Source organism: Eumetopias jubatus, unplaced genomic scaffold (assembly GCF_037043125.1).
Source record: "Eumetopias jubatus isolate StellerSeaLion01/CBP00866 unplaced genomic scaffold, mEumJub1_p1.0 scaffold_14, whole genome shotgun sequence".
Lineage (NCBI taxonomy): Eukaryota > Metazoa > Chordata > Mammalia > Carnivora > Otariidae > Eumetopias > Eumetopias jubatus.
Window position 1 is genome coordinate 86,539,018 of NW_028274820.1, and position 258,732 is coordinate 86,797,749.

Genomic DNA, 258,732 nt, shown 5'->3' on the forward strand with positions numbered 1-258,732 from the left:
CAAGACCCAAAAGCCTATTGGAGTAGGAAGCTCAGCTTCTGTTCTTCAATGTTTGGGCTCACTTCTCTGTATGGTCATCTCCCTTTTCTCCCCAGAGAGTATGGGAATATCAGGTTTTATTTGTCTCAGTACTCATTTTGATTATCAAATTTGGGCTGCATGTAAAGCATGCAGAGATTATAGAAATGTGGCTTCTTGGGTCCAGTCATCAGAGATGCTGATTATGTGTCTAGGGTGAGGGTTTAGGATTTTAAATACATGTTCTCCCACTCCTACTCCTTGATTCTGATGCACGGAGTCCAAGGGCCACACCTTGAGAGGCTCTGCAGTAGAAGAACCTCTCATTTGGCCTCAATGGAATCCTTAGAAGGCTTAAAGCTATAAATCAAAAGGCTTTTAACATGATGAATTTCCCTTAAAGATTCCTTTTGGATATATAGCAAAACTGCATCATAATCAAAGCAAGGTGCTTACTGCTTATATGAAAAATAGGTAAGTGTCATAAAAAAGATAATTCATAGAAGAAAAGCATTTAATAAACATGAAGAAACGTCCAATTAATAATGAGAGAAATATAAAACCGTGCAGCTAGATCTCATTTTTCAACTAACAAATGGACAAAAATTTTTGTTTTTCTCTTTTTTAAATGACAGTGCTCAGTATTGGCTAATGCATGAAACAAGCATGCTTATACATTGTTAGTGTGACTATAAAGAAGTGTAACCATTTTGAAAAGTAATTTGAGAGTGGGTATCGAGAAGCTCTCAAATCTTAATATTCTAAAAATTTCTTCTAAGGAAATAATCAGAGAGATACACAAAGATTATACCCACAAATATTTACTAGAATCTTTTTAAAATGATGAAAAGTTGAAACAACTTAATTGATCATCAGTTAAAAAATGATTAAAATAAGTGAGGGCATATCCATAAAAAAGTAATATTATGGAACCATTAAAAAGTAAGTTTCAAGAAATAATTAAGGCAATGGAGAACTGTTCCTGATACAGTAAAAGAGAAGAGCTGGAAACACTTTTTTACTTAATATAATCCTGATTTGTGTGGAGAAACATACAGGTATCCACAGAAGAAAACTGAAAAAAAAATTTTAAATGTAAGCCATCTCTGGATGATGGAATGTGGATTTTTAAAAATTCTTTATACTTTTGTGTATTTTGCAGATTTCCTTCAGTGACTATGAATTAATTTTATACTTTAATAAAAACCTTCTTCTAAGACACACAAAAAAGCCTGATTCTGATTTCAGCTTGAAAATGGTCTGTGGCCTTTGTCTGGGCCATTTTAGACCTGAGCTGAATTCTGTGTAATTCTGCCCTGTAAAGTGCTCTAGCTCTCCCGTTCTTGGCAGTAAAAGACCCTCCAGGCACTTGAGTGAGATCCTTGCAATCAGAGTCGTGATTGCTAAGAGGTTCAAGCTTTGTTTGTAAGAGAAGAAGTTCTGATTCTTTTCTTTAAAAGTTCCTACTTCCACTGATTAATCTTATTTTTCATGAAGTTAGAAGTGCTCTTGTGAACTTCCATTTGTTTGATGTCTTCTTTTTTAACCCTGTAGGTGTTCCAAAAAGCTTTTAGTCTTGGCAGAGTTGGTGGGAGCTCCAGATAGGCCAAGTGTGGCTGGCTTACTGAGGAGTTCATGTTTTAGGTGCTGCTGTGCTTGGTCCGTGCCTCCCCCCTGGGCTCCCTTCCTGGGAAATGATGTGGGCATGTAGGTGTTGCAGTCTGATTTTCTCCTGGGCCTAAAACCCTCTGGACCCATCTTCAGCCTGAATCTGGCCTCATGCCATCCAACTGCCTCTCCCTTCCCCTCCCCCTCAGCTCTCAGCCTTCTTTGCTGATAGAGCCCAACACCTTCCCCTCAGATCTGTCTCATGACATTGCTTCTCAGATATAGGCCTTAGCTCCCTTCCTTGGCTTCATTTACTTTTGTTCCCTAAATAAAGGACTTCTAGGAGTTTAAGGAAACAATTCTGCCCAATCCAGTCCAGTCCTGGGGTTCTTTCCCTTTCCCCAAGAAATGGAACTGCACTTGCTGCAGCGAACCCACAGATCCACAGGCCCCACCCTGTGAGAAAGTCCCTGAAGTCCTGGTAACGGTTTAGTGTTGCTCTGCCTGGTGGTAGAATGTGCCCAACGGAGTAGCACACCAGCCTCTGAGTGGAGGGCTGACCCTTGCCTGTGTCTAGCTTCGGCGAGAGTTGAAGTGCTTGCCCTGGGCCCAGAGGTGTCAGCCATCCCTATGGCCCCTCCCAGGAAAGTAATACCCACCTCCCAGGATTTCTTTGGGATCACCACTGGTGACAGTGCTTTCTGGTGAAACAAAAAATTGGCATCCTGGTTTTGCTTACACGATGGGGTTGGCATTCCCACATGTGGAGTTCTGCAGTCACTTCCAAGAGCCACCTAGGATGCCAAGCTGTTGTAGGAAGGATGTATAATGTCCCCTCCCAGGCAGATCTAAGATTCCCTTTACCCACTGTGATCCTATCCCAGGGCATTCAGTTGTCACATGCCATGTTCTGCTTCTGTCTTAGGATTTATATGGAACAATACTCTGCCACAGCTCTAGTTCCAAGAGGACTCTGAGGAGCCATCCTGGATCTCAGAATGGTCTGCGCCAGGATGGAGGAGTCAGTGGTGAAGTACTTGTGTTACTCTGGGCACAGCGGAAAGCTAGAGACCTCATGCCCCATGAAAAGGTCAGTAAATGTGGATCAAGTGTGTCAGATATTCACATTTTTCAGAATAATATAGAAACCTAGGTTTTCATGTGAAATCCATAGGCCACCAATGTACAACCCTGTGCAAGACTCTACAAATATAATTCCTACCCTTCATGGTTTTTAAATAATCAAGATCATACCCATGGTAAAAGACAAACAAACATTAGTGGGAGTTCTGCTTTTATTTAGGATGTAGAAACCTGCAAGAGACATCATTCCCTTCCTATCCATAAGAATGAATAATCTAGGGCGCCTGGGTGGCTCAGATGGTTAAGCGGCTGCCTTCGGCTCAGGTCATGATCCCAGGGTCCTGGGATCGAGCCCCGCATCGGGCTTCTTGCTCAGCGGGGAGACTTCTTCTCCCTCTCCCTCGGCCTCTCCCCCTGCTTGTTCTCTGTCTGTCTGTCTCGCAAATGAATGAATAAAATCTTAAAAAAAAAAAAGAATGAATAATCTAGGGGCGCCTGGGTGGCTCAGTCGTTAAGCATCTGCCTTCGGCTCAGGTCAAGATCCCGGGGTCCTGGGATCGAGCTCCGCATTGGGCTCCCTGCTCAGTGGGAAGCCTGCTTCTCCCTCTCCCACCCCCACCCCCCCCCCCGCTTGTGTTCCCTCTCACACTGTGTCTGTCAAATAAATAAATAAAATCTTAAAAAAAAAAAGAGTGAATAATCTACAAAATCCGTACATTTTCTTGAATGTATGGGCTGAGATCACAAGGCAGCCACATAACCAAATGCCAAAAAGTGGCAAACCCTACTGAGGAGAAAAGGGACACACAAACCGTTTCTCATTTGGCAGAGCACCGGAAAAAAGGTGAGTGCCATAGATGTGATATGAAGATATCAAGCTAAAATTTTCACTAATTCCTCAAGGCTGAATTTGGGCTAGTCGATCAGTTTAGAACAACTGGGAGCCTGTGATGGTTAATTTTATGTGTCAACTTGGCTAGGCACAGTACCCAGATATTTGGTCAAGCACCCTTCTAGATGTTTCTGTGGGTACTTTTTAGATGAGATTCACATTTAAAAAAAAATTTTATTTATTTATTTATAGTACGTGTGTGCTCATGAGCTGGAGGGAGGGGGCAGAAAGGGAGGGAGAGAGAGAATCTCAAGCCGACTCTGCACTGAGCACAGAGCTCAACATGGGGCTTGATCCCACAACCCTGAGATCAAGACCTGAGCCAAGATCAAGAGTCAGCTGCTTACCCAACTGAGCCAACCCAGGAGCCCAAGAGATGAGATTACCATTTAAATCAGTAGACTGTGAATAAAGCAGATTACCCTTTATCATATGGTGGGCCTTATCAATTAGTTGAAGACTTGAAGAGAAAAAGACTGAAATTCTCTGAGGAAGAGGGAATTCTGCCAGCAGATTTGCCTTTAGACTTGCAGCTGCAATCTTCCCTGGGTCTCCAGCCTGCTGACCTGCGCTGCAGATTTTGGACTTTCCAGTTTCCATTATTGCATGAACCAATTCCTTAAAATAAACTTCTCTTTTCCTCTCTCTCAGATAGATAGATACATTTATATCTGTAGCTCTCTATATATTTATGTTGGTTCAGAGTGACAGACACAAGGGAAGTTTATGTTCACTTGCAAGGTCTTCTCCATGGGTGTCCCTGGGGGCTCAAAAGAAAGAAGTGAGAGGAAGACAGGAGACCAGAGAGAGCCCCCTCCTTGGTGGTGTAGGTTTATAGGAGGTGACTGCCTGCTGCATGAGACAAGCACAAATCACCCATATCTTGTGACCTTTCTCTTACTAAAGCCAAAAAGTCTTAAGCCACTAGGGGAGGGAAAACAGACCCTCTTGTCCCCGGGGTCACCAGGGGAGGGGTAGGAGCAAACCTGTCTGCATCTGGGGGAGGGCAGGAAACCATCCTTCTCCCTCTCAGGAACCTGGAAGGTATCTGTTACTTCAGGGGGAAGGATAGAAACAAAAGCTGTTTGCTCTGGTTTGGGTGGGCAGAGTGGGGAGGGAGAGGGTGATCATGAGAACCTCTTGGATCCAAGAACCTGCACCAATACGAAGCAGAGGTAGACTACCGCTGGGAGAGAAACAGGTACCTCTCTCCTGCTCAAGGCCCACCAAAGACACAAGACAGAGTTTGGTTACCATGGAGGAGGTCAAGGGAGGAGGGGAGTAACATTGAAAAGGTCCTACTCCCCAGGCCCAGAGGCACAGGACTCTCCTGAGACTGAGGCTGGACCAGGAGAATCAAGGACCACAACCTGCCTTCCAACACAGCCTAGCAACAAGCAGCAAGCAGTCTGTTGCTGAGGAGGCAAGACTGTGGAGAGAAGCCCCACTGAGTGGTTCAAATATGCAGGTACTGCTGAAAGCCAGTGGTAAAGCAGAGTATTGAGAAAAACCCTCCAGCAACCCATTCCCCACACTAAGCACAAGGTGCACCAAGGGTAAGGAGAGCAACAACTAAACTCAAACCATATCAACTACTGACTAGATTAACTCACCCCCTTATCCCCCACCCCCACCCCATAATAGCCTAACGGAAGAGGCAAGCCCACTTTCAGGCATAAACACCATTTACTTCGGTCTCTACTGGCTTCACATATAATGTTCCACATTCAATAACAAATTATGACAATATAAAAAGAAAAGAAAAATAGAGGGGGGTGGAGAACTTATCACTGAGAGAAAACAGTCAACAGAACCAGATCTCAACAACAAGGATCTATCAGACAGGAACTTCTAAATAACTATGACTAATATATGAAAGGACTAGTAGAAAGAGTGGCAAACATGTATCAACATATGGGGAATTGGGGCAGAAAAATGGAAACTATAAAAAGGAAATGTGAGAGATAAAAAAATATATTAAAGATGAAGAATTCTTGTAGTGTGTTCACCAGCAGAGTAGGTACTGCTGACAAAAGTATGAACTTAAAGATAGTACATTAGAAATCATCCAAAATAAAACACAGAGAGAAAGGTGGGGAAGAAGGGTACAGAAGATAGAATTTTAAAACTGTGGGACAATATCAAGATGATAGACAATAGGGCAAAATAAATATTTTAAAATAAGATGGCCAATAATTTTTTTAAATTAATGAAGGACAACACTACAACTCGAAGAAGCTCAGAGAATCTCAAGCAACATAAATACACCAAACCAAATCAAAATCAATATAAAATCCACTTATGGACACATCATAGTCAATCTGGTGAAAATCAAAGATTTTTCTTCTTTCAAGAGAAAATCTCAAAGACAGCCAGAGAAAAACATTACATACAGAAGAAGAAAGGTAAGTTTACACCAAACTTCTTGTCTTGTAACTATACAAAGTAGAAGACAATAGAGAGACATCAGGTGCAGAAAGGGAGAAAGAAATCTTTTTCTGGAATTCTATACTCAGTGTAAATATCTTTTAAAATGAAGATAATATAGACTTTTTTGCACAAACAAAAATTGAAGGAATTCATTGCCAATAAACTTGTATTACACAAAATGTTAAAGGAAGTTCTCTGGCAGAAAGAGTACAGTATTAGTGAAGATTTGGACATACACAAATGAACAGCAATGGAAATGATAAAATGAGGATAAATATAAAAGATATTTTCCTTTTTGGGGCGCCTGGGTGGCTCAGTCATTAAGCATTTGCCTTCGGCTCAGGTCATGATCCCAGGATCCTGGGATCGAGCCCCGCATCGGGCTCCCTGCTCACCGGGAAGCCTGCTTCTCCCTCTCCCACTCCCCCTGCTTATGTTCCTTCTCTCGCTGTGTCTCTCTCTGTCAAATAAAAAAATAAAAAAATCTTTAAAGAAGATATTTTCCTTTTTGTTTTCTTTGAAAGAAAGTTTATTAGGTACACATAGTAACGATGTATTATGAGATTTGTAACATGTAGAATTAAAATGTATGACAATAATAGTACAAAGGTTGGGAAAGGAAATTGAGGTGTACTGTTGTAAGTTTCTTAAACTATTCATGAAATTGTTCATTCTTTCAAGGTACACTGTATGAAGTTTAAGGTATATATCTTAAACTCTAGAGCAACCACTTAAGAAAAAAGAATCATCGTTAAACAATAGTGGAGATAAAATAGATAATAAAAGTACTCAGTTATTTCAAAGAAGGCAGAAAAAAAAAAGAATAAAGACGAAATGGGACAAATAGGAAATGCATAGCAAGATGTTAGGTTTAAATCCAACCATACCAATAGTTAAATATAAATAGAAATGGTCTAAACCAAGGGGGGGGGGGTCAATAAACTATGACCCTCAGCTCAAATCTAGCCTGCTGCCTGTTTTTGTAAAATAAGTTTTATGGAATCACAGTCTCGTTCGCTAATTTAGGTATTGTTCTGACTTCTTTCTTACTACAATGGCAAAGTCAAGCAGCTGCAACAGAGACTGGATGACTTACAAAGCCTAAAATCTTTACTAAGTGGCCCTTCACAGAAAATGTTTGCCAACCCCTAGTATGAACACCCCGGTTAAGAGGCAGAGATTATCAGATTAGATAAAGAAAACCAACTATTTGTTATCTACAAGAAAAATACTTTAAATATAAAAGTAACCATTGGTTAAAAGTAAATGGATAGAAAAAAACTATACCATGCAAACACTAATCAAAACAAAGCTGGACTAGGGAAAGGAAAGTTTGTTCAACAAATGGTGCTGTGAAAACTCGATATCTGTATAAGAAAGAGTGAAGTTGAACCTTACACCATATACAAAAATGAACGCAAAATGAATCAAAGACCTAAATGGAAGAGCCAAAACTATAAAACTCTTAGAAGAAAACATGGGGGGATATCTTCATGACATTGGAGTTGGCAGTGATTTCTTAAATATGCCACCAGAAGTTCAGGCAACAAAATAAAAAATAGTAAGTTGGACTTCAAAATTTAAAATGTGCTTTGAAGATCATTGTCAAGAGAGTGAAAAGATAACCTACAGAATGGGAGGAAATATTTGCAAATCATGTATCTGATAAGGAAGCAATATCCAGAATATATAAAGAACTCCTACAACTCAACAACAAAACAAACAATTAAAAAGGGGGCAAAGACTTGAATAGACATTTCTCCAAAGAAGATCTACAAGTGGCCAATAAACATCTGAAAAGATGCTCAACGTCATTAGTCATTAGAGAAATGCAAATCAAAACTACAATGAGTTACCACTTCATACCCTAGAATGGCTATTAATTAAAAAAATAATAATAGGAAAGAAAGAAAGGAAAGAAAACATCTTGGTGAGGACATGGAGAAATTGGAAGTCTTGTGCTGGTGGGAGTGTAAACTGGTGCAGTTGCTGTGGGAAAACAAGTGTGGTGGTTCCTCAAAAATGTAAACATGGAGTTACGTATGACTCATCAATTCCATTCCTAGATATATATCCAAAGGATTGGAAACAGGGACTCAGAGATATTTGTGTACCCAGTGTTCATTCCAGCATTATTCACACTAGCCAAAAGGTGGAAACAACCCAAGTGTCCGTCAGCTTAATGAATAGATAAACAAAAGATGGTATATACATCCTTAACAATATTTAAAATGGTATGCTTCCTGCTATGTATATTTTATCACAGTAAACACAAAACAAAGCAAAAGCTGGACTGGCTACATTGATTTTAGACGAAGTAGACTTTAAAGCCCTTCAGTGAGTCTCCATAGTTTTATGGTCAAAGTCCATTTTCTTTAGATGACATGCAAGACCTTTGAAATTCTGTCCTCTGCCTACCATTTCATCCCAATCTCTTACCATAGTAAGTGCTTTAGCCATTCTGAAGTACAGAATAGTTTCAGATATGCCATGTTGTCTCTTGCCTCTGAGTCTTTGTGCCTGCTCTTCTTTCTGTTTGGAAAGTCCTTTTGTCACTCTTCACTCTTCCTTTGGGATAAAGATGGAAACCATCCCTTTCTGAGAGCCTTCTCTTAACCCCCCTACCCCCATCCCAGGCTTTGGGAGGCGCTCTTTCAAAATGCCTCCATGGCACCCCGTATCTATCACATTGTGCCATGATGGGTGATTTCCTTGCCTGCTTCCTTTACTACCTTGTCAGCTCCTTGAAGGCAGGGATACTATATCCTATTTTTTTTAAATTCTTAGCGCCTACTATGGTGCCTTGCATATGGTAGACACACAGTAAGTATTTGTCAAATGAATCAAATACTCTGACGGTGCTCGTGGAGATACCTGGGAGACCAAAACATGGGAAGTCTCCTCCTTTATCACACTAGTCATTTTTACCTTTTTTTCTGCTGTCTAGTGTATCAACATATAGGGAATAATTGTGAAGTATCCCCCAAACTGATAATAAATATTATTCTGTGATTGTTAAACGAGTGAAATCCACACACAATGGATGTGAATAAATGTCTGCAAATGTCATCCTAAGAAACAGGATGTAGCAGCGCCTGGAAATTTAATCAAGGCATGACGGAATGTGGAGGAAAGCTGTAACATAATCAATGGCCTTAACAGCTGAAGAAAGAATATGTGAGCAGAAGGGGGGTGGTCTGTAGGGAGTGCTGAAACGCAGAGCCAAGGAACAAACATTTGTCATTATGTCTCCAGCCCTGTCAAGAGAAAGAGTTGTTTTTTGACTGTTAGACACAAATATGCAATCCACCCTCTATCCCTATGGATGCCACAGAGCTCATCCAATTCCCCCTGCTTTGTTCTGATTTCATGCTCACAAACAACCTCTGGATTATAATTTGGCTTTCCATGTAGAGTTTCCAATAGGAGAGAATGCGCTGACCAGTCAACATGAACATCTGGTCCATTTGGCAAGGACTGTCCTCTTTGTATATGAACGCACTGGTGTTCTGGTTTATACATCAGTCAGCTCATATACCCCAGGGGCTACAGAGGTGCTCGTTCTCCCAGCTCTCGCCGAGGCTGCCAGTGAGGTCCTGTTCCCCTTCGTTTGCACCTTCGCTCAGCACAGGCTGAGGACAAAGTATCTCAAATCAGCCGCAGCTCCTCCAGATTTGAGCCCGTCTTGCTTCAGACTTAATGTCTTCCTCATAGGAAAAAAAGGGCTTTGGACCCACAATCTATGCTGATGTGCAGGATCTTTCCTCGGGATTATCTCTCTTCTTCAGAAATCTGGCCTCTGCTGATGATACAGTTCTTATCTCCCCATACCACAATCCTAGCCCGTGTGTTTGTTTACCTTAGTAATCATTTCCAAAGGCCGAGGATTAGGAGGAATACTTTCAGAGAATATGGTTAGAGTTGAGCTGAGTCTGGCAAAGGCTTGCCCTGGCAAGGGCTCAGGTACAGTGAGAATGGAAGAAGAAAAAGGAGACCAGCCTCTACCTGGTTTAGTTAGTCTTGTTAAAATGCATGCCTGGACAATTTCTGGAAACCCTAAGGCCTCCAGTAATGATTTTGGTAGTCCTGTGGGTGTTCTGTGAGGTGCTTTGTCTCAATGGGCTGGTTTGAGTTTTAGGAAGAGTAAGGGTCTAAGTGAATGGAATTGCTGTAGGAAGTGCCATGAGGATCAATGCTGGCCTGGAGAGAGGCCTTGAATACATTTGCAGGCTGAACGGAAGATCCACAGAAAGTAGAAGGAAGGAAGATGGGATTGGTGAACCCTACTTTAAGAAAAAAAGAAACCCTGAAAACTTATAATTAGATGGAAGGAATTAAGCATTTATCCTTCCTTTCTAGTAGGAACTGTATTTCAGGGTACCAGTTAACCCTAGCCGATGAGGAAAAGCCCCACCAGAAGGATGCCAGCAGAGAAAGGAATTATAGGTAGAAGGAATTATACAATAAAGAAAGCAATAATGTGGAAACTGTAATGAAAATACGAATTCAGGCACGGAGCTTCAGTTGGTGTTAAAAAAAAGTCTTTGGTGAATGGTATTTGGGGAGCTGAGATGTGTAGTGCAGAAGCAGTCTATCACGGAAAGCTTTCCAAGTGGCAAGGTGAAAAAAAACACATGCAATGAAGGAGTCAGGCTGTCATCACTCTCATATCCTGGGCTCAATCTTAGTGTTACTAATAGACACTCAACTAGATATTATGTGTCCTCTGATGTGACTCAATATGGAGCATACATTGTAACCTATGATCCGTTCTAGACAAATATAATTAACTTGAATATATAGTTTAGATATAACTTTTATTTTATATGAAAAATAGGAGATGGAAGAACAAGCTGAACGATATTACAAGGAAGCAGTCAGACAAGTCCAGAGGGTAGGATATTCTGCAGGACAACTGATGTGGCCTCTTCAACAACCAGTGTCATGGAAAAGGGACTGTGCCACATTCAAAGAGACTTAAGGGACATCACAACAAGATGTGATGTATGGTCTTGGGCTTGATACTGATTTGGGCGAACTGGCTATAAAGAAGATTTTTTAAACAAATGGGGACATTTTAATATGGATTGAGTATTAGATGAAATGAAACTTTCAGAAATGGCAAGGTGACTGAAAAGAAGGTTTCAAAGAGTATAGTTAGTGATCTGTCCTTTTGGCTAAAATATTACATACTACATATAAGCATAGAGAAAGATCCACAAAGATGTTAATGTGGGTATTGAGATAAACTTTTTCTGAGATATTTTTTAATGAGGTATAATTCACATACCATAAAATTCATCCTTTTAGAGTATACAATTCAGAGGATTCTGCTATATTTACAGGGTTGTGCCACTATCATCACTGTATAATTCCACAACAGCTTTATCACCCCCAAAAGAAGCCCCATACTTATTAGTAATCAGCTCCTTAGCCCCCTTTCCCCACCTCTGGCAAGCAGCAATCTACTTTCTGTCTCTATGGATTTGCCTGTTATGAATAGTGCATATACATGGAATCATACAGTATGTGGGCTTTTTGTGTCTGGCTTCATTCACTTATCATAATGTTTTCAAAGTTCATTCACATGTTAGCATGTATTAGTACTTCATTCCTTTTTATGGCTGAATAATATTATATTATATGGATATACCCCATTTTATTTATCTGTTCATCAGTGGATAGACATTTGGGTTGTGTTAACATTTGGCTACTATGAATAATGCTGCTATGAATATTTGTATACAAGTTTTTGTGTAAACATATGTTTTCAATTCTTTTGAATATATACCTAGGAGTAGAATTGTTGGCTCACATTTGGAGGAAATGCCAAACTTTCTCAAAGTGCTGCACCATTTTACATTCCCACTAACACTGTATGAGAGTTCCAATTTCTCCACATCCTGACCAACACGAGTTATTGTCCATCTTTTCTATTTGAGCCACCATACTGTGTGTGAAGCAGTATCTCATTGTGGTTTTGCTGTTCATTTCCCTGATAGCTAATGATGTTGAGCATCTTTTCATGTGCTTATTTGCAATTTGTATATCTTTGTAGAAGTGTCTATTTAAGTTTGTTGCCAATTAAAAATTAGGTTGTCTCTTTATTGTTGAGCTGATTCTGGATACTAGACTCATCATAAGTGTGATTTGCAAGTATTTTCTCACATTCTGCGGGTTGTTTTTTCACTTTCTTAAGGGGTGTGCTTTGAAGCACAGAAGTTTGATAAAGTCCAACTTACCTATTTTTTTTCTTTTGTTGCTTATGCCTTTGGTGTCATCTCTTAAAAACCATGTCTAATATAAATTCATGAAGATTTACCCCTATGTTTTCTCCTAAGAGTCTTCTAGTTTTAGCTGTTACACTTAGGTCTTTGATTCATGTTGATAATTTTTGTATACAGTATGAGGTAGGTGTCCAACTTCACTCTTACACATGGGTATCCAGTTTCCCCAGAAACATTTGTTGAAAGGACGATTTTTCCGCAGTGAATCATCTTGGCACCCTTGTCAAAAATCAATTGACCATAAATAAGTGAGTTTTTTTCTGAACTCTCAATTCCATTTTATTCATCTGTCTGTCTATCTTTATGGCAGAACCACACAGAGTCTTGAATATTGTAGCTTTTGGGGTAAGTTTTGAAATTGAGAAGTGTGAGTCTTCCAATTTCGTTCTTCTTTTTCAAGATTGTTTGGATCTTCTGGGCCCCTTGCATTTCCATTTGAATTTTAGGATCACCTTGGCAATTTGTGCAAAAAAGGCATTTGGGATTTTGATAGGGATTGCACTGAACCTGCAGATCAATTTGGGAAGTATTGCCTTCTTAACCCTAATAAATCTTCTAACCCATGAACACAGGATGTCTTTTCTTTTATTTGGGTCTTTAATTTGTTTCAACAATATTTTTGTGGTTTTCACTGTACAAGTCTTTCACTATTTTGTTAGATTCCTTCCTGAATATTTTTTGATACTATTAAAAATGGAATTGTTTCCTTAGTTTTATTTTTTGCTAGTGTATAAAAATACACTTGATTTTTAAATCTTGTATCCTGTAATCTTTTTTTTTAAAGATTTTATTTATTTATTTATTTTTATTTATTTGGCAGAGAGAGAGCAAGAGAGTGGCAGAGGGAGAGGGAGAAACAGGCCCCCTGTCGAGCAGAGAGCCCGATGCAGGGCTTGATCCCAGGACCCTGGGATCATGACCTGAGCTGAAGGCAGTCGCTTAACGAACTGAGCCACCCAGGCACCCCAAATCTTGCTGAAGTCATTTATTAGTGCTAATTTTGTATGTGCGCGCGCGCGCGCGTGTGTGTGTATGTGTGTATTCTTTAAGATTTGCTATTATGAGATCATGTCATCCACAAATAGAGATAGTTTAAATTAGAGATGTCTTTTCTTTTTCTTGCTTAATTGCCCTGGCTAGAACGTTCAGTACAATGTTGAATAGAAGCGTCAAGAGCAGACACCTTTGTCTTGTTCCTGATGTTAGGGAGAAATGCTTTCAGTCTTTCACTGTTAAGTATGATGTCACTTGTGGGTTTCTTCTAGATGGCCTTTATCAGGTTGAGGAAGTTCCCTTCTATTTTATAATTTGTTGAGTGTTTTTTTAAAAGATTTTATTTATTTATTTGATAGAGAGAAATAGCATAAGCAGAGGGAGCTGCAGGCAGAGGGAGAAGCAGGCTCCCTGCTGAGCAGGGAGCCCCATGTGGGGCTCCATCCCAGGACCTTGGGATCATGACCTGAGCCGAAGGCAGATGCTTAACTGACTAAGCCACCCTGGCACCCCTCGTTGGGTGTTTTTTATCATGAAATGTCAAATATTTGTTCTGTGTCTATTGAGATGATCATGTGGTATTGTGCTTTATTCTATTAATATGGTGTGTTACATTGATTTTCATACATTGAACCAACCTTACATTCTGTCGTAGGGTATATTCCTTCTTATATGTTGCTAGATTCAGTTGTCTGGTATTTTATTGAAGATTTTTGCATATAAATTCATAAGGGATATTGGTTTTTAATTTTTTCTTGTAATATCTTTATCTTGTTTTGATATCAGAGTAGTGATGGCTTCCTAGAATGAATTGGGAAATGGGCCTTCCTCTTCTATGTTTTGCAACAGTTTATGAAAGATTAGTGTTAATTTTTCTTTAAACATTTATAGAATTCACTGGTGAACGCCATCTGGTTCTGGGCTTTTCTTTGTGGGATGTTTTTGGCTACTATTTTCAGTTTCTTTACTTGTTACAGGTCTTTTCAAAATTTCTGATTCTTCTTGAGTCAGTATTGAGAGTTTGTGTCTTCCTAGAAATTTGTGTGTATCATCTAGGTTATCTAATTTATTCGCATATAATTGTTCATAGAATTTCCTTGTAATCATTTTTATTTCAGCAAGGTCACTAGTATTGTCCCCTTTTTCATTTTTGATTTTAGTAATTTGAATCTTCTATCTCTATTTTCTTGGTCAGTCTAGTCAACATTTTATCATTGTTGTTGATTTTTTTTAAAAGAACCAACTTTTTGGTTTCATTAATTTTCTCTGTTGTTTTCTATTCTCTATTTCATTTATTTCAGCTGTAATCTTTATTATTTCTGTCTTTCTGTTTGCTTTATGTTTAGATTGCTCTTCTTTGCTACTTTCTTTACATGGGAGGTTAGGTCATTGACATGAAAACTTCTTTTCAAATGTAGCTATTTACAGCTATATATTTCCATATGTACACTGCTTTCGCTGCATCCCATAAAGTTTGGTATGTTGTGTTTTATTTCCATTCATTTCAAAGTATTTTCTAGTTTCCCTTGTGACATTTTCTTTTACCTTTTATGAGTGTGTTGTTTAATTTCCAAGTATTTGTTACTTCCTCAGATTTCCTTCTGTTAGTGATTTCTAATTTCAGTCCATTTTGGTCAGAGAATATTCTTGGTATTGTTTCAGTCCTTTTAAATTTATTAGGACTTGTTTTATGATCTAACATATGGTCTGTCCTGGAGGATGTTCCAGGTGCATTTGAGAAAGCTGTGTATTCTCATGTTGTTGGGTAGAGTGTTGTGTAGATGTCTGTTAGATCTAGTTGGTTCGTAGTGTTTCTGTCTTCTATTTCCTTGCTAATCTGTCTAGTTGTTTTACCTATTATCAAAAGTGGGTTTTTGAAGTTGCCAACTTTTGTTGAATTGCTGATGGTATCCCACAGGTCTCCGAGATTCTTTTTATTTTTCCTTGTTCTTTTTTTCTTTCTGTTCTTCAGACTGGATAAGCTAATTGAACTATTTCCAAGTTTGCAAATTCTTTGTTCTGCCTGCTCAACTCTGTTTTAGAGCCCCTTGAGTGTTTTCGTTTCCATTATAGTATTTTTCAACTACAGAACTTTTATTTGATTCCTTTTTTAAAAATATAATGTCTACCTCTTTATCGATATTTTCTATTTGATGAGACATTGTTCTCAAACTTTCCTTTAGTTTTTTAGACATGGCTTCTTCTCATTCTTCAAAAATATTTATTAAAGCTGGTTTAAATCTTTGTCCTTTCAGCCCAGTATCTGGGCTTCCTCAGGGAGTTTCTACTGATTGCTTTTCCTCTCTGTGTATTCATCTGTATTCTTATTTATTTTCATGTCTCGTAAGTTTTTACTAAAAACTGGACATTTTAGTTTTTATCTTTTTTTTTAAAAACTGGGCATTTAAAATAATATCATTTTATCTGGTAGTCTGGAATGCAGTTTGGCAATCTGGAATATAATCTGTAGATCTCCCCTACCCAGAGTTTCTTATTGCTATTTGTTATTGTTTGTTTGTTTAGTGACTTTTCTGAACAAGTTCTGTAGTCTGTATTCTTTGTTCTATATGACCATTGAAGTCTCTGACCTATTAGCTTAGTGGTCAGCTAATAATAAAACAGAGATTTCCTTGGAGCTAATAAGTCTCCCAGTCTTTACAGAGCAGCTCAGTGTGTATGTTGGGGCATGCCTTCAACATTCAGCCAGGCAGTTGAAAATTCTTCCTTTGCCTTCAGTTCCTGCTTGCACAGAGCTTCAGATCAGTAAAAGTGAGCTCCTAAGGTCATTGCTGATCATGTGCACAGCCCTGGCCATGAGCACAAGCTCACATAAGTATGTGGCCTTCTAGAGTCCCAGGAATATACAGATCTTTTTATAGCCCCTATGGACATTTTGTTCCCATCGTTTCCTTTTTAAGCTTTTTACTTTTTAAAGATTTTCTTATTTATTTTAGAGAGAGAGCATGGGGGTAGGGTGGAGGGAGAGAGAGAATCTCGAGCAGACTCCCTGCTGAGTATAGAGTCCAATGTGGGGCTCCATCTCACTACTCTGAGATCATGACCTGAGCCCAAATCAAGAGTTGGATGCCCAACCAAGTGAGTCACCCAGGTGCCCCTGTTTTTGGCTTTTTAGTTAGTCTATTATTTGCCCCAACCATTATCCTATAATTCAGACAGCTGTCAAGTCAAACAATTACTTCTTATTGTTTTAAACAAATGTCCCGGGGAGAAGGGTTTCTGTACTGGATGAACCCTGAGTTAGTTAAATAAAGCCAGCTTGTAAGTGGGGTCTCCCAGGGAGCCACCAAGATAGGTCAAATAATGGCAATTCTTTATAAATGAGGCTTTAAAGAAGCTCCAACTTCATTCCGCCTCTCTGGTGGCTGCCAGACTGCTGGTTTTCACTGTAATTGTGGACTATTGGTTTTCAAGGCTATTATGAAGCTGGAGAGGTGCATGGGAATAGAACAAGTTAAATGATCACAAACTCATGGTTCTGAGTTTCAGCTGTTTTTCTTGAATAAATGCTCTTTGGATTGCTGTAAGCCTTTGTTTAATTTCCAGAGTTCTGAGAAATTGATTCTAGTGATTTTTGCTACTTTTTTCATTGCTTTTGTGAAGGAGAGCATTTTGAGGTTCTTAGTCCACCATTTTTGCTAACATCATTCGGCAGCAGTAATCTCTTGATGATGGGCATGTAATGTTTTGTTTTGTAGTTTTGGTTTGTCTACATTTTCTATTTTTCCACAATACACATGTGATATGTTTGTAATAATAAGTGGTCATTTATGTAAAGAAAAAAATAAAATCTAAAACTAAAGTCCATGAAATTTTACTTGCCATTTCAGTAAACTTGGCTATTCAGACCAGGGAGCATAAGTTAAAACCTTTATATTCTTTTAATTTTCCCATTAGTTTTTTTCAGTTACCATTGTCAATTCACCTCTAGTGACTAGAGATAAAGCCTTTAAAATTAAAAGTGTGTCTGCTTTTTTTGTGGGGGCAGCAAAGAAAATGATGTGGTTGGTGACTGTAACTTTCCTGGTTAGTTTTGAGAGCGAGAACTCCTTGGGGTGGGGGGATCATTGTTAGAGTGACCATATGTCCTGTTGTTACAGTATAATTATTAATAGCACCCACTTTACATTCTTTTTTTTTAAAGATTTTATTTATTTATTTGAGAGAGAGAGAATGAGAGAGAGAGAGCACGAGAGGGAAGAGGGTCAGAGGGAGAAGCAGACTCCCTGCTGAGCAGGGAGCCCGATGCGGGACTCGATCCCTGGACTCCAGGATCATGACCTGAGCTGAAGGCGGTCGCTTAACCAACTGAGCCACCCAGGCGCCCCCACTTTCCATTCTTAAAAGTGTCCTAGCTTAGATCATAAATTTTATGGCCAGCACAGGTTGTGACAGCAACAGGAGGTGAGGAAGCCAGCAGATGACTCAGGGACTGTTGCAAGAGCAGAAAACATGGGGAGCCAGGCTGGACCAAGAATGGATCTGGAGATAAACAGTTGAAAGGCTTGAGCATGGCTCCCCAACAAAGGCATGGAGGTTACCACTTCAGCTTCTTAAGTATCTCTTGAACTTCCATCTTGGGTGAGTTTGTGGTTCAAGCTGATTCCTCCTAAATTACTACAAAACAATCACTAGATCCTTCTCCCACCTGCTTTGGCTCACAGGAGAGTTCAGGCCCACCTCCAGGCTCTTGCAGACATTTCCCATTTATTGCTGGTAAGAGCAGCTATGTGGTAGTCCCTCTCTGAGCTCCCTGAGCAAGAGTATGGCTTGAGATTTATGGTGGTGAGTTACCTGGTGGAGGAAATCCTGCTATAATGGTCTTTGTGCTGTCAGTGGCTTGGTCGAAGCTTCTTTGGAAGTGCAGGGAAAGAGGCTCACAGTGGCTGCAAGGACCAAGGTAAGTGATCAGGTTTGGAAGCACAGAAGCTGAGTCCTGTCACAGATTAGTGAGACCAGGTTCCCAGGATTCAGGGTGGCTATTAAATGCAAAATCTTGCTGCAGTGGTTTCCTTTGGATGCCTCCAGTTTGTGGCCAGGCTGTGTCGTTTACTAGCTTTTTAAGGTTTTGGAGGAGAGGAGCACCAGACAGAATTCTCCTAGTCTGGGTATCTGCATGGTGCTCACTGGCAAAATGAAATACAACAAATCCCAGAATCCCTATATATAGCAATATAAACCCTTTCTACAAAAGAAATGTTTCAATAAAGTTGTAGGGAAGAAAGGGGGATGTCATCTTCTGAATGCCTGTTCTGACCGTCTCCTGCAGTCAATACAGGCATGGGCCTGGGACATTGATAATGCAAAGCTTGTTCAAGAAAGAATTGGTGATTAGGTGTGAGGCAAATTGTCAGGTGGGGTCAAACCACTCACATAGTATTAACTCATGTTGGACAAGAATCAGCTGGAGAGAGGTTTGAAAGGTATTCTTAGAGTACCTACAACATTGCCTCATTTATGGTTTTTTCCTCTTTTATTCAGTTAATATATTGAATTACGTTGATTGATTTTCAAGTGTTAAGCCAATCTTTCATTCTTGGGATAAACTCCCCTTGGTTATGATATATTATCATTTTTATGTACTGCTACATTCAATTTATTAATATTTTGTCTGTTTATGTGTCTATGCTCATGAGGGATATTGGCCTGGAGTTTTATTTTCTTGTACCTTCTTTGGTTTCAGTATTGGGGTATTGCTGGTCTCATAAAAATGAGTTGAAAGGTGTTCCCTCATTTTCTTAAAGCATTTGTGTAAAATTGGTAGGATTTCTTCCTTAAATATTTAATGAAAACCAGTGAATTCATCTGGGCCTGGAGTTTTCCTTGTGGGAAGACTTTTTACACTCAAATTATTGAGTTATAATTTACATGCAATAAAATGCACTAACTTTAAGTATAAAGCAGGTGAATTTTGACAAATGTATATATCCATGTAACCACAGATGCAGTCAATTCTGTCATCATTAAAAGTTCCTCTGTGCCTAGGTCCAGGCAATATACCTTCCCTTCATCCTAGGCTACCACTGACCTGCTCTATAGATTAGATTTGCATTTTCTAGAATTTCATTTAAATGGAATCATATGGCATGGTTGTTCTTATTGTTCATCTTTTTTTTTTTTTTTTTGAGATTTATCCATGTTGCTGCAGGTATTGGTAGTTTTTTTTATTGCTGACTATGGTTATACCACAATTTGCGTATCCATTTACCTGTTAATTGACATTGGGTTGTTATTAGGTTTTGGAGGAGAGCTATTATGAATGAAGCTGCTATGAATATTTATGTACAAGCTTTTGTGTGAACATATGTTTTAATTACTCTTTGGCAATTTGGGGTAGTATTGTTGAATTGTATGGTTAGCGTATGTTTAAAAGGAATTGCCAAGGTGTTTATTAAAGTATTTGTACCATTTTATATTCCTACCAATAATACGAGTTTTAATTCCTCCACATCTTTTCCAACACTTAGAATTGCCACTTTTTAAAATTGTAATCATTCTAGTGCATATTAGTGGTAAATTATTATAGTTTTAATTTGCATCTCCCTGGTGACTAATCATATTGTGGATCTTTTCATATGCAGATTGACTATAGATCTTATTTTGTGAAGATCTCTTCAAATGCTTTGCCCATTTTTAAATTAGATTGTTTTCTTATTTAATGAGTTGTAAGATATACATATTTTTATATTATGTATTATTATTTATTACTTTATTATTATACTATAATTATATTACTGTTATATATCATATATATATTCTGGATACAAGTCCTTTGTCTGAAAAATGTGTTGTGAGTACTTGCTTTTTTAAAGTGTCAATTATTATTACAAATTGTGTTTTTCAAGGATTTTTTTCCATCCAGCTTGTTAAATTTATTAGCCTAAAATTATTTAAAACATTTATTTTATTGTCCCTCTGACTCTCTGATGTCTATAGGATCTGTGGTGATAACACTTTCATTCTTGATATTGATGATTTATGTTCTTTATCCTGGACCAGTCTAGCTGAAGATTTGTCCTTTCTGCTGGTCCTTTCAGAGAAGCATTTTTTTTTGCTTTGTTGATTTTTCCATTACCTCTTTTCTCTTTTGTAAATTTCTGCTCTTTGTTATTTCTTTCCTTTTATGGATTATGGGCTTACTTTGCTTTTCGTGTTCCAGTTTTTTAAGGTAGAAGTTTAGGTCATTGAGTCTAATTTTCCTCTTTTCAATAAGATTTAAGTTTCCCCATAAGCACTGAATTAGCTGCATCCCAGAAATTTTAATATACCCTATTTTCATTGTCCTTCAGTTAAAAATATTTACTCATATCCCTTATAATTTCATCTTTAATCCACAGATTATTTATTTTTGTTAATTTTCTCCTATTTGGGGTTCTGAAGAAGATATGAAAGAAAGAAACTCCCCTGTTGACATCTGATTTGGTGCTAGACACCTGTAAGCCTAATTGCCTGCCTGTGTTTGTTGCCTTCTGCAGCATCCCAATACAGCCAGCTCACCCCCAGGCCCCACAAGCACATGTGCCCTTTTGTTGCCTCTCTGAAATTTCATGCTGGGTGGAACCTCTTTCAAATCTTACACTGGTAGAACTTTCCCTTTATAAAATGTTGCACATGCACTATTCACTCTCTCTATTCTGGACTTTCTCCCAGAGAAAGCAATCCTCCCCACCAGTTACCTTGAGACTTCCATTCTCTGTGATTAAATAATATTTCTTTGATCATACCAATGGATTACTGTCATGTTGACATCTAAACATAAAGTTGGGAGTCATGATGGAGTTGCTATGGGGATTTTATGAGTTCTAATTGAATGGCTTTGTGGTTAGAGAATACACTCTATATGATTTCTGTCCTTTTACATTTGTTGAAACTTGTTCTATACTAGTTTATATATGTTTGTTTGTTTTTGTTTTATAGTAGTGACTATACCACATGAACTTGAAAAGAGTGGCCATTCTAAAATCACTGGGAATAGAGCTCTACCAATGTCAATTAGGTCAATTTGGTTAATAGTGTTGTTCAAGTCTTCTAAATCTTAGCTAATTTTCTAATTTGTCCTGTCAGTTACTAAGAAAGGAAAACTGAAATCTCCAACTACCATGGTGAATTTGTATAATTTTTCCTTTACTTCCCTTAGTTTTTACCTTCTATAATTTGGAACTCTGTTATTGGACACAAAAGCATTTAGTTTTCCTATGTCTAGATGAACTGATTATTTTACCATTAGGAAATGACCTTGTGGCAGGAAGAATTTTAAGATGACCCACAATATTTCCTTTGTCTCTGGTATACGTGACCTGAACAATCTCCAAGATTGTTAATGTGATGAATTTTAGTCCTAGCATTAGTTTATGTTCTATTGTCCTATTGACCTTTAAAATGGGGAGATTATCTGCATAGGCTTGACCTAATCACATGAAAGCAGAATTTTCTCCAGTTAGTCCTAGAAGAGGAGTCAGGAATTTGAAACATGAGGGATATTCAATCCCCTCTTTGCTGGCTTTAAGGTGGAGAGTACCACATGTCAAGGAATGAGGTAACTTCTAGGAACCAAGAGTGACCCCTGGCTCATCGCCAGCAAACAAATGGGGAGCTCACTTATACAATCATAAGGAATTGAATTCTTCTACCAAAAGTCATCTTGAAAGCAGATTTTTTTCCCAGATCTTCCAGATGAAAACTTAACCTGGCTGATATCTAATTTCAGCCTTGTGATACCCTGACCTGAGAACCCAGTCATGCTGTACCAGACTTCTAATATACGGAATGTGAACAAATACATGGGTGTTATTTTAAGCTCCCGGGCTTGTGGTGATTAGTCATGCAGCAATAGAAAACTGATACAGACCTGTATCTCTGGTCATATTGCTTATTCCAAAGTCTCCTTTTGGGGCACCTGGGTTGCTCAGTTGGTTAAGCATCTGACTCTTGATTTCAGCTCAGGTCATGATCTCAGGGTCGTGGGATCAAGCCCCATGTTAAGCTCTGTGCTCAGCACAGACTCTGCTCCCTCTTCCTCTGCCCCTCCCCCCTGCTCGTGCTCGCTTGAGTGTGCTCTCTCTCTCAAATAGTCTGCTTTCTCTGATATTTATATAATTGCTCCAGATTTTGTAGGATTATATTTGCGTGTTGTATCTCTTTCCATCTTTTTATTTTAGTCGGTATCAAGTGTGTTTCTTGTAGTCCTCATACTGTTGGGTTTTGTCTTATTATTCACTCTGACAATCTCTGCCTTATAATTGAGTATTTTCATTCATTTACATTTAATTTAATTACATGCATGGTCTGGCTTATGTCTACCATCTTGCTATTACGTTTCTATTGGTTTCATCTGAGTTTTCTCTTTTTCTCCTTTTCTACCTTCTTTTGCTTTAATTTTTCCTGTTCTTTTTTTTTAATGTTTCATTTTGTTTCTTCTATTGCATTACTAGTTATGGCTCTTTGTTTTGTCTATGGTTCTATGTCTTATAATATCCATCTTTAACTTATGACATTATACCTCTAATGAATATTATATTTAATATTGCAACTATAAACTTCTATATACCCCTCCTGTCATTTGTGCTTTTGTCATACATTTTACTCCTACAAATATAAATCCTACAATACATTGTTAATATTTTAAATAGTCAAGTATACTTTTTAAAAGAAATTACAAAAAATGAGAATTTATTTATTTTAACTCATATACTTGCCATTTCTGATGCCTCTCTGTGTACAAAGATAATACAGAGAATTCTCATAAGCCCCAACCACTTCCTCAATTATTAGCATCTTACTCTACCATGGTACATTTGTCAAAATTAGGAAACCAACATTGGTACATTTCTATTAACTAAACTCCAGAACTTTTCCATTAATATCCTCTTTCCTTACAGCAATGTACCACAGTGCACTTAGTAAACATGTATCCTTAGTCTCCTCTGGTCTGTGATAGGTTTCTCAGTCTTTCCTTGTTTTTAATGACCTTGGCAGTTTTGAAGAGTATTGGTCAGGTATTTTATACAGTGTTCTTCAATTTGGGTTTTCCTCTCTTTTTTTTTTTAAAGTTTATTTATTTAAGCAATCTCTACATCTAACATGGGGCTCAAACTCAACCCCAAGATCAAGAGCCACATGTTCTACTGAGCCAGACAGGCACCCCAAATTTGTTTATTTTTATTTTTTATTTTTTTAAAAAGAATTTATTTATTTATTTGACAGAGAGAGACACAGTGAGAGAGGGAACACAAGCAGGGGGAGTGGGAGAGGGAGAAGCAGGCTTCCTGCTGAGCAGGGAGCCAATGCGGGGCTCCATCCCAGGACCCTGGGATCATGAGCTGAGCCGAAGGCAGACGCTTAACGACTGAGCCACCCAGGTGCCCTCCAAATTTGTTTTTTTCTGAGGTTTTTCTCATAGTTAGATTGGAGTTATGGGTTTTTTTAGAAGGAAGATACAAAGATGAGGTGCCCTTCTCATCACATCCTATCAGGAGGTACATTGATACCCTGGTGGTATTAGCCTTGATCACTTGGTTAGGGTGATATTTGCTAGGTTTCTTCATGGTATAGTTAATATTTCTCCTTTTCCACAGTTTATTCTTTTTTTTTTTTTTTTTTTTTGAGAGAGAGAGAATGAGAGATAGAAAGCACGAGAGGGAAGAAGGTCAGAGGGAGAAGCAGACTCCCCGCTGAGCAGGAAGCCCAATGCGGAACTCGATCCCTGGACCCCAGGATCATGACCTGAGCCGAAGGCGGTCGCTTCACCAACTGAGCCACCCAGGCACACTCCACAGTTTATTCTTTAGAAATGATTCACTAAGTCAAGAGAGGCAGAAATTAAATGCCACCTGTTGGAATGAGGGAAAAAAAATACATGTATGTGTGTGTGTATATGTATTGTTACGTAGAGATTTGTCTCTTCCCATTTACTGATTTATGTATTTTTCAATCATTGATATCAGTATGGACTCTGTATATATTTTTTGTTTTTTTGGTTATAATCCAATTACTTTGTATTTTTGGTTATAATCCAATACTGTTTTTGTATTTTTATATTTTTTTTACTTTGTATTTTTTTGGTTATATATATTTACTTTGTATTTTTGGTTATAATCCAATACTGTTATTTATTTTGTTGCTCAAATTGTTCGAGATTGTGGCAGTTGGGAACTTTCAAGTTGGTTCCTGTGTCCCTTTGATATGTTCCTATCCTTTTGCTTTTTGAGCATTTCCTTTCTGGTATTTCAAGATGCTCCTTTCTTGCATTTTTTCCACCTCAGTCTAGTATCAGTCATTTCTCCAAGATGCCTGTTTTGATTTATTTCAATTTGAAAATGGCATATGAAACCAAAGCCTGGCCACTGGGTTTGTTCATTACTCCTGGGATGTCATTGGTTTTAGGCCTTCTCAGCAGACAGAACTAGGTAATTTATGTATAAATGCTAGCTCATAAATACAAGGATATCTATGCCTGCTTCTGAATCTATGTATGCATATGTGTATCTGCAGCACAGCCATGAATTAATACTGATGCCTCTGACTCCAAACCAGTACTACAGTTTTCATTCTAGCCTTCTTTGTTTTCTGTCACTTCCCTCTCCAACACTGAGAAACCTGGTTCCCACCTCCATTTACTTAATTGTTCACCTCCCATATACTTATAAGACAATTTCAGAATTATGAAGCTGTACTCCAATAAGGAACAAACTTACCAACTAGAATACAGTTTAAACGTATAGTTTCTTTTGTCCTTAGACTTAAAACTTCCAGTCAAAATGCAGTTTCCAAAGTTACTTAGGTCAGCTCCTTTTCTACCCACACCCTCAAGTGTAGTTATAGCAACATTTGTAATGCAGTTGGATTTCTTTGTCACACTCTACATTCCATCCTGAGATTCCCCCAACATTCTAGTTAATCTACATCTATAATAACTGTCATGATTACTGTAGTGTTACGGTAATAGTAAGTCTTGAAATCAGGTAACTTTTTTTCCCCCCAATATTGTTTGGCTATTCTAATTCCTTAGTCTTTTCACTTGGAAATTCACTCAGTGAATTTTAGAATAAGCTTATAAAAATCTACAAAAATTTGGCCGGGATTTTGACTGGGACTGCATTGAATCTATAGACCATATTTAGTAGAATTAACATCTTAACAATATTGAGTCTTCCAATCTATGAGCATCTAATATCTCTCTATTTATATCTTCTTTTATTTCTTTTATCAATATTTTTTAGTTTTCCACTTACAGATCTTGCACATATTTTGCTAGATTTATACCTCAGTCCATTTTGGGGGTATTGCAAATGGTAGTCACATGCATTGTGAATGGTATAATGGTATGGTTTTATTTTAATTTCAGGTTCCAATTGTTTATTGCCTGTATATAGGAATACAATTGACTTCTGTATGTTAACCTTTTGCCTTGTAAGGTTGCTAAACTCATTTTTTGGTTCTAGGAGTGTTTTTGTAGATTCTATGGAATTTTCTACAGACACAACCATGTTGCCTGTGACTAAATAATCTGTATTCCTTTTACGAAATTTTTTTGGTCTTATTGCACTAGCTAAGAATTCAAGTACAATGTTGAATAGAAGTGGTAAAAAGGACTTCCTTGCCTTGTCCCAGATCTCAGAAGGAAAGCATTCAATCTCTTGTCATTAAGTATGATGTTAGATGTAGGGTTTTTTGTAGATATCATTTATTAGGTTAAAGAAGTTTCCTTCTATTTCTGATTTTCCTGAGAATTTTATCATGAATCAGTTCTGAATTTCGTCAAAAGATTTTTCTGCATCTACAATCATTTGTCATATGATTTTTCTCAGTCTATTAATATCGTGAACTATATTGATTTTTGAATATTGATGCAGTCTTGCAATCCTAATGTGAACCCTACCTAGCCATTATGTAATATATATTGATTATATATTTGTATATTGATGAATTCAAATTTGCTAAATTTTTTGTTAAGGATTCATGTCTGATTCATGAGAGGTATGAGTCTATAGTTTTTGGGTTTTTTTCTTGTAATGTCTTTATCTGATTTTTGTATTGAGGGTAAGGCAGGTCTTATAAAATAAGTTGGGAAGTTCCTTTTGTATTTTGAAGAGAATGTAAAGAGTTAATATTATTTCTTCCTTAACTACTTAGTAGAATTCACAGTAAAATCATCTTCTCATGGAATTTTTTTGGGGGGCGGGCGTTTAACTACAAATTTATTTTCTTTAATAGGGTTATCAGACCTATTCTTATATATTCCTTCTGTAGTGAGTTTTGGTAATTTGTGTCTTTCAAGTAAATGGTCCATTGTATAAAACTTTTGGGGGTGCCCGCATGACTCAGTCCGTTAAGCATCCGACTCCTGATTTTTGGCTCAGGTCATGATCTCAGGGTCGTGGAGCATGGAGCCTGCTTAAGATCTTCTCTCCCCCTTTCCCTCTGTTCCTTATTCCTCTCTAAAAAAATAATAATAAATAAATAAAAGCTTTTGAATTTGGGGGCATGGAATTGTTTGTAACATCGCCTTATTATCCTTTCAATATCAATAGTGTCTCTCTTCTTTTATTCTTAATGTTGGTCATTTTAATCTTCTCTCTTTTTTCTTGGTTAGCCATACTAATATTTGGCTCTTAATAGAGAGGAGGGCATCTAGGGATCACCAATATGCCTAGAAAATCATGGTATGCAGTGAACTGAAGCACTAACCTAAAAATACCTGTAGGTTTTTGACTCCCAATGAAAAATTGGATTTCTTGGTATCACGAAGCCTAGCCCTTTTAATCCTGCTGGTAACCCCTCTCTCCAGATGGATGGTGAATTAATGTTCAAGCATAATTTCTTGAAGCCTGTGTTTACTATAGTTCATCTATGGGTGGGTCCCCTTAGACATGGATCTGGAATGCTCTTGTGATAAGGGATTAATTAATAGTTCAAAGTCCTAGAAACTTGCTTAAGAGCTCATTCTTTGAGATAGTTAAAAGCTGTTTTTGGGGAACATCAGTGGAGTAAATAAATCTGTAGCCAACTGATCAGGAAGAAAAAGAAGAAGACACAAATTAACAGTATCAGGAATGAAGGACGGGATATCACTATAGCTCCTACAGACATTAAAAGGATAATGACGTTTATGAGAAAAGGTATGCCAATAAATTTGTTGATGATACAAACTAACAAAGCCTGCTCAAGAAGAAATAGGTAACCTGAATGGTCCTGTATCTATTAAAGAAATTGAATTTGGGGTGTCTGGGTGGCCCATTTGGTTGGGCCTCTAACTCTTGGTTTTGGCTCTGGTCATGATCTCAGGGTCATGAGAGCGAGCTCCAGGTGGGACTCTGCACTCAGTATGGAGCCTGCTTAAAAAAAGACTCTCTCTCCCTCTCCCCCTGCCCCTCCTGCTTGTGCGCGCGCTCTCTCTCTCGCTCTCTCGCTCTCTCTCAAATAAATAAATCAATCTAAAAAAAAAAAAAAGACAAATTGAATTTGTAGGGGCGCCTGGCTGGCTCAGTTGGAGGAGTATACAACTCTTGATCTGGGGGTTGTGAGTACGAGTACACATTGGGTGTAGAGATCATTTAAAAAAAAATAAACTTAAAAAAATTGAACTATAGATTAAAAATCTACCTTTCCTACAAATAAACTAACCAATTAACTCTCCAGGCCAAGATAACTTTACTGATGAATTCTACCAAAAATTTAAGAAAAATACTAATTCCATGTAATTTTTTCCCAGAAAACAGAAGAGGAAGAAACATTTCCCAGCTCATCTTGTTAGGTCCGCATTACCTTGATACCAGAACTGGATAAAGACATTATAAGAAAAGAAAACTAGATGCCAATATCTTTCATGAACGTAGTCACAAACATTTTTTTTTTCTTTTAGGGTTTTAATGATCAGTCACAAACATTCTTAACGTAAGTTTAGCAAATCAAACCCAAATCAAATAATACATCATCAGCATTTACTTAAGAAAAATATATCCACACAAAGCCTTGCATATGAATCTTCATAATAGCTTTATTTAGAATACCCCACGATGGAAACAACCTGAATGTCCATCTACAGATAAGCAGATAAATTCTAGTCACCTACAGATGACTAGAATTGATACTTGTTGGCTATATAGTTGATTCCACATAATGGAATACTATTCAGCAATAAAAGGAATAAATTATTGATACACACACCAACATGGATGGCTCTCAGAATCATTACGTTGAATGAAAAAAGTCTTCCAAAACAGTACATATTGCACAATTCCATTTATATAAAATTCTAGACAAGTTTATATAAAAATTGTAGGATATTTCTAGAAAATTTCTGTCAATCTCGTGTCAGAAATTGGGTCAGTGATTGCCTGGATGGGGGTTGGTAGGTAGGAGGTGGTAGAAGGGAAAGAAATGTATTATAAAGGGGCAGGAGGAAATTTTCTGGATAATGGTGATGATTTTGGGGGTAGATATGTATGTTAAAATTCATGAAATTATATGCTTTAAATACTTGTGGTTTGTTGACATCAGTTGCATTTCAATAAAACTTAAAAACTCACCACCACCACCATCGCCCCCCCCCCCCAAATAAAAAAGGAAATAGGAGGGAGGGCTGAGGCAAGCTTTGAAAGAGGGACGCAGTCTCTGGCAGCCCTCCGTCCCTGGCCCACCCACTTGCCTAGTTCTCGTTCTTAGATTTCCTAGTGCCCTGATCCGCCCTCATTTACCTTAACTTTTATTTCCTATTGCTGTATCAGCAGTTTATGGGGTTGGAACGTGGAGAGGGTATTTCTTTTCTTTAAGCCCCTGTTATGTGCCTTGTTTGCCTTCTGTCATTTCTAAAGCTAAGACCATTTCCAGAGCAAGTTTTTGTTTTCTCTCCACATCATGCATATAGTCACTAACGCCATAGGCTGAGGCCTTTCCACGGCCTCTCTACTAAACCAAAAGTTTAGTGGTAGCAAGAATTGGCAGCCTGTTTGCTTTTTTAGTGTCCTTGAGTTTTCAGCCTTGAAATTCCATACTTGAATTTCAGAAGCATGAAGACAGTCTCACCTCTGAAGATGGCCCAGGCCCCTATATCCAGGGCTTTGGGCCCCATCTCTTGGGGGGGGGGTGGCAGAAGACCTCTTATGGTACATATTCAATTTTCTTTTATTTTTCCAGGCATCACTTTAACCAATTCCACAGCCTCCAGCTGCTTCATCTTGAGAGCAGAGAGTGCTACACTAATAGCAGGCAGCCCTCCCAGTGCAATTTATGGCTTCACAGCTCTGAAAATTACAGTCATTTACAGTCTTCTCCATTAGTGCCCTGACCCCATCCAGTTATGTCTGCATGTTTTTGGTTCCTGATGCCTAAAGCTTCTTGTTGCTTTACTACCTGATCTCTCCAAGCTGAAAAATTTCCTTTTCCATTTCCAGGGGACCTTCTGATCTATAGACCTGCTCAACATGAAGACCACGGGGTCACCTTTGTTTGTTTTCTGTTATTGGGTTCACTAATTCTTCTGTTACAAACCTGTAGTTTTCTAGAGTTAGTTCTCTGATAGAGATTATCAGTGAATTTGGATTCTTCCCAAAGTTCTATTACTTAAACTAATTCTGTCTACCTCTCTTCTACAAGTTGGGTCATTTTGCTTCAGATCTCTCCCACCATCAGTCTAACACTAATGTCAGACCCCGATAGGGCTTTGTGTGGTTCCCCTTCAGTGAGTCTTAACTGTTTATCCTCCTGCTGAGGCTGGCCCTGAGGTTTAAAGGAGCCCTGCCTCCTAGCAAGCTGATCTCAGCAGCCATTAAAAGGCGAGTCAGGGATGCTTTAGTAGGGATGTTCTGAAACTTCAGTGTGCATTGCTATCACTTTGAGGGTCTGTTGAAACACAGATTGCTGGGCCCCATCCCCAGAGTTGCTGATTTAGAGATACCAAGCATTTGCATTTTACCAAATCCCAACTGATGCTGATACTGCTGGTCAGGGGACTACACTCTGAAAACTACTGCTTTAGTCCCTTCTTGCAATTGCCCAGAATCCTCCTTTTTATCTATCTATCTATCTATCTATCTATCTATCTATCTATCTATCATCTATTTAAATTTTCTTAGTTAACATACAGTGCAGTATTGGTTTCTGGAGTAGAATTCAGTGATTCATCACTTACATACAGCACCCAGTGCTCATCACAACAAGTGCCCTCTTTAATGCCCATCACCCATCTAGCCCATCCCCCATCCCTCTCTTCCATCAACCCTCAGTTTGTTCTCTGTTAAGAGTCTCTCCTTTTTTTATTTTCCCCCTTCCCAAATGTCCTTCTGCTTTCTGTCTTAAATTCCACATGAGTGAGAGCATGTGGTATTTGTCTTTCTCTGACTTATTTTACTTAGCACAATACATTCTGAATCCATCCATGTAGTTGCAATTGGCAAGATTTCATTTTTTTGATGGCTAAGTAATATTCCTGTGTGTGTATGTATGTGTGTATCACATCTTCTTTATCCATTCATCAGTTGATGGACACTTGGAGACCTACTTGATATGATATCCACCTGTCCCTGTTCATCTTTCCTTTGTTATTGGCTACTGTTTTTAGCTCCACACCTGTCCTTTGTGCTCATCCCCGGACTTGGTTCTCCCAGTTGTCTTACTCCAAGTCCTTTGACCTGTCTTGGTGGCTCTTCCTGCTCCAGGTCATCCAGATAGGATCCCTTCTCTAGTCTAGCCTCTCAGGGTTCCAAATTCAATACCAAAACCCTTAGCCACCTTGCAGGCAGTGTCTAGACCAACTTTTAGCAAGTCCTAACCCCAATACCTCATGGCTATATTTGCCCAAACTACTTCCCCTCAATCATTGCCTTGCCTTAAAACTAGTCAATTTCATGCTAATAACTCTGGACTTCCCTGTCTTAAATCTCCCATTTCAAGTCAATATCATGGGCAACAATAAGGAGGCTCCCTGAATTTATTTTTACTATTATTTTTCTATTAATGGCTCTCCAAGTGCACATTTTGATAGTACCCTCTGGGACAAAGACTAGGAGACAGGCAAGTGTATCCCAGTTTCTGTTTCTAACAAATTTCTCTCATCCCCTCTATTAAATCTCTTGTGTGTCTGATCACCTATCCTAACCTAGAAACAACTAAAATACCTTCCTTCTTCCTATTTTCCTGTATTAAAGCAGTTAAATCTATATTTGTCCTTTTAAGTACATTTCTTTCATGTAGTCTAGTCTGGTTTCTAAGATTTCAACCATCCTAAGTAGTGTCTTTTTTTTTTTTTTTTCCTTTCTTCCTTAAGCCCCTGTTATTTTTCTACTTGCCATTTCTAAGCTAAGACTGTCTCCAGGGCAACGGTCCTCTGCTCACTAGCAGGTCCTCAGCTCCTGCCCCCCTTTGTGAAGGCCCCTTCACTGTTTATGTGCAAATTGGATTTCCAGAACCTAATGCTCCAGGTGCAGGCTGATTGTGTTTCTTTTTCTTTTTCTTTTCTTTTTTTCTTTTGCCTTTGGATTTGTAATTACTTAATTTCTTCATTCACCTCAGACCAAGAATCTATATTTCCAATTTAATTCTTCCATTTGACTCCACCCCTTCTTGTTTCCTGTCCTTTAAAATCCACCATGCTAGTCAAGACTAATTGATTAAATTTCCAAAGGGCCCCCACCCAGGAGAAAGCGGAACAGTGGTGTCCTTGGTTAAGTTGTAGATGTCCAGCTGATTGCCATGAGTTGGTCTTTCCCTGTCTTTTTTTTTTAATTGAGATATAATTGACATATAAGATTGTATAAGTTTAAGGTGTACAACATGTAAGTCTGATATATATTGCAATATGATTACTGCAGTAGTGTTAACTAATCCCTCTGTCTTTTAATAAAGTCCTCCTGGGGGTAATTTTCATTTCATCCCAGAATGCATGAAAGGAAGGACCCATCTTGTTGCTTCACTGGTTCCCAGTTTCTCAGAATGATGTGATCTGTGATAAAGTTTTTGTCTGCCTTGTGATGATGGGGAAGGGGGGAAAAAAAAAGACCAGGTGCCAGTTAGGGTCCTTTTCTAGGGAAGGAATGTCATTTCTATTTTGTTGTTTCTTACTTTTCTGGTGTAAAAATGTCTTTATTTTTATGACCCTCTGTTGCTCTCCCATATTTCATTAAACCTGTGAATTCAAAACCTCTGGGCTCCATCTCTCTCCTCCACCAATTCTGAAGCTGAAAGCTGGCTCACTAGAGCTCACTGTTTGGAGATGAACTTCCCCTGACCCCAGAAATGAATCTGCTTCTCCAAGAACACTAGATTCCTACTCCTACCAAGAGACACTAATCCAGACCCTGAGCCAGGGCAGGATCCCATACTTTCCACATGAGATGTTACCCAAGAATGCAGCTGCTCTTGGGGCTTGCATGAACAGTCCCGACCCTCAGTCCCTAATGCTATACTCCCATCAGTTCCGCCAACCCCTCCAGATGCTAGCCTCAAAATCCCAAATTTTTGAATTCTGAATCCTTGCCTGGTTTCTTCTTCTGGAAAGTGGACACTGTAAAAAACCCCCCAAGAACATCCCTTACCCAGCCCTTATTCCTTAAAGAAGTACTTCAAATGTTCCACTGAAGCATTCCTAACAGCAGAAATGATTGAATTCACGTGATGGGGAGAATGGGAGGCAGCCCGAAGGGGTTATTGGAAGCAAAAAATTTTTATTTTAAGAATTCGTGCAACTTTTTTGCATTCTACTTCATAATGCATTTGAATTTGTATTAATATGAAAGTGTTTAAAATTATTTACCATCAAGCAAATGTGGCCTGACACTTCAGAAGTGCAGTTTCTTTATCGTGGGGCTTGAATCCTGGTGGTGCATAGAAGCCAACCCACAAGGGTTTCAGCCATCCCCGTGCCCCACCCTCAGGTTGACTCAGAAATCCTTTGCTCATTCCTAGTCAACTTCCTATGTCATTTGCTTCAAGTACCCCTTTCTACAAATGACTCTCTGTTTTGGGGAAAAAAAGTATTCCCCTTGGATGGCATCTTCCTTAGTTTCTCTCCGGTCCATCTCCGAGAATGCTGCTATGTCGGTATCTTAGCTTAGGCTCCTGTAACAAATACCAGAGGCTTAAACAGCAGACACTTACTTCTCCTGGTTCTGGAGGCTGGGAAGTCCAAGATCAAGGTGCTGGGAGACTCAGTGTCTGGTGAGGACCCACTTCTTGGCTTATAGATGGTCGCTTCTCACTGTACCTTACATGGTGGAGAGCTCCAGTCTCTTCCTCTTCTTCTTCTTCCTTTTTTTTTTTTTTTAAAGATTTTATTTATTTATTTGAGAGAATGAAAGAGAGAGAGCACATGAGAGGGGGGAGGGTCAGAGGGAGAAGCAGACTCCCTGCTGAGCAGGGAGCCCGATGCGGGACTCGATCCTGGAACTCCAGGATCATGACCTGAGCCGAAGGCAGTCGCTTAACCAACTGTGCCACCCAGGCGCCCCTTCTTTTTTTAAAGATTTATTTCTTAGAGAGAGCATGGGTGGGAGGGGCAGAGGCAGAGAGAGTGGGAGGGGCAGAGGCAGAGAGAGAGAGAATCTCAAGCAGACTCTGCACTGAGCCTGGAGCATGACGTGGCGTTCCATTTCACCACTCTGAGATCACCACCTGAGCAGAAACCAAGAGTCAGATGCTTAACTGCGCCACCCAGGCACCTCAAATCTCTTCCTCTTATGAGGAAACAAATCCCATCATGGTGGATGGCTCCACTTCATGACATCATCTAAACCTAATTACCTCCCAAAGGCCCCACCTTCTAATATCATCACATTGGGGGTTAAGGTTTCAACATACGAATTTTAGGTAGGCTCATTCAGTTCATACCAGCGGGCCAAGGAATGCCTTCTCCTCCTGTACACTGTGCTGTGTTAGGAGAGCACCGAAGAATATTGCCTTGGGCTCAGTTACTCTAAAGATTAAAAACAAAAAACAAAAACAAAATACCCCCCCCAATTCTAAAAGCAGTACATTGTAGTAGTGATCCTCTGCTTTTGCCTGTGAAGCTGACTTTATTCGGATATCAGATCCTCTTCTTTTTTTTTTCTTTCTTCTTTTTTCTCCTTTTGAGAACTAATCTTCAGTGTGGGGCTGAGCTGAGACCACCCTACCCTTGTTCAACTCCATGCGTGGTCCCGTGACCCAGGCTTGGCTGTCATAGTCCCAGTTCTCAGGCAAGGACGTGTGTCCCATGCTGGGTCATTAAGAGTTGGCCCAGGACTTTTCCTGGTGTGTCTTTTCCTCTGGATTTGCTAAGCTAGTAGTCTACTTTGTCCTCATCACTGGGGGAGAGGCAGTCTGAAAATGAAGCCAACACAGAGGAAAAAAGGGCCAATAGTTGGGGAAAGCCTCATTCTCAATAAATTGATTGGAGTACCTGGATTCAGCTCTGTCTGAATCTACCCCAGACTATACAGGCACATAAACCGATAAATTCCTTCTTTTCTTAAATTAGATTGAGTTGGGTTTCTATTACTGGCAATCACAAAAATCCTGACTAATATAGAAGTCTCTTCATTACAAAATAAAACATTATAGAAATATGTAACTAAGTGAAATAGAAAGTGAAAGTCTTTTGTGGTCTCATCTATTCTTAAGAATTTATTCTTAAGAATTTAATGTACATTTTTCCAGACATTTTCTAAACTTAAATATAATTTTTATATCACTTTAAAAGTCAACTTTATTGAAGTATACTTTACATACAATAATATTCAGTAAGTTTAAGTGTATATTGTATCCAGCCATTTCATCACCATCACAACAAAGACATAGAACATTTCCAACATCCCAAAAAGTTTTCTGGGCCACCTCTGCAATTAATTCCCTCCCCTGACCCCCTGGTATCTGACCACCGCTGATTTGCTTTCTATCTGTAGATGCTATTGTTTCACCGTTTTTGGAATTTTATATAAATGGAATCATATGGGTTGTAGTCTTTTGTATCTGGCTTCTTTCACTTAGCATAATTGTTTTAAGAAACATCTACACTGTTGCATATATAATATTTCATTCCTTTTTATTGCTGAGTATTACTCTGTTGAATGGGTATTCCATAATTTATCTCTTTACAAGTTGAAGGGCATTTCTAGATTTGACTGTTACAAATAAAACTGCTCTGAACATTCAACAAGACTGTGTGTGAACATTTCCATTTCTCTTGGGTAGGTACCCAGTAGCTGAGTAATTGAATCATGTATTAAGTATATGCTTAACATTACACGAAACAGCCTGTTTTCCAAAGGGGTTGCATAATTTTGCATTCTCACCAGCAATGTATGAGAGTTTCAGTAGTTCCATATCCTTGTCAATACTTGGTATTTTCAGTCTTTTAAATTTTAGTCACTTTGCTGGGCCTGACGTAGTATTTCATTGTGATTTCAGTTTGCATTTCCCTGGTGATGAATGATGTTAGGCATCATTGTGCTTATTTGCTATTCATATACCTTCTTTGGTGAAGTGTCTGTTGAAATATTTTGCTTTTTTTTAAACTGGGTTGTTTTCTTATCGAATTGTGGGAATCTTTAGGTATGTTGGATACAAATCCTTTCTAAGTTATAGGTATTGTAAATACTTTGTGGCTTTTTGTTTTCATCATAGTGTCTTTTGAGAAGTTTTAATTTTTTAAGACGATTTATTTATTTGGGGGGGGAGAGAAAGAGCATGAGTGGGAGGGGGAGAGGGGGAGGGAGAGGGAGAGAGAATCTCAAGCAGACTCACCACTGAGTGGGGTACCTGACACAGGGCTCCATCTCACAACCCTGAGATCATGACCTGAGCTGAAACCAGGAGTCAGATGCTTAACCAACTGCACCACCCAGGTACCCCAAGAAGTTTACAATTTTGGTAAAGTCTAATTTATCATTTTTTGTCATATTTTATATTTTTATGTCATATTTTATGTCCATTTTTATATTAGTGAAGAATATTTTGCTTGACCAAAGCCCACTAAGAGTTTTTTCTTATGTTTTCTTCTAGGATTATCATAGTTCTTATAATATTTAGATCTGTGGTCCATTTTGAATATGTTTTTGTTAAGGTCTGTGATTCATTTTGCATTAAATTTATGATGTGAAGACCCAGATTTTTTTCCTCATGTGTGTGTGTGTGTTTGTGTTTTGCATGTGGATATCCAATAGACCTCTGTTTTATTCCAGTACTATTTTCTGAAAAGATTATCCTTTCATTACTGAATTGCCTGGGAACTTTGTTGAAAATCAAATGATCATATATATGTGGGTCTATTTCTAAACTCTGTATTCTGTTACATTACTGTACATGTCTATTTTTACACCTGTATCACCTTGTCTTGATGAATATAGCTTTAGAGTAAGTCTTGAAATAAGATAGTGTAAGTGCTCTAACTTTGTACTTTTTTAAAAATTGTTTCGGGGCTCTCTGCTCCTCCCCGTTCGACAGACAGCCGCGAATTCTGGTGCAGTGCCAGCCGCGTCCCTGAGACACGATGGTGAAGGTCGGAGTGAACGGATTTGGCCGTATTGGGCGCCTGGTCACCAGGGCTGCTTTTAACTCTGGCAAAGTGGATATTGTCGCCATCAATGATCACTTCATTGACCTCAACTACATGGTCTACATGTTCCAGTATGATTCCACCCATGGCAAATTCCACGGTACAGTCAAGGCTGAGAACGGGAAGCTTGTCATCAATGGAAAGTCCATCTCCATCTTCCAGGAGCGAGATCCCGCCAACATCAAGTGGGGTGATGCTGGTGCTGAGTATGTTGTGGAGTCCACTGGGGTCTTCACCACCATGGAGAAGGCTGGGGCCCACTTGAAGGGCGGGGCCAAGAGGGTCATCATCTCTGCTCCCTCTGCCGACGCCCCCATGTTCGTGATGGGTGTGAACCTCGAGAAGTATGACAACTCCCTCAAGATTGTCAGCAATGCCTCCTGCACCACCAACTGCTTGGCTCCTCTGGCCAAGGTCATCCATGACAACTTCGGCATCGTGGAGGGACTCATGACCACCGTCCATGCCATCACTGCCACCCAGAAGACCGTGGACGGTCCCTCTGGGAAGCTGTGGTGCGACGGCCGAGGGGCTGCCCAGAACATCATCCCTGCTTCCACTGGTGCTGCCAAGGCTGTGGGCAAGGTCATCCCTGAGCTGAACGGGAAGTTCACTGGCATGGCCTTCCGTGTCCCCACCCCCAATGTGTCTGTGGTGGATCTGACCTGCCGCCTGGAGAAAGCTGCCAAATATGACGACATCAAGAAGGTGGTGAAGCAGGCGTCAGAGGGCCCCCTCAAGGGCATCCTGGGGTACACTGAGGACCAGGTCGTCTCCTGCGACTTCAACAGTGACACCCACTCCTCCACCTTCGATGCCGGGGCTGGCATTGCTCTCAACGACCACTTTGTCAAGCTCATTTCCTGGTATGACAATGAGTTCGGCTACAGCAACCGGGTGGTGGACCTTATGGTCCACATGGCCTCCAAGGAGTAAGAGCCCCCTGGACTACCAGCCCCAGCGAGAGCAAGAGGAAGAGAGAGGCCCTCAGCTGCTGGGGAGTCCCTGCCCCAACTTATCCGCAAAACACTGAGAATCTCCCGACCTCCACTGTTTCCATCCCAGACCCCCTGAAGAAGGGGAGGGGCTTGGGGAGCCCTACCTTGTCATGTACCATCAATAAAGTATACTGTACCCCCCAAAAAAAAAGAAAAGAAAAAAATTGTTTCGGGGCGCCTGGGTGGCTCAGCCATTAAGCGTCTGCCTTCGGCTCAGGTCATGATCCCAGGTCCTGGGATGGAGCTTCCCTGCTCAGCGGGAAGCCTGTTTCTCCCTCTCCCACTCCCCCTGCTTGTGTTCCCTCTCTCGCTGTCTCTCTCTCTGTCAAATAAATAAATAAAAGCTTTAAAAAAATACAAAATCAAAATTGTTTCAGCTATCCTAGGTTGTTTGCATTGCCACATAAACTTTAGTATGTGTGTTGCCAAAGTGAGTGCTCCACATAAGTGTTAGAATCAGCTTATTTTTTATAAAAAAAATCTGATTAGATCTGATTAGATTTTTATTGTGATTGCGTCTGATCTATAGATCAATTGAGGGACAATTGATACTTTAACAATATTGAGTCTTCTAATCCATGAACATCATATAACTCTTTACTTATTTAGATCTTCCTTAATTTTTCTCAGTAAGGATTTCAGTATATAGATCTCATAATATTTTAGTTAATTTCTCCCCAAGTACTTCATGATTTTAGGATGTCACTGTAAATGGTATTGTTTAAAAATTCTGTTTCTGATTGTTCATTGCTAGGAAATATACTTACAACCTTGTATTCTACACTCTTAATAAACTCACTTTTTGGTTCTGGTAGCTTTTTAATAGTTTCTTTAGTATTCTCAATATATACAATCATGTTGTATATAAATCGAGGCAGTTTTACTTACTCCTTTTCAATATGTGTGATTTTATTTCCTTTTTCTTGCATTATTTCACTGGCTAGGGCCTCCAGTACAATGCTAAACAGAAATGTGAAGAGTAGACATCCTTGTTCCCTATATTAGTAGGAAAGGCATTAAAAATTATGTTAAAGATAGGTCTTTCTCTTTGGGGGTTGAGGAAGTTCCCTTCCATTCCTAGTTTGCTAAGAATTTTTATCAAGAATGGGGTTTGAGTTTTGTCAAATGCTTTCTGCATCTATTGAGATGGTTTTTCTTTTTTAGTCTGTTATGGTGAATTCTGCTGATTGTTTTTTGAATATTAAAACAAGTTTACATTCTTGGGATAAACCCCAGTTAGTCATGATGTGTTATTCATTTTATATACTGTTAGATTCAATTTGCCAAAGATTTGTTAGGGATTTCTGCATCTATGTTCGTAAGGATATTGGTATTTAGTTTTCTTGTAATGCCTTCATCTGGTTTTGGCAACAGAATAATGCTGGCCTCATAAAATGAATTGAGAATGTCCCTGGCTCTTTTATTTCTAGAATACTTCGTGTAAAATTGGGATTATTCTTCCTCAAATATTTGGTAGCATTCACCAGTGAAGTCACCTAGGCTTGGAGTTTTCTTTGTGGGAAGGTTTTTAACCGTGAGTCCAATTTATTTGGTAGATATAAGGATATTCAGTTGATCTCTTTCTCCCAGAATGATCTCTGGTAGTTTATATTTTTCATGGAATTTGTCTGTTTCATTGAAGTTGTTGGATTTATCAGCATGAAGTTGTTGGACTTATCAGCATAAAGTTGTCTATAATGTTTCCTTTTCATCCTTCTAATGTCTGAGGATCTGTATTCGGTCCTCTTATTCCTGATATTGGTAAGTTTTGTCTTCTTTTTCTTTTCCTTGATTAGTCTGGCTAGAGTTTTATTTTGTTGATCTTTTCAAAGAGTCAGCTTTTATTTTCATTGATTTTCTCTATTATTTTTCTGTTTTCTATGTCATTGTTTGCTTTTTATTATTTCCTTTTTTCTATTTACTTTGGTTTACTTTGCTCTTTTTATAATTTTTTAAGACAGAAGATGAGATTTTTGATTTGAGACATTTCTCCTTGTTGAATATAATCATTCATTGCTATAAATTTCCTTCTTAGCACAGCTTTAGCTGTATCCCACACATTTTGATATGTTGTGTTTTTATTTCCATTCAGTCCAAATATTTAAAAATTTCTCTTGTGATTTATTGTTTGACCCATGGATTATTTAGAAGTCTAGGGTTTAATTTCCAAATATCTAAGGATTTCCATATATTTTTCTGTTACTGATTTATAATTTATTTCCATTGTGGTTAGAGAACTATATGTCATATGAATTCAATCCTTTTAAATTTATTGAGACCTGTTTTATGATCTAGAATATGATCTATCTTGGTGACTATTTCATGTTCAGTTGAAAAAACTATGTGTTCTACTTTGGTTGGATGGAGTTTTCTTTAAATGGCACTTAGTTCAAATTGATTGATAGTGTTGTTCAAGTGTTCTATAGTCTCATTTTCTGTCTGTTTCCTCTATAAATTAATGAGAGAGGAAGATGAAAATTCCAAGTTATAATTGTGGATTTATCTATTTCTCTAAGTTCCACTAGTTTTTGCTTCAGTTATTTTGAAGCTCTATTACCATATATACACACACACTTAGATTTTTTTTCATGAATTGATCCCTTTTTCATTATTGTAAAATTCTTCTTAATCTATGGTAATATTCCTTATTCCAAAGTATTTTATATCTATCTATCAATCAAATTAGCTACTTCACATTTTTAAATGAATATTTTCTTGGTATACATCTTTTCTTTTTCTTTTTTAAAAACAACTCATTTGCCTATTTAAAATATACAGTTCAGTGGTTTTTTGCTTATTCGCAGAATTGTGTAATTGTCACCACTATCAATTTTAGAATATATTCACCACCTCCCAAAAAGACTCTATACCTGTTGGCTATCATTCCTACTTCCCCTCTTCTGCCCTAGCCATAGGCAATCATTAATCTAACTTTCTGTCTCTATAGATTTGCCTATTTTGGACGTTATGTGGAAGTGGAATCATACAACATGTGGTCTTTTGTGTTTGGCATTGTTCACTTAACACAATATTTCCAAGCTTCATCCATGTTGTATCAAGTATCTGTACTTCAATCCGTTTTATTGCCACATAATATTCCATTGTATCATATACCACATTTTATTTATCCATCAATCAGTCAATGGACATTTGAGTTACTTGTATGAACTCAGTGGATTTGCATTGAAGGCATAATGTTTTAGGACAGACATGGTGGGAATGGGGATAGAGTAGGTTACCAATGGGCAGTAACCCTTTCTACAATTATAAAACTTCTGTGTTCTGTCCCTCTCCCCATCCCCCTTTCTCTCCCTCTCTCTGTTTTTGAGAAAGGATCCAGCCAAAGGGATGAGTAAGTCATGGATCTGAATTTTTTCATGCCCCAATCTCTCCAACTTAGTACCATGCTGCATTCCCCTCTGTGGAGACAACAGAAGAGAAGGTCTCTGAAATACCGGCCTAAATTCAACGAAACATTTTCAAATAAATAATTTCATTCAACTGAAGAATTTCCCGTAGATGAAAGAGCATGGTATGGCATCCAGGACTCTCACACCAGGCTGTCTTTTAGCTACTGCCAAAAACAAGGGAATGTTTCATTTGGAAGTTTTCCTTGTTCTTATTTTAAGGTAAAGCTTTACTCTGACTTTCAGGCTGTGGGGTTTCTAATATTATCTCAAAGTGAAATGTGGAAACCGTTGATCCTACAAGGTAGTCAACAAGGGCCAGCACAGTACTATCTGGTCGACTCTGTCCAGGGACATCAGAGTTTGATTTCTGCTCTACCTTTAGTGGTGAAGCCTCCTGCTTTCTATACAGCTAGTATCAACACAGTGAAGAGAAAGAAATTAACTTGCAGGCATGGAAAAATGAGACTCTCCAGGCGTGCTCTGAGTGGAGCTAGATTCCCACAGAGCACAACAGAGCCCTGCCCAGTGGCCCATGTGATAAGCCATAGGCTGCAATTTTTCATGATGGGGAAGGAAGGAGGAAGAAAGAAAAGCTTGTGCATTCTTTTAACTGCAGTGGCTGATAAGGGATTTAAAAAAGATTTTTCAGATCTGGGTTTCACAATTCATCCTTGCATTTACTGGCTTGTTCAGATGCTCCTGGCTCCTTATCAGGACTATAGCAATAGCTTGCAAATCAGTGCCTCTTCTTTCAGGATCGCGTTTTCCTCCAGTTCTTCTCTTGAGAATGAAAGACATCAGTCCCTACCCCACCCTCCCTTAAGTCCTGTCTGCTGATTAGATGGAAGTGGAAAGTAAGAACTCAAAGTACCCTTCCAGCTACCCCACACATGGCCACTTGTCTCCTCACTTGCATTTAGGGGCCAGGCAAGGAACAACTCAGGGAATTGAAGGGGTAGAGGGCTGTATGGAGCCCTTCCTAAAGGCATTCCAGATTTAAATTTACAACAAAGAAAGCAATAAACAAATCTCCCTGTGGACCAAATTTGTCCCTGAGCTGCCAATTTGTCACGTCTGTATCTTTCCAGGCATTTCTAATACATACATAAATATATCAATATTGTAAATATATAGATATTTAGATATACGATACACAGATGTTTTTATATAAGTAGGATTGTGATAGACATATTGTTTTGAACCTTGCTTTTTCATGTTTACCCAGAAGCTTTAGGTGTTAGACAGACTTACAGGTAGCATCTTATAGATGCACATTTAGCTTAATTCCAGTTAAAAATATTTTTTTCCAAATAATGCGTCATTGTTCATCCTTGAACACATGTCAAGGAGTATACACATAGGATAAATCTGGCAAAGTGGAATCGCTGGGTCAGTTTTGATAGCTGTTGCCAAAATGCCCTCCAAAAAAAGTTGCATCTATTTAATTCCACCAACAGTGTTCCCCTGTTTAATGTTTAACTTTTTCTTCTGTATGTGTCTCATTAGTTATTCCCATCAGAATAGCTGCCCTCATTTCACTAGTCCAGAGTGAACTACCCACAGAAAGTTTCTTTACTCTGTTTATTGAAGAACGGGAGGAACATAAATATGTTTTGCCTACGTATAAAGTTAATGGCCTGTGGTAAAGAATGTAGACTTTTAAGCAGCCTTCCATGTCGTTTGGCTTAGGAAAACACTGGGTTAGTGTGCTAGACACCTGGCATGGGTTTGGAGGAAAGAGGTGGGCCTTACTGGGCAGTGCCTGCCAAGCTGGACGACGGCCGCTGCTGCCTAGCCCTTCCTTCTTGCTCAGGGCACACATCACCAAGTCTGTGCCCAGCTGTCTCTCCTCTGCTAAGGAGGGACTGGAGCCTGGGGGATGGGAATGTGCTTTTCCCTCATGGAGTTGCCATTATCCTAGTTGGATGTCCAGGTGGGGTTGGAACCTCCTTTGAGTACAGGGCCACACCGTCATAAGCTTCACTCACCTTTCTCCCTCCTGCATACTCTCATGTCAACTTGGTGAGAGTCTCGTGTTGTCCAGTGGTTAAGGCCCCATGCCTGTACCCATGGCAACAGAATGCTTGGAAGAGCGAGGAAACTTCCAAGTATTAGAGATTTGGAGAAACAGAACCTTCAGTAGTAAAAGATTTGCTGACAAATGTTTCTGTAGAAGTTAGGTGGTGTTGCTCCAGTTCTAGTGACCTTCCTCAGTCATGTGATCTCTGGGTCCCTATTCCCTGGCAGATACTTTCCCCTTCCACCTCTGGGAACGCCCTTGGACTTTTGTTCACAGCTGTATTATTCATTCATCACTTGGCTTGTGATCAGCTTATGTGCTTATCTGTACCTCTGGATTGGGAGCTATTGAAGATCCTAACAGTGACAACAACAGTAATAGCAGTAGCAATAATATAGTACTTCCTATGTACCAGGCACTCGTCGAAGTGCTTTACAAATATTAACTCATTTAGACCTCAGGCATCCCACACAATATTTTGGTATCCTCATCTCCGGCAACTTTTTTTTTTTGAGAGGGGTGGATGTGGAGAGGAGAGGGAGAGATCATTTTTTTTAAAATAATTTTATTTATTTATTTATTTTTTAAAGCATGCAACTCTTTTTTAAAAAGATTATTTATTTATTTATTTGACACACACACACACACACACACACACACACACACACACACACACACACAGAGCACAAGCTGGGGGAGCAGCAGGCAGGCAGAGGGAGAGGGAGAAGCAGGCTCCCGCTGAGCAAGGAGCCCGATGCGGGGCTCGATCCCAAGACGCTGGATCATGACCTGAGCCGAAGGCAGCAGCCGCTTAACTGACTGAGCCACCCAGGTGCCCCTTATTTATTTATTTTTGAGAGAGAGAGAGAGAGAGAATTTTAAGCAGGCTTCACGCCCAGCGTGGAGCCTGATGAGGGGCTTGATCTCACAACCCTGAGATCATGACCTGAGCAGAAATCAAGATGCTTAACCGACTGAGCCATCCAGGCACCCCTCCAGCAACTTCTTGAGCATTCTGATGGTGACTCTTTTGATTTAGATCTCTCCTCCCCCACTTATCCAGAAGGGGTTTTGAAAAAATGTACTTATTATTGGTTTACAATACAAAAATATTCATAAATACATATAATAACAGATTATGCAGAATTGCAGCAGGATTTTTTTTTTATTTCACCTGACATCAAGGGTATTTATTTGGCCTTCTATACCATTAGTTTAGATTAGAACAGTCTGTTTCCATCCAGGAGTGTAGAATAGTTGTGTGTTTTCCCTTTTAAAAATAAACTCTGTAAGGATTAATACTTTTTAAAAAGTAGGGGCTTGAAATCATGACCCTGAGCTCAAGACCTGAGCTGAGATCACGAGTCAGATGCTTAACTGAATGAGCCACCCAGGCGCCCCAGTTCCACAAACTTTTGGTTGAGTAAACACAAGTAGACATATCTGGGTTCAAATCCTGGCTCCACAACTTACCAGCTCAGCAACCTTGGGTAAGCTCCTTCATCTTTCAAAGCCTCAGTTTTCTCATTGGTAAAATGAGGAGGGATAATAGTTCTTTTTATATGTTAGAATTAAATAACATGACATATATAAGGAGTTTAGCACAGCCTGGTACATAGTGATCAGCAAATGTGTGCTTTATTCATTCTTATTATAAAATGCTGGGCTGGCACAAGGGAGTCAGAAATGAACAAGATGCTGTCCCTGTCCTCAAGGAGCTCAGTGATGTGGTGGCAGAGACAAGACAGATATGCTAGTGTCATCACAATACAGTGTGATACCAGTCAGAATGGCTAAATTAACAAGTCAGGAAACGACAGATGTTGGTGAGGATGCGGAGAAAGGGGAACCCTCCTACACTGTTGGTGGGAGTGCAAGCTGGTGCAGCCACTCTGGAAAACAGTACAGAGGTTCCTCAAAAAGTTGAAAATAGAGCTACCCAATGACCCAGCAATTGCACTACTGGGTATTTACCCCAAAGATACAAATGTAGTGATCTGAAGGGGCACATGCACCCCAATGTTTATAGCAGCAATGTCCACAATAGGCAAACCATGGAAAGAGCCTAGATGTCCATCAACAGATGATGAATGGATAAAGAAGATGTGTGTCAATCAGAGAAAGACATGTATCATATGACCTCACTGATATGAGGAATTCTTAATCTCAGGAAACAAACAGTGTTGCTGGAGTGGTGGGGGGTGGGAGGGATTGGGTGGCTGGGGTGATAGACATTGGGGAGGGTATGTGCTATGGTGAGCACTGTGAATTGTACAAGACTGATGAATCACGGATCTGGACTTCTGAAACAAATAATGCAATATATGTTAAGAAAAAAAAAAGATAGCAGGAGGGGAAGAATGAAGGGGAGTAAGTCGGAGGGGGAGAGGAACCATTAGAGAGGATGGACTCTGAAAAACAAACTGAGGGTTCTAGAGGGGAGCGGGGTGGGGGGATGGGTTAGCCTGGTGATGGGTATTAAAGAGGGCGCATTCTGCGTGGAGCACTGGGTGTTATGCACAAACAATGAATCATGGAACACTACATCAAGAACTAATGATGTAATGTATGGTGGTTAACATAACAATAAAAAATTATTAAAAAATGTGTGTGTGTATACACACACACACATATACATACAATGGAATATTATGCAGCCATCAAAAAATATCTTGCCATTTGCAACAACGTGAATGGACCTAGAGGGTATTATGCTAAGCGAAATAAGTCAATCAGAAAGACAATTATCACATGATCTCACTGATATGTGGAACTTGAGAAACAAGGCAGAGGATCATAGGGGAAGAGAGGAAAAAAATGAAACAAGATGAAACCAGAGAGGGAGACAAACCATAAGAGACTCTTAATCTCAGGAAACAAACTGAGGGGTGCTGGAGCGGAGGAAGGTAGGAGGGATGGGGTGGCTGGGTGATGGGCATTGGGGAGGGTATGCGCTATGGTGAGTGCTGTGCACTGTGTAAGACTGATGAATCACAGGCCTGTACCCCTGAAACAATTCGTTATATGTTAATATAAATAAACTAAAAAAATACAGTGTGATAAGTGCAACTGTTGAAGTGTGTGCAAGGGACACAGATATCACAAAGAGAAAGTGATTGGTCTGTGGGAAGATTTCAGGAAAGGCTTGCAAGAGGATGTGACAACTAAGTTGAGTATTGAGGAATGAATTTTTTAGGTAGCAAAGTGGGGAAAATATATTTGATAGGGGGCAAGAATATATGCGTGGAAAACATGGAGAAAGGAAACCCATGGTGTTTGGGAGGAAGTACAATTAGTATTGTTTGGTTAGATTGTGACGTTTTGGGGCGTGGGACAGGTGGAAATGGTAAAAGAGAAGATTCTAGAGGAAGGACCAGTGTTTTGCATGCCAAGCTAGAGTTTGAATTTAGCATTGGCAATAGGGAGGCAGGAAAGAGTTTTAAGAAAAATCACTGGCAGGTGTGTGAATGATGGATTAGAAAGATGTGATGGTGGAGACCTGGAAACCAATTAGAAGGCAGTAGTCCAGGTGAGTGATAATGAGACCTGAATAAGGACAAATGGTAGTGGGAACAGAGGGGAGCCAGATGAATTCAAGAGACATTTGGGGGGTAAGATGAAAAGGAGGGGGAAAGAAGGAACTTGCTGGCATCTATACCCAAAGCTGCCAGTCTCTTTAGCCTCATTCCATTATGTTACAGGTATTGGTGATTGTATGTGGGAGACTGGGGTAAATGGTAATATCATTAACCAAGATAGAGACTATAGAAAGAAGCACAGGTTCTCGGGAGTCTGTTTGTAGTGTGGGAAGGAGGACATGGAGAAAGGGTAGTGAATTTAACTTAGTCCTTGTTGAGTATTAGATGTGTGTGCACCATTCATGTGAAGATGAACACAAGGCAGGTAAATATATGCATCTAGAGTTTGGGGTAGAGATCAGGGCTGGAGATGTAGACTGGGGAGTCTTTAGGGTACTCTGAGTCGTTCGGTACTATGAATGAATGAGATATAGAAGACTCACCAAAGATCTCTACATAGTTAATAACTACCCAAATATCTGTTCTTTGGCCTTCAGTTTATCACATGAGAGATAAGGCCGTATAAAATTTTATTCTCATTTATCCAATCCATCAGATTCTTCTCAAAGGCACAGCCTGCCATTTCATACCCTTTGCAATAGGTGGCGCTGACGCCCGGCAGGGAGAAGGCGGCTGCACAGGTTGGGTTGGGGGCGAGGGGCCGGTGCACGGAGGTGGCGACGCTCTAGCCCAGAGCCGGGTATTCGGTGGCTTGGCCGGGTCGTCCCTGGGGACTGGGGTAAGTCCCAGAACCTCTGGCCGCAGGAAGCGCATGCGCAACCGTTTCCCCCAAACATGGAGTCTTGTAGCCCAGGTCTTACCTGAATCAGGTAAGAAACGGGCGGGGCAGAAGTGACCCTCCACCCTCACCCTCCCAGGCCACCCGAAGAGTGGGTATGGCCACACTTGGGGTATGTGGATAGTGTGCGTGGAGCACACACCCATCCTGGGGACCAGGCTTTGACTGATAATGGCCCAGGAGGGCGTGAGGATATGCTGGGCGTGCAGGACCACGCTGGGGTTCGTGGGTGGCTGCGCGAGGTGTGCGCGCCACACGAGGGCCACGTGGGCGAGGTCCTCGGTCGTCATCTCCCAGAACTTTGGGGTCGGACGAGGACACAAACCCTCGCCCTCGGCGTGACTGCCCTTACAACGTTAGTCGGCTTGACCGCCCCTCCAGGGAACCGGGACACGAGTTCCTGGGAGGCTGTGCCTTCCCACTCCGGGGCAGCCGTAGTGGTCGTGGTCAGGAACGTGGCAGCCACAGGGGCCCGGGCGAGTGTGGGGTGCGGGGACGCGGCCACACGGCGCAGGGAGGGTAGTTAGCCCTGGGAGTTGGAGCCACTCGTGGGGCGGTGCCAGGCAAGGGTGGTAGTAACGGGAGTCGGGAGGCAGCGCTGCAGGAGTAGCGTGGGTGGGGGCACTGGAGGGCACGGTGGGGGAGGACAGCTGAAGAAGGTGTGAGGTGATGATAGCGATCGAGGAAAAGCGAAACACCTGCTTCTGGGTTGACTCATCCAGGCTGGGGGAATAATCTAATGTGGAAAGGAGTTTAAAAAAAAAAAAGTGAGTTGTGCGTAGTCCTCTTCCCCAGGCAGCTAGGAAATTGCTCGTCTGTCTGAAAGAAGGTAGCTGTTTTCCTTAGAGGACTGTGGTGAGCATCAGATGAGATAATACATGTGAAAGGCAAAGAGCTGTAAAAATGCAAGAGACAATTTCGAATCCTTCAACCTGTTTATCTGTGTGCGTGTGTAAGATGTACCGTCAGGTATGGACCAGCGGGATGGGACCAGGTGTGGGATTATGGGATGTGCCCAGTAACGCAGAGGGTGTGTAAAGATACTTTAGGGGGGCCCGGTGACACTGTAATCTATAGTAACAGCTCTGTGTCGCTTAGGTTCATTTTGTCTGGTTAATGGATTACTCCCCTTTTGCTTCTCTACCACGTATCTTTTGACCTTTTTGCAACCAAAGACTTTTACCCAGAAATGAGCCTAAAGAGGAAAACACCAGTCACCTTGGGGGCATATTGATTACATTTGGCTGAGAGGGAGGTTTATGTGATTGTATTGATGATTTCAATTTGTCTTGCCCTCGGCACGAAACGTCATGTTGTACAAAGAGTTGTGGGCTGAGGAACACCCAGGGAAGACCTAGCTCTGGATTTGACTCTTCAGTAGAGGGGTCACCCTGGCCAAGTTCCAGTACCTCTCTGATCCTTAGTTTCTGTCAGATGGGAAAAGACCTTTAAGGTCATTGATGCATTCTTCCAGAGCTTGCATACCTGCCACAGGGTTACCCAGCCCCTAGTGACGGGGATCTTGCCACGTCCCAAAATGGCTGAGCCACTCAGTCTCTCCAGACAGACCTGACTGTTGGAAAATTCTTTATGTTGAATCGACATCTGTTTCTCTACAATTTGCACTCATTGGAGCCATACAGAATAAAATGTCTAATGCTGCTTCCACAAATATTTGAGGACTGCTAACACATTTCCTTCTTCCACTTACTCCACAAGGCTTCTTTTCTTCCAACTAAACATGCCCAGTTATTTTAAACAGGGAGGCAGTGTGGGGTATTGGAAAGAACGCCAGCTTCGGAGCCAGACACATCTGTGTTCAGTTCCCAGTCCTTTACATACTAACACTCGATGCTCTGAGCTGCTGTATCTTTCTCTGCAAAATGTGGATGAAAATAGTCCTCTCGCTGAGTTATTGTAAGGATTAGGGATAAATTGGTGAAGATCCATGCTTAAAATATGAGAGCGGTTATACCTTCAGTGACATAATTTGCAATCCATTTTAGGTGAGCTCTGAACAAATTCCTGTTTAGGTGTCTCCTAAATTGCGTTGTAAAACAGAATAAAATACTTTCTCTGAAGTCTGGCTAGCAAAATAGAGTAGGATTAATTTATTCCCGGTGCTTCTCTGATGACATTCTGCAATCTACAATGGCATTTTTGGAGCCATATCACATTGACTCACTGTCACCTAAAGCCCTAAGTCTCTAACACGTGCTGCTGTTCAACCAAATTTCTCCCATGTTGAACTTCTTCCATTTATTTGAGTCGATAATTATAGATGGCTCTTCAAAGTGGCAGTCCCAGTTCTGTCTCATTGTCTTCAGAAATATCCTTGTGCTTGTCATAGTGTGGGTCTCAGACCGGGGTTGGAAAAATACGATTATCGAACGTAGGGTACGAGCCCCACTGATCTCATACCTCTGTTGTACAATGAATGCTGAGCTTTCGACACTAATTTTTGCAAAATCCGAGGTCTTATTATGTGGGACCATCTTAGAATTGGATTGTGACAGGAGTGTCTGCTAAGCTGCTGGTTGAGGGAATGCGCTGCCTGGGTTGTCAGTGGAGTGTGGCGTCTGTATTCAAGAACTGAAAGAGTGTACTGAGAGCAAACCGGAGGCAGACTTTGGATTTATGTATGGTTACATGTTTTCTCAGGCGCTTGGACTGTTTTATACCTTGGGCTAGATTCTCCCTGGTGGAGGAAGCTTCTTTCTGGAAGTAAGGCAGGCACATTTAGGAAATTCATTAACCCCTTGGCTCCTGGGGCCTTGTCGCTAGCATTTTCTCCCTCGACTTCGGAAAGCAAATTCCCGGCTTTAGCGAAGCCGACCTCTCCTAGTATCCTCTGCATTGTTCAGACTCCTTTGCCTCTGCACTGGAGGGTCTTCTGCATCCTCTGCACTGGAGGGTCTTCCGAACAGGAATGTTTTCTTCACCTGAGCAAGTTCCGGGTTTGAAGTCCTCAACCCTAGATTCCTCCTTCTCCAAGGAAGTTTTTCCTAGCCACTCTGTTTCTCTTGAGCACCCGACTCAGAATTCCTGTTGTCTTCAAGAGCTTCCTTGGGCCCCTCTCTATCCCTCCCCCCAGCAGTTTCTTGTATCTGCCCACTTGTTCTGTGGCTTTCAGAATAAGATCCTTTGTAAGCGCTCAGTCCATTAAATACAAAACTGCCTTCATCTTGGGTGCTGGTGCTCCTGGTGCGGTGAGAATGAAAGTGTGGAATCCGTAGGACTCATCGGTTCCATTGACAGCAAATACGAAAAAAAAAATAATGCAAAGATTGTTATTGTTGTCTTAATTAAAATGGGAAAACCTGTACTCCGTTGAGCGGACTGATTTAAATTTTACTAAGTAATTAATTCAGTCTTTAAAAGGTGGTAGTTAGGGGCGCCCGGGTGGCTCAGTCGTTAAGCGTCTGCCTTCGGCTCAGGTCATGATCCCAGGGTCCTGGGATCGAGCCCCGCATCAGGCTCCCTGCTCCACAGGAAGCCTGCTTCTCCCTCTCCCACTCCCCCTGCTTGTGCTCTCTTTCTCGCCGTGTCTCTCTCTCAAATAAATAAATAAAATCTTAAAAAAAATTAAAAGGTGGTAGTTAAAACAGGTAATCTTCTGTTAAAGGGAGTAATTTATATTTTGGTAAGTAACCAATTAAGTCCATAAAGGGTCTACATCCATCTGTGGCTTCTCACTTTCTTTAGGACAAATTCCAAACTCCTTAGGATGAAATACGCATTGTAGCCTAATTTTTTGCCCGTCCTCGTGGACCCAAAGGACTTGCAGTTTTCCCCAGAGGTTGTGCAGTCCTGCGCCTCCGTGCTTTGCAAATGCCGTCCCCTCTGGTTGGAATGTTCTTTGTCTTTCCGGTAAATGTCTATTCATCATTCAAGACAACCCTCCCCCCTCCCCTTAATTACTTCCTCCCCTGTGCGCCCTCAGATTCTTGTACTTATTCATGCAGTATTTATTAGGGGCCTGCTTTGTGGCTGGCACTGTGGCGGGCTCTAGAGATACAAAAGGTGAATAATACTTGGGCTCGGCCTTTGAGGGCCTTATGTGTTAGGGGGAGGGGGCCAACCTGTCACAGAATGTTGCCAGGAAATAAAAGGGAAAATATAAGCAGCTTCAGTTCTTGTCTGTCTTCCCCACCGGATGGTCAACATCTTGTTCTGGGGCAGGGGCCATTTCTCATTCATCTTCGTATCCCCTGCTTTTAGCTCATTGTAGATGCTAAAAAAAAAAAGCGTTCGTTCATCGGACACCAGAAGTGTACCCTGGATTGTGCCACACGTTTTGATGATAGCTCATAAGTGGTGGTTTCTCCTGTGCCTGGTTGGTGGCCCTTGCCTCCCAGTGCACTGTTAGGTGCTGGGTGGCCTTGAGTCTGCTCGGATGGTCTGGCCTTTTGCGATTCGTGCTTGCCTGCGCTCTGGGCTGCGGCGGAATGGCCCCGGGCTGGCGGGCGTGAGTGGAAGGAGAGGCTTGCAGCGCCCCCGCTGGAGGGAGCCGGCACTGCTTGGGCTGCCTGGCTCGCTCACATCGCTCGCATCCCGCGCGCGCCTTCGTCAGAGTTTTAAGTTTATAGTCAGAATATGAACATAGGCACTGTGATTCTCTACACTTTTCTTTTCAGAGGCATAATATATGCCTTTCAAAGGATTATAGGTGAAGAAGAAAATTCCTTCCCTCTTTCCTGTACCGCTGCGGCCTTGCATTGTGATTCCATCGTACATCTAAAAAAGGGGGAGTTTTAGTCTCATAATTGTGAAGATCATTATTTCTGGCGCAGTACGGGCCCTCTGCTGGGAGCGGGTGCTGCGAGAGGGCTGCGGCGGGGCTCTGGCATGCGGGCCACGTAGTGCTGCTGCAAAGGAAACGTGCCTGGCGCCGTGGCCATGGCAGTGGTTGAGAGAGAGAACCCAGACTTTTCCCCAAGTTTTGCCCTTCTTGCTTCCTAACCACTGTCCCCCGAATCAGCCGATGAGATTGGTAGTAGGCCCAGCAGAGCTTATCGTTCCCTAGCCGTTTGGTTGTGTCCTTTCTGCTTACCCATAGTTAGGGACCTAGGAGGGGTTGGGCACTTGAGGACCGCTGCTTTGGTCTGGGTACTCGCGTAGTTCAGAACCTATGCCTCGGGCGTGGTGCAGACTGAGAGCAGGTACCACAGTTGGCCGCCCCGAGCCCCACTGCACCTGAGGTCGAGTGGCCACCTCGGGGTTGGGGGGACTGTGGGTGGTGGTCTGTGGTTGGGGGTGTGTGTTGGGATTTCGGGATCTGTGGTCGTCTTTTCCAGCGGCGTAAACTCAGCAGAGGAGGATTTCTGCTGCGGAACCTGGAGCTCAGGGTTGGGGGGCCTGTGAGAGAGCAGCGGGGTGCTGGCGGGGGTCGACAACCCTAAAGGTGCCCCCTAGAGGAGCTGCTGTGAGAGGATGCTCCATCCCTGCTGCGGCGGCAGGGCTGCGGGGAGGGGCCGTGGGGAGGGGCGGTGGCCGTGGCGGGAGGGGCACTGCGGCGCGGTGGGCGGGCCAGGGGCGGGGCGCGGGTGGGCTCTAAAAGTCGGTGCCCACTCGCTCGGCACTGTCGCGGCAACCAGCACATCTCGGTGCTTCCTCTGCGGCAGCCGCACCTCGCGCAGTGCCGCAGCGCACGCCCGGGTGGCTGCTCGCTGCTTGCCGCGGCCGGCGCCGCCCTCGCAGGCTGTAGGCTGTGCCCGGCTGCCGGCCGGCCTGCCCTGCTGCGGGCGCTGCGGCGCGCGGTGCTCCAAACCCGTGTGCCGGGCGGCATGGGATAAGACGCGGCCATGGTACGCCGAGATCGCCTCCGCAGGTGGGTGCACGCGGCAGGCGCGAGGGGGTGTGGCTGGCTCCAAGCCGGCGTCCCGGAGAGGGTGCAGCCTAGCTGGTGGGGACTCTGCGTGTCCGTGCCATAGGTGTGACTAGAACTGCCAGACTGTGACTCCCGCAGTGGAGGGAAAACCCCCACCCGGGGTTTGGGGGGGGGGGGGACGCACCTGCCTGTCCTCTGATTCCTGTCTGCCTACTTGGGAGGGGATGTCACTCCTGGCACGCAGTAGGATATTGAGCTGGAGATCTCCCAGATTTGGTATTTCTGTACCCTGGTATCGCTCTGATGCGATTTAGGATTTTTAGACCCCAGCGTCGCCGTGGCGCAATTTAGGATTTTTAGACCCTGGCGTCACCCTGGCGCGACTTAGGATTTCTAGACCCTGGCGTCACCCTAGCGCGATTTAAGATTTCTAGATCTCGGCTTCGCCCTAGTGAGACTTAGGATTTCTAGACCGCGGCTTCGCCCTGGCGCGATTTAGGATTTCTAGACTGTGGCTTCGCCCTGGCGCGATTTAGGATTTCTAGCCCGCGGCTTCGCCCTGGCGCGATTTAGGATTTCTAGACTGCGGCATTGCCCTGGTACAATTTAGGATATTTAGACTCCGTCTTCGCCCTGGCACAATTTGGAATTTTTAGACCCCCGGCATCGCCCTGGCGCGATTTGGGATTTTTAGACCCCAGCATCGCCCTGGCGCGATTTAGGATATCTAGACCTTGATATCGCTCAGATGCGATTTAGGATTTTTAGACCCGGCATTGCTCAGGCACGATTTAGAATTTCTAGACCCCAGTGACGCCTTGGCGTGATTTAGGGTTTTTAGACCCTGGCATTGTCCTGGCGTGATTTTGAATTTCTAGACCCCTGCATCATCTTGGCATGATTTAGAATTTCGAGGCCCTGGTATTGCTGTGGCACGATTTAGGATTTCTAGACTCCGGTATCACTGTGGCGCGATTTAGGATTTGAAGACCCTGGTATTGCTGTGGCGTGAGTTAACTGCATAGGTGTGAGACTAGAACCGAGGTGTAAGTATTTTCCAGATTTCTGTAATGAGAAGCTAAGTGAGAATGATGATGTGATCAAACTGTCATAATGTTACACATGAATTGTTTGCATTGGTTTACAAAGTAGTTCACAGCTTCACCGCGATGCTGGAAGGTGGCAGGTTTGGTGGTATTAAATGTATTTTTTTCCTCTTTACAAGACGAAGAATTCAAGGCTCGGAAGGGTTGATTAATTTCCAGAAGGTTTGTTACCTGGGTTTGCTGAATTTATACTCTTGACTTGTGGCTCATCAAGTAATGGAAATTTTGGTCAAAAAATGATTAATCCCATTTGGCTCCTGACTGCCAGATTGCTTCCCTACTAAAAATCCTAAAATGTCGTTAAGGGCATTTTTACCGAGTAATTAAACCAGAAAAAGGCTTCCTGAAAGGTTGCCTCTTTTCTTTCTTGGAGTGAAAAAGAAGGAAGGTATAGAGGGTGGGGGTGTCCATGAGTGGAAAATGCACAGTCGTTGCCCCCCGAGGCTCCTCCCCCCTCTCCTCCCTCCACCCCCTCCACCTCAGCCTACCCCACCCCCCCTCCACCGCCACCCCCCCTTTTACCGCACCCCCACCCCCCCTTTACCCCACCCCCCTGCACCCGAGCCCCCTTGCAGGGAGCCTCCTTCTGCTTGTTCCTCTAGTAAGCCCCTCCCTGGCTCTCTGCTGAGTCATTGCAGATATTCGTCCGCTGGAACCCCTGAATGAATGAGATGAGGAGCGGGGTGGGGGTTCGGGGGGTGGGGTGGGTGGGAAGGAGTGATGAAATGTGTACGTGCAAACGTAGGAGCTGAAGTACGGGACAGATGATAACTAATGATACACAAACATACTTTTTGTCATCTCATTTTTCAAGTAGATACTGGGATGTAGCCTGCTGCTATTGTGGGGTAAAAATGGTGATATGATGATTGGGGGCATTTTTGGGGAATCATTTATAATGTTGAAAGATACAACCTAATCATTGGGTCTGTTTTCTGGACAGCTACTAAGGAGGAAGAAAAAAAAAATGCCCTAGTGATGCCAAGAAAAAAAAAAGAGAGGCGCTGCTCAGTCTTTAAGGCACGTGGTGATTTGGCCCCTGTGGGACCACAGCCTTATTTGTTTTAGAGTTAAAAAAAAAAAAAAAGGGATTTTTGTGAGTTGGATTAGTTTGTGATGGATAGGGATTGTGGCCAGATTACAGGCAAGATGGTGGAAGGGTGTGTGTACACACAGAGCCTTTTCTGCCAGGGCTTTAACAGTTCATTTCCCTAATTTATAGCTCTATTTTCTTGACAACTCTTATTTTCGTTTTAGAAGGTATTTCCATTCTGGTTATTTTAGAGAACTTGCATTCTACTGATAATTCTTTTCCTGGTGACTATTAGCAGTCATAAACTAGAAACAGAAGGAACTGTGTCTAATTCCTATTTAGCACTCCTCATTGTGAGTAGACTGACTTGGACCTTTGAAGGTTGGGTGTGCAAACCAGTGCTTTCCTTCCAAAGACAAAAGCGATTTTCAGATGTTGACTATGAGCTCTGCCTCATTTTTTTGAGGGGTGTGCAGGGTGGGTAGCAATCCTAAGAAATTAAATAAATGGGAGCTACCTCAAGAGTCTAAGAAAAGCAGAAATATAATCTGCTGCCCTGACCTCTCAAGAGATTAGATCTTGTGGGTCCTGACAAAGCTGCTTATGGTGGAAAACACAGTGTACCTAGCTTCTTACTTCCGGGGACTGTTTACCTGGAGCAGTTTCTCAGCACAGATCCGGGGAGTAGTACCAAGTGGGGCTTCACTGGGGTCAGAGAGTTGAGAAGTATTAAAAAATCAAAAACAGCTCTCTGCTTAAGGATATGTGATGCTTTTCTAAACATTAGTAAAAAAAAAAAAACTACATATATGTATCTTTCTCTATATTTAACATTTTACTGGTGAGGGCTGGTGGGTGGGTGGTAGAGCTTTTAGAATAAATATGAAGGAAATCATTTTTTTCTGGGGAAGCTTTGATAAAAGCCAATGAAAAGGTGCACAATACTTAACTTCCTTTTACTTTACATAAAAACCTCTTCAGGTTTTAGGAAAACCACAGTGGCGGGGGGCGGGGTGCCGAGGGATTAAAGTGGGAAGGAGAGAGGGAAGATTACATATTAAAATAATATATTTTTTCCTTAAAATTAGAATGGTGCACAGATATGGCGATTGGAAAGCAGGGAGAGGTGTGCTTACGTTCTTCTTGGTAAACTTTCTGCCATGGTTCACATGGAGGGCAAGGTAGTCCCCGCATGGCACAGAAATTGCCCGCCCCATCTGACCGATTTGGGGCTTGTAAAAGCGCGCAGCGTCATCCGACTGCTTACCCCAGGTCTCTGATTTTCTTTACAGGATGAGGGAGTGGTGGGTTCAGGTGGGGCTGTTGGCTGTGCCCCTGCTGGCGGCCTATCTGCATATCCCCCCTCCCCAGCTTTCTCCTGCTCTTCACTCATGGAAATCGTCAGGCAAATTTTTCACCTACAAGGGCCTGCGCATCTTCTACCAAGGTAAGAACAGGATTGCCGGAGCGCCCTGCACGTATAATAGGCTCCGGGGGTCCCACCAAGCTACTCATTTTGGGTCTGTTACTGGTTTCTGTTGCCCCTCAGTGAGGGAGGGGGGAAAAAACCCCTTTTTCTGTGTAGTGTGCTTGAAGGTATGGGTTAATTCCCCTCAATAACTCCATAGCAGGGAAACTCAAAGAAAACTGTTGGGGGTGGGGGGCGATGGAATTGAGATTCCGATTTCTGTAGAACTGACTTTTCCGTGTAATTTTTCCTCATAGCCTCATTTGTATTGATAGATACCAGTTTTCTCTTTTGGGCGCCCCTAGTGTTCAGTAGATAGCCCTACCACGGGTTCTATTTCCCTCCATCCCTGATTTCATTTTATTTTCTGGAAAGATGATTTGTTATATGCATAACTAAATGTGATTTAAGCCTTATACCTTTGTATAGATTAATTTGCTAATGATTATTATGACTGCTACTTATCAAGTAATTACCATATGCTAGTCATTGAATTATGTTCTCAACCTTTATTATTATCTTTAAGATTAACTATCTTTACAACAGTACTTGGAGATGGATGCCATTAACCCCATTTTATAGGTAAAGAAACTGAAACGAGATTGGAAAAGCTATCTTTTGGGCGGGGGTCAAGAGCAATAACGAAAAATGTTTGTCATAAACCGTTTTTCATTATTGCTCCTGACCTCCTCTCATTTGCGATATTCAAACTAAGTAAGTATATACTTTTCTTTATATTGGTCATTTGGTTGTTTCTAGTTTTTCAATGTTTTAAATAGTTAATGTTGAAGGGAAATCTTCATGTGTATGTTTATTTTTTCCATATATTTTCAAACTATACTACTTGTAAGTAGAATGATTTTATTTGCATGGGTTCTCAAGAATAAGTATATTTTTAAATTGCTTCTAATTAAATTATTTTTGTAAACCTTATCAAATCTCATGCCACTGGCAGGATGTATGAATGTGTCACTTTTAATCTAATACTTTAAAAGCAAGGCATTTTACTGTTTATTTTTTTTAAAGATTTATTTATTTGACACAGAGATAGCGAGAGAGAGAGAGAGAGAGAGAGAGCACATGCAGGGGGAACGGCAGGCAGAGGGGAGAAGCAGGCTTCCTGCATGAGCAGGGAGCCCGATGTGGGGCTCGATCCCAGGACTCTGGAATCATGACCTGAGCTGAAGGCAGCGGTTTAACCAACTGAGCCACCCAGGCACCCCGGCATTTTACTGTTTAAATGTTTGGCTAATTTAAAAGATGTTTCTGCATTAAAAAATGTGCATGTCAGTATTGCTTAATCCTTTTTTATACTTGATAGAATTGTTAATAGTTTGAGCATTATGCTTTTGATACTGGATTGGCTCTTCCCTAGGAGAAATAAAAGTGCTGGACAGACAAGACAAACTAAGGTGTCCATCAGGTTGAGGAAGAGTTGCTATCTTTTAGAATATTTAAGAATACCTTAATGATAAGGTAGAGGATCTGCAGTGTTGATGTTGTGATTGTGTACTTTTAACTGCGCAAGTTTACTTTTACTGTGGAAAAACAGTTTACATATTGATAATACAGAATAAAGGAAGAAATGGAGAAGTACTTTAAAAAAATATAGGTGAAATGAAGCAGACGGCCTTCCACTATTTTCATATAAAGTGTGCTGTTTACAAGTCTTTAATATATAAAAGAAAATAATCAAATGCCTGTTTTTACCTAAAGCAGTAAGCTTCCATTTTAAAAAGGAATTTTTTATTTTTATTTCATTAATTTAGGCAGGGTTTCTTGTTCTTTATACCAGGTTACTTCGATTTTAATATTTCCAAGGTTATTGTTATAAGCAGTCAGCCTAACTGATTTCTTTCCTTCTTCCCAGACTCTGTGGGTGTGGTTGGAAGTCCTGAGATCGTTGTGCTGTTACATGGCTTTCCAACATCCAGCTATGATTGGTACAAGGTAATGAAATCAAATTTCTAGATCCTACTGTGTCTTTAAAAATCCAAAATCAAGGATTTTGTTGTCAGCACTGGAAGGTTCTTATGTATTTGAATTGCCTAATAAAATAGGATTAAGTGTAGAACTGTCTCATTTACTGTAAGGGAGTAAAAACTCTGGTGATCTGGGAAGGATCATTGCCAAGTTAAAAGTGCTGGAGTTTTCCCCTCATGGAGATTAGGAGTAAACCAAGAGGATCATCTGTGGGCCTGTGGTAGTTGCATGAGATTTTCCCTTTATCAAAGTCTGTTTGTTAAGCCAAGATGGGAATGAAATTCCTGTGCTGTAGGTCGGAGGAGAGGAGGTGCAGGATCACAAAAGCCAGATCATCTCTTTCTTTCTTGTAGATTTGGGAAGGTCTGACCCTGAGGTTTCATCGAGTGATCGCCCTTGATTTTTTGGGCTTTGGCTTCAGTGACAAACCAGTAAGCGGCATCTAGATGGGACCGGTGTTGGGTGGGGGAGGGGGCAGACCAGGGCCAGAGGGTCAGGCTGCAGACAGATCTGCACTCATGACTTCCTCCTGTATATCTGGGCTTTCTTCTCCCTAGAGACCGCATCACTACTCCATATTTGAGCAGGCCAGCATCGTGGAGGCACTTTTGCGGCACCTGGGGCTCCAGAACCGCAGGATCAACCTTTTGTCTCATGATTACGGAGATATTGTTGCTCAGGAGCTGCTCTATAGGTCAGTGAGGTCATAGACTCTTCTGTACTATTCACAGGTCTTACTGGTTTAAGATGCTGGAAAAGTAAATTGTTCCTGGGTTCCTTCTAGCCCTTTTCCCTCTTGGGAGTTTGTCTTCAGCTGCTGAATTGGTGTATGTCCACTCAGTTAGATGTGTTTCCCTCACCTGTTTCTAGGTTCAAGCAGAATCGATCCGGTCGGCTTACTATAAAGAGTCTCTGTCTGTCAAATGGAGGTAATTGCCGTGGTGGTGGGTGGAAAGTGAAGTGTAGCTTCGAAGGGCCACAGGTAGATATCACCTCGACATCTAAATGGTAATCTGATGAGACTACAGGCAGACACATTTAAACCAGAGGGCCTTGACCTTTTTGTGCCATGAACTACTTTGGTGGTCTAATGAGATTTATTGACCCTTTTTCAGAATAATGTTTTTAAATACGGAAAATAAAATGAATAGGATTATAAAAGAAATGGGTTATATTAACATACAGTTCATAAAAAGCTGTGTTGTGGTAATAAGTGCTTCTTCGTAAAAGCATTGCATAGCGAGGTCTATGGGTAGGTCTAGCGAGCACCGTGCTCGGGGTGAGGAGCACAAGTGACAGTTTGCACTGTCTGCAGCATCTGCACTGGGTTATGCATATAGTTGTGATGAAGCCATGGGTGCTTCTGATACTCCTCTGGTTTGTTGCAGAAACTTAACTGGTAGCAGTGCCAAGTTTCAGGTAGAAATTAGTGAACCTCTGATTAGACCTTTTGGAGGAGTTTCTTTTTTGTGTGTGTGCCATGGAGCACAGCTTGTAAATCCGTGAATAATCCACACGTCCCCTGAATACCATAAGGGCAGGTTGGGACAGGAGTCTATCCCTTTATCAGCAATGCTCAGGGCTGTCTTCCATTGACCCTTAGAAAAATGGAAAAGGAAGAACTCTCGTTCCCCACCCCCCAACACACTCCGCCCAGGGACCTACCGTCCCTGAAAAAAATCTGGTGGTTTCTTTTGCAGCCCAAACCATGAACAATACTAGGTGCTCTGAGGAATGGTTAGAAAGGCCAAGGGGAGTCAGGGCTTAGTCATCAGCATTATGGATGATCACGTACATTATCTTCCCCCGTTTCTCTACTCTTCCAATGGGGAGAGTAATCCCAGTGGGAGAGAATTTGACCTGTTAAACACAGAATTCCTTGGAGAGGTAATTAGATGACAGAACTAAGTTTTATTTGTAATCCTGTTCCTGGCAGTGATGGCCCCCAAAGGTGACAGTAAATAGGGACAGTAGTCTCCGATAATGGGCCTAAAGTTGTTGGTAAATGACTAACATAAGTCTCTTTTTCTCCTATAGGTATATTTCCTGAGACTCACCGTCCTCTCCTTCTCCAAAAGGTTGGCTACTCCAGTCACAAAATCTTTAGTTTTTAAGATTTATACCAACATAAATAATGCTAGGACCTATGTAAGGGCCATACCTGCTGTAATGGGCCATAGTGAAAATCCTCTCCTCGGGAATTTACATGAATAAAGTTAGTTTTTTCCTTCTTATGCTGATAAAGCAATGGCAGCGGCCTCTAGGTAGAGCCTCATTTCTGAGAGTAAGAGATCAGCAAATATTTGGAGAAACAGAGCTATCTAGAGATTTGTATCATTAGCATGATGGCTGAATAGATCAGATCCTAAAGTTGAATGCATCAGTTAGAAGCCTTAGGGATTTAGTGAAGTGTAGAAATGTAATCTTAAAGGGAATTACAAAGAGGTTTTGTCTTCTGTGAGAGAATAGGTAGGCAAAACAAAAAACGAAAAGCCAATAAACAAACATTTCGGTAGAAGGACATTTGACTAAAGTCCTTTTTTAGTTCCTAATAGAAAACTTTTGTCCTGGTTAGTGGTTTTCTTTCTCTCAAATCTTTACTTTACCTACAGCTTCTCAAAGATGGAGGCATGTTGTCACCCATCCTCACTCGATTGATGAACTTCTTTGTATTCTCCCGAGGGTAAGTCATTGTCAAAGATTGATTTACTATAGCCTGGGAACAGTGTAGTGAAAAGTTGCCATTAAAATTCTGGGCCAAATCCTAGGGTTTGATACTTTAAAACAAAGATGTTGGCCACCTGCCAGGGAAGTAGTAGAAGGAATTCATAAATCAGTTAAGGGTCAGACTGCGTGACCTGTGAGGTTCCAGTCATATTTGACATTCTGGATTCTTCTCACATGTGTCTTCCTGCTCTCTCGGGCTCTTTCAGTCTCACCCCAGTCTTTGGGCCGTACACCCGCCCCTCTGAGAGTGAGCTGTGGGACATGTGGGCAGGGATTCGCAACAATGACGGGAACTTAGTTATCGACAGGTAAGACATAACACTTTGCTTTGGTTTCCAGAGAAGCTCTTTTTTGTTGGGGGGGGGGGTGTGGAATGGGGAAAGGTAGAAGATTGCTTGTTTTGTTCCTTGCTGGCTTGTTCCCTCTCTCTCTGACCTGTGAGGCAAACCAAGAAGTCATGCACTGGTCTTTCTAAGAAGAAAGAAATTGAGAATAGTGAGCCATCAGCGTAAGGCACGTGGCACACAGTTTAGATAAACAGCTGCAGATTCTGATGCTAATTCTGTTTCTACCTGGCCAGTGACTTTGGCAAATCCTACTTTGGGCTTTTTGTGAATATTAAATGCCTCAAAATGTCTAATCATGGTTGTGAAAGGAGCCTAGTACATGTCTCTTTCTTTTTCATGTCTTTTCTGTAGCAACAGTGACTGAGAAGGAGAGCTTTCCGTCTTATACAAAGAATGCTCACGACTTGATCCAAATGAGAATGCAGCAGCTTTCGTTTTAGGATGCCTTTGCATTCCTATAACAATAAAGATTTCTCGTTCTACTCTGGCTGACTTCTCTGTCCTATAGTCTCTTACAGTACATCAACCAGAGGAAGAAGTTTAGAAGACGCTGGGTGGGAGCTCTTGCTTCTGTAACTATTCCCAGTGAGTAGTTCTACTTTATATCTTGATAGGACTGAGGGACTATGGGTCTCAAGTAATTGCCAGATTTAGCAAATAAAAATGCGAGACATCCAGCTAAATTTGAATTTCAGATATATAACAAATACTTTTTTAGAATAAGTATGTGCTTTGCAATATTTTGACATATTTATGCTTAAAAAAATCATTACTTATATGAAATTCAAATTTAACTGGGCATCTTTTAATCCGGAAGAGCGGTGACACGCGTTGTAGAGTGCCGCATCTGAAACAGCGGGATGCTGCTGCAGGGGTAGCTGGTTCCACTGTCAGGACTGGGGGCGGGACTGGCTTTTGCGCTGTGTGGCGTGCGTGGCTGCCACGTTACATGCTGAATTGCTGGGACAGAAGGCGGTCTAGATGACTAATCGAGAGGCTGTAGGTGGTTTCTGCTCATTTGTCTCTTCAATCTTATAGATTTAAAAAGAAAAAAAATCAGTGCAGTGTTTCATACATAGTAGTGCTCCAGCAATTAGTGGTTGATTTAAAATGTCAGTGGTCAGTTGTAACTGGAGGGAGACCTAAATAATGACGGTATTCTGGATGTATAGGAAGAGAACATGGAGCGCGAGACTTAGGCCTTTTGGTTCAGGCACAGAGGAGCTGGAGGAGGGACTGAGTGTCTCTATACAGGAGAACTGTCCCAAATGAACTGTTGGCTTATTCCCAGAAGTTCCTTATAACCTACTTATTGAAAGAAGCTAGGTTTTCTAGCATAAATCAGTGGGACTACATCAAACTAAAAAAGCTCTGTACAGGAAAAGAAACCATCAACAAATGGGAAAGATATTTGCAAACCATATATCTGATAAGGAGTGAATATCCAAAATATATAAAGAAATCGTACACTCAGTAGCAAAAAAACCCAAGCCAACTAAAAACTGGGCAAAGGACATGAATAGATATTTCTGCAAAGAAGATACAGGAAAGGCCTACTAGGTACATGAAAAGAGTTCAACATCACTGGTCCTTAAGGAAATGCAAATTAAAACGACAATGAGGTATTACCTTACACATGTTAGAATGGCCATCATCAAAAAGACAAGACATAAGTGTTGGTGTGGATGTGGAGGAAAGGGAAACCTTGTGCACTGGGGGTGAGAATTTAAATGGGTACGGCCACAGTGGAAAATAGTCTGGAGGAGTCTCAAAAAATTAAAAATACAACAGCCATATGACCCAGCGACTCCACCTCTGGGAATATATCCAAAGGAAATGAAAACACTAATTTGAAAATGTGTCTGCACCCCCTTGTTCGTAGCAGCATTGTTTACGACAGCCAAGACATGGAAACAGCCATCAATCAATGAATGGATAAAGAAGCTGTGAGATACACACACACACACACACTGCAGTGGAATATTATTCAGCCATAAAATGGCAGTCTTACCATTTGTGACAATAGGGATGGACCCACAAGGCATTATGCTAAGTGAGATAAGTCAGAGAGAAAGAAAATACTGAATGATCTCACTTCTGTGTGGGCTCTGAAAAACCCCACCAAACTCAGAGGAAAAGAGATTAGATTTGTGGTTACCAGAGGTGGGGGGAGGGGAAACTAGAGGAAGGTAGTCAAAATATACAAACCTGCACTTACAGGTCCTAGGGATGTGATGTACAGCATGAGCACTACAGCTCACAAAGTTGTTGGGAGAGTAGACCCTAAGAGCTGTCATCACGCGGAGAATTTTTTTTCTTTTTATTGTGTGGTAATCATTTCAAATATACATAAGCCAAACTGTCATACTGTATGTTTTAAACTTACATATAGTGATATATGGCAATTATTTCTCAATAAGACTGGGAAAAAAACCATTTTTTTTTTTGAGGGAGGAGAATAGATGTGAGAGCTTTAGTAATTCATTCCTCTTCTCTTTCCTAGTTCATTTTATCTATGGGCCATTGGATCCCGTAAATCCCTATCCAGAGTTTTTGGACCTGTACAGGTGAGTCTCCCTCAGGGGTCTTTGTTTTGTTCCTCATGGTGACAGTGGTGAACAGGTTAGCCACTGTCTCTGCCCTCGCTGGCTGTTCATCCAGGAAACATATTAGAAAAGGATGAATTGGGGAATCTTCTTTTCAGAAATGTAAAGATGAAAAAACTCAGTTATACGTTGTCTTGATTTATTAGGCCTGTTTTCACTGTCATGGTTACTACATATTCCTAGGTGTATAGGTAAGAAAAAGCTATCATGTGAACCACGGAGTGAAATACATTTATTTTAAGAAATGTTTGCTTTAGTTTGATCATAAAGCCAACTCCTCCACCTCAGCTGAGCAGACGAGTGCACTATGGAAAAGTGCCTTCTCATCGGTTATTTTCTCTAGGTACTTACTCAGAAGGTGTTGGAATATGAAATCTTGACTATGTCACATAAGACTGTCCCATACCTTCACTTGGCCTAGCAGAAACAACCCAGTAGTAAATAGTGTGCATTTAACTAAACAAAATGCCCTCCCCTCATCCACTCCCAGGGTTAAGGACGGTCTGTTGTTATGTTTACTTGGACAGCGAGTTGCTGAGTGGCCCACTTGTTTGATGCCTCATGCTTCTCTAAGGAGCTGGAAGTCATCCTGCTTGGGCAGGTGCTGTAAAGTGTTATATGCTCAGGTTGTTGTCTGTTGGATTATGAACATTTAAGAACTAGTCTGTTTATGTCGTAAATGGAACTGGCTAGTTTATCTGCCTAAGATACAATTCCAAAGTAGAAGGTGAATAAGCTCTTTGTTGGTTCCTTCCAGTGTGGTATGTCCACAAGAGCCTTAACCGGGGCTGCCCACTGGCTTGCATCCGTCCTCTCCCTCCAGCCTTAAGTTCACCTACATGCTGTTCTCTTCCACTAGGAAAACGCTGCCGCGGTCCACAGTGTCGATTCTGGATGACCACATTAGCCACTATCCACAGCTAGAGGATCCCATGGGCTTCTTGAATGCATATATGGGCTTCATCAACTCCTTCTGAGCTGGAAAGAGTAGCTCCCCTGTATTACCTCCCCTACTCCCGTATTTGTTGTGTATTCCACTTAGGAAGAAATGCCCAAAAGAGGTCCTGGCCACCAAACACTATTCTCTCACAAAAGTCCACCTGATGTACATCGGTGATCAGCATATAGTAAAAAGCCCGCAGAAGCTCCCGTTAAGGATGGCCCTAACAGTCCACCTCCCATTCTTCTCACATCTGAGCAAGTGTATGGACTTGCCTTTGCGCTATTAGGAATTTCTTAAAAGTCTTAACACTTCTATGGACTTTTCTGAAATACCTAGAAATGCTCATTTCTGGCCTATCCTTGACCGGAGTCCTAAAGTAAAGCATGAGGAGAGGGTGTCTCCTGACCTGTCCTTGAATGGCTTTAAGGGCACATGCGTTTTTAAGTTCTCTAAGCAACACAGCTTCAAGTGAGAGTGAGTCTCCCTTGTCATAACTTGGGATTTCATTTCATCAGCTGCTTTTAATTATAAACATTTTGTTAAAATAGGTTTTGGTTTGAATAATGCAGTATTCTAAGTATACTTTAAGACTATGATTTACCTACATGTATTATATGTATTTTCTAAGGATACTAAACCAGCAGATACTCTGGCAGAGTAGTGAACCTTATTAAACAGGTTTAATTTCTGAATACACACTGAATTAAATTCAGACTATTTACAGAAGTTCCTAAAATCATAGGATACTAAAGACCAGTAGCATCCGTGCCAGAGATTTACTGTTATTAGCTAACTCTGACAGCGAGTAACAGTCTGACTCTTCATACCTCAGTGCTTCGAGGCATGTCCCTCCCGAGCTGGAGGGGAGGGGATCGTTGTATAGTCCAGGTCACCGTACCGAATGTACAGAGATTCCTTTTCTGACGACTGATTAACTTAACTTCTCATTGGTTGTCTCAGAGAGACATCCTCTTGTAGCTCATAATTCCTGTACTTTACAGACAGGAAAGTTCCAGAAACTTTATGAACAAATTCTGAAAGACCTATGAGCAAATGGTGCTGAAATTTTTTTTAAGCCACAGCTTCACTGTCTTAGTCGAAACAGGAGGATTAAGTGATTATTTTAAATTTTTTTTTTATTAGCAACTTCAAGTATAACAACTGAAACTGGAATAAGTGTTTATTTTCTATTAATAAAAATGAATTTTGACAAAAGTGGACTCTGGCTTCCCCTCCCCCACCACCCCTCTGGGATAAAAGCTTTCCAACATTGTCAGGAGCTTTCAGACACACATTAAATTAAAGACTATAATGAGGTTAAGCAGCTGGGGTAGAGGATAGTATTTGATTTGCAAGATCACCCAAAGCTGTACTATCATACCAAGGTTGGCTGAGTGTAATAAAAAAAAAAAAGGAAAAAGAAATTTACATGCACAAGGACAGATAGATACTTGCTTGATCTGCTGGCTCAGGGCCAAATATTTAATTTGCTTCTCCAAAGACATTAATCTTTAAAAGTAGGATTCTGGGAAATTCATGCCACCAGCCTAAAAGCCCACTGACAGTGAAGTGTGCATCGACTTCATCTTGCCCAGTAAAAATTTATCCAACAGAAGCTAAGATAACATCTACAGGTGTTCCCTCTTTGCTTCTGACAGTCACCTGCATGGTCACTCCATCTGCTAAGGCCAGCCTGGACCTCACCAATAAGTCATAGCCACCTCTGTATACACCTGAGAGAAAAAAAGCAAGGAAAACTAGATTAAGAACTCAAAACAAGCTCTGAATAATGAAATATGTCATGCTCTGCCTGCATTTCCTTTCTATTATTTTAGCTTTTCTAGAGATCTGTGTTTATGGTGAGAATTGAATCCTGTGTACAAACTTAAGTAATCTTTTGTATACCCATGATACCAGGCACATAGAAGGTATTCAGTAGTACTGATCTGGAGTACTCAGAGGCAGGTGGCATTGGTATCTGCAGGAGAGATTTAAGGGTTTTAAAAACAAAAACAGCCTAAGGATAGCCTGCAAATAATTAAACAGCTAAAACAAATTATTCACATTGACAGGGCTGCAAATTGTGACTCCTATGACGGGATAACGGACAGTAGCAGGGCCTGTGCATACCCCTTCCTATCTTGCGACCAAACAAAGGGGGAATCTGATGGTGGTTTCTTACCTGCCAGATAGAGGGAATGGGAATTCTTGTTCTCCGGTACTTTGTCCGACCTCTCACATGGCTGCATGCCCAGAAAGGTGGTGATGTTGTTGACAGCTTCTGTGTTGAGAAGACAGATGCAACTGTATCAGGAAAGCTCAGCCTAGGGGTCTGCCTCCGTCCCAGCAGGTGCTGAGGAGGGAAGCCACCAGACTAGAACCTGGTTGACTCAATTAGATGATGAAGACAGGATCCTGGCCTTTTCAGCAAAATAGTTTATGAAATATTTAAAGAAAAGAGATACTCTGGAATAATAAATATGCCCATTAGGTTTTATCCTGCAATACACCGATAGCAAAATTGTTCTCACCTTCGAGAGTTTTGGTAGAACTGAGGGCAAAGGTCTCCTCTTTTTCAAAGGTGTCTCCCACCTCTTCCCAGGCAGCAGCAAAATTAGGCTTCAGTACTTTCTGAATGTGGTCAGACACAGTCACTTCAAGATCTTCCAGCTAGTAGGTAACAAGCAGGGGTCAGTAAAGTCCTTCAGTACACCACAAGGACAGAAGGGACTGATTAGAATGGTTTTATCATTTGGTGTTCTGTCCTTTGCAGGAGCATAGGAAAAAGTTTACCACCAAAGTAGTTTAAGTTCTGTGGTCTAGATAAATCTAACGATGTAGGCCTTAGCAAAGGAAAGCAAGAAAACAGGACATCTGGCAAGGGCTATATTCAGATCACCACCTATAACCCTGGGGTATAAAGTAGTCATGCTGCCATACCTAACCTTCGTGTTCGGGCCAGACAGGGCCTCTGAACGTCACATTCACTCACAGCCTGATACTGGTTCAACTTTTCCCTGCATTTTGTGAAGGCTTTTTCAGTCCATCATGGGACTACATTAGAAGCAAACTAAACGCGGCTAAATAAAAACAGAAAAAAACCCAATACTTCAAATAAAACTCATTGATCTCCATGAAAATCATGTAATTGTTTCATCTCTTAATCATCCCTATTATAAAGACATCAAAAAGTGAGTTTTGTTTTAATCGGTCATTAAGTGATTTCCCAATGCTCTTGGGCATGACACACTCCTCTCACAGAGGAGGATCCGTCCAGGTCCTCCTCAGTTGTGATCTGTTTGGGAAGAATAAGCCCCTAAGTTCATGTCCGATGTCGCTAGCAGCGTGGTCTCTGCAGGCAGAAGTCACTCGATGGTGCAAGGGCGTCAGAGTGCATGTCCGTGCGGGGGAGACTCACCACGTACTCATCATCATACCCCTCCTCAGCTGGAACCCCAGTGTCAGGGTCGCAGTCCCGGACCGTAAACTTCATGGTGCAGCTGAAGGTGCCTGCAACTGGGGCAGAAAGGGCAGGCGAGCCTGGGTCAGGGCCGGGGCAGGCACGGAGCCCCCGCCCGAGGCGCAGAGAGCCCCGTCTGCACACGGCACTGCGTTCTGTACCGTCAAGCAGAACACGCGCAGCCTCTGCTTCCTAGGGTGGTAGCTCCAGAGCCTGGGGCTGGCCGACAAGGCAGTCTCACAAAATCACTTTAAAAACCATCCCCCACCGTGGGTTAGAATAGCACAGAAAAGACGACATGGGCAACACCGTTTTCGTATTTGTATGAAGCAAGCAGCAGGGGAGAGAACTTTGGGGGCTTTTTGCCATGCCTGTCAAGAGTCTACATGTTGAAAAATGTAAGAACCATTACTTTTAGGAGCTGACAGAGCAGAGCAAAAAAAAACAAAAACAAAAACCCAAAAAGCACACAGGTCATTAAATTAACGCTAAGTACATCAAGAGTCTCAATATCAATATTTTATCTTTAGACTGGACTGACAGTGGGTCCACAGGCCACCAGAATGAATGTGCTTTATGTCAACTTTCAACCTACAGTGAGGAGGTCAGTAGTGAGGTTCTGGCATTGGTAGAGTCACTGTCTTAAAATGGAAAAGCAAGTGAGCCTCATTGTTTGGGGATGACCGGTAGAATAAGGAAGAAATGGAGATCGGGGATAAATTTTTGGAAAGGGAAGTCTTCATGAAGAAGATGAGATTTTCTGAACTGTTGGAAGGAGGGGATTTATTAAGTCTGGGTGAAGAAAAGGCATTTAGGATCAGGTACAAAACATACTAGAAGTTGGGGAGTAAGAGTCATCTGGGCGATAGGAAGGACAGGGAAGAACAGACTCCGACGTAAAGACCGTATATGACAAGCTGGGTAATGGGACTTTCATCGGCTCAGTCTCAACTTTAAGCTCCCTCCCTCCCTCCTTCTGGCCAAGTATGTGGGCAGTGGCAGTACGTGTTGACAGTAGACATGCAGACATTAAATCTAATGTGTCAGATCCTTAGGTAAAAAGATGACTGGGACATGACTGCTGTCTCCAAGAGCGGATTGTCTAGGAGTTAAATAGGAGTGTGTGTGTGTGTGTGTGTGTGTGTGTGTGTGTGAGAGAGAGAGAGAGAGAGAGAGAGAGAGAGGGAGAGAGAGGGAGAGAGGGAGAGAGATCTGCCTGCATACCTGTGACACTACAACTCCATACCATAGGTTCTTTAAGTTTTAACAGAGGGCCGTGGGGGAGTGCAGGATTAACAGCTTGGGGAAATCAAAAAATTTGAAAGAATACAACAGTTTAACAGGATCTCAAAGGATGCAAAAAAGATTTGGCAAGCAGAGGAAGGTACACAAAAGGAAAGTGGCCAGAAGGGCCATGGGGTAAGTGGAAATGATGAGAGAGACCCTAGTGTACAGGTGCTGAGGAGAACTTGTTTAGGAACAAATTTGAAATACCTTGCATTTCAAATGAAGGAGACCAGATATTTTCCAACAGGCCCTGGGTGGCTGAGGCAGTCAAGAGATTGGAATATTAGAAGTAACTAAAGCCACCGGTGGGAAGCCTATGAAGAACAGGTCTGAGTTCAGAGAGCAAATGAATTGAATAGAATACCTTGAAAACGGATGATGGTAGCGGTTTGTCCCATATAGGAAAGAGTATACCTGTTAAGACTACAGAATCTATTTCAATGCAATAGGGGCTTGGTCAAAGAATGACATGGTTAATTAGGGTAGGGTTTTCTGCAGGAGAGAAAGGGAAGAAGGAAGAAAGAAGTGGAAGTTAGCACAGACCTAGAGTGGGTCAGTTGAAGTATTCAGAGAAAGGAGAGATACGGGATTATGGAGGGACAAAGGTCATGATCAAGTAAGAACGAGAGGCAGGATAGACATTGAGTAATGCAAGATTATATGAATCCCAGTTTGGTTCTGATTAAGCAGGGAGGCTACAGGCAAACGAGCAAGAGGAATAGGAGATCACTGGGAACAACGGTAGATCACAGCCTGCGGCAAACTGGTTGAATTTTATGTATAAGTGAGGACATAAGACACTTAATATATAAGTAAGTGACACAGAAACAGATTAAGGAAGCAAAGAGGAACAGTATCAGAATGTTTCTGAAAGTTCTGTGACAAAGTTTTAATTAAATGGTTTGGTTGATAGAAGGAGAGGTTACAGGGCATCTACGGTGAACTCCAGTAAAACCACTGGTAGCAATCTATTGATGTTGCTAGAAAGGATGGCTAACACTGGGTGATGAGGAGAGGGAGTGAGGGGGGCCTTTCATGGCGAGAGAATAATATTGAATCCATTGCCATAACAAAGTTGAGGACTTCATGAATGAAGCCAGGCAAATAACCAAAGGGAATAAAGGCAGAATGCCCTGGAGATCTACATTAAAATTCTTCTCAGAAATGAGGCTTGTCTTAAGAGGACTGACTGAAATGAGAGACAGCTACTGAGGAGACTTGTGTGAAAGAACACAAAATTAGAGAAAAGAGATTCTGGAAATGAAGTCAGGAGAGAGACGTGGGAGTTAGGCTGGGGTGCAGGACATGCAGTGTAGCAAATGGCAGAGTGGAAGATTCGGTGGGGAGTTGCCCGGTCTCAACCACTGGAGGGGAGACTGATTAAATAAGACATGGGGGCTTTGAGGACACTCCGGAAAGCTTTGTTGAAATAATTTAAAGGCTGTAGCCAATGGAGCTGAAATTAGAAAGGGGTAGAAGGGCTAGATGCAAAACAGACTAACTATAGCAGTCCATGCAGGTCTGGACTGAACTGAGAAGGAATGGATGCCGTACACAGTGTGTAGGAAATCCAGGCAGATGGACGCAACTTGAGGAGTGAGTGCTAAAAATGAAGAGCAAATACCCACCAGGAAAGAGTGCTGAATCCCTGGGAATGCTCTACACATGGCTGGAGGGATGTTGAAAGCGAAGGTTTTTCTCTAGGACAAACGTAGGGGAAAAGGAGGAAAGGTACAGAAAAAGCAGCATTTAAGTTGCCCTCAGACGGAAAGGAGTCACTAAGGAATGACATAACGGCTGGAAGGACGGGACATCATTCCTGCGCCACTAGTCATGACACAATATGAAGGAAAGGAGAGGCTAGAAGCAGAGAAAAGGAAGCACAGTAGTGGAAGGCCCACAAGGCAGAGCAGGTGAGGGATGAAGGAGGTCTGGAATGGGGCATCTTGTCAGAGCTGGAAACAGGTCACTGGTTACATTTTGGGTGTTGTGAGTAGGAGAAGTATAAAGTGTGAGGAGCAAGGACTTGAGGAGGAGGCAAGAGCGGACCAGCTCCCGGAGCACCCATTTGGAGGGAAATTGGGAGTTGAAGGACTTGGGTGATAGGGAAGTTGATGAAAAGCTACTGCTGGTGACTTTAGAGATCCCGGGCTTGACTTAGTAGAGTGCGTGGACGTGGTCTGTCCGGAGAAGAGCTGACTGTGCCATGGGGAACGGCTGAAGAGGATGAGGGAGCACATCTGAAGAGAAGGGTCTGGCACCCACTCCTCCCGTCAAGAGGGGGCAAGTAAAGGAGGGCTGGGTGAGGTGTCACAGTTTACTTCATGAAGTGCCATTAAAATTGGTTGCTCTTGGAAGCTACCTGCTGTGTGAGGACTAAAAGTGACACTTCCTGGGCATGGAGGAGAAGAGAGAAGCTGGAGGCTAGAAGCCAAGAAGGGAGGGCACTTAAGGTGTGGAGCAGAGCAGAAGGTGTGAGGAGGAAAGGGCACAAAGGGCCAGGCAGGGGTGGGGGGAGGTGGGGGGGGAGATGGCAGAGCCGCACAGTAAGCAGGGAGCTGTGGGCTAGGCTAGATTACAGCCGAAGGAGGGAGGCTGTGGAGACGAAGTGGCGAAATAAGAAGTGGTGTCAGGGAGTGCCACAGTGTGACCAACAGTGAGAGGTTAAGGAGTCGAAGCGGGATGGATGTCAGCCATGGCGGGTGGCAGGAGTCCCGTGAAGGTCGGGGTTGAACTGAGGGGGGCAAGTGCATGTGGAAGAGCATGGACGGAACAAGGAAGAGGAACGAGACAACAGCAGAATCCATGAGAAACGATACCAAGAGGGGAGCTGACAAAACAAGCGGCTCTGTAGGTAATGGAGGTCAAGCGGGGGCCAAGCCCGGGAAGGAGCGGGAGAGCCTGCAGAGGAGGCGGGGCATCTGCAGATCAGCAGGTTTGGGCGGGAAGGGTATGGTGCCACGCTTGCAGCGCAGCTGATGGTCATATCGGAAAGGAGAGACGGAGATTACGTCAAGGGAGTGCTGTGGAAAGGGCAGTGGGGAGCAGGGGGAGTGGCAGGGGCAGAGAGGGTGAGGAATAGACTTCCCCAGAATGGGAAATCCCGTAAGATCTCATCATTGGTCGGTTTGGTCATATGCTGGGTCTGAAAGCCCGACTGAAAGCCGTATGGAGGACGACAGAACAGCAGGGCCTGAAGGGCAGTGGGAAGTCCCGGTGAGGAGGACCGGAAGGACAAAGGTAAAGATGCCCCTGGTACAAAGCATCTGGTACAAAGCACGTGGACACGGGGTCGCTGTGTGAGTGGTGTGTCTGCAGCGGGGAGGCCGAGTATCGGGAGACGAGCGGCTCGAGACGGGGTGGGAACCCAGCTTGAGTGACTTCTCTGTACAGGTGGTAGATGAAATTACACTGCGGGGAATAAAAATGTGGCAGGGCAAACAACCAAAGGGAGATACAAATAATTGTCATGTGAGCGCCACATTAAAGTTACTCTGGAATTTACTGTCAGGTGGAGATGTTTTGCTAGTGGGGCGAGAACCTGGTGGAGAGCGGTTGAGGAGGAGACCACGTCCCCTGAATGAAGTGGAGATGGTGGCTAAAGGGGCGGGTGGTGGTGCTCCAGAGAAGGTGGCATGTTTCTTTAGGGCAGGGTGGATAGTAAGGAGACTGGAACGGGAGAGCAACGTTGTAGTTGTCCCCCGATTAAAAGGTCACCTGAAGAATGGCAGGTATTGACTGGACGGCGAAGGCCCCACACTTGGGCCAGAGCTGCAGGGGCAGGGAAGGGGCGGTTATTAAGGTCAGAAGGAGCATTGTACAGAGAACAACTCTCAGCAGCTGCCATGGTAATGGGAACAACCAGACGCATCACGAAGGCCCCCAGAATGGGGGATCCTGTCAGCTACAAAGACGGGCCTCACTGGCCTCATATGCTGGGCATAAGGCCACACTGCAGGGACTCGTGTGCATACGGGGAGAGGAAGGCAGGCCTGCAAAATAATGAAAGTCAGAAGTAGACTCGATCTCGATGCTTTGGTGGGAAATTTTTAATGAAAGGACTTGGCTGGGGGGACTGTTTAGAGCAGTGCTTCTGAACACGTGTTCTTCAGCCCCACCTGAGCTGCTGAGTCTGTGTCTTAACAAGCTGCAGTTTGAGAATCCCTGCTTTAGATGAAGGCAGATGAAGAGCCATTCTGACGAGTCTTTGCTAGCAGCCTGTCATGTGAGCACCAGCTGACAGAGAAGCAACTGGGGCAACCTGTAAGAAAGGACAGGAGATACGGAGGGAATGGAGGCTAGAATAAGGCAAGGGGCCACGTGACTCACGCTAGGGCAGGGAGCTTGCAGGAGAGTAACCTGGCCAGGGGGAAGGTCACTTTAGAGGGCTGGAGTGAGGGACACTGGGATGTGCAGAGTAGGGACTTTGTAGAGTGGTTTTATGTTAATCCAGACCATGACGACTGAAAAAAGGAAGGAGGGGGTGTGTGGCTACAAACAGGTGAGGAAGGGGAGCTGTTCAGGAGGCCATGTGGAAGAGGAGGGTAGAGAGAGGCCACAGGGGATGGACCTGTAATCCAGTCCACAGTCTGAACAGTGAGGGCTGAATATGAGGTGTTTGTTTATCCCGAAGTGAGTCTGAATCTATGGGAATGATACGTGCATACGTAGTCTCTGAGTGGAAGAAGGATGCTGAACATAAGATTGTTTTTATGAGGCAAAAATCAAGAAAAAGGAGAAAAACAGCACAGTTAAAGCTACCATCAGATGAGAAAATATCGCTGAATGTTGACATGGAAATAGTCACTGACACTAACCAGAAGTATATGGCACCACATTCGGGCCAAAGATCATGATGGAAAAGGAGGGAGACTGGTTAGTTGCTCTCCAAGGGAAGGGCTTGTCTAAAAAGTAGTCACTTGGTTTTGAGTGAGGGAGTGGGGGCCAGAGGGGAGGGAAGCTCAAAAGGTCATCACGCATCACTCTGAAAGGTTAAGATACACAGGGGAAACTGGAAAGAATGTGCTGTAACAGGATGTTAAAGACACACTCAGGAATTAAGGAAACATATTAGGATTTGCAGAAAGTGAGAGAAGCAACTGAGGAGATTGGTATGATCCAAGAGCAAAGGAGAGAGCAAAAGATGGAGGCTGGGAATAATAAGGAGAGGGGATGTGTGCGTTAGGCAAGGGTGCAGAACATGCAGGTAGAAAAATAAATACGGAAGGGCATTAAAGAGGGCCAAATGGGAGCTGGACATTTGTCAGATTTGTGGGTGAACAAGGAGAGAGGTAAGAAGGTGGCCGAGTTGGACCCGTAGTTCGAGACGTTGCTGTCCAGGATGCTTTGCCGGAAAGATCGTGGAAGTAAGGTGTCCGGTCAGTAGAGCGCAAGGCCAGATAGGCTGAGAGGCATGGACATAAAGGCAAACCAGCAGCAGGAATCCTGTGGGAGTTTATGCTGAACTGAGAGGAAGCGAGGACGCAGTAAAGACTGTAGGACGCTGGGGGAGATGGCAGCGGGTTGAACGGTGAGCACCCAATGTCTGTCTGTCCTGAAGAGACAGCTGGAATCTGTAAGGAGGAGATGGAAGTAAGCAGTAGCTGGAAGGAGGGACACAGAAGCTCGGGCAGCATGTTGCTCTGGGGTAAAATACGGGACGAGGAAAGGGATGGAAGAGCCAAGTGAAGATGACTGCGGTGTGAAGGGAGGGTCTGAAGAGAGGCAGATTCTTGAAGGATGGTGGGCTGGGCACACACCGAGACCAAGGTTATGACTGAATAAGGAGGAGGAGAGGGTTGGTGAGCGGAGAAAAGGACCACTCTGTGAATTAGAGAAGACTTAGTGAATGGAGTGGCAAAAATGCAGACCAGGTTTCAGGGAGTTTTATGAAGATGAATTCTAAAAAGATGTTGCTAGCGACCTTAGAGTACATCAGAACTGACCAGTCAGGGAGTGTGGGTGAGTGGTTTGTTTGTAGATCAGATGATGTGTATTTCCTGCGTGGTTAGAAACCACGAGGGAAGGAAAGCTCAGGTACATACCCACTGTTAGGATACACGGCAGGGTGCTGATATATGTGACGTGGGGCGCTGTGGGATGCTGCAGCGTCGGTGATGTGGTAGCTCGAGTGGGTAGTTAAGGTATGGTAAAGCATAACAAAATACAAAAGAAGAAAGGAGTTTTAATTAATGGGAGCAGGCATGAATTCGAGCAGTTTCTCAGTAGTCAAGAGTGACAAAACGGCAAATAAGATGTGGATTATTAAGTCAATCAGAGAAAGACATGTGTCATATGACCTCACTGATATGAGGAATTCCTAATCTCAGGAAACAAACTGAGGGTTGCTGGAGTGTTGGGGGGTGGGAGGGATGGGGCGGCTGGGTGACAGACATTGGGGAGGGTATGTGCTATGGTGAGCGCTGTGAATTGTGCAAGACTGTTGAATCACAGACTTGTACCTCTGAAACAAATAATACGTTATATGTTAAAAAAAAAAAAAGAAGATAGCAGGAAGGGAAAAATGAAGGTAGGGAAATCAGAGGGGTAGACAAACCATGAGAGACTATGGACTCTGAGAAACAAACTGAGGGTTCTAGAGGGGAGGGGGGTGGGTGGGGTGGGTTAGCCCGGTGATGGGTATTAAAGAGGGCACGTTCTGCGTGGAGCACTGGGTGTTATACGCAAACAATGAATCATGAAACACTACATCAAAAACTAATGATGTAATGTGTGGTGATTAACATAAAAAAAAAAAAAAAAAGAAACCCAGAATGGAGAAATCTGTCAGGTCTTGGAAGAGGTCTAATTGGTTAAAATGTCTAGTGTTAAAGGTTGCAGTGAATGGTGTTATAATAAGAAGTAAACGCCTGGATATGGATAGAAGTCAGAAAGCAGACTAGTTCTTGAAGTCTTGACGGAAAAAAATTTTTAAAGAATTTATTTATATACACATACATATACATATGTGTATATATGTATGTGCATACATACATATATGTATTTAAAACCCTCAAGGATAGCATTACATGTTATTTAAGGAGACATAAATATTTATTAAAATTATAAATACAGAAGTATCAAATTACGTAGTGAAGGAGAGGTAAATGATTCTGAAGGTGGTACAGAGGAAATCTCAATTATATGCAATATTTTATTTCTTTAAAAAAAATCCCAAATACAGCATAAAGTTAGGATATAAAGAAGTAGAGTAGTGGGTGTATGAATTTGGGAGGGATGGAATAATGTTCATTAAAAGACTTGACTGATACAAATAGGGGGCAAGATCAGGATGAATCTTGATGCAAAGCCATGGTGGCAACCTGTCTGACCAACAGGAGAGCAGAGCGGGAGGGTGTCTGGTGAGGGGACGATCTGTATTTGGTAAGAAGTGGGTGAGGATCTTTAAGGGAGTATATACCTCAAGAGAAAAATAACGTATCCCTCACTATGATTAGAGATGGAAGCTGAAAATGTGAGAGATGTTAATAATCTATGACAGAGCAAATAATCAAAGGAAATCAGGATGAAGTTGTTGAAGTATGATGTTAAAGTTCGCTCAGAAATTAAGGTATCATGTTAGAACTGGCTGGAAGAGAGAGAAACTATTGAGGCATGTATTTAAAAAGAGAAGAAAAACGTAGAGAAGAACTGAGGCTGAAATCTAAGTAAGAAGAGGCTTGGTGTAGAGCATGCAGTCTTGCAAAATGGCGAACAAGGAAGGGCATTAAAAGGCCATTAAAGGGCATTTAAAGGCCAGGATGGGGAACACTGAGAGAGAATCGGAATTGGAAGTTCAGCGAAAAGTTGTATGTTAAGCCAGGTATCAGTCAACCAGCTGAGGAAAGAGGTCAGGATGTGGCTTAAATAAGAATTGGAATATGATGTGTTGCTGCCCAGAAAGCTTTGTTGGAAAAGAATTGAAAGCAATTGGTATAGTCAAGAGAATGAGAAGCTAGAGAGAAATTAGACGGGATGGACTTAAAATGGTCCAGAGAGGGGATCTTCGAAAAGTCCAGATTGATGGAAGGTGGAAACAGACTCAGTATAGAATGTAGGAAAGAAGGAAGATCCGAGAGGGTTGAATCATCAGTGCTGGCTATTAAAACTGTACGCATCCAGAGGAGTGGATTAGGTTCACTGGAATGATCCAGCTGAAAAGAAGGAATGACGGAGGAAATATAGGGCGTTTGCAGCAGCAGGAGAAAGGGAACATGGAGAAAAGGAACAGAAGAGCAATGTTCAAGTTGCCTGCATGGAACACTGTTCTTTGAAAAGTCCTGCTGATGGGAAGAACGGCTGTTACTCCACGCTTGGGTCAAAGGTCATGGTAGAACACAAAGGAAAGGAGGACGGCAAGTGACTACAGAGGCACTGCAGGAATTGAGAGAGCAGCTGAGTAAAGGGCATGGCAACAAGACACCACAGGTATGAACAAAAAAAACAGAGCAGCTCTCATATCTCAGAACTGGGTCTGGAATGGGAGAGGCTCCAGGGCCTGAAGCAGAGTAGGAGCTGGGAAGGCTGGCTCTTGAAGTCTTAGCTTATTTATGACTGACTGATTGCTTCCTAGGAAAGGTTAGAAGGAGATGGACTAAGATACAAAGCCATTGGTGGAAACCTTAAACACATCACCACTGACTTTAGCAGGTGTGGACTGAATGAAGACTTTTTCGGTAGAACAAACGAATGCTTATGGGGTGAGGAGTAGTTGGGGTTCATGATGAATGCTTAAGATCTGGCGGGGCAGATCCTCAAAAGAAATAAGTGATGCCTGTAAGTGATGTTAAATTTGCCTAGAAGTTAAGGAATCGCGTGAGGACTGGCTGAAAGTGAGAGAAGCAACTGGGAAGAGTAGCATAAAAGAAGAGGAAAGAGGGAGGGAGAGAAGATACCGGTTGCAGGGGGAGGCATGAATTAGGCTGGGTTTGGGACAGGCGGGGTTCAAACTAGCAACTACTCCGGAGACCAGAGTGAGGGACACAGGTCTCACCCACCAGCTATCTACACACATTATCAAAGTACTTGTTACCCTGGAAAGTTTTTACCTCTATAGCCCCATGTGCTTGGGAAACTGCAGTGAGTCAGCATTCTTGTTTGCACACAAGGCTGTTCAGGATAGTGTATGTTTCCTGTGGCTGAAGCTCTTCGGCCAAGAGGCTTGCTTCCTATGCTCAAGGTTTTTCAATGTCTTGTGCGTTGCTGCCATCACTTTCCCTACGATGTGCATTGAACGGCTCAAGCAATTCGCCAGTCGGTAAGTAAATGTTTCCGAAAAGTTTCTTATTTATATATTTCACTTAAAAAATGTACATGACTTTGTTATTTATCTTGAAAGCCTTTCATTATTCCTTGCAGCGTAAAAGGCAAATGCGTTTACGGACGGGCTTATATCTTAGCATGGGATCACTGTGTACTACACACGAATATGTACACGAATGAATGAATTATATGTTAAATAATTATGTTGCTGTCCTTTAAAATGGCTTACATTATAAGAAATACTTGAACATTCTTGTAATTTTTGTGATGGTTCAGAAAATATGTTGGATTTTTTTAAAGGGAGATATAAAGGGCTTTTTCAAATTTAAGATATAACTGCATAAGCATCTACTAACAAAAATTGCTAGTCAGCATACTTGAAAGCAAGGGTAATGAAAATTGCTTACACTTAAAAGCAGTTGAGTCAAGAAGAGAACTGTGTGGTGAGGCAGTTCTCAGAAGGAGAGAGAGGGGTGAAATGAGACATAAGAGGGACAGTATCCGGGAAAGTATGTTTGCATAAAAAAGGGTGGCTGATAAAGAGAAAGGTTAGAGATGGGTCCCGTGAAGGGGGCCTAAAAGGAGGAAAGTTGCAGGGATCCTACCAAGGAGTAAATAGAAGTGAAAGCAATTTCGCAAAATCTGTAGGAAAGAAGAAATACAGAAACAGATTGAGCAATGGATGTAGAATAAGAAGAGGAATCAAACAAGGAGTTATTAGTGAATGTAGGAGAATGATACATACTCAGTATATGGATGGTTAATAAAAGATAAAATGGGGGCGGGAGAACACCAAGAAAATGGGTGGAAAAGCAAAACGTACCTTCAGATGGGGGAGGTCATGTGCAGAAGGACATCCTGAGGCAAGGTTTGGCACTGTAACGATAACTAATAGAACGAGGAAGAATACAGATGATGGAAACTAAGTAAAAAGAGCACTGTATGGATTAGCCCACATTTCAGAGTAACTAGAGCAAATATAAGGGAAAACAGCTTCCAGTAAGGAGCCCCAGAAACATGAGGGCAGTAGAAGTAGTGCATCCATCAAGGGATGCATATAGGATTAAAGAATGGTGGAAGGTACCGCAGAGCGTGAAGGCAGGATGGAAAGAAGTCAGAAGGTAACTAAAGGCATTAGAGTGGAGTGTGTGCAAAAGGCAAAGGGAAAAGAAAGATCGAGTTGCACATTTAAACCGGTTCCAAACAAAGGAGGGGAAAGAGGTTAAGAAATGGGTCAAGAGGGACTCAGTAGACATAGGGGAAAGAGTGTCATGGAAGGGCACTGAAAAGTGCACCTCCATACCTAGAAAGGGCATGCGACTTCATGAGAACGATGCTACTGGGCAGATCATGGGCCAGGGGTGGGAGGGCGGGAAGAGGCAGGGGGCTGAAGCCTGGCAGGGAAGGGGGAGGCAGGCACGCGGGGCTATGCAGAAATAGGCTGACAGGACTAGAAGTCTCATATTCTCTTTTTCCCAGGGGTAAAGTGTCCTTAATAATAATGGAAATAAAAGAGGAACAAAACAGGAAATTGCATGACTTACTACTATATCCAGAAACTGTGAAAAAATAAGAGTACAGTAAAACCAGTGTATGATAGAGAAAACAGTAAAGAGTGACTAAATTAAGGTGGCTGGACAGAGAATCTTGCAAAACTCATCACAGTACGTAAATTAAGGAACTCTGAAGGCTAACTGAAAGAAGAGAAAATGTTGAATGGGAACGAGAGGGAAATCTGGCTAAGGAGGTTAGAGTGTATTTACCTTTTTGGAGCTGAGTTCAAGGGGGGCTACAGTTTTCAACAAGATTTAGAGGAGGAAAGAAACACAGTCTGGCAAAGAGAGTGGAGTAGAGGAAAAAGGGATGAGAGGAAAAGATTAGAGAACCTCCTGCAAAATATTAACCATGGAAAAGAATGAGGGCTGCAGTGAGTAGATTTCCAAAGGTCTATCAGAGAAAGGAAACAGTAAGCACTTTGAAAACAAATAAAATTAAACACTGGAATAAATGAGGCATGGAAGGGGATATTAAGTAAAAAGAAATAAAAGTGACACTCAAGAATGGTTCTTGATTACAAGGGAGAACAGAGCCAAGAAATAAAAAGTATAACTATAAAGTAGCCTGGGGTATGGGGCACGTCAGTGTCAAAGAGTAAACACAGAAGGCATGCGGTGGTGCCAAGAGGACAGAGCCAGGTCAATGTCCGAGTGTGGGGAAATGCTGGGATTTGAGGAACAGTGTCAGTGACGACTGGTGGAGGCCAGAGGTGCGCGAGGGCAGAGAGTGCAGCCCAGGGAGTCGGGGTGGGCTTCCACTGCAGTGACTCTTCCCGAGGATGGGGGGGGTGGCTTTCACCCGAGGGGGGCTGTGGGCATGGCCCCCAAGGCAGGCCTATCAGAACATCTGAGGGGGAGCAGTGCTCTGCTCAGTGCAAAAACACACCCAAAAAAACTCACAAAAGCAAACCCAAAAACACGCCCAGACGATGATGCTGATAGGCGGTCTCGGGGGTCATGGGTCCTCGGGTGAGAGTCACTGGGTGGAAGGGGCCGAGTGGAAGGCGGGCAGAGACGTGACGCTTGAGCAGGTGAGCCCCTGAGCCGGGGTAGGTGACGGGGTCGGCCTCAGAGTCAGGGCTGTCAGACGTGGGGGAGAAGGACCCCGGCCCAGGCAGACAGCGAGCAAATGGATGTAGCCAAGAAGGCCTCTGGTACGAGGGGGGGGTGGCGGGGGGGTTGGAGGCTGGGATTTCCTGTCAGTGGAAAGGGGGGTCGGGAGGCGGTCGGGAGGGCAGACTAGCTGCGGACACCTGAAGAGGAAGGCGGAGGGACATGGGAGTGGCCGCAGCGTGCGGATTCAGTACCGTGCGTCTGAGGCAAAGACCACTGAACTGGGCTGAGCAGCAGGTGAGGGATGGAGCAGGGAGCGCTCAGCACAGAAGCCCGCGGAGTCCAGCTGGACGGCTCCCAGAGGGTGGCTGCAGGAATGTCAGGTGGCTCAGGTCACGGGACAGTCCCTTTGCCAAGTATGCAGTCGAGTCGCCAAGCAGGGGGGCGCCGAGCCGGGGCCCTGGGGGTGGGGCAGGCGGGCCGTCTGCAGCGGGTGGGAGAGTGTGGGAGAGGCCAGCTGGTCCATAGGGCGAGAAGAGTGACGAAGGACAGGTGATGGTGCCTGGCAGGGAGGGCGGGAGAGGCCTGTCAGAGGGTCGGGGGGTGCAGTGTGCCGAGAGGGTGGCAGAGGGTCCAGAGGAGTGGAGAGACCAGGAGCCGTGTGCCCCGAGCGGGGACCAGGGCGTGAGGAAGCCGGTGCAGGAGGGGGAGCACAGCCAGTGAGGACCATGGGAGAGCGGGGAGGAGGCCAGTGGAGGAGGAGATGGTCGAGGTGGTGGCCCATTTAAAATGCTGGAGACAACCCTATCAGTGCTGGGGATGGTGAGAGGACGAAAGGTCAGAGAACAGCCCAGAGCAGGAGCTCCTCCAGAATGGCAGACCTGAAAAGGTAGAGGGTTTAGCGGTGCTTTCAGCAGCAGATGGAGTCAGTACAGCACCTGGGGGATGAAGCAGCTGGTCACCCAGGGTGCAGGACGGCAGCTCAAGGGGGGGCAGATGTCAAGGAAAAGAGCTGTGCCTCCCTCACATGACAGGTGGTAGGGAGTTGGTCAGGGGAGTGGAAGCGAATCGATATGGACAGGCAGCAGGGGAGAAAGGAGAGGGCCTCAGACATGGCCCGGGCTCCCGATGGGTAGAGCGAGCACCACTGAAAAGAGCGAGCACCACTGAAAAGGGGAAGGTGTCATGAAAAGCTCCCAATCTGGGAACATTGACAGATTTCAGGGGGCAAGGAGGCAAGAAGGGTGGCATATGGGGTGCTGAGATGGGATGGCAGGAGCAGAGCAGAGTGAAGACCTCATACCCTGGGCACTGGAAGACTCAGGACCCTCAGGAACAAATGGGGTAAGGGGCACAATGAGGTGGAAGAAGGGCGACAGCATCCTGCCCCGTCAGACAGAGCCCGCCCGGGAACCTGTGGCAGGTGAGCGCAGGGAGACAGGAGGGACGCCTGTGCGTGCGGCCTGGTGTGGGCGCGGCAGGTATCCTTGGGATGGTGGGGGAACATGCAGGAGCCAAGGCTGGTAACCTTTCCCAGGGATCACCGAGGCCATGCCTCAGCCATGCCAACGGGGCAGAAAGGATGGACATCTAGCATGTAGCAGCGAGACTCCACTGGAGGAGGAGGGAGGACTGTCGAGACCAGTGGGGTGTCAAAGGTCTGGTCTGAGACGATAATGTGGACAGCAGAGGGCACAGAGGGAGAGAACAGTGGCGGAGCAGCGGGGGCTTGGGCCTCTCGGGGGAGAGGCTTCATCAGGTGGACAACAGGAATGCCAGGGAGGATGGGAAGGAGAGGGACAGGAGGGTCCTAGGACCTGCAGTGTGCTGTCGTGAAGGGAGCAGGACCAAGAGGGGAGGAGGGAGCGGGACAGTGTCCCTGGGGAGTGGCAGGCAGGGCAGTGGTGACGGGCAGGCGTGCATCAGACGAGCCCCGGTGCAGACAGAAGGAAAGCAGGTGAGGGAAGGAGGACGAGCTGAGGGTGCAGGTCTGGGGTGAGGTCCCGTGGGCAAGGGCTTGACTGAAAGGGAGGAGGGAGGAGGAAGGTGAGGTGGGGTGAGGCTAGGGAGAAGGGAGCCTCACGCAGGGGGGCAGGTCAGAGCCAGCGGAAGGACCAAGACGAGCGACAGCAGATGGTTTCACAGAGACCGTGGCCTGTTGAGGGGATGGAAAGGGGGTGGGCTGAGAGCAGGTCCCGGGAAGGGAGCGCATCCTGATGGTGAAGGGATGACCCAGTGGGACTACAGGACAGGCTTTGGGGAGCCCTGACATACACGGGCAATGGGGAAACGGCTGGTGCTTACCTGGGCTAAGGAGGGGAAGGGGAGACCTGGGTTGTGTGAGGAAAGCTCCTGGGAAGGAATGTCAAAATGGGGCCTTGTGGCTGCTGAACGGGTCACCACCCAGAGACAGACTGGGAGACAGTGATGGGAGGCAGCAGGGAGGACGGAGGGTGGAATGTGATGGAAGGGAGACAGATGGACACCAACAGGAGTAGCGAGAAGAAGGAGGTGGCAAGTAGGTATCCTGGCACATATCAGAGGTGCCTACCAGAAGGACTTCCAGAGCATGGGGCTAGACAACTCCAGCAGAGGCATGGGAAGGAGGAGCAGAAAAGGGTGGTAGCAGTGCGTGCGGAGTAGTGGCTGTTCCTGTGGCTTGAATGTGGTGGCGAGAATAGAACTTTTTGGCCAGGCTCTTTAATACGGATCCGGCGGAGGGAGGGGGTGGGAGGAGGGGATGGGGTGGGGAATGGGGTTTGGGTCAGGGTGGGGGTGGCTTTGACTGGGCTGGACAGGAGAGCAGGGTTGGGACTGATGGGGACAGGATGGGGGTGGGGGGATGGGGACACGAGCCATGTTCCAGGCACTGAGAAAACCATCTTCTTAAATGAGCTTGTGGACTGAGATATCAAGTCAAGTCTGGGGGTTGATGATCAGAGGCTGAGGAGAGGGCAGTGAAGACCAGTGAATCCATCCACAGAGGACAAGGGAGAGTAGCTACAGGAAAGGCAGAAGGGAAGGTCAGCTTGGCAGGAGTCAGAGGAACGTGAGGACCACAGGGCACGGCTCTCTGCAGGGACACAGTATCATGGGTCTGAAATCAGGAGGGGTAATGTAGGGAAGGAGATAGTAGCAAGACCTAGGACGAGTATTGGACCAAAGATCCTGTCACAGTGCTGGTAAATCATAAAGGGTGGGGGGTGGGAGGGGTGTGAGGGTGGGGTGTGAAGAGAGCAATGCTCTAGTGCACACTGGGGTTTGGGGCACGTCAGTGTCAAAGAGTAAACACAGAAGGCATGCGGTGGTGCCAAGAGGACAGAGCCGGGTCAATGTCCGAGTGTGGGGAAATGCTGGGATTTGAGGAACAGTGTCAGTGACGACTGGTGGAGGCCAGAGGTGCGCGAGGGCAGAGTGCAGCCCAGGGAGTCGGGGTGGGCTTCCACTGCAGTGACTCTTCCCGAGGATGGGGGGGTGGCTTTCACCCGAGGGGGGCTGTGGGCATGGCCCCCAAGGCAGGCCTATCAGAACATCTGAGGGGGAGCAGTGCTCTGCTCAGTGCAAAAACACACCCAAAAAAACTCACAAAAGCAAACCCAAAAACACGCCCAGACGATGATGCTGATAGGCGGTCTCGGGGGTCATGGGTCCTCGGGTGAGAGTCACTGGGTGGAAGGGGCCAAGTGGAAGGCGGGCAGAGACGTGACGCTTGAGCAGGTGAGCCCCTGAGCCGGGGTAGGTGACGGGGTCGGCCCCAGAGTCAGGGCTGTCAGACGTGGGGGAGAAGGACCCCGGCCCAGGCAGACAGCGAGCAAATGGATGTAGCCAAGAAGGCCTCTGGTACGATGGGGCGGGGGGTGGGGGCTGGAGGCTGGGATTTCCTGTCAGTGGAAAGGGGGGTCGGGAGGCGGTCGGGAGGGCAGACTAGCTGCGGACACCTGAAGAGGAAGGCGGAGGGACATGGGAGTGGCCACAGCGTGCGGATTCAGTACCGTGCGTCTGAGGCAAAGACCACTGAACTGGGCTGAGCAGCAGGTGAGGGATGGAGCAGGGAGCGCTCAGCACAGAAGCCCGCGGAGTCCAGTTGGACGGCTCCCAGAGGGTGGCTGCAGGAATGTCAGGTGGCTCAGGTCACGGGACAGTCCCTTTGCCAAGTATGCAGTCGAGTCGCCAAGCAGGGGGGCGCCGAGCCAGGGCCCTGGGGGTGGGGCAGGCGGGCCGTCTGCAGCGGGTGGGAGAGTGTGGGAGAGGCCAGCTGGTCCATAGGGCGAGAAGAGTGACGAAGGACAGGTGATGGTGCCTGGCAGGGAGGGCGGGAGAGGCCTGTTAGAGGGTCGGGGGGGTGCAGTGTGCCGAGAGGGTGGCAGAGGGTCCAGAGGAGTGGAGAGACCAGGAGCTGTGTGCCCCGAGCGGGGACCAGGGCGTGAGGAAGCCGGTGCAGGAGGGAGAGCATAGCATAGGTAAGTCCAGAAATCACAGTCCAGAATGTGGCAGAGGTGGAAGAAGGCCAGAGCTTGAGGAGGAAGAGGTGGTTGCCTGTGTAATTTTTAGAGACAATCCTGTCAGTGTGGGGGCATGTCTCGTTCATAGAGAAGCCTAGAACAGTACCAACTTTCTCAGAAATGGCAGACCTGAAAAGGTAGGGTGCCTGGCGGTGAATCTGGACAGTATATGGATTCTGTATAGCACCCTCATGTTGAAGAAGGTGGCAAGAGGGCCACGGGCTGTCCTGAAGGGAGCAGTGAAGAGACAACCGAATGTGTCACAGGACTAGCACGTGATAGGGAAAGAAGGACGCAATGTTGATTGAGAACCAGAGGGTCTCTCAGAGACAGGAGTGGGAGAATAGGCAGAGGAAGGGCCCAGAAGGTTCAGTCTACACCTAGCACAGGAAGAGGGAGACAGTAAAGACTGAGGCAGCCATGAGTAGTGGGTCTGTGGGATGTGAGTCACGTTAAGGAAATTGGTGGGGAAACCAAGGGAAAGGCAGTAGGGAAGAGGGGATGGAATCTCTTGAACACACCAGGGGCTCAGGGACAGCAAGGGGGCACCATGGAAAAGGGGAAGGTGGTATGAAGAACTCCCAATCTGGGGACATCAACAGATCTCAGGGGACAAGAAGACTGTTGTGTGTGGTACTATGGCCAGACAGTAGCAAGTAGAGCAGAGGGAAGATGCTACAGCCTGGGCATATGGATCCAGGGCTCCCAGGAGCAAGTGGAAACAGGGGACACAATGACAGAGATGACCAAGGAGTGGGGGGGGGCAGCACTGTGCATCAGAACAGACACTGAACAGAGACCGCTGACGGGAGACCTCAGGGAGTTCACGGGGGACACATGTAAAGGGAGTCCAGTGTGTAGGTTGCACATATGCTTCGAAATGGGCGAGGAGCTCACAAGAACCAATGAGAAGTGACACTTCTCAACAGTCACCAAATCCCTGCTTCCACTACTCCAGGGGGTGGTAAAGGGTGGCTGGGGACTCTGACAGGGACCTTCAACTGGGCAGGGGGACACCTTCAAAACCTGAAAGTGCCACGGGGTTAGTCCAGGAAGATGGTGTCGGCAGCAGAGGGGCCCCGGGGGAGAGCAAGGGGCGGGATGGTCAGGTCTGGGGACACTTGCTTCACTTGATCTTAGCCAAAAGGCTGAGAAGCGACTGGGGACACTTGCTTCGGAGGCTTCATCGGGTGGACAACAGACGTGGCAAGGTTCCCTGGGATGGAGAGCAACAGGATGGGCTCCAAATCACGTGGCCAAGCGGGATGGAGGGCAAAGGGGGAGCTGGGCAGCGTCAGTGGGTGTGCAGGGCAGGGGTGGTGGGCAGGGGTGCATCAGGGGACGGAACGGAAGCAGGGCAGGTGAGGGAAGGAGGACGAGCTGAGGGTGCAGGTCTGGGGTGAGGTCCCGTGGGCAAGGGCTTGACTGAAAGGGAGGAGGGAGGAGGAAGGTGAGGTGGGGTGAGGCTAGGGAGAAGGGAGCCTCACGCAGGGGGGCAGGTCAGAGCCAGCGGAAGGACCAAGACGAGCGACAGCAGATGGTTTCAGAGAGAACGTGGCCTGTTGAGGGGATGGAAAGAGGGTGGGCTGAGAGCAGGTCCCGGGAAGGGAGCGCATCCCGATGGTGAAGGGATGACCCAGTGGGACTACAGGACAGGCTTTGGGGAGCGTGGAGACGCATGGGTCCTCGAGGAGAGGCAGGTGCTTTCCCTGGGCTGAGGAGGGAAGGGAAGAGACGCAGCCCACGAGGAAAGGCTGCAGGAAGCAATATCCAAATGGGGCCGTGATGCAGTGGGACGGGAGGGTCACGTCTCAGAGACAGGCAGGGTGAAGGGAGGCACCCAGGGGACGGAGGAGAGGGGGAACAGGCTGGACACCAACAGGGTGAGCAGAGAAGAGGGAGGTGGCAGAGAATGCATCCTGGCCCATCTCCGGGGTGCCTCCCAGAGGGAAGCTGCGAGAGCTGGGCCAGCCCACGGCAGCCTGAGCGGTGGCCTGGGGAAGGAGGGAAGGAGGGGACGTGGTACAGCGGCTGCCCCCACAGCCTTGAGTGTGGTGGCGAGGGTAGAACTTTTCGGCCAGGCTCTTTACTACGGATCCGGAGGGGACGGGGTGGGAGGTGGGGCTGGGGTCGGGGACGGGGTCGGGGCTGGGGTCAGGGACGGGGCTGGGGTCGGGGACGGGGCTGGGGTCGGGGACGGGGCTGGGGTCGGGGCTGGGGTCGGGGTCGGGGCTGGGGTCAGGGTCGGGGCTGGGTTTGGGGTCGGGGCTGGGGGACGGGGTCAAGGCTGGGGTTGGGGACGGGGTCGGGGCTGGGTTTGGGGTCGGGGCTGGGGGACGGGGTCGGGGCTGGGGTTGGGGACGGGGTCGGGGCTGGGGTTGGGGATGGGGGACGGGGTTGGGGATGGGGTTGGGGAGAGGGTCGGGCTGGGGTGTGGGACAGGCTGGGGGACGGGGCTGGGGTCGGGGCTGGGGTTGGGGTCGGGGTCGGGGCTGGGTTTCGGGTCGGGGCTGGGGGACGGGGTCGGGGCTGGGGTCGGGGACAGGGTTGGGGTCAGGGCTGGGGTCGCGGATGGGGTCGGGGACGGGGTCGGGGTTGGGGTTGGGGATGGGGGACGGGGTTGGGGAGAGGGTCGGGCTGGGGTGTGGGACAGGGCTGGGGGACGGGGTCAGGGTCGGGGCTGGGGTTGGGGATGGGGTTGGGGAGAGGGTCAGGCTGGGGTGTGGGTCGGGCTGGGGTGTGGGTCATGTTTTACTGGGTTGGGTGGGAGGGCAGGGTTGGGATCAGTGGGCATAGGGATGGGGGGTAGGGGGATAGGAGTTGTGCTCCAGGCACGGAGAAAAACATTCTTTCACCGAGCTTGTAGACGGACACACGTACAATGTCGGGGATGACGACCGCAGGCTGGGCAGCAGGTAGGGAAGACCAGTGAATCCACCCAGAGAGGACACAGGCGAGTAGCTGCAGGAAAGGCGGAATGGAAGTGGGCTTGGCAGGAGTCACAGAGGTCCATTAGGACCACAGGGGCAAGGCTCTGCAGGGGGATGAAGTCACGGGTCTGCAACGAGGGGGGTAACATAGGGAAAGGAATAATGGCAATTGCTGAAAAGGAGCAGGTTTGCACTGATATTGTCACAATGCCCGAGAGTCAAATGCTGGAGGCAGAGGAGGAGTGGGGGAAGGTATGTGAAGAGAACAATGCTCTGATGCACACTGGGGTTTGCGGCAAGTCAGTGTCAAAGAGTAAACACAGAAGGCATGCGGTGGTGCCAAGAGGACAGAGCCGGGTCAATGTCCGAGTGTGGGGAAATGCTGGGATTTGAGGAACAGTGTCAGTGACGACTGGTGGAGGCCAGAGGTGCGCGAGGGCAGAGTGCAGCCCAGGGAGTCGGGGTGGGCTTCCACTGCAGTGACTCTTCCCGGGAATGGGGGGTGGCTTTCACCCGAGGGGGGCTGTGGGCATGGCCCCCAAGGCAGGCCTATCAGAACATCTGAGGGGGAGCAGTGCTCTGCTCAGTGCAAAAACACACCCAAAAACCCACAAAAGCAAACCCAAAAACACGCCCAGACGATGATGCTGGTAGGCGGTCTCGGGGGTCATGGGTCCTCAGGTGAGAGTCACTGGGTGGAAGGGGCCGAGTGGAAGGCGGGCAGAGACGTGACACTTGAGCAGGTGAGCCCCTGAGCCGGGGTAGGTGACGGGGTCGGCCTCAGAGTCAGGGCTGTCAGACGTGGGAGAGAAGGACCCCGGCCCAGGCAGACAGCGAGCAAATGGATGTAGCCAAGAAGGCCTCTGGTACGCTGGCGGGGGGGAGGCGGGGGGGAGGCTGGGATTTCCTGTCAGTGGAAAGGGGGGTCGGGAGGGGGTCGGGAGGGCAGACTAGCTGCGGACACCTGAAGAGGAAGGCGGAGGGACATGGGAGTGGCCGCAGTGTGCGGATTCAGTACCGTGCGTCTGAGGCAAAGACCACTAAACTGGGCTGAGCAGCAGGTGAGGGATGGAGAAGGGAGCGCTCGGCATAGAAGCCCGCGGAGTCCAGCTGGACGGCTCCCAGAGGGTGGCTGAATGTCTCATGACTTAAATTAGACATTTTCTTTCCTCTGTATGCAGCAGAGGCACAAAGCAGGTATGATATTCAGTCTGGGCCCAGGAGATTGAGTCAGGTGTGAGGTCTTCAGGAGGTGGTCTACCTGGCAAGATGAGTGAGAAAGGGCAGGTATGGGGCCTGTTAATTAGGGTAGGAGAGGCCTGTGGAGAGCATGAGGGACCACACTGCACCAAGAGAGGGTTGGGAAAGAGCCCAAAGGAGGCACTGGAAATACTTGTCCCCCTAGTGGGACTGGTGTGTGTAGAAGCTCGTGCAGGTGAAAGAGCATAATATGCCTCAGGAAAGCCAGGAACTTGGGCCAGGTGGGAGGAGGACAGGGGAAGATGAGGGGCCTCCTGAGAACGTTGGAGAGAGCACTGTCACTGCAGGACATGGGGAGATGTGACGTATCAGCGCACAGCCCAGAGAAACAAGGACCTTTTCCCAGTGACAGATCTGAAAAGGCAGCATGCTTAGGGATGAATTGGGAGAGCAGATGGATTCCGTACAGCGAGTTGGGGGTGAAGAAGTTGGGCATGGGGCAAATATTAGAGCAGGCCGGAAGGGAGCAGAAAGGTCAAGGAGTAGACCACAGAATCCATCCCAGGCTGGCAGGCAGGAGCAGAAGTAGGACGGGAAGTTAGAGATGTGGCAGAGGATGTCTCGAAGACGAGAGTGAGAGAACAGCAGAGGATGGGTGGAGGAAGGTTCATTCCACAGCCCACGTGGAGAGAAGACGGTGGCATCTCGAGCAGCTCTGGGAAGGCAGTCTGCGAGAGTGCTGGGTCCGGTGAGTAGATAGGAGAAGGAAGATACAGGCAGCACAGAAAGAGAACTTCAGATATGCAAGGGACTCAGGGTGGGTAAAGGGGGCACACCTTGCAAAAGGGGAAGGCATCCTGAAAAGCTCAAAGGGCAGGTGGAATGGCGTGTGCGGTATGGAAAGCCGATGGCAGGAGCATAGCAGAGCCACCGTAACCAGAGGGTCCGCAAGCTGGGGGCGTCGGGGGCAAGCAGGGAAAGGACCCCGTGAGTGGAGCAGGGCAGAGGAAACGAGGGAGACTCTGCACAGAAACCACTAGCTGGTAACCTCAGGGACCCGGGATGAACTGTGGATGGCGGCCAGTTTGTGGGTAGCAGATAGGTAGTAGAAATGGTGAAGGAGTGAAGAGGGATCAAAGCAAAGGCGACATTTTACAACAGTGACCAGCAAGGGTGGAGGTCTGGCCTGCACAGAGCCTCCACACAGAGAGGGAGCGTAGAAGACATTCAAAATTAGGGAGAGTCATAGGTCTAGTCTAAGAAAACAAGGTGTGCAGCAACAGGCCACAGAAGGAGAGAGAGAGGGGTGGGGTGCCAGGAGCTTGGGGGGTGGTGGACTCTTGTTCACAGTGTTTGATCAAATACCTGTTGAGGGTCAGGCAGAATGGGATGCAGAGTAAGAGGTGGGTCTTAAACGCTGCACTTGGGTGCCCTGAGAAGAATGTGATCAAGAGGTAAAGAAGGCAGAGCAGGGATATGGAACTTGAGAACGGGGAGTGGGAGAGCATGGGTGATAGGAAGGGGTGGAAGGTGTGAAGGCCGGTGGGCAAGGGCTTGATTGGAAGGGAAGAGAGAGAAGGAAAGTGAGATGGGGTGAGGCTAGGGAAAAGGGAGCTTCATGGGAGGGCGGTGGTCAGAGCCAGTGGAAGGACCAGACGAGTGACAGCAGATGGTTTTGGAGAGAACACGGCCTGTTGAGGGGATGGAAAGAGTGTGAGCTGTGAGAGGGTCACAGAAGGAAGACATTCCTTATGATGAAGGGATGACTTAGTGCAATTAAATGACAAGAATGAGAGAGCTGTGAGGTGACATGCATGGGCTCTAACGGAGAGGCAGGGTGCTTTCTGTGGGTCAAGGAGGGAAAGGGAAGCAATGTAGCCCATGAGGAAAGGTTGCAGGAAGGAATGTCCAAATGGGGTCCTGATACAGTGTGACAGGTGGGCCACCTCCTAGAGACAGACAAGGTGAAGGGACGCACCCAAGGGATGAAGGAGAGGGGAACTCGGTGGAAGGGAGACAAGGTGGATGCCAACACGGGGAGCAAGGAGAAGGGGGAGGTGACAGAGCGTGTATCCTGGCAGATCTCACAGATGCCTACCAGAGGAAGTGCAGATCTTGGTGCCACCCAGTGCGATCAGAGGCATTGGGAAAGAAGAGGGAAAAGCGGTGGCTAGCAGCAGCTGCTCCCACAGCCTTGAGTGTGGTGGCAAGGGTAGAACTTTTCGGCCAGGCTCTTTACTACGGATCCGGTGGGGATGGGGATAGGGTGGGCGGTGGGGATGGGGATAGGGTGGGCGGTGGGGATGGGGATAGGGTGGGCGGTGGGGATGGGGATAGGGTGGGCGGTGGGGATGAGGTAGGAATCGGGGAAGGGGATGGCATGGGAAGCAGGGAAGGGGATGGGAGGTTGGGGGGAAGGGGTTGGGTTGGGTGTGGGTCAGATTTTATTGGGTGGGTTGGATTTTACTGGGTTGGTCTGGAGGGCAGGATTGGGATTAATGGGCTAGGGGTGTGGGGGGGTTGGGGTGTGTGTGTCGGGGGGGACATGAGCCAAGTTCTAGGCACTGATAAATCCATCTTTAACTGAGCCTGTGGACTGTTGAGGGTGATGACCACAGGCTGACAAGGTGAGAAAGACCACTGACTTCCCCTAGAGAAGACAGAGGAGAGCAGCACAGTAAAGGTAGAAGGGAAAGGTCTGGTTAGCAGGCAAATCAGTAGGCCATGAGGACCCCAGGGCAAGGCTTTACAGGGCAAGAGTGTCGCAGGTCTGAAATGAGCAGGAGTAATAATATAGGTAAAGGGACAATGGCAAATGCTAAGAAAGACCAGACTGGACCAAAGATACTTTCAGAATGCTTGAGAGTCATAAATGATGAAAGAATAAGAGTATGGCAGGGGTTTGAAAAGAACAATGCTTGTGATGCACACTGGGATTTGGGGCACATCACAGGTCAACAAGTAAACTCGGAAGGGAATATAATATGGTGCTTCCAAGAGGAGAGTGCTGGACCAATGACAGAGTCGGGGCAGTGCTGGAATTGGAGGAAGAAGATTCCATGGCAGACAGTGGATGCCTATAGGTGCATAAGAAGAGGCTGCAGCTCAGGAGGTCAGGGTTTCCATAATAGTGATTCTTCCCTAAGTTGCAGGGTGGGGCAGTGGTTTTCACCTAAGGGGGGCTGCGGGCATGGCCCCTAAGGCAGGGGGACCAAAACAACTGAGGAGGAGCAGTGTTCTGTTCAAAGCAAAAACAAAAACACGCCCAGATGATGATGATGCTGATAGGTGGTGTCGGGGGTCATGGGTCCTTGGGTGAGAGTCACTGGGTGGAAGGGGCCGAGTGAAAGGTGGGCAGAGAGGTGATGCTTGAGCAGGTGAGCTCCTGAGCCGGGGTAGGTGACGGGGTCGGCCCCAGAGTCAGGGCTGTCAGACGTGGGGGAGAAGGACCCCGGCCCAGGCAGACAGCGAGCAAATGGATGTAGCCAAGAAGGCCTCTGGAATGCTGAAGGGAGTGTTGGGATTTGATCTCAGTGCGGAAGGAGTGGAGTGTCAATGAGTGGCCCTGGAGCTGAGGGAGAAGGGAATGGTGACCGAAAAGGAGTTGGGTTGAACAGTGTGAGCAGAGAGCACCACACGGATGTGCACAGCTCTAGGAAGGGGCAGAGAGAACAGGAGACCACACTGAAGGAGAGCATCTGGGAGAGAGATGCCTTTGAGGGAGGGAGGAGGACTGAAGGAGGGCTGGGCGGCAGGACCCAGGGCTCTCTGCAGCTGGACACTGAGTGCAGGGGTGTCAGGTTTGGGGTTGGCGGGGGCCAGGGCGGGAGGGAGGGCAGAGGGCAAAATGCTGCCCTGAAAGGAAAAAGGAAGGAGAATCAGGGGAACAGGCTCCCTGAGAGCACTGTCAGAAGAGTATAAGGGGGTCTGAATGGAAACATGAAAGGTTCCCGGGAGGGACATCTATGGGGCTCAGGAGGACAGCGCGGTGTGGGTGCACAGGGGCGGGAGCACGGGCCGCAGTGTGCGGATTCAGTACCGTGCTTCTGAGGCAAAGACCACTGAACTGGGCTGAGCTGTGGGTGAGGGATGGAGCAGGGAGCGCTCAGCACAGAAGCCCGCGGAGTCCAGCTGGACGGCTCCCAGAGGGTGGCTGCAGGAATGTCAGGTGGCTCAGGTCACGGGACAGTCCCTTTGCCAAGTATGCAGTCGAGTCGCCAAGCAGGGGGGCGCCGAGCCGGGGCCCTGGGGGTGGGGCAGGCGGGCCGTCTGCAGCGGGTGGGAGAGTGTGGGAGAGGCCAGCTGGTCCATAGGGCGAGAAGAGTGACGAAGGACAGGTGATGGTGCCTGGCAGGGAGGGCGGGAGAGGCCTGTCAGAGGGTCGGAGGGTGCAGTGTGCCCAGAGGGTGGCAGAGGGTCCAGAGGAGTGGAGACACCAGGAGCCGTGTGCCCCGAGCGGGGACCAGGGCGTGAGGAAGCCGGTGCAGGAGGGGGAGCACAGCACAGGTAAGCCGAGCCTGGGCCTGGGGGACCCGGGAGGCCAGGAGGATGGGGCGGCCCGCAGAGAACGCTGGGACACAGCCGTATCAGCAAGTGCACGGTAAGATGATGAAAGTTCAGAGAGGAGCTTAAGGAAGTGACACCCTCCAAAATGGCGGACCTGAAAAGGCTTTGGGCAAATTGGGACAAGAGATGGATTTAGTACAGCATGTTGGGGACGAAGGTGACAGCAAGGAGGAGCAAGAGGGCTCGTCAAAACAGAGGAGATGTCAAGGAAAGCCTAGGAAATCTGCTGCATGAGGGGCGTACAGTGGGGGAAACGGGATGCGTTGCTGAAGAGGAAGAGGTCTCTAGAAGACAAGAGCAGGAGCAAATGCGTGAGATGGGCCAAGCCAGGTCAGTCTGCATCCGGCATGGAAAAAGAAAGACTGTGGAGTTTCAGGCAGCCATGGAAGGTGGTCCTTTAGATGAGAGTCAGGTCAGGGAACTTAATGGGAAAACAAAGCAACAAACAGCATGGAAAAGGGGAGAAAATCATGACTGCAGGAGGGACTCTGGGTCTGTAAAGGGGGCACCTCGAAATAGGGGAAGGCTGAGGAGCTCCCAATCTGGGGACGTCAGCAGGTCTCTGAAGGCGAGAGAGGTGGTGGGCGGGGTAAGGGATCAGGGCAGGAACAGAGCTGAGCTCAACAGAGCTGTCACACCATAGTTCAGACATTTGACTCCCTGGGGTCCTCAGGAGCAGGTGAGGAAAGGAGTCCCGATAACCAACGTGAAACAGCGATGGAGCGACACTGCACATTAAGACAGGCCCTGTACAGAAACCATGACAGGTCACCTCAGGGTCACTGAGGTGGGCTCAGATGGATGGAGTCCAGTGTATGGGTAGCAAATCTGCTTAGAAATGGTGGGGGAGTGGGTGGGAACCAAGGTGGAAGGGACATTTTGCTTTAATAGCCAAATATCTGCTTCCTCTGTAACCCAGGGCTGAAGAATGGAGGTTTAACATGGAGCAGAGATACTGCACAGGGAACCAGAGAAGGACTAAGACCTTCCAAACCAGTGGCATGTCACAGGTTTAGACTAAGATGATTAGGGTTGTGGAGGCGCACAGAAGGAGAGAGCAGGGGGGCGGACGGCGGGGACTGGGGCTTTGGGAACTCCTTTCCTCTGGCGGACAGTAGATGAGGTGAGGCACAGTGGGATAGAGAGTGACAGGAGGGCCTTCAGTCTGCAGGTGGGCGTCGTGAGGGGAACATGGCCAAGAGGGAAAGAGGGCAAAGGAGGTCTGCACCATGTCAACGAGGAGTGGGAGATCAAGCACAATGGACAGGGTGAGTCCTCAAACCTGGTGGAGAGAAGGAAGCACCGGAGTCAAGGGAAGAAAGAAGAGGAGGAATGGAAGAACTGGGGTAAAGTCTCGTGGGCAAAGGGCTGACTGAAAGGGAAAAGAGAGGGAGGAGGAAGGTGAGGTGGGGTGAGGCTAGGGAGAAGGGTGCCTCACGCAGGGGGGCAGGTCAGAGCCAGCGGAAGGACCAAGACGAGCGACAGCAGATGGTTTCAGAGAGAACATGGCCTTTTGAGGGGATGGAAAGGGGGTGGGCTGAGAGCAGGTCCCGGGAAGGGAGCGCATCCCGATGGTGAAGGGATGACCCAGTGGGACTACAGGACAGGCTTTGGGGAGCTGGAGAGGCAGGTGCTTTCCCTGGGCTGAGGAGGGAAGGGAAGAGACGCAGCCCACGAGGAAAGGCTGCAGGAAGCAATGTCCAAATGGGGCCGTGATGCAGTGGGACGGGAGGGTCACGTCTCAGAGACAGGCAGGGTGAAGGGAGGCACCCAGGGGAGGAGGGAGAATGAAGTGTGGGGAGGAAAGGAGACAGGAGACTGACATCCAACAGGGGGAGCAAGGAGAAGAGGGAGGTAACAGGCAGGAATCCAGGCAGGTCCCAGTGGTGCCAATCAGAAGGAAGTTCCCAGTGTTGGGCCCTCCAGTGGCAGTAGAGGAATGGGAAAGGAGGGGAGAAAAGGGTGGCTAGCAGCGGCTGCTCCTATAGTCTTGAATGTTGTGGCAAGGGGATAATTTTTGGCCAGGCTCTACTATGGATCCGGCGGGGTTGGGGTGGGAGGTGGGGTCAGGGGCGGGAGGTGGGGTCAGGGGCGGGAGGGGGGTCTGGTGGGAGGGGGGGTGGGGGGATGGGGTGGGGGATGGTATTTGGGTTGGGGTGTGGCTTGGGTTTGCGGGAGGGTAGGGTTGGGCATGGGGGGGTTGGGGGTTGGGACACATGAGCCATGCTCTAGGTACTGAGAAAACCATCTTTTTTAACTGAGCTTGTGGGCTGATTACATGTCCAGGGTTGAGAATGACGACTATAGGCTGAGGAGAGGGCAGTGAAGACCAGTGAATCCATCCGCAGAGGACAAGGGAAAGTAGCTACAGAAAAGCAGAAGGGAAGGTCAGCTTGGCAGGAGTCAGAGGGACGTGAGGACCACAGGGCAAGGCTCTGCAGAGACACGGTGTCACGGGTCTGAAATCTGGAGGGGTAACCTAGTGAAAGGGACGATGGCAAACACCAAAAGGACAAGATTAGGGCCAAAGATACTGTCATAAAGGGTGGGGGGTGGGAGGGGTGTGAGGGTGGGGTGTGAAGAGAGCAATGCTCTAGTGCACATTGGGGTTTGGGGCACGTCAGTGTCAAAGAGTAAACACAGAAGGCATGCGGTGGTGCCAAGAGGACAGAGCCGGGTCAATGTCCGAGTGTGGGGAAATGCTGGGATTTGAGGAACAGTGTCAGTGACGACTGGTGGAGGCCAGAGGTGCGCGAGGGCAGAGTGCAGCCCAGGGAGTCGGGGTGGGCTTCCACTGCAGTGACTCTTCCCGAGGATGGGGGGGGTGGCTTTCACCCGAGGGGGGCTGTGGGCATGACCCCCAAGGCAGGCCTATCAGAACATCTGAGGGGGAGCAGTGCTCTGCTCAGTGCAAAAACACACCCAAAAAAACCCACAAAAGCAAACCCAAAAACACGCCCAGACGATGATGCTGATAGGCGGTCTCGGGGGTCATGGGTCCTCGGGTGAGAGTCACTGGGTGGAAGGGGCCGAGTGGAAGGCGGGCAGAGACGTGACGCTTGAGCAGGTGAGCCCCTGAGCCGGGGTAGGTGACGGGGTCGGCCCCAGAGTCAGGGCTGTCAGACGTGGGGGAGAAGGACCCCGGCCCAGGCAGACAGCGAGCAAATGGATGTAGCCAAGAAGGCCTCTGGTACGAGGGGGCGGGGGGTGGGGGCTGGAGGCTGGGATTTCCTGTCAGTGGAAAGGGGGGTCGGGAGGCGGTCGGGAGGGCAGACTAGCTGCGGACACCTGAAGAGGAAGGCGGAGGGACATGGGAGTGGCTGCAGTGTGCGGATTCAGTACCGTGCGTCTGAGGCAAAGACCACTGAGCTGGGCTGAGCAGCAGGTGAGGGATGGAGCAGGGAGCGCTCGGCACAGAAGCCCGCGGAGTCCAGCTGGACAGCTCCCAGAGGGTGGCTGCAGGAATGTCAGGTGGCTCAGGTCACAGGACAGTCCCTTTGCCAAGTATGCAGTCGAGTCGCCAAGCAGGGGGGCGCCGAGCCGGGGCCCTGGGGGTGGGGCAGGCGGGCCGTCTGCAGCGGGTGGGAGAGTGTGGGAGAGGCCAGCTGGTCCATAGGGCGAGAAGAGTGACGAAGGACAGGTGATGGTGCCTGGCAGGGAGGGCGGGAGAGGCCTGTCAGAGGGTCGGGGGGTGCAGTGTGCCGAGAGGGTGGCAGAGGGTCCAGAGGAGTGGAGACACCAGGAGCCGTGTGCCCCGAGCGGGGACCAGGGCGTGAGGAAGCCATGGAAGAGGTGGGAGGATGACGTGGGCAAGGTGGAGCTCATTTAAAGGGCAGGAGTCAACCGTGTCAGTGACGGGCAGAGGGAGACAATGAAGGTGAGAGAGAAGTCCAGAGAAGCAGCCATTGTGTCCAGGATGGTCCACACAAAAGGATAGAGTATTTAGGGTGAACTGGGGAGAAGATGGGTTCAGTAGAGCAGGTTGGGGACCAAGAGCCTGGCGGCAGAAGAGCCTGAGGGCAGGTCAGAGGAGAGCAGATGTGCAGAAGAGAGCACTGAACCCACGGCAGGCCTGGAAGGGGGTGGGGGAGTGGGACGGGGTGCCGATGAGGCAGAGTGTTTCTGGAAGACGAGTGGGAGAGGAAGCAGAGGATGGACTGTGCGAAGTGCTTCTGCATCCAGGAGGGAGAGAGCGGCCACGAATGACGTAGGAGGGGTGCAGGCGGGTCAGGGGAGTCCATGGGCAGAGGAAGGGCACACAGCATGAGGGAGGACAGAGAACCTCATGAACGTGCAGGGTGCTCAGGGACGGTAAGGGGGGCAGTATTGAAAAGAGGGAGGTGGCCTGAAGAGCCCCCGTCGGGGATGTCAGCATGGCATAGGCAGGGAGGAGTGGCGTGTGTGGTAGTCAGGCCCGATGACAGGAGCAGAGCTGAGATGCCAAGGGCCAGACATTTGAAGACTAGGGCCCTCAGGGCAGGAGGGGAAGGAGACCACAACGCCGGGTAAACAGAGGAGGAGCGGCAGCACGGCACAGAAAGACAAATCCGGCACAGAGACCTCTGGCAGGTCCCTTCAGGGACTCGGGATGGACTCATGTGGTTGGAGTCCATTGTGTGGGTAGAAAAGATGCACAGAGTGGAGGAGTGTGTGGAAACCAAGGCAGAAGGGGAAGTTCGCAGCAACCACGGAATGTGCGTGTGCTGCCTCAGGGGGCTGGAGGGCTGCAGGGCTGGTCTGGGGCAGGGACTGTACGGGGCTGTACATACGAACCAGTGCGGTGCCACGGGGTTAGTCCAGGAAGATGGTGTCGGCAGCAGAGGGGCCCCGGGGGAGAGCAAGGGGCGGGATGGTCAGGTCTGGGGACACTTGCTTCACTTGATCTTAGCCAAAAGGCCGAGAGGCGACTGGGGACACTTGCTTCGGAGGCTTCATCGGGTGGACAACAGATGTGGCAAGGTTCCCTGGGATGGAGAGCAACAGGATGGGCTCCAAATCACGTGGCCAAGCGGGATGGAGGGCAAAGGGGGAGCTGGGCAGCGTCAGTGGGTGTGCAGGGCAGGGGTGGTGGGCAGGGGTGCATCGGGGGACGGAACGGAAGCAGGGCAGGTGAGGGAAGGAGGACGAGCTGAGGGTGCAGGTCTGGGGTGAGGTCCCGTGGGCAAGGGCTTGACTGAAAGGGAGGAGGGAGGAGGAAGGTGAGGTGGGGTGAGGCTAGGGAGAAGGGAGCCTCACGCAGGGGGGCAGGTCAGAGCCAGCAGAAGGACCAAGACGAGCGACAGCAGATGGTTTCAGAGAGAACGTGGCCTGTTGAGGGGATGGAAAGAGGGTGGGCTGAGAGCAGGTCCCGGGAAGGGAGCGCATCCCGATGGTGAAGGGATGACCCAGTGGGACTACAGGACAGGCTTTGGGGAGCGTGGAGATGCATGGGTCCTCGAGGAGAGGCAGGTGCTTTCCCTGGGCTGAGGAGGGAAGGGAAGAGACGCAGCCCACGAGGAAAGGCTGCAGGAAGCAATGTCCAAATGGGGCCGTGATGCAGTGGGACGGGAGGGTCACGTCTCAGAGACAGGCAGGGTGAAGGGAGGCACCCAGGGGACGGAGGAGAGGGGGAACAGGCTGGACACCAACAGGGTGAGCAGAGAAGAGGGAGGTGGCAGAGAATGCATCCTGGCCCATCTCCGGGGTGCCTCCCAGAGGGAAGCTGCGAGAGCTGGGCCAGCCCACAGCAGCCTGAGCGGTGGCCTGGGGAAGGAGGGAAGGAGGGGACGTGGTACAGCGGCTGCCCCCACAGCCTTGAGTGTGGTGGCGAGGGTAGAACTTTTCGGCCAGGCTCTTTACTACGGATCCGGAGGGGACGGGGTGGGAGGTGGGGCTGGGGTCGGGGACGGGGTCAGGGCTGGGGTCGGGGACGGGGCTGGGGTCGGGGACGGGGCTGGGGTCGGGGCTGGGGTCGGGGTCGGGGCTGGGGGACAGGGTCGAGGCTGGGGTTGGGGACGGGGTCGGGGCTGGGGTTGGGGACGGGGTCGGGGCTGGGGTTGGGGATGGGGGACGGGGTTGGGGATGGGGTTGGGGAGAGGGTCGGGCTGGGGTGTGGGACAGGCTGGGGGACGGGGCTGGGGTCGGGGCTGGGGTTGGGGTCGGGGTCGGGGCTGGGTTTCGGGTCGGGGCTGGGGGACGGGGTCGGGGCTGGGGTCGGGGACAGGGTTGGGGTCAGGGCTGGGGTCGCGGATGGGGTCGGGGACGGGGTCGGGGTTGGGGTTGGGGATGGGGGACGGGGTTGGGGAGAGGGTCGGGCTGGGGTGTGGGACAGGGCTGGGGGACGGGGTCAGGGTCGGGGCTGGGGTTGGGGATGGGGTTGGGGAGAGGGTCGGGCTGGGGTGTGGGTCGGGCTGGGGTGTGGGTCATGTTTTACTGGGTTGGGTGGGAGGGCAGGGTTGGGATCAGTGGGCATAGGGATGGGGGGTAGGGGGATAGGAGTTGTGCTCCAGGCACGGAGAAAAACATTCTTTCACCGAGCTTGTGGACGGACACACGTACAATGTCGGGGATGACGACCGCAGGCTGGGCAGCAGGTGGGGAAGACCAGTGAATCCACCCAGAGAGGACACAGGCGAGTAGCTGCAGGAAAGGCGGAATGGAAGTGGGCTTGGCAGGAGTCACAGAGGTCCATTAGGACCACAGGGGCAAGGCTCTGCAGGGGGATGAAGTCACGGGTCTGCAACGAGGGGGGTAACATAGGGAAAGGAATAATGGCAATTGCTGAAAAGGAGCAGGTTTGCACTGATATTGTCACAATGCCCGAGAGTCAAATGCTGGAGGCAGAGGAGGAGTGGGGGAAGGTATGTGAAGAGAACAATGCTCTGATGCACACTGGGGTTTGCGGCAAGTCAGTGTCAAAGAGTAAACACAGAAGGCATGCGGTGGTGCCAAGAGGACAGAGCCGGGTCAATGTCCGAGTGTGGGGAAATGCTGGGATTTGAGGAACAGTGTCAGTGACGACTGGTGGAGGCCAGAGGTGCGCGAGGGCAGAATGCAGCCCAGGGAGTCGGGGTGGGCTTCCACTGCAGTGACTCCTCCCGAGGATGGGGGGGGTGGCTTTCACCCGAGGGGGGCTGTGGGCATGGCCCCCAAGGCAGGCCTATCAGAACATCTGAGGGGGAGCAGTGCTCTGCTCAGTGCAAAAACACACCCAAAAAAACCCACAAAAGCAAACCCAAAAACACGCCCAGACGATGATGCTGATAGGCGGTCTCGGGAGTCATGGGTCCTCGGGTGAGAGTCACTGGGTGGAAGGGGCCGAGTGGAAGGCGGGCAGAGACGTGATGCTTGAGCAGGTGAGCCCCTGAGCCGGGGTAGGTGACGGGGTCGGCCCCAGAGTCAGGGCTGTCAGACGTGGGGGAGAAGGACCCCGGCCCAGGCAGACAGCGAGCAAATGGATGTAGCCAAGAAGGCCTCCGGTATGCTGGCGGGGGTGGGGGGGGGCGGAGGCTGGCAGCCTCAGATGGGAGTCAGTACAGCACCCGGAGGATGAAGAAGCTGGTCACCCAGGGTGCAGGTCAGGTAGGGAGCAGATGTGCCGGACCAGCGCGGGGACTCCCGCACGTGCCCGGCAGGCGGTGGTAAAGTCGGACAGGATGCTGAGGGTAGAGCCAAGGGTCTGTCTCTGCGCACAGTGATCCTGCACACAGTATGTAAACGAGAGACAGTGGAGTCTGGGGCCGCCATGGGAGGGTAGTCGAGGGTGTGTCACAGGAGATGGGACAACAAAGGGATAGGCCAGTGGAGGAGTAGAGAACCTGTGGCGGCTTGAGGGGCTTGGGTTTGGTAAAAGGGCATCGCGGAGAATGGAAGAGTGCCCTGAAGAACTCCCATCCGGGGATATCGGCAGCTCTGGGGGCAAGAGGAAAGGTGTGTGTGGTAATGAGGCCAGAGGGCAGCAGCATGCTAATATGAGAACAAGTGGGTGCTGTTGTATCTGCGGGCAAGCGCTCTCTGATGGGACGATAGACAATGTAGAATATTCCCAGAGGGAGAGGCTATGGGACAGCCAAGCATAAAGCACGGGTGGTCCAGGGCAGCTCACTGGACTTTGAAAGCACCACACCGAGCACTGGTAAATATGTATGCTGTTGACGTTGACACCCTACTTATATGTTTACTGTTTTTCCAATGGAAATGAGCAGAGGAAAAATGGAAAGAGAAGTGGTTAAAATGAAATTGGAATTAAGCTGACAGTGTACTTACTAAATAATTCTCAGAATTATTGAGCAACGTTCTATTGGTTATGACGCACAGCACTGCCTATTAACTTGATCACCGTTAATGGGATAAAGGAAAATGCGAGGAATATATAAAAATTAACTGTTGTAGGAAAAGAGGTGTCTGCCTGCAAACTCTCTCAGATAATCACAGGGAAGTGGGTAGATCCAGGAGAGTAACGTCATATCATCTGGAGATAAATTCAGGAAGTGAAGCCTGAAGGTGCTTCAGGTGTCCAAAGATGAAGGTGCGTGTAAGTCATCAGAGGAATTCTGAGTGATGAGAGTAGGTTAAGGAGGAAGTTCCCATGTAGAAGCAAGCCTGAGTGCTACAAACAAGCAGAGGTTTTTCCCTAAGGCCAAAAGAAGGGACAAGAGGAAATGAGTGGATATGCCACGTTTACGTTGCCTTCTGGAGAGATGTTATCATGTAAGAAAGGCAGCAATAAAGATTTGTACCTTGATGATGGGGTGACAAGGGAACATGTAAATAGGATGGGAAGACAGGCTGAAAATAAGCAGAGAAGGGAATGTTAAAAATTTCAGTGTATTTGAGGAGAGCCAGATCGGTGACAAGATGAATGAGCAGGTGAATAAGGAGATTGGAAACTGGTAGTCTTGGCCAATCTCATAATGGGTCAGACTGGAGGAATACTGAATCTAAGGCTAGACTGATACCCATTCTGGTGACTGAGGCAGAGGAAGTGGTGGTTGAATAATAATGTTCTACCTATCCTACTTTTTTAGTATTTGATTAAAAATGCGGAATATGTGCTTAGCTTGGAAGAATGCAAAGTTTCATGAAGGGTCATGAATAAGGATCCCAGTGAGTGGTTGGAGGTAGGTAAAAGTGAAAAAAATCTGAGATAGATTTCAGTTAATTGAAGCTGTTCATGTAGAGTGTCAGTAGTTACTATGATTAATATCAAACACCAAATAATGGAATGGAGACTACAGATTGGCCGGGGGGCGGGGGGCGGGGAAGGGGGGTTTGGAGCCCATCGGAATCCTGCAGTAGCTCAAGTGCTGGCAGAGAGTCGAGCCCAGCAGTAGACATGAGCTATGAATTGTCATCAGCATCCCTCATGACAGAAGGAGAAAGAGGCTCCTACGTATATACTGTGCAGCTGGATCTTAGGATGGATATTTCCATTGGAGACTTTTTGAGTGAGTTATTTAAATGGGCTGAAGTGGTCTGAGATGAGAAGTGTGAGGCACCAAGGCCTGATGGTCCCATAATACAAGCTATAGAGGGGTCACAGTGATTCTGAATAGGGAGTGGGACAAAAAGTTCAACAGGCAGGGGCCAACCTCGAGGTCCAGTGAGGGGAAAGATTTGTAGAATGTTGCACATGTCATCTGTGAGTGCAGTAAAGCCTCAGGGGAAAGAAAGTTGCTGAATGGGAAAGGACCTAAGAAAAGAATGCTGCCTTGAAGGCTTTTCTGAACATTTTTGCATAAAGGAGGAATAGCTGGAGGACAGAAGAGGACCAGTAGGACTCACTAAATTGAGATCTGTGATACGGATAACTCCTTCCACACACTGCCCATGATTTGCAGGAAGGACTTACGGGAGCCTCTTGATGTTGGGTTCAGGTAAATTCTGTCAGATGGGGTTTAGATTTTTTGTACACATATAAAGTAAGGGGGAGAGAGAAAGTTTAAAGATGAAGCAAAGATCAGAATAATTGCTAGAACAACTCTGGAGGTTGGAGTGTGTGTGTCCTGTGAACTGTGGAAGACTTGATTTTAAAGACGATAAAGGGAGAAAGTGGGTAGTTCCAGAATTGAAGCAATAACAACTTCTATTTATTGAGTATTTACTATGTGTCTGGTACCATGCTAATCATCTTATTTAATTTCATTTCATCCTTATAACAGTCCTAAAAGGTTTACAGAGAATTAATAATCTGTCTAAGTTACCCAGTCCATATGTAGCAGTCAAAATCCAGATCCCAATCTATCTCCCAAAAATCTATCTATCTCTGTCTTTCTATTATGCTATACAGTTTTCAAGTTGATAGAAATCGCAATCTATGTAATTTCTTTTCTCTTCTGTGGTTGTATGAAGAATATACTTTTTGCAATTAGTAGAAGTGATGTATAGATCTTCAGGTGATTGGAAAAATTCATAGTATTTGCGGTGGGGAAAATGCAAAAAGGGGGGGTGTGGGGGGGTAGAAGACTCTTATTACCATCTATGCCCTGGTATTTCACTTCTGTTCTTTGCACAGCAAAGACTCTGAATTGGCCGTAGATTAAAAATGTGAGAATTTCTGACCAAGACTAAAGAATAGAAAGGAGTTTGGTTTTAAGCAGGTATATGATGGGTCAAATATAAATTGACTACTAACAATTAAGTGTTAAAGGTCCAAGTGTTGAGACAAAATTCCATTTCTTTTCTCCAAGATGCAAAGACAAGAGTTTATAACTCTAAACAAGAGTTTAACACCAATCAGCAAACCCTTTGAAACATTTAAAAGGAAACAAAGTTCTCCAAGTGCCAAATTTTTATAAACAAAATACTAACAAACCACCAAGCAAAAGAGTCCATAGCCAGCAGACCAAAGGTTGAAACCTCTGGGCTAATTTGTAAGATCTACGTTTTAAAAATAAATTAACTCCTTAGAAAGGAGGGGTGAGAAAACCTTCCCTATGCTTCTTCTCTTGGTAGAAATGTTTTCTCTTATTGTTGTGGTTGTTTTCTCCTGTACAATGTAATTTCTGTAATTTTGATATTGTTGTTTTCTGTATTTTGATATTGTAAACTTGTATTTCTTGTATTCTGTTAAGACCACTCCCTGGGGTGTGAGGCACCTGAGTTATCAATTATTCAAGTGAACCTGGGGAAATGGGAGGAGCTAGTATTCCCAGTTGGGAAGAGTTGGGATTCTTCAGTGAGTTCAGCATTTCACTTCCCTTTAAAATTAAGTTGCAAAATAATGGCATCCCTTAAAAAAACAGAAACCTTCGAAGTACAATATGGGGGGGAATTTTGAAAAAAGGAGAGGTGGCTATTGGGGGAAAAAAAATGATAAAATGCAGTTTCCCAGGATGATGGCTAAAGCCACAGGGCGATGTTAAGACTGGGCCCCAATACTGGTTTGGAACAAGGGTAAATAAAATAGCTTGACCTAAGAGTACAGCCAGCTTCATTAGTGGACATCCTTTAGACAGAGGGAAACAGACCAGGAGAGAAAGTGAAGCCAAAAGGGGATGGAGCTAGAGAAACTTCATAAAGGGATAAAGGAGGTGATTAAAAGTCAAAGTCAGATGGCCAAATGCTTGAAAGAGAAATATTGGAGGCCAGATAGGAAAGTGCCTTCCTACCCAGGGGGTTATGGATCCAGAGTGGCTGCAGAAGAGAAGTGCAGGTCCGCCGAGGGCCAGAGGGAACCACCTGGGATTCAGACCCAGCAATGGTGCCAACTTGAATCTACCTCGTGCTAGAGTGAGTAGCCTGGTCTATCGTCCAACACAGAGGAGATTGGGCAGGGGCTCCCAGAACCAACATCTAAAAGGGGAGTTGGGAGAGGGGCTAAGAGAAGGCAGGTTAAGCCCCAGACAGAACTGAATGATGACCAGGGATAACTATTTACTAGTACTTTTACGATTTCTTGTAACTCTGTAACTTCTTTCCCCAGTATTTGTGAATTTTGTTAACTTCTGTTTTTTTCCTGTACCAGTAGTAAAAATTGTTTCTTCGTGTATTAGTAGTAAAAATTGTTTTTTTGTGTACTAGTAGTAAAAATTGTTTTTTCCTGTACTAGTAATAAAAATTGTTCAAAACATAAATGTGATACGGGTGCTTATTTCTGTAAAAACTGGGTAACAATGTCGAGATGTGGAGTGAATGTGGGAAGAGAAGAATTCAGGTGGGAAAATGGGAAAAGAAATCAAGTACAATAAATATTTGACATTCACGAAAGGTCAGTCATAAGACCTCAAACCCCAAATATGTGGACCCTACTGGCCCTAGCAGTTGGCCCTCCTTCATAGGCCACCCCGCCCCTCTCTCAAATCTGCATATGGGGTCAAGGAGAGACTCACAACGCCCTTCTCAAATGTGGCTACACAGAAGTTGGCTAAACCAATCATCAGGATGAGACATACTCTCAGACACCAGCCTTGTGCGATAGGACCCCAGAAACAATTATTTTAAAATGCCATGGACCTACTAAATACAAAGTCCTTAGGATGGCCCAGAAACAAACATTAGGGAGAAGGAGGCTATGACCCTTCACAGGAGACATCAGGTCCCTGAACCCTCATTAGTGGTTACACCGTTCCACCAGGAAGCCTGAGTTCCTTTTTGAGCTACCACCATATACATTCAGTTTTTAACATTAAACGCCCAGCAAATATTACTCAGAGACTTAGTTATAAAGTTAATATTTCTGCAGCAGTAATTAATTTTATAAATATAAACATACCGTCATTATCCTTACATTTCGTTCTGGAAAAGAACCATATTCCCGAACCCCACACATTTGCCCAGATATTTAAGAGCTCAAGTTGTAATGCGTTCTTACTCCTCTCTCTTCCCTCCTGTGGGTTAGTACCTGCTGTCGAGTCATCATCAGGCAGGCGAACCAGAGTGTAACATATTCCCGGCTGATTGTAAGCGAGGCTGGGGGCTGGGATGCAACACAGCACTTCATGGGAATCCGACGGGTCCACCTGCACTGTCACCTTCTCCAGCAGCTGGTCGTTAAGAGTATTGGTACAGTCAAACTGAAAAGTCAGCAGACAGAAGAGTTACGAGGGCTAACAACTGTTTTCAAGCAAGCTGTTCCTTCCCACCTGTGACCCACGACTCCGTTCTGGAACCCTCTAGCCTTTCCCTCTCTGAACTGTCCTGCAGGTCTCCTCATAAGACTTTTCTTGAGGCAACAGGGGTTGCCTTGAGTTACTTTTGTTTCTCCTATTTGTCAGTTTCTTCTCTCTCCTGAGATTGAGTTCTACCAAACAAGATGGTAGAAGTCTGACAGCTAAGAATCATACTGAAATCCAAGTTCGTGGACCGACCCACTTAATTTACCCTGATGTTAAGTGAGGACTGTTTCTGAAGAGGTCCTATGTGATGTTCTCTGACTCCTTCAGACATTTCGGGTTTATGTCCTTATAAATTTTAGCCCTCATATGGAGGCGTTTCTGTAGCTATGGAGTTAGGAAAACCCCCAGAAATGAGGCCAAGTCCCTTCTCAGTAGAAAGCAGCTTGAATCATGAGCCAGAGGGGGGAAGCAATACCCGTCTCTGAACACAGGGAGCCGCTATGGGAGCTGGTGAGGGCACGTCCCTCACCTGGAACACGATGTGATTGGTGAACACGTGCTTGATACAACGAACGAAATATTCCGTCTCTGCTTCTGTAAGTTGAACAGGCTCGGAAGACTTGAACAAGGGTCCCAGATCCATAAACTCGGGAATGGCAGCCAATTGTTCTTTTGAGAAAAAAAGAAGAGAAGGAAGAAAGTAACATGAGAGAGGAACAGACATCATTACTCTAGGTGCCTAAAATGTTTTCAGTTTCCACTGCCTTAGTCACAGTTGAAGGCTCAACTAATATATCCCCAAGCTCTAGTGAAATAATCTCTTAGGGTTTTTATATACTGAATTACTGAAAAAAAAGAAACTAAATTCCTCATTTTAGAGAATTTGAGTTCCCTGTTAACCAAGATACAGAGTAAAGACAATATTCCCAGCTAGTAAGTTAGCAGTTGGAAATTGAAAAGTCCCATGGACTCCAGGTAGCCCCCAGCAACTGTCACCTGTAACAATAGATATTCAAGATTTCTTGTACTAAGAATTAGTCACTTTGAATAAAAGTAGTGGACTTCATTATATTTACAATGCCTGGGATGCAAGACTATTATTTCTACACATCAAATCATCATACCTTGGAAAATGTCTTGCCTGGAAGGAGCCAACTTCTCTGGCTTCGTGGCCACAAGTGTGATTTCTACAAAGACAGATATGAGCAATCAAGTGAGTTTCTGTCCCACTATCAAGCTAAAAATGCAGACAAAAAAAAATGACAGAAACTTCTAGCAGATATATAAGGAGCTATTCCTCAATCATACCAGTAGGTTCTTTGTCACCTTTTGTGGAGAGATGCTTAAATTAAAAAGTGTATTTAGTGAACGTATTTTGTGAAATAATAAAGTGGCCCTAAAGATACAGAATTTGCTTTAAATGGACCAGGAGGTACAAAAAAAAAAAATTACTCTTAAAAGGAGGAGCAATTTATAAAACAAATCTCATGATTCAAACAGGAAAAATTACTGGTATAGTATCAACAGAAAAACTGAAAAATTTGAAGGTTAGCCTAATATCTTTCATCCTTAGTTTGAGCCACTAAACACTTTTTTTCTTTTCCTTTTCTTTCTTTTTTTTTTTTTTTGTTGTTCGAGTTTTAAAGTTTGACATTCTTTGGGAATATTTTTTATGATCTTGTCCCATATATTCTTTCACAACAAACCTCCAATAGCAAAATTAACTGAAACTACCAATTTCAGAAAATAAAAACAGGACGTAACAGCACAATCACTGTTCTGAGACACATGGTGACCACGAACTTTAAATGCCGTTAACACTTAGCATTCAAAGAAGAAAACACTCAATCTAGGTAATGTTTCATACTGTATGTGAAAACCAGGGGATAACTTTTAATTTTTTTTTAAAGATTTATTTATCTGAGAGAGTGAGCGCACACGGACGTGCAAGAGTGGGGAGGGGCAGAGGGAATCTTTCAAGTAGACTACCCCCACTGAGCGCGGAGCCAATGTGGGGCTTGATCTCGATCTTGTGATCCTGAGACCATGACCTGAGCCAAAACCAAGAGTTGGATGCTCAACCAACTGAGCCACCCAGGCGCCCCAGGAAAAAACCACTTTTTTAAAAGCCTAATTAAAAAAAATACATCCATCTTAGTGCCACAAGATTTAGGAGTGACAATTAAACAAAGAAAAGAAGTATTTGAGCAAATACACTAACAGCATATTTGACAGATGTAAAACATAAAAAACCACATAGAAAAACTAACAGTTAAGCGTTCCCATTACCTGCTTTCTGCTCAAAGACGGGAGCCATAGCAAGAGGAATAGACTTCATGTCAAAGGGCTTCTCTGAAGGCTCCAGTGTGTACTGGTGGAGGGCTTTCTCCATCCCTGGCACTGAGACGGTGAGGCCTATCAAATAGAAATCTCAGCATTATAACAATCCTAGGATCCAGGCAGGCCCAGATTTGTAATATTTACCTAAGTTTTCTGACAAAAGAGAAGAGTAAAACCATAGACTTCATAGCCAAAATCATTAAAAATGAAGCTATTTTATAAAACTGCCTTATCATTTTGCCCAAGGAAGCATGAGAGCAGAGCATAAAAATTTCCAACAAATTATAAGTACCTTTCGGAAAAGAAAGCAACTTAGCCATGTGGGAACAATCGTAACATAAGAAACAAAGGTAAACCCAACCAAGAGGGAGCTTGAGGAGAACAAGGAACAAGCCATGTTCCTTGGGCCTTTACCTACTTTAGGTTCCCCTAGAAATGGAAGTGCAGTCAAAGACAAAAAAAACAAGCATTTTGCCTAATGAGGTCGGCTCGTATGCAGATCATGAGATAATGCTTCCAAGACACCATTTGGGGAACAAAAGTGTATTTGTCTCCATTCTTGGCTCTCACTGACCATTGAAGATATATGTAGCATTCAGTGCCATCTGCCTCTGCTGCAGCACATTCAGATAGAAAGTAGCTCTGTCCCGAACCTCATCATCGGTATCCATCATACACCTGTCCAGGGGGACACAGAAGAGGCAGGTCACGGTACCCTAAAAACTGCCAAGAGCCTTCTTTATCACACCTAAAGGGCACAGTTCAGATCATCTGATACTACTTTTATAAAAGACCTCCATAACAGCCCGCGGTGGATCCTACAGTCTCCATAAGTTTGGGAGACTGTTCTAAATTGGTAAAGAAATAGGGTCATTCCAAACCAGAAGCACAACATGAGTAGGCATTAGAATAATTAGGAAGGACACAACACAAGATAGCAGCTGGGAGTCTATTCTTGAATATGCAACCACATGACCCTGGTAGATTTAGACTTCTTTATAATTACGAGATAGGAATATTCTGCTTTCCAAGGATACTAACAAGGATTCAGAATCCAGGCATTGTTACCACTCAAATGGCAATTTGTTTTATTTAAACTGGCCAGCCTTTGGCTTGTGATTTTTCTGCTTCAATTACAAGATGTAATCACAGAGTATTTGCGAGAGCAGGTCTTTTCCTCATCAAATGGGGAGTCAGAGAAACCATGAAAAGCTGATTTTTCAACTCTCCATGGTGAATCACTTTGAAGTTGGCCCCTATTATGCAAATTGAGGCATGGGCATTTAAGTTACTTCCTCAAACTCACACAACAGAAATTCAAAGTCAAGGGGCGCCTGGGTGGCTCAGTTGGTTAAGCGACTGCCTTCAGCTCAGGTCATGATCCTGGAGTCCCGGGATCGAGTCCCACATCGGGCTCCCTGCTGAGCAGGGAGTCTGCTTCTCCCTCTGACCCTCCCCCCTCTCATGCTCTCTCTCTCTCTCATTCTGTCTCTCAAATAAATAAATAAATAAAATCTTTAAAAAAAAAAAAGAAATTCAAAGTCAAATTTACATGTACACAGCACACATACGAGATTATTAGAAAGGTAACAAATGCCATTTGCCCCTGACTTACTCCGTCTGTTCTACTCTCAGGCCCCACAAAGCATTTGATACGAGGAATTCTCTATTCAGCCATACGATGTTCTTTTTTTTTAAAGACATTGTTTTACTTACCTTTGTAAGAGTACAAGGATGCTTGGGAGAAGATTCTCATTTTGAGCCCCAAATTTAGCCAAAGCACTCACAGCAGCTAGAATGAAGCATAAAATAAAACAACATAAATACTATTTCTCAGAGTTAAGCAATCATCATTAAAAAAATTAAAAAAGAGCGTTTCTTGACTTTATTTCTTTGATCCATGTACGCATAACTAGAAATCTGCAGGCCCAAGAGAGCTATGGATAGGAAAATCCTCCAAGAATCATATGTATTTCTTACATGAGCTCTCCTCCACTCTGACCACAACCCCTTGAATATCACAGTGATGTAATTCAGCTCTAACTCAAACAACCAGCCCCACGCATAATAAGAAACTCTGTTGTTAAATTCACTTCATTCAGTAAAAGAATTATCGCCCACCTAACCGTTGTCAGGAATTGTGCCAGGTGCTGGGGGCGGAAAGAGGAAAGACACAGTTCCTGACCTCCAGGACTTGTACTCTAGTGGGGAAGACAGGCGAGGAAAGAGATAACGAGGAAGTCCTGGGAGAACTCCATCCAGGATGCAACTTAGAACTGCTGGAGAAGTAAGCCGAGGAGCTGACACTTGCTAGCTGTGCGAACACCTGATGGCCAAGCAGCGTTCGCCAGAAGGAGAAGGGGGGGAGCATTACGGGCATAGAGTGCATGTACGATACTGGAACGGACACAGCCAAGCGAAGCTAAGGCGGACGCTCTGCACTGGAGAGCAGGGGGAGAACAAAATAGGGACAGGTGCGCCTCAGAATTCTCAGGAGTGGACGTTAAATACAGGATAAATTTGGGTATTTGTGGCAGACTGCACTACAGCCAGTTTGTAAGCACATCCTGTATGCGGAGTGTGGAGAACAGACCGGATGCCCGTGGGACTCACGCCGTTGGACCAGTCGGGCATCTGAGGGGGAGGAGAGCCTAAAGCAGTCTTGTGAAAACAGAGACAAAAGAGGACAGAGAAATCGTCAGGAGGTGGGATGGACAGAATTTTGTCAGAGGGCAGACGGGAGTTCTAAAACAGCAGAAGTAGTTTCCGTCTTCACAACGGAGTGGATGGTAAAGGTGAGGATTTGCGTTTGGGTTGAACTTGAAGTGCCTGAGACGGTGGACACACAGGTTCAGGAAAGAGACACAGGACTGTGATGTCACCGCACGCCAGCGGAGCACCGAGACGACCCCCGGGGAAGAGAGTGTGTGTTGTAAGACAGACTCCCAAGAAAAACTAGTATTTTAAGGAATGAAAGAGAGGCCCGAGAAATCAGACCGGGGAGAGACGGAAGATGCGGGCTACTGTGGACACCACAGGGAGAAAGAGTTTCGAGATGTGTTTAGTCACAAGTCCATCAGGCTGAGTGAGAGGTGAACAAAGGTAAGAACGGCAGTGACTGACTTGATTTTCCAGCTAGCTTCTAAGTAATTTTTAAAAATAGAAGCTCCAGAGGGCTTTTAAGGGAGGGAGCGAGATTAAAGTGAGTTGAAGAAAAAAATGGAGAAAAAATTCATGGAGGCAGCTAGTAACAGCTGCTTCAAGTTTACCTGACAGGGGAGGTCTAGTCAGTAGCTAGTAAGAAACAACGCATCAGAGGAGGGCTTATCATTTTTAATAGGAGAGATTTTCACCTGTTTGTATGCTAAGGGGAAGGAATGATTAGAGAGGAAGGAGGAAGTAAAAAAATTTCTAAGACCTGTGTAAAAGTCACTTAAGTGAAATACACGCACACAGTTCATAGATATTCAGACTGATGGCTGACTCTGAAAAAATGCATGATGCCATCACCGTATTCCTATCGTACTGAAAGTCAAGGGTCATTTGTCTCTAACATAAGGCAGAAATGAGGATAGAAATTGGAGTACAGACCAAGAGCAGTGTGTCTGGCCTAAGTATGCTCCAAGACCCTACTGTCAAATAGACCTTGTAACTTCATTTTCCAATTTCATCACCACCCCCTTGAGTTAACAAACATTTCAAAAGATTAGCAGATACATCAGTATCAGTGTTCCAAGGACTCACCAGCTCTGACAGCCTCATTCTCCAGTACGACCCTATTAAAAATAAAGCGGATATACTTGGAGGGGACAGGCGTTCTGGGGCCCTCTTTGCCCAACAAGTGTAGAATCTTAGTAGCCAGAACAGTGTGTTCACAGTCCTCAATGAATTCACAAAGGTGGGCTAGACCTGCTTCTTTACCCTCAGGGTTCTCTTCCACAATGCTGATTATGCAGTCCACAATGGCCCGCTTATATTCAAAGCCTCCCTGGCAAAAGAGAAAACTGCCATTCATTCTGAGGACGCTTTTTGGAGAAATGCTTCTACTCCCAGGCTCAAGCTTCTAATATTCAAATTTCATTTCCTTTCCCTTCTGAAAGAAACAAAAGTGTTTTTTTTTTTCTCCAAGGGGGAAAACTAAAACAATAGCATGTTTAGTAACAATAAAACAGCAACCAGAATTAAGCATACCATTTTGGAGGCATGCTGAGATGATAGAGCTGTTACAAATACTATGTAGGATATTTCATGGGAATCATAAAAATTTAGGAGAGCAACTTCCTATGATGAAAACATGTCTACCTACATCATCTCGGAGCATGTTGGAGAGGAAAGTCATCATGACGCTGTGCTTTCGAGGGTATTTCTGACAGAGAGCACTAATTGCCTGTACAACCACCACCTGTGGAAAAACAAACACAGAAAGGACGTTCATCTTTACACCTGTAGCTACAAGGCCTACTTTCCCTCTTATTTACTGCAAGCTAGGGCGGCACGCTAGTTATCTAGAAGGGCAATAACGGTTCTTCATGAAAGATAGGCAAGGAGACTTCACAGGAAAATAAAAAACAATGTACAAATGAAGTTCATTCAAGAGACCCCATCCCTTTGCTCCAAGCCAATAAGCACAAAAAAGTTTTAAAGTGAAGAGTAAAAATAAAAAGCAAACAGAGGGGCGCCTGGGTGGCTCAGTTGGTTAAGCATCGGACTCTTGATCTGGGCTCAGGGCATGATCTCACGATCATGAGATCAAGCCCCACACCAGGCTCTATGCTCAGCTCGGAGTCTACTTGAGATTCTCTCTCTCCTCTCCCTCTGTCCCTTCCCCCTGCTCGCTCGTGCTCATGCTCTCTCTAAAATAAATAAATTTTTTTTAAAAAGCATAAACAGACCGATTTCCATAGAAGAAATAGAAAATGACGAAGGAACCACTTCACAAAGTGGTTTCTAGGAAAATTTTACAACTTTGAAGACCACTGTCAAGAAGTGAGCAGGGTATGAGATTTTCCCCTACTTGCAAGCTAACAAGTTAGTCTGCCACAGGTTCATGGGTTGTGGTAGAGAAAACACAAGACTCCTGGATCAGAGATGAAGGACAATTAAATACAGCAAAAGCAGTAGCTAGAGCATCAGCATTTGGGGGCCAGTTTCCTCAGAGGGCAATGTGAAAAGGGCCACAGTAGCTCTCATTAAGAACCCTGAGGTGTGGAACTCGAATATTCTAAAGAGGGTAGTAAGCAGCTGGACCTTTGTGCTGAGGGGAAACTTCTTTATTATCCTGGACAGTGAGCAGGCTCTAGGGAAAGCACTAGCTGTATCTTCTAGGACTGTGTGGAAACCTGCCCTTTACTTTTAGAGGCAGACGCTCTATCTTCTATGGCTGGAAGAGATCTTGCAGTATACAAAGGGAACATATACATGCATAACTAGTTAGAAGATACACTGGATACAATCATTTATAACAGCAACAACAAACAAAATAAGAAAAGCATTTTAAAAGCATTCAAAACTAACAAAAATACATAAAATATTCTTGAAAGGGACAACAGTAGACTTGAACAAGTTAAAAGATATCCCTCGTTCTTGGATAGGATGTCTCAACATCATCAAGATATCTTGATGTGATCCCACAAGAATGCCAATGAGATTTTTTCATGAAGCTAGACAAGTTAATACTAAAATTCATAAGGAAAAATAAACATGTAAGAATAGCTAGGGAAAGAATGAAAACAAAGAGCCATGCAAGAGGACTGAGAGCTATTAATACATCCTACAAAGTGTGTATATTTAAAATAGTGTGTGGTATTGATATATGAATAAATGAACAACAGAATAGAATAGGAAGCCCAAAAACAGACCCACATACATATGGAACTTTAGCAGATGATAAAGGTGGTATCTCAAATTACTGGGGCAAAGACAGTCTTTTAAATAAAATGGGGGGGACAACTGGATAATCACTGAAAAAGGATAAGATTAGATCTATTTCTCATACCATATATAATAATAAAGAAAGAAGATAGTAGGACGGGAGCAATGAAGGGGGGGAATTCGGTGGGGGAGACGAACCATGAGAGACTATGGACTCTGAGAAACTGAGGATTCTAGAGGGGAGAGGGGTGGGGGGATGGGTTAGCCTGGTGATGGGTATTAAAGAGGACACATACTGAATGGAGCACTGGGTGTTATACAGAAACAATGGATCATGGAACACTACATCAAAAACTAATGATGTAATGTATACTGATTAACATAAAATAAAAAAAATCCAATGTATCAGAGATCTAAATGAAAACATGGAACTATGCATGCACTGGAAGAAATCATAGGTGAATCCTTATTCACCCAATCAGATTCTATAATCTGAAGGGAAAGCTTCCTAGATTCCTCCCTCCTTCCCTCCTTCCTTCCTTCCTTCATTCCTTCCCTCCTTCCTTCCCTCCTTCCTTCCTTCCTTCCTTCCTTCCAGAGTGGGGGAAGTGGCTGAAGGAGAGGGGGAGAGAAAACCCTAAGCAGGGTCCACGCCCAGCATGAAGCTCAGCATGGGGCTTGATCTCAGAACCCTAAGATCATGACCTGAGCCCAAATCAAGAGTCGGACAGTTAACCAACTGAGCCACCCAGGCGCCCCTGAAGGGAAAGTTTTCTACTACCCAAAAGTCAAATGCAACAAGATTGACAAATCTTACTACATAAAAATAACAAAAGACACCATAAGAAAAGTCAAAAGACAAATGACAAACTGGGAGAATATATCATAACATATTTCATGGATAAAGAACTAATATCCCTAATATATTAAAAAAACTTGAGGGGCACGTGGGTGGCTCAGTCGTTAAGCGTCTGCCTTTGGCTCAGGTCATGATCCCGGGATCCTGGGATCGAGCCCCGCATCGGGCTCCCTGCTCAGCGGGGAGCCTGCCTCTCCCTCTCCCACTCCCCGTTTGTGTTCCCTCTCTCGCTGTGTCTCTCTCTGTCAAATAAATAAAAAAATAAAATCTTAAAAAAAAAAACAAAACTTGAAATAATTGAGGAAACAAAAGACCAAAATTCCTATAGAAAAATGGAAAAGAGAGATGAACAAACGATATTCAAAAAGAAGTATTACATGATCTTTAAAAATGTAAAAAGATGTTTAACTTCCCTCATTAAGAAGAGAAATTCATTAAAACTATACTGAGATCACTTTCTCATCCACCAAGCTGACAAAACTTCAAAACACAATACACTCTACTGGTGAGGCTATGGGGAAACTGGCACTCTTATACGTGCTGGTGGAATTTAGCATTCTCTACAAATAGACTACATATTGATTTACCCTTCAACCTAGCATATGAACTTCTATGAACTGACCCTGAGATGAATCTCCAACATTTTAAGAAAACATATGCACCAGGTTATCCACTGCAGCATTATTTGTAATTGCAAAATACTGAAATCTATCTATATACCTAAGCACAGGAGACTCATTCAGTAAGCTATACTACACAGTGACCTTCATAACCTCCTAAGGTTCCCCAAGATTCAAAATGTCTACTTGAATATATAGGCTAAGTTTGTTTTTTAAAAGTCTAGATATAGGGGGTGCCTGGGTGACTCAGTTAAGCATCCGACCCTTGATTTTGGCTCAGGTCATGATCTCAGGATCCCGAGATCGAGCCCTGTGTCAGGCTCCACACTGAGCGTGTAGCCTGATTAAGATTCTCTCTATACCTCTCCCAGTGCTCCTGTGTACTCTCTCTAAAAAAAATAAATAAAGATAAAAAGTCTAGATATATAGAAGAGAGTAAATAGAGCAAGTTATACTTGTTTGAGAAATAAGAATGAAATAATAAAATCTTTCTACTTTAATTCTTTTAACTGAAATTTATTTTATTGTTCTTTTGATCATCTCTGACACATTCTCACCAGTTCTATTCAACATTATAGTGGAAATCCTAGTCATTTTAATAAGGCAAGAAAAAGAAAGGGAAGGCATTTAGATTGGAAATGAAGAAGCAAAACTGTCTCTATTCACAGATAACATTATTTACACAGACAATCTTAAGAAATGCATAACAACTACTGGAACCAATAAGGGTACTCAGCAAGGATACCAAGTTATGAGAAAGCAAAAAATATATATATCTATTTTTATATACTAGCAAACAATAAAATAGAAATTTCAATAGGATATAAAAGTATAAAATATTTTGATATAAATTTAATAAAAGATGTGTACAAGATCGATAGAGTAAATGCTATAAAACACTGCTCAGAGAAATTAAAGAAGACCTAAATAAAGGGAGAGGTATACCATATTCATGAACTGGAAGAATACCATAATGATGTCAGTTCCCCCCAGATTTATAGATTCAACATAACTCCAATCCTAATTCTAGCAGACTTTATAGAAATTATAAGCTGATCCTAAATTTTATATGGAAATGTAAGGGACCTAGAATATTTTAAAAAAGGACAAAGTTGGAAGACCACCTGCTTTACATTTAAGAAGCACCATAAAGCTACATTAATCAATACAGTATGGTACTAGCATAGGATTGACAAATAGATCAACGGAATGTGATAAGGAACCTAGATATATACCTACAATTATATAGTTATCTGCTTTTCAAAGATGCTAAAGCACTCTGATGGGGAAAAAGAAGACTTTTTCAACAAATTATGCTGGAATGACTAGATATTAGTATGGGAAAGAAAAAAACAAAACCCTGAACTTATCACACACAATATATATATATTTAATTCAAATTGGATAATAGACCAAAATGTAAAAGCTGAACCCATAAAACGTTTAGAAAACATAAGAAAATATCTTTAAGGCCTGGAAGTAGACAAAGGCAATAGAACAGTGAAAGAAATTAACAAATTGGACTTCATAAAAATTTAACACTTTTACTCATCAAAAGATACTGTTAAGAAAAGAAATAGGCAAGCCAGAGACTGGGAGAAACATGACCATATTTAAACTTTTACCTTGAACTCATCTGAGATTTCAGACACAAAAGAAGATATCTGCTTCATGAGCCTGTCCACACTGCTCTCACTCCCTGTTTTGAGGAGTGTAGTAATGGCCAGGGTTGCAATGCTTCTGTTTGAGTCTGTGATCAAGTTTTCTAAGTCCAGATTGCAGGCAGTAACAGCAGAGGGGTGCTTCATTGCCACCTTGTGGAAGGGCAAGACAAATAATAAGCAAACTGCTACTAATGAAGACCAGAACTTTAAAAAACAAAGAAAGAGGTAAATAGAAATTTTAATTAAGGTAAGCGGCTTTTAAAAATCTAAAATGGGGCAATATAGGTCAAAAGTAATTGTTTTAAGAAGAATATTTCCAATTAATAAGGTATGATATATCATTTGATACACGATTAACTGCCAGAGTCATAGTAAAACAAAGCACTTTCTCTTCCTAGGTTTCTATAATCTTTGTAACAATATCACAGTCTGTGTTTTTTTTTTAATTTTTTATTTATTTCAGAGAGAGAGCACACAAGTGGGGGGAGACAGGCAGAGGGAAAGGGAGAAGCAGACATCCTGCTGAGCAGGGAGCCCAACTCGGGGCTTGATCCCAGGACCCTGAGATCATGACCTGAGCCAAAGGCAGACGCTTAACTGACTGAAACACCCAGGCGCCCTCACAGTCTGTTTTATTACAGTTGGCCTATTTCCCTTTATAGTACATGTGTACATGGATATCTATTCTACTAGATGTAAGGATCTCAGAGAATAGTACCTACTGTGGTAAACACTGCTCAAAGACTGTTAATATCTTATCACTTAGAAAACATTTCTGTATTTCAGCAAACTCCAGCCACTAAAACATGTCTGTCCTTCTCCTGCTTCTTTGCTTTTGTCAAAATTGTTCACTTCTCCATCTCAATATTGGTACAGAATCCTTTACCCACAATTTAAAAAATTAAAAAAAATTTGTAAAACAAGTTAAATATTAATTTATTCCACTTAGTGAGGAGAGTCCTATGTATAGCACAGAAATATTAATATGGCTTTAAAAAAAGAAATATTAATGTGTTTAATGGTAGGGTACTGCTCTAGGCTCAGTGGGGTTAGTATATAAGATAGCACGATATTGCCTTCCTAAAATTCATAAAATACTGAATTCTGAGGCACATCTGGCCCCAAAATTACAGATAAAGGAATGTGGACCTATATCACTTCTTAAAAAAACAATTCAAACTGTTATTTGTAAAGGGGTCTTCTGTGGCTGTCCCTATAAAGGTTTTTCCATGGCTTCTCTGCGTCCAATTGTTCATACAATTAATTTATAATAGATCACATACTGCCTTATTTTTTTTAAAGATTTTATTTATTTGAGAGAGAGAGCAGGGGGGGAGGGTCAGAGGGAGAAGCAGACTCCTTGCTGAGCAGGGAGCCTGATGCGGGACTCGATCCCGGGACTCCAGGATCATGACCTGAGCCGAAGGCAGTCGCTTAACCAACTGAGCCACCCAGGCGCCCTCACATACTGCCTTATGACAAGTCTTCTACTACATTAAACTTTCATTTCAAGGGTGCCTGGGTGGCTGAGTTGGTTAAGTGTCTGCCTTCAGCTCAGGGCAGGATCCCGGGCTCCTGGGATCGAGTCCCTTGTCAGGCTCCCTGTTCAGCAGGGAGTCTGCTTCTCCCTCTACCCCTCCCCCCTGCTCATGATTTCTCATGCTCGCTCTCTCTAATAAAATCTTAAAAAAAAACAAAACTTTCATTTCAAATGTTTATGGTTATTTAATTTATTCTATGTTTCTGAACTGTATCGTTTAAACCTATGGTGTCCAAAAGGGTAGCCAATAACCAAATGTGACTACTAAGCACTTGAAATGTGGCTATTCCAAATTAAGATATGCTCTAAACATAAAAATAAGCACTGGATGTCAGAGACTTAGTGTGAAAAAATATAAGGCAAAATAGATCTTTAATAATTTTATACCAATTCCATGTTGATATGATTTTATATATATTAGGGTAAATAAATTATTAAAATTATTTTCATCTTAAAAAATGTTTAATGTGGTTACTATAAAATTTAAAATTATACATGTGACTCACATTGTGTTGCACCAGCACTGTCCAAGAAAACTTTCTACAGTGATAGAAATGTTCAAGACATAAAGCACTGTCCAATATGAGAGTCACTAACCCCATGATTACTGAGCACATGAAGTGTGACTAGAGTGACTGAGGAGCTGAATTTTTTATTTAATTTTACTTAATTTAAATGGAAATAGCCACTCATGGCTAATGGGCATCATATTGGACAATGTGGTTCTCAGCTGTAAAGTGCTCAGAAGTCGAATTATAATCTTTAGCTGAATAATAAAAATGGCCACACCTAAGGCCACAAATATAAGGAAGGTGCTATAGAAGTGAAGCCCATAAATCCTATTTACTAACTTGGGGAGAAAGCCAAATGCTTCACATGTAATGATTCTCAATCAAACATTGATATAAGTCAATAGTTGGCAAAGGGACACCTACCTTGTTCAAAGTCCTCACAGCTGCATATCTCAAAGCTGGCTTAGGAGAGCTACAGAAAAGTTGAAGAACTAGAAAGGAAAAAAGATCACTGTGAATATAGCTCATTTCATCATATTGCATATATCTGAAAATATAGTACATATTCAAAATATGCATAAGGAGATTAGATCACAGCATCAAAACTTCACATCAGAAATGTATCATCAAAAATAGTAAAAACACTTTTTGTTAAACTATAAAAAGTGTAAATATAGGAAACAAAGTTTAGTTTTCTATAAGAATTAATATACCCACTAATATCTGAATTTGTGGTAGCAATACTTATAAGAGCAAATGGACTTTTTAAACATGAAAGAGAACTGAAGGCATGAAAGTTACTTGATTCTAAGCAAAAAATTTTTAATGTTTTATATAGGGAAATGGTAACTTCAGAAAAAGAGGTAATTAAGTAAAGAACAACAAAAATAAATCATCTACATATCACAACACAAAGGTAAATATAATACAGCTAAGGTTCAAAAATCATTCTTACTACCTATCCTGCAGAACTATGGAACTTAAAACAAAAACATACAAATATAAACAAAATCCAGCTATCAAACACACAACTAACCTGAAACGGCAGGTGCCAACTCCCTGGCAGTACAGTTAGGAAGATGGATGATAGCTGACGCAGCTTCATAAATAACCATTTCATGTTTATTTCGCAAGCAGCTCTCAATGAAATCAAAGAGTGGACTTTCATGGCTGACAATAAATAAATACACATAGGGCATCATTAGATATCAAAAAGAACAGGTGTAATATGCACAGCACTTAAAAACACAGGCAGACTGAGAAGCACTTTTGGAATTATGGATGAAGGACCTCTGAAAATCCATTCCTCCATAAAAGCAATGAGAACACTGGCATAAATTTTCAAAATTAACTTTTTCAGCACTCTAGAAATTAGCCAAAGGCTTACAACAATCCCAAAAACATTTATTCAAGGAAAACAGCTGAATCTTCCTAACAACAGCAAACAAGCTTTCTAGTGTTTTCACTTGCTCTATTTCTAGTCCCTCTTCCCAGTTTCATGGTGGCCTTGGAAATCAGCAGCCTCAGAATCTCAGTAGCTATGACAGCCAGCAGCCTAGCAGCCACTGGAGAAGGCCAATGGGTTTGGAGCTCCCTCAGAAGCCCTGTCCCCAGGGAACTGTACACTATTCGGCCTGACTGGTGCTCCTTAGAAAAGCCCCGTTCATGGAGCTAATCTTTGTTTCATCTGACTCAGAGCCCAATCAGTGAGGAAAGCTCTATCCTCAAGCAAGTTCATCCCAAAAAATCAGTGGCAACTGTTTAACACTGCAGTTGCCGGGGCAGTGACTCCACCTGGGGCAAACAAGAGGCTGGCCAAAAAACTCAAAAGGAAAATCTGAGAAACAAGAGCTCCATGGGAGGCTTTTCCAATTTCTGACGCATTCCTGGGGATCCAGAAGGCCATGCACATGTAGAAGGCCATGCAAATAACCAGGAAAGACAAGATAAGGCCTAACCTTTCACCCGTGCTTGCCTTTGAGGTTCTGTGCATGTAGGAAGTGAAGGCTAAGGCAGAGTTGTAAACTGCCAGAGCATGGAAACCAATTTGTCCCAACACACAAAGTGCCCATTAGAAAAAGAGTGGGAGACCTACTGGCTTAAGTCATTTAAGAAACTCTGTCAAATCATCAGCTGAGACTTAGCTAATTAAGCAGAGACTTCAGTGACTGCATGTGACAAAGAGTAAGACTGCAGAATTTGTCCAGGAAAGACATTAAATAAATGACAACAACCAGCAACAATAACAACCTCTGAGGATGGGGAAGAGGGAAATATGATTACTAGAGTTACCACAATACTTAAAATATCCAGTTTTTGACAAAAAGTTATGACACATGTAAAGAAATAGTAAAGTACGCAGTCCATAGCCAATTATTCTTGGGGAAGCCCAGGTATTAGATATGGCATTGGATGTACCAGACAAAGACTCTGTCAATGAATATACACCTGTTCAAAGAAATAAAGGAAACCATGTGTAAAGAATTAAAGAGAATTAAAGACATGGCAATCATACCTCACCAAAGAGATAATATCAATAAAGAGAAATGAGTTTGGTTTATTTATTGTGTTGTTGTTTTTAAAGAAACCAAATAGAAATTCTGGATTTGGAAAGTGCAATAATCAATGAAAAATTCAAATCTGCAATTCAGCAGCTGATTTGCACTGGCAGTAGAAAGAAATGAGTAAACCTGAAGGTAGGTAAACTAAGATAATCCAGCTGAGAAAAAGAAAAAAGAATGAAAAAAAAAAAAAAGAACAGAGCCTTGGAGATCTACGGAATATGACCAAGGGTATGAACAATTGCATAATAGGAGTCCCAGAAGGAAAAGAGAGACACAAAGGGGCAAAAGGAATGTATGAAGAAATAATGAAAAAAAAAGTGCCCAAATTTGATGAAAGCACTAATCCATGCACTTGAGTCGCTCAAAAAATCCCATGGAGGATAAACAGAAAAAGATCCACACAGAGACACACCATAAGCCAAAGAGAAGATTTTTGACAGCAGCAAGGTAAAAACTACTCATTGTGTAATGAGTAAATGAATAGTTTTTACAGGGGAACATCAATATGATCAATGGCTAGCTTTCCACCTGAACAATGGAAGAGATAGGGCAGTAGAATGCCATAGTCAAAGTGCTGAAATATAAAGACAAGAATTCTATATCCAGCAAACTATCCTCCAAAAACGAAGGCTAAAAAAGACACTACCAGAGAAGCAATGACTGAGAGAATGCACTGCTGACAGATTTACAAAAAATACTAAAGGAAGTCTTTAGACTTAAAGATTTACACTAAACAGTGATGTGAATAATCAAGGAGAAAGAAAGAGCACTAGAAATGATAAATATGTGAGCTGATATAAACGAGTCCATAAATTTTTTTCATTCTCTCAACTACTTTAAAGGACATAAAATATTACAAAGCAATAATTATAACATTATAGTTGACCCTTGAACAACAGGTTTGAACCACATGGGTTAATTTGTATGCAGACTTTATAATAGAGTACTGCAAAGGTATTTTCTCTTCCTTATAATTTTCTTAGTAACAGTTTCTTATCTCTAGCCTACTTTATTGTAAGAATACAGCATATACTACATAAAACACAACATACGTGTTGCTTATGATATCACTAAGACTTCTGGTCAACAGTAGGCTATTAGCAGTTACGTTTTGGAGAAGTCAAAAATTATATGCAGATTTTAGACTACCTGGGAAGTTGGCTCCCTTAGCCCCCACATTCTTCAAGGATCAACTGTATATTGTTGGACTTATAACACATACACATCATATACATGACAATTATAGCAAATAGGAGTCCAGAGAGAATGAAACTATACTGGAGAAAAGATTCTATTTTTTACTAAAATTAAATTAGTATTAATCTGAGGTAGACTGTGGTAAAGTAAAATGCACATGCTAATCCCTAGAGTAACAACTAAGAAAAAACTGAAAAAAAGTGAAAATATTGACAGAAAAATTAAAATGATACACTGAAAATATTCATTTAAGACAAAACAAAGCAGTCAAAGAGGACAGGAGAAACAAACAAAAAAAAAGGCAGGAGACATATAGAACAAATAGCAAAATGGCAGAAGTAAATCCAACTATATCAATAATTATGTTAAATGTAAATAGTCTAACTGCCCCAACCAAAAAACATAGAGATTGCCAGACAGAATAAAAAAGCAAGATCCAATTATATGCTGTCTACAAGAGACACACATTAGATTCAAAGATACAAACAGGGTGAAAGTAAAAAGATGGGAAAAGATAGGCCATGCAAACAGTAACCATTAGAGATTAGGATTGACTATATTAATACCAGACAAGTAGAATTTAAGACAAAAATCTATAAGAGAAAAAAAGATATTTCATAATGAGAAAGAAGTTAATATATCAGGATGATATAACAATGATAAACACATATACACTTAACAAAAAAGCCTCAAAATATATGAAGCAAAACCTGAAAAAATGAAAGGAGAAATAGATCATGTAACCATAATAATTGGAAATGTCCATACTGACCCAATAGTCAATAGAACTAGACAGAAAATCATCGAGGATGTAGAAGACTTGAACAACGTAATCACCCAACTTAACCTAGAACATTCAACCCAAAGACTGTAAAATACATTCTTTTCAAGTACATATGGACAGTTCTTAAGGATGTAATAAGTGCCGGTCATGAAATAAATGTCAATACATTTAAAAGGACAGAAATCAAAGCATGTTTCCCAACCACAACTGAATTAAATTATAAAACAAAATAAATTTAAAAAATCCCCAAATATTTGGAAATTAAACATTTTCTAAGTAACCCATGTATCAAGAATAAATCAAATGGAAAATATTTTTAAACCAAATGAAAACAAAGACACATCAAAATTTGAGATGTATCTAAAGCAATGTAGGAAGGAAATGCATAGCTCTAAACACTGATACCAGGGAAGAAAAGTCCCAAATCAATAACCTAGGCTTCCACAATTAAGAAATTAGAAAGAGAAGAGTAAATCAAGCCTACAGCAAGCAAAAGAAAGAAAATAAGATCAGAGATCAATAGACTAGAATGCAGAAAAGTAATAAAAAAGAAAATCAGTGAAACCCAAAGTTAGTTCTTTGAAAGATCAACAAAATTGACAAATCTTCAGCTAAACTAATTTAAAAAAAGGAGGGGGGGACAGAAATTATCAAAATCAGGAATGAAGAAAGGAACAACTACTGACCCTAAAGAAATTTAAATGATTATAAGGGAATATTATGAACATCTGTATGTCATTTCTGGGGATTTGTCCCTAGAAATACCAAATTACCAAAACTGACTAATGAAGAAATACATAATGTAAATAGGCTTATGAGTTATTTAAAATCTTCCCTCAGGGGCGCCTGGGTGGCTCAGTCGTTAAGCGTCAGCCTTCGGCTCCAGTCATGATCCCAGGGTCCTGGGATCGAGCCCCGCATCGGGTTCCCTGCTCCGCAGGAAGCCTGCTTCTCCCTCTCCCACTCCCCCTGCTTGTGTTCCCTCTCTCATTGTGTCTCTGTCAAATAAATAAATAAAATTTTAAAAAATTCATAATAAAATCTTCCCTCAAAGAAAAGCACAGGTCCCAATGGCTTCATTGGTTAATTCTATCAAATATTTAAAGAAATAATACCAATCCTTCAGAAACTCTTCCAGGAAATAAATGAGGGGAGTACACTACTTCCCAACGCTGTGATGTCAGTATTACCCGTAACAAAGCCTGACAATTTTTTGCAAGAAAACTATAGCCCAATATCCCTGAAATAGACACAAAATTCCTTAACAAAATTAGCAAACTGCATCCAGCAATATATAAAAGAATAATCAATATTCACAACAATTCACAATAACCAAGTAGCATTTATCCCAGGAATGTAAAATTGGTTTAACATCAGAAAAATCGATGCATGTTACATACCAAATTAATAATATAAAGGACAGAAGCCAGTTATCTTAAAAGATGCAGAAAGCAATTGACAAAATCTAACACCCATTCATGATAAATATTCTCAAAAAACTAGAGACTAAATGAAATGTCCTCAACCTAATAAAAGGCACTTTCAAAAAATGCACATCATGCTTAATGCTTTCCCCTTATGATCAGGGACAAGCCAGGGATGTCTACTTTCACCACTTGTACTCAACATTTTAGTTGTACTCAACATTTTAGTGATAGTTCAAGACAGTAAAATTAGGCAAAAAAAGAAATTAAAGACATCGGTTTGGGAAAGGAATAAGTAAAACTGTCTTTGTCCACAGATAATATGATCCTGAACATAGAAAATCCCAGGGAATCACACACACACACACACACTGAATTAATAAATGACCACAGCAAGGTTACAGGATACAAGGTCAACCTGCAGAAATCAACTGTATTTCTATATATTGGCAACAATAATCCAAAGTGAAATTAAGAATAAACATAAGAATAAAATACTTAGAAATACATTTAATAAGAGAATGCAAGACTTTTACCCTGAAAACTATAAAACACTGCTGAGAAATCTAAATACAGAAACAGTCTGTGTTCATGGACTGGAAGACTCAGTAGCAAGATGGCAATTCTCCCAAATTGATTTATTCAAAGTAGATCTATTGTTCTATTCAGTGTAATCCCAATCGAAATGCTGGCAGGCTTTTGTTGTAGAAATTCAAAGCTGATCCTAAAATTTATATAGAAATGCAAAGGACCTAGAATATTCAAAACAATTTTCAAAAACCTAAATATATAAAGCAAACACTGACAAATCTGAAGGAAAAACAGACAGCAACACGATAATAGTAAAACACTTCAAGACCCTAGAAAATCAGTGGACTGGAATAACATAGACCAAATGGACTTAACAGACATATACAGAACATTCCAACCAACAGTAGCAGGATACACATTCTTCCCAAGTACACACAGAATATTCTCCAGGAGAGATTACATGTTAGGTCACAAAACAAGTCTTAACAAATTTAAGAAGATTAAAATCATACCAAGTATCTCTTGTAACCACAATGGAATGAAACTAGAAATCAATAACAAAAGGAAAACTGGAACATTAACAAATATGTAGAAAGTAAACAACACACTCTTGAACAACCAATGGGTCAAAGAAGTACTTAAAGCAGTTTAAAAAGGAAAATTAGAAAATATCATGAGACAAACAAAAACATGCAATAAAAGCAGTACTAAAAGGGAAGTTTATAGTGAAAAATTAAGTTTTTAAAATGCCATCTATGTAAATATACATACAAAATAAAAAAGAATTGCCAGAGAAATCCTGAGAATTAACAAGTGAGGGGTAAGGGTCATTTCGTCCAAAACTGATCTGCTGACCACCCAAAAAAGAAGCTGAGCTCCTATGAACCTCCATGACAACTGGACTCAGCCCAATGTGTATGGCAATCAATTCCAATCAACCCAAAACTTGGGCTGGAGTTCCTTCCCATCATGCCAAGGGAAGGGCTGGCACTTCCCCAACCATGAAAGAGGAAGATTCCTGCTACCAACATGCCACATCATACAGCTGCAAGATTTGGATCCCAGACCCTGATTATGCCAGGGAAGGGCTGCTTCCCCTAAAAAACTATGTTGTCAAAATAGGTTCTATCTGGTGGCATATAATTGTTCAGGGTTGTCTCTTCTAATTTTTTCCCCTGTGGCATCAGATAATGTCTATCATATTATGTTACTTCTGCATCCCACCCCTGATCACAACAGTGAGTGGTTGTTGCTTCTGTACTTAAAGTGGTTTAAAAGCCACAAAGCCCAAGGGTCATAATCCCTCTCTTGGGATGTGAAACCTGCCCTGACAGACCTCTGTGCACTGAACTGAAATGAATGAGCACTGGGGCAGCCAGCGCATCTGATCCGGTTTCTGTCTCTATGGGTTGCTCCCACTGAATGTGACTCCAGTAGGCTGTGTGTGAGTTTTCCTTGGACATCTGTGCTTATTTGTGTAAGAACTGTTACAGTGAAGTGGGCATCAAGTCAGGTTTCTACTGTGGCTTTCTGGAAGTAAATCGAAGGGAAGGAGGTCAAAGACACATTTTGTCATTATGACCAGTCACTGGGATGGCTGGTCTCACTAACTACCTGTGAGAAATAGCCCTAAAATCCCAATGAATGAAAAATCTGGGGATTATCACTGCCCAGGTTAGAACTCCTTGGTTGTTATTAATGGTCTTGATGGGAGTATCCCAGGAAGAGGCAAATTTGACTGAGGGCAAGGCTGAATAATCCCTAATAAAATTACATACATATGCACAGAAAAATAAGGATATAAAACAAGAGCTGGCAAACACTCCAGCAGAATAAGGGAGGATTTGTTCCAGCATATATCTACACTATTATGAAGCTGTGATAATAAAGAATGTGTTGTTGGTGCAGAAAAAGAGAGCTCCTAGAGCCGAGGAGCCCAGAAAAAGAGCAGTGAGTACAAGGATACCTGATTTATGACACAGCTGACGTTTCAGAGCAGTGGGTATGAACACATATTTCAACAAATGGTAGCAGGACTACTTGGTATCCATAGGGAGGAAAAAAAGAAATTAAATTGTTACCTCATACCATATCCAAAAAACAATTCCAAGTAGATTACAGACCTAGAACACAAAAGTTAAAACTATAATGTTGATTAAAAAATAGCACAGGATATATTTGAGAACTTGAACTAGAAGATGTCTTGAGCAAGACACCAAAAGTATTGTTCCAAAAGTCAAAGACTGATAAATTTGACTACATTAAAGAAGTTCTGTTCTGTCATCAAGACACCAAGAGAATAGACTAACTTGAGTGGCAAAAGCTATCTGCAACATATACAACCAAAAAACAACTCCTAGAAATCAATAAAAATAAGGCAGATAACCCAATTAAAAACTGGGTATTTCAATAGAAAAGATATTCAAATGGTTGATAAACATAGAAAAAGGTTCCCAAACTCATTAGTAATTAGGGAATTACAAACTAAAACCACAATGACTTGACAAGGATGCCAAGGCAATATAAAGGAAAAATAATCTTTCACCAAATAGTGCTGAGACAACTGCAAACTCCTATTTCAACCAGACCTCCACAGGCAGAAGAATGAAACTGGACCCCCTACACCTCACACTATACACAAAATGTATCAAAGACCTAAATGTAAAAGATAAAATTATAAAACTCTTAGGAGAAAGCATAGGTGTAAATCTTCATGACCTTGGATTAGACCATGGTTTCCTTAGTATACTACCAAATGCACAAACCAAAAACAAGCAAAAACAAAAAAAGCCCAAAACAAAACCTACATAACCTGGACTTCATCAAAATTTAAAACTCTGTACTTCAAAGGACACAACCAGGAAACTAAAAATACAATCTGTAAAACGGGAGGAAACATTTGCAAATTATGTATCTAATAAAGGTCTAGTATCCAAACTATATTTAACAATGATTACAACTCAATAAAAGACAAATAACCCAGTTTTTTAAATGAGCAATGGATCTGAAAAGACCTTTCTCCAAAGAAGATCTACAAATGGGGGCGCCTGGATGTTTCAGTTGGTTAAGCATCTGCCTTCAGCTCAGGTCATGATTCCAGGGTCCTGGGATGGAGCCCCATGTCAGGCTCCCTGCTCAGTAGAGAGCCTGCTTCTCCCTCTCCCTCTCCCACTGCCCCTCCCCCTCTCTCGAGCTCTCTCTCTCTCAAATAAATAAAATCTTAAAAAAAAAAAAGATCTACAAATGCCCAATAAGCACATGAAAAGATACTCAACATTATTAGTCATTAGGGAAATACAGCCTTTGTTGTTCAAACCAAGAGCTTATTTGTACAATTTTTGTCCAATAAAAATTTTTTCAATGGGGGGTGCCTGGGTGGCTCAGTCAGTTAAGCATCTGCCTCGGTTTAGGTCATGATCCCAGGGTCCTGGGATCAAGCCCCAGGACAGGCTCTCTGCTCAGCAGGGAGTCTGCTTCTCCCTCTCCCTCTGCCTGCCGCTCCCCCTGCTTGTGCTCTCTGTCAAATAAATAAATTAAATATTAAAAAAAAATTTTTTTCAATGGAAAAAACACACAATGAGATACCTCATCACACTGACTACAAGATATATAATAAAAAAGACGGATGCCTCGGTGGCGCAGTTGCCAACTCTTGGTTTTGGCTCAGGTTGTAATCTCAGGGTTGTGGGACTGGGCCCCGAGTTGGGTTCCATGCAGAGTCTGCTTGAGACTCTCCCTCTCCCTCTGCCCCTCCCCACCCCTGCAGGCTTTCTTTCTCTCTCTCTCTAAAAAATAAATAAGTAAATCTTTAAAAGAAAATAAAAAGACAATAATGAGTGTTGGTGAAGATGCAGAGAAATTGGAACCTTCATGCACTGCGGGCAAGAATGTAAAATGATGCACCCATTTTGGAAAACGGTTTGGCAGTTTCTCAAAAAGTTAAACACAGAGTTACATTATGACCCAGCAAGTCTACTCCTAGGTCTATACCCAAGAGAATGGAAAACATACTCATAAAAAATTATGCATGACTGTTCATAGTGGCATTATTCATAACAGCTAAAAAGTAGAAACACCCAAATGTCCATCAACAGAAAAATGAATATATGATAGCTACCCAATGGAATATTATTTGGCCATAAAAAGAATAAAGTACTGATACTTCTATAATATAGATGAACCCTAAAAACATTACTATAAGGGAAAGAAACCAGAAACAAAAGACCACATATTGTATGATCCCATTTATATGAAATGTCTAGAACAGGCAAATCCAGAGAAACAGGAAGCAGATTAATGTTTTCCAGGGGCTGAGAGGAGGGGGAGGAATAGGGAGTGACTGTTAATGGGTTGGGGGGGGTTCTTTTTGGAATGATAAAAATATTCTGGGATTAGTGGTGGTAGTTACACAACTTTGTGAATATACTAAAGACCACTGAATATACACTCTAAAAAGGTGAATTTCATCGTATGGGAATTATATCTCAATAAAGAAAATCTAATACACCCCCTCTGATTAGTAAAAATTTTTAAATTTGACATCAAGTCTTGGCCTCAGGGGATTGCAGCCTACTGGCTGGATATAATCACTTTGAGAAATAGTCTAACAATGATCTACCAATTCCATTCCTGGAGACCTATCTATAGAAATAAATGCTTACATATAAAGAGAGAAAGCTATGGTAATAAGGTAGTGTGGTATAAGCACAGGAATGCTGTTTGTAGCTGTTTCATTAGTAAGTGCTCAGAACAGAAAACAACCCAAATGCCCACTAATAGAAGAATGAATATAAAAGAACCTGGAAGGATTCAATCAAGGAAATATACAATTAAAATTAACTACAGCTTCAGCAAAAAAAAAAGGGTGGATCTTACACTGAAATAGTGAAAAACAAACAAACAAGATACAAAACATAGCATGATTCTATTGACATAATATTCAAAACAAGACAAAACTAAACCTTACAGTTTATGGATACATACACAGGGGGTAAAAATCGGAAGAAAAGCAAAGAAATTACTACCATAAAAATCAGAATAGTGGCTGCTCCTGGGGGTAGGTATGACCAAGAGGATACAGAAAGCATTTCCAGGACACCAGGAACGTATGACTACCTAGCATATGGGCATTGTATGGGTATTCCACAGCAATCAGATATAATGTACATACAACTTTAAGTCTTATGCATTTCCCTAGATGTATACTATGTTTTTTAACTTAAAAATTTTAAAGAATATTGCATATTCTCTCTTGGATCTAAGGTTCTAAATGAGGTCAATTTTGTTTTCAGTGATAAACAGACTGACTACAGTCTTCTACTTTTATAAGTGATTTGTCAGTTTCTGCGACATGAGGGGTTATAGTCTTCCAAACCCTTTATTTTCTTATATTTAAGATTTTACTGTACATATTTTGAAGCAATGTTATTAAGTACAGTTAATACTTAACCGTCCTTGAGCAGTGCAGGGATGAGGGGCACCAAACCACTAAGCAGTCAAAAATTCATGTATTTGACTCAAACTTAACTGCAGATAACCTACTATTAACTGGAAGCCTTACCCACATCATAAATAGTTGATTCACACATACTTTGTATGTCATACGCATTGTATATTGTATTCTTACAATAAAGCAAGCCAGAGAAAAGAAAATGTTAAGAAAATCAGAAGGAAAATACACTTATGATACTGTACTATATTTAACCATGTGTAAGTGGACTGCACAGTTCAAATCTGTGTTGTTCAAGGGTCAACTGCTTATACAAGTTCATTCCCATGATATCATTTAGACTATTACTTTTGTCAAAATACAAAATCCCACTTTGTCATTTTTAATGCTCTAAATCCTGATTCCTTGTGTTCTGACTTGCATTACTATTACTAAGCAGCAATTATTATATATAGTGTTAGTGTCTATCGAACATGTATTTTTGATATATTTAAGGTTTTTATTTATTTATTTGACAGAGAGAGACAGAGCAAGAGAGGGAACACAAGCAGGGGGAGTGGGAGAGGGAGAAGCAGGCCTCCCGCCGAGCGGGGAGCCCGACGTGGGGCTCGATCCCAGGACCCTGAGATCATGACCTGAGCCGAAGGCAGACATTTAACGACTGACCCACCCAGGCACCCCTACTTTTGATACATTTTAAACTTTTCCTTGTCACTTTGTTTAGAAGTGTCTTTTATAAAAGGCTATATAATAAATCTTACTTTGTTTACCTGACCTGAAACTTTTAAAGATTTGAGAGAGCACATGGGGTGGGGGAGGAGATTCCCTGCGGAGCAGGGAGCCCAACATGGGGCTCAATCCCAGGGCTGAGATCATGACCTGAGCTGAAGTCAGACACTTAACCGACTGAGCCACCCAGGTGCCCCCTGACCTGACACTTTTAATAAGTAATCCTTTAATAATGTAAGTAAATCCACTTACATTTACTATAATAGAAATATTTTTGCTTGCCACCTCTATGATAGTCCCCCAAATCTGTACTTTTGAAAATCCACATCGCCGTGTAGTCCCCTCCCACATCCTAGGCTTGGTCTCTGTAACCAAGAGAATCCATCAGCGGTGATGGCAGGTCTGTTGTCGAGATTAGTTAGGTTATAAAGCATTGCAGCTTTCCATGTGAGCCTCTTGCCTTCAGCTCGCTTACTTTGGAAAAAGCCACTGCCATGCTGTGAGGATATTCAAGCAGCCTACAGAGAGGCTGCCAAAGAAAGAAACTGAAGCACCTGGCCAACAGCCAGGGAGAAACTGAGGCTTGTCAACAGCTTCACGAGGGAAAGTGGAAGTGGATCCTCCAGATCTAGATGAGTGCAGCTCTGGCTGATAGCTTGATTGCAACTTCATGAAGGACCCTGGACCAAAACCAAAAGCTAAGCCACTTCCTGATTCCTGACCACAGAAACTATGAGATGATGTTGGTGAGAAGCTGCTAAGTTTGGTGCTAATTTGTCACATGGCAAGAGATAACTAATACATTTACACTGAATTCCACCCAATTTATTTTGTTTTCTATTTATATATTCCAGTAAACGTTGATCAAGTTTTTTTTCTTTCATTTTTATTTCAACATTTTTAAAGCTTTATATTCCACTTATATTCTTAGTTACTAACCCATATGTTTTTCTGACAAAGTTTAACATTAATAATTAACATCTTGGGGCGCCTGCTCAGTCAGGAGAGCATGTGACTCTCGATCTCAGGATCATGCGTTCAAGCCCAAAGTTGGGGGTAGAGACTACTTAAATAAATATAAAAAGATAATAATTAACAACATCTTCTCCCCCCAAAAAAAAACAGACAAAAGAAAACAAAACCAAAAAACAAGACCAAAATCTTAGCATGCTTTTACTTCCATCTAATACCACCTTCTACACCATTATTTATCATGTTGCTGTCTTCTGGAATCTTTGAACTTTTTATTAAATTTTAAAAAGTTAAAATATCTGTATTACTAATGCTAACACTAACCCATTGTTGACTCTTATTTCCTAAAACCCACTGCTGCCTTCTGAGCATGTATTTGTTCATGCTGGAGTAAATCTATGAATAATTCCTACAAAGTGATGATAAACTAGTTATGGTAAACCCTTACGTTTAAAAATATCTTTCACCCTCAGTGTTGAATGACAGTTTGGGAGAGTAGAGCATTCTAGGCTGACCATTATTTTCCCACAGCACTATGAAGACACTGCTCAATTGCTGCTTTGCATACAATGCCACAGAGAAACCTAAAGTAAAACTACAGGTTAAGTATCTTTGTTTTCATATAATCTTTAGAATTTTCTCTTTATCCTTGTTAAAAAAAAGTCAGTGTTAAGAGCGTGCTTGCTTATCTTCGCACCACATTCTACTTAGCGTTTGGTTCTGCATGTGCGTGCTTGTGTTTACTCTAAGGATCCTATCTTTCTATAGGTCTGAGAACTGATCGGCCCCTTCCAAGAGTTGACTTTGTATTAAATTGTATAAAAATGCAGAAAGTACATGAAATGTCTGTGTCCCCCTCACTCCCCCGAATTCATAGTCAAGCCCAACCCACAGTGTGACTCTATTTAGAGATGGGGCCTCTAAGGAAGTAATTTAAGGTTAAATGAAGTTATACGGGTAGAGTCCTGATCTGATAGAGCACTCGCTCTTGCCCCCCTACATGTGTGTGTGCATGTGCATATACACGCACACAGATGCACCAAAGGAGGATGTGAGGGCATGGGGCTAAGATGGCACTCTGCAACCCAAAGGAAAGTTCTCACCAGACACCACTCTGATCTTGGATTTCCTGGCTTCAGAACTGTGAGCAAATACCTTTCTGTTGTTTAAGGCACCGAGTCTGTCGTATTTTGTCATGGTGGCCGTAGCATACTAATACAGTAGCCGAACTTAGAGATGCCCCCAGTGATTCTTGGTTTCTGATATTCATTCCCTTTTCTAGTCCCCAGCCACACTGAATAGAGTTGATCCTTTTATCCAACAGAATATTGGCAGAAATGCTGAAATGTGGTTTCAAAGACTAGGTCATAAAAATGATTGTGACTTCCACAATGTTATGAGGACACTGAACAGCCCTATGGAGAGGTCGACATGGCAAGGAACTCAGGTGTCCTGCCAACAGCTTGCACCAAGGTCACACACACACCAGTGAATGACCTGGAAGCAGATTCTCCAGCCTCCCTCAAGCCTTCCAATGATTGCAACCCCGCCCAACATCTTGATTACAACCTCATGAAAGATCTCAAGCAGGAACCAGCTAAGAACACTCCCAACACCTGACCTACAGAAACCATGTGGGGGAAAATAAGTAGTTGTCCTTTTAATCTGGTTAAGTTCTTCAGTAATTTATTATACAACAGGAGATAACTAAGTCCTAAGTGCATGATTACAAAGCTACAATGATAAGATGAATATTTCAAGCACTACAGGAGCCCCTACATGCCGCCTCCCAGGCACAACTGTGCTTCTGCCCTAAAGATAAATATGAACTTTTAATGCTATACATCAGTTGTGCCTATTAAGTCTCAAATTAACTCAAACAGAACCAGATAGCATGGATCTGTGTGCCTTAGGGAGATTTACCCATGTGATTGTATTTAACAGTACTTTGTTCATGTCTATTGTTTTGTACACTATTGAATGTATTACCACAATGTATTTTTTGATTCTAACATGTCAGACATGTGGACTCCCTCCATTTGGACTGAATAGCAGTCCTAGATGTATCCTTGGTTCGTCTTTTGACACACAAATGTATGTATTTCTGTTTGGTATTTAAAAGAAGCCAACTGAGATTCTGCTTGGGGGTGCGCTGAATCCACAGATCAAAATAAGATGTGACATCTCTATAGTACTGAATATTCCAATCTAAGAACAGGATATATCCCTGCATTTATTCAGGTTATACTTCAGTAACATTTTATAATTTTTGTAGAGAAGTACACAGTTTTAGGGAGATTTATTCCTAAGGATTTGATTTCAATACAAATGGTGCCATCTTTTCACAATTTTACTTTACTTTTTTTTTTTATGGTGAACTCTTTTTTTTTTTTAAGATTTTCTTTATTTATTTGACAGAGAAAGAGAGAGAGAGAGAGAGAGAGAAGCAGGCTCCCCACTGAGCAGAGAGCTGGATCCCAGGACCCTGGGATCATGACCTGAGCCGAAGGCAGATGCTCAACCGACTGAGCCACCCAGGTACCCCTCAAAATTTTATTTTCCTGATTGGTTGCTGGAATATAGAAATAAAATCAACTTTGGATACCGAACTATCCAGTAACCTTGATAAATTCATGTATCAATTCTGATAGATAATGCATATTTTACATCAATCATGTTGTCAGCAAAGACTGTTTTATGTCCTCTTTCCAATCCTTAGATATTTTTTTTAACTTATTGCATCAAGTATGACTTCCAGTAAAATGTTGCTTAAATGGGTGCCAGGGTGGCTCAGTCGCTGAGCATCTGCCTTCGGCTCAGGTCATGATCCCAGGATCCTGGGATCAAGCCCCGCATCGGGCTCCCTGCTTCGCGGGAAGCCTGCTTCTCCCTCTCCCACTCTCCCTGCTTGTGTTCCTTCTTTTGCTGTGTCTCTCTTTGTCAAATAAATAAAATGTTTAAAAAAAAAAAACTGTTGCTTAAAATATATATATATAGTTAGCAGGCATCACTGTTTCATTTATAATCTCCAGGGGAAATCCTTAATAGTCCACCAATAAGTATAAAGTCTACTGGAGATTTTTTTGGTACTCTTATCAGAATAATGATGTTCCCTTCTATTCTTTGCTTTGAAAAGAGATTTCTAATCACAAATTGTCACTGAATTTTATCAAGTGCTTTTTATGCATCCATTACAATATTGAGATTATTCTCCTTTATTCTTTAAATGAGGAATGTTATGTTGGTTTTTGACTGTTAAATGAATCTTGCACTGCTAGAATAAATGTATATTGGGAAATCTGTTCATTATTTCTTCGTATAGCTTTTTTGCTCCAGTCTCTCACATCTCCCTCAGGAATTCCAATTACATATCAAGTGGTACACCAGTTGATATTATCCTCACAGTTCTCTGAAGCTATTTGTTCTTCTTTAATCTGTTTTCTGTGTTCTTCAAATTATTTACTTTCTATTGCTCTGTCTTAAAATTCACTAACTCCTTTACTCTTTTGTTAGCCATCTCTAGTCTGGTGCTAAGTCTATCCAGTAAATTATCCATTTCAGTTACCATCTGTGTGGCAGGCAGAATGGCCCCCCAGATATCCAGGCTTCTTCCATGGAACCTGTCAATATGTTACCTTACATGACACAGACCAACCCCTGGCAGACAGCCATCAAGGAAATAGAGACCTACCAAGCTTTAGCCACAAAGAAATGAATTTGGCCAACAATCTAAATAAGATTAAAAGTGAATTCTTCCCCCAAAGTCTCCAGTAAGCATCAGCATCCTGCTAACATTCTGACTTTGGCCCATAAGACATGTCCAACCTACAAAACCACGAGATCATAAACAAATGTTGTAATAGCCATTACATTTGTGATCATTTGTTACGGTAACAGTAAAAAACCAATACAGATTTTGCTACCTGACAGTAAGGTGCTACTGTAACAAAAACCTGAAACTGTGGAATTATCTTTGGAAGCAAGAAATGGGTAGAAGCTGGTAGAATTTGGGGGAGCATGACAAAAAACGCCTGAATTGCCTTAAACGGAGTGCTATGAGAAATCTGGTCTTTAAGAACACTGCCTGTGAGGGTTCACAGACCACTTGTAGAAATCTGGTCTTGGACTCCATCCTAAAACAGCAGAATGCACATTCTTTTCAAGTGTACATGGAACATTCTCCAGAATAGATAACATATTGGGCCACAAAACAAGTCTCAACAAATTCAGAAAGATCGAAGTCATTCCATGCATCTTTTCTGACCACAACGCTATGTAACTAGAAATCAACCACAAGAAAATATCTGGAATAAGCATAAATACATGGGAGTTAAATAACATGCTACTAAACAATGAATGGGTCAATCAAAAAAAAAATCAAAGAGGAAATAAAATACATGGAGACAAATGAAAATGAAAATGTAACAGTCCAAAATCTCTGGAATGCAGCAAAAGAAGTTCTAAGAGGGACGTTTACAGCAATACAGGCCTACCTCAAGAAGAAAAATCTCAAATAAACAACCTAACCTTACATCTAAAGGAGGCAGAAACAGAAAAAAATCTAAAACCAGTAGAAGGAAGGAAATAAAGTTTAGAGCAGAAATAAATGATATAGAAACTAAAATATAGAACAGATCAATGAAACCAGAGCTGGTTCTTTGAAAAGATCAACAAAATTGGTAAACCCTTAGCCAGACTCATCAAAAGAGAGGACTCAAAAAAAAAAAAAAAATCAGAAATGAAAGAGGAAAAATAATAACCGACATCTCAGAAATACAAAGGATTGCAAGAGAGTATTATGAAAAACTATATGCCAACAAATTGGACAACCTAGAAGAAATGGATGAATTTCTAGAAACATAACCTTCCAAAACTCAATTAAGAAGAAATAGAAAACTTAAACAGACTACCAGTAATGAAATTGAATCCATAATAAAAAAAACTCCCAACAAACAAAAGTCCAGGACCAGATGGCTTCATATCTACCAAACGTTTAAAGAATGTTTAAAACTATTAAAATATTCCAAAACTATTTCCAAAAATAGAGGAAGGAAAACTGAGGCCTATATTGCCCCCATACCAAAAACCAGATAAAGGCACTACAAAAAATGTACTACTATCTGTGATTAACACAGACACAAAAATCCTCACCAAAATATTAGCAGATCAGGGCACCTAGTGACTGCATGCACTCTCTCTCTAAAATAAATGAATAAATCTTTAAAAAAATATATTGGCAAATTGAATCCAACAATCCAAAATGGTTAAAAAAAAAAATCATTTGCCACAATCAAGTGGGATTTATTCCCAGGATATAAGGGTGGTTACATATTTGCAAATCAATCAAGGTGATAGATCTCATCAATAATAAAAAGGATAAAAACCATATGATCACTTCATAGATGCAGAAAAAACATCCAACGAAGTGCAACATTCATTCATGAAAAAAACCCTCAACAAAGTAGGCTTAGAGGGAATATACATCAACATAATGAAGGCCATATATGAAAAACCCACAGCTAACATACTCAATGGTAAAAAACTGAAAGCTTTTCCCCTAAGATCAGGAACAAGACAGGATGTCCCTCTCACCACTTTTATTCAACATACTACTGGTGAAGTCCTAGCCACAGCAATCAGATGAGAAAAAGGAATAAAAGGAATCCAAGTTAGTAAGGAAGAAGTAAAACTTTCACTATTTGCATATATATAGAAAACCCTAAAGACTCCACCAAAAATCTACTAGAACTGATAAATTCAGTAAGGTCGCAATGTGAAAAAATTCAATGTACAGAAATCCACTGCATTATTATACATTATTGTATAATTAATATATTTATTAATTATAATGTATATTATAATTAATAAATATATTAATTATACAATAATGTATAATAATAATTAATATACATTAATTATATTTTAATTAATTAAATTACATTATTACATATTACATACATATATTAATTAATATACATTAATTAATAATAATTAATATACATTATTATATTATTATACACTAATAATAAACAGAAAGGAATTAAAGCAATCCCTTTAAAACTGCACCAAAAAATAATAAAATATCTAGGAATAAACTTAACCAAAGAGGTGAAAAACCTGTACTCTGAAAATTATAAAACACTGATGAAAGAAATTGAAGACAACACAAATGGAAAGATATCCCATGCTCATGGATTGGAAGAACAAATATTGTTAGAATGTCCGTACTACTCAAAGCAATCTACAGATTTAATGCAATCCCTATCAAAATACCAACAGCATTTTTTACACAACTAGAACAAACAATCCTAAAATATGTATGGAACCATAAAAGACTCCGAAACAAAACAATGCTGGAGGTATCCCAATTCCAGATTTTAAGTTATACTACAAAGCTGTAGCAATCTAAGCAGTATGGTAGTGACACAAAAACAGATACACAGATTCATGGAACAGGATAGAAAGCCCAAAAATAAACCCCCAAATATAAGGTCAACTAAACTTCAACAAAAGAGGCAAGAATATGCAATGGGAAAAAGACAGTCTCTTCAACAAATGGTGTTGGGAAAACTGGACAGCTACATGCAGAAGAATGAAACTGGACCAGTTTCTTTCACTATCCACAAAAATAAGCTCAAAATGGATTAAGGACCTAAATGAGAGACCTGAAAGCATAAAAAAACCTAGAAGAGAGCACAAACAGTAATTTCTCTGACATTGGCTATAACAACATCTTTCTAGATATGTCTCCTGAAGCAAGGGAAACAAAAGCAAAAAATAAACTATAGGGATTATCATCAGAATGAAAGTCTTCTGCACAACAAAGAAAACAATCAACAAAACTAAAAGACAACCTACTAAATGGGAGAGGTTATTTGCAAATGACATATCTGATTTTAAGGGTTAGTATCCAAAATATATAAAGAACTTCTAAAACTCAACACTCAGAAAACAAATAATCCAATTAAAAATGGGCATAAGACATGAAAAGACATTTCTCCAAAGACATACTGTTGGTCAATAGACACATGAAAAGATACTCAACATCACTCATCACCAAGGAAATGCAACCTAAAACCACAAAGAGATACCACCTCACACCTGTCAGAATGGCTAAAATCAAAAACATGAGAAACAACAAGTGTTGGTGAGGATGTGGAAAAAAAGGTACACTCACGCACTGTTGGTGGGAATGCAAACTGGTGCAGCCACTACGGAAGACAATATGGAGTTTATGGTTTCTCAGAAAGTTAAAAATAGAAATACCCCATGATCCATTAATCACACTACTGGGTATTTACCCAAAGAATACAAAAACACTAATTCAAAAGGATACAGGCACCCCTATGTTTATTGCAGCATTATTTACAATAACCAGATTATGGAAGCAGCCCAAGTGTTTATCGACAGATCAATGGATAAAGAAGACAGGGTGTGAATACACACACACACACACACACACACACACACAATGGAATATTATTCAGCCATAAGGAAGAATGCAATCTTTCTATTTGCAACAACATGGATGGAGCTCAAGAGTATAATGCTAAGTGAAATAAGTCAGAGAAAAATATATGATTTCACTTATATGTGGAATTTAAGAAATAAAACAAATGATCAAAAGAAAGAGGAAAGGAAACAGACTCTTAACTATAGAGAACAAACCGATGGTTACCAGAGGGGAGTGGGTGGGGGATGGGGTAACAGGTGATGGGGACTAAGGAGTGCACTTGTTCTGATAAGGACTGGGTGATGTATGGAATTCTTGAATCACTATATTGTACACCCGACACTAATAGAACACTGTATGTTAATTATGCTGGAATTAAAAAGGAAGGAAGGAAGGGAAGGAGGGAGGTGAGGGGAGGGGGGAAATCCAGTCTTGGAGGATCCTGTAAGAGCACAAAAGGAAGAAGTTATTGTAAACTGGAGTAAAGTGGATATTTGTTATAGGTTAGTGGACAGATTAGCGAAATTGTGTCCTGCAGTTTTGTGGAAACCATAACTTGTAGATGATGAACCTGACTCGAGGGAATTTCCAAGGAAAGTGTTGAAGGTGTGACCTAGTTTCATCTTGCTGCTTATAGTAAAATGTGAGATGACAAATTCCACCAGTGGGCAGCAGCTTCAGCCTGTGCCCATGAGTTCCCACCTGCCTGTGATATCCTCCCTTCCCGACAGCCTGCCCTAAGGATCTTGGACTTGCTGAGCAAGCTCCCAAATTGCAAATGCCAGTTCCTTGTAATAAATCTCTTTATATATTTATCTGCTATGGGTTCTGCTTTTCTGGTTGAATTCTGACTAACAAGGAATTTAAAGCTCTGGAATTTCTTTTTAGTTCCTTCTTATAGTTTTCATTTTCCCTGCTCATTCGTTATAACTATTTCCCATTTAAACTCTTGAAAGCATCTTTTATAAACCTGTTAGAGTTCTTGTCTGCTAATTCCAATGTCCAGGACATATCAGAGTCAGTGTCTGTTGACTGCTTTTTCTCTTAACTACTGGTCACATTTTCCGAACTCTTTGCACTTCTATCAGTTTTTTACTGTATATAAACATCGTGAATGACAGGATGCAAAGACTCTAGAAATTTGATGTTTCTCTAGCAGGCAGTTGGCTGGCTCAAACTCCAAACTTCATCTCTTTGGCTGTGAGTGAGGCACAGCTGAATCTCCACTCAGTGCTTTTGGTTCACAGCTACTGTTTGTCAGGTTTCCTAGAGTTTTCCCCTCTCCACGTATAAACCATGGTCAACCATGGAGTTTTGCAGAGTTTGAAACTGATTTGGGCGCTTATCCCAATTGTGGTTCCCTCCTTTCCAGGACTTCCACCATAGGTTTTCATCACTCTTCCCATCTCAAACTATATTCTGACCCCTCTGTCCAGTAAATACTATGGCTTTCTGTGATCCCACATCTAGGAACTGTGGGATCTCTGGAGACTATCCAGAAATACACAAATCTCACCTAGTATAGCCTCTGCTTCTCAGACATCAACTTCCTTCCAGTTTTTGCCTACTTTTTACCACTCACCAGTACTTTCAAATAGTGGTGGGTTTTCCTACTTTTGGGGGGAGGCAAAGTTTTGTACCAATGACATAAGTATTTGCAGTGGGCTAATGTGACCAAGCTACTCCACCATTATCAGAAGCAGGAAGCTCAACCAAATATTTTTTTAATATTCCACTTTATCTTCTCTGTTGACATTTATGCTACAACTCCTATGTTTTTCTTTAGTGGTTACTTAAGAGATTACAATATTCATCCTTATATTATCACAGTCTACCATCAAATAACATAACACTACTTCATGAACAATATAAGAGCCTTACAAATGTGGAATTCTCTTTTCCTCCTTCACGCCCTTTAAATAAATAAATCATTAAATGCAGCACTTCAATATTCTTTAAAAAAAAACCAAAAGGAACAAGCAAGATTCTTCATGTCACTTCCAGCTTTCACATTACTGCACATCTTATGATCTCTAAGTATTTTTTGTTCAGTATCAGTTTCTTATTGTTGGCAATCGTAATCTATTAAATACATATACCAGAGCATACATTAAGGTAAAAAAAAAAAGTTGCATTACTTAGAACCCCATGAATTTTCTTAATTTGGAAAACACCAAATCTGTAAAATCGGCGCTACCCAAAAAAACATTCATAAAGGAAATAAACTTGGAAGTAGGTCAACCAGCAAACAGAAAATTACTTAGGTTTAGGTGAAGACACTTACCCCTCTTCGTTTTCTTTTAGTAAGCGACTGGCAATTCGGATCAGCATGCAGTAAGCAAACTGTGATTTGAGACCGGATTTAGTAAATTTATTCAACATCTTAGAAACAGCAAGGCGATCATTCTTCTTAAGGTGATACAGGACTCCCAATGCGTGGTACTAAAGGACGAGAAAAAGGATGTAACACACAGAAAGCTGAGGAGGAAGAGGACAAACTCCCAGGAAAATAAAATCATATGGCACTTTAGTAAAAAGATACCCATGTCAAATGTATACAAATAGAATACCTTTTTCGTACTGAACCGAACACAGGCAAGGCTGAGAAACTCTTATGAGTTTCACCCCCAGAAATCAAAGATTCAGACTGCACAAGTAGTATCAAAGAGGCGACATACAATCCGAAGATGGCTCTAGCAGGTTCAGCATGGCCCCACACATCCTGAGTACAAAGGCTCTCGGGTCCCAGGCTTTACCAGTGTCACAGGTCTCTGTTAGTGGCTTTAAGTCATCTGTGGCCATGTTAGTAGTTAAAGGAGTAATCTCCTAAAGCAGGCTTAAGGAGTGTAATTATCGTGGCACTTTGTGTAAAAACACAATGATCAGAGTTAAGAGAGCTAGAATGTTTCTTGAGGGAAAAATTACTACTCAATTTCCGCATAACTAAATACGCTAACATGAGAAGTTATAAACACTGAAAGGGGATGAGTAAGTATCCTCTCAAGTACACAAAATTGCCAATTAAGATTTTAATCTTGTTCCTTTTAATTAGGAATTAATAAATATCAAAAGATCTTTCCAACAAGATGGTTTTTAAGTTTCACAAAATAAAAATTACTCTTCACTGTTTGTGTAATGTCTACCATAACCAAGTTCTGAAAAGCTTAGAATTGGGACATCCTTCATCACAAACTGTTTTTCAAATAAAGGACAGAAATGCAGCATGAAGGACCTTTGGAATGAGCATCTCCAACTACCGCTGAATGTAAGAATCCTTCCTGAACATTCCTACAGCTTTTACAAAACACTCGCAGGGTCTCAGACAGTAATTCTAATCAGTGCGATATCTACTTGAGAATATGTACTAATAGGCTGCTCAATATTAGCCTTTAGCTAGTACACATCTGGGAAGTCAATACATTGCCCCTAAGATGGACGGTTAAAGAAAGCTGGTCTCAAGACCCAATATGATTCAATGGCAGTACCTGGACCATAATGTTGTCACTGGAAGCCGCTTCTTGGGCTTCGTTGACCCAGCGCTTAACCACGTCATGGCTTATCTTCATCATGTGCTAGACACAGAGCAAAATAAGAGTAGATCATGCATGGTCATTAGAGGTTTGCAAGCATAAACTGGTTTTCTTAGAAAATCACTAACAGGGGTTCCTGGGTGGCTTAGTCGTTGGGCGTCTGCCTTTGGCTCAGGTCATGATCCCAGGGTCCTGGGATCGAGGCCCGCATCGGGCTCCCTGCCCAGCGGGAAGCCTGCTTCTCCCTCTCCCACTCCCCCTGCTTGTGTTCCCTCTCCCGCTGTCTCTCTCTCTGTCAAATACATAAATAAAATCTTAAATAATAATAATAATAATAATAATAAAAGAAAGAAAATCACTAACAGACGTTTCCAAATGAAAGAGACAACTCTGTAGCTTTTAGGAATCTATTTTAAGTCTCTACTCCCAAGGCAAGTAATAAACCAGAAACTTTCTCCAGGACATGTGTGTGGGGGTGGGGGGCCCTGAGAGACGTGGGTGAAAGGATGCAATGAGAGGGGAGGGACAGCAAAGGAAGAACTAATGAATAGAATGGTGCTTAAATAATGTTCATATTCCTGGTTTTACTTCCAGGAAACTCAACTGGAAGAAAAAAAAGAAACAGTACTGATATACTGAGCTGTAAAACTTGGCCAATTATATTCCAGACCCAGAACCTCTTGTGATTCAGATGACCTAATCCATTCACACAGGAACAACCAATTTTCATCAAACACAATGTGATAAAGCTGTAATGAATGCATTTTGTTTTGATAAAAAGGGGAAAGAAAAGGTATTGCTGAAACAAAGACCACTCTCCGGTAAGAAATTTAGAAGTGGGACAGGAGGCTTTGGATTGAAGGCCACCACACATGCTAATGAAAACTGAGGTAAAAAGGCAAGAGGCCGAAGTACATCTCAGAAAGATTTAAAAAATAAAAATTTTTAAAAATTGGCCAGTGTCTTCTCTGTCCACCATCTCATCCTTACCCCCATTTTCATTATGTATACAACAGAACTCTGATTACCAAAACCTTTCAACATGGAAGTGTTATGGTTTTTTTTTAACCAAGATTTAATATACATTTATTCTTAACACGTGGGACATAAAGATTTCATACTGAATAAATAATATTCATTAAGCCAAAAAAGGAAAAAAGGAGGAATTTACATCAAGTTTTAGCTACACTGTTTGAAATACAAATATGCAGATTTTATCACTGAAAAAATCTCAATTGTGTTTCTTCACCAGGAACTTCAATTGAACCTAGAACTTTTTCACACCTCGATTAGAAAGAAAACAAAACAAAAACCCAGAAAAAAATAAACCGTAAGTTGACTGACTGCTGAGACAGCAAGGACTTTTTACAGAGACCTGTACAGCATCACACCAAGAGGGAAAATTTATGTTTTTAACTGCCCATTTTTATGCTCCTCTGATAAAACACTCCAGGATAAAGTAATAGAGATGTATCTATATTTTGTGAATGTTGCATTTGTGAGAAATCGCAGTGATATTTTGTTTTCCCCACAGACACTGTAGCGCCTGTAAGACCCAGGCAGCTACTTGCTCACTTACTAAGGAAGACACCAGTGCAGAGCTGGATACGCTGGAGACTTTGTCCACGATGGCCTGCTTCATGTATCTCTCAATGGCCTGCAACATTGTTCCCTGATAACATGCATAAAGAAAACACTGTTGAAGCAAAACAGTTTCACCCAAAATTACTGCTTCAAAATAATTTACAAAAACCAGTCATCTATTTGTTTCTGTGCCAATATTTAGAATGCATTATAAGGATTATCATGTAACAGATAATCCTATTCCAGAGGGCAGGACCCAGACAACTGAGTGGAATCTTCAAAGAGGACTTTTTAAGAGTATATGGAAGGAAAAAAATGAACTGTTCAACAACGAAATCAACGGTCTCAAAGTGGAGAATCCCAGTCTGAGCAAAGGCATAAGTACAGGCTCAACTTACTCAGGGCTGTTATAAAAGAAATTCCTAGATGGGGATGGAGCTGTTTTGAAATTCTGAAGATGCCTCTGTATGAAGGGGATGAATTTTATATGGATCCCATAGAGTCCTATAAATCAAATGTAATCCCTGATTTTAGATAACTGAGAATTAAATGTTTAATACACTACTACCGTGAGCTCTCAATATGAACTCCTCTGAAAATAAAATTCTTTTTAAATTTAACTGGAGGAAAGCTGAGCACTGGGAAGGTGGTAGCAGATGAAGGTGTGTAAACAGACCTAAGATCAATATTCAAGTAGACAGGCTTACTGCTATAGCACTGCCATTGTCACGTCTTACACGGCCAATTTAATATGAAAAACAAAAACAACCACAGCCAAACAGCTGAGCGGCTGTTTGTACCATTGTACCATTTCTATTACTCCTCTTAGGATCCGGACTTACCATTTACTCTTACTCAACCTTTAAAACCTGAGAAGATTGTAACCATCCACACAAAATATACCCAGGCGTGAACGTAGCTGAAATATTATTCAAGATGCTTGGCAATGCCCAGCCTGCCTTTCATTTTAACCTTTCCTACTCAGAGTTCCTAGAAAGGGACAGCCTAACATACTCTATAACCTCATCCCTCCAGATGTGAGGGATCAGATCTGACTCAGATCTACATGGTTACAAGCCACTGGCTGGCTGATGGCTAACCAGGGTCTCTCAAATATTTCAATGAGGAGGCCTGAGCCTGCTAAGTGATGGATCATAACTGTAAATATCCGAGAAATCTTGCTGCTGAGTTCCTTAGAGCTGCCCTATTTCTTGTTCTGGCATCCGTTGTAAGCTTTACCTCAAATTCTGAGAGATCTATTTCCTATAATAAAGTTTAAAAAAAATAAATTCAAATGGGTTTTGGTTTCCCACAAGCAACGTTCCCTGACTACAACAAAATTCCGTGAGGGCAAATACAGAGAAAATAGACTAATCTAAATAAACAAAAGGAAAAGACAACCTGAAAGAAAAAAAAGCCTGGAGGCACAAAAGCCTTTCTGGTGGTCATGTTTCTATAATACTGAAGATTCACAGAGTCAGACTAGGGAATCCTATTAAATTTACATGGCCACCTGTAGATAAACACAGTGTCCCTTTTATGCCTCAGGAAACAAAGAGAACTTACATCAGTGATTCTGCAGAGAGCCCTGATGGCTGGGCCTCGGTACACATCTTCCTTTCCAGTCATGTCCTTAGTCAGACTAAGAAAAAAAAAAAAAAATCAAATGAGTTACCATGAATCAATTAACATCTCTCCTGTGGAGTCCACCCCTAGCTAATTCCAATTGTCCCCATAATTATCTTAATGCAGTGATTAATTCGGCAGATATTCACTGTCTTCTGCAGATAAATATTAAAACTATCGGGTAGAAGGCTGTTCTAAATCCCAATAGAGCAGGGAGCAAAACAAAGTCTTTGCCTTCATGGAGCTAACATACTAATGAGAGGAGAGATAATATACTCTATCACATAAACAAAATATATAATTTTAGATACTGATAACTGGCATAAAAAGTAAAGACAATGGTCTAGAGAACCACAGGCCAAAATCCCCCCAAATCCTAAAAACCCATCAGACTAGACAACTCCTCAAAAGACACGAACTACAATGATTAACTCACAAGGTCGTGCTCTCTCTCAGGAACGGCTTTCTAAACAACGGTCAATGCCTTCAGACCTTTCTACTGCATCTCAAAGAATAAGCAGAGGAGTTGGACGGAGCTACTGACTTCCGTGCCCATACTTTAAAGAGGTTTTTAGCCTCTATACTGTTACTCACCCTTTTATCTTCCTGTCCCCCAAACGGACTATTCATCCCCCTCCCCCTTTTGCCTCCCCTTCACAGGGTCCAAAACAGCCTACAACTCCACCTCGCTCCATCAGGATGCCAAGAGGAGAAAATTGTGAAGAACTGATAGTCCTTCAATTTCTTTATTTTTTTAGTTAAAAAAATATTTTCATATGAGTATGCTTTGAAAACATTCAGAAGGGTATAAAATACAAAGTCCAAGTCTTGCCTCACCCACCCTCGCCTCTAGTGCCGCTCAGCTAAAGACAGTCATTGTGAACCGTCGCTTATGTTTTCTTAAGGAACTTTTTAAAAATCTATAAGACCATAGAGACATAAAAACACATGCAGGTGAACTCCACTCTTCTGGCACCTCCCTTTTTCACTTAATGTAGCTTAAGAATCTTTCCTTATTGGTAGATTTATTTTTTCAATTTTAGGTATCTATATATTTTTAAATATCCAAATATATATCTAAAATATCATTTTAATAGTGACACAGATTTCCACTGTTGAGATATAAATAATTTATCAACCAGTTTTTTTCATAAATATTTGCATTTTTCCAATTAGATAAAAACTGAAGCTTGGCAGGTTCAGTTTCTTCTAAGGTCTCTCTCTCCTTGGCTTCTGCACTGCATGAAAGCAGCCATGCACAATACATAAAAAATAGGCATGGCTGTGTTCCAATAAAACTTTATTTACAAAATGAGGCGGCAGTTTTAGCCATGGGCCATAGTTTGCCAACCACTGCTCCATGCTTCTCTCTTAGTTTGGGCTGCCCTGACAAAGGCTTACAGACAGGTAGTTTATTTGGGAATATGTTCTGAGGGAAGGGAAGGGAAGACAGGGAGGGAAGGAGGGAAATTAATACAAAGAAATTTTCTCTAGTGGGTCACTGCTGCAGGCAACTAGTTACTTAATGAGCGATCTTCTGAGGACCCTTATGAGATCCATGTCGGAACCACATTTCCAAGGGATGAAAAGGAAAGAATTTACCCACTAGGTCTTAGCCACCCACTGGCAGAGGGTTAACCCCAAAGTGTTAACTCCCCATTCGGTTAAATTCACATGTTAACTCCCACAGGTGAGTTCCAGGTGAGTGCCCAAACTGGAGTGTCAGAGAAAGTGCAGGGCAAGAGGCCAAACACACGGCGTATGCTTGGAGTGAGGCACTATGGACACAAGGGAGCTGGACCCTGCCCGGAGCAGCTGACTGCAAGCAGAACTGGGATCACAGAGAAGGCCTGAGAAAATGTGAGGTGGCTCAAAAGCAACACCCAGAACAGTCCATCCTTTGCACCCCTCAAACTTGAACGTGTCCTCCATTAAATCTAACCTATCACCGAGTCTTCAAGATGGTAACCATCCACTATTTCTACAAGACACAGGAAAAGGAGTGGAATATGGTACAATCCTTGCTGCTACAACACATTCCAAAGCCGTAACTGAGATTCACCATCTCCTTCCCATAATCACCCCTTCTATATTTCCCTCACTCTTAGCCAGCACTTTAGCTTATCTTGGTCAGGTGTCTGGTAAGTGGCTCAAACCTTTATCCCAAAGAATCTGAGCTCTTTGTTGGAGATTTACCAGGGCTGGACCACTGGCTGTTCCCTATTCTCTATTCACCATTGTCTCAGGCATGAACACATCAAAATATACTCAATACCTTGAATTCCAGATACAGTCCTCTCTTCCACGTTTGTATAGCGACAAGCCTAGCTCCTGACAGTGATCAAGGTCAATTACCTCTATGAGGGCAGCAGCTCCTTTCTTTACCTGCTGGTCCCCCACATAAATAATCCAAAACAGCCTAACAGTAGTCATCATTTCGAATGTGCAAACTGGCTCCCTGTCTGCCCCAGGACTCCTGACACTGAAGTATGGGGTACCTGTGGTTGCCAACTTGTCACTCAGACACATAGATCCAGAAGCGTGGGTTATTTCTGTGCTGAAGGCAATCCTCAAACAGTGGGAGCTAGAAGTCAATGGGTTAAATGCTTCCCCCTGTTCATCCCTGAAAACACTGTCCCTTGGGAAACAGGGCCTTTAACCCACATTCTGGGTGGGGATGGGAAGCATAAGTTCTACAAGTGGGTGACTGGGAGCAAAGGTGAGAAAAGCATGTGCTACTTCTACCTCTTAATTCCTGGACCCACATATTGTATTTATTGGTACCATACACTACACTGACCATCAATGTAATGCATAGACTGCATCCCACAGGAGAATTTTCTAACTGAACGGGGTCCCATCTCTAACCTACTACCTCATCTGAGCATTCAGTAGGTCATCCCATCATCCCACTAGGCTGTCAGCTCCTAGGTGAAACAGAATATGGTAAAACTACTGGATCTCTTAAGTCATGAGCCTACTGTCACACCATTTTTGCCATAAAATGAGTGGCAACGCCGTGTAGGATACCATGAACGTAAGAAACTATACAACTCAGACCTACTGAAAACCCCTGGATCATCTTCTATGTGGTGTTTTTGCCATTAATTAAGAGAAACTTAGGTAGTCAAATTTAATCAATCTTTTCTTTCATTGCCTCTGGAACTGTAGTCCTAACAAAAGCTTTTCCCTACAACAAAAATAAAGAGGAATATACTCATCTTTTCTTTTAGTACTTGCATGCTTTCATTTTTAAAATTTATATTCCTTATCCATTTAGAGTTTATTTGTATATAGGATGTGAAATATAGATCTAATTTTATTTTTCCAAGTGACTACTCAGTTGTCCCAGCATCATATATTAAGAAGTACCTGTTTACCCCAGTGATTAGAGATGCCACTTTGGCAAATACTAAATTTCCACATGTATTTGGGTCTAATTCTATGCTTTCCATTTGGACCAGAAAATTCTGAAAATGTAGATCAGCATGGCCAAGGTGACTCATTACAGAGTCATCACACAATTTTATTCCAGGGTCTATTCATGTGTCAGTACCACACTGTTTTAAGTGTTCAGGCCTCAATACTGCACTGGTTGGTAGAGCTCACAGTTTTTCTTTTACAGTTACTTCCTGGTTATTCTTAAATGTTTGTTTTTCCATGTAAACTTTAGCATCAACTTTTCTAACTCCAAAATAGATAGCCCGTTGATTTTTTTCATTGAGACTGAACCGATTTTACAAATTAGAGAGCACTGAACTTTATGATGTTTAATTGATCTACTCAAAAACATGTACATTCGTTCAAATATACTTTGAGTCTTTCAGGGCTTTAAATTATTTTTTCCTCTTATAAGTTTTCTGCATAAGTTCTTCTAAGGCGATCGTATCATTCTACATTCCCACCTACAGTATACTTGGTGTTGAAGCAGGCTTGTTGATTGGTGTTGTCAGGTTTTGTTATTTTAACGAAGATTCTAGTGGGTATGGAAGGATATCTCACTGAGGTTTTAATCTGCATTTCCCTAATGACTAATAATATTGAGAACATTTCCATGTATTTCTTGGCCATTTGTATATCCTTTTATGAAGTGTCTGGTTTTCTTCAGAATTTTTAATCTTCATGGTTTCTCAGCAAGGTCACACAACTGTCTACATATGCAGAGGGGTCATCTACTCTATTAGTTTTCTATTCCTGCTGTAACAGATGACCACAATTAGTGCCTTCAAAGAAAAGATTCTTACAGTTCCGCGGATTAGCAGTCCAACACAGGGCTCACTGGGCTAAGATCACTGTGTCAGCAAGGCTGCATCCATCTCAGAAGCAAAATACATTCACCCCATCCCAAGATCCCCCGAGATCTCAACGCATTACAGCACCAACTCAAAGTCCAAAAGCTCATCGAAATCCCACTGATTCAAAAATCCTGACCTTAGCATCAAAATCAGTTAGGTACGGGTGAGACTGGGTATACTCTCTCCCGAGGCAAAATTCCTCTCCACCTGTGGGCCTGTGAAACTAGGAAACAAGTTGTGTGACCCAAAATACAAGGGTGGGGCTACCACAGGATAGCACTTGCAGACTTTGCTGTTCACAAGGAGAAAATGGGATGAAAAAAAAGAAGAAAAAAAAGTCACTGGTCCTAAGCAATTCTGAAATCCAGCCAAGCAAACTGGAGAAGGTTTCAGGTGCTGGGGAGAATTCTCCATCGTTCTCAGCTCCACACTATGGGCCTGCAACCCTGCCCTCAGAGCCATCCTTCCTTTTTGTGAGGGCGGCGCATGTTTAAAGCTGAGCAGTCTTCTCGGCCGGTTTCCTATCGGAGAATTTGGGACTCTGACAACCTTCTTTCACTTTGTCCTCTCTCTGTCCCTTTCAGTCCAGACTAGCAGTGGTGCTGCTGCTGTAAGAGTCTCAGACATATAACGTCTCAGTTTCAGGTGCACAACATAATGATTTTTGTAAAGAACTCCTGGCTCTTAAACAGGTGTCTCCTCAATTTATTTCTCTAGTCTCAAAATTCTACTGTAAGTGGTAAAAAGAAACCAGGCCACACCTTGACACTCTGGAAATCTCAGTTAAACATCCAAGCTCACAAGTCCTGATTTCTATATAACTGCAAGCACAATCCTACTAAGCTCTCTGCCACTACAGGACCAGGGTCCCCTTCCCTCCAGTTGCTAACACCTTCCTCATTTCCTTCTGAGCCTCCCAGCAGTACCTTTAGTGTCCATATTTCTACCAACAGTATGTTCACAAGGATCTGAGCATTCTCTACAGTGGTGTTTTCTCTACCCTGCTCCTCACTTCTTTCTGAGTCTACCAAGGTCATTAACATCCAGCTTTCCACTAACACTCTGTTCAAGGCAATGTAGGCCTTATCTGTCATGTTCCCCCAAATTCTTCCAGCATCTACTTGTTGCCCAATTCCCAAAGCCACTTCCACATTTTCAGGTATTTGTTACAGCAGTACCCTACTTCCAGATACCAAAATCTCTAGTAGTTTTTCCCACAGCTTTGAGATATAATTGGCATATAATATTGTATAATTTTAAAGTACACAATGTGTTGATTTGATGCTTATACAAGATCTACTCATTTTCTATGGCTACTGTAACAAATCACCTCAAACTTAAAAGACGAAAGACCACGTTCACTTCTTTATCTTACAGTTCTGTAAGTTAGAAATGCAACACAGGTCTCACCAGGATAACATCAAGGTATTGGCAGGCCTCCTTTTGGGAGGCTGTAGGGGTGAATCCATTTCCTTGCCTTTTCTAACTGCTGGGGCCACCCACATTCCCTGGCTCACGGCCCCCTTCCTCCAGCAACATCGCACCTGTGACCTGCTTTCATCATCACATCTCTTTACTGACCTTTCCACTTTCTTCTTCCACTTTTAAGGACCCTTATCGGGCCCACCTGCATCATCCACCCTATTCTCCCTACCTGCTGATTAGCAACTTTACTTCCCCTTTGCGGTATAATGAAACATATTGTAGGTCCTGGGACTTAGGCCAGGGATATCTTTGGACGGCCATTATTCTGCCTACTACATCTACTAATCTCTTAAAATGAGCTAGAAGCAAACCATAATTCATGGCAGCCTAACAGGATTCAGAAGGAAGTACTAACAGCTAAACAAACAAAAAACCCTAATCTATTTTTAATTTTTCCAACATTTAGTGAGTACAGCAATCCAAGTGAAGATTTTCTGTTTGTTACTTGTGGCAAATATTGTTAGCTAACTAATCCAATACCCATTTCCAACCCCTTCTCCCTTGCCTGCCCCCAATACTTGGCCTTTAAAAGCGAAATCGTCACTTTCCTGGTCCTAACAAGAGTCGAGAGTTGTATAACACAGCTGTGTCAAATGAAATCTACAAATTGCCTTGGGAAAAGCTATCGCATACCTGATAAAAGAGGCAGATGGTGCTGGCCCTCCCTGGCCCCCTTCCCGGTACCCCTCCCACCTTGAATGGTGCACTGCCAGTAATTCAGGCATCTATTCTGCAATCATGTGAGATTCAAGAGACACCAGCCCTCACACTGTTGCACTACTGAACCAACGCTAGCTACTCTATGCCTAGTGACTACATCTGCCTTTCGGTTATTTTCAGCTGAAAGCTTCACTAATTGAAACTTATTCAATACAACTGCTGGTTAAAAACAAGCACCCTCCTCCAAAATTTATGTTGTTGTACAAAGACCAAATTCACTTAAATGAATTATAATTAATAATTAGATTATCCATCCTGACTCCAGGACACTGGGAAATTTTCAAAATTTTAAAGAAAATAAATAGCCATAATCCCAAACACCCAGAGATAATCTACTGGTAATATATCAGCATATTTCCATCCATATATTTTTATATATGTACATAAAATATGTTTTAAAGGGAGACTATATAAAGTACATGGACTTGAATCCAACTCTCATTCAGCACTTTGTGAGGACTTTTCCATATCATTAAAGATGTCTCAAAAAATTAAAATAATCCCATAATCTGATTATGACATGGTTAATTTATATATAATTAAATTCAACAATAGCAGACATTTAAATTGTTTCACCCTTTCTGCTAGTGTAAACAGTGTTGCAATGAACATTATTACATATAAGTCTTCCTGTGCTATCTCTGATTATTTTCTGAGCATAGTTCCATCGACATGGGATTACTGTGTCAAAGGGATAAAACTTTTCAAACGTTCAACATCTGAATGCTGTCAAACTGCTTTCTAGAAAACCTGAATCAATTTATTATTCTGCCTCCTGTATATACAAGAATATCAGTCTCCCTTACAAGCACCTACTGCCTTTTTTCTTTTTTGCCAATTTGATGGGTAGAAATCTTATAACTCATTTGAGTTTTTAATTTACATTTTTTGGTTATGAGAGAATGACTAAAAACAACCAGATCCTTTATATTGGTTATTGTAAGAACTATCACTTGGAATTTTTTTGAAGTAGAAGAGTTCTTTACATATTATATATACTAGCCTTTTGATATACTTATTGTAAATATTTTATGTCAATGTATCATTTACATTTTGGTTCTGTTTACATATTATTATGAACATTTAAAATGTATTAGCAAATCCGTTAGCATTACCCTTTGTGACTTCTTTGCTTTATCAGATAGACATGGTTTTCACATGATGACAACCACATTTTAGGAAAGAATGCTTTAAGATTTTTTTTTAATTCCTATTTGCTTTCTTACAGTCAAAAAAGTAAAACTAATAGAAAAAGAACAACAAATATTCCACTAAATATATAAGTACTCCAGGTTAGGTTCTGACCATTCACATACCTGCTCGTGACAATTATCACATCCTCAGATATTGTAGCCATTTCTTTGATGGTAAGGTAGCACATTCTTCTCAGTGTTTGCTGAAAAATTATTTATATAAGGCAACAGGTTATTCATAAGGAAATGGTCCTTGAAACTGTTGAAGTGAGGGCCCCAAGTAGATATATTTAGAAGATTATTCTTAATAAGATTCTCAACTATCCAAAAAATCCTTCTGAAAATATCTGGATGAGAAAACGTTCAGAACACTACTGTTTCCGAAACAAGTAAATGATGCACTGACATAGTGAAAAAACATCTAGGTGAAAATTTTAAAATTTAAATTAAAAATTAAAATGATATTTACGCATAGATCCAAACTTTGACAGTGTAAATCCAAAAACATAGATTTCTCCAAGTGTTAAAGGATTATCCTGGAAAATGTATTTTTAAAATTCTTTAAATATATGGATGGAGAGACATGCAAGCTCCTTATCTTCCTCAGTCCAACATACACAGATGTTTTTCCTTGAAGTATTTGTGCTTGTATAACCAACTTCCATTTTCAATTATCAAGATTTCAGTTTTCAAGATATCTGTGTCCAAAGTAACAGTTCATGTAACAATAGTAAAGTTTCACCTATGCTCCTCCTCACCTGGTCTCTGGTTTATTCATACGCTGTGGGCACTGGTTCCTCTAGCCTATCTAGCCACATTCTCTACCAACAACTTCATATTTCTTATAAGTAGTGAAACTCAAATACACCAGACCCAGCTCCAGACTCCAAGCTGTAGAAAGAACCTGGTGGAAACTACTGAGCCCATTAAGGAAAGAGAAGAAGGAAGTGAGGATTCTCATGGTGATAAAACACAGAAAAAATCACCCCAAGAAAAAGAAAGCCAGTCAGGGTCAGATGAATGGGGCAGATGATAACCATACGAAGCTACCATTAGAAGAAAACAAAAAATAAAAACCACAACTTCAGAGTTGAAGAAAAGTTGTCCTCTCCCCCAAAATAAAAATCTACCATGAAGCAGAATAAAACTGGAGGCACCAAAAATTGAGCTAAAGCACAAAAAATAGGGGGTGGGGCCCTCAACATCAGTCATCAGGGAAATACAAAAAACCGTATTTCAGATACCACCTCACACTCACCAAAATGGCTAAAAATCAAAAGAGTGACAATACAAAGTGTTGACAAAGAGGTGCCAGGAACCACTAAAATATACTGCCTAAACAAACACACTGAAATGTTGGATAAAATAGGAACAAAAAATTTAACTACATAGCCAAGGGTAAAACGAAGTGAAATTCATAGATGCCAAAGTGGAAAAGCAAACACCTCCCAGCCAGAGAAGTACAGACCCGGGACCTTCCAGGCAAAGGATAAAGTATCCAAAGTCTAGGAAGGACAAGGTTCTAAAAGGTATATTCTCCAGGCTCAGGGAAAATTATTCTAGATAATAACTCAGAAATATAGCAAGAAATGGAGAGTGAAGGAAAAGTGGTAAACAGTAACAAGGCAGTATGGTATTAGCTACAGAATAGACAAATAAATGAATGGGACAGAATAGACACTGAGAAATACACCCATATAAATACAATTGATCTTTGACAAAGGAACAAAGGCAGTACAATGGAGCAAAGATAGTCTGTTCACCAAATGGTACTAGAAGAACTGGACATCCACATGCAAAAAAAAAAAAGAATCTAGACACAGACCTTACAGTCTTAACAAGAATTAACCCAAGGGGCGCCTGGGTGGCTCAGTCATTAAGCATCTGCCTTCGACTCGGGTCATGATCTCGGGGTCCTGGAATCGAGCCCCACATCGGGCTCCCTCCTCAGTGGGAAGCCTGCTTCTCCCTCTCCCACTCCCCCTGCTTGTGTTCCCTCTCTTGCTGTGTCTCTCTCTGTCAAATAAATAAATAAAATCTTTAAAAAAAAATAATTAACCCAAAATGGATCACAGACCTAAATATAAAATGCAAAACTGTAAAACTTCTAGGAGAAAACCTAGATGACCTTGGATATGATGATAACATTTTAGATACAACTCCAAAGGTATGATCATAAAAGAAATAATGAATAAACCAGCCTTTTCTTGGGGGGTGGGCAGGGAGAAGAGCAGAGAGAGAGAGAATCTTAAGCAGACTCCACATGCAGCATGGAGCCTGATGCAGGGCTCAATCTCACAACCCTGAGATCATAACCTGAGACAAAATTAAGAGTTGGATGCCCAACCGACTGAGCCACCCAGGCACCCCCCCCCCCTTTCTTTAGAGGAGAGAGAGAGAAGCCAGCCTTTATTAAAAGTAAAAACTTCAGGGGCTCCTGGGTGGCTCAGTCGTTAAGCGTCTGCCTTCTGCTCAGGTCATGGTCCCAGGGTCCTGGGATAGAGCCCTGCATCAGGCTCCCTGCTCCGCGGGAAGCCTGCTTTTCCCTCTCCCACTCCCCCTGCTGTGTTCCCTCTCTGGCTGTGTCTCTCCCTGTCAAATAAATAAATAAAATCTTAAAAAAAAAAAAAAAGTAAAAACTTCAGCTCTGCAAAAGACAATGTCAAGATGATAAGACAAGCCACAGACTGGGAGAAAATATTTGTAGAACACATCTGATACAGGATTATCACCCAAAATATACAAAGACCTCTTAAAAGTAAAAAATAAGAAAAACTTGATTAAAAATGAGCCAAATACCTTAAGACACTTCACTTAAACAGATAAATGACAAATAAGTATATGAAAGTATAAGTATTCAAATGTAAGAATTCTTTTTATATTATAGATGCTCCACATCATGTCATTTGGGAAAGGCAAATTTAAACAATGAGATACCACTATATTCCTATTAGAATGGCCAAAATCCAGAACACTGACAACACCAAATGCTAATAAGGATGTGGAGCATCAGGAACTCTCATTCATTGTTGGTGGGAATAAAAGTGGTATAGCCAATTTGAAAGGTTTGGGATTTCTTACAAAACTAAACATACTCTTACCGTACAATCCAGCAATCATGTTCCTTGGTTTTACCAAAAGAAGTTGAAAACTTACGTCCATCTAAAAACCTGCATACAGATGTTTATAGCATTTTTAAAAATTTTTATTTCATTTTTAATTCTTTAATCTCTACACCCAACATAAGGCTCGAACTTACAACCCCAAGATCAAGAGTCACACACTCTACTGACCGAGCCAGCCCAGCACTCTATAGCAGCTTTATTCATAATTGCCAAAACTTGGAAGCAACCAAGATGTCCTTTAGTAGGTGAATGGATAAACTGTGGCACATCCAGACAACAGAATATTACTCAGCACTAAAAAGAAAATGAGCTATCAAGCTGTGAAAAGACATGGAGGAAATTAAATGTATATTACTAAGTGAAAGAAACCCATCTGTAAAAGATACATGCTATATAATTCCAGCTACATGACATTCTAGAAAGGGCAAAGCTATGGAGACAGTAAAAGCATCCGTGGTTGCCAGGTTTTGGGGGTTAGGACGGGGAATGAATAGCTGGCGCACAGATTTTTTAGGTCAGTGAAAATACTCTGTATAATATTTAAGGACAGATGCATGTCATTATACATTTGTCCAAATCCACGTAATGTCTAACACCAAGAGTGAGTATTAACATAAACTATGGACTCTGTGTGATTATGACGTGTCAATGTAGGTTTATGTATTGTAACCAATTTACGACTCTGGTGAGAGATGTTGATAAGTTGTGGCATCAGGGAGTATCCAGAAAATCTATGTATCTTCCTTTTAATTTGCTGTGAACGTAAAACTTTTCTAAAAATATAAAGACTTTCTTTAAAAAGTGGTGAGGACGTGGATAAATCACAATGAACAACCAAAAAACACACAAGAAATGATGTTATGACATACATGAGTAAATGTGTGTGTGTGTATATATATACATATATATATGTTTATATATTCATATACATAATAAGAGTGTCCTAAGGTTCTCAAATCTTCCATGAACAGGTACAAGATAAAGATGAATACTAAATTCTGAAAGTCAAATAATCATGTTGTAATTTCTAGGGTAACCACTAGAACTTCCAAACTATTATCCCATTAATGCTCTGTTCGTTTTTATTCAGTCCTTTTTCTCTCTTGGCTTCATTTTGGATAATTTCTATCTGTCCTCAAGGTTACTGATTTTTTTCCCCTACAGTCTCTACTCTATTAACCCCATGAGATATATTTTTCATTTAATATATGCTAGCTCATATAAATATTTTTCCTTAACTTCTAGAGGCATATTTGGGTCTCTCTGGATGCCTTCTATTTTGCTCCTCATTCCTATTATGTCTTTCTATATATTCTTAGGCATAAAGGTTCTATATATAATAGCTGTTTTATCATTATCTGCTCCTTCCATCATCTTATCATTTCTGGTTTGGGTCTATTGATCCATTTTTCTCCTGGTTATGGATAATATTTTCCTGCTTCTTTGCTTACCTATAATTTTTTAATGGATGCTGTATATTGTGAAGTTTATACTGTTTGGTGCTAGATTTTGTTGTATTCTTTTACATGGTATTGTACTTTACTCTTCATGAGATTAAATTACCTGGAATCAAATTTTTACTTTTGAGGTTTGCTTTTGAGCCTTTTTAAGCTTTAGTACACATCTAATATATTCCCATTACTAAGGTGATGATGCCTGAGAACTATGCCAGATGACAAGGTTTTTCTGCTCTCACTGGATGGAAATAGGAACGATTTTCAGTCCTGTGTTCTGGTGATTCTTTCTTTAGCCTTGAGTAGTTTCCTTTTATATATGCACAGATCAATTCTTACCCAAAGATTCAAGGGGAGCCCCACAGCAAATTGCTGGAAGTACTTCCTTCCTTTCTTGCTTCTCTCCCTCTCCCCCGACTTCTGTCCTCTCTAGTACTCTGCCCTACAAATTTGAGCTTTCTTGTTTGGCTTCCTCGTACTCCATCTGTTTTCTCAACTCAGAGAGGTAACTAGGCTCCTTTTCAGTGTGCCCTCCTTGACCTGATACCTGTAATCTGCCTCTGGGCAATGAGCTAATGCAATCCTAGGGCTCACTTTGTTCTTCTTTTTCTTCGGATCATAATCCTGGGATGCCTGTTAATCTAATGTCTGAAAACTACTTAATATATTTTGTTTGATTTTCTAGGTATTTGCAGTAGCAGGATAAACCTAACCCCTTAACTGCATCATGGCTAGAAACAAACAGAAATATGTTTTTAATATCAAAACATTTTGTGAATTACCTAGGGACTCTTTTATTATTCAATTCCAACACCAATCCATTTTAATTAGAGAACACAATCTGTACAATTTCATTCCTTTAAAAATTTGTTGCATCTTGAATTATGGCTCTGTATATAGTTGATTTTTATAAATGTTTTTTGTGTTCTTCATTTACATTTAATGTAGATAGTAATATATTTGGGTCTATATTTACCATCTTATTGTATGATTTATGTTTGTCCTTCTTGATTGATCTTTCTTTTTCTCCCCCTTCTTAGGGCATGACTTTTCAGCATTCTATTTTTTTGCACAATTAGTTTGAAAGAAAAAAACAATTAATAGAGAAAAGTCAATGAAACAAAAAGCTGGTTGTGTGAAGAGATCAATAAAGTTTATAAAGGTCTAGATAAACTTCCCAGGAATAGAAAAAAGCAATTTACCACTATCAGAATGAAAGAAAAGACATTACTACAGATCCTACAAACACTAAAAAAAATAAGAGAATATCATGAACAGTTTTAAGGAAACAAAGTTCAACGAATTCCATGAAATGGATAAACGCCTTGAAAGACACGAACTACCAGACCTCACTGAAGAAGATAAATAATCTGAATAGTACCATATCTATTTCTTTTTAATGGAGTTAATTTTCAAAAATCTTCCCTTAAATAAGACAGTTTTGGGGCACGTGAGTGGCTCAGGAGATTAAGAGTCTGACTCTGGATTTTGGCTCAGGTCATGATCTCAGGGTTGTGACATCGAGCCCCTAGTTGGCTCCGCAGGTACTGGGCATGGAGCCTGCTTAAGATTCTCTTTCTTGGGGTGCCTGGGTGGCTCAGTCGTTAAGCGTCTGCCTTTGGCTCAGGTCATGAACCCAGGGTCCTGGGATTGAGCCCCGCATTGGGCTCCCTGCTCAGCGGAAAGCCTGCTTCTCCCTCTCCCACTCCCCCTGCTTGTGTTCCCTCTCTTGCTCACTCTCTCTCTGTCAAATAAATAAATAAAATATTAAAAAAAAAAAGATTCTCTTTCTCCCTCTCCCTTCACCCCTCTCCTCCCTCTAAAAGAAAAAAAAAGATGGCTTTAATATTGAACTCCATCGAACACTTCAGGAAAAATTAATGATGATTCTACAAAAACACTTCCAGAAATCAGAAGAGGAAGAAAGGAAGAAAGACTTCCCAATTCATCTTACAAGGCCAGCATTATCCAAATACAAAATCCAGACAAAAATATTATAAGAAAAAAGTACAGATTTCATGACCACACTCAAAAATCCTTAACAAACTTTAACAAACAAAAATGAAAGACTTTCTATTTTCCAGAATAATGAATAAATGCATCTCATCATATTAACATACTGAAAAAGAAAAGCCATGATAATCCAATGGATGTAAAAAAATCATTTGACAAAATTCAATACTTATACACACACACACACACACACACACACACACACACACACACACACACAATCTCTCAGCAAACTAGGAATAGAATGGAACTTCCTCAAGCTGATAAAGGCCATTTATGAAAAACTTAAGTGCTAGCACCTTACTTACTGGTGAAAGATTAAATACCTTCACCCTAAGATCAAGAACAAAACAAGGATGATCCCTATCATCACTTCTATTTATATTGTACAATAGTGCAAGAAGACAGTAAGGTAAGATAAATAAATCAAAGGCATACAGATTGAAAAGGAAAAAGTAAATTCTAAGGAATCTTCCAAAATACTCCTAGAATAAATGAATTTAACAAAATCACAGGAATATGCAAGAACCAATTTAATTTCTAAAACTACTTACAAACAAAACAAATACAATAGTATTTTTAAAATCTTAACTACTTTAGGGATAAATTCACAAAATATGTATAAGACTTGTATGCTGAAAGCTATAATACTGCTGACAGAAATTAAAGAGACCTGAATAAGAGGAGATAAATACCATGTTTGTGGAACAAAAAACACAATGTTTAAATGTCAATTCTCCTCAAATTGATCTTCAGATTCAATGTAATCCCCATCAAAGTTCCAGCAGACTTCAAAAAATAGAAACGGAAGCTGATTCTAAAAATTCATACAGAAAGGCAAAGAACCTAGAAGACCCAAACCTTTTGAAAAAGGAAAAAAAAGGAACACACGCACTACCTGATTTAAAACTTACTATAAATGTATAGTCATCGAGACGGTGTGGTACTGGAATAAGAATAAAGATACAGATCAATGAAACAAAACAGAATATTCTAATGTGTTTCAATGTAACTCAATCATCACCTCTTCCTCCTCCTTCCATATTAATATGCAACTATTCCAGTACCATTTGTCGAGAAAATAAAGTAGGAGGAAAAAGAAGAGGTGGTGAAAGGAGGAAAAGGAATACAACCCTTACCTAACACCAAATACAAAAATTAATTCAAAATGGATCAAAATGCCTAGAAAAAAGCATAGGAGAAAATCTTTGTGATGCTGGGTTAGGCAAAGATTTCTAATACAGATCAGAGGCATAATCCACAACAGAAAAAAAATTGATAAACCGGGCTTCATCAAAATTTAAAACTTCTGTTTCTTTAAAGACTAAAAAATGAAAAAAACAAGCTACAGACTGGAATAAAATATTTAAGAAACATATCTGATAAAGGACTTGTATCCAGAATACACAGACTTCTCAAAAATAAAATATAAGAAAATATCCAACCAAATTATTAAAAAGGGGCAAAAGATATGAATAGATCCTTCAGCATGGATATATATATAAAGCAAAAAAACCACACTAAAAGATGTTTGAGATTATTAGTCATTAGGGAAATGCAAATTGAAACTACAAAGAGAGGAGTGAGAAAGATGGCGGAGGAGTAGGAGACCTAAATTTCGTCTGGTCCCAGGAATTCAGCCAGATAGTTATCAAGCCATTCTGAACACCTACAAACTCAACAGATCGAAAAAAGAATAGCAGCAATTCCAGGAACAGAAAAGCGACCACTTTCTGGAAGGTAGGACGTGGGAAGAAGTGAGTCCCAGGCGATATTCCGGAGAGAGCCTCCGGCAGCCAATACTGACAAGTGATAGAGCATCGGAGCACAAAATCGGAACTTTTAGAAGTCGGCTCCGCTGAGGGACGTCGCTCCAGGGACTAAGCGGCGGGTGGAACCGTTGCTGGGACAGTGTGGTCTCAGGACCCTTGGGGTCACAGGAAGACCAGGGGTGCCTGAGTGCAGCAGAGCTCCAAGGTATCGGAGCGGGGAAGCGAGCTGCAGAGACGGAGCCGAGGCGCGGGCTCTCAGCTCGGGGTTGCCATGAACTGTGATCGGTGACAGTCGGGCCACTGCTCCTCCAGCAGGGACGCAACAAGCGGCAGATCCGGGGAGACTCCCCTTCCTCCCCTGGGAGGAGTGGCATAGGAGCGCACCGCAGGGATCTGCTGGGTTTGGAGACTCCACACGGTGTCGTGTGCCAGAGACAGAAACGCTCGGCCACAGGCTGGGTGAGCATGGAGTGCGGCGGGATACCGGGGAGACCGGAGAGATTGACTGCTTTTCTCTGGGGGCACACTGAGGAGTGGAGCCCCAAGTTCTCGGCTTCTCCAGGCGAGATTGGGAGGCCGTCGTTTTCACTCTCATCCTCCAAAGCTGTAGGGAAAGCTTGCAGGGAACAAAAGCTCCCGAGAGCAAACCCGAGCTGCTGACTTAGCCCGGCGCCCCGGCAACGGCGGGGCAATTCCGCCTCGGGCAAAGACATCTGAGAACCACTGCGACAGGCCCCTCCCCCAGAAGATCAGCAAGAACAGCCAGCCAAGACCAAGTTTACCCATCAATGAGAATGACAGAACTCCAGCGCTAGGAGAATACAGTACATAGAATTCATGGCTTTTTTCCCATGATTCTTTAGTCTTTCAAAGTTAATTTTTTAAATTTTCCTTATTTTTTTTTCTATTTTTTTTTAATTTTTCTTCTTTCCTTTTCAACCAATATCTTATCAATTTATTTTTTTAAAATCTTTTTTAATTTTCATTTTTATAGTCATATTCTATCCCTTCATTGTATTTAACCTTATTTTTTGTATATGTATAAGCCTTTCTTTCTTTAAAATTTTGGGATACAGTTTCTTCTAACAGACCAAAATACACCCAAAATCTAGTGTGTGGCTTTGTTCTATTCACCAACCTGATCATATTCTTTTTTTTTTTTCCCTTTTTCTTTTCCCCCGGTTTTGGGTCTCTTCTGATTTGTTTAGTGTATATTTTTCTAGGGTTGTTGTTACTCTTTTAGCATTTTGTTCTCTCATTCACCTATTCTTCTCTGGACAAAATGACAAAATGCAGAAATTCACCTCAAAAAAAAGAACAAGAGGCAGTACTGACTGCCAGGGACCCTAATCAACAGGGACATTAGTAAGATGTCAGAACTAGAGTTCAGAATGACGATTATAAAGATACTAGCTGGGCGTGAAAAAAGCATAGACAATACTAGAGGATCCCTTTCTGGAGAAATAAAATCTAACCAAGTCCAAATCAAAAAGGCTATTAATCAGGTGCAATCAAAAATGGAGGCTCTAACTGCTAGCATAAATGAGGCAGACGAGAGAATAAGTGATATAGAAGATCAAATGATGAAGAATAAAGAAGTGGGAAAAAAAGATAAACAACTACTGGATCACGAGGGGAGAATTCAAGAGATAAGTGATACCATAAGGCAAAACAATATTAGAATAACTAGGATCCCAGAAGAAGAAGAGAGAGGGGCAGAAGGTATACTGGAGCAAATTTTAGCGGAGAACTTCCCTAATCTGGGGAAGTAAAGAGGCATCAAAATCCAGGAGGCACAGAGAACCCCCCTCAAAATCAATAAAAATAAGTCAACACCCTGACATCTAATAGTAAAACTTAAAAATCTCAGAGACAAAGAGAAAATCCTGAAAACAGCTCAGGTCACGAGGTCTGTAACCTACAATGGTAGAAACATTAGATTAGCAGCAGACCTAGCCACAGAGACCTGGCAGACTGGCATGATATATTCAGGGCACTAAACAAGAAAAATATGCAGGCAAAAATACTATATCCAGACAGGCTGTCATTGAAAATAGAAGGAGAGATAAAAAGCCTCCAGGACAAACAAAAACTAAAAGAATTTGTGATCACCAAACAAGTCCTATAAGAAATATTGAAAGGGGTCCTCTAAGCAAAGAAAGAGCCTAAAAGTAACATAGACCAGAAAGGAACAGAGACAATTTATAGTAACAATCACCTTACAGGCAATACCATGGCACTAAATTCATATCTTTCAATAGTTACCCTGAATGTAAATGGGCTAAATGCCCTAATCAAAACATAAAGGGTATCAGATTGGACAAAAAAAAACAAGAGCCATCTATATGCTGTCTGCAAGAGACTCCTCCAAAGAAACCTACGGATTTAAAGTGAGAGGGTGGAGAACGATTTACCATGCTAATGGACATCAAAAGAAAGCTGGGGTGGCAATCCTTATAGCAGACAAATTAGATTTTAAACCAAAGACTATAAGAGATGAGGAAGGGCACTATATCGTACATAAAGAGTCTATCCAACAAGAAGATCCAACAATTGTAAATATTTATGCCCCTAACATGGGAGCAGCCAATTATATAAGCCAATTAATAACAAAATCAAAGAAACACATCAACAATAATACAGTAGTAGTAGGGGACTTTAACACCCCCCTCACTGAAATGGACAGATCATCTAAGCAAAAGATCAATAAGGAAATAAGGGATTTAAATAACACACTGGACCAGACGGACTTCACAGATACATTCAGAACATTCCATCCCAAAGCAACACAATACACATTCTTCTCTAGGGCACATGGAACAGTCTCCAGAATAGATCACATCCTGGGTTACAAATCAGGTCTCAACTGGTACCAAAAGATTTGGATCATTCCCTGCATATTTTCAGACCACAGTGCTTTGAAACTCAAACTCAATCACAAGAGCAAAGTTGGAAAGAACTCAAATACATGGAGGCTAAAGAGTATCCTACTAAAGAATGAATGGGTCAACCAGGGAATTAAAGAAGAATTTTAAAAATTCATGGAAACAAATGAAAATGAAAACACAACTGTTCAAAATCTTTGGGATGCAGCAAAGGCAGTCCGGAGAGGAAAGTATATAGCAATACAAGCCTTTCTCAAGAAACAAGAAAGGTCTCAAATACACAACCTAACTCTACACCTAAAGGAGCTGGAGAAAGAAAAGCCTAAGCCCAGCAGAAGAGAAATTATTAATAAAGATCAGAGCAGAAATCAATGAAATAGAAACCAAAAGAACAGAACAGATCAACGAAACTAGGAGCTGGTTCTTTGAAAGAATTAGTAAGACTGATAAACCCCTGGCCAGACTTATGAAAAAGAGAAGAGAAAGGACCCAAATAAATAAAATCATGAATGGAAGAGGAGAGATCACAACCAACACCAAAGACATACAATTATAAGAACATATTATGAGCAACTATATGCCAACAAATTAGGCAATCTTGAAGAAATGGATGCATTCCTAGAGACATGTAAACTACCAAAATTGAAATGGAGAAATTGAAAACCTGAACAGACCTATAACCAGCAAGGAAATTGAAGCAGTCATCAAAAATCTCCCAACAAACAAGAGCCCAGGGCCAGATGGCTTCCCAGGGGAATTCTTCCAAATATTTAAAGAATTAATACCTATTCTTCTGAAACTGTTCCAAAAAATAGAACTGGAAGGAAAACATCCAAACTCATTTTATGAGGCCAGTATTACCTTGATCCCAAAACCAGACAAAGACCTCATCAAAAAGGAGAATTACAGACCAATATCCCTGATGAACATGGATGCAAAAATTCTCACCAAAATACTAGCCAACAGGATCCAACAGTACATTGAAAGGATTATTCACCACGACCAAGTGGGATTTATTCCTGGGCTGCAAGGTTGGTTTCAACATCCACAAATCAATCAACGTGATACAATACATTAATAAAAGAAAGAACAAGAACCATATGATCCTCTCAATAGATGCAGAAAAAGCATTTGACAAAGTACAGCATCCTTTCTTGATGAAAACTCTTCACAGTGTAGGGACAGAGGGTACATACCTCAATATCGTAAAAGCCATCTATAAAAAACACTGTGGGGTTTTTTTTTTTCCCATTCTCAATGGGAAAAACTATCCCCTAAGGTCAGGAACATGGCAGGGATGTCCACTATCACCACTCCTATTCAACACAGTACTAGAAGTCCTAGCCTTAACAATCAGACAACAAAAATAAATGAAAAGCATCCAAATCAGCAAAGAAGAAGTCAAACTCTCGCTCTTTGCAGATGATACGACACTTTATGTGGAAAACCCAAAAGACTCCACCCCAAAACTGCTAGAACTCATACAGGAATTCAGTAAAGTGGCAGGATATAAAATCAATGCACAGAAATCAGTTCCATTTCTATACACCACCAAGACAGAAGAAAGAGAAATTAAGGAGTTGATCCCATTTAGAACTGCACCCAAAACCTAGGAATAAATCTAACCAAAGAGGCAAAGAATCGGTACTCAGAAAACTATAGAATACTCATGAAAGAAACTGAGGAAGACACAAAGAAATGGAAAAATGTTTCATGCTCATGGATTGGAAGAATAAATATTGTGAAAATGTCTATGCTATCTAGAGCAATCTATACATTTAATGCAATCCCTATCAAAATACCATCAACTTTTTTCACAGAAATGGAACAAATAGTCCTAAAATTTGTATGGAACCAGAAAAGACCCTGAATAGCCAGAGGAGGGTTGAAAAAGAAAAGCAAAGCTGGTGGCATCACAATTCTGGACTTCAAGCTCTATTACAAAGCTGTCATCATCAAGACAGTATGGTACTGACATAAAAACAGACACATAGATCAATGGAACAGAACAGAGAGCCCAGAAATGGACCCTCAACTCTATAGATGACAAAGCAGGAAAGAATGTCCAACTGAAAAAAGTCTCTTCAACAAATGTTGTTGGGAAAATTGGACAACCACGTGCAGAAGAATGAAACAGGACCATTTCCTTATACCACACTCAAAAATAGACTCAAAATGGATGAAAGACCTAAATGTGAGACAGGAATCCATCAAAATCCTTGAGAACACAAGCAGCAACCTCTTCGACCTCAGTCACAGCAACTTCTTCCTAGACACATCGCCAAAGTCAAGGGAAGCAAGGGCAAAAATTAACTACTGGGACGTCATCAAGATAAAAAGCTTTTTTTTTTAAAAGATTTTATTTATTTGACAGAGAGAGAAACAGCAAGAGAGGGAACACAAGCAGGGGGAGTGGGAGAGAGAAAAGCAGGCTTCCCGCTGAGCAGGGAGCCAGATGCGGGGCTCGACTGAGCCAAAGGCAGATGCTTAATGACTGAGCCACCTAGGCACCCGAAGATAAAAAGCTTTTGCACAGCAAAGGAAACAGTCAACAAAACCAAAAGACAACCCACAGAATGGGAGAAGATATTTGCAAATGACATATCAGATAAAGGGCTCGTATCCAAAATCTATAAAGAACTTATCAAACTCAACACCCAAAGAACAAATAATCCAATCAAGAAATGGGCAGAAGACGTGAACAGACATTTCTGCAAAGACATCCAAATGGCCAACAGACACATGAAAAAGTGCTCTACATCACTCGGCATCAGGGAAATACAAATCAAAACCTCAATGAGATACCACCTCACACCAGTCAGAATGGCTAAAAGTAACAAGTCAGGAAATGACAGATGTTGGCGAGGATGTAGAGAAAGGGGAACCTTCCTACACTGTTGGTGGGAAGCAAGCTGGTGCAGCCACTCTGGAAAACAGTATGGAGGTTCCTCAAAAAGTTGAAAATAGAGCTACCCTACGACCCAGCAATTGCACTACTGAGTATTTACCCCAAAGATACAAATGTAGTGATCCGAAGGGGCACGTGCACCCCAATGTTTATAGCAGCAATGTCCACAATAGGCAAACTATGGAAAGAGCCTAGATGTCCATCAAGAGATGATGAATGGATAAAGAAGATGTGGTATACACATACACACACACGCACTCACACACAATGAAATATTATGCAGCCATCAAAAAGAATGAAATCTTGCCATTTGCAACAATGTGAATGGAACTGGAGGGTAATTAGGCTAAGAGAAATAAGTCAATCAGAGAAAGACAATTATCATATGATCTCACTGATATGTGGAATTTGAGAAACAAGGCAGAGGATCACAGGGGAAAAGAGGAAAAAATCAAACAAGACGAAACCAGAGAGGGAGACAAACCATAAGAGACTCTTAATCTCAGGAAACAAACTGAGGGTTGCTGGAGTGGAGGGGGGTGGGAGGGATGGGGTGGCTGGGTGATGGACATTGGGGAGGGTATGTGCTATGGTGAGCGCTGTGAATTGTGCAAGACTGTTGAATCACAGATCTGTACTTCTGAAACAAATAATGCAATATATGTTAAGAAAAAAGAAAAAGAAGAAGATAGCAGGAGGGGAAGAATGAAGGGGAGTAAGTCGGAGGGGGAGACGAACCATGAGAGACGATGGACTCTGAAAAACAAACTGAGGGTTCTAGAGGGGAGGGGGGTGGGGGGATGGGTTAGCCTGGTGATGGGTATTAAGGAGGGCACGTTCTGCATGGAGCACTGGGTGTTATGCACAAACAATGAATCATGGAACACTACATCAAGAACTAATGATGTAATGTATGGTCATTAACATAACAATAAAAAATTTAAAAAAAAAATAAAATAAAATATAGCACACATCTGGAACAGTCAAAAAAAAAAAAAAAACAAATTTAAAAATGCAAAAAAAAGACAATACCAAGTCCTAGCCAGAATGTAGTCACTAGAACTTTCAAACAGTGATGGTGGAAATGGAAGAGAGGTTGGCAGCTTCTTACAAAGTTAAACATATGATCCAGCAATCCCACTCCTAGGAACTGACCCAAGAGAAATAAAAACTTATGTTTAAAAATTTGTACATGAATATTTATAGCAACTTTATTCGTAACCACCAAAACCTAGTAACAAACTAAATATCCTTCAAAGGGCAAACAGATAAACTGAGTTACATCCATATAATAGAATACTACAATGAAATAAAAAGAACCAAACTCCTGATGCAAACAATAACATGGAGAAACATCAAATGCATTATGCTAAGTGACTCAGAAGGCTTCATGTGGTCTGATACCATTTTTATGACCTCCCAGACAGGCAAAACTATGCAGAAAGAAGAGACCAGTGGTGGCCTGGGGCTGAGGATGGTTAGAATAGATCATATGTAGAGGCAGGAGGGAACTTTTTGGAGTGATGGAAACATTCTAAATCTTGATTGCAATGGTGATAATAACTACTGTATGTATTTGTCAAAAGTCACAAAACTATACCCTAAAAAGGTGGATTTTACTCTATGAAAATTATATATATATATATATATATATATATATTTTTTTTTTTTTTTGGTAAATGGAGAAGACAACAATATAAGTGAATGAAAATGCAAGCAACACACTGGGAGGAAATATGTACAAAACACCTATCTGATAAAGGTCTTGTATCCAGAAAATATAAAGACAACTTACAACTCAATAAGAGGACAAATGACATGATTTTTTTAAACAAAGTAAAAGATCTGAACTGACACTTCACTAAGGAAGATATACAGATGGCAGATAAGTATATATTTGCTTAATACATTCATCATGAAGGAAATGCAAATCCAACAATGACACTTCTAGATATTAAGCAAAGGAAATGAAAGTAAGTCCACACAAAGACTTCTATTGAATATAGTTAGCAGCTTTGTTCATAATATCCATAAGCTGGAAATAACTCAAATAACCATTAACTTGTGAATGGATAAGTAAACTAGACCACCTCCATACAATGGAATACTACTCAGCAATAAAAGTGAAAAACTGCTGTTACACACAAAGACTTGGATCAGTGTCAAAAGCCGTAAGTTCAGAGAAAGAAATAAGACATAAAAGTCATAAAAGGATACATACTATATGATTAAATATTAAGTGAAATTCTAGAAAATGCAAAACTGTGTTGTCAGAAAGTAGATCACTGACTTCTAGGTGCTAGAGGCTGAGCGAGGAGTCAGACAACTAAGGGATACAGGGGCACATTCTGAGGTGATGAGAAGTTTCTGAATCATGACTGTGGAGATGGTTCCATGACTCCATACACTCGTCAAAACTCACTGAACTGCACACTTAAAATTGGTGAATTTTATTAATATGTAAGTTATACTCAATAAAGCTGTTTTTTTAAATAAAATAAAAAAATTTTCCTATAAGTCAATAAGAGGAATATAAGTAAAGAATATGAACAGACAATTCACAGAGGAGGAAAGTAAAATGGCCACTAAACATGGGAAGAGTTTCAATTTCAGCAATGATCATGAAAATGCAAATTAAAACCACAAAGAAATGCCATTTCACATTCTTCTGAATGGCAAACATAATTTCTTATTATCAGAACAAGGATTTAAAGCAATGTCTGTGTAAATTAGGGCAAGATTAATTCAAAGATCAATTTGATAAGATCAAATATTATCTAGAAATTCCAGCTGTAGGTATCTGTCTCAGAAAAATTCTTACTATGTGCACAAGACATGTACATAAACATTACGTATAATATCACTTGTAATAGCAAAGAAGTGGAAGCCACACATATCTACCAATGGGAGAATGGATAAATGAGTAGAAATACTGTATATTAACACACTGGGATCACATGCAGCAGTGAAACTGAATAAAGTGGAAGTATGTGCAGCAAGAGGGTTGATCTTGAAAACATGAATTTTGAAAACTGCAAAAATAGGGGCACGTGGTTGATTCAGTCATTAAGCGTCTGCCTTCAGCTCGGGTCATGATCTCAGGGTCCTGGGATCGAGCCCTGCATCGGGCTCCTTGCTCGGCAGGGAGCCTGCTTCTCCCTCTCCCACTCCCCCTGCTTGTGTTCCCTCTCTTGCTGCTTCTCTGTCAAATAAATAAATTAAAAATCTCAAAAAAAACCCTGCAATAATATAATATGATCACTTATATATTTTCCTAAGATTTATTCATTTATCTGAGAGAGAGAGAGAGAGGGAGAGACAGTGGCGGGGGCAGCAGGGGGACAGGGAGAGAAAATCCTCAAGCTGACTCTGCATTCAGCATGGAGCCTGACGCAGGGCTCGATCCCAGGACCCTGAAACGATGACCTGAGTCGAAATCAAGAGTTGGCTGTTTAACTGATTGAGCCACCCAGCCACCTCTGATCACTTATATATTTTTTAAAGATTTTATTTATTTATTTGAAAGAGGGAGAAAGAGAGCACAAGTGGGGTGTGGGGGCAGAGGGAGAGGGAGAAGCAGACTCCCCGCTAAGCTGGAAGCCTAATGCAGGCTCAATCCCAGGACCCTGGGATCACAACCCAAGCCAAAGGCAGATGCTTAACTGACAACCACCCAAGCATCCCTACTTATGTTTTTAAACACACAAAAACACTAAGTATAGATTATGGATACAAACATATGCAATACATATAAACACTGATAGGAGGTTATCAATCTCAAGATAGTGATTACCCTCTGGTAAAGGATGGCTGGAAAAAGGAAGCAGCCCCCCAATGCTGCAGCAAAATCCCTACCTCCCTCTCCTCCCCCCAAAAATCACACCCTCATCTCCATATTCTGCCTAAGGGACTATGACAATGAATCACAGCATATGCTGTACAACCTGGCTCCTTACCTCAGTCACTACAAAAACCTGAAATATCCTGGTCATTATTCATCACCTGGACACTTATTGCCATGCAGCTGAGAAAAGCACCTAATCTGACTCTGTCCTCCATCCTTCTCGAATCCCAAAACCTCTACCACCTTGTCTCTAACCTGGCTCCTCCCTGAGAATTCCCCCCCCGCCGCAGCCCTCCCCAAAGGTGGCTGTTTTCTCTCCTTTAAACCCTCATCCACCAAAACTACAGGTGGGGAAGCTCACTGCCTGTTCAAAATCTCTACACTTCCTTCTTTCACTTCACTTGTTCTCCCCTAAAAATCTCTGGCTTTAAATTATGCCTTCAGACTGCATCACCTGCCACCACTCCTGTCTGCATATATAGCTTTCCAGTTACTTCCCTTATTTAAAAAAATATATATATTAGTACCTTGTTCACCATTACTATCTCCAATATTAACCCAGTAATAATTATGGTGACTTTAATATCCATACAGACAGTATTTCTGAAACTCTAACCATTTGGTAGAATTGACTTTTCTACCAGGATCCTGTCCTCCTTCCTTTTGCAATCACCCACTTCCACTGCCACCCCCATCAATAACAGTATCCCTTTCATAATTTCATTTCCAAGCATTTCACTCTCCAGGCACCACTCCTGACTCCAACAGCCCTTTCACTCTATCAATCCATTGATCCGATCAAGTTTTTACTGTCCCAATCAGCTCCTGTTCTTACTTGCCTCCTAACCAGATTCCATAGTTAATATTTCAGTCACTCAACTTCCTTGCTCTTCCCTCTGTTTACTAACCTGGCAAAACCCTAACTCTGACTAAATCCATTCTCTAACCGTTCCATGCTGCAATCGGAAGCCTATAGCTGGAGAAAAATGTTCACTGAGCCACCAGGTAATACTTTCAATTCATGACCACTAATTCCAAGGGGCCATTCGTACTGCCCAACAACCTACATTTCCCCAATCCATTTCCCAGAAAACTATTTCATGCCTTCTTTCCTTAATACAACCTCTGTGCTAGAGGCTTCGAGTTTGTCCTCACTCTGTCTCTTCCCTGCTCCATGGCCCGCTCTTCTTTCCAACTGCCATCCCGCTGAGCAACAGCAACCTGGGGCTGCAAATTCACAGAGCCACAAAGAGGCAACAGCCTTCCATAACTTTTGTAATAGTCCCTCTCTGTGACCTTACTCCAGCTGCCTGAAATGCCTGGCTTTCTAAGTCTAACTCCTCTAATATATAAATCTATAATAATCACAGTGGTTCTGCTTCCCTGATTGAACCCTGAATTTCTGGTACAGGAAGTGATTAAAGGGAAACAGGACCTTAACAACAGAAATCTAAAATTGCTTCTCTGATTCGATAAAAGGCATTAATGACCCTGTTTCCAGTGGTAAAGGGGAGACTAGTCGTCCATGGCATGCAGAGGCAAAATACTTAAATCAACACCTGCAGAGAAGCATCATTAAGGACCTATAGAAGACAAGGTTTGGGTAACCCAGCAGTTGCTGCCATAGAATATTTTGTAAAAATGTGTTATATAATGGGTTAGTTGTTTCTAGGTACACTGGAGAACTTGGTAAAAGAAATGAGTCCAGAGTTTGAAATTCACCGCTCAAGGTCTGGGTAAGGGACTAGAGTCTTCTGTAACACCTTTAATAGAAAGCCTGTGTCATGTGGACACAACGCTGAGAATTCTGAAAAGCAAACCCTCCATGTGGCTGAAAGACAATGAAAATTCAATACACACCTTGTGGGGCATCTTAAAGGGAAGACTTTGGATTGGGAAGGAGTGGGACCCTGAAAACTGGGATGGGGACATACGGGCAGATTCTGATGAAGCTGAGTACCTTGAACCCCTAAATTCCCCAAGCCTTCTCTGCAAGTACAAGCAGCTCTTCATTCTCTGAGGAAATGAGTCTCCCTTTGCCTGAAGAATGTGTAATGGCCTCACCTGAGACAGTTGCCCTACAAGAGACTGCTGAGGTCCTGAGGACCTACTCCCAAATCTTATCATTATCCAGACATATAACCTATGTTCACCTCACTCAAATCCTAGAAGTTCCTGGAGGTTGTGCACCAAATGTGGCTGGTGAAGATATGCAGTACATACCAAAAATACTGCAAGATTTGGACAATTTACATCAACAGAAAGCTGGGAAGTCTATCTATCTCCCAGAACTCCCTCCCGTGTAGGTTCTGAGCTAGTGCTGGGCAAAAGAGAAATATGCACCACATTTAGAAAACAGAAGTAAAGCAGCAGAGACACTATGCTCTGAAAGTCAGAGTGGCTTAAGGCAGTGAGACACAAACAATGAGGGGCTGGCAGCTTTGGTTTGTCCTTACACTTCTTCTTCCCTACCCCATGTCCGCTTCCCCATGCTGCTCTGGCACTTCTTACCAGCCAGCCCTGCTGCTGATCAACAGCAACCGCAGGCCCACCAGAAACGTGACTGGGAACTTAGAGATGTGGCAGCTATGTCCACTGACTTCCACACCGGCCGACTTTCACAGTGGCATGCCACACGCTGGATATGAACGGCTTTTATGACTGCGTGAGAGATCTGTGGGGGGAGAGCTTTACGCTGTATACTGTCCATCTTTCACATTCATGTGGCCTTTAATGAACATTTGAAAATGTTATGAAGATAAATAATGTTTAAGTAATTTGAAATATTTCAGGCGACCTTTTCTAATTTGGAACACTCCAAGCTCCCCAGGGAAAAAGAATAAAAGAAGCTCTTCCAGCCTAAAAGAATAAAATAAAAAGACTTACATCATTAGATTGAAACAATCGAGTCATTGCAAAGAAGGCTTCTGTGGCTTCTGTAGTTCCAAAGTGTTCGCCCTAAGGAAAATTGAAAACAATTTCTTAAACTTAAAAAAAGGTGTATTAAGGATTTTCTCTTTATTTTTGCAAAAATCTTTTAAAATTCAGGGAAAAAATTTCTTTGTAAACATTCTGCCTCTGTGCTATTTTTCTGGCTTTCAATTTATAAATCTATATGGCCATTTTGTCCACTCCTTATTTAAAATAATTCAGTATCACACACCATGCTATAAAAGTTCTGGAATAGTAGTCTCTAACCTTTTAGCAGGAACTATTTTAATTTCCCTAGAGAACCACAATTTACAATGAAGTAGAAAGTAGTAGCAAATTGAGTTCCTAATCAGAATGGCATGTTAGTACTACATTGCCTACAAGCAGAGCTCACACCTTTTATATTTCTACAATCCAATGCCCAGCACAAAGCCTGACATATTATAGGAGCACAATAAATATTAAATTATAAAGAACTATATATTAGGAATCCCAGAAAATGCGGTAAAAAGTGGTCAACCAAAAGGCAGGAACCAGATTAGTTATGTAACTCAGGCTTTGGATGATGCTTTGGATCAGAACTTTAATATGCTTAATAAATCATCCGAGGATCTTGCCAAAATGCAGAATCTTCTTCAGTAGCTCTGGGTGAAGGCTGAAATTCTGCATTTCTAACTAGCTCCCGGTTATGCAAATGCTGCTAGTCTGAGAATGACATTTTTTTTTTAAGTAGCAAGATGTTAGATAACCTATTTCACTCACAGTCAAAAAATTCCGGATTACAGACCACCTGAGACATTAACATGTCAATATTCAATTTCATTAAAAGCAGTCCTCATAACGTGTTAGGCTCAATCACTTCTCAGGGCTTAACATCTCACATGGAATATAACTAGTTTTCAATCTATTTGTCATGGGTAGAAGAATAAACAAATTTTGATGAAAAACTTTAAAAAGTTGAGGATGAAAGACAAAGTATAAGAATTCACAATTACTTATATCAGAGTACCCAATGTGCTCATCAGCAAGAGATTCCCCTCTCTTTCATAAATACTTAGTGAACATACAGAAGTCCGGGCACTTTTCTGTCATATCAGTAAACCCTGAGTCCCTACTTTTGGACTTGAAATTCAGAATATATGAGTAGGTCAGCTGCAGTAGAAATTTAAAAGTATTTTTCCATAAAGCAATACCAAGAACTAGGCCAAGGATAAAACTAAGGTTCCCAAACCTGTTTATGTAGTTGACTGTGTTTATTTATCAGATTATACAGGTAATTTCCTTATCAAGATAATGAAGTGTTTCAACATGAGTTGCCCATCAAAGAGGTACTGGTCAATATAAAAGTATATGCTACTTTGCACCACCTTCAACTACTCGAAACTCTGCTTATATAATGGATTTAGCCAACCTGGATGCAATGTGTGCTATGAAAAATTAAATCAAACTGACTTTGCCTTAAATGTTTCTAATATGCCACCACAGAAGGATATAATGTTGGTACAAGAATATATTTTATGTACAAGCATGCACTTGTTGCTCAGTCTACATTTGCAAACAACAAATCTTCATCATGTCTTCAGTCAAGAAATACAGTAAAAATAAGATATTCTCTTGGAATTCAAATTGGAAACCATGGTCTTCATAACACCATATGTAAACCACCTGAAGTATATATACATGTGTATTTGGGTGTGCGTGTGTGTGTGAATCTAAGAAACAAAATCACATTTTCTAAGGTCCTAGACATTTCATGAGACTTTTTTTCAGTCTGACGCAAAACAAACAAACAAAAACACAAGAAAAAATAAAATTAGTAACAATAACAGCAAACAGAATCTATGTTCTATCAGAGCAAATACTTTTGTTTTGTCTGCTATATCCCCAGTGCCTAAAACAGTGCATAGGAATCAGCAGGTATATTATAAATATTTGCTGAATGACTGAATTAAAACTATTCCTGAATGTGCATGTCCAGGATTATTCTCAGTGCTTTACGTTATCTCACTGAATGATTACAACTTTAGAAAACAGACATTATCATAATCCCCATTTATAGAAAAGGACATTAGGGCACAAAATGGTTACGCTCAGAATCATGGTACAGTAGGGATAATATATATGTAATCTAAATATTAAAATCAAAGCTTGAAAAACATCACTATTATACTCCTCCCCTTCCAAAAAAAAGTAAAATATCTATCTGGAATTTGTATAAGATTTTGTACTATATGTTTGGAGGGACATAAAGACCTCTAAACAAATCTAAACAACATGTTTTGACATTAACTAATAATTGTTAAATTTGAATCAATGTTGAGACCTACTATGTGCTTAGCTGGTCTAGTACCTCATGAATAAAATAGAAGTATATGTCATAATCCTTGTCCTCAAGAAGTTTTATGTATCTTTACCTTAATCAAACACTGTATATTTTTAAATTAAGTGAATTTTTTAAAAATAACTATACTTTCCAGAAAGTATTTCACTGCATGTTATGTATTTCTATTCCAGGAAACAAATCTGAGGAAAATCAAAATACTTTACCTGGTTCAGTAAGTAAAGAATCTTTGTAAGAATATGCAAACATCTTCTTGGATTGATGGGTGTTTCATTGAATATACGAGCCTATGGGACAAAAAATTGTTATACATAGTATATTTTCTATCATTTGTATCACAGATTACAAAAAAATCAACTTTAATCAAATAGACTATTACATATTTTGATCACAATAGCCAAATAATGTTAATTGTTTACAGTTTTCAATTTATCACAGTATATGATACGTTATTAAATATGGTCTTGATTTTCCATTCCACACTAACTCCTTCCCTTAGATCTAGTACTTCAACTTTATGGGTTTTACGCGTTAAGTAAGAATCACAACACTTATCTACAGCATTTGAATACAATTAGTTTAATGTCTACAACTTCCTTCAGTAACCTTGTACTAAACACCTCTTTGGAATTTTAAAATTATCAATTTTTTGATGGGAGAGTCTACATGTTTTTGCATTTTATAAGCTCTAGATCCTCCTAGGATAAATAATCCGTCTTCCTTTTGCCTCAAGTCTGTATTCTCCAAACACAATATTACATTTCTCAATTCTTATTTTGGGTCATCATATTCCAGGGGCTCTCTGCCCACCATTCTAAAATGGAATAGAAAAGAACACAGCATACTTCCAAGTCATACCTCCTGTAAGACAGCACTCTTCTCCAGATGCCGGAAAGGATTGGAGCCACTACCTATATTATAAACAAAAAATGTCTTTAAGAGGTGTCCTAGACAAACTTATTGTCTACAGAAGGGTATTGAATGCTTGGGATAGCTCATCTAAGTGACCACTGGGATGTCACTGTGACAATCATTACTAATACACATATAAACTGAATAAAATCATTTTGATTTTGGAACTAGCTGTCATTGCTAGTCATTGAAGATCTTGTACTCTTTTGCAGGATCCCTGCCCAAAATGAGTGTCTTCTTCCCCTCTCTGCTTTTCACACGAATGTGACAAGTATATGTCATGTGCACACAGCTAAGATTAATGAGATTGTGGCTGGGCCCTTTGGATTTCCCCAAAGGCAAGCACTATCTTACATGTTTCCAACAATTACTGCGAAGCAGAAAAGAGTTAGCAAAGAATCCTATCAAGCTGGAAGGGCCATGGAGATTTACTACCCCAAACCTCGACCACACCATGGGAGCGCAGTACCAAACACTGAGGGGTTTTGGTTTGGGAGTTTGGGGGATTTTGTTGTTTTTAGGTGGCTTGGCATCTTCCCCATTTGCTCTGGACGCAACTCACTTTTGGATGCCTGAGCACTGAATGGCCGATGTACCATGGGACAGTCTTAACCTCCTGGGAAGCGGACAGAGTTAAGGTCCCCGGGAAGACTGGAAGGTACAAGGCACTTCCAAGTTCATACACACACACACGCACACACGCACATACTGTCCCGTCGAGCCCAGACCCACTCTGGGCCTACCACTACCAGCATCCCCCGTTCTCACACGCGCGAACCCACTCCCTCAGCCACGCGCCGTGGACCCGCCTCCTCTGCGGTCAGCCCACCCCCGGCGAGCGCGGCGGAGGCGGCTCCGAGGGGCTGCGCCCGGGGGAGGGGGGCGGGAGCGGGGGGCGGGGCCGCCGAGCTGCCCGACGCGGCGCGCGGGCGCGGCGCCCGAGCGCGCGACCCGAGGGGAGGCTCCGGCGCCCGGGGGAGGGGCTAGGGGCAGGCCCCAGGCTGCGGCAAAGCGGAGCCGGGCGCAGGGAGGGGCGGGCTCCAACTCCGGCCCCCTGGCACACCGGCGCCCACGCCTTCAGGTCCGCGGCCCCCGAGAGCAGGTGGCGGCGGGCGGGGAAGGGGCCCCCGCGGCTGAGGGTGGGCGTCAGAAGCCCAGCGCGTACCAGACTCCTCGTCCTTCTTGTCGAATTTTTTAATCATCTTGGACGACTTCCCAGCGCCCAGACCCACCGCAACCGTCCCAGGCGCCGCAGCCGGCGAGCGGAAGAGGCTGCAGGAAGGCCGGCCCCGTGCTCAGGCGCCGGTTGGGTCGCCGTCCCGTCACTCGGGGAGAAGGCCCGCCCTCCCCCGGCTGTCGCGGCCGCTCTGGTCCCCTAGGGACGCGGCCACGCCCTCTCCTCCTCCCCCAGCCGGGCGGAGGCGGGGCCAGGCGCTGAGGCCCCAGGGCTGCGTCCCGGCCACAGCGACAGGTCGGAGACTGGGGCTGGCCCTGGCCAATCCTGCCAGCGACCGGGCAGTTCAAGCCCGGAGCGGGCAGAATGCGATTTTATTTGGTTGGCACGCCCTGGATGGTGACTTCTGCAGGCCCCTTAGTCTCTGGAGACCGAGGCGGGGAAGCCTGGAGGGTTTGTTTTCACTTGAGGACAGTGGCGTTTTTAATAACCCACTGCTGGGCCCTTCCATTGCGGAAGGTGCTCTCCCCTGGCAGAGTTCTAGTGAGTTTCTCTTCCAGGAGCGACGAAAGTGTTAGTGGTTCCCAAATCAGCTTGGAAGTCGGCAGGTCACTCCCTGACTTGGCGACTGCAACAAAGCACAGGGCACCTTGGTAAATGTGGATTTCCAGAGGATCTAAAAGGACACTCAGTGTGAGGCAGGAAAGCGAACCACTTGGAGGGACCAGGAAGCTGGTCTTTACTCTTAGCAAGAGGGTAAATTTTGGACCACGGACTACCATGCCCAACCTTCTTTATAGTTCTGGATCCCTTCCCTTCATCAAAACCCAGTTTAAGACACTGCCAGTTTGGAGTCTTCCCTGTTTCATCCCACCCCTTTCAAATGATTCCACCTGCAACCATATTGACACTTAGATAACTCTTAATAAGATGCATTCGCTTGTACATTCATATTCCTCTGAGCCTTTTCCTAAAGTTGCATGTGGTTTTCCGTTCTCCTGTCTGAGAGTGTACCTAAGAAACTGTTTCTACCTTTGGCTTCAGTGTCCTCACTTTATCCAGATTCTCTTTCGACCTCTGTCTGTCCTTGGAAGCGTCCATCCCGGGCTCTTTTTGCTTCCATCCCTCGCACTTTTTTGATGCAGTATGTCTTGTAAATATCCCTTGGATCTGTTTCTTCCTTCCTACTACTATCACCTTCATTCTGGCCCTATCATCCATCTCTTGGACGGCCTCCTAAGCAGCCCCCATCCAATTATGGCCCCCATCCAAACCATTTTCTACGTAATCTTTCTTTATTTGGATGCCTGGCAAACATGGAACATGACTGGCTATTGGCAGAAGGAGGGTTTGTTAGCAGTCTCTTTTACTTGAAGCGGAGACATTGTTTCAACTTCACAGCCACCCCCCCCCCCACCACTGTCTTTGTTTAGGGAAAGCATCACAAGGGGCCCTGTAGATGCATAAGTAAGTAGGTACTCACTTTTCTTGGGAGAAACTGTAAAGTCACCAAAAATCTACTAATTGCTATAGACTGAGATATTAAGTGTTCTGTTTAGAAATGTAAATTGGGTTCATGCCCTTGAAAAATTAGAGAAATTCTAATCTAGATTAGATTCTAGATTGTAGAGAAATTCTTTCCCCAATATTGACTTAAACCAAACTGCTGATATCCTACATATAGTCATTTTAAGATTTAACTCCAGCTTTACTAAATGTGCTATTAACTTATGTTCACCTTATCTTGCTTATAAAGCTCAAAACTTGCCTTGGTGGAGGGGTGGAATTTCCCTTGAAGGAAATAAATATCCCTACTTATTATTCCAGGGCTGGGGGGAAAAAAACAGTCTTGGTGCTTGATAAGTGCTCAACACTTATACGTGCCCCATAAATGTTAAGTGAATGATAATGTGTGGGGAGCATTGTCACTGCATTCTCTTCCATAAACCTTATCCCAAACCCCTTCCACACCATGTCCTGCCTCGACCCCAAAGAAACTCATGAACTTCTGAAACCCACAGACTTATCCTTTGGTCCTTCTAGAACAGTTTTCCACAAAAGTGTGATATGCATTATACAAGGCAGATTTGGGTGATACATAGATAAATATTTTAAATTTTAATTATTATAAATTTGACTAAATTTTTGTCAGGAAAAAACATGTACCTAGTATATCATATGATATAGTATTAAGAAAGGAACAACAACAAAAAAAAACTTTTAAAGAAAAACGTTATATAAATAACAGGGCAAATAATACATCAATATGGCCAAAACTATTAAAGCGGTAGGTGGGTAGTTTGGGAAACACTATCCTAGAGCTTTCTTGAAATTTGAGGGTTAAAAAGAAAAGAAATGAAATTTGAGGGTGTAACAGGGTCCAAAGCCTAGCATCACTCAGGCCTTTTAACAGTTCTTAACTTCCAGGCTACAAGGAAAAACAGTCTCCAGAACCTCCGTAAGAGATGTTGATTTGTCCTTATCTCTTGCCCCCAAAAGGTTGTCCCTCTTGCCCACATCTCAGATCTGTAAGCCTTTGCTTTAAAAGAAAGAAACTTACCATCTTTCCTCATATCTCTTTTACAGACTGAAGCAAAGTTGAGCTGGGGGTACATTTTTTTCTGTTTCCTCAAAGCATAGACCTTTAAATACTTCCCTTCACTCTTGAAATCATTGTTGGTGGAAAACCTTAAGAAAGAAAGCTCATTTAGTAGATCCTAGGCCAGGGGGTTAATGGAATCACTACACTCTAATTCTGGGGGAGAAGAAAGGACAGTCACTAGAGAGTGCTCATTGGTATGGAGTGGGAGTATTGCTTAGTGGAAAGGATGCTTCTAGAACCTAGCATTGTAAATCTGTGAAGGAACTCTAAAATCTCTTCTCAGGCACATAGGTGGCTCAGTCAGTTAAGCATCTGCCTTCGACTCAGGTCATGATCCCAGGGTCCTGAGATCCAGCCCCATGTTGGGCTGTCTGTTCAGCCAGGAGCCTGCTTCTCCCCCTCCCTCTGCCATTCCCCCCCCCCCAACCCCAATTGTGCTCTCTGGCTCTCTCTCCTCAAATAACTCCCTCAAATAAATAAATAAAATCTTTAAAAAATAAAAATTTTAAAAATTTTAAAAATAAAAACAAAATAAAATCTCTTCTCTCCTCCCCACATTAGATGGGGGCTGCTCCTATTACTAGTTTCAAATGAAATCTCCTAGCACATTGTTCTTAAGCTACAGCCCTTCACATGCACTGAGAGAAAATGTTGTTCTATTTCCTCTCATAGATCTTTGAGTACTTCTTTTCACTCTTGAACATCATTCTCAGTGGAAAAACCTTAGTTTTGCATTATCGTTTCTTTTCATTGGGGTATAAATGAGGTTGGGGGTCATGTACAAAAGCTGTCTTATTATTATGCAGTTGTATATATTTCCTACAATCAAAAAGCTTTTGTTAAATTGTGATGAAAAGAGATAGTGACATGAATAAGGAAATGATAGGAAGAAAAAGAGCTGGGACTTCACCTAAACCACTGTTCTCGCTTGGATGTAGGATCCTCCAACAGGGTCATAGGAAAGGTTGGTTTCAGCCCAGACCTTAACTTTTTTTTCTGAGACATCAGGGGTAGGCAGAAGTTCTCAGGAGGTTGGTGTCGATAACTTTCCTGCAGGAGAGGAAAGAAGAGTAAGTGAGGGAGTAAGATGAGCCCTTGCAACTGAACTAATTTCCTGGACTAAACTTCAATTCCTTTAAAATGATGCAACAAAACCTGTCAGAGAGGGAAGAAGGGACTGAAATCAAAAGAAAAGGAAGCAGTTCCCTGAGTGGGCTACTAGAGCAGACCCCTCTTATCCATGGAAGATACATTCTAACACCCCCAGTGGATGCCTGAAATCATGAATAGTACCGAGCCCTAGATACACGCTATATTTTTTCCTATACATACATACCTATGATAAAGTTTAATTTATAAATTAGGCACAGTAAGAGATTAATAACAACCAATAAAATAGAATAATGACATTGTAATAAAAGTTATGTGAATGTGGTCTCTTTCTTTCTCCCTTGAAATAATGTACTGCCCTGACCCTTTTTCTTCTTGTGCTGATGTGAGGTGATAAAATGCCCACGTGATGAGATGCAGGGAGGTGAGTGACCTAGGCATCGTGACTTAGCGTTAGGCTACTCCTGAAGGAGGATCATCTGCTTCTGGCCCCCAGGTTGACTGTGGGTAACTGAAACCACAGAACGCTAAACTGCAGATGAGAGGTAGGGGGTGGGAACTCTGTACCCATTTGTTTTGTTGCCAGATGACATGTCCAAAGCTTGGTCAGTGCCTTAAGCCATTGACTGGACTTGCCCAGTGGCCCTTTGAAGTGAATGGTAGAAGACTTTACCCAGTTTTGAGAAGGATTCAGTTAGTGAATCATTTAGGAAACTGAGCACTTGGTAATAAATTGGGAAGGAAATCCATGGGACTCTACCTTCTTTTCTCAAAGATGACTGCCTCATTCACATTCCATTCTCTGTCTGCAGTGGAAAGGTCATGAAATGGGATGTTTTGTGAGATTATCATTTCACCATTACTAAAGGTCATAGAATCAAAGACTTTAAGGAAAGATCTTAAAGGTCACCCAGTCTAACCATTCATCTGACTCTCTAATCCCCTCCACAATATTACTATCAAGTGGCCAATCTTCCTGTACCTAAAAACTCAACCTATTTCCTCTTTGCTCAGCTGTTGGCTGTCCCCCCCACCCCCGCCAACTTCTACCCTGTAGCCCAAAGAGAACAAATCTTGTGTCTCTTCCGCAGAGTCCTTAAAGAATTTGAAGAGATCCATCATGTTCCTCCTAAGCTCTTTCTCCCCTCTTAGGCTCAACATAGCCCCTATTTTGAACTTCTTGTGATCTGGCTTTGGGCTCTCTATTCTCCTGATTTTTCCTGTAACTCATTTGAGAAAGCTACTGTTTGTATTCTTCCTAATGTGTGGCAATCTGAAATGAAAACAATATGCTAGCAACAGCAGGACACATCCCATCACCCTGTTAAAGTCTATTCAAATGTCATCACCTCTTCTGAGAGTCTCGTCTAACTACACTATCTAAAATTGCCCCTCACACCCATCGTGCTCCATTCCCTTATCTTGCTTTGTCATGGCTTTATCACATTCTACAGTATCTGTGTGATTGTTTGCTTACTTAAAGTCTGTCTGCCTCACTAGAATTAAACTTCATTCGGGCAGATTTTGGTGTAGTCACTGATATATCCCTACCACCCATAACAGTGCCTGGCACAAAATTAGGTGCTCAATAAATACTTGTTGAATCAATGAAAGAATAAATGAATGACCAGACTGATTAAATGACACATACTGAGCTGCTTCTCACAGAATTTTAAAGCCTCTTGAAAAAAAAAAAATACTTCCTGTTGAACCATGTCTTTTAAATTCTGTACTCGTTCTCTTTAAGCTCTTCCAGTTTTGAGCAACTTCTGTTCAAGTTACCTCAACAAACAGGTTTTACTCTAAGAGCACATGTGCCTAGGAACTGAGAGTCTAGCCCCAAAAAGAGCAGAAACATTACCAGAGCTAGCCCTCATGGCAGAAAAACAGGAGTGGAAAAGTATTTGGAATTCAGGACAGCACTCGCTAAGGACTACCACAGCATGAGTTGGTGTATCCCATCTCTGGCACCCTATCATTAGCTTGTCTCCTACTTTCTCCCTGTCAGCTTCCTTCTCTCTACCGTGTTTACTCCCTACCTGTATTCTGTATGTTTCTTCTACCTGTAGCTTCCGCTAATTCATTTCTACTTCTCTAGAACTTTGTATCTGTTTTCATGGTCCCTATACTCCCCTCTTCCATCTGGTTTAATTTTTTTTTTTTTTAATGGCTTCTCTCTACCTGTCCTTTCAGCTTTCATTCCCACTGCCTTCATCTTCCCCTTTCCCAACTCAGGTGCCTGGAAGCAGGAATCTGATCCGTCTGGGGATTTTTGGTTGTTGATATGTTGGTTGACTTTGGTGAGGGTTTGGTTTTGGCTTTTGGGGGGTTTTTTGTTTGTTTTCATTTCGGGATACCAATCTGTACCACGGGTCACTGATCAGCCTATGAATTTTGCTTCACTGGGTCTGGTGTCCCCCTTAGGTCCCAGTTAGTTGTACAAGGGCATCCTTTTCTTCATGGATGGTGGTAGGGCCATTTCACTTAGAAGAGGCTGTGAGGTTAGCCATCCCTGTAACAGACATGCTTGCTCTGATCTTCAATTTGCCTGCTGGAACCCACCCTTTTCTTATACATGTGCCTGCGCATAGCAAAAGAATGCTCTTTTTGTATACAGTCTTAGGCTCACTAAATACTATCATATTTGTCTAACAAGGGAAAGGGGGGTTGTAGCGTAAATATGAAAGAAGCATTCTAGATTTTGGGCACTTGTTCCAGAGAGCCTGTAGAATTACCATGGTGTCAGTCTTTGACAATCAGTGCCTTAACTCTGTCTATTACTACAATTTGGCTGGTAGCACAATTTGCTCATGAATGTGATCAGGTCCTGCATATGATTTGGAAGGCTCATATAGTACCAGCTGTTGGAAGAAAGTTCTTCTTACGTCAAGCTACACGATAGTCTTGTATTTCCTTCTCTACCTTGAGTAGGACAATCCTAGCCCAGCATTCATTCCTCTCTCAGTGTACATTACCCAGAACCATTGAGAACTGACCACTGAGTTTATGCTCAAAGGGCACAAATTCTGAGATCCAAGAGACCATAGGCAATGAATTTGTTAACGAACTCATGTTCAGCATCTATCACCGCATATCAGCATTTTACCCTCTATTTGGAGAGGAGGTTTTACTGCCATTCATCTAGGACCTAAGGAAACACGAACCTCAAATTCACCACATTGTATCACAAGGGTCTGTCTTGGGTAATTTCTGTGATATTTAGATTCTTCTGTTTGCACTTTCACTTCATTCAATTTCTTCTTGTCGTAGTAGGCCTGCTCGCAAGGCTGTCAAGATCTTTTTTAGATCCTGGTTCCTAAATATCTTTTAAATTTATTTTCTTCACTTCCTCTGCTATTTAGTCTAATTCTTCAGCATCTCTCACCTTGACTGTTGTAGTAACATCAAAACTAATCTTTCTGATTTGTATCTCTTCCACAGTAAACACATCTTTCTCCCAACCTCCAAAAACATTCTTTCTAAAATACCAATTTGATTATACCTTTTATGTCCCCCTCATTTACTCTTTCACATCTCTGTAAATGCACCTCACTTTTGCAGGTCTTCATGCCTCTGCCTTTTCCTCTGATGGGGATATTCTCCCATTCTTTTGTCAGGGGATTCCTCCTCTGTAAAACCTCTCTGATGACTCCCTTTCCACCAACAAAGATACAGAGCTCTACTCTACTTCAGTTCTGTATCTCACATATTCTCTTATTATCCATAAATCCTGGTATATTATAAGAACTTGTATATTTCTCATGTATTGAGCAGTGTCTCCTACTAGACTCCAAGTTCCTTCCAGATAGAAACTATTCTGAAAGCATCTTTATATTTTAGTTCTTTGTTTAGTGTATGTTCAGCAATTGTTTATTGGATTGAACATGAACTTCTATAGTGTAGAACCAAGTCCCAAATGTCTGTCTGCCATGATAGTAAATTCTCTGCTCTGTTCCTCTCCACTTCTCCTGACTCCCAAAAACAGTGGGTGTAAAGCATTAATAACCCTTTACTCATTTCCCATTTAGTTATTTCTGTTCCTCATTCTTCATTTCTCGATTTATCCTTTACTGCTTTATACTCAACTAGAAAGCCAGTGGCTATTTTACTTTTGGTTAATTACAAACTAAATGTCTTTGGCCAAGGAGGAACAATTTCTAATTAGGACCATGCAATGAAGTTTCATGACACAAGCTTGTGCTATTCTGAGTCTTTCTTAGGCTCTCCAGATTGTGTGTGTGTGTGTGTGTGTATGTGTGAAGTACATAGCAAGGAGTAAGAAGGAAGAAGCTGGCTCCTGAATACCATCTCCCCTGTTAATTTAACTCCCTTCTTCAAGCTAGCTCCCAATCCCTGGGGATCCTTCCTCAGGATGCCAGGATGCTTCCCCATGTGTCATTACCTTGAGCAGCAACTCCTTGGTTAAGTATTTTGGGGCCATGTCCTTTCCTTGCTGGTCAGTTGGGCAGGGAAGTGGGTTGTTGGTCATAATCAGTAAGGTCTTATCCTGATCATACTCTGCTACTTTTAACATGAAGCTTCTGATTTTCCTGTTTCGAGCCAGGAATTTCTGCAGGGCTGTGGGCTTCAAAGGCTCATAGTACTGGGCCTGAGCAACACAGAGGTTTCCAGAGAGACAAAGGGATTAGATCAAGACAAGATTAACAAATCAATTGGCTAGGGGAGGGACAGAGGCTGTACATAGGCTGGACAAATCTGCTCTGAAATTTGTTTTACAGAAGATATCTGAACCTCCCCATCCCTTTCTGCCCTCAGAGCAGTCCCCACAAATAGTCTAAGGGGTGAGGAAATGAGTTGGAAAAGTTTCCACATAAAAGGAGCAAGATGACTTAGTTCTTCTGAAAAAGCGTCACATCTTGCCCAACACAATGGGGCAAACAGAAGTTTCCATGTTAAACCTAAATGGCCTTCTCTACAACTCTCTCTGAGACAAAGGGAGAAATTGCCAGAGACCAAAGTTCCTTCCTTGTTCTGGGAGCCCAACACAGTGCCTGTCTACATCTTTCCACCCACCAACATTTCTCCACAGGCACAACCACATTAACATGTCTAATAAGCACAACCTTATAAAGGAAAAGAAGTCACAAAAGATAACATGTCATTTAAGATGTGGTGGGAGAAGGGGCCATCCCACTAAATTTGCTTTTCTTTCTGTAGGCAGAAGGCAGAGGATTAGAGAGGGGGAGAATAGAATACCTCCTGATTAGAAATAGGTTTTCTCAACTTAAAAATAAATCAGTTGTGGGGCACCTGGGTGGCTCAGTCGGTTGGGTGTCCAACTCTTGATTTTGGCTCAGGTCATGATCTCAGGGTCATGAGATTGAGCCCTGCAGCGGGCTCCATGCTAGGTGTGGAGCCTGCTTGGGATTCTCTCTCTCCCTCTCCCTCTGCCCCTCCACTCCCACGCCACCTCTGCGCGTGCATGCTTGCGCACTCTCTCTTAAAAAAAAAAAAAAATCAGCTGCAGGGACCACCTTCTTCCCAGTTCCTCCCTTGTCCCTCACCGTCACCATACTCAGCACTGCCCCTGGCGTAAGTGTCCCAGGACAGCTCTGCTTCCCTGTGCTATGAGCCTGTGCAGTCACAGAAGCTGGTGGCACTGCTGCTGGACCTTACTCTTAGGGACCGTGGGGGGAAGAATCCACCTACCAAATTTGGATGGACGGTATAATGCTGAAGGTTCTTCAGAACAAATTTTGATTGCCCGACTGTATCACAAATCTAGAGACAATAACTGAAATCAGTGGTTTCAAGTTGCACCAAGCCTAAACAATATCCGATTCCTCACCTCCCCTCCATCTGACTAAAAACTGGTCTCTTGTTTAAATTAAGTGAGGATAACACCGTGCTTCAAGGTTTGCACCCTGGGATTCTGGAATGTGGGCCACAGCAAAGAGAGCTAGGTTCTGAGGCATCCCAACAGGAAAACTTGTACATGGACATGTGGACCCACTTTATGGATGTCAGGTAAAGCTATGAGGGGGAAGTAGGTAATGGCAGCATCAAATTTCAGATGAGGACAAATCACTCCAAGGCATCAGAACTCTTCCCTCTGCCCTTTCCATTTCTATAGGAAATCAGGTGAAAATCAACATGGAGGACACCCTCTGAGGAGAAAAGCAAGTCGTGAAAGGGCAATCACCTAACGGTCCTAGTGGAAGGGAGCCCCAGGGACCATTGCCTGCCGAGATGGAAGCAGACATATGGAGGAAGGAAGAAACAATGGTGCATTTTGCTATATTTCTACAGTACATGATTCTTCTAGAAATGTTGCCCCAAAATAACTGAATGTCAGTAATACTCCTGTCCACCACTTTGCATTTTTCCGCTGGTGGATGTGCTGGTGATCGGCGGATGGATGGAGTGGCGTGTCTTGGTTGTACAGTTGTTGGTCCTCCTGCCTCTCCCTCCCTGACCCTGGTGTTGTTGCCTAGCCTCTAGCTCAGCTGTAGGTCACCCAGAGATGAGTCAAAGGGATGAGGACACAAGGAGGGAAAAGCTCTGAGTTACCGCCTTTGGGCTGGGCATAATCAGAAATCAGAAAAAGAGGAGCAGGCACAATCCTGTGTTTGGATCAGCATTTCCAAAGATTGCCATGCCCCTCAGGAGGTGATATGGTAAGATGGGGTGCAGAGGGACGGGAACATGCATTGAAAGGTGAGAAAATCATGAACGTGAATGGAAGAGGGAGGAAGTAAGGGTGGGACAGAACTGTGCCATGAGGGGAGGAAAATGCCAGGGGCTGGCAATGCCCAGGGGCTGGGGGGACAAGGGACAGACCGGGAGGACTATCAGAGCCATGCCATGCATTCCACGAGGAACAATGGGAAGAGATAAATCCAAAGATGCAATGATTTAATTTTATTATCCTTTTGGAAAACTGAGGTCCCTTTGTTCAAAACAAAGATATATTATGAACAATCTGCTTCACAGATAGGATGTATATATTCAGAATCATAGAAGTCTCAGAAAATTTTGAGAGAAAGATGTGAAAACTTTTCTTTTGTAGGCTTTTGTTTTTGTTTTGTTTTGTTTTTTTGAGAGGGGGCTGGTGGGGAGGAGCATAAAGTCTAGCTAAGTCAGGTTTCTAAGATAGGTTTATGGTCCCTGGCTTCTAGCCCTGATTTGTTGCTGATATGTCCCTGTCTCTTTTCTAAGTACTCTTTTCTAAGTCTCTGTTTCCCTTTCATAAAATTAGGATAAATTAACCTTGCTCTTTATATGAATCTTAACCCCTTTTTGCTTTTCAACAGGAAGTTTGTGAACCCAGCTTATAAAGTACTCTAACTTGGGGTTCCTGGGTGGCTCAGTCTTTAAGCTTCTACCTTTGGCTCAGGTCATGATCCCAGGGTCCTGGGATGGAGCCCCACACTGGGGGCTCCCTGCTGAGCAGGGAGCCTGCTTCTCCCTCTCCCACTCCCCCTGCTTGTGTTCCCTCTCTTGCTGTGTCTCTGTCAAATAGATAAAACCTTTAAAAAAAATAAAGTATTCTGGGGCACCTGGGTGGCTCAGTCATTAAAGCGTCTGCCTTCAGCTCAGGTCATGGTCCCGGGGTCCTGGGATCCAGTCCCACATCGGGCTCCCTGCTCTGCAGAGAGCCTGCTTCTCCCTCTCCCACTCCCCCTGCTTGTGTTCCCTCTCTCGCTGTGTCTCTCTCTGTCAAATAAATCAATAATTTAAAAAAATAAAAAAAATAAAGTATTCTAACTCTTTCTTCTAATGTTCTTTCTTACCTCATCATTGTCAATCACTATTCCTCTCTCAGGTTTAACTGAGCTTGTTCCTGGAATGTTTGATTTGCTTTGTTGAAACCTAAAAAAGAAGCAGAATATCCAATTGTATTTTCTTACTCTGAGGGCTGGTCTTTGGTGTGTTCTCAATCTCCCTCAACGAAGTTTGGGAGCCTGACTTAGAAGAGCCCAATTTGGGGGATCACTAATTGAATATATACGTAGAGTAAAGAATAGGATTCATTATCCAGCCTGCATGTTGGGGGAAAACAAAACTTCAGTTTGAAAAGTTAAGCAAGTGGGACCTCTTGGAGACATGATGACATCTGGTAAGTTGAATTCTTGGGGGTTTCAGACAACTTGAGAAAGTGCTCTAGTAGACTGCTTAAGGACATTCTCTTGGGCAACTGGAACTTCAATATCCTTAAAGACCACCTACTATTTTGAATGCCTACCTGCCTACTCTTCTCTGCAGGGAAATGACTCTACCTTTGCCAATAACTGATTCCATGAGACGGATATTATTAGTGGAAGTCCACAACGGAATACACTTCACAAATTTGCATGTCATCTTTATGCAGGTGCCATGCTAATCTTCTATCATTCTAATTTTAGTATATATGCTGATGACATGAGCACAAATTTCCAATTCTTAATGACCATGCTTGGACTACTGGCTCCCTCTTGTACCTAACCATATCTAGGTTTCTCTATCTAGAACTAAGATGATAAAATCATCAATGGCAAATATCCTCATACTCTGTTCTTTCTCTTACTTTGTGATCCCCTACCCAGATACCAGTTCCTTTTGGAGAAAAGAGGGAGACAGACATTACAATATTTAGTAAGAAAGTATTTTAGATTCCTTGACTAATTCTACTAAACCCATTTAGTGCCTAAACATAGTGAAAGATGCTCATCAGTAAGATTGGGTTAATGATTAAAATAAATGGCCTGCTTCCTCCTTGGAGATAGTTCCTATTTAGGTATTAAACTAGCTTACATTAAAGTAGGAGCCTGGGACTACTTGAAGTAGACCTCTCTCCTCTAAAAAATGAGGGTGGCAGTGCAAGGACCAAACTAAGAAAAGTAGAAATAGCCAAGATATGTAGTTGGCAGGTCAACAGCTGTAGGGTGGTACAAATCACCCCGAATTCAGTATCAAGTCCCATCCAAGTCTGGCTCACTTCCATCTGTTGCTGCCTACCAACTTCATCATTAACTCATGCCAGAGGTCTTAAAACATAGTCTCAAGGGGAGCAGGTGACACATTGTGGGTAGACCAAAATAAGTTCATCCCCAGTTAACATCTTAAAGTTGGTACCCTTTTGATGTGTCCTATTACCTTAAGTTATCTCATAGTAATATACTACAATCTTTATTATAGCACTTTTCAAAATGCTTCTTTATTATTTCAAAGGGAGCACAGGATCCCAGATACTCTTTTTTAAGGCCAACATAAGGCATAGAGCTGTGGGAAAAATGTTCCTTCAGTCCAGCAGTGTTGACAAGGACAGTCTGGACCTTTCCTTTTGATAATGCTACTCTAGTTGCTGCATGAAACACACACCAAGATCTGGGTTTTGACCTGAGGACAGTCAGTCAATTAGAACAATTTTAATGAGAGTCTACTCTGAGACTAGACCTGTTCAAAGTGATATGGGCTCCCATCCAAGTACTAACCAGGCCCGACCCCACTTAGCTTCCGAGATCAGATGAGATTGGGAGCTTTCAGGGTGGTATGGCCATACTACAACATACGCCTGTATAAAATGGTATTTATAACTTAGTGGGGTAAACAAAACTACACACTTGGTATGTCCCTTTTGGCCCATTGCTGTTCACTGCTAAGTGGGCCAATCCAAGGTAAGTATTCACCCAGAGGCCAAATTCAGTGCCTCCAAAGAGTCCACGTTCTGCAGGGGCTCAATTCAATCTATTCCTTCCTTAGTGCACACCATGTGCCCAGCCCCGTTCTTGATCCTGTGTGGGAAAAAGAGAAGACTGGTAGGTGTTGTGAATGCAGAAAATGCACTAGACATGATGACCTTTGTCCTCAGGAACTTAGGTGGTAAATGGTGGGGTGGAAGGGGTGGGGGGGAGAGGAAGTGACCATTAAATGTGAAACAAGAATGACAAATACATGCTAATGTATTAGGTAAATTATTTCATCTCTTGGGGCCTTGAAAAAACGAAGAGAGTTAACCAAATGATTTAAAGATAATATTCTAATTCCTTTAGACAGTGGTAAGATTTCCCTACATTAAGACCTGAAATAAAATTGACTCATGGGTCAGTCGTGGGAGAAAGTTGGAGAACAATGGTGCTTTCATTTATCTCCCCTTTCAATACAATCACGCTCCCATATGTTAGGCCTGTGAAGCTAGGGAAAGTGTGTGTATATGTGGATGTGCGGAGAGGGTGGCAAGGAATTGCTACATTTTTTTTTTTTATATAGACAATTTAAAATGGAGGCTAAAAGTTGATGATGTACAAGCCACCATTTAGAGGAGAGAGGTCAGTGAGGCTTGGAGGGACATTTCCTAAAAGATGTGGAGCTTGAGCCATGACCCTGTAAGATGGTGTGTGAAGTCACCTACCTAGAAGGTATTTGTTGTTGTTGTTCTAGGTAGTAAGACATAAAAGTGGATATAGGTAGGATGGGATTGAATTATGGGGGTCTTGGCAGTTAAGTAGAACTTTGATAGACCTATCAGCCCAAGCTGCTATAAAGCCTGCGGGTTTGGAGGAAAGATTGTGTTAGTGTTGACAGTGCCAATAAGTGATTGTTTAAGGTTTATATCTAGTTTGATTGTCTAGACATAAACCCTAAAGACAATTGTCTAGAGTTTATGACTAGACTGAGCTCAACTCTGAAAATTCCCTCAAGGGGAATAGACTAATGAGCTTTTCACCCTTTTCTCACCTTTAGTTTACTGGAATCGTGAGTCCAATTCATGTGTATATTGAAACTACAATAAATAGAAGCCATCAAACTGGGAGGTACAAATCTTGGGCTACCTTTTTGCTACCCAGGGTGGAAAAACCAAAATCACACAAACACAAAAACCACATCCGAAACAAAAAGGGAAAGATCTGGTGTACAATACCTTAAAGGACATCAGGAAACCCTATTTCATTGAGGAAAGGGAGATCCCTTGGTACTGAAACTTTCCATTTTGAAAGTGTCTTATTATTTTCTTGATTCTGGAGGAGACACAGGAATTTGTGATGAACGGGCAATCTAGAATGCTGAGGTGTTCTATGCTGGAGTCAGCACAAAGATATACTTAAACAAGATCTGCTCCAATTTGTTTTTCTAACCTATGACTTCCCTATACACACCCTGACATTGTCACCATATTTTAATCAACCTCTACTTTAGCCAATGTTTTCACCCTATTCCTCAAATACAGTGCACTTTCTCTCTTATTCCCCATACTTAAAACCCTCTCCCCACCTCTTTAAACCATTTGAATCCTTTCTTTATGTTACTACTGAGGTCTGTCCTCTTCAGAGAAGACTTTCCAGATAATCCAATCCCAATTCTAGCCTGCAGGCATGTGTGTGCGTGCGCGTGTGTGTGTGTGTGTGTGTGTGTGTGCATACAATTCTATAGTATCTTGTACTTGTCTTCTGTGCTGATACTGTTTGCTTCCTAGGCAGTAAACATCTTGAAAGTGATATGTGGGGGCACCTGGGTGGCTCAGTCTGTTAAGCAGCTGCCTTTGGCTCAGGTCATGATCCCAGGGTCCTGGGATCGAGTCCCACATCGGGCTCCTTGCTCAGCGGGGAGCCTGCTTCTCCCTCTGCCTGCCGCTCCCCCTGCTTGTGCTCTCTCTCTCTGACAAATAAATAAAATCTTAAAAAAAAAGTGATATGTGAATTTTATATACATTTGTTCCCCCCACAGTGCTTTGTATATAAGGGATTCAAAAATCAGCATTTGTTTATTTCATATGATATGTTAAGCACCGGCTTAGGCAATGGGAATCAAACATAGACCAGATAAAGACCTTGACTTCAAGGACCTCATGGGTTAGCCAGGAAGAGAGACCAAAAAAAGAGTTCAATGCAACAGATTGCAATGCCTATATCAGAGATCTGTTCAGATGCTGTTGGATCAAAGAGGAAGAGCACTAAACCCTGGGACATTTGGAACGAACATCTAAACTGAGCCTAGAAAGGTGAGTGTGAGTTAAACACATAAAGAGAAGAGAAAATGAGCATTTGAGAAACAGGCAGCAACACAAGCAAAACCATGAGAATAGAACAAAGCATGGCTTGAATAGGGGAACTGCAAATAGCTTATGCCTAGAACATAAGATTTAACAGAAAGGTAGCAGGAGATGAAACTGGGGAGGAAGCTAGGGTCCAAATCCTAGAGTGTAGTCCCTGATAGAAGCTTGTAGGTTATTCTATGAGTAATAAAGAGCTATTGAGGGATTTTAAATCAGGAGATATGTTAAACAACATATATTTTAGAAATATGAAAATGGTGGCAGTGTGAAGCATAGATTGGAAAGACGGAGAGGTCTTTGAGAAGGCTATGGTACTAAGGAAGGAGTGAAAAATTGTAAGAGTCACAAATTTGTGCTACTCCCCTCTGTCTCCTAGCCCTGGATGACCTATCCAAAGATGGCCAACCAGATTCTCTCTACTAGGAATCCGAGAGTTTGATAAAGACACAGAGAGAGCGGGGCACCTGGGTGGCTCAGTGGGCTAAGCAGCTGCCTTCAGCTCAGGTCATGATCCCGGGGTCCTGGGATCAAGTCCCGCATCGGACTCCCTGCTCAGCGGGGAGCCTGTTTCTCCCTCTGCCCCTCCCCCTCCCCCTGCTCACGCTCCCTCTCCCTCTCTCTCTCAAATAATTTTTTTTAAAAGAAAAAGTAATAGCAGATAGGACTGAGCAAGGGTGGCTTGTCCCATTCCTGTCTCTTCCTTTTATAAACAGCCTGCCAGCAACATGTAGTAAATAATCTGGGGAGGCTCTTCCTTTGTCAGGAGACACCCATTGTTTATCAGTGACCGGGTATGTCTTTCCAGTTCACGGGGATGTATTAGGAAGCCAGATTTATATTCAGACTTTAGCCATAGGTCTCCAAACTAGCCTCTAGCAAACCAACCAACCAACCAACCAACCAACAACAACAAAAAACCTCTGGTATTTTGAACTCATCTGATTCTTGCATGTTTTTATTAATTGCTTGTAGGAATTATTTATTAATTTAATAAACAATTTATTAATTGCCTGTAGGAATGTTTAGTAGCTCAAGTACTTCCACAGCCTGGCTGCAGTGAAGGCTGTGACTGCCGTGTTAGTGTTCTACATTGGTGCAGACACCAGGTGAGGGGGGGGTCTGGGAGGGGGCTGGGGGGGCCCAGAAAGTTATCTCCTCAGAAAAGCAAAAAGGAAAGCCTGCTAGAAACTAGAGACTGGGCAGGGCGTTTCGCCTGGCAATCCGTCTTCCATCCGTGGGCAGAGGGGGACTGGGATTTATAAATTCATTCATCTCAGCTTTGACCAACACCAAATCTGAACAGAACTAGCATTATTCAGAGATGAATGAATGGAAAATGATTTTCAGAGCTAATGAATTTTATGAGGAGGAGAATGTAGCAGCAGTAATAGCCACTCTGGCTTAAATAGGGAACTATGAAAGACTGCCAGAAATGGAGATATATAAAGAAGAGCTGGGAATTGGGAATCTGGGCATTCAAGGCCATGAAATTTTGTAGATCTATTTGTAGATCGATCTATTGATCCATCTACCTATCTATCTATTTATTTATTTGACAGAGAGAGAGAGAGAGAGAGAGCACAAGTAGGCAGAGTGGCAGGCAGAGGGAGAGAGAGAAGCAGGCCTCCTGCTGAGCAGGGAGCCAGACACAGGGCTCCATCCCAGGACCCTGGGATCATGACTTGAGCTGAAGGCAGACGCTTAACCGACTGAGCCACCCAGGTGCCCCTGTGTGTAGATCTATTAAAAATATACTACCCAAAGCAATCTACAGATTTAATGCAATCCCTATCAAAATACCAATAGTATTTTTTACAGAACTAGAAAAAATAATCCTAAAATTTGTATGGAACTGCAAAAGGCCCCAAATGGCCAAAGCAATCATGAAAAAGAAAAACAGAACTGGAGGTATCACAATTCCAGATTCCAAGTTACACTACAAAGCTGTAGTAATCTACACAGTGTGGTTCTGGCACAAAAATAGATCAGTGGAAAAGGATAGAAAGCCCAGAAACAAACCCACGATTATATGGTCAATTAATCTTAGACAAAAGAGGCAAGAATTGTCTCTTCAACCAATGGTGCTGGGAAAACCAGACAGCTACATGCAAGAGAATGAAACGGGACCACTTTCTTACACCATACCCAAAAATAAACTCAAAATGGATTAAAGACCTAAATGTGAGACCTGAAAGCATAAAAGTCCTAGAAGAAAGCGCAGGCAGTAACTTCTCTGACATTGGCCACAGTAACTTCTTTCTATATATGTCTCCTGAGGCAAGGGCAAGAGAAGCAAAAATAAACTATTGGGACTACATCAAAATATAAAGCCTCTGCCCAGCAAAGGAAACAATCAACAAAACTAAAAGACTATCTAATGGGAGAAGATATTTGCAAATGACATATGGGTTAAAGGGTTAGTATCCAAAATATATAAAGAACAGATACAACTCAACACCCCAAAACCAAATAATCCAATTAAAAATGGGCAGAAGGCATTTCTCCAAAGAAGACATCCAGATGGCCAAAAGACCCATGAAAAGATGCTCAACATCACTCATCACCAGGAAAATGTAAATCAAAACTACAATGAGATATCACCTCACACCTGTTGGAATGGCTAATATCAAAAACACAAGAAACAATAAGCAGTGGTGAGGATGTGAAAAAAAGGAACCCTCATGCACTGTTGGTGGGAATACAAACTGGTACAGCTACTGTGGAAAACAATATGGTGGTTCCTCAAAAAATTAAAAATTAGAACTACCCTATGACTCAGTAATTGCCCTACTGGATATTTACCCAAAGAACACAAAAACACTAATTCAAAAGGATATATGCACTCCTATGTTTACTGCAGCATTATTTACAATAGCCAAATTATGGAAGCAGCCCAAATGTCCATCAACTGATGAATGTATAAAGAAGAGGTGGTATACATATGCAGTGGAATATTATTCAGCCATTAAAAAAATGAAATCTCACCATTTGCAACAACATGGATGGAGCTAGAGAATGTAATGCCAAGCAAAATAAGTCAGTCAGAGAAAGACAAATACCACATGATTGCGCTTATATGTGGAATTTAAGGAACAAATGAACAAAGGGAAAAAAAGAGAAACAAACCAAGAAAGAGACTCATAATTATAGAGAACAAACTGAGAGTTACCAGAGGGGAGGTGGGGGGGGATGGGTAAAACAGGTGATGGGGATTAAAGGGTACACTTACCATGATGGGCACTGAGTAATGTACAGAATTGTTGAATCACTATATTGTATACCTGAAATTAATATAACATTGTATGTTAACAATACTGGAATTTAAAATCTTTTTAAAAATATGGGGATATCTACTCACAAGAGAGAGCAGAAGCTATCTATTTTGAGTTGTTGTTGTTGTTTTTTAAGATTTACTCATTTATTTATTTGAGAGAGAAAGTGAGCAAGAGAGGAGCAGAGGGAGAGGGAGAAGCAGGCTCCCCACCAAGCAGGGAGCCCAACATGGGCTCCATCCCAGGACCCCAGGATCATGACCTGGGCTGAAGGCAGACTCTTCACTGACTGAGCCACCCAGGCATCCCAAACTTATGTGGAACTTTCATTCAATTTAGCACTAGAGTGTCAGGGATATGAGGAGCACAGAAAAAACAACAAGGGGGAAAAATTGAGAGCTTTAAATATACGAGATGGACAGTAAGAGATAGAAGGTGGTCTCAGGAAAAGTTCTGTGACTGGAGATGCATTTGAGTTCTGATAGAAGAAAGAGGTCCCTGGGACCCTGGTTTCTCTCAGTAATTTATCAATAAATGGTATCTGTTGGGGACGCCTGGGTGGCTCAGTCGGTTAAGCGGCTGCCTTCGGCCCGGGGAATGATCCCAGGGTCCTGGGATTGAGTCCCACACTGGGCTCCTTGCTCAGCAGGGAGCCTGCTTCTCCCTCTCTCTCCCTCTGCTTGTGCTCTCTCCATCAAATAAATAAAATCTTTTTAAAAAATGGTATCTGTTGCCTCAGACTTATATTTATTCATTTATTTGTCTGTTTATTGAGCAAATATTTACCGAACACCTGTTATGTGCCAGGGTCTATTCTAGTTTCTGAGGATATAGTAGTGAACAAAACAGACAAGAGTCCCTGTCCTCTTGGGGCTTACATTCTGGTTGGGAGCTATATGTAATTATGGTTTATACCTGCTCTTGGTTGTCTAACAGGCATCTTAGACTTGATAGGTTCAAAATGAGTCTTGATTCTCCCTCCCCTTCAAAAACCCATTTCTCCCTCAGTCTTTCCTATCTCAGTAAATGGCATTGCCATTCATTCTGTTGTTTAGGCAAAAAAACTTTTGAAGTTATCCTGATTTCCTCTCATTCCCTCAGTGACACACACAATCTACCCATCCTCAAATCCTATATGATTCCATCTTCCACATATATTCCAAATGCTTTTCAACCACCCTGATCCAAGCCCTGATCCCATTCACTTTGGGCTGCCTAAACATAACTGAAGCTTTCTTTGAGGTGAGTCTTCTTTGTGGAAGAGGGAATAAAAGGGAAGTAATGTTCGGGAGTGAACAACACATCAGGCAGAGATTAGACTGCACATCAGCAGCTCTGATCAGCTCCACTTCCCTTAGGAAATCCTAGGCATTTTATAAGAAAGACTTCAGAATGATCTTTCTCAGGCTCTTAGGAAGTATCCATGAGCTACTGCCTAAGTATTCCATTTCCCTGAGTTTGCAAGCTGGGCCTGCTTCACCTATGTCCTCGTGAACACTTAGTTAATCCCAGAGACAGTGAAAAAGACACACAGGAGAAGAGGAAAGAAAGAAGCAAATGTATTTCTGTTGATAGATTTTTTTTTTAAGATTTGATTTATTTATTTGAGAGAGAGAGCATGAGCAGGGGGAGGGGCAGAGGGAGAGGGACACGCAGACTCCCCACTGAGCAGGGAGCCTGATGTGATGGGCTCAATCCCAGGACCCCAAGATCATGACCCAAGCTGAGGGCAAATGCTTAACCAACTGAAGGGCCCAGGTGCCCCTATAGATAGATCTTTTAAATGTAAAAAAAGATCACAGAAATTTCCACTTAATAACTTCCTATTACACTTAAAATCCAAACTTCTTGCCATATTATCCAAGACTCTGTGATTCTCCCCATCCCTCCCAAACTTCATCTCCTGCTAGTCTCTTCATCATGTTGATGACTCTTGCCATCTTGGACTTATTGCTATTCTTTGAACATATTAAGTCATTCCCTTTCAGGGCTTCTGTTAATTCCATTCTCTGGAACGTTCTTCACCATGAATTTCCTATGACTTTCTTCCTCACTTCATTCATTTTTATAGGTTAGTGTTACCTTAGAGGAGAGACCTTGGTTAACCACACCAAATAGGTACTCACTCCCAGTCATAATCTATCTCTTCATTATTCTTCGAAACCCTTATATTTATCTGAATGTATATACTTGTTCATTTATTATCCATCTCCTTCATGAGAATGTATGCTCCAATGTGGCAAGAATTTTGCATTCTTGGTTCACTACTGTATCCCTAGTGCCTGGAAGAGCAGTACTTGGTACACAGTAGACACTCAGCAACTGTTTGTTGACTGAAAAAGTGACTGACTCAACTGAAAATTTCCACGTAAACTATGTGAGATTTTGGGGTTTGATTTATAAACACTGTTTGTGGTACTCAACAGCCATCCCAAACTTTCTTCCTTCTAATCTTGTTTTAAAGAAGAAATACTAGGGACTCCTGGGTGACTCAGTCAGTTAAGCGTCTGCCTTTCGCTCGGGTTGTGATCCCGGGGTCCTGGGATCAAGTCCCATATCAGGCTCCCTGCTCAGTGGAGAGCCTGCTTCTCCCTCTCCTTCTGCCCTCCCCCCACGCCGCCCTGCTCATTCACACTCTTGCTCTCTCTCTCAAATAAATAAATAAAATCTTAAAAAAGTAAAGAAAGAAAGAAGAAATACTAGGTGCAAGGAAATATCAAGGTGGAACCTGAATCAAGAGATTTATAAGGCGTCTCCACAGCCTCTCTGGGGGATTTCCTTACCTACCCATGCTCCGCTCTGTGTGCTCAGTTTGGCCTTGATATATCCATTAGTTACAACCCAATTGCATTATGAAGACCATAGCAGTATTGAGATGACTAGATAAGAGGAAGAGGCTCCTGTTTACAAGAATAAAATAATACCATCTCAAAGGCTGAACATTCACTCCATTGAGCCTGCCTCTGCTATGTCTCCATTTAGGAGTCAAGCTGGACCAGAAACGATGGAAGGGTCCTGATCAGCAGGTAGGGCCAACCTACTGGGTGTTTCAGATGAAGAGAGAACTATGTCTTGAGAACGTTAGCTTTAGAAATGACAGAAGGCCACCCAGGGTCCTATCAGCAGCAGATGAATGAAGAAAGGAGGAGGAAGACAGATCTGAAATGTCCAAGCTGGTCTTCTATAAAAGAAAAGAAGAATGTTCCTTTGATTTTATAGCTGGACCTAACTGCTTTTACATTTAGGGACTAGGTTAGGGAAGGGCTGGAAGGTGTTTTTGATGATGGTAGGTCTGGGAAAATGACTAGGTCCCAGAGAGATTTAACGTGAGAGGAAAGGAATGATATTTGGGAACAATTTGGAATTACACCCCAAGAGGGAGCCTAGATACAGGAAATTATTGAAAGTCGCCCTCTGATGGTGACAGCTAGAAAGTCCTTAATAAGAAGAATGGGGGCGGGGGTGGGGTGGGGAGAAGGGTACTTCTCTTTGATGATTCCTGGAAATAAAAGCTTTGGGAAAGAATAGCTCAGGAATGATCAGCAGATACAGAGGAATTTTGAGTTTTTAGGACCAGTTTAAATATGAGCCAAGGTACTGACTTGGAGTTGAGGGAAACAATATAGCTAAATAGGTATTGGAAAGCTGATCAAATTAGTAGTTATTACATTATTACATGTAGTTCACATCCCAAATTCCTAATTTGGGATGTGAAAAAATAGCCTCTAAATCGTGACTAAAACAATGTCTGAGCTTTATATAATTGACTCTGCAAGGAGTCCAGTCTATTTGCCAGTGCCTGCCCTCCTTAGACTTTATATATGTCCACACATCTTTGAGTCGTTTCTAATATGCTGGAGATTGGGGTAAGGAGTAGTCCTCCCTTCTTCTCTCTTACTGCATAGGCTTAGGCAGCTACTCAACACATACAGACTTTAATGTTTGCCTGAGACTTCATCCTGGAGATGATACATTTGACGAGTTACTAGAGTTAGCCCAGAGATACCCTCAGGAAATCTAGATTCTGTGTTGGTCCATAAGCACTTTTGGAAATTCTCCTGAGAAGTTTCATAACGAGATTTATAAAAAGGAAAAAAAAAAACTATACACATGCATTATAGCAGATTAAAACCTTAACCCAATCAAAACCTCAATTAATATAGGGGGAAATATCTACACACAGAAGGGAAATACATTATCCTGTCAAAAGCTGTTTGGTCAGTGATACTTCAAGTCACACAATTAAAACATCTAGGGGTCCCTGACTGACTTAGTCTGTGGAGCATGCGACTCTTGATCTGAGGTTGTGAGCTCTAGCCCCACATTGGGTGTAGAGATTACTAATAAACTTAAAAAAAGAAAAACATCTAATGACACTACTTTTTTAATATTTGGAAAACCTCGTATACCTTTTTATGACCTAATTTAGTGAGTCTAACATGTACCACAGGAAAAAATACAGTATGTAATTTCCCAGAAGGGCTTAATAGATTAGATACTAACGAAGAAAATATTAGTAAATCTGATGACATAATAAAAGAAACTATCCAAACTGAAGCATATAAAAAAAAATGACTGAGAAAAATGAATAAAGCCTCAGTGACCTGTAGGACAATATCAAATAGTCTAACCATGTGTAATTGGAGGCCCTGGTAAAGAGAGGGAGGGTATCTGAAGAGATAAGGGCCAGAAAGTTTCCAAATTTGGAGAAAAATAATAATCTGTGGATTCAAGAGACTACAAATGCAAAGCAGGATAAACAAAAACAAAATAAAACTGAGGCATATTATGCTCAAATTTCTGAAGACCAGGGATGCCTGGCTGGCTCAGTTTGTAGAGCAAGCAATTTTGATTTTGGGGTTATGAGTTTGAGCCCCACCATTGGGTGTAGAGATTACCTAAAATCTTAAAAAAAGGGATTCGCCACGGGCACCTAGGTGGCTCAGTTGGTTAAGTGTCTGCCTTTGGCTGAGGTCATGATCTCAGGGTCCTGGGATCCAGCACCACATCAGGGGCTGGATCTTCTTCCTCTCCCTCTGCCTGCCGCTCCCCCTGTTTGTACTCTCTCTCAAATAAAAAAAAAAAATCTTTAAAAAATAAAATTAAAAATAAAATTTGAAAAAGGGACATCTGGGTGGCTCAGTCGGTTAAGTGTCTGCCTTCAGCTCAGGTTATGCTCCCAGGGTCCTAGGATTGAGTCCCACATCGAGCTCCTTGCTCAGCGGGAGGCTGCTTCTCCCTCTGCCTGCCACTCCCCCTGCTTGTGCTCTCTCTCTCTGACAAATAAATAAATAAAATCTTTTTTAAAAAATCCTTAAAAAAGGTTAAAAATTATCTGAAAACCAGTGATAAAGGAAATAGGGCAAAATGTACACAATTGTTTAATCTAGGTTAAGGGCAGATACTATTCTTGCAAATTTTCTCTAAGTTTTAAATTCTATTAAATTGAATAGTTACCAAGAAAACAAGATGGAACCAAAATACTGGTCAATAGTAGGGAAAATAGTAGGGGAAGTTCAGATGTAAACAGTCTTCCAAATGCTGTTTGGGAGGATAACACATAGTTCTTCACTTTGTAAGAACTGCATGTTGAAATTTTAAGAATTACTAAAAGAATATACAGATATATCCCACAATATATCTTGCTTGTTAATATTGTAAATGCTTCCTTGCTTTTAAATGCAAATTTTATAAAAGTATATCTCTCAATACAAATGTCTTCCATTGTTTATCTACACATTTTTTTTTTAAGATTTTATTTACTTATTTGATAGAGAGAGAGAGACAGCGAGAGAGGGAACACAGCAGGGGGAGTGGGAGAGGGAGAAGCAGGCTCTCCGCGGAGCAGAAAGCCCAATGCGGGACTCGATTCCAGGACCCTGGGATCATGACCTGAGCCGAAGGCAGACACTTAACGACTGAGCCACCCAGGCGCCCTTCTGTTGTTTATCTAAGAAAAATTCATATTCATGTCCACAAAACTCAATATTACTTTGAAAATATGTATTTTTAAAAATATGCAAGTAATAATTTTATTTGCATTCCAAATACAGTTAGCAGAATGTTGAAATCATATGTAGTGATTTTATAAAGCACAAGTATTGACAAAGGAACATGCATTTCAGATGTCACTGGTGTTGAGAGGCCAAATTATTGCATCAAATCAACTGTTTAGCAATTATCTCAGTTCTGATCAGAAAGCATTTGCAAAGCATTTTTCTTCCTAACACGATGATTTTTCTTCCTAAATGATAGGTAGGCATTTTAGTCATGTTTTAAGAACTTGATCAGGATATTTTTGTTGACATAAAACCCATTATAATATTTTCATTTAAAATTATAAAAAATACACTCCTGCTTAGCATTTTAAGGTAGAACATCTGGTGTGCAGGAAAGGATTATTGACTCAAGTAGAATGTACCAAAAAAGAAGCTGAAAATTTTTAAGTAAATAGGAGGAAATAAAGAAAAATTGATGCAATATAAGTCAAGAAAGGGAAAAGAATAAAAACAGAGGCAAAAACATGGTAAACTGAAAACATGAAGTTAAATATTAGAAATAAGCCCAAATAAATTAATATTCAATAAGAAATATAAATGGATTAAGCTCACCTATGGGAGAGAGATTCTCAGGTTGGATTTTAAAAATCCAGCATGTACGCTATTTACTTAGACACTTCTGAAATATAAAAATACAGAATGGCTGAAAACAAAGGACTGTAGCGCATGGAGAGAGTGTCTTGCTCACACTCTTTTCCTATTTTTAAATCTCCTCTACCTCTACCTACTTCGCCTCCTGTACCATCATATCTCTATATTATAGGTAATGTCTAAGAGTTTCCCCTGCAAAATAGATCCACTAACAGAAGCTTAGTTATACCCAGGTGAAATTAGGTAGGTGTAGGTTATCTTGGCTAGGATTAAAAAAAAAAAAAAAATACTAGAAGGTTTCATCTGTCAGGCCAGCAAAATACCTTCACCATCTTGCTGCAAGTGTGTCATTTACCTATTTTGCTGGGAATGGATTCTACCAACTTCATTTTCCAGATCCCCTTGCTAGCTTGCTTCTGGTTAGGTTCTGCCAACTGGTGCCACATTTAGGAATTGGAAAGTAGAGGAGGGAAGAAGTTTCCAGTTTCCAGTTTGAGCCTGCATACCCTTCAGCTCCAGCCTCCAGCTTTTTCAAGAATTCCCAGCAATAGCCTCACTATGCTCCATCAGGATATAAGTAACAGCCAAGCCCACCATACTCTTTTATCCATTTGGCCATATTCCCTTTAAGTGGGCCGGGCAGTCTATGCACTAGCAGTGAAGTATCATCTTCTCTAGGTTCTGGTAATATCACATCTTCCATTTTGTTCTTCTAGCTCTAGCAATGATAACTTCTTCCTAGAGATATTAATCTCTGAATTACCTCAACCTCTCTCTCTCTCTCTCTTTTTTTTTTTGCTTGTTCCGTGTTCCAACAACTGTGTAACCAGTTACCTCTATTAAATACCCTTCATTTGAAATATCAAGCATGGTTTCCACTTTTCTGACTGGGCCCAGACTAATACAAGAATTTTGATCCTTTCACCATCCAAAACAATATTATGCTTGTCCAGGAAGTATCCTAAAAGCCTTGTTAAAATTCATGTATGCCAGGGGGTGTCTGGGTGGCTCAGTTGGTTAAGTGTCTGCCTTCGGCTCAGGTCATGATCCTGAGCCCCCCATCGGACTCCCTGCTCAGAGAGCCTGCTTCTCCCTCTGCCTCCCCCGCACTCTGCTCATGCTCTCTCTCACTATTGCTCTACCTCAAAACAAACAAACAAACAAACAAACCTTAAAATTCATGTATGCCAGGAAGTGGGAAATATGAAGACTTTTACATCAACGAATCTTGTAAGGGGTCCAGTTTTGGGGTATGTGAGGATGTCTCCTTCCAAGTAAAGGACCGATCTGCCTTAACTCTAAGAAAAAGGCACAGTACTTGGAGGCAACAAATGACACATTTGGATGTGTTGTGTCGACAAATTCAACAGGTGACTCTTGGGAAACTGTCAAATTTGAGTGGAGCCCAAAGCAAGAAGTTTCCTCAGCTGGTTCAGACTGCAAACAAGCAGTTCTGTCACTTGGCTTTTATGATTCAGTGATCCAATGATGCTAAAAGGTCAGGATGATGAAAGGAGCCTGTGTGGAGCCTTGGTAATAGGATCACATTAGTGACTACCAGGGAAAAAAGCCATGCATGTCCTTGTGGACATGTCCAAGTCACTATTCTTCTTATGAACCCATGTTATAATTTCTTTGGGATATATATCCAAAAATAAAAATGCTGGATCATATGATATGCATATGTTTGTCTAATGTAATTTGTCAAAGAAATACTAGAATTGCTCTCCCCAATTGCTTATTCAGTCTGTTTTCCCACCAGTAGTCCTGGAGGTTTCTGCAGTCTCGTACCTTGTTGCAGACACTATTCTTGCTATGCCCAGAAATTTATGGATCCCTTTTTCTGCCTCTGTGGGCTCATCTCCCAGTTTCTGTGTGATTTGCTTCTAGCCAGTCCTAAAACCTCCTTTAGAGGATTGCCCCTGGGCTGGAACCACTTAGACCAGAGAACAGAAGTGCCTAGGGGTTTAGGTCACCCCCGGGCATCCTGTAGGCAATGGGTGGCTGCAGTAGTAAGTATTAAAGCCCAGGGGTGCCTGGGTGGCTCAGTCAGTTAAGCACCTGCCATCGGTTCAGGTCACCATTCCAGGGTCCAGGGATTGAGTCCCGTGCCAGGCTTCCTGCTCAACAGTGAGTCTGCTTCTCCCTCCCCCTCTGCCTCTCCGCATGACTCATGCTCTCCCTCTCTCTCTTTTTCATATAAATAAATTCTTTAAAAAAATAAAGTAGGCTAGTGTAGGCTATGATGTTTGGTAGGTTATGTGTATTAAGCGCATTTTTGACTTATCAATATTTTCAACTTACAATGGGTTTAACTCCATCATAAGTCGAGGAAGATCTGTCCCTCCCTGTTTGGTTTCTTCCATTTTTCTGTCCTCTGTTCCCCTTTACCAGTTTATCCTGGGATGACTTCCTTAATAAGTCACTTGCAAATGAATCCACATCTCAAGATCTACTTCTGCAGAACATGATCTAAGACACATCCTCCCATGCACACTTAGTATCATTCAACTTTCTAATTTTTTTCTAATAGATATAAATTAATATCTTACTGTTGTTTTAATTTGCATTTTCCTGATTATTAACGAGTGTGAGCATTTCTTCAACTTTATCAACTTTTGGTTTCTTCTGCCATGCTGATTTATATCTTTGCCCATTGTTTTATTGGGGTTGCTGCCTATTTCTTGTAAATTTGCAAGGGTTTTTTTGTATATTCTAGATAGCAGTCAATTTTGAAGAGTACAAGTAATCTTTAATTCTATTATCTATTAATTTTTTCCCCTGGATGGAAGGTGATTTTTTTTTTAGTACCTTTTTAAATTAACCATTTTAAAGTGAACAATTCAGTGACATGTAGATCATTCACAATGCTGTGCAAGCACCATTTCTATCTAGTTCCAAAACATTTCCATCACCCCACAGTAAAACCCCTTATACGTTAAGCAGTTTCTCTCTGCCCTTCCAACCCTCAAGCCCCTGGCAATCTCCAATCTGTTCTATCTATGGATTTTTCTATCCTGGATATTTCATATAAATGGAATGATACACTATGTAACTTTTTGTGTCTGGCTTCTTTCACTTAGCAGAATGGAGTTAGTTTAAACGTGAGGTTCATTCGTGTTATAGCATATATTGCTACTTCATTCTTTTTATGGCTCAGTAATATTCCATTTTATGGATATACCACAATTTGTTTACCCATTCTTCCACTAATGGACATTTGTGCTGTTTCCACCTTTTGGCTATTATGAAGAAAGCTGCTATGAACATGCATATACATGCACTTTTTTGAGCACTTGTTTTTACTTCTTTAGGGTATATACCTCAGAGGGGAATTGCAGGGTCTTATGGTAATACTATGCTTAACTTTTTGAAGAACCATCAAACCATTTTCCACAGTGGTTGAACCATTTTACATTCCCACCAGCAATGTATGAGCATTTCAATTTCTCCACATCCTTGCCAATATTTATTATTTTTTCATTTTTAAAAATTGTAGCTATTCTAGTGGGTATGAAGTGTTACCTCATTGTGGTTTTGGGAAGCTTTAAATTTGATGTAATCAAATCCATCAGTGTTTTGTCTTATGGTTTGTGTTTTCTAAGTTTTGTTTAAAAATATGCCCTTGTTCCTAGGATATAAAGATATTCTCTGAATTTTTTTTCTATGACTTTTCTCCCCACATTTCAGTCTTTAACCCATCTAGAATCCTCTTTTGTATTTGATGTTAGGTAACGATCCAGTTTGTATTTCTCAATGTAGTGATGAAGTTAGGTGATAATTTGGTTTATATTGCTCCACAGAGTGAGCCACTTTGCTCAACATCATCTACAAATACATATATCAATACAAAGAAACATGCATACATACATACAAATACACATACATCTTCATCTCTCCGTGGATTTTTGGTGCCTTGCTTAGTATATGTTAAATTCTTATGCATAAACGGTTGTCTCTAAATTCTCCGTTCTACATGAGAGACGATGGACTCTGAAAAACAAACTGAGGGTTCTAGAGGGGAGGAGGGTGGGGGGATGGGTTAGCCTGGTGATGGGCATTAGAGAGGGCACATTCTGCGTGGAGCACTGGGTGTTATGCACAAACAATGAATCATGGAACACTACCTCAAGAAATAATGATGTAATGTATGGTGATTAACATAACAATAAAAATTTTTTTTAATAAAATAAATTCTCTGTTCTATTCTAGTGGTCTATTTGTTTGTTCTTGAGCCAAAACTAGTTCATATCAGGTATTAAGAGCCAATATTCTGTTAATATCGGGTAGGGCAAAATCCACCCCCACACTCATTTTTTTTAAAGATTTAATGTTTTTAAAATTGACTTTTATTCGTATTTAAGAATCAGGTTATTATCTTCCTCAGAATATCCAACTGGAATTTTGGGTTGGATTGGTTAAAATTATAGATTAATTTAGGGAAACATTATTATAACATAAAGTTGTGCCATACCAAAGTATGAAATTTTATCTATAGATCCTCTTTAGATCCTTTATTAGTTTTTTCAAAAATAAGTTATTATACTACCAAGTTGTACCATTTGAGAAGATCAAATTCTGTTTATTTAGATTTTCTTTATACCCTTTTATTTAAAAGTTTTCTTCATAAAAGTCTTCTGTACATTGGATTAAATATAGTCCTAGTTACTTCATAGTTTTGTTGCTACTGTGAATAGTATTTTATTTTTGTTACATTTTCTAGTTGGCTCTTATTGGTTTAGAGAAATTGGTTCTAATGGTTGTTGATTCTGCTGTTTTTTTCTAGGTCAATGATCATATCACCTGCAGATAGTGGCAGTTTTATCTCTTTCCTTTTAGCCACTTATATCTTTTCATTTCCTTATAAAGTTGGCCAGGACCTTGAGTAAACAATAGTAGAGATGGGGCATCTTAATCTCACTCCTGATCTAAAGTTTCTCCATTAATTATGTTTGCTATTGATTTTTGACATATAAACTTTATCAAGGTGAAGAATTTCCTTCTATTCCTAGTTTTCTGAAAGTTTTGTTTCCATCATAAATATATGTTTATCAAAAATCAAATGTTTTTGCTGTCTATTAGTGTAAGATATTTTCCTCCATTTTTTTCCTTTAGTATATTGACGTGAATTTTATTGATAGATTTTCTTATTCAGACTCATACCTCAGTTTCTAAGGCAAATTTGAATTGATCAAGATTGGAGGATTGGTGACAATGAGATTTAGGAAAAAAGTCCATCTTTCTTCTTCTTCCCTTTATAGCAAGATTCCTCGAAAGTTTTGTATATACTTACTAGCTCCAATATTTCTCCTCCCATTTTTCTTGATCCCACTTCAAACTGCTATACATCCCAACCCTTTACCAAAACTGCTCTTACAAATGTCACCTCCACTGCTTCTTCCAACAGTAATTTTAGGTCAGATCTTTAAACTCTCAGCAGCATTTGTCATAGCTGATCAAACCCTCCTTGGTTTCCAGGCACAACGCTGTCAAAAGCATATTAAAATCCAGACTCATATATCTACCTATCACCTCCACATTTCCAGTAACCCAAAACCTTTGGCATCAACCTCCTCCCTTTCTCTACCATCTACATCCAATCCTTCAGCGAATCCTCTCACCTTTACCATTTACTAACCCTGCTACCATCATGGTCTAAGCCGCCATTGTCTCTTGAAAGGATTATCGCAATATCCTCCTAGTTGGTGTCCTTCTCTTAATCTCAATCCTCCTTTCCACGTCTATCTCAACAGAGCCGCCAGGATGATGACGTAAGCACATGTCAGATCATGCCGCCTCTCGGTTCCAAACCCTCCAGTGGTTTCCTGTCTCCTTTGGAGTAAAAGCCAAATTTTTGTCAATGTCCTACGAAGCTTTACATGGAGTAGCCTCCACCTTGTCTCTTTCACTCCTTTACTTCTCTGGTATTATCTCTTAATAGTGTTCTTCCTGCTCAGTCCACCTCACCCACCAGCCTTCTCTCTGTTCCTCAAATACTCCAGGTATACTCACATCACAGAGCCTTTCCATGTGCTATTCCCTGTGGATGGTTTGCTTTTCCCAGTTATCTACAGGCCCCCTTCCTGACCTCCTTCAGGTTTTCCCCGGAGTCCTCTCTGTCATCTTATTTAAGATGGTGATAATATTCCTCAGCCAATATTTTCTACATCCCTTCTCTGCTTTATTTTTTTTATTGTAACTCGTGAATATATAATATACTGTATATTTTATGTATGTACTTTATTTTATGAGCTGCATGAGGTTAAAAGATTTTGCCTCTTTTTTTTGACTGCTCGGTCCCCAACATCTAGAAAAGTTTCTGGCACATAGTAGGTGCACGTGATAAATAAGTTTTAAAGAAATGTGTGCTGGATATCTCCTGTGTGCCCCTTTAGACTTACACTTCGCTTGTTTCCACCTCCCTGCCCATTTCCTGCTCTCTGTCCCGGGAGGCTGACCTGTTTATTGTGCACCCTTTGTCCTCTGGCTTCTGGTTGGGTTTGGTCAATAGGAACTCCAGCAGGAAATGAGAGGGTCAGTTTGAAGTCAGGTGATATACTCCCTTGGCTCTATCCCTATTGGGTTATCTCAAATGAATGTCACAGCTTTCCTCTAGGTGGCCCTCTCTACATGATGTTATCCTTCTGGATCTTTTTCTCCCCCTCTTCTTTTTGAGTCTAGGTGTTGTAACAGCACTAGGGTACTATGCTCTCCTCTGTGCTACATGCTGCCTGTATCTTTGTAAATAACTCTCTTTACCTCCTTGAAACATCTTAATTTTCATGTGCCATTTGTTTCTGCTGGGAGCCTGAATGTTAGAGAATGAATGAATGAACTGCTCAGAATGAACCCAGAGTGTAAGAATATCTGTGTTCCCTGTAGCTGCTCACTGAAAGGCTCCTACTGCAGAAAAGACTGAATTGTCAGGAAATAGAATGACCTGTCCTATAAATGTCAATCGGACTCCCCCAACACTGAGAGTTTGTTTCATGGGCTCATGAACGAGGTGAAATAGTGGCAGATTTGGAGTTTATACATAGGCTCAATAACATAGATTTTTTTTTTTTTCTGTCTCAAGTCATTATTAACCTGTGAGTAGTAACAATCCCTGAGCCCTCACAGTCAGGTGAATGGTAGCAGATGAGTTACACTGAATCCCTTCAATCATGAATGGAACTGCTTTTTCCCCACCCTGGGAATAAACAGTTACTCTGGATATGCATTGGTTTTCCTTGCCCTTTCTCTCCCATGAGCATCATTTTTGGACTCAGTGTTCATTCACTAACCCAATATTTCATATAACTTTGTTTAGGACCAAAAAAATCACTCTTTCATAAAAGAAGTAGAGCAAAAGTTTGATTATGCCCATGAGATCCACTGGTTTTGCCATGTGGTACATCATCTAGAAGTTGCTGGGTAGAAAGGCTTTTGAAGACTCAGTTTTGGTGTCAGCTGGGAGACAACACTTGCAAGATCAGATTGCTTGATGGAGCATGTGTTTTGAACCAGGACTCTATATGGGGCTGATTCTTCCAATGTCAGAATACACAGGTCAAGGTAAGTGCTGGAGTGGGATTCTTATATCATTTGCAAAAGTTTTTTTTCCCCCTTCTTCAGGTTTTGGGCTTTGCTTGTTTAAAGCTCCTAATACCAAAGGAAGAGATGTTTCTATCAGGAAATCCACAATGGCCCCACTGAATTAGAAGCTGAGACTACCTCCTGACCATTTGGGGCTCCTCATGCCACTTGAAAATTAGATTAAAAAGGAGTTTATGATGTTGGTTGGTATGCGTTTGATCCTTGATAAAGCTGCTGCTGTACTAAGGAGGCAAAAAATGGAAAGAGGAGTATGGATAGAATCTAAGGGTCTTAGGAGGGGGAGGACATAAGTGTCTGTATGTCTAATGTAACTGTCTTAGAGAAAAATCTCAACTCTTGGGTATAAGATGGAAAATTTTCCCTAGTGATTGCTAGTAATTGTTCTTTTGAAACTTCTTTTCCTGTCAATTCCTAGCAATTCATCTATCAGAACAGTCATTTTCAGTTTTTTTTAAAGATTTTATTTATTTAAGAGAGAGAGACAGAGATAGCGAGAGAGAGCACAGGCAGGGAGACGAGGGAGAAGCAGGCTCCCCGCTGAGCAGGGAGCCCAATGTGGGGCTTAGATCCCAGGACCCCGGGATCATGATCTGAGCCAAAGGCAGATGCTTAACCAACTGAGCCACCCAGGTGCCCCTCATTTTCAGTTCTTATGACTCCTTGCTGTTCATCCCACAACTTAAATCTTAACGTGATTTTAAAGTCTTCCCTAAACCCCTTATTCGCCCTAGTTTCCAGTGGCTTAGAGCAGAGGGAAGCAGTCTACCTCTCACCCCCCTCTGTCTGGCACATGGCCCCCTGATGACAGGAAGAGCAGAGGTAGAAACCTTACTTTGGGTTGCTCAGGAAGAGATGGTCTTTGGCTCTCTTTGGCTATTGCCTATGGACACAGTGTCAACAAGGTGGTAGCTTCCACACGCTCCATTGAGAGCAGACTCACTCTCAAGCTCTCCCCCGGCTACCTACCAACTGGGGTCCTCGCATCACATTCTTTTTATGTGGTGCGTCTTTGCCTTGCTGTGGCAGCCCAGCAAGACTGCCCCCAGTCTCATTTACCCTCTGCAGCTAACTTTCAGGCTCACAGGCATTTGGAGGATACATGCACAGTTCCTTCCTGGAACTGAGAACTTGGTGAGGGAGCAGTCCTGGCTTCCTCTCTTCCTTGTTAGTCCTCCCATACCATCTCCCCTCCATTTTTTTCCTTCTGATCTCAGAGCACAGGGCAGGTCCCTTGGCATTCCTTGGCTGAGAGGACATTCACCTCGAGACCCAACTGCCAGCTCCCTTACAGGACATGGCTGGGTGCCCCCAAGAAAATCACTCTGTGAGGAATTACTATGTTAAAATGGGTCTTTCTCTTTTTGGCCAAGAGACAGTCTCCTAAATTAATTGAAACCTGTGTCAGTTTATAAGGAAAATAATGCAATTTCTCCTTTACAACAGGGCCAAGTATGGGATCAGATAGACATGTGCTGCTCCTTGGTAAGCCCCAGTTGGACCCTCTAGGCTCCTATTCCACTGACATCCAGTTCAATGCCAATCTGCAGGGCTTTGACCCTGTTGCTAAGCCTCTTGCCGTTTGGCTTTTAGAATCACAGACAATCTGATATCCTCAACTGTACACCTCAGGGGAATAGGCTCAACCCTGAAAAACAATTTAGGAAGGCATTTTAGCATCTGGCTCTCTTTTATGCCAATTCTCAAGGTGATGTGCTCTGCCGGAAGAAAAAAAAGATTTAACCCAGGCCCAATACATTATTCTACTTAAACCAGCACCTGACAGGTAACAGAAGGCCTTAATTTCTCTTCTTTCCCTAGTGATTCCACTGTGAGGGAGGTTGTTTATGTCCTAGCAGGGATGACTAATTTCTCTAACTCCTATACCAAGCATTTACAGTTGGACACCTGGAATTGCCTTCCCCACAATGATGTACTATGCTCTAAATAAGATGGGATGCCAAGCAACAATATCTTTGGAATGGAACATCACTTGCCTGGCTGCCCATGATCTGGCTCAATGCCTCCAGACGTCCCCTCACAGGTGACTTTCTGAGGTCTGTCTTTGAGCCCTCTAATGGCCACCTGATACCATTCAGGCTAGCCCACTCTAAAGGGTCTCCTCCCCATAAATAGGAGCATGGCCGGGCTTCTGTCACCCAGGACCCTTCACAGCCTGTCTCAGAACTGCAAAGAGAACATAGGGTATTTACAAATGTCTGAGGGTGTTTAATTTCTAGATAAGTCTGTTCTGATCTGATGAAAATTCTTTGAGAAGGGTTCTGTTATCATTATAATTCTCTTATTCTTAATTTTGAGGATTCCCCATTACACTAGTTTTTGATATTGATGGTTTCAAGGTTATTGGCATAACTTGCCTCTGCTAAAATTTTAAAACTGATTATCATCAGATGATTCAAGGAAAAAAGATATGCATATATGTGTATAAATTATAATTGTGTATGTATGTGTGTGTATGTATATACAGAGAGAGAGTTGAAAAAGAGAAAGAGATGAATAAAGCAAATGTGGTAATGGTAAAAGGTTAACATTTGGATGATCATTGTGAAAACTAGATGGCAATTTTGTGAAGTATTATTGCAACTTGTCTGTGGCTCAGTTGGTTAAGCGACTACCTTCGGCTCAGGCCATGATCCTGGAGTCCCGGGATTGAGTCCCGCGTTGGGCTCCCTGCTCAGCAGGGAGTCTGCTTCTCCCTCTGACCTTCCTCTCTCTCATGCTCTCTACCATTCTCTCTCTCTCTCTCAATAAATAAATAAAAATGTTTAAAATATATATATATATACAAATACCTATGTAAGCTATGATCAAGAAACTTACAATATATATTCCATTATATTAGCAGTGATTGTCACAAGAATGTGGGATTATAAGACAGTTTTACTTTCTTTTTTCAGTCTGTCTATGTTTCTAAATGGTCTACAGTGGAAATGTATTGCTCTTGCTCTGCAATAAGGATAAAAGGGCACTAAAATTATAAATTGGTAAAAGGTAATGTTTTTCAAAGTTGATCTTATTGGCCATGCTAACCACATGATAGTACTGCTCTTCTTGGGGTATGTCAGTGAGACGTAGTGTTCCATAATGTGTTGTCAAGATCTCCTGTTTTCAGTGAATAGATATTTTGTTCTGTCACCGAAAGAAAAAAAAAAACACATCACTGGTATTCCTCTGGCCCTCCAAAGTTACTGACATTTTCTGAGATAGCTTTTGATATCCCTCCATATCTACACTCTACCTTTCTCCGCTTTTCATCCTCAGAAGTCTGACCCAGACAAAATACTCTCTTGTCCTCTGGCTTCTAGTTGGGTTTGACCAATAGGGAGCAAGTAAGAAAAGATTTGTGGGAGGGAGGAAAGTGAGATCTGGGTAATTTTTTCTTGATTCCCAGCCAGCAGCTTTTTACAAGCTGGCTTCATCCCTTAACTGAAGAACATTACACCTGTCTGGTGACCTCTCCACAGAGCTCTCTCTCTTTTCAGGTTCTGGTAAGCCCCTCTCCTTGCTCCTTTAGTCTAGAAATGGTAATGGCGCCCCAAGTGACTAGCCTCGGAATACTGAACTATCCCTTACTTAACCTCTGTGCACACCTTTGAAGATAGTACCTTTATTAAACTCTCGTCTATTGACCCAATTTGAGTGTGCCATGTTTCTTGCTGGGACCTTAAATGACCTGGCAATGTCTGGTGCCTTGTGGCTTTAAAGGAAAATACATCAACTATGCCTGAGAGCCTTCAGTAGAGGTCATTTTCCTACCTGTTATCTCCTAGTTCTCCCATATGGCCTCTTAAAAAGATTGGCCACAGGTGACTCATAGAGATTGTTGTGTGCAATTATTTGGTGCCATTAATATGGTCAATGTTTTCCTTTAGATCTCTGTGTACTCCAACCAGCAGTATCCGCCTTACTTGTGATGCTCAGCAGCATACTCTCAGCATACTTAACATAGTCGCTTGACTTCTACTGACTTCTACCACTTTGTGGAATGGCAAGACCTTTCTCCTGGTGTTCCCTTCTCCCTCAGAACTTTCTTGCAGGATTGTATCAAGGATGCCCTTATCTAGAGCCCATTCAGGGGTATCTGTGGATATCCAAGCTCCAAAATCCCAGTGCCTTTCCTCACTTCTGAGCATGAAATGCCTGCTGTCACATGGATTTTCCCCTGAATGTGGCTTTTTCAAAGAAGACTCAGTGCCTTGTAAACTTGTCGAGTTACCAGTATCTTAGTATAGCTTATCTACTTAGTGACCCATCAATCTTCTATCTCGGGGCTCCTTGACTGGCCTCTGTGCCTTGAGGCCTCCCTGTTAGGTGTTGTGCCTCTTATAGCTCTGGCAGAACATGGAGTCTTAAAAAATAAAAAAGTGGTTTCTGAACCTCTGGATGTGCATGTTGCCACCGAGAGCATCTAACTACCACCCTGGAGAAAAGCTTTCAGCTTTTGTTGAACTAAAGTTGGTATTCTGGGCAATCACAGAATGGTTGACCTACCACTCCCTAGTCAATAAAGTGCCTCATGTCTCCACCAAAGGATAAAGAATGAATGCTGAGACCTTTTAATGCTAGACCTAAAACACACACAGTGAGTTTGGCATTAGCTATACATTAGCCTGAAAAGAGTGTTTGGCATTAGCTATACAAATACTCGGGAAGATGGGAAGGTAGGTCTATTTTCTAGGACTCCAAAACAAAAACTACCTCAACACAATCACAATGGTCCTCTAACTAGGATTGAATATATATTCAGGACCTCCTGGGCAACAAGGCAAGATTGCCTGTTATAAGGACATTACTGTAGCTAATGGCCAACATGTCACCAAAAAGGACTAGAAGACTCTGTCTGTCTCAGTCACTCCAGTTATAAGGAAGATCAAAATGCCTCACTCATCCTTAAAAATGGCACTGGGAAGAGGAATTATGAAATACTAACAATCTAAGGACAAAAGTATATAGGATTTGAAACTCAGAATTAATACCTCAAAGCTCTTGATGGACCTTTTCCTTTTACTGTCCAACCTGGAAATTCATCAGGGAGGCAAATGCCCCACTGTAGACTTTGTAGTAGTAATTGAGTAACTAAGGGGCCATTATAATGTCAAACAGGACTTAATGGGGAAGAGATCTGAATCTCCAACTGCTTCAAAGATGAAATATCTATGCTCCTAGCTAAAATTAATCCCTCCACCTGTGCACGAGATTCCAATGCCCTTGCCTTCTCAAGAATATCACTCCTTCAGGGCACCTGGGTGGCTCAGTCATTTAAGCATCTGCCTTCAGCTCAGGTCATGATCCCAGGGTCCTGGGATGGAGCTCCGCATCGGGCTCCCTGCTCAGTGTGAGTCTGCTTCTCCCTCTGCCTCTGCCTCTTCCCCAGCTTGTGTGTGCTTGCTCTCTCTCTCAAGTAAAGTCTTAAAAAAAAAAAAAAAAGAATATCACTCCTTCAATGGTCCCCATCTCTGTCTTGCATTAGCAACTTTTAACTCCCTCTTGGATATCTTCATTAGCATATAAACAGGCTATTTTTCCTCATTTTAAAAAAAGATTTTATTCATTTATTTGAGAGAGAGAGAGCACAAGTTGGCAGGGGTTGGGGGGAAGAGCAGAGGGAGAGAGAGAAGCAGACTCCCTGCCAGAACCCTGGGATCCTGACCTGAGCCGAAGGCAGACCCTCAACTGACTGAGTCACCCAGCAGCCCCCTTCCTCATTTTTTTTTAAAAAAGCAATCACTTTCCTTGACCCCATTTTTTCCTAATAATTTCCATTCCATTTCTCTGCTCCCATTTGTAGAAAAATGTCTCAAAATAGTGCCCTATAATCATGGTCCTCAGGTTCTTTCCTCAGGCTTTTCCTAAATCATTGTGATCTGGCATTTACTCCTACCATTCCATCATCAGAGTGCTCTTATCAAGGTCACTAATGACCATCCAGTGGCTAAAGTGAACGGCCAGCTCCTCACGTCTCATCCTACTTGAAAATAACATGAGCACCTGACCGAGTGGACCACTCCCTTTTTGGATACTTTCTTTACTAGGCTTCTGGGACATCATGCTCTTGGCTTTCTCCTACTTCTCTGGTCACACCTCAGTCTCCTCTGTTGCTTCCTCTTCAGCTCTCTCCATTGTTCATGGTGGAGGGCCCCAGGGATCAGTCTTAGCCCTTTTCTTCTCCCGCTACACACACTCTCTTGAGGAGCTGACGTGGACTTAGAGTTTTAAATATGCTGTCAATTCCCAAATGTTTATCTCTAGCCTAGACCTTTCTCTCCAACTCCAGACTGACTTCATTGTCTATTCAAATTTTCCACTGGGACATTTAACATGCTCAAGCTCAACACGTCCAAAAGTGAACACCTGTTCTTCTCCTATGAACCTGCCTGCACTTCTCGCCTTCCTCATCTCAGGTGATGGCAACTCCATCCTCCCAGCACTCAGGTCAAAGGACTTTGAGTCACTCTGATTCTTCTCCTTCTCTCACTCCCCATAGCAAATCCTTTATAAAGTCTATTGGCTTTTCCTTTTAAAAATGTCAGAATCTGACCGCTTCTCACTGCCTTCTCTAAGCCACCATCATCTCTTACCTAGATTAATTACATTGTCTCCCAACATATCTCCTGGTTTAAATCCTTCAAACAGCAGTCAGAACGATCCCTTTAAACCCAAAGTAGATCATGTCATGCTCTGCTCAAAATCTTCAGTGACTCTCTGTTTCACCCAGAGAAAAAGCCTTCATCATAGGTGGCCTAGAAGGTCCATATGATCTGGCATCCCCTCTTCCTTCTAATCATAACCTGCTCCTACAATGTTGCTCTCCTTTCTGGTTTTGGGTTTTTTGTTTCGTTTTTTAAATTATCTCATTCCCTATGGTGGTTTCTTTCACTGTTCCCTCTGCCTGGACATCTTCCCCCCTGGCTAACTTTCTCACCTTCTTCAAGTCCCTGTTCCTGTCTTATCTGCACAATGAAGCTTATCCAGATCACCCTATTTATTACCTCAAACTAATCCCTACTCCACCCAGCACTCCTGATCCCACTTAGCCTGCTCTATTTTTTATTAATTCCATATCCTTATGGAATTTTTACCTAACATACTATATAATTCACTTGTTCTTTATTTTCTATATCCCTTCTGCTAGAATATAAAATCATATGGGCAGGGATCTTTTTTTTTTCCTCATATATATCCTAAGTGCCTATAACAGTGCCTGACACATTGTAAATGCTCAATAAATATTTGTTGAAATGTAGTCCTGGCCCATGAAAGCCTGATTCTTTTAGGTAAAATCCATGAGTACACATAGCCCCAGAAGGAAAGCTTCTAGCACCGCCTTTGGGGCTGCTAGATGCACTCCAGTCCAATCCATTGCTGACCCCTGCTGGAACCCACTGACCAAAATGCCTTCCCTCTCTTGACTGGATGAGTGGACCTAGAATTCCTTGGGGACCAGCAGGGTGACAGGATCCTGCTGATACCCTCTCTGCCATTTACTTGTGCCATACATACTCTGCTCAGTACGGTTAATAATTGTAATCCTTCCTTTCCCTTGAGCTTTTCCAGATTCTAGGGGTCTGCAGAAGACTGACTACACTTCATTTTGTTTTATTTCTAGTTCGTAAGTACATTCTCTTGTTAGGACCCAATTAGTTAGAGGTAGGGAAAACCCTGTTCTTAGCTCCACCTTCAGAACTAATAACTTAATCTTTAACAAGACTAAAGATTGGTGTGAGGGAGGTGTTTTGAAAAATATTAATGTGATTTTTTTCCCCTTTTCTCCCATGTGACCATTCCCTTTTTACCCAGAGGCATCCATTTGCCTAGAGAACATCATGATTGTTAGAGCAGGAATGCAAAGGTAAATAACGATTTTAGTTCAGTTTTTGAAGCCTATAGCTAAATAATAGTCTTAAAAGCTTTGTTGGGAAAGTAAAGGAAATTCTGAATTTTAAACACTCTTAAATATCAAGAGGAGAGCCTGTAGCCTGGACAAAAAGTTTTACTATAATCAATAGGCAGAGTGAAGTTGGAGTATGATGGTGGGAAGTTGCCACCTACCGAAGGAGGAAGTGAAGTGTTCTTCCAGTTGGAAGAGCCAAAGATAGGGGGAAGGTTAGAGAAGTTGACATTTGGCTTAACTTGGTGCTTAGATGCCTTAGAAGGACTCTATGAACCCCTTCTTGGGCTTTGGCCCAGAATAGGGAAGATCTACACAACATCAGGAACCCCAGATAAGTTGAGGTAAAATCTGGAATGTCTAGGCTGGTCCTTCACTTCTACTCCACGTTCAAGAGTGGTGCTAGGGCACCATGGTACCATTCCAGAAGTAATTCTGAAATGGCTGTGAGGTGTCTAGGCAGATGGACTTGTGTCTGCACTCCAGTTCCCTGTGTCCTTGGTGTGTATGGAGAGGAACCAGAATGTTTTTCATACCTTGGTAAGAGGGTCCAGAAATGCTGGGAGAACCCAAAGTCCAGACAAGGTCTGATTTGGGATGAGACGACCTCACAATGAGAGGCTCCAGCAGGAACATAGGCTCCAGCAGTATGAGACAAGCAGCCAAAAGAACCAGATAGGACCTGTTGCAACTCATTGGGCACAAGCACTATATGCCCAGGGATCCCCAGAAGAGCCACACAGCGTGGAAAATGAGTGAGGACCATAGGACAGCCACAGAATACAGTCCTGAGACTACTTCCCTTTCTGTCCTCAAAGAAATACATAAGCTCCCAGCATTCAGAAACCAGGGTAGGAAGGAGGAAGGAAGCCCTTGGAAGGAGGCAGCCCTGAGAGAGAGTCTGACCAGAAATGGGAGCATGTTAATAAGGCGCACTTGCTATAGATGCAGTTGGCTACCATCCTGTAAATGTTTGTATATTTTTAAATTGGTTTATTTTCTTCCCCTTTACTAAACTAGAATATTTTGAAAGGGGAACTAGCATTCTAGGTCAAGCTCTGGATCATCAAGAGCTATTGTGGAAAAATGAGAGAGACAAAGAGTATTCTGAAGGAGAAGAAAGGAAAGAAGTGTCTCAGGGTTGGAGGGAGATTTTCCTGAGGGAATTTAGATCGGGCTTGGTTCCTCTGTGATTTAACTTTTGTTGGCATTCTCTCCCTCTCCCTGCAATGAGCTCAGACAATGGGAATGGGTCTCTGAATTCCTAGTGAGGGATGGGGGAAGAAACCCCTGTCCAAGTCCTAGGGTAGGCACTAGAGTTCCTGAGCTGACACCCATAATATATGGGCAAAAAGGCTCTTGATTGCTTTAGATTCTTAGTGTACTATACTTTCTCTCCATAGAAAATAATCTATCTTTGCCCCACCAATGTTTTGTACTTTGAATTTTGTTTTGACTGATATTTTGTCACACCTCCTTACTTTTATTAACATTTGCCCCATATATCATTTCCTACTTTACCATCTGCTTTTCTTTTTTAACCAATAGTATTTTCCCCTCTTAGAAAATATTACTAAAATTTTTAACTTTTGTAAGCGATTCATGAAGATATTCCCCTTTTAAAAGAGCAAAAGCATTATATACATAAGGCTAAAGATCCACTGACTGTCTCTCAATCCTGGTTCTTTCTTTAAATTGCTTGTTGCTATCCTTTGACCACTTTTTTGGGGTCCTTATCTCTTGCATCTTTGGTACTTTATATACTCTGGATATTAATCCAGTGCCTGTTAAAAAATTTTTTTTTTCAGAGTATAGCTTGATCTTTAATTTTGTGTGGGTTTTCAGATATAAAACGTCTTAGAATTTTTTTGCAGTTATATCTGTCTTTTCCCTCTTTGAATTTTTATTTAAAAAATTTTTGTGTCCTGGGACACCTGCGTGGCTCAGTCAGTTAAGCATCTGCCTTTGGCTCAGGTCATGATCCCGGGGTCCTGGGATAGAGCCTGCATGGGGCTCCCTGCTCAGCGGGAGAGTCTGCTTCTCCCTCTTCCTCTGCCCCTGCTCATGTGGTCTCTCTCTCTTGCTCTCACTCTCTCTCAAATAAATAAAATCTTTAAAAAAATTTTTTTGTGTCCTTAGTAAGAAAGTCTTCCTTATCCAATATGATAGTTCCTAGGTTTTTTTTCTTACTAATACTTTTTATGGCTTAAAAATGTTTAGATATTTACCATCTGAAATTTATTTTTCTGAAAGATTTGAGATAGAAAGTAATTTTGTGTTTTGTTATTTTGTTTTGTCATGAAAAGCCAGTTATCTCAATAGCATTAACAAATTAATCTGTCTTTTCTCCACTGATGTGAAGTGCCATCTCTCTCATATGCCAAACTCTTCTATATTCACAGATCTATTTCTGATAGATCTGTGGAATGCAATTCCACTTACCCATTTGTCTGTTCCCGCACTACATCACAGTTTTAATGTCCACAGCTTTGTAATATTTTGATATCTGTAAAGCAATTCTTCCTACCTTTCCCCCCACCCCCCACAATCTACTGTAATATTTCCTTGAAAAAGTTTCATGAAAAATCTTTTTGGGGTTTTGATTGGAATTAAGTATATAAATTTGAGAAAAAGACTGACATCTTTATAGTACTGAGTTTTACCATCCACAGATACAGTATTTATCTCCACTTTGTCATATTTTCTTTTACGTCATTCAGTAAAAGTTTATAATCTTACCTATAAAGGTTCTTTATGTTATTAATTGCTACCATATACAATATCACTTAGTCTATTACATTTTCTGATTGATGACTTGGCATATAAGAAAGGCATTGATTTTCTCCTTTCTTCAATTAATGAAGTGTATTATATTGATAGATCTCTATTATTGAATTAATATTGCATTTTAGATAAATTTCATATGATCATAATGCATTATTTTTTCATTCATGGGTGAATTAAAATTTCTAATATTTTACTCAGGATTTTTGCACCCATCTTTATAGATAAAAGTGGTTAGGGGTTTTTTTTTCTGTTTTTTTGCAGGGTTTTTTTGGTCTTTTACTTGTCTTGTTTCGCTATTACAGTTAGCTTAACTATATCTTATAAAGTAAATTAGATAACTTTTTATCTTTTTTCTATGATTTGGAACAATTTATTAAAGATGGAGATTATCTGTTTCTTGAAAATTTAGAGAATTTGCCTATACAACCACCTAGACCTAATGCCATTTTGGAGAATACATCTTTGACTGCCGTTTCAATTTCCAATTTTTCTACTTTTTCTTAGACTATCTTAAAATTTTCTATTTTCCTATAAAATTATCCATATTTTTAACTCTATTGATATAAAGTTGTTTGTGTTATTCTGTTTTGATTTTTAAAACCTGCTCATGTGTTACCATGATTTTACATTTTTATTCCAGATAACTTTTTTGTGGCTTCTTTTTTCTTAATCATACTTGCCAAGGAAATCTATTTTTATTAGGCTTTTAAAAGTTTTGCTCAGGGCGCCTGGATGGCTCAGTTGGTTAAGCAACTGCCTTCGGCTCAGGTCATGATCCTGGAGTCCCGGGATCGAGTCCCGCATCGGGCTCCCTGCTCAGCAGGGAGTCTGCTTCTCCCTCTGACCCTCCCCCTTCTCATGTACTCTGTCTCTCTCATTCTCATTCTCTCAAAATAAATAATAAATAAATCTTAAAAAAAAGTTTTGCTCAACTGCACCCATTTTTTTTCTTCTGTTTCACTAAGTTTTGCTTTTATCTATGGCAGTGTCTTTCAATCTTTTTTCATTACCCTCTAGGAGACTTTCAAGACATTTTTTTCCTAATGATCACCTCCTCTCCAAATCCTAAACCACCTATATAGTGTATTTCTGTTTATGTTGTATGGCCTTTTGAAGGACCACAATCATTGTAATATCCAACATGTTTTGACCCCTCCAGAATCAATTTTTCCTACCTTGGGGGCAGTATCTTCCATATTGAGAATGCATGGTCCATGGTAATGTCTTTTTCTACTTTCTTTGGGTTTGTTTTTCTTTTTTTTTTTGGAGATGAAAGCTTAGTTCATTCACTTTCAATATTTCTCTCTCTCTCTCTCTCTCTCTCTTTTTTTTTTTTTTTGGTAAACAATTTAAGGCTATAAAGAACATTTCTTCCCCCAGCTGTTTTCTTGCATCACAGAAGTTTTGCTATGCAGTGCTTTTGGCTTTCATTCAGGTCTAAATTTTGTAATTGTCCCTGTTGTCTGAGTCATGTAGAGGTTTGCTTTTACATTTTCCAATGCATGAGTTTGGGCTATATTTTTGTTGTATTTTTATGTGATTACCTGCCTGGAGTTAAGACTATTGATCTTACTATATGGTCAGTAGAAGTGTCTGTAATCTTTCAAACCTAAGTTTGATGTTTCCTGTAGGCTTTTGATGGATACTCTTTATTAATTTAATTTTTTTAAGATTTTATTTATTTGAAAGATAGAATGAGATAGAGAGAGAGCATGAGAGGGGGGAAGGTCAGAGGGAGAAGCAGACTTCCTGCTGAGCAGGGAGCCCGATGTGGGACTCGATCCTGGAACTCCAGGATCATGACCTAAGCCGAAGGCAGTCACCTAATCAACTGAGCCACCCAGGCACCCAATACTCTTTATTAATTTAAGAAATTATCTTTTTGTTACTAGTTTGCCAAGGTGTTTTCAAATTAAATCACAAATTGGTGTTGAGTTTTCACAAATATTTTGGAATCAAATGAGATGATCATGCTTATTTCTTCCTGATTTCTATTAAGAACTTTGATATAGTACATGTGTTTCTTCCACCCTATGCTTTCCCTTAGAGACTTAACTCTTTATGTTCTCTGAGCCATATTTATATTCCTATTCCATTTTTTAAATTTTATTTCAGAGAGAGAGAAAGGAGCAGAGGAATAGGGACAAGCAGACTCCATGCTGAGCACAGAGCCTGACTCAGGGGTAGATTCCAGGACACTGACATCACAAGTTGAGTTGAAATCAAGAGTTCTATGCTCAACCAACTGAGCCACTCAGGCACCCCAAGTATTCCTATTCCATTTCAATGGTGATATCCCTGAGATTAACCAAAAAAGTTGAAAGTATTGTCTACATATTCTGTATCCAACCTATCTCAGTGTTAAAAGGATGATTTTTCTAATGGTTTATCTACAGATTTAGGTAGGTACCTCTCAATATTCTCTTGGATCTGAGATCCCTGGCAGAAGTAGGCATTCTTGTTTTCTCTCCGAGAGCTCATCTTCTTCTATTATATCTCACTGGATTTCAGTCATGTCCTCTAACCTAGTAATGACTAAACTACCACCCTCTTTTACAGGCTTATCTTTAATATTGATTGGCTTCTGACCTTTTTTTATTTTCCATTTGTACTGTCAATTCTATCCTCTAAGAACATAACCTTTCTTTTTTTAAATTTTATTTATTTATTTGAGAGAGAGAGAGAAAGAGAGAACGTGCATGAGCAGGGGGGAGGGGCAGAGGGAGAGGGAGAAGCAGACTTCCTGTGAGCAGGGAGCCCGACATGGGGCTTGATCCCAGGACCCTGGGATCATGACCTGAGCCAAAGGCAGATGTTTAACGACTGAGCCACCCAGGTGCCCCTCCTCTTTTTTATATTTATGATTAAAATCCACCATCCCTCTGTGATAAAACACAGATTGAGTCCCTGAAATTTCACTCTCAGGGCTTATATAGTCAGCATACCTGGCGCTAACTTGGGACAAAAATAGAAGGTGACTCTGGATACCACCTCTGAAATAAAGAACTTGGCCCCTCCCATAGGTCTCTTCTCCCCGGTCCTACAAAGGATGCAATTTAAATCAAGATAAAAGGGAACAGGGAGCCTGTTCCTGGGATGGAGTTCCGTGTGGGGCTCACTGCTCAGCAGGGAGTCTGCTTCTCCCTCCCCTCTCTGCCCTTCTCCAGGGAGTCTGCTTCTCTCTCCCCACTCTGCCCCTCTCCAGCTCATGCTCCCTCTCTCTCAAATAAATAAATAAAAACCTTTAAAAAAAGGATAAAAGGGAACCAAATTGGGTGAAACTGATCTCATGTCACCTGCTAATCCCCAGCACAGTTTTAGGGATAGAATCTGCTAAACTTGTGTTTTGAAGTTCAAACAGAACTTGTGCCATTGCACCTTAAAGTCTTCATCTACAATTCTGGCTGACAATAAAGGCAGCACAAATTGTTCCAGTCAATAGTGCTTCTCTGGGGTGCCTGGGTGGCTCAGTCGGTTAAGCGTCTGACTTGATTTTGGCTCAGGTCATGAACTCAAGGTCCTGGGATGAAGCCCCTCAGGCTCCATGCTCAGTGCAGAGTCGGCTTCAGGATTCTCCTTCTCCCTCTGCCCCACCCTGTGCTCTCTCTCAAATAAATAAATCTTTAAAAAAAAAAAGAGCGTTTCTCCCTTCTGCAAGCAAGCCTATCTCAACTATATCTATATGAATCAAGATCAGCCACAGTGGCCTGTGCAGCCTACTTTTGCAGAGTCAACATACCAGTCCAGTTACCTCTAAAAAAGTAGCTTGGGTACGGAAGCTAGTTACTATAAGCTGCTAAGACTTGAAAAGGCCAAAGAAGTGAATAGTCCAAGATCACTAATGTGCCAAAGACCTGTGCCCTGGCACACCAGACGTCCCATCTCCACACATCTTATTTTGGTTCCCTAATTCCTATCAGAGTGCCTATTTCTCAAGATATACAGCCAAAGCATATTTGCATGTGTTGGGGCTTAAGGGAGAAAATTAATCTTATCCTTTCCCTTCTAAGTTCTCAACCACCTGGGTAATAGATTAGGAATCAGACTAGTGAGGATCAAAATATCAGCATTTTTTTGATGAAGCTGTACCTATGGCCAGAATTGGGCTTTCTAATACCATTTACCTCTCTCAACACTCCCAATTCCTGATATTGGGATTACCCACCCAAAGGAGAATATACAAAGGCAAGACTTACCTGGAGAGCTGCAAGGGGGCACGGCTGCTCCGAAAGTGGAAACAGAGAGGTGCTCTTCAGACCTGCCTCTGGAAGGCAGGTCTGAGCCTCAGCAGGTGTGCTTATTAGGTGAAAGCTAGATCTGAATGGACTGCACACACATTGCAGACAAAAAGTTACAACAGAAAGAAGAGAGCTTAGAACATGCATGTGTACACGCATTTCTGTGTCTGTGCATGCGCACGTGTGTGTGTGCGTGTGTGTGTACAATGACCCTCTTCCCTGTGTCTCCATCAGAGAACACAAACTTCCTTTGGGGAAAAGTGAATAAGAGGTAGAGATAGGCCAAGAGCAGTATCCCAGTATGGTTCCCTACTTGGAGAACGGGGAAATAGGGACAAATGACAGATTCTTGTCCCTGTGGACAGGGCAAGTCCTGTACTCTTTACACCCTCCCAGCAGGGACTGGGGATCTAATTCCTTCGCATCCAAGATCTAACCTGGAATTCATTCCCAGCTTCCAACCCAGAATTCAGGAAGAGTTCTAGCAGTAGATTCTGTTAATAGATTGGGTTATTCCTACATCAGAACTCAGGATGGCCTGGGTGGGGAAGAACCCAGAGGTTCAGGCTGACCCCAACTAATCCCCAGACTCATTCACTAATTGAGCTCCATCTGTTTAACAAAAAGAAGCAAAAGAAACATCAATAAAACTAGGAAGCCCCTTCCAAGACATTTCACTCATAATCGTTTTTCAAGAGCTGTCTGGCTGCTGGAGTGAAAGGGTAACAACAATACCCAAGACTAAGAAAGACTAGCCTATGGGACGCCTGGTGGCTCAGTCCGTTAAGTGTCTGCCTTCAGCTCAGGTCATGATCCGCCCCCCCCCCCCCCCCCGCTTGTGCGCTCCCCCCTTCCTTGCTCAGTGGGGAGCCTGCTTCTCCCTCTGCCCCTTCCCCTGCTTGTGCTCTACCCCCTTCCTTGTTCAGTGGGGAGCCTGCTTCTCTCTCTCTGCCCTCCCCCTCCTTGTGCTCTCCCCGCCTTCCCTGCTCAGTGGAAAGCCTGCTTCTCCCTCTGCCCCTCCCTCTGCTTGTGCTTCCCTCCCTCCCCCCCATCCCCAATAAACAAATAAAATCTTAAAAAAAAAAAAAGACTAGCCTCTAAATCTTGCCTCCATTATCTGGCTACTTTAAGTGTTTTGAGTGTCCCCCTCCCCACCATCCCAAGTCCTAGGAGTTGTCATTGGAAGACATGCCACACTTAGATTGTCAGAGACCATCCCCAGACAAAAGTCCCCCAGGTCGAAGAACCCAAATAAGGACACTGCTTAGAAGCTTGAGAATCAAAAGTTATTTATCAAAGGGTGGTTGGAAAAGCCAAGCATTCTTGAGCCCAATTCCAGAATAGTCAGTGGGAGTCTCTCTCCTGTTAGCTTCGTTGTTCATCTACTCAATGGCAGATCTTCTATTGAAGGAGACAAAGGGGAAATAACAATCCTCAAGGAGGCCCAGAGTGCCCTTCCCATCCAGTCCCAGCTGAGGAGACAAACAGAGCAAAGGGAGAACCCTTCTCACCATCAAAGCCACCTCCACAATTGGGGACCTCCTCTTCCCATATGTAACTCAAAAAGAGCCCCACCCAGTCTGCTCAGTCTGCATCAGGAAACACTGACCTCTTCAAAGTCATAGGGCATACCCTTTGGGTCCTTCTTAAGGATCTTTCCCTCACTTAGTGCAGGAGCACCTAGTAGAGTCCCAATGTCAAGTTGTATCACTCACTCTCTCAAGGAAAACAGAACGCCCAGGACCAGACAAGAATAGAATTGGCACTGAAAATTAATCTACCAGGTCAAAAGATAAAGTCTCTCCCCAAATGCCAAACAGTCATTCCCATTGTAGGTCCACATGGTGTGGAAGGGCGGAATGGACTCAACCTGCTAGGAAAAGGGTTTTGGGGTTAAACACAACAGGCCAAGTGTTCAGCAGGAACTGGACATTCGAAGGAACTTAGAAGTGATAGGGATTAGGGAGGGAGGGGATACTGGTGGCAGGAAGGGAGAGTAGTGTCCTTTGACTAAGGGCCCAGAGAGAGAGAGGAGGTGAGGTAACTAAGCCTGAGGGAGTCACTTAGAAAGCCAGATACCTAAGTTCTAGTCCTGGCTTTTGCCAGCAACTCAGCATGAGACTTTAAACTTATCTAGGCTTCGGTGTCTTCATCTGCAAAACAGGGGGAAGCAGTTTGTTTACCGAGATGCCTGTTGCAGTCCTTTGAGATTATGGCACCCTCCACAAATGGGATTGATGGACTATTACAAGACATTCAGGAGGGGGCCACAGGGACCTTACCAGGAGCAGGAAATTCCTTTCAACCCCACCTCTTGTAAAAGGGTCACATGTATACACATTCGCACATACATGAGCAGAGTGGCCGACGACTTCATTCATAGCAGCAGAGATACACATAGAAAAATAAATACTGCTGATGCTTGATTCCTGCTTTACGGGCAGAGGGGTCCTGAGGGTGTAACTTGGAGGGACTTCAAGGTAAAGGGAGAAGGGTCCTCTTATTTGATAACAATTTTCACCTTGCTATTCCTTCCCCAAATCCAGGGCAACCAGATCTTTGGAGAAATCCACTCTCATCCTCCCCTCCCCAAGCAATCAACTCATTTGCTGCAAAAACAAAAATGCACAGTTCCCAAGGGAAATAAGCCCCTCATTGGCCACTAAGAAATGAACGGACTCTACCACACCTGAGATTACTTGGACTGTGCAGCTGGAACCACATGCCCCTATTTCCCTGAATGTTAACAATGATCCTGAAAGGTCTTGTTTTGGACCTATCTCACCCAAAGTCACCAGAGGGTGAAAGGAGAACCGGCCTGGACCACTCCTCTATTTCTGGTGCTTTTATGGTTGTTTCCAAATTTTTAAAAACCAATCTCACTGTGAGAGTGAGCCAAGAAGTTCCCCTCCCCAAGTAGGAATCCAAATGGGAAGAAAGGCTACGAGGACGACGCAAGCGCAGGGTTCCAAACCATGCAACAGGACCTGCAAACAGACTCACACCGTTCCCCAGACACCAAAAAGCATCTCCCAGCCATACATTCACATGGACTCTTACATGGCCTCTCCTAGCAGAGGTAGCTGGGGCAATTGGGGAGTGGAGGACATCAACCTCCCATCAACCTGGGATCCCTGTTTAAAAGATACTAAAAATAAATTAGTAAACATTGCTATTTACAGAAATAGAAATCATTTCTGTTTCCAAAGGCCTCTCACCATCCCAGTCCTGACATTTCCAAGACTGCCACCCCTAACACCCTCTCCAAGGTCCGCCCTGGTGGGTGGGTAAGACACAGAGTTCTTTGAGACTGGAAACTCCTCAGGCACCTGAGAATTCCAGTTTCACATCTCTGGTTCCAGGGAAGGGAGAATCTTCAGGACTCTGGGAGAGTACCGGGGTTCATCCCTTCTCATCAGTTCCAGGGGGCTGTCTTGAGGCAACCCTCCTTTTTAGGTTGATATACCTGTTGTAAGAATTCCTGCTATTTTCGGGCCCCCAGTCCCTCCCCAGGGTCCAACGTGCCTGCCTGAACCGACCCTCGAAGCGGAGGAACCAGTCTTGTGCCTTGGTCTAATGACTCTGGGAAAAGAGGGATAGGCAAAGAAAAGGCAGGGACAACGGCCTGGGGGAACCGTCCTTGCTGGGACGATTAACAGCAATGACTGTCAGACAGGCAGGTGGTGAGGCTGGGCGCCTGGCCGGGGACGGAGCCGGAGCTGTCCACCACACCGGTGGGTTGCGAGTCGACGCGGGGAGTACGACGGCGCCCGCGGTACTCGATCATGTCGGGATGATAGGCTGGGTGGCGGCGAGCGTGCTTGGTCAGATGGTCGCTCCGGGAGAACTGCTTGGGGCAGAGGGGGCAGGAGAAGCGCTTCTCGCCCGTGTGCGTCCTGTAGTGGCGGGCCAGCTCGTCGGAGCGCGTGAACTTCTTGTCGCAGTCGAGCCAGTCGCAGGAGAAAGGGCGCTCACCCGTGTGGGTGCGCTGGTGGGACTTCAGATGCGACGACTTGTAATAGGCTTTGTTGCAGCCCGGAAAGGGGCAGCGATGGCGCTTGGCAGCAGGTGTCACCGGCCTCCGACGGGGCACTGGACCTGTGGCGGGGGCGGGGCAGGCCCCAGGGGCCTCGCCCGGGACCGCCCCGGGGACGGCAGGCGCTCCGGGGACGGCAGGAGCTCCGGGGACCGCGAGCGCGCCGGAGGAGTGCGCGGGTCCGGAGATCTCCGCTGCGCTGGAGGCCGGGGCCGGCTCTGAGCCCAGGGTCGGGCCGGAGCACCGGGTCGGTCCGGAGGAGCCGGACGAGGCGCGCAGAGCTTCCTCCGAGTTCTCCCCGAAGCCCTCCCCAGAGCCGCCGCGCAAGTCAGCCAAGACGCTTGCAGCCAGCAGGTGGGGCGCGGCGCCGCCCGCGCCGGGGCTGGGGGCGGGGACCTGAGGGAGCGGGGGGACCGACGCGGGTCCCGGTGGCCCCGGACCCGGCAGAGCGGACTCCGGCGGCGCCGCACCCACCTCCGAGCCGGCGGCTCCGCCCGCACCCTCGGGGTCCGGCGGGCGGCGGTGAACCACGGCGCCCGCGGACATGGACACCAAGCACTCAGCGGCGAAGTAGTCCAGGCACGCCACGGCGGCGGACATGCTGGCACCGCCGGGCCGCCGGCGAGCGCCGTCCGAGCGCGGCCGGCCGCGGGCGAGAGAGTTCTCGGGAGCGTCCGTCCCGCAGCCTCGGAGCGAGAAGCAGGAGGCCCGGTGCGCGCCGCCCGCCGCCCGGCGCCGCCGCCGCCGCCCGCGCGGAGCCCGCCCCGCCTGACGCGCCCCTGACGCACCGGAGCCCGCGGGGGCGGCGGGACCCGCCCCGGCCCGCAGGACACCCCCTCGGAACGCGGGGCCCACCGGGCTAAGTCATTTTTAACAGCCTAAGAAATTATCTTGTCTTCGCTTTCTTGCCTCTGCTGGTGAGCCAGGTAATTTTAATAAAGAGAAAACTCCCCGATCGTAACTTCTGGGCAGCCTGCCGGCTTCGCGCGCGCCCCCCCCCCCCCCCCCCGCCGCGCCCGCTGGTCGTCCGCCAGCTGGGTGTCCGGCGGAGTCCGAGAAACTTTTTTTTTTAAGGGGAAAAAAAATGCTAATACCTGATATGTCTTTCGATTCATAATTACGATTGTTAGTTAAGCGGGCTGGAATTACATTTCATTTCTGTCCACCGCTGTCAGACCAAATTTAAAACATCCCCGAGTCTGCATCAAAAAGTTTTCTCATTTAGCAGTTCCACTGTTAATCCGGAGTCGGTACCAATTCCCTAAATAGATCCACTACGTAGCCATTAATTAATAGCATTTTGAACCAGAAACATTTCTAACCTTGAAAAAGCAAAGAATCCTCTCATGGTTGAAATTGAAACTTAAAATCCTTTGAGTAACCATTTAACTATTCAGCCAACGAAAGAAAAATGCATGTTTAAACTGCATTAACCTGTCACAGGCATACAAACAAATTTCCACGCTGAAATATAAATTATAGACTAGCAGCGAGATAAACACATTAAAATGGACTCCCACAATTTTAATAATAGAAAGTCACGTTTCCAATTAGGCAACATCTTTTATTTTTTTTGACAAAAATTAAAAATAAGATGCAGCAAATGATATAGAATTGCTCATTGTGATTTGTGCAGGGTTTTCTTTTTATGTGATTAGGTATTGGTTTGATTTTATTTTTTTGCATTTCTTCATTGCTTTTTTTCCTTCTTGGATTTTTGAAAAATTAAAAACACATAGAAAAGCAAACAGGATAATTTCTAAAAATAGTCATAGCACAGTTTTTGATGTACACAAGCTTTATATAGTGTTGAATTATGTGCATTTTCTTTGTAATTCTTCAGTACTTTTTCTTTTGGAAATTAAAAATACATATACATCAAGAATAACATACATTCGTGTGTTTACTTCCTAGAATAATCAAATGTAAAATATTTGTCATGTTTGCTTCAGGTTTTTTTTTTAATTATATTAAAAGATTGCAGATAGAGCTAAATGTCACTTTACTTCCCTCCCTAATTCAACTTTCTACTTCCTTAGTTCCCTAGGTAATCAGTATTATAGTGTATTCTTCCAGCATTTATTATTATACCTTTATTACCTAACTGCTTAATACTTACATGTAAATATGTATACCCATGCTTGTGTATTTTAAATTTTCTTTATAAATGGTACACTAGTGTACATGTCATTTTGCAACTTACTTTTTCTCAATATGATTTTGACAACTATCCATGTTGATACCTATAGAATCTGCTTTATTCCTTTCAGTTTTATTAATATTACCAGCTATATTATTTTTATGGAGATTCCATTCTAAGACAGATAATTATAAAGTTCCTTGCCTCAGAATTTTAAACAATTGATTCAATTTATCTACACAGGTGAAATTTCTATCAGAGAATTCTTTACTAGCTGCTTTTCTTTTAATTTTATTATTTGGAAGAAAAGGTAAAGATATTTAAAAATGCAGAGACAATATCACAAGCATCCATGTACCTATCATATAATTGGTGAATGTTAACATTTTGCCAGATCTGCTGGTTTTTTTTTAATTGAAGTATTCAAGATTTCTGATAAAATTGAAGTCCCTTTGTACTCCTCCCCAAATCCATTCTTCACCTTTTTCTCCAAAGGCGAACACTATCATGAATTTAGTATGTAACTTTCCCATCTAGGTTTTAAGCTTTTACTATACATGAACCCATAAAAATACAGAATATTGTTTCGATTTTTAAAATATATATGTGTGGTGTTAGACTATACATATTCTGACTTTTTCCCCTTCTTGGTATGTTTTTATTCTTTCTCTCCATGTTGATAAATATAGATCAGTTCATTCATTTTAATTGCTATATTGTAGATCCATGCATATAAATGTGCCTTGTTTATTCATTGCCCTATTGATGAATATTTAAGCTGCTGCCAATATTTGGGGCAATGCTAATAGGAACATGCGTGTACATGTGTCCCTTGCACATATGTGAGAATTTCTCTCTGAATCTACCTAGATGGGGAATTGCTAGGCTACACGCACATGTTCAGTTTTATTAGAGAGTGCCAAATGGTTCTTCAATTTACACGTCCACCACTAGTGGATGAGAGTTCTTGTCTCCCTCACATGAACTTCACCACTTTCTAGATTCAAAATTTTCTCATTTCTGACAATTTGACTTTTTCAAACCCCAGTATCTTCCTGTTTTATTTGAATTTCCATCACTACTAGTGAGAATGAGCACTTCTTCATATATTGATTGGCTATTAAGATTTCAAGTCTGTGATTTTTTTACAGACCTCATCCATTTTTCCAATGGGCTGGGTATGTTTTCATTTTTTTTTTCCTCTTGTTTTATAGGAGTGCATACATATACGCATCATATTGTCTCAGTCTGTGGCTTCTCTTCTGACTGCTTTTGATGTCTTTTATACTATAGAAAATGTAAAATGTGGTCATGTTCCTTGATCTCTTTATAGTTTGTGTCATTCGTGTGTTATAGAAGAACTCTCTCCATTCCTGATACCATGAAGATAGCCTCTTTTTTTCTTTCTTAACGTTTTGAAGTTTTGCTCTTGACACTTATAAAATCAATTCCCTAGGACTTATTTTTTGAATAGTATCAATTAGAAATTTTACTCTCCCCCTTCCCCAATATGGAAAACCTGTTGTCTTGACCTACTTTACTGGGCAGTCTTTAATTCCCCCATTAATGTGTAATGCCGCCATGATGAAAATTAAATTTCATGTATTCATGGATATGATCCTACTTTGTCCTTTTCCACTGATCAAACCCATTCTGAGCCAATACCACACTGTTTTAATTATTATGGCTTTATAGTAAGTCTTCGTGTCCAGGAGGGCTCCCCCCCCCCCATTTTGTTCATTTTTTAAACTGTACTGGCTATTTTGGGATTTCTATTCTTCCATACTAACTTTAGCATCAGTTTGTCAACTTCCATTGAAAAACCTTTTTGGGGGGCGCCTGGGTGGCTCAGTTGTTAAGCGTCTGCCTTTGGCTCAGGTCATGATCCCGGGGTCCTGGGATCGAGCCCCACATCAGGCTCCCTGCTCAGCAGGAAGCCTGCTTCTCCCTCTCCCACTCCCGCTGCCTGTGTTCCTTCTCTCGCTTTGTCTCTGTCAAAAGAATAAATCTTTAAAAAAAATAAAAAAAGAAAAACCTTTTTTGGTATTTTGCTAAGTTAAATTTATACATGCTCAATTTAAATTTTGGGAGATACGATAATGTCTTTATAAAATTGAGTCATCTAATACATTAATATCACTCTGATTTCTTCATATCCTTCCATAACATTAGTTTATTTATAAAAATCCTTGCACCTCTTTGTTAGATTTATTCCTAGGTATCTTACAGCTTTTGTTGCTATTATAAGTGGGATCCTTTTTAAATTTTTTAGTTGGTTATTGATGCTGTTTTAAAATACTGATTTTGGAATAATCTTGTTTAGCTGAACTTCCTTATCCTTATTAGTTAAATGGTTTATTTGCATATTCTCTTGTATTTTTATATAGCTAATCATATTATCTGTAAATCACACTCTTGATACTGGTCCCCTTATCTCATTGGATGGGTGGGAACCTCCAATATAACATCAGATAGTAAGGGTGAGAGCAAGGTTGTTTTCCTGTTTCTATGTCATCGAGAATATTTCTTCTTTTTTTTAAAAGATTTTATTTATTTGTCAGAGCGAGAGAGCACAAGCAGGGGGAGTGGCAGGCAGAGGGAGAAGCAGGCTCCCCGCTGAGCAAGGAGCCTGATGTGGGACTTGATCGCAGAACCCTGGGATCATGACCTGAGCCGAAGGCAAGACGCTTAACCGACTGAGCCACCCAGGCTTCCGTCATTGAGAATATTTCTAATGTGCCGTTATTATTCATGATATTTGTTATAAGTTTTTAACAGAAACTCTTTATCTGGTGAAGGAGTTCCCTTCTATCCCAGCTGAGTTTAAAGTAGGAATATTTTAAAACCATGCAATGAATACTAAATTTTATTAAATGCTTTTTCTAAAACTACTGAGATGATTATAGGTTTTGTCTTTGTTGTTAATGTAATGGGTCACCGATAGCTTTTTCAAGTATGGACCTATCCTTGCATTCTCTGAGATATACCTGGTTTTGCCAAATGTACTATTATTTCTTTAATACACTGCTTCACGCAGTTTATGAGTGCTTTTTTTATTTTAGCATCCATGCTTGTGATTTGGGCTTATAATTTCCTTTTCTTGCACTGCCTTTGTCCACATTTGGTATCAGGGTTGCAACTACCCTCATAAAATGCATTTGGAAATAACCCTTTTTTCTATTTTCTATAACAGTTTAAATGAGGTAGGTATTATTTGTTCCTTGATTATTTGGTAAAGCTCATGTGTGAAACCATCATATTTTAAAAATTCAGTTCAGTTTGCCTAATGGTTGTTAATTTACTTGAGTTAGCAATTTCTTGAGTCAATTTTGATAATTCACACATTTCTTTGAAAATTAGATACTACGGGGATGCCTGGGTGGCTCAGTTGGTTGAGTGTCTGACTCTTGATTTTGGCTCAAGTCATGACCTCAGGGCTGTGAGATCCAGCCTGGTGTCCGGGCTCCATGCTCAGCAGGGAGTCTGCGTCTCTCCCTCTGCCCCTCCACCCCATGCACACTCTCTTTCTCTAAAATAAATCTTTTAAAAAAAGAAATAAAAATTAGATACTATATTTAAGTCTTCAAAATGTTGAAATATGGTTCATAGCCTTCTCTTATTATTTAAAAATTCTCGGGACACCTGGCTGGCTCAGTCACTTAAGTGCCTGCCTTTGGCTCAGGTCGTTATCCCAAGGTCCTGGGATCGAGTCCCGAATTGGGCTCCTTGCTCAGCGGGGAGCCTGCTTCTCCCTCTGTCTGCCTCTCCCCCTGCTTGTGCTCTGACAAATAAAATCTTAAAAATAAATAATTAAATTCTCTACAGTCTCTGTAGTTATATCCTACTTTTCATTCCTGATATATTTGGGAATTCTGTATTTTTTCCTTTGTCTGAACAGAGATTTGTCTATATTAGATAAACCTGTAGAGGTTTATCTATAGTCTCTTCAAATAGCTCAGCTTTTGTTGATCATATCTGTTTCTTTTTAAATATATATATAATTTCTATATTTATTTTTATTAACGTCTCATACGTTTGTTGAGTTTAATGTTACTCCTCTTTTATTTTTTTAATTTTTTTTAAAGATTTTATTTATTTATTCATGAGAGACAGAGAGAGAGAGAGAGAGAGAGAGAGAGAGAGAGGCAGAGGGAGAAGAAGGCTCCCAAGGAGCAGGGAGCCCGATATGTTACTCCTTTTTTAAAAAAAGTTTTTAATTTAAATGCTTACTATTTAATACTAACTTACTATTTAACTTAAATACCATGTTTAATTGAAATACTTACTATTTAATACTACCTTAAGTTACTATTTAACTTAAACACTATGTTAATTTCCGATCTTTCTTATTTTCTAAAATATAATTTGGGGTTATAAGACCCCTTGAAGAGAATTTCCCTTGCTTTATCTGTATCCCACAAGTTTGCAAAATAGTGGTTTCATTGTCATTCAGTTCTAAATACTTTCTAATTCCACTGTGACTTCTTAAACACTAAATTTTCAGAAGGGTGCTTTTCCTAGATGACAGGATGCTTCCTACCAACAGTGTAGAGAAGGTAATATTTACTTCTGGGTAGGTAATCACCTAAGGAAAGCTTTTTCTGGAAAAGAAAAAAAAAAAAGGGAGGAGTGCCTCTGTGTTCAAGATAAGTAGTGCCAGAAAAACAAGTGATTTTTAATGAATGTTGTTAGGATCTAGAAATATTATTTTGCTGGGGAGTGTTCCACTGTAGTGTTGGTGTATGTTTTAGATATTTCATTCATTCAGCCAGTTCACATTGATGGCCTTCTATATACCAAGCATTCTTCCAGAAACTGGGAGTTACATTAGTGAACAAAAAAAATCAAAACATCTCACCCTCGTGGAACTTATATTGTAGTGAAGGTATTTGCTTATATTTTCCTTAATTTGTGGATGTGGTGCTGATGTTATGAATTGTCTAGATGATCCTCTTGAATTTTGGAAAAAGCAGTGCAAATGAGGGGCTTGGGTTGGAAACATAAATACTGGTTTGGAGGTTGCTGAGGAAGCACATCCAGTCCCAGGGCAAGACATCCAGCCTCTCACTGCTGAGGACCTCCTGGGGGATTTCTCCAGCTGCAAAGAGGCGGAATTGGAGGAAATTGCAGAGAGGAGATGCCCTGCACATAGGTAGTTGCTCTGTAAAGGGAAGGGACTTTTCTTGTTGTCGATTGTTGTTTCTTGGGATCAAGGGATTCACTGGATAATGAACAGGACGTTGGTTGTTCAAGTTGATGAGAGACTTTGGGGTCTCTCTACAGATGGTATTCTATCCTGCGAGCTCTTCTGTAACCAGTGCACACTGGTAACCTCTCTGGAATTGGCCCTGGAAGTATAATAGGGGATTCTTTGAAATGGAGAGTAGAAAAAGGATAATTTCTCAACATAGTGTATACTGTGGTCTTGAAATAAGTGTTGCAGAAATACGACCTTCCCAGGCCCATTCAGAAGCTTTCAGGAGCAACATCCAAGAGATTTTCCTGAAGGCCTTGAGAGGCTGCCCTGCCCCTCCCTTTGGTCACAAGTGGTTCCCGGGAGGCACATAGTAGGCATTCTATAACGCCTTTATAGGCAGTAAATGAATTTGTAGGAAATAAATGAATAGGAATACATAAACCGACAGGTTAGTAGCAATATTCATTCATGATTGCCAATCTCAAGTAGATATTCAACATTCCCAGAAATGTTGCCAACCTGTTTGCATCTGTGCAGTTTCCATCCCACCTTTTGGCAAAGCCCAGTCCATCCTCATTAGTTCTAGCCCCATTACTTCTTGCTGTCTCAGGATCCACAATCCATAACGTATGCCCTCTGTCTCTAGCATTTTCTACCTCTCCTTCTCTGCAGAATAATTGGAATTAACATTCAGTAGTGGGGCGCCTGGGTGGCTCAGATGGTTCAGCGTCTGCCTTCGGCTCGGGTCATGATCCCAGGGTCCTGGGATCGAGTCCCGCATCGGGCTCCCTGCTCCTTGGGAGCCTGCTTCTCCCTCTGCTTCCCTCTCTCTCTCTCTCTCTCTCTCTGTCTGTCATGAATAAATAAATAAAATCTTAAAAAAAAAAAAAAAACAGGGCGCCTGGGTGGCTCAGTTGGTTAAGCGACTGCCTTCGGCTCAGGTCATGATCCCAGAGTCCTGGGATCGAGTCCCACGTTGGGCTCCCGGCTCAGCGGGGAGCCTGCTTCTCCCTCTGACCTTCTCCCCTCTCATGCTGTTTCTCCCTCTCTCTCTAATAAATAAATAAAATCTTAAAAAAAAAAACATTCAGTAGTGGTCTAATATCTCCGATAAAAAAAAAAAGTGTGTCTCTCAGCTCTCCATTCTCCTCTAGCTATTACCTCATAGCCACATTCCCTTTCAAAGCCAGGTATCTCAAGAGCCAAATATATTCTGTATTTTCACCAGTTCCTTACCCCCTGTATTATTAAATTCACTCCAATATTTAGCCCTCACTTTGCTACAGAAATTCCTGCTAAGAGCAACATCGGCACACAACCATGTGAATGTACTTTAATGCCCACTGAACTGTATACCTAAAATGTTTAAAATGGTACATTTTGTGTATATTTTACCACTATTTTAAAAACCCCTCTTTTCTCAAAAAGAAAAAAAAACATTGATCCATGTTGCTGAGTCCAATCCTCAAATTACTAGAAGTCTCAAGAGCAGTTGAGTAATCCTTGAAACATTCTCTTTTGGCTTCTGTGAAACTGCATTCTTTTGGGCTCATTTCCATCTTTCTAACTGTTCCTTCTCAGTCTTAATTGCTCATTTCTCCTCCTTTACCTAATGTTTAAAATGTAAAGTTTGGCAGAATTCTATACAATGCCCTCTTCTCTCAATTCTACCCACTCTCTCTAGGTAATTTTTTTTTTTTAAGATTTTATTTATTTGACAGAGACACAGCGAGAGAGGGAACATAAGCAGGGGGAGTGGGAGAGGGAGAAGCAGGCTTCCTGCGGAGCAGGGAGCCCGATGCGGGGCTTGATCCCAGGACCCTGGGATCATGACCTGAGCCGAAGGCAGACACTTAACGACTGAGCCACCCAGGCGCCCCTCTCTAGGTAATTTTTAACATTTCCCATGACTTAGGTACACCCATATACCAACCATTTATGAAATTATAATCTTTACACCAGGTCTGTTTTCCAGAGATGTCAGGTAGTCCTAAGTCCCTCTGACTTCTTGATAACTCACCATCCTTCCTGTGATGGCTTATAGTTATCACAAACTGAATATATTCAAAAGCTGAGTTCTTGGTTGGTACCCCAAATCTACTCCTCCTGCAGTCTTTCCTGTCTCAGGAAATAGCACTCATTCAGCCTGTCCCTCAAGCCAGGAAACTGGGGGGTCATCCTTGACACCTCCCTCTCAGCCCCTGCATTTAATTCATCTAATTCATCTTTATGTTTGGTTAATTCTACCTTCAAAATGTACCTTGACCGTTCACTTTTCTCATTTTCCCTGCCAATACTCTAATCCAAACCACCATCATATTTGGTCAAACTACTATAATAATGTATCATATCTGTGGGTTCTGGGTGTTAGGATGTGGACATCTTTGGAGAGTCATTATTTTTGCCAATGCAAGGCTGAAACAGAGTAAGTGAAGGAAAAGAGATGGTAAGAGCAGGGTAAGAGATGAATGAGCTCAGGGATCTGGGTGGATGGGAGGCAGGTCATATAGGACCTTATCAACCCATGTAAAGAGAGATGGCAAGTCTAGGGAGAATTTTGAGCAGTGACACGATCTGAATTACTTTTTTAGAGGTTCACCCTGGTGGCTGTGTAGCAAATAGCCTAGAGGGCGGGCAAGAGTGGAAGCAGGAGAGTGGTTAACTGCTGCAGAAGGCCAAGCAAAAGATGATGATGCTTTAGACCAGAGTGGTAGCGGGGAAGGTGGGGAGATGTGGTCAGAGTCTGGATGTCTTTTGCTGTGAGCACGCAAGATACCTGCTTGCCCGTGTGTTAGATGCAGGGTAGAAGAGAAGGTAAGGACTAGTGAAGGACTCCCCAAGAATTTCAGTCCAGCAACCGGAAAAATGTATTTTTTTTTTTTTTAATTTTGAGATGAAGAAGACTTTCGAAGAAGCAGGATATAGGAGGTGGAAAGCGGGAGTTTGACTTTGGAGACTTGGAGGTGCTGTGTGGACATCTAAGTGGAGATGTCAGATCTATGAATCTGAAGCTTTTGCTGTTGGAAGCTGCATCCTGGCTGAGGAACGGAATAAAAGCAGTTTTTAAAAAGCTACATATTTGGGTGCCTGGGTGGCTCAGTCGTTAAGCGTCTGCCTTCAGCTCAGGTCATGATCCCAGGGTCCTGGGATCGAGTCCCACATCGGGCTCCCTGCTCGTCAGGAAGCCTGCTTCTCCCTCTCCCACACCCCCTGCTTGTGTTCCTGCTCTCGCTATCTCTCTCTCTCTGTCAAATAAATAAAATCTTAAAAATAAAACAAAATAAAATAAAAAGCTACATATTTGGGGGGCACCTGGGTGGCTCAGTTGGCTAAGCTTCTGACTCTTGATCTTAGCTCAGGCCTTGATCTCAGGGTGGTGAGTTCAAGCCCCACGTTAAAAAAAGAAAAAAGCTACTTACTTTTATATGTAATTTCTGGAGGACAGGAATTCTAACTCTTGGTAGAGTTTCTCAAAATGCCACATAATCTGTATAATATTTTTTAGAATGATAAGACATTAAGTATTCCTAAAATTCAGTAAACTATAAAAATCTAGTATTTTCTATTTTACATAATCTAATAATTTAAATCTATTGTTTTAGATTCTATTTCAACTCTTGGTAAAAACACCTGTGTTCTTAGCTGTCAGGTTTCTTTTAGACACAGCTGGACTTCTTGCATGTTACATTCAGGCTGGTGTTAACTTACAGGTCTAAGTGAAGTACACACGACCTTATGAAAAACAGGTGAGCCTTTAGTGGACTAATTTCAAACACTTTTCAGTGCCTGCAGTGTTTTGGGCTTTAAAAAATAACCATCAACAGGAAGAATTAGCACACAGTAAATAATTGGTAAATATTTTTACATAATGAGACTGAGAGCAAAAGCCCAACTGAGGTGTCTGTATTAAAACAGAAAAAAAAAAAAGTGGGTGGTTGAAGGTCCTACAGTATAATAGCCCAGTAGTTCAGCAATATGTGTGGAGCCTAACAAGCCAGATTCAAATCCTGTCACAAGACATAGGACCCTCTCCTTCGACACAGAGAAATAGAAGTTGGTGCAGCAATTTGACAACTTGTTAGGATGACAGTGAACCTACCCTATGACTTAGAAATTGCATGCCTCGATATATGCCTTAGAGAAATTCTTGTCCTTGGCCCTAGGAAACAGCTGCAAATATGTTCGGTGTAACATTTGCCACGGATTTTTGAAGCAATCTACAGATTCATAAAAATGCAAGGTAGTAAAACTATGGTAGTAAAAATAAATGATGAACCCAAACGAGCTAGATCATGGAGAATGTTTTCTGCTCAGTAAATAGGGCAGGAGAAAAAACCTAAGATTTTAGAAGAATATGTCTAATATGATTAGCATTTACACAAAGATTAAGTACATGGGAATTATTACCAAATTAGCATGTTATAGTTGTTAATAGCGCAAACCCTACAGCCAGGCTGCCAGGTTCTGGGGCAGTCACTTAGCTGGTCAGCTATTGTGTGACCTTGATTAAGTAACTTCTCCTCATTTATAAAGGGAGATAGTAATAGCACCTACTTCACTGAGTTGTAGTGAGAACTTCACTAGTTAATATGTGTAACGTAATTAGACTACCTGTAGGCATGTAGTAAGCACTGTGTTAGTTATTCTGTATTGTTTAGCCATGTATATCCATAGTATATCCATATATTAAAAGTGTAATCCACTAATGGATATAATAAACACCATATCTCAGGCAGTTATCTCTGGTGAGGAAGGAAAAGGAATGGGATTTCAATGAATTCTTTAGTGCTTTATTTATTTTTTAAAACCCAAGTGAAGAAGGCAAAATGATAAGATTCGTCAATAAGGATGGCGGCTCCACTCCTGTTTGCTATATTACTCTCTGCACTTTTCCGTGTGCATGAAATTTTAAAAACAAATCCCAGGACAGAGCCTGGGATATTACATGCACAAAAATATTTGCTAAATGAATTAGTGATTAAGCAGTGGCATGGACTGGGGACACAGCCCTAGGGGCATCCAGTTGGAAGTCCCTTTTATTCTGCTTTCTAGCCCCTGAGGAGGAGAGCGGTGACATCCGTGGCCATTAGGAGGGAAAACTTCTCTTCAGCAACAGTGGATTCAGGGAGACAACGGAGCAAAGCTTTCAAGGTTCTGAAGGAAAATTATTTTGAACTTAGAATTCTATACCCAGGTGAACTCATCATTCAAGTGTGAGAGCAAAATAAAAACACTTTCAGAAATGTAAGGGTTCAGAAAATATACCACTCAAGCACCCTCTCTGGAAGAATAACTAAGCAGTGTATTTCAGGAAAATGAAAAAGGAATCAAAGAGGAAGCGTGGGGGACACAAAACACAGCAAAACTTGTGGTGAAATTTAAAATCATTGTTGACTGGGGGCGGGGGAGGGGAGACAATCTGGAATTAAAAACTCTGTGATCTTTACTGGGGAGGTAGCAGAGGCAAAGGAGAAAAGGAAAAGCATGAAAAGGTTCTCGCCTTCTTCAGAGAGAAGGTTAGTTGTATTCATTAATTGAAGATACTGATTTTATAAAACAAGTTTAAGGATGTGCTTAAAAATTAGAGTAACCACTAGAAACACTGAAATAGGATATATAACTTCCTAGCCATAAAAGAAAAAACAATAGGAAAATGTCATCAATTCAGCAAAAGGGGAAAGGAAAAAAAGGGGAAATAAAACAAAGCAGGCTAAACAGAATATGAAGATGCAAGAATTAGCTCAAAGTGTCAGTCATCACAATGTGAGTGGATTTACTAAGCCTGTGAGAACAGAGAGCCCCTCAGATTGGAAAGGAGAGAGAAGCCCTAAACCCTAAAGAGCTATATGCAGTCTACCTAAAACTCCTAAAACAAAATGACCCAGGAATTAAAGATTAATAGAAACAGATGTAACAAAGAAAACCAAATTAATATTTTAAGTAGAAATAAAAAAAGGCTATGGAAGATCTGGTTAATATTGTTAAGAAACTTTATACTCAAGAAATAATGGAGATACATACATATATACACATAAATATATATACTTACATGAAGGATATTTACAAAGAAAATTTCAATATACTCTATAAAGTAGAAATTATACAACTTAGGTTCACTGACCACATGCATAAAATTATTTAACAAAAAAAAATAGTAAATGACAGACCAAAAAAACCCCTCTCTCCTCTTGAAAATGAGAACGCACACTTCTAATTAACTTGGATTAAAGAGGAATTAAAATTGAAATTACAAACTACTTAGGAATGAACAAACGAGCACACTACATTTCAAGATCTGTGAGTGCTGCCAAAGTGGTGCAAATGGAAAGATTTACAGCTTTAAGTGCTTGTAGAAAACAGAAATTGTGAAAATAAACAAACTAAGCATTTGACTTGAGCCAGAAAAATAGGAAAAATAAACCCAAAGAAATGAAAGAGAATAAGAATAAAAGTAGAAATTAATGAAATTTTTAAAAATAGGGCTTCATCACTAAAACCAATTACTATTTCTTTGTCAAAACCAATAAAATAGGTGAATTCTTGGTGAATCAGATTAAGGAAAAAGAAGATATAAATAATGGAAGGAACAAGAAACGTGGGGGAAAGCTGAATGATTGCTATGTATAATTTTAAATAAAAACAATTTAAAATTAAGATGAAATGTTTGATCCATAAAAGTACAAATCACCAAAGTTGGCTCAATAAGCAGGAGAAAACCTACAGACCATCTACCTAAAAATAAATGGAAAAATTATTTAAAAACTACTAAAAAAAATGCAACAGACCCAAGTAGTTTGCAATCTAGAGCTACCAAAACAAAGAAACAGATATTTTCCAAATTATATAAATAGTTCTAGCCCATAAGACAGATTGAAAGCTTTCCAATTCATCTAAGAGGTAGATATTACCCTAGTTCTAAAATCAGATGAATACAGGATAAAAAAAAAAAAAAAGTTAATTTCACTGATGAACATAAATACAAAATTTCTAAATAAATTATTAGCATATCAAATCTAGCAGATATTAAAAGAATACTGCATCATGCCCAAATTGAGCTCATCCCAGGAAATAAAGAGTTGTCTGAAAATAGAAAATACATTAATAGAATTAATTGTGTCTCTGAAGAGAAAAAGATGATTATCTCAATAGGTGCCCCCCAAAAAACAGAGTTAATAAAATACAGTACACATTCCTAGTTTCAAAAGGATGTCTTAGTAAATAGGCCATAGAATAAAGCATCCTACATTTGAAAAGATGTCTCTACCAAAAATCTACAAACAATGCTTAATCATAAAATACTTGAAGCATTCCCATTAAAATGGAGAACAATAGCTCCTAACACTCCCATTTAGCATTGAACTAGATGTCCATTAAATGCAACAATGGGGGGGGGGGAAGGCAAAAAGATAAGATATAAATATTGGAAGAAAGATACAAAATTGTCACTTTGGGCAAGTGATATTTCCATTTACCCAGAAAAATCCAAGAAAAGTGAGAAACTTTTGAACTAGTAAGATATTGGTAAGATGACTAAAGGTCTTCATGAAGGAAAGCATACAATTGAATTGAAGTGCATACAAAGAGACCTGAATAAATGGAGAAATACTTACTGTTTCTTAACAGAAAAGCTCAGTGCCATAAAATAATTTCCCCAAATTTTTAATTTTAATGCTGTCCTGGACAATATATCAACAGGTTTCATATGGAATTTGGCAAGCAGATTCAAATTCATCTGGAAGAGCAAAATGGCAGGAATGACATTTTCCAGCAGATATTAAAACATATCATCAAGCTTTGGTAATTGACTCAGTGTAGACTGGCAGAGGAGTAGACCAATAAATTGATGGAACAAAAGAGATGGTCCAGAAATATGTATTTATGAGAGATCAATGTATGATAAAATGAAATTTCAATTGAGTGAAGTGATAGACCATGTATTTAACAGTTTCAACAATTAATCGTTTGGGTGAAAATAAAGTTCAATCACTTCCACATACAATGTAAAAATACATTCTGGGTGGAATAGGGATCTAAGCATAAAAACTTAAAGTACTGGGGTAATTAATAATCTCCATAGATGTAGAATAAGTATTTGGCAAGATTCAAAATCCCTTCGTGATTAAAAACTTAGAGGGCACATATTGAATGGCGCACTGGGTGTTATATGCAAACAATGAATCATGGAACACTACATCAAAAACTAATGATGTAATGTATGGTGATTAACATAACATAATAAAATTAAAAAAAAAAACTTAGAAAACTCATGTCAACTATATTTCGATTAAAAAAAAATTTTAACTTAGGAAACTGGCATTAGAAAAGAGTTTGTCTAATTGGATAAAAGGCATCTATCAAAAAAACTACATTGAACTTGATGAAAGACCAAATGATTTTCCTGAGATTGGTAACAAGCCAAGGATGTTCCCTCTCAACTCCGCTTTACACTGGCTGTTTTAGTGAGGGCAATGAGGCAAGGAAAGGTGTACAGCTTGGAAAGGAAGAAATAAAACTGTCTATTTTCAGACATGATTATCTACTTAGAAAGTCCCAAAGAATCTACCAAAAAGTTACTAGAACTAATGAGTAATTTTTGTAAGATTGCAGGACACAAGGTTGATAGACAAAAATCAATAGTACTTCTGTATACTCACAGGGAACAAAAATCAAAATTAAACAGTATTATTTATCACCCAAAAATTTCATTTTAGTACCGCCTCAAAATGAAATATTTAGTACACGTTTAACAAAATCTGCATTTTCTGTGTAATTAAGACTATAAAACACTGACGAAAGGAAGCATATGCCTAAATAAATACTGTCTTGATGGATTGGAGGACTCAATATTGTGAAGATGCCAACTTTCCCAAAACTAATGTGTGGATTCAATGCAAGACTAATCAAAATCCCAGTAGGATTATTATTTTTTTTTAGATACCATATCTAAAGTTAACATGGGGAGATGAAGAAACTAAAATAACCAAACAGTTTTGGAAAAGAAGAGCAAGGTTGGGGCACCTGGGTGGCTCAGTCGGTTAAGCGGCTGCCTTTGGCCCGGTCATGATCCCAGGGTCCTAGGATCGAGTCCCACATCGGGCTCCTTGCTCAGCGGGGAGCCTGCTTCTCCCTCTCTCTCCTTCTGCTTGTGCTCTGTCAAATAAATAAAATCTTTTTTTTTTTTTAAAAAAAGAGCAAGGTTGTAGGACTCATACTATCTGATTTCAGGAGCTATTATAAAACTACAGAGATCAGGACAGGGTAGGTCTGTGATGTGGTAAGAAGATAGACACAGGATTCATGGAACAGAAGAGAGAGTCCAGAAATAGATCAAATTGGCCAGCTGCTTTTTGACGAAGGTGCAAACACAATTCAATGGAGAAAGGAGAGTATTTTCAACTGTTGGTGCTCAAATAATTGGACGTCCATATGCAAAAACTGAACCTCAGTTCAGACCTTTCCCCTTATACCAAGATAATTAAAAATGGATCACAGATCTAAATGTAAAATCCAAAACTATAAAACTTCTAGAAAAAAAAATCTTTTGAACTTGGGTTATGCAGAGATTTCTTAGACACAATGCAAAAAGCACAATCCGTAACAACAAAAATTGTAAATTGGACTTCATCAAAATTAAAAATTTCTCTGCAAATGAATTTGTTAAGAGAATGCAAAAACAAGCCACAGACTGGGAGCAATATTTGCATATTATATATCTGACCAAGGACTTGTATTGAAAAAAATATAAAGCGGGTGCCTGGGTGGCTCAGTTCGTTAAGCGACTGCCTTCGGCTCAGGTCATGATCCTGGAGTCCTGGGACGGAGTCCCACATTGGGCTCCTGGCTCAACGGGAGCCTGCTTCTCCCTCTGACCCTCTCCCCTCTCATGCTGTTTCTCCCTCTCTCTCTCTCAAATAAATAAAATCTTTAAAAAAAAATATGAAGGACTTTTAAAATTCAATACTAAACCCACTTTTAAAAACAGACAAAAGATTTGAACAGACATTTCAGCAAATAACTCATATCGATGGCAAATAAATACAACAGAAGATGCTCACCATCATTAGTTGAGGGAAATGCAAATTAAAACCACAATGTGTTGCCACTATACACTTACTAGAATTTTTTTTAAAAAACTGACAATACTAACTGCAGAGCATCTAGAACTCCTGCGCTCTGCAGGTGGGAATGCAAAATAGTACAGTGACTTTGGAAGACAATTTGGTGGCTCATTATGTTAAGTGCACACTTACAACATGATCCAGTAATCCCTCTCTGAGGTATTCAGCCAAGGGAGATGAAGACTTATATTTGCCCAAAACTTTTATGTGATGTCCTGTGATGTCTTTATTCGTAATAGCCCCAAATGAGAAACAACCCAAATGCCCTTTGCCTGGTGAATAGATCAACAAACTTTGGTACCTCCATACAATGGAATACCATACAGCAATAAAAACTGCTAATGCATGCAAAAACATGTATGAATCCCATATGCATTAGGCTAAGTGAGAAAAGTCAGATAAAAGGCTGCATACTTTATGATTCTGTTTACATGAGAAATCCCTGAAAACAGATCAGTGGTCGCCATTGGTTGGGAGTGGGAAGAAAAGCATGGTTGAATTTGGGGATCCATAGAACTGTTCCATGTCTTGTTTGTAGTAATGGTTACCTGGCTGTATGAATTTTTAACTCATAGACTAGTATACTACAAAGAGAGAATATTACTGTATGTAAATTTTAAAATGCAAATTAAAAAGTAGCTGTGAAAAAATGTAGACTATCTCTCTCATTGAGCAGCAGGAAAGGCAGACAGAAACCTAGAGGCTTTGAAAGAAAAGATGCACAGATACATGAATACCACAACATATTAAACTTTTGTAGGACAAACATCACTATAAACAAATAAAAATCAGGCCATGGACTCAGTGACCATATGATGTCAGCATATATAACAGCCCAAGAATTAAGACCCATAATACAAGGAGTGCCTACAAATTAACTTGCAAAAAGATGAATAAGATCCAAAAAGATGAATGAAACTGTGAGATAATAAATCTATATTGTTTTAAGCTGCTTAAAAAAAGATAAAAGAACAGACAAATGGGCAAAGTACATGCAGCACAGGGTAAAAATTAAAAGCACACAAATTTCACGGAAAGAACCAAATGATCAATAAACGTGAAAAGATTCACTGTCATACAGTGTGCTATGAATTAAAGCAATACTATAATATCATTTTCAGCCTTCACATAGCAAAACATTTAGATTGTTAAAAACCAGCTAGCAAGGATGTGAGGCTACAGATACTCCCATTTTTTAAGTGTATAATGGTACAACATTTTGAAGGATAATTCAGTAGTAGCTATCAGAAACTTCAGTGTACATATTTTTTGACTCAGTAATTTCACTTCTAGGTATTAACTATAGCAATCTTTGCAGGGGTGCACATAGATATAAAAATATTTTTTATTAAAGCATTGTAGAAGTTAAAAATCAGAATCTACTTAAACATCTATGAGCAGAAGAATGGTTAAGTAAATTAGGTAAATCTATTTCATGGACAGCTGTGACAGATATGCTAGGACTGATCCAGTACTGTATCCATTTATTTACAAAAAACACATTGTTAAATGAAAAGGCAAGTAGTCATCAATGTATATTGATCCTATTTGTGTTTTTCAAGAATCTACAAGTCTGAACATACACAGAGAGAGAGAGAGGGAGAAAGGTCTGGATAAATACTAATCAGAGTTAGGGCAGTGGTTCTCTGTGGGGAAGGCAATGAGATTGGGGAAACTTACTTTTCACTTTACATACTTTGGTCTTACTTAAACTGTAAAAATGCAAATGTACTTATGTTTTACTTGTATAGTTTTAATTAATGAAGAAATAGTATTCAAATATATCTTTACATTCTAAATTAAGTAAACCCAAGTAAAAAACACAAAGGTATATAATTTCCAAATCATAAATGGGGCTGGGGTGCCTGGGTGGCCCAGCCAGTTAAGCATCTGCCTTTGGCTCAGGTCATGATCCCAGGGTCCTGGGATTGAGTCCCACATCAGGCTCCTTGCTCCGTGGGGAGTCTGCTTCTCCCTCTGCCTCTGCCTGCAGCTCCCCCTGCTTGTGCTCTCTCTGTCAAATAAATAAATAAAATCTTTAAAAAAAAAAACAAATCATAAATGGGGGGAAGTAAACTTGATTACTATAGTAAGAAAAACAAAAAAGAGAGAAATAACCAGGAAGCAGTGAAAATAGGAACCGTAAGATAAATCGACAGAACAAACACCAGGTATAACTTATGTCATGATCAATGTTAATGGGTTTAAAATCTCTATCAAAAAACTTTCAGATTAAGTGAAAAAAAAAGAAATTTAGTCATGAGCTGTTTACAAAATGAATCTCTCTCTATATGTATATCTCAATAACGAATACACACACATACACACACACCCAAAGTGTAAGGGATGGTGCAAGTTAATGCAACCAAAGGGAAGCCATCCATATGTGCTAATATTAAAATCATATAAAATAGGATTTGGGCCCAGAACATTCAATGGAACAAATTAATTATTTTTATATTGGTAAATGATAGCATGCACTACAAAGACAATACAGCCAAGAACATAAATGCCTCCAAAGAGAGAACTGATTGGCTACATTATGTTACCTATTTATTTACAATGTAACTCAACATGGACACTAACCGGCTAATGTATAACAATAAACAATGGCAGGAAAATATAAACTATGAAGGAAATACACACGTACTGTCAATACCGTGTGATCTCAATTTTGTTTTAAATTTTTTCAAAAAGAGAAAGAGGACTGGAAGGACCACTGTGTCAGGGTTGTCCCTTGAGGGTGTGGGGTGCAGGAAGGACAAACGTGCTGAAGCAGCCCTAAAACAGGGCACTCACCCGCACACGAGGGCGTGCAGGCTGGGATCGGGCAGCTCTACCTTTAACCCGACCCAGCCGTGGCTGGTAGTTCTCTTCCTTTTGTGTCTCAGACTTCCAGCAGCCTAGACTTCGTGATTCCCTTAACAGGGCAGCCTGGTGACAGCCTGTAATCCCTTTTCCTGAGACCAGTACCTACCCTAGTGAGCCATCACTCTTTCCCTATGATTTATGTGGTTTGGGGATTTGGCTCCATTATTGATGTTCCAGGACATCCCATGAGGGGTGCCAAATTTGTAGAAGGGCCCAGATTGACCTGGAAGCATGTAGGTGATCATAGGAAAGTGCTCTATGGCACCAGGCGCCCAGACTCCATGAGAAAAACAAGATGGCCATGGATTCCTTTGAGGACATATATCCACATTGGTCTTGGAGGTCCTACTGGAAGTCTTATTCTTTTTGTCTCTCCTCTAACAACTCCATAGCTTCTTCTGGGGATTGACCTGTTACAGTGCTGGGAAGGGACTAAGGAGGAGAAAATTGAGAAAACATTACATGGAAGTAGTGACTCAATTTATATAACCTGACCTCAACATGGGCTCCTTCGGATGAAGCTTGAGGCAGTATCCTGCCTCTCCTGGGATGCCAGGCAGCATCACAAGGGGAAAAAGTGTCCCTAGGTCCCTCTCTGAGCGATCTTGAAGCACTGGAGTTTAAGAGGCATCCTAGAACTGGTACCAGTAGGGACAGAGGAATTGAAGTTACTGGCAAGAGAGTGGATGAGGAAGAAATGGGCCTCTGACAGCCTGATTCCTTCCTTTAGGTCTTCAGAGGAAATAATTAGAAGACGACGAGCACCAAAATGACAGTCAGGGTTGACTTTGTGGGAACAAGGGAAAACAAATCTTTGTAGCAGTGACATAATTCCAGGGGCAGGGTGTAAGAATCTACCATTCTGGGGCACAGATGCAGAGTTAATTGGAGTGAAACATTACTACTTAGTGCGTGAGGGACAGAAAGGACCAAATTTCAGGAGAGAGGTTTGAAAGAGACATCAAAGACACATGGACTGGACATCTTCTCCCTTTTTCATTAACTATCTGTGACTGTGGGCAAATCCCATAGAAGGGTTGCTCTTAAAGTTGAGCCTGCACCAGAAGCCCTCAGAGGAGGGCTTGTTAAAATGCAGATTCCCCCACCCCTAAATTTCTGATGTGGTAGGAGGGGCAGTGGGGCCTTAGAATTAGCATTTTTAACAAGTTCCCAGGTTGATGTTGCTGTGGTCTGGAGACCACACTCAGAGTACTTCTGGTTTGGCATCCCAGTGGGCAGGTAAATAAAGTGAGTGAATGAGGATCTCAGAAAGCCCTTTCTTAGGGCGCCTGGGTGGCTCAGTTGGTTAAGCATCTGCCTTGAGCTCAGTTCATGATCCCAGGGTCCTGGATCAAGCCCCACATAGGGTTCCTTGCTCAGTGGGAGCCTGCTTCTCCCTCTCCCTGCCGCTCCCCCTTCTCGGGCTCTCTGTCAAATAAATAAATAAAATGGTTTTCTTTTAAAGCCCTTTATTAATTCCCAAGTCCTAGATCCAGGTCCTAAAGGGTCTAATACGGGGTTGTTAGAGAATGACCCCTTTTATATTTAAATGGGAGGCACTGGCTGGCTGTTTAGGCAGTGACCTCAGAGGTGCTGTCCCTGTCCCATATATCAGGTCTGATCTTTTTTTTTTTTTTAAGATTTATTGGGGCGCCTGGGTGGCTCAGTCATTAAGCGTCTGCCTTCGGCTCAGGTCATGATCCCAGGGTCCTGGGATCGAGCCCCATGTCAGGCTCCCTGCTCCGCGGGAAGCCCGCTTCTCCCTCCCCCACTCCCCCCGCTTGTGTTCCCTCTCTCTGTCTCTCTCTGTCAAATAAATAAATAAAATCTTAAAAAAAAAGATTTTATTTATTTATTTGACACAGGGAAAGAGAGAGAACCCCAGCAGGGGGAGTGGCAGGCAGAGGGAGAGAGAGCAGAATCCCCACTGAGCAGGGAGCCCGATGTGGGGCTCCATATGGGGCTCGATCCCAGGACCCTGGGATCATGACCAGAGCCGAAGGCAGACACTTAACCAGCTGAGCCACCCAGGCGTCCTCACATCTGACCATTAATCTCATAGGCTTAATAGAGCCACAGATTAAGGGATAAGGGATGATAATCTAGATTTTTCATAAAAATTGATGCAAGACCCTTCCAACATGCTGGGAAGCTCCAGTGGCCTCCCTCGGCTTCAAGTGCCTTTTTTTTTTAAATATTTTTTTAAGATTTTATTTATTTATTCATGAGAGACAGAGAGAGAGAGAGAGAGAGAGAGAGAGGCAGAGGGAGAAGCAGGCCCCCAAGGAGCAGGGAGCCCGATGCGGGACTCGATCCCAGGACCCTGGTATCATGACCTGAGCCGAAGGCAGACGCTTAACCATCTGAGCCACGCAGGCGCCCTTCAAGTGCGTTTCTAGGGACTCATTTCTCAGAGTCGCTTTTGGTTCTGAGCTCCTGGTGTCCCCAGAGCTCTCACGGTCTGTTGCTGTTCCCTTCTTTCTACTGCTCACAACCAGAGTGTGGGTCTCTGTCCCCATTCCTCCTTCCCCACGTGCCACTCACAGAGGATGCTGGAGGCGGATGGAGCAGACATCTCTGGTTTTGTCGATCAGCCCCCTTTTGAAATGTTTGGGTGTCCTCCCCCACTGGCCAAGCAGAAACCGGCTTCCCAGGTTTCAGGCATGGGGAGCAGCGGGCCAGCTGGGTCCCCAGGGCAGCCTTGGGCTTCAGCCATTCCTTGAACTCTTTGATCTGTTTCATAGCTTACAAAACAATGTGCTGTTTTAAAGTTAGCCATGTTCTTGCTTGTGAAGAAAAAAAGAAAAAGCCACAAACTGGAGGTTTGGGATCTGCAAGAGGTTTATATTGGAGCAATACAAATAACTTAAAGTGGAATATTAGACAGCCTTGTGGATTGAAAAACAAACAAAAAAGTCTTTTGGCCACTCTGCCACAGGATTGTCTCTGTCCACATTTCCTTATGGGCTTTCGTGGCCTCCCATGTGGTCCAACCTCACTTCCCCTCCACTCCTCTCATCCACTCTTTCCCGAAAGTTCACCTGCTCATTAATGTCTCCTGCAGAGCAGTATGGCTGTCCCTCTGCATCCCCACCTCCCTCACAGCCATGCCCGTGGAGTGTCACCTCCACATCCAAGGTGATCGATCTCTCAAGGTCTTCTCAAAGAAGATAATTCCCTCCTAAAGAGGAACTTTGGTGCCTGCTGTTCAAATAACATATATATTTTTTTCACCCTGCAACAAAATGAATGCCTCTTATGTATCAGATCTTAAAATGATACATAATCTGATACAGCAGATAATTGTGTCCTATCAATGCTAAATGAGCCAACAAAAATATGTCAACAAGACTGATTTATAAA

At 42.2% G+C, this 258,732-nt stretch overlaps 4 protein-coding genes, 1 non-coding gene and 1 pseudogene across 5 annotated transcripts; 2 read left to right on the forward strand and 4 right to left on the reverse strand.

Annotated features, from left to right (window-relative positions):
• Positions 1–36,733: 36,733 nt before the first annotated feature.
• LOC114211756 (glyceraldehyde-3-phosphate dehydrogenase pseudogene) lies at positions 36,734–37,804 on the forward strand (annotated as a pseudogene).
• A 19,116-nt stretch (positions 37,805–56,920) lies between these two features.
• Positions 56,921–66,867, forward strand: MEST (mesoderm specific transcript). Its single transcript, XM_028106368.2, has 11 exons — positions 56,921–57,074; positions 58,966–59,045; positions 59,432–59,509; positions 59,636–59,772; positions 59,949–60,007; positions 61,116–61,156; positions 61,691–61,761; positions 62,012–62,113; positions 62,661–62,737; positions 64,656–64,719; positions 65,618–66,867. The coding sequence occupies exons 1-11, from the start codon at positions 56,921–56,923 to the stop codon at positions 65,733–65,735; spliced, it is 981 nt and encodes a 326-aa protein (XP_027962169.1). The 3' UTR covers positions 65,736–66,867.
• Positions 66,868–67,156: 289 nt separating this feature from the next.
• On the reverse strand, positions 67,157–182,940 carry COPG2 (coat protein complex I subunit gamma 2). Its single transcript, XM_028106366.2, has 24 exons — positions 182,843–182,940; positions 181,624–181,676; positions 180,972–181,052; positions 178,380–178,451; positions 157,616–157,695; positions 149,740–149,815; positions 148,169–148,261; positions 146,545–146,631; positions 145,344–145,501; positions 122,993–123,126; positions 122,380–122,447; positions 119,866–120,054; positions 115,197–115,292; positions 114,635–114,878; positions 112,607–112,682; positions 111,465–111,568; positions 110,840–110,965; positions 109,675–109,737; positions 109,080–109,219; positions 108,337–108,508; positions 69,120–69,217; positions 68,233–68,371; positions 67,884–67,982; positions 67,157–67,434 (listed from the first exon to the last, which is right to left on the reverse strand). The coding sequence occupies exons 1-24, from the start codon at positions 182,877–182,879 to the stop codon at positions 67,304–67,306; spliced, it is 2,616 nt and encodes an 871-aa protein (XP_027962167.1). The 5' UTR covers positions 182,880–182,940; the 3' UTR covers positions 67,157–67,303.
• Positions 182,941–183,312: 372 nt separating this feature from the next.
• Positions 183,313–196,149, reverse strand: TSGA13 (testis specific 13). Its single transcript, XM_088018622.1, has 8 exons — positions 196,127–196,149; positions 194,596–194,655; positions 194,318–194,402; positions 192,234–192,305; positions 190,966–191,172; positions 186,364–186,503; positions 185,412–185,539; positions 183,313–183,479 (listed from the first exon to the last, which is right to left on the reverse strand). The coding sequence occupies exons 1-8, from the start codon at positions 196,147–196,149 to the stop codon at positions 183,313–183,315; spliced, it is 882 nt and encodes a 293-aa protein (XP_087874748.1).
• Positions 194,851–194,953, reverse strand: LOC114211803 (U6 spliceosomal RNA). The gene has a single exon (XR_003609836.1). It is a non-coding gene; the product is annotated as a U6 spliceosomal RNA (small nuclear RNA).
• A 38,510-nt stretch (positions 196,150–234,659) lies between the features above and the next one.
• Positions 234,660–235,643, reverse strand: KLF14 (KLF transcription factor 14). The gene has a single exon (XM_028106233.1). It carries the CDS (start codon positions 235,641–235,643, stop codon positions 234,660–234,662), a length of 984 nt encoding a protein of 327 aa, XP_027962034.1.
• Positions 235,644–258,732: the final 23,089 nt, after the last annotated feature.

What these genes read in the sequence shown, in the direction of transcription:
- KLF14 (XM_028106233.1), bottom strand. Translation starts at nt 235,643, where the DNA reads ATGTCCGCCGCCGTGGCGTGCCTGGACTACTTCGCCGCTGAGTGCTTG.
- MEST (XM_028106368.2), top strand. Translation starts at nt 56,921, where the DNA reads ATGAGGGAGTGGTGGGTTCAGGTGGGGCTGTTGGCTGTGCCCCTGCTG. An exon ending in TTGGCTTCAGTGACAAACCA is followed by an intron (nt 59,510 to 59,635) that starts GTAAGCGGCATC and finishes TCTTCTCCCTAG; the next exon opens with AGACCGCATCACTACTCCAT. An exon ending in GTCCTCTCCTTCTCCAAAAG is followed by an intron (nt 61,157 to 61,690) that starts GTTGGCTACTCC and finishes CTTTACCTACAG; the next exon opens with CTTCTCAAAGATGGAGGCAT.
- TSGA13 (XM_088018622.1), bottom strand. Translation starts at nt 196,149, where the DNA reads ATGGGCCAAAAGGGACATACCAA. An exon ending in GGCCAAAAGGGACATACCAA is followed by an intron (nt 194,656 to 196,126) that starts GTGTGTAGTTTT and finishes GAAACCCCCAAG; the next exon opens with AATTCAACTTACCAGATGTC. An exon ending in CACTTGCTTAACTTTTCAAA is followed by an intron (nt 194,403 to 194,595) that starts CTGAAGTTTTGT and finishes ATTCTGCTTCTT; the next exon opens with TTTTAGGTTTCAACAAAGCA.
- COPG2 (XM_028106366.2), bottom strand. Translation starts at nt 182,879, where the DNA reads ATGATTAAAAAATTCGACAAGAAGGACGAGGAGTCTG. An exon ending in CAAGAAGGACGAGGAGTCTG is followed by an intron (nt 181,677 to 182,842) that starts GTACGCGCTGGG and finishes TTTATAATATAG; the next exon opens with GTAGTGGCTCCAATCCTTTC. An exon ending in CAGGCAAGACATTTTCCAAG is followed by an intron (nt 109,220 to 109,674) that starts GTATGATGATTT and finishes TTTTCTCAAAAG; the next exon opens with AACAATTGGCTGCCATTCCC.